Source organism: Tamandua tetradactyla, chromosome 21 (assembly GCF_023851605.1).
Source record: "Tamandua tetradactyla isolate mTamTet1 chromosome 21, mTamTet1.pri, whole genome shotgun sequence".
NCBI lineage: Eukaryota > Metazoa > Chordata > Mammalia > Pilosa > Myrmecophagidae > Tamandua > Tamandua tetradactyla.
The window spans coordinates 9179689-9468046 of record NC_135347.1 but is presented as its reverse complement, the minus strand read 5'-3'; the positions used below and the strand labels follow the sequence as shown (position 1 = coordinate 9468046).

At 35.7% G+C, this 288358-nt stretch overlaps 1 protein-coding gene, 1 non-coding gene and 4 pseudogenes across 10 annotated transcripts; 4 read left to right on the top strand and 2 right to left on the bottom strand.

The window, feature by feature from the left end:
- Positions 1-3432: 3432 nt before the first annotated feature.
- On the top strand, positions 3433-3623 carry LOC143665848 (U2 spliceosomal RNA). Its single transcript, XR_013167244.1, has one exon. It is a non-coding gene; the product is annotated as a U2 spliceosomal RNA (small nuclear RNA).
- Positions 3624-48511: 44888 nt separating this feature from the next.
- On the top strand, positions 48512-281155 carry DMXL1 (Dmx like 1). 9 transcript variants are annotated; one of them, XM_077138865.1, is made up of 45 exons: positions 48513-49099; positions 74558-74683; positions 78430-78501; positions 99598-99676; positions 127585-127717; positions 131793-131859; positions 133186-133364; positions 136832-137021; positions 138323-138491; positions 146700-146912; positions 159019-159272; positions 159376-160060; positions 160151-160272; positions 163233-163322; positions 163403-163505; positions 164997-165116; positions 165410-165631; positions 167793-169478; positions 170975-171082; positions 173009-173178; positions 173619-173716; positions 174695-174860; positions 175567-175804; positions 177479-178569; positions 178992-179183; positions 186990-187066; positions 189162-189289; positions 189860-190108; positions 190466-190579; positions 204012-204190; positions 208278-208417; positions 210801-210886; positions 212153-212354; positions 215133-215250; positions 218304-218366; positions 226425-226511; positions 229431-229552; positions 230494-230635; positions 243765-243825; positions 247045-247172; positions 250364-250453; positions 251998-252089; positions 253167-253219; positions 277406-277623; positions 279041-281155. In XM_077138865.1, the coding sequence occupies exons 1-45, from the start codon at positions 49013-49015 to the stop codon at positions 279263-279265; spliced, it is 9234 nt and encodes a 3077-aa protein (XP_076994980.1). In that variant the 5' UTR covers positions 48513-49012; the 3' UTR covers positions 279266-281155. The 9 variants fall into 9 exon arrangements, with proteins under 9 accessions (XP_076994985.1, XP_076994986.1, XP_076994989.1 ...); XM_077138869.1 differs by lacking the exon at positions 48513-49099 and adding an exon at positions 71886-72046; XM_077138870.1 differs by lacking the exons at positions 277406-277623; positions 279041-281155 and adding an exon at positions 260361-260621 and having other exon boundaries at positions 48512-49099.
- LOC143665453 (rho GTPase-activating protein 17 pseudogene) lies at positions 62882-67423 on the top strand (annotated as a pseudogene).
- On the bottom strand, positions 69065-69821 carry LOC143665455 (dnaJ homolog subfamily C member 8 pseudogene; annotated as a pseudogene).
- On the bottom strand, positions 151479-151793 carry LOC143665457 (thiamine pyrophosphokinase 1 pseudogene; annotated as a pseudogene).
- On the top strand, positions 260782-277355 carry LOC143665454 (kit ligand pseudogene; annotated as a pseudogene).
- Positions 281156-288358: the final 7203 nt, after the last annotated feature.

Sequence of the window (288358 nt, the reverse complement as noted above, 5' to 3'; positions counted from 1 at the left end):
GGTCTGCTCTCTCTGAATCTCTCTCTTTCTCCCAAATGTTTCCTCTTTTATAGGACTCCAGAAACTTATCAAGACCCACCCAAGTGGGTGGAGACATGTCATCACCTAATCCAGCTTAACAACCCCTCCTGATTAAATCACATCTCCAGAAAGATGCTATGATTACAGTTTCAAATATTACAGTATTGAATAGGGATTATTGTCCCTTGATGAAATGAGATTTAGATTAAAACATGGCTTTTCTAGGGGACATCATTTTCTAGGGGACATGGCAACAGAAAAAGATATAAATATTTCTTCCCCAAGAACAGGGTAAGCACAGCCAATCACTGACCATGGTTTTGGATTGTCACATTCAATTTGCAGGGGTCCCAGCTCTGAGTTACTGTTTCAACCCACCCTGTACAGAGGCAGTGGCAGCCATTATTTCAACCTCACCCCAGACAGGGGGAAAGGTGGTGGATATGTAAAGATGCAAGTGATTCCTCAATGCTGTGGGGTGAAGGACTGCATTCACTGGGCAGGCCAGGAAAGCACAGCCTTAGGGAGACATCAAAGAGGCTTTGGCATCCTTCATGATCCCCTCCCCAGGGTGCTTAGAAGACTCTGCTCCACCTTCATGGGTCCCTTGTGATGTTTTGGGTGGTAAATGCTGAATTAAGAAAGTCCTGTCCAAGGGTGATAAACCTTTACCTAGACTGAGCAAAAAAAAAAAAAAAAAAAAAACAGAGAGAAAATGCAAATAAATAAGATAAATAAAATCAGAAATGAGAGTGGTGACATATAACTAACCCCATAAAAATGTAAAAGATCATAAGACGATACTTTGAACAATGATATGCCAATAACTTAGACAACCTAGATGAAGTAGACAAATTCCTAGAAACACATGAACAACCTGCACTGAATCCAGAAGAAACAGAAGACCACAACAGATCAATTACAAGTAATGAGACCGAATCAGTCATCAAAAACCTCTAGCAAAGAAAAGCCCAGGAACACATGGCTTCAAGGATGATTCCACCAATAAATTTAAGAAGAATTAATACCAATCCTGCTCAGACTTTTCCAAAAAATTCAAGAGGAAGGAATACTCCCTAACTCATTCTATGAGGTCAACATCACCCACATAACAAAGCCAGATAAGGCTAATACAAGAAAAGAAAAGTAGAGACCAATTTCTTTTATGAATATACATGCAAAAATCCTCAACGAAATGCTACAAATTGATGAACACCATAAGTACTTGGAATCTCAGGTAGGACATGAGATTTTGTTGGTTTTTCCAGAGTGATGTTCTGATGAATCCCAGAGTGATTCGATCAGTGAGTGGAAAAGTATTTGCAAAGAATGGTGAGAACTGGGGAAAATTCAACCCCTCCAGTTGAATTCTTGATATTCTCACAAGCAGTGTCTACATGGGACATGACTCCCAGGGGTGTGGACCTTCCTGGCAACGTGGGACAGAAATCCTAGAATGAGCAGAGACTCAGCATCAAGGGATTGAGAAAAACCCTAGAATGAGCTGAAACTCAGCATCAAGGGATTGAGAAAATCTTCTCAACCAAAAGAGGGAAGAGTGAAAGGAGACAAAGTGTCAATGGCTGAGAGATTCCAAACAGAGTCGAGAGGTTATCCTGGAGGTTATTCTTACACACTGAGTAGATATCACCTTGTTATTCAAGATGTAATGGAGAGGCTGGAGGGAACTGCCCGAAAATGTAGAGCTGTGTTCCAGTAGCCGTGTTTCTTGAGGATGATTGTATAATGATACAGCTGTCACAATGTGACTGTGTGATTGTGAAAACCTTGTGTCTGATGCTCCTTTTATCTACCTTGTCAACAGATAAGTAGAACATATGGAACAAAAATAAATAATAGGGGGAACAAATTTTAAAATAAATTTAGTTTGAAATGCTAGTGATCGGTGAAAGCTAGGAGTAAGGGGTATGGTAGGTATAATCTTTTTTTTTTCTGTTTTCATTTTATTTCTTTTTCTATTGTCTTTTTATTTCTTTTTCTGAATGGATGCAAATGTTCTAAGAAATGATGAATATGCAACTAAGTGATGATATTGTGAATTACTGATTATCTATGTTAATGTTTTATTTCATTTGTTAATTTTTTAATTAATAAATAAATTTTTAAAAAATAAAAAATAAAACAATTTAAAAAATTAAAAATGCTACAAATCGAATCCAACAGCACATTAAAATAATTATGCACCATGACCAAGTGGGTTTTATTCCAGGTGTGCAAGGTTGGCCCAATGTAAGAAAATCAATTAATGTAATATATCACATTAACAAAACAAAGGGGAAAAACTACATGATCATGTCCATTGTTGCAGAAAAGACATTTGAAAAAAATCTAGCATCCTTTCTTGATAGAAATTTCAAAAAATAGGAATAGAAGGAAACTTCCTCACCATGATAAAGAACATATATAAAAGGCTACAGCTAACATCATCCTCAATGGTGAAAGACTGAAAGGTTTCCCTCTAAGATCTGGAACAAGACAAGATGATCATGATCACCACTGTTATTCAACATGGTGCTGGAAGTTCTTGCCAGAGCAGTTAGCTAAAAAAAACAAAGAAATAAAAGGCACCCAAATTGGAAAGGTGGAAGTAAATTTCTCACTATTTGCAAATGACATGATCCTATGCAAATAAAGTTCCCCCAAAAATCTATGACAAAATTAGTAGAGCTAATAAATACAGCAAAGAGTTAAATTATGAGATCAACAAACAAAGATCAGTGCTATTTCTAGTATTGAGCAAACTGAGAAGGAAATCAAGAAAAAAATTCCACTTACAATATTGTATTAGTTTGCAAGATACCAGAATGCAATATACCAGAGCTGGAATGGCTTTTAAAAGGGGGAATTTAATAAGTTACCAGCTTATAGTTCTAAGCATATAAAATTGTCCAAACTAAGGCATCCAGTGAAAGACACCCTAATTCAAGGAAGGCCGATGGGTCAGGAACACCTCTGTCAGTGGGTGGTAATGTGGCTGGCATCTGCTGGTCCCTTGCTTCCAGGCTTCGTTGCTTTCAGCCTCTGTTCCAGTGGGGCTTCCTCACTTTGCTTCTCCAGGCCTGGCTTTCATCTCTTGGCTACCCTTGGCTGTCTCCAGGTTCTGAACTGCTTAACACCTCACGGCCACATCTGCTGGGCTCAAAATATCCCTGAGCACTTCCAAGTGTTGACATCTGTATTAGCTCTGCTCTGAAGTTCCTGTCAGTGCTGTCATTTCTGAGGCTTATGTTGTTTCTCTCCAAAATCCTTCCTCTTCCCAAGGACTCCAGCAAACCAATCAAAACCCACCTGAAATAGGTAGAGTCATATCTTCATCTAATTAAAAGATCATACCCACAATTGGGTGTGCCACATCTCCGCGGAGATAGTCTAATAAAAAATTTCCAACCTATCGCTTCTCGGCCTTTTGGCTAAGATCAAGTGTAGTATCTGTTCTTATCAGTTTAATATCTGATACGTCCTCTATCCGAGGAAAATATATTAAATGGATTTTTGGAGCAGGGAGATGGAATAGGAGCTTCCTCCATCCACTCCACGCATCGACCTGGTATTGCAGTTCTTCCAGGAACGGTGCACCCCCCTCCTCAATTGCGGTGTGAACTGACAGACTTGACTTTTCCTTGCTGCCCTACCTTACTTCTTTTCTTTACCAGACTGGGATGTCTACAGCTCTCTTCGTGTTTTTCCTCCTGAGCTGCTTGTGCTGTCGTTTCTTCTTCATCTGTCTCTTTCTTTGTCTCTTTCTTTTTTTTTTCTACTGTCACATCCTTTATTTGTGGCGATGGCCAACCCAGGTTTTGTGCAAGTGATAAATAAATGCTAGGTAGTAAGTCTTGTGTGAGCACTTTACTTGTGCTGCATGCAGGCCCTGTGTTCGATACTTAGTCTCTAACCTGCAAAAGACCTTCTCCTTATATTTTAATTAAAAAAAAAATTTCCAACCTATAATATTGAATCAGGATTTTAAAAAAATGGTTATCCCCACAAAATTTAATCAAGATTAAAGCACAACTGTTCTGTCATACATAATACCTTCAAACCAGCAGAAATAGCAACTAAAAGAATAAAATATCTAGGAATAGATTTAATCAAGAATGTAAGGGACATGTAGGCAGAAAACAGCAAAACATTGCTAAAAGAAGACTTTAAATGGGAAGATATTCTATGTTCATCGGTTGGAAGACTAAATATTAACATATCAGTTCCACCCAAATTAATTTACAGATTCAATCCCAATCAAAATTCCAAAGTCTGCTTTGAAGAAATGGAAAAGCCTATCATCAAATTTATATGGAAGGAAAAGGGGCCCCAAACAGCAAAAACTCTCTTGAAAAATTATGTTGGAGGACTCAGACTTCCTAATTTTTGAAGTTATTTTTAAAACATTTGTGCCAGTTTGAAAAGATTTGTATACTGGAAAAGCCATGTTTTAATCCTAATCAATCTTGTAGGAGCAACCTTTTCTTTTAATCTCTATTCAATAATGTAGGTTGGAAACTTGATTAGGTTATCTCCATGGAGAGGTGACTCACCCACTTGGGTATTAGAGGGTATTAATCTTTCTTTAGAGGAGATGTGACTCCGTACATTCCAGGTGGGGTTTGATTGCTTTACTAGAATCCTTTAACAGAGGAAGCATTTTGGAGAAAGCTTGAGAATGACGAGAAAACCACAGAGTCCACCAGCCAGAGACCTTTGGAGATGAAGAAGAACACCCCCCTGGGAGCTTCATGAAGCAAGAGGCCTGGAGAGGAAACTAGAAGACGTCACCATGTTTGCCATGTGCCCTTCCAGTGAACTTCATCGGCATTTCTTGAGTGAAGGTAATTCTTGTTGGTGCCTTAATTTGGACATTTTTATAGACTTCCTTTAGTTGGGACTCTTCCTCAGCCTTACGACTGTAAACTAGGAACTTATTAAATTCCCCTTTTTAAAAGTCATTCCCTTTCTGGTGTATCACATTCTGGTAGCTAGCAAACTAGAACAACACTGTAATCATAACCGCATTATACTGGTACCAAGAGAAATAGACCAAATGAATTTGGATTGAGAGTTCAGAAATAAGCCTTCATACAAGGCCAACTGTTTTTTGGAAAGTGTGTCATGTCCACTCAATCGGAAAAGAATAGTACTTTCAACAAATGGTGCTAGGAAACTGGATCTCCATAAGCAAAAGCATGAAAGTGGATGCCTACTTCACACTATGTACAAAAGTTAACAAAAATGAACAAGACCTAAATATGAGCACAAAAACTATAAAATTCCCAGAAGGAAACATAAGGAAGCAATTTCATGATCTTATGTTATACAATGGTTTTTTTAGACTTAATACCAAAAGCATGAGCAACAACAAGAAAAATAGATAAACAGGACCAATTTCAATTTGCTAATGCAGCCAAAAGGCAATATACCAAAAATGGATTAACTTTTGCAGAGGAAATTTATTAAGTTACAAATTACAATTCTAAGGCCATGGAACTACCCAAATTAAGGCATCAACAAAAGGGTACCTTCACTGTAGAAAGGCTGATGGTATCTGGGTTTCTCTGTCACATGGGAAGGTATATGGTGACGTCTGCTGTCTTCTCCAGGGCTGGTTTCAAAACAGCTCTCTCAGCTCCTATGGGTCCTTCTGGCTTGTGCTGGGGTCTTTGACTTCTTAGCTTCTCTAAACTTCTCTGGGCTCTCTTAAAGGACTCCAGCAAGCTGTTGAAGACCCACCTTGAATGGATGGGGTCACATCTTCATGGAAACAACCTAGTTAAAATGTCCTACCCAACAATAGGTCTGCCCCCAAGATTGGATTAAAAGAGCATGGCTTTTCTGGAGTTTCTGGAGTTTCAAACCAGTACAAGAGCTAATCAAAATTTAAAACTTTGGACATCGAAGGACTTCATCACGAAAGTAAAGATACACTCTTAAGACTGAAAGAATGTAGTGGGAAACCATATATCCAATAAGCATTTAGCACACAGAATATATAAAGATATCCAACACTGAAACCATGAAAAGGCAAACAACCCAATGGGCAAAAGACTTGAATAGGAAATTCTCCAAAGAGGATATACAGATGTCCCACAATAAAGGAAAAAAGGCCCAATGCCATTAACCATTATGGAAACATGAATCAAAACCATGATATACCATTTCAAACCCACTAAAATGCTACTATTAAAAAATTAGAAAATAACAAGTATTGAATAGATATGGAGAAATAGGAATACTCATTCATTGTTGGTGGGAATGTGAAACGGTGCAGCCATTGTGGAAGATGGTTTGGCCATTCTTCAGAAAGGTAAATATAGATTACCACATGACCTGACAGTCTAATTTTTAGGTATATACACATAATTTAAAACAGGAACTTGAATAGACATTTTCACTCAAATGTTTATAGCATCATTATTCACAATTGCCAAAAGATGGAAGCAACTCAAATGTTCATCAATCAATGAATGGATAAACAAATTGTGATATATAGATACAATGGGATATTATTCAGTCTTAAAAAGGAATGAACCAGGGGGGTGCAAGGTAGTTCAGTGGTAGAATTCTTGCCTGTCATGCAGGAGATCCGGGTTCAATTCCCAGCCCATTCATTTCCCAAACAAACAAACAAGCAAACAAACAAATGAAAAACCAAACAAAAATTTAACAAATGGTGCTGCAATAAGGGGATACTCACATGGAAAAAGAATGAAATATGACCCCCACCATGCAGCATACAAAGAAAAGAAAAGGAAATGAATCAACTAGCATGCATCAACTTGGATGAACTTTGAAGTCTATCATGTCTAGTGAAATAAGCCAGAAACAAAAGTACAAATACTGTATGACTCATTGATATGAAATACTTTACAGAGTCAGAAACTGGAATACAGGTTACCCGGAGTTAGGGTGGGGGTAGAAAACATGGTATTAATGCTCGATTGGTATGCAATGTCGGTTTGGGGTGATGGAAAAGTTTTGGTAATGGATGACTGTGATGGTAGCACAACAGTGTGGACATAATTAAAAGTACTTAACTGGATGCACAGGTGGTTCAGTGGTAGAATGTTCGCCCTTCATGCGGGAGACCTGGGTTCGATTCCCGGACCATGCACCACCCCCCACCACCTCCCAAAAATGGGATCCAGGAATCCAGTGAAAAATTGATCAAATGTCAAAAGCTGTAATAATTTGAGTAACAAAATAAATTAGGTAGTGTTGATTAATAAACCAAAGTATATAATAAAAATGCATTGCCCATACTTACATAAGTAAATGATTGAATAAATGAATAGGGGAGAAGAGACTAATACAAAATGCAGGAGAATGCCAAATAATTTATGTAAATATGCCACCCTCAAGGAAGGGGAGCTTAACTCCCCGCTCTTTAAGTGTGGGCTGTGCACAATGATTTCCTTGCAAAAGTACAGTATGGAAAGGGCAGCTGTGAGGAGGGTATGAATGTTGGAGATAGGGTAATAACTTCACACTGGAGAAACCTGAGACTACTGCCTCAGCCAGGTGATCTGGGTCAATATGAGCAATGATCAAGTTCATTGATAGCATGTCGCCTTCATATGATGGCACCTTATCTGTATGATCTTCTCCCCAAACCTGCAACCCAAGCCAATCATGAGAAAAAGATCAGACAAATTCAAATTGAGGAACAGTCTACAAAATACCTACCAGTTTTCCTCAAAACTTTCAAGATCATCAAAAAATAAGGAAAGCCCAAGAAATTCTGACTGCCAAGAAAAACCTAAGGAGACATGACAACTAAATATTAGGTGGTATCCTGTAGGAGATCCTGGAAGAGAAAAAGGACATTAGGTAAAACATAGGGAAATCTGAATAAACTATGAATGTTAGTTAATAATAATATATCAGTATTGGTTTAACTGTGACAAATATTTCACCTGAATATAAGATGCTAATAATAGGAGATACGGAAGGGGGGATGGACAGTGTGGAGTGGGGTGGTGTGTGTGGGAACTCTGTACTCTGTTCTTAAATTTTTTGTAAACCTAAATCGGTTCTAAAAAATAAAGTCTATTATTTTTTAAAAGTTGCCATTTATTGTACCTAAAAACCTATTACTTACACATGGCGTAATAATTCCTATTTCGTAGAAATCATGTTAGGAGATGACACTTCTTAATTTTTAAAAATTTATGGTGCAAAAAGTTTTAATTCTACTTATCAAAAGTGGAACAGTAATGATTTAATTAATTTAATTTAGGGTGGCCTGGATATTGCATGGATTTTAAAATTTAATTAGGAAAATTTAAAAATTAAATCCAATACTGGATGGTTGTTTCTTTCACTTCATTTCATTTAACCTAATTACCAGAAGCATGCAGAAGTTATAAAACTTTTAAATTAGATGTTTTATAAGAAAGAAAAGTGGACTTTTATGTTTTTATGGTTCTTTTTGCCACACAAATAGGTTTTTCCAGAGTTGATCTGCAAGGAAATCAACCGTGTTTAAAGTTTTATCAAACTATTGCTACATTAAGCTCTAACCTTGTAATTTTCTAGGTCTTTTTTATCTGTGCATTCAAGCATTTTTACAAGCACCGTACAGTGTATTTATAGTGTCATTTCCTAAATGGAAAAAGTGGATGAGTCAAATGACTTATACCAGATTGTCAATGAGTCAGAGGTGGAACAGTTCCATTGAATCACTATCTCAGTCCCAAAGTAGTTGTCGGGAGAAGTATTTAAACATACACCTATAAAATCATAATAGGAACAGAAAATAACATGGCCATTTTCCTCCTAATCTTTAACATTTTTTTTTTTTAGAACAAATCTTAGGGGATTTAAATACCTAAAAACAATGCTAAAATGAAATGCAAAAAATGTAGTTCTCACCTTTAAAGAGTACTTACATCTGCTGCATTTATGAGAATTTTAGGAACAAAAGTGCCAGTCTTACTTAGAGCTTAAATTCTATACCAAGAGCCTTTCCTCCTTGAATTGTACTCATGTAGAAAGTAGATTAGACAGAGAATTCAATAGGCTTCCTATTAATTCTGTCATCATTAAAACCAAAATACCTGGCCAGAGATATTCTACTGTTCCTTCCTTCAGTGATGAATTTCTTATGAGAATATATACCAGAAATAAAGCATCAATATTCTGCATGTAATTCGCAGTTCTTGTTCAAATTAATTCTCACATACAACAAAATAGGATAGTCCCAGGTAAGCCTTTTTTCAGCCTACCAGGCAAACCTGTGCTAACAAGGGATGGCATTTCCGGTGAAATATTTAAAGCAACATAGTTTTTTAAATGAATAATATGCATCAAAGTACTTGTTCTGAAGCATACTAGGAAAAAAACACATTAACCAGGTGATCCAATAATTCTGGAACTGCTTGAAATTGTCACAGGAGTTTCTGACCTTGTTGGTGGAGTCCTTGAGGGCAATGAGACATTCTAATCAGATTCCTGGTTGCCTGGTTACAGCGCTTGATAATGAAAAATGAAAAATACCGTTCCTATTAGTACAGCTCTATTGTATAAATTTATGGCAACAGGGCTAATAAAACCCTGGGATCTTCTTGCCCTAAGAATTTATGGTTTAGGTAAGATAAAGCCTTACTGAATCCTGGTAAATTAGGATTAACTCCTAGAAGTACTCAAAAGCCTTCATTAGAATTTTTTTGGGATTGTTAGCATGACTATGAGGCGAATACTTTACCTTATACCTTCAATATAACATTCTTCTAAGAGCCGCAAATAGAGGATTTCTCATGAATAGGGCCATGTGGTACCTTCCTTCAGGGTCACCCCATGATTTCCTCCAGTGGAGCCCATGACAGTCTTGCATCATCGAGGAAAATCTAATTTCACTAAATAACCTGTGGTTAACCAAGTTTCTGTTGGATGAACCAAGTAATTCTGATGCTCTATTAAAATTCGTTCAAACAGGCCTTTTTCACTGTACAGATTTTTTTTTCCTGTTTTGTGAATATAGCAAATCTCGAGGGGGAGGGGAAGCATGAATTTTCCAGGAAATAACTGAATCCTGACATTTAGGAGTTGAGCCATACGTCTGCTTTGATTAAATGAGAGTTGTAAAAAAAAAAAAAAAAATCAGTATGAGAATGTGACCGTGTAATTGTGAAAACCTTATGTCTGATGCTCCCTTTATCCAGGATATGGAATGATGAGTAAAAAAAATAAGGACAGTAAATAAATAAATAATAGAGGGGGATAATGGGTAAAAAGAAAACAAATTGAGCAGATTGCAATACTGGTGGTCAGTGAGAGGGAGGGGTTAAGAGGTATTGGATGTATGGGTTTTTTCTTTTTTCTTTTTATTTCTTTTTCTGGAGTGATACAAATATTCTAAAAATGATCATGGTGATGACTTCACAGATATGTAATAATATTGTGAGCCACTGATTGTATACTTTGAATGGATTGTATGTACGTGAAGATATCTCAATTAAAATATTTTTTAAAAAGAAGAAAAAAATTAAATCACTGTGTTGTCCTTAAAATATTCAGAAGACTAACAACAATATAATCTGTTGAAAAAAATCCTGTTCTTGAAAGAGCAAAATACACAGCAAATGCCATCCCCTCCTTTAAGTTAATGAGCTGTAGTAGCTATCTTTCAATCAGAAAGAAAGAATGCACTTGATCTTTTGGCATCAAAGAGCATTGATGCAAAAAGTCATTTTAACTATTGCATTTCATTGTGCAGTGTCATGTAGTATTTAATATACTCCTTAAGGCAAAAAGTGGGTTTGGTTCCAAAATTAATACTTTTAGCTTCCATGGAAAACAGAGTAAGTTAGAGTATAGGGAAAAATTAATGTAAAGTTTATTTCTTCTTAAGTCTTAGAAGCTTTTACTAACACCAGGGCCGACAAAGACATAAAAATCAAATATTGAAAAAGAGTGGGCAGGATCATATACAACTGATCTGTGAATTATTCAGTCTAGCCTATTTTATATCCTATATTTAAAAATATGTTCAACTGACTATATTGCTAACTCTTGATGGGGACTAAAACGACTGAATCCACACATGACAAGAGAGAAAATGAATTACTTCTTTTTGAGGCTAAGCTCACTAAGAAATTAGATAGAAACACAAAACAAAGCAACAAAGAGGTATAGAAGAGGTAAGGGAGCATAAAGACAATACTGTTGACTCAGGTCCACTTCTCTGACCCTATTCCTAGCTCCATACTAATCTTTCTCTTCCCCCTTCCTTCCTTCTCTTCCTTCCTTCCTTCTAGCAATACATGATCCGGCAGTGGGAGTTCTAGGAACTATTTCCTGGACAGGTAGACAAATAAACAAGCAAATAACATACAGGTGATAAAATGGTAAATGGCATATGCAAAGAGCTATGGCTGCACACAGAGGTGCCGATGGTTCTATTTTGTCCTGGCCACATTCTAGGCCCATCAGCTCCAGTGTTGCCAAAGCAACATCTTTGGGGCCCTGAAAATGAAGATAAAGATTAGATTAAGGGCTGTGGGAAAAACAGAAAAATTTAATAAACAACTTATTGTAAATATGTGACTGAACAAATTCAACTCTGCTTCCCTCAGGAATTAATAGCAACTATTCTTTTCTACTAATATCTTTTGTTAATTTATTAGTATAATAAAAAGTATGTATCTCTCTAAATGTGAATGGCAGTGCTTTTAGTATTTGAGGGCAGCCCATAATACAAAAATTCTATTTTACTTTGGAATGCATTCAAAGAAAAGCGAAGCTAGAGGTTCGCCTTCCTTGTTACATTTTGCTTGGGCTAATAATGAAATGAATTTTAATCTCTTAGACCATAATGAGCTTTAAGCAGAGTAAATTATCTGAGGGAAAATACTAAAATGTTGTCAGTATTAGCTCATAGAGAAGGTAATCCAAATTTCAACATACTACAAAGCATTTAAATCCAAGGAAACAATGTTTTGTTTTTTTCCTATTAATCTTAAAAATGCTTCCCAGACCCTCCATATTTTTCAATGTCTATTCTAATGCCACTTGGCTCTGGCTTCTTTCAGCTGCTTCTAACAAATTCAAATCAAGACAAGATTAGATATAGGACAAGCTAGTGATGGCATAAACAGCCTCCTCAGCTAAACTGACCTGAAGCAGTGAGGAAAAACAAAGCAAAAAAACCTTAGAGACTGAGCTGTAAGGCTCACAGAGGGAAGGAAAACATTGGATACGCTCATGGGCATTCATTTAACAGTATTTATATAAGTACCTGCAACAGACCAGGCACTGTTCTAAAACCAACCACATTTAAATTTGTGGTAATGATAGTCAATACAAGGGATATCAAAAGAAATTGTATACTTGCAATTCTATTTGAAATAACAACAATCATTAGCATTTTTTTTAATTTTTAAATTGTGAAATATAACATATATACAAAAAGCAATAAGTTTCCAAGTACATTTTAACAAGTAGTCATGGAACAGATTTTAAAGTTTGGTATGGGTTACAGTTTCAGGAAATATTTATTATTAATAACATAATATGAAGCATTCACTGTGTGTCAGAAACTATACTAACCCCTTTCCTTGCATTATCTCATCTAAACCCCATAATAATTACACAGAGAAGGTACTATTTTTAACCATTTTACAGATAACGTAACAAAGGCAAGGACACATAGTATGTGTCATAGGGAATTTAAAATTATATACACTTATCCTCTTGCTATACTAACTTTCAGAATTTTATTAACGATGAGGAAAAAATTGGTGTTATTTATGTGAGTATGAAGTGACTCATGTCGGTATCTTAATGGTAAGTACTCACAGAATTTATTTCAACTTAACTTCTTCCACCAACTCTGCCTTCCAGATGAACCACCATTCAGTGAGGCATAAAATTTGGGCTGTGAAATGAATAGCTTAATATTAATTGTGCCTTTTGTTGTTCTAATTATATGATAGGTGCTATTTTTGCCACTCCTACTAAAGCACTGGGGGGTTAAGCTTATACTGACAGGGAGGGCCAGAATGAGGATTCAAACACAGGCAGTCTGGCTCAAGGGCTTAACCACTGTGGCATACAGCCCTTCAACAGAAAGAGACTAATGAACCAACAAGGATGAAGGATCTTGTGCCCTGAACCCTGTGGGTCAAAGCAGAGTGCCTCATGGGAGCCATGAGTCCCATCACTTCTACATCGTGAACTTTCTGCCTTTGCTGCTAACCCTATGGAAAGCTAAATTTTATGTTCGAGGTAGGCATCAAAGGGGAAGGGAATGGCCATAGGCATTCAATTGCCATCAAGACCCACAATCTCAGATCAACTGAAGATCTAGTTTTATTAGCACAGCCCAGTTCCTAATGGAGGAGCTGGTAAATTGCACTGGGAGCTTAGTAATTATTGTTTAGGAATAAACATGAAATTCTTCAGAGAAGATAAATTTCTTCTCTAATTGCCTGTCAGTTACAGAACACCCGGCTCTACCGATCACTCTCATTGAGGCCATAACCTTGGGCAGCTTCCCTGTCCTATACTTGGGCATGTTTGAAATGTTTTATTAATGCTGAGTGGAAGGTGTACTATAGATACAAGACATTAATTATACTTAGCTTCAGGATTAAAACGTAACTACAGATGTTAGTAAGATGCTTTAGATTTTCACAATTTCATTTACAAACAATCACAATACCATTTCCTTCCCTCAGTTGTAAAAACAAAGGAATAGTTTGGCAAAGTGACCTGCTTAAAATTATATTAACATATTAGTAATATGTTATCCCTATTAGCAATAGGGATTCCCTGCCTGGACTGCTTTTTCTTCAGACACAAAGTTCTTAAACCATCCACAGGCAATTGACAGGAACTAAAACACAGTGAGCCCTTACCATGGGTCAGATGCTGTGCTAAGCAATCTAGGTGCGAAATCTAAATCTCAGAGCGACTTTAAGAGGTATTATCATTAGTCCACTTACAGATGAGAAACTAGAGTCTCAGAGAGGTAAAAATCATTTGCCTAAAATCACATGCTCATTAAGTGGCTCAAAGTCATATCCAAACCCTGGTGTCTCTGAATCCAAAAAACATCATGTCCATCTAAATTCTGGGAGTACACAAGTGAAATATTCCCCCTTACCTAAAGCATAAGACGGTAAGCAGGGCCTGCACAAATGACGGTAATGTGCCATGAACAAGGAAAGGTGATTAGCTCAACCTTCTAAACTTGAAGCCCCACCCCCCAAAAGAAAGAAATGAAGAATGAAGGAAAAGAAAAGAAAACAGGAATATGGCATATTCCTGTATTTATCAATGACCTCTACACTGCTTCCGTTCTGGAAATGAGCACCTTCTGAGTAATAGCATTGAAATGTGGTTCAGCTGGTTTACTGTGATACTTCTCTTCAGGTACAGTGTTTACTCTCAACATTGCCACATAACAATGTGAAAACCATCGAGTGATAGCATGGAAGGCTGGTTTCAGGTTATAAAATGATACTACAAAAATAGAAATGATATTTCTGTGTGTGTATACATATACTGATATATACACATACACAGACGAATATAGAAATATCTATTTGTTATTCAAGTAAAAGACTATTGGCCATATCTGTAAATTGCTTTGTGCTTTCAAATACCAGAACATGACTGCTTTGCCATTTGAATAACAGCTGGTTATTGAATAACATCTGAATATGCTTATTAAGAATGAGGTTTCAAACATTTATAGGAACCAGATTATGGCGGGTCAAGAGGGCCAATGGAATTGAAGAGACAACAGAGCCATTTTCTTAAAGCAAAGTGTAGGGCAATTTAAAAACATAAGAAAGACTATGTATCAGGATAAAGATATATTTATAATAGTAAAAACAGAAACTTTGCAGGTAAAATTTCTACTTACGAATAAAGAATTATGCCATTATTGAATTATTTCCTTTCTTCTAAATTGCTTTATTTAAGGCAGGGATCAAGGTACACAATAAAAGTAATTATTTGTCTTACTCGTCACCCAATTGCTCCAGCCTCAGCAAAAGTAGTTAAGCTGTTTTGTAACTTTTGCTTGAGGTGTCTTTGCTTAAGCTGCTTGCTTTGCCTGATTCGTTTCTCATTTTGTATAATGAATAAAGTAAAAAAGACATTCTTTGTGCTTACAAATTACTGATCAGGAATATGACTTTACAACATATGGCTTGGTCACAGTCTGAATGAAAAACAGTTGTTTTGTTTATTTAAGTTTCAACTCTTGCAGAGTCCAAGGTCTGAGTTAGTTACATCTTTCCAAATATTAGTACGTTTTTTATTCTCTTAGTCCCATAAATAGGATCTGAAGTGTTTGACTTAAAACCTTTTTAAGAAGTTTAGAGATGCCAATGTGACCCAATCCAAAATTAAGATGGGAAGAAAAATAAATGCAATTATTAGGAGAGCCTGTTAGAAATACTCTCACCCAAACTGTCTGAGACCCAAACACATAAACTCATCTGCCACCTGGGGTGACAGGTGAGAATTCCAGGAAGTGTTAGTATTGCTACAAGAAACCCATAGTTCTCCCAAATTCAATGGAATCCAGAAAACAAAGCAATCTTAATTAGATTTATTTCCGTAACACTCAGGTTTTGTTTCTTTTTTGACATTTTTGTTTGCTATTCAAGTGTGCTATTCATTTCTCAGTCTCAAATCTTAATCCTTGATTTTTTTAGCTTTTCCTGAGTTTAAATGAAATCTGCTTAGTCTGAGACTCCTCAAGCAAACATTTTTGGTCTTGTTATCCTTTTATTTCCAGTGACTAACGTAGTATACAATTCAGTTATCAATCTAAGCATCATTTCCAGTTCTCTTCTTTCTCGTGCCTCTCGAAGGCTAAAAAGCCAGCTGTGAACTTCCCCAGCTTCCCTTGAATGTAGGCGTTTGCCTTATAACCCACCTCTAACCACTGGGGTAACAGGTAGTCTTGCTTGGGGGTTTCTTAGAAAGATTTTCTTCCCTATCAGAAAAGTGGAAAGTGAGGAAACTGTATTTTTCCTTTTCTACCCTTCCTGCTTTCCTACATAACCATTAGGGGAAAACTCACAATTTGAGCTGTGGGACAACCCTGAAACTATGTTTGTTATATGGAACAATTATATGATTTTATTGCTTGAGCCACTGCTGGCTGCAGTCTGTTACTTCTAGCATAAAATAGGCTACATAAATTTTATTTATGTTTTAGAATATCTATCATGTTTGCACTTTTGATTAGGCCATTTGCTCCTTCCCTAGAGTGATTGTTAGAAATTTGAACAGGTTCTATGGGAAACTTTGGAGCAATCTAATATTTCAATGAAAATGGAAGAGAAAAACATGTAGAAAATTGTAATGGTTCTATATATAAACATCAAAGAACCCATAACTAGGAATGGCCATGGTAATATAAATCTGATTTGTAAATGAATACTTTTCTAATCGTATTCTACCTCTTATACCCCCCTTTTTTGTTATTCTGTCTATTCCCTTTTCTTTTTAACAGCTTTATCGAAATACAATTCACATACTATATAACTCAAATTCTTTCTTTGTAGAGGATTTGCAGAGGTTGAAGACTGCAGAGGATGAAGAGTACCAAGTATAATCTTTCTTACCTCACTTCCACACCTCCTGGTCAAGTGTCTCTATCTCTGTGCCCCCCATTTCTCAATCCAACACCTTTAACCTTGATTCCTTGTCTCCCTGCCCATTCCCATCTCCCATCCCCCAACCTCTTTTCCCCCTTCCCGTAGAATCTTTAGTGTTTTTCCATTTATGTAAGGCACTAGCTCTTAGGTGGACTTTTCCAAAGGAGGCAGAGGCAGTGGGGTGTGATACAAATGGGGTTAGTTAAGTGATGCGGTCAGACAACCAGAAGCCAGGGTAGGGCAAGACTATATTCCTGGCTTGACTGAAGCAGCAAGGCTTGGCAAGTTTATAAGACCCAGCAGACTTCAAAGTCTCCTTTACAGGTAGTGATCAAGGTCAGAGAAGCAAATAATTAGACTCTTCTGGACTGTGGTTTAGAGCCACTGCCAGAAAGAGCTTGTTCTCTGACTGAAGCCTAGGAAATCCTTGCCTTTTAATCTATAGCAGTTTAGGCATTCTCCAGTCAGCATCTGCCAGAGTCTTCTTGATGTCAAGACAATTTCAAAACTTCTTAACCCTTAAAAAAAAAAAAAAGGAAAGAAAGAAAACAGAAGGAAGACCAAATCCAGCAATAGAAGGAAGGAAGAAAGGAAAAAGAAAGATATTTGTTTTAATCTATTCAAGAACTCTCAGTGTCCAGGTATGATTCTAGGCATGGCTACAGGATTGAGCCCCTTATGCTGAGCAAATTCTTTGGGGACTTGTAATTTTCTTCGTAGTTTTCTTCTTTCAGGACATGGCTTGAGAAAAGACAGTGAGTAAATAAAAGGCAGAGACATTTTATAGCTATTGCTATAAAATGCTGCCAACCAGTGACTTATTATGTCTCAATTAATATTATATCAAAACCCTCTACTTTACCAAAATTGCATTCCTGAAAGTCACCAATGATCTGAAATCTCAAATCCAAAGCTCTTTATGTTCTTCTTTATTTTACTCTCTGAGCAGATGCTATTTATTTTTTCAAGCAACATACTTCTTTAAAGCCCTCCTTTGGTTCCTCAATTCTCTTCCCATCCATCTGATTACTCATCAGGTAATCACCAAACTTTAGCCCTAGGTGACTCTTTGCTTTCTTCACACTCTTCTTTGGGAACTGCGTCCTTCCCTGAAGTTAAACTATTGACTCTCAATTGTGTTCTTTTGGTTTTGTATCTCCAGCTCTATTATCATTCCTGAGTTCAATCTCATTTCTCCACCTAGCTTCCATGTAGGTCCTACAGTTACTTCAACTTAAAACAATACAATCAGTCTTGTTTGACATTTCAAAAGTGGCTTTTGGGTGCACAAGTTGTTCAGTAGTAGAATGTTCTCCTTTCACGCGGGAGACCCAGGTATGATTCCTGGACCATGCACTCCCCCTGCCTGCCCCCCTCCCAAAAGTAAGTGGCTTTCCAGCCCTGCTATTTTCTCCCTATTTTTAATACAAAAGTAAAATGTCATTCGCCTAGTCATCCAACCGTATAATCACCAGCCTGTCCCCACTCCTACTCTTCTAAGAGAAACCTTCAAAATCTTCTCCCTCTTCTTTTCTATAACAAAACTTTCATTACAAAAATACTAAGCAAACAAATACACAATGTTATACACCAAACTGTGCTAGCTATAAGAGAAAATTATAAATAAATAAAAATACCACTCTATATATTTTTAAAATGTCATTTTTGAAAAACACAAGCTGGGGATGATATCTTTTTTCCCCAGAAAAGTGACTTTTTCATATATAGTTAAAAAAAAAAAAGAGGCATTTCTTTTACATTCCTCTAGCTGTTATGATTTGGAAATCAGAAGGTGCTACTTATTGAAAATCCATTATTGGTTTGGATAGATGTGCTTTTATTTGCAACCTGGAGTGCTATCTCTGTGGATGCTTTTGAGCCATTAAAAAAGCCTCATCAAAGTGAATATGGAAGTGTTTTTCTAGAACACAGGGAAAAATATTATGGCTATTTCAATTTCTAGTAATCTAGCTATAGCGATAAGGACTTTAAGAAAGCTGCTCACTGAATTCCTTCTCAAAAAGGTTCTCTTATTTTTTCCTCTGCTATTTAGAGAATGAAAAATCAGCAGGTGAAATCAAGGTAACCAATTCATTCATTCTTCAACTATGCTTTCTTGTATTGCTTCACAGCTCAGGATGTTTCTCTGAAATTAATTTTCTACCTTGTGTCTATACTTTTGTTTTTTAAAATCCTAGTGATAGTAGTTGGGCCAAGTTATGTACTTCTCAGGAGTGACATTCTTCTTGTCTTCCTCTAATACCTGATACTCTTCTCTCTCGTTCATACTCTAATATTTTCCAGAAATGCAGGAAAATTGGGATTCTTATATGTGCTAATTGGAGTGTAAGTTATCATGTCATAGTAAGAGCCGTGGATCTTCTTGACTTCTTTTCACTTTTTATGATCCAATCCTGTACAGAAACAGAATTCAAAAGAGCTTAAGGAAGAAAAATATAAACTGAGGACAGTAAGGTAGAGAGTAATTGAGGCTTACATAATTTGGTAGGAAGGGTATTAAACAGGACTGACTAAGAATTCAAATGAGGTTGCCATGACTTCCTCTTAACTCCATTCTTTGTACATGTGTTACGGGGGAATCTAGGACTTAGTTTTTCCTGAGAGTGGTGGGAAGATTGCACATGGGACTCCCATTGTGCAGTTTGCTTAAGGCCTTTGGAGGGAGAGGACCTTCAGCAAATAAATAGGGATTTATATATATTCAGTTCAGAAAGTGTTATGGTCCACATCCTCTCTCTCTCTGCCTGCCCCGTCAACAGTTGCTGAAGTGGCTTGTAGCTTTCACATGTCGGCAGAAATGGTTCTTATACTCTGTCTTCAGCAACCAGTTCCTGGAGCTGGAACTGTCAAGTAAGAAGTTAACAGAAGAAGTGGGGAGGTAGTGTGGCTCCCTGGAGGAAGTCAGTTTGTTGCTTCAGTTCTCCAGCCAGGGCATTCTAAGAGCTCAGCTCTGAGAATCTGTCAACAAGAGACCAGCCCTACAAGAAATACTAAAGGGATTGTTGTTGGCTGGAAAAAAAAAAAGACAGGAGGTGGGGTCTGGAGGAGGGCACAGAACTGAAGTATACCAGTAAAGTTAGGGAAAAGAACGTATAGATCTGACAAATAAAACCAAAGGATAAGATGATAGATTCAAGAAATGCTTTTACAGTAATAACTTTGAATGTTAATGGACTAAACTCACCAGTTAAAAGATACAGATTGGCAGAATGGATTGACAAATATGATCAATCTATATGCTGCTTACAAGAAACTCATCTTAGACCCAAGGATACAAATAGATTGAAAGTGCATGGATGGAAAAAGATGTTTCATGCAAGCTGTGACCAAAAGAAAGCAGAAGTAGCTATGTTAATATCAGACAAAATAGACTTTAAATATAAAGACGTCATAAGAGATGAAAAAGGATACTACATACTATTAAAAAACAAACAATTCACTAAGAAGAAAAATAAGAATCATAAGTATTTATGCTCCCAATCAAAGAGTTCCGAAGTACATAAAGCAAACATTGGTAAAACTGAAGGGAGAAATAGATGTTTCAACAATAATAGTAGGAGACTTTGATATGCCACTCTCCTCTATAGATAAAACAACCAGACAGAGGATTAACAAAGAAATAAAGAAGTTAAACATTCGATAAATGGATTAGCCCTAAAAGACATATATAGATTGTTACACCCCCTAACACCAGGATATATATTATTCTCTAGTGCTCATGGAATGTTCTCCGGGATAGGTCATATGCTGGGACACAAAACAGGTCTTTATAAATTTTAAAAGATTGAAATTATTCAAAACACTTTCTCTGATCACAATCGAATGAAGCTGGAAATCAACAACCACCAAAGAACCAGGACTTTCACAAATATTTGGAGGTTAAATAACATCCTTTAAACAATCAGTGGATCAAAGGAGAAATTGCTGGAGAAATCAGTAAATGACTGGAGAGAAACTAGAATAGAATACAACATATCAGAATGTATGGGATGCAGCAAAGACTGTGCTCAGAGGGAAATTTATTGCCCTAAATGCATATATTAAAAAAGAAGAAAGACAAAAATTAAGGACTTAACTGTTCACCTGAAGGAACTCGAGAAAGAATAGCAAACTAACCCCAAAGCAAACAGAAGAAGAGAAATAACAAAGAATAAAGTAGAAATAAATGAAGAAGAGAACAAAACAGCAAAAGAAAGAATCAAAACCAAAGGATGGTTATTTGAGAAAATATAATTGATTCCTAGCTAGGCTGACAAAGAAAAAAAGAAAGAGGATGCAAATAAACAAAATCAGAAATTTTTTTCTGATTACCACAGGCCCTGAAGAAGTAAAAAAGTCATGAGAGGATACTGTGAAAAACTATATGCCAACAAGTGAGACAACTTAGATAAAATGGACAAATTCTTAGAAAAACATGAACAAACTACTCTGACTTGAGAAGAAATAGAAAAGCTTAACCAACCAATCACAAGTAAGGAGATTCAATCAATCACCAAAATCTTTCTACAAAGAAAAGCCCAGGGTCAGATGGCTTCAAAGGGTAATTTTATCAAAATTCCAAAAAGAACTAACACCAATCCTGTTCAAACTCACCCCAAAATTTGAGGAAATGTGAACATTACCTAATTCACTTTATGAAGCTAACATCACTTTAATGCCAAAACCAGGTAAAGATGCTACGAGAAAGGAAAACTACAGGCTAATCTCCTCAATGACGAAAGATACAAAAAGTCTCACCAAAAATACTAGAAAATTGAATGCAGCAACATATTAAAATAATTATACATTATGAGTAAATGGAGTTTATACCACGAATGCAAGGGTGGTTCAACACAAGAAAATCAATGTAATACAGCACATTAACACATCAAAAGGGAAAAAAATCACATGATCATCCTGACTGATGCTGAAAAAGCATTCAACAAAATTCAGTATCCTTTTTTGATAAAAATACTTCAAAAGGTAGATATTGAAGCAAACTTCCTCAAAATGATAAAGGGCATATGTGAAAAACCCATAGCCAGCATCATACTCAATGGTGAGAGACTGAAAGCCTTCCCCCTAAGATCGAGAATGAGACAAGGATGCCCTCTATCACCACTATTATTCAACATGGTAGTAAAAGTTCTAGCTAGAGCAACCAGGCAGGAAAAAGAAATAAAAGGCATCCAAATCAGAAAGGAAGAAGTAAAACTTTCATTATTTGCAGATGACATGATACTATAATTGGAAAGTCCTGAGAAATCTATGACAAAGTTTCTTGAGCTAATTAACAAATTCAGCAAAGTGGTGGGGCATATGATTCTTCTGTAAAAATCAGTAGTGTTTTTATACACAAGTAATGACCTAATTGAGAAGACAATTAAGAAAAAAAGAATCAAGTATCTTGGAACAAACCTAACTAGGGTTGTAAAGGGTCTGTACACAGAAAACTATAAAACATTGCTAAAAGAAATCAAAGAAGATTTAAATAGATGGAAAAACATCCCTGCTCATGGATAGGAAGGTTAAATGTAGTTGAGATGTCAATTCAACCCAAACTGATCTACAAATTCAATTCAATATTAATCAAAATTCCAACAACCTACTTGGAAGACTTGGAAAAGCTAGTTATCAAATTTATTTGGAAGAGAAAGTGACCTCAAATAGTGAAAAATATCCTTAAAAAAAGAAAAACAAAGCGGGAGTACCAACACTTACTGATTTTAAAGCTTATTATAAAGCCACAATGGGCAAAACAGCATAGCACTGGCACAAAGATAGAAGTATTGACCAGTGGAATTGAATGGAGAGTGTGGAGATAGACTACCAAATATATGATCTATTGATCTTTGGCAAGGTCCCCAAACCCATTGAACTGTGACAGAATCGTTTTTTCAATAAAAGGGCATGGGAAAACTGGATATCCATAGCCAGAAGAATGAAAGAGGACCCTTAGCTTACACCCTATATAAAAAGTAAGTTTAGGGTTGGCCACGGTGGCTCAGTGGCAGAGTTCTCGCCTGCCATGCCAGAGACCCGAGTTCGATTCCTGGAGCCTGCCCATGTAAAAAAAAAAGTAAGTTTAAGTAGATCAAAGACTGAAATATAAGAACCAGTACCTTAAAACTCTTGGAAGAAAATGTAGGGAAACATCTTCAAGACCTAGCAATACAAGGTAGCTTCCTAAACTTTACACTAAAGCACATGCAATGAAAGAAAAAATTGATAAGCAGGAACTCCTCAAAATCAAATGCCTTTGTGCCTCAAATGACTTTGTCAAAAAGGTGTAGAGGCAGCCAACCCAATGGGAGAAAATGCTTGGCAATCACATATAGGCTTGATATCCTGAATGCATAAAGAAATCATATAACTCAACAACAAAAGGACAAACAACCCAATTATAAAATGGACTAGAGATATGAATAGACATTTTCTGAAAAGCAAATACAAATGACTAAAGCACATAAAGATATGCTCATTTTCATTTGCTATAAGGGAAATGCAGACAAAAACTACAATGAGACAACCTCTCACACCTATAAGAATGGCTGCTCTTAAATATACAGGAAGCTACAAATGTTGGAGAGGATGTGGAGAAATTGGGACACTAATGTATTCTTGGTGGAATGTATAATGGTACAGCTGCTATTGAAGACAGTTTGGCAATTTCTTAGAAAACTAAATATTGAGTTTCCCTATGACCCAACAATACCACTACTTGGTATATACCCGGAAGAACTGAAAGCAGTGACACAAACAGACATTTGCACACCGACATTCATAGCAGCATTACTCAGAATTGCCAAAAGATGGAAACAACCCAAGTGCCCATCAGCAGAATGGTAGATATGTAGCCACTCCAGAGGGCAGTATCGTGGTTCTGTAGAGGACTAGGGATGGGGTTCCCGTATCATTCTGCCATCCCATAGCTAGATATATAACTGGAGGAACTGCGAGTTGGGACATGAATGGATTTTTGCACACTGGTGTTTATGGCAAAAATGTTCAATATTCGCAATGGATGGAAGTGTTCTAAGGGTACAACGACTGAAGAATGGAAGGGAGAACTGTGGTGAATACATACAATGAACTACCGAGAGGCTGCAAGAAAGAATGAAGTTGTGAGGCATGCAACCAGGTGAATGAACCTTGAGGAAAATATGTTGAATGAAATGTCAGAAATAAAAATACAAACATTAGCATGCCTCACCCATATGGACTAACTATAATATAGAACTTGGAGAACTGAAGTTGAGAGCATAGGTTATTAGGTTGGGGCCTATTGTAAATGGTCCTAGATTGTAAGCTCTTACAGAAGTCACAACTGTTCTGGAGTTATAACTGTTATTTCTAAATTCTGAGATCATGAGCTATTTGTGGATAACCTGATAGTTTCCCGAAACTTTGGGTATTTATGTGACACCTGAGACTCAGAGTTAGAGCTCTGAAGCTATGAAAGTCAGAATTATCCCATAGAGCATCTGTTTAAAAAGTTGAAAATGTGAATAGACTTTGACTAATGATATGAATGAAGCTGATCTGGATAGGACTAAAGTAAATCTGAAAGGATGATATGATCCATATTTCAAAATTTCAACTTCTGTGTTAGACCAAAGGGAGAAATGTATATTTGGTACAAAATTTATATTTTTGGCAGCACATTAACTAATTTAAATTGTATGGTCTATTTATTTGAATATCATAATTACATGGAATCTTGAATAGGGTGTGAGATCTTGTTAGTTTGTACAGGTTGGTGTGATGCCCTGATATATTCCAGAGTAATTTGGGCAGTGAATAAAAAGTTATTTTTAAGTCCCCTTGGGAGAATGGGGAGAAAGGAGAAATATTCAACTTCTCCATTTGGGGAATTCCTGATATTCTCACAAGTGGTGAGGACAATCAATTCAATAGGCTGAGCCCTCAATCCTGGGGGTTGTCCCTATGAAACTTATTCCTGCAAAGGAGAAGCTAAGTCTATTTATAATTATGCCAAAAGCCACCCCCAGAGAATCTCTTTTGTTGCTCAGATGTGGCCTCTCTCTCTAGGCTAACTTGGCAGGTGAACTCGCTGCTCACCCCTATATGGGATATGACCCCCAAGGGTGTAAATCTCCCTGGCAATGTGCAACAGGACTCCTGGGATCAGCAGGGACCCAGAACCAGGGGACTGAGAAAGCCTTCCTGACCAAAATGTAGAAGAGAGAAATGAGACAAATAAAGTTTCAGTGGCTAAGAGATTTCAAGCAAAGTAAAGCAGTTATCCTGGAGTTCATTCTTATGCATTATGTAGATTTCCTTTTTTAGTTTATGGTGCATTGGAGTGGCTAGAGTGAAGTACCTGCAACTGTTGAACTGTGTTGATTCTTGAAGAAGATTTTATCACTATAGAGCTTTTACAATGTGATCATGTGATTGTGAAAACCTTGTGCCTGATGCTCCTTTTATCCAGCATATGGGCAAATAAGTGCCAAAATAAGGAAAAATAAATTGATACATAATAGGGGGGAGATAGAGGGTAAAAAAAATGGGTAGATTGAAATATAAGAGGTCAAAGAGAGGGAGGGGTAAGGGGAATGGGATGTATGAGTTTTTTCTTTTTTCTTTATATTTCTTTTTCTGGAGTAATGCAAATGTTCTAAAAATGGTCATAGTAATGAATACATGATTTTGTGATGACATTGCGAGCCACTGATTGTATATTGTGGATGGACTGTGTGTGAATATTTCTCAGTAAAAATATTTAAAAAAACAGATGAGTGAATAAACAAAATGTGGTATATACATATGATGGTATATTATAGCAGTAGACAAAATGAAGTCCTGAAGGATAGGGCAACGTGGATGAACTTTGAGGACATAATGCTGAGTGAAATAAGCCAGACTCAAAAGGATAGACATTATATGATTTTGCTATTGTGACGTTGGTAAAGGTAAAGTCACAAGATTATAATAGAATATAGGGGATGTAGAGATACACAGAAACTAAAGATTAGTGAACGGTTAGCTAACGAGGTTGAACTTACATGTAAAGGAATGGATAGAAGTGGAGGCAGTTCATTGGTAGGTCTATAAGTAATATTGCCATACTGAAGGTGAACATGATTGAAAGGGGTGGTATAGAGCCATGTTTCCCACTGGTTAACACTATAAATATAAATAAGCTCTTACATGAACTACTAAAAAGGTATGAATCTTGCATAAAAGATTCATGTTATGGTCTATATTTAACAGGGAGATATCAACAGTAATACCTGCGGTAAATAATGGGTGGGGAGGAGACAAGAGTTAAGGGGAAGTTTAGATTTATTATTTGGTGAGGGTATGTTTATTGGTTATTTTTGTCTTTGGAGCAATGCAAAATGTCTAAAGTTGAGAGTGTTGTTGATGATTGTACAACTAAGTAAGGATAATGTGAGACATGGATTGTTGACTTTGGACATTATCCGTGATGCCCAATGGATGGAGATGGCTGGAAGATACATTAACTGAGAAGTAGGATGGTGCACAGTGGTGTATACACATGATGGAATATTGCAGGGCCACAGAAAGGAACAAAGTCATGAGGAATGCAATGAGGTGAGTGAAACTTGGGGACATTATATAGTGCAAAATACACCAGAAACAAATGAACAAATATTATATGGTCTCTTTTAGAAAATACTTATCAGAAAGTTGGGGCACTGATTGTAAGCTCTTTCAGCAGTCATATTTCATCTGGAGCTGTAAATTTAATTTCTAGATTTTGAGATGCTGTGCTATATATACAACCTGGTACCTCCATAGAACTTTGACTACCTGTGTGACACTTAAGGCTTAGAGTTGGTGTTTTGCAGCTCTGAAAGTCAGCATTGCTACATGCAACAAATGTTTAAGAATCTGAAAAAGAGCCCAGGCTTTAACTAGAGATATGAATGAAGCTGATCAGGTCATGACTAAGGTAAATTAAAATGCAGATATGATATTGTGTGTATTTTAGAACTTCACCTACCATATGAGATGAAAGAAGGAGACGTTTATTTTGTTCAAAACCTAAGTTTTCTGTAGCACATAATCTGACTGAACCTGTCTCAATAGCTCATTTAAGCAACCCAAATACATGGAGCCCAGAATGGGAATGAGGGCTTGTAATTCTGTATAGCTTAATGTAACACCTGGATACATCCCAGAGTATGTTGGGATGAGGTGAGTGAAACTTGGGGACAGATAATTAAAAAGTATCTGTTGGACAGATAATTTAAAAATATTGGCAAGGCCCCCTTAGAGACGAGAAAAATATAGTACTATTAAACTTTACTATTGGGGAAACCCCAATACTGTCGCAAACATTAGGGACCCCAAGTCAATAGGCCAAGGCTCTGATCTTGTGGCTTGCTGTTATGAAGTTTATTTCTGTAGTGAAGAAGCTAAGCCTACCTATAGTTCTGCCTAAGAGTTATTTCCAGAGAACCTCTTTTGTTGCTCAGATGTGGCCTCTCTCTCTCTCTCTCTCTCAGCCCAACTCTGGAGGTGAAATCATTACCCTCCTCCTCGGCACGGGGCAGGACATCCAAGGGTGAAATTTGTCCTGGCAGTGTGGTTCATGACTCAGGGGTGAGTCTGGCCCTGGAACTGTGGGAGCAACAATGCCTTCCTGGCCAAAAGGGGGGAAAGAAATGTAACAAAATAAGGCACTAGTGTACTTATTTGGCTAAGATAGTTCAAATAGAATTGAGAGGCTTTTCTGGAGGCTACTGTTATGTGAGCTTCAGCTAGATATTGCTAATTACCAGGGTTTGCCAAACCCCAGCCAAAATCATTCCTCTAAATCCTAAAGAATACCTAGGGCTCTATCTGAGATTCTACAAAGGTTTCATGCACTGAGGTTACTTTCCAAGGACTACAGCCTCCAGCTGGTTCCTAGGACAGATAAGTTCTGGAACCCAGAGGGGCTAACCTCGCCAAGAGCATCAACCATTCTATCCCCCATCCTATATCATCAACACTTCTTTCCAACATGAAAAAGATAGAATGGCATAGCCAAAATACCCCTAAATATTGGGAGAAGGATTAAAGGAAAAGGAGGAGTTATAACAGAGAAGCTAGGATTTAACAAATAAGTATGAATGCTAAATCATTATATTAATATTTCTTTTAATCTCCATTGTCTTGAAGCAGCTAGAAAGAAAAACCTGAAATTGTGGGACTGTAATCCATACCGAAGCTTTAAATTTGTTCTATAACCACTTTTACAATGTACTTTGGAATTTATTGCTTTTTTTGTATATATGTCATATTCCACCATTAAAAAAAAATTTTTTTTAAAGAGCTCAGCTCTACATTTTCTCTCTTCATGTGTTCTCCAAACTCTCAGGTGTCATCTACATTCAGGGATGATGGTACATTCTCTCAGATGGGTAAGAGATTCCTGCTGGCTGCAACAGCAAAATCCTAGAGAAGGTGAGGTCATATCATCTAGCAGTTCAGGGCATGTGCTCTGGTGGCAGACTTCCTGGGCTTAAAGTCCAACTTTGTAAATTACTGTCTGATCTCAGGCAAGCTACATAACTTTATATTTTCTGTTTCTTCATCTGTAATCTGGGGATAATAACAGAACCCTCCTTAAACAATTACTGTGAGAATTACATTTTGTGTGAAGTACCCAAAACAATTCCTGGCATGGAGAATGTATGCCATAAACCTTAACCATTATTTTTATTATTAGCCACATATTCGCCCTTGTGCTCTGAAGGGAGGAAGGGAGGTAATGAGGGGGCAGTTATGAGATTGGAAGATGGTAGTGATGGGGGGTGTTGTGTGGAAGGCTGTGCAACCAAATTAGATTAGTCACTAAATGCCTTTCTGAAAGGCAACTTGAAAATATGTATCAAATATCTTAAAAATCTGCATACCTCTTAGGGACTAGTTGCATGCTATTTTTTATATTCATGTATTGGATTACTATGTGGTCATTAACAATGATGCTATAGAAGTGTAATTATTTATAAGCAAATATGTCTATAAAAACTGTTGCATAAAAAACAGATTATGCGGGTGCACGGGTGGTTCAGTAGTAGATGTTCGCTTTCCATGCGGGGGACCCGGATTTGTTTCCCGGATCATGCACCCTCCCCCCAAAACACAGCAGATTATAAAATAGTGTACATGCTATGATTCCTTTTTCTTTCTTTCTTTCTTTTTTTTGGTAAAAAAATGTCTAAAATATACATACAAAAAAAATCTATTAATAGTGGTTACCTCTTGAGTGGTGAGAGTTGAATCATTCATAATTATTCATATCCTCTCTTTTTCTTCTGTATATTCTTATTTTTAGACTTTTAACATATTTACAAGCGAATTTTTTAAAAATTAAATAAGTAAATATATCTAATGCTTTCAAATTCTATTGCAGGTAGTATTCACTACTGATCACTCTCTTCTTTCTGAAAACTGTTCTTTCCCCTTCCATTTTTAACACTGGAAATATTAATTTAGGAGTTTTGTTGTTGCTATTGCTTTAAAACAACAGACATGATTGTCTTCTATTTTGAGACACCAGAAATCTAAAATCAAGGTGTCAGCAGGGACATGCTCTCTTTGAAACCTATATGGGAAATCCTTCCTTGCCTTTCCTACCTGTGGGTGTTTGCCAACAATCCTTGGCATCCTTTGACTTGTAGATACATCACTGCAGTATCTAATTTGGCCTGTACCTGGCCTTTTTCTCTGTGGTCTCCTTTTTTGTGTCTCTTCTCATTATCTAATAAGGACACTAGTATATAATCAGTCATATTAGATTAAATAATTTGGTTAACAATATGCAACTTGCATATCTGTAATTGCCCTTCGTATCTATTTTATCTTCTTTATTTGCTTTTATTTGTTTTCTCTGCATTTATTATAATTATCATGTTTTTCTTTTTACATAGAAACTTTTGTTTTCAGTCATGTTTATCTATTTCTTGTTCTAATTTATTAGTTTTGTAAAATGTTATTCTCAAATTGTTTCTTTAGTTCTAGAATAATACTTGGTTTACTAAATAGTCCATTAATGTTAATGACTTTGAGGACAGTATCCTTGACATTTCTTTTCAGTGGGTCCATGGTATCCAACTGGTATTTTAGCTGCTGGACTTGATGCTCATTTCCCAGCTTGGCGATATTATAGGATTTATGAAATCCACCTTTTATGTGCTCCCTGGCACTTGCCAATCTCCTAATCTCATTTCCATGGGAACTACCATGGAATTTGGACCATTCCCCTGATTCACTGTAGAGCTCTGGAGACTATGCATCCCTCATTGAGAGGTTATGGCTGTTCACATCTCTTTTCATCCATCTTTTTCTACCAGCTATTTCTACTTCCTCCAGGCAGAAGAGAGAAGAGATAAAGATGCCCTCTGTTCCTTTCTTTCCAAAATTCTACCTTATTTGTGAGTATTCTTATGATTTGTTTTTTAATTTTCAAGGGTTGCTTCTGGGAGATGCAGGTTATTTGGCCATCAGCTTTTCTGGTTTATCTCATGAGGCAGTGTTCCTTTCCTCACTTGGTTTTTATTGACAAAAATTTTTCTCTCCTCCATCTCCTCCTCCTCCTATTCCTTCTTAAACATGTTTTGGTTATTGTTATTAGGTAGATATTGGTAGATAGAGCTTCACTTTCCTATTTTTATGCAGAAGAAGTTCAGCTTCTTAAGGAACCACTCAAGTGACTCTTATCTAGACAAAGAGTTACTGCGCGGGCACTTGCTATATTGTCCTAGGCAGATAAGCAGCTGGCCATTTCTTTTGCTGAGAGTTTATGTTCTGCATCATTCACTGCAATATATATGAGTGTGTGCAGCATATAGTTCCTGATAAGCTTTGAATGTTTTGTACCTAATTAGAATATAATCTAATTAGGTACAAAAATTTTCCTAAATGCACCTTTTTATGTTTCTGTCAGAATATATCAGATTTTTACAATTAATACTTCTCATGCTTGGGAAACTGTGTCAGTTTGAAATTGTCATGTACTCCAGAAAAGCCATGTTCTTTAATCCTCATTCAATATTGCTGGGTGGGATCTTTTTCATTGTTTCCATGGAGATGTGACCCACCCAATTGTAAATCGTAACTTTTGGCTAGGTGGTTTCCATGGAGATGTGTCTCACCCATTCAAAGTGGGGTTGCTTACTGAAGCCGTTTAAGAGGGAACCATTTTGTAAAAAGCTTAAGTGATGACAGAGCACATACAGCTAGAGACCTTTGAAGAAGAAGAAAGAAAATGCTCCCAGGGATGCAGTATGAAGTAGCCAGGAGAAAAAGCGAGCAGACATCACCATGTGCCCTCCCAGCTGACAGAGGTGTCCAGAAGCCAAAGATCCCAGCAGATGCCAGCCAGGTGCCTTTCCAGCTGTTAGAGGGGTTCCGGACAGCATCAGCCTTTCTTGAGTGAATGTAATCTCTTGTTGGTGCCTTAATTTGGATTAGAAATTAAACTTGCAATTTAATAAATTCCCTTTTTAAAAGCCATTCTATTTCTGGAATATTGCATTCTGACAGTTTAACAAACTAACACAGAAACATCCCTAAGAATCTGTTCCTCAGCTCACGTCCCCTGTCTCTCCTCACCTTTTCAGCTAGGAGAACACAGTAGGTTCTGATAATCCCCCAAATCACAGTCCCTCTTCTTCATTCCTACCCCAGAGTTCATCACCTCATTTTGCTCCTGGCTGAACCTAACTTTCTGCTGCTGTCATCAACGTGGCCCTTTCTTCCCCTTTAAAACTATGACTCATAGCTTCTACTCCTCACTAGTGAAAATGCCAATAAGCACGGGAAGGTCCCAATCTGATGGATTAAAGCTGTTTTGCATGGCTTCGTGGTAAAATATAAACCTTCCTAGATGTGTTTGCTTTTAACCAAGGTAGCCTCTATCTAATTTGATGAATATCAGGAAGAGCTTTGGTGGAAATGTTTATTCAACAAAGGCTGGTCTGTACAGGTTGAGGATGTGATAAGGTAAGGAAATTGTGAGCTTTCCTTCCATCTTGAGGAAGGGGAGGAGAGAACTGTTTTAATAAGGATAGTTCTTTCTTCTACAGAATCACTGAAGACCCAACTCATGGAGGTCAACTCACCTCCCCTGTTTCTTCTTATCTTTCCAGATAAGGGGAAAGAAATGGGCTCTGAATTGGGATTCAGGTGTCTTAGAGAGTACCTACAGCCCAGTAAATATGAATTCAAATTCTTAGATCTGACCCAGATCTGATGTGGCTTTGGAAAATTTATCTCTTTTAGCTTACATTTCTTCATGTGTAAAATAGAGATTCTACTTCTATAAGGTTTAATATGTTAAATACCTATTACAGTGCAGAGCAGGGATTTAAAAAAACAGTAGTTTTTATACATAACTTCCTTTACATGCTTGCGAGTAGAAAACCCTCCAGCCTAGCATGTGAGTATGAGTCAAGAGTATTTAGTGGTTGGCGGGCCATGGTGGCTCAGCAGGCAGAGTTCTCACCTGCCATGCCAGAGACTTGGGTATGATTCCCGGTGCCTGCCCATGTGAAAAAAAAAAAAGAGTATTTAGTGGCAAACTTCAAATCTGAGAGGTCTTGGAAAAACTTTTCAATTGTCAGAATTTATAGATGATGGCTAGGGTCCCATCTCAATGCTCAAATATCTATTTAATCTATAATATTCCTGATTAATTTTATTATAGGCAGGGTTGCTGTCAGCAGTAAGGCAGGTTTCTGGAGTAATATCTTAATTGCACAGAGATGTTCATATTATTTTTATGAAATAATGAACTCAGAATGCTTGTGTGAAATCCCAACAGTACACTTCCCCAACTCAGTTTTAGCCATGGGATTAGGGAATCCCCTTACAGTATGTTGGTGATAGTTTTTGTGGCAGAGGCCCTAAGTGAACAGGGATTGAGAAGTGTGAGAGGTTTTTTATTTTGTGTGTGGGGGGTGTGTGGAAGGGTACTGGGGAGTAATGATAAGGATTTCAGGAAGTCAGGAAGTGAGGAAGAAGATGATTATTTCTCAGTCTGGGCTTGTTTTCAATATGCTCTTTTTATTTCCAAAGATCTTAGAGTTAGCCTACTTGCTTTTCTTTACACCATCACAACCCATTGACTATTATAAAAGTCTCCTCCCTTTGAAGACCAGCATTTTTTGAAAAAAGAACAACTTCTCCATGGCTTCCCAGTCCCAGATACCACTCAGCACTTTGTCCTCAAGGTACATCCATGTTGTCACATGCATCAGGATCTCATTCCATCTTTCTGTTGAAAAATATTCCTGTTGTATGTATAAAACACATTTTGTTTATCCATTCATCACCTGATGGACACTTGGGTCATTTGCATCTTTTGGCAATTGTGAATAATGTCACTATGAACATCAGTGTGGTGTGCAAATGTCTGTTTGCGTCCCTGTTTTCATTTCTTCTGGGTAGCAGGATTAGTGAAGCATACGACAGTTCTACATTAAGTTTCCTGAGAAACTGCCAAACTGTCTTCCACAGCGCTGCACCATTTTATATTCCCACCAGCAGTGAATAAGTGTTCCTATTTCTCCACATCCTCCCCAACAGTTTTAATTTTTTACAACTAGTTTGTTTAATAGTGGCCTTGTAGTAAGTGTGAAACGATATCTTATTGTGCTTTTGATTTGCATTACCTTAATAGCTAGTTGGGGATCTTTTCATATGCTTTCTAGCCATTTGTATTTCCTCATTGGAAAAATGTCTATTCATGTCTTTTGTCCATTTTTTAACTGGGTTGTCTTTTTATTGTTGGGTTGTAGGATTTCTTTGTAGATTCCAAATATTAAAACCGTATCAGATATGTGGTTTCCAGATATTTTCTCCCATTGAGTAGGCTGCCTTTTCGATTTTCTGATACCTTTTGTGCTTTTTATATAAATTCTAAGAAACCACCACTTACCACAAGAGTTTGAAGAGGCTTCCCTATATTTCCTTCCAGGAGTTTTATGGTATTCATTCTTATATGAAGGTCTTTGATTCATTTTGAGTTAATTTTTGTATAAGGTGTGAAATATGGGTCCTTTTTTTCCCATTTTTTGGATATGAATATCAGATTCACCTAGCACCATTTGTTGAAAAGAAGACTCTTTCCAACTGAGTGGACTTGGCAGGTGTTCTTGTTTGCTAACTGCCAGGATGCAATATACTAGAAATGGAATGGCTTTTAAATGGGGGAATTTAATAAGTTATAAATTTACAGTTCTAACCTGTGAAATTGTCCAAATTAAAGTAAGTCTTTAGAAATGTCCAATCTAAGGCATCCAGGGAAAGATACCTTGATTCAAGAAGGGCGATGACATTCAGGGTTTCTCTCTCTTGGCTGGAAGGGCACATGGTAAAGTCTGCTAACTTTCTCTTCCAGTTTCTTGTTTCATGAAGCTCCCTGGAGGGCATTTTCCTTCTTCATCTCCAAAGATTGTTGGCTGGTAGATTCTCTGCTTCTCATGGCTATGTTGTTCTGAAGCTTTCTTCAAAATACTTCTTTTTAAATATTTCGTGATTAGTAAACTAATCGAGACCCACGTAGAATGGGTGGAGACACGTCTCCATCTAATCAAGTTTAATACCCACAATTGATTGAGTCACATTTTTGTGGAGATAACCTAATCAAGTTTCTAACCTATAGTACTGAACAGGAATTAGAAGAAATAGTTGCTCCCACAAAATTGATCTGAACCAAAACATGGCTTTTCTAGGGTACATAAATCCTCTCAAACCAGCACATCAGCCTTACCAAAATAAATTGGCCATAGATGCAAAGGCCTGTTTTTGAACTTTCAATTAAATTCCATTGCTCAATACATCAATCTTTATGCCAGAACTATGTGATTTTTTTGACCACTGTTAAGTTTATAATATGCCTTAAAGTCAGGGAGTGAGTCCTTCAATTTGATTCTTCCTTTTCAAAATAATTTTGGCTATTTGAGGTTCTTTATCCTTCCGAATAAATTTGAAAATTGGCTTTTCCATTTCTTCAAAGTAGGTCATTGGAATTTTGATTGGGATTGTCTGTAAATTAATCTGAGTAGAACTGACGTCTTAATGATATTTAGTCTTCCAATCCATGAACATCGAATGCCTTTCCATTTATTTAGGTCTTCTTTGATGTCTTTTAGCAATGTTTTACAGTTTACACCCTTGTTTAAATTTATTCTTATATATTTGATTATTTTAGTTGCTATTGTAAATGGAATTTTTTTCTTGATTTCCTTCTCAAACTGGTCACTACTGGTATATAGAAACAGTACTTATTTTTGTGTGTTGATCTCCTGTCTTGCCACTTTGCTAAACTTGTTTATTAGCTCTAGTAGCTTTGTCATGGATTTTTTGACTTTCTAAATATAGGGTTATATATTTAGAACCTGCATATATTTAGAATCTATTTCTGCATACATTTAATCTATATATTTAGAATCTGCAAATAGTGAAGATTTTACTTCTTTCTTTCAAATTTAGATGCCCTTTATCTCTTTTTCTTGCCTGATTGCTCTAGCTAGCACTTCTAGCATAATGTTGAATAACAGTGGTGATGGTGTTATTTTAGTTTGTAAACTTCAGGGATGCAATATATCAGAAATGGAGTGGCTTTTTAAAAAAGAACTTATTAAATTGCAAGTTTACAGTTCTAAGGCTGTGAAATGTCCAAATTAAGGCATCTAGAGAAAGATATCTTAACTCCAAAGAAAGGGCCAATGAAGTTTGGGATTCCTCTCTCACCTGGGAGGGCACATGGAGATGTCTGCTAGCTTCCTCTCCTCATTTCATAGGGCTTCCCTGGGGGCATTTTTCTTTGACATATCCAAAAGTCTCTGGCTGTGGCTCTAAAGCTTCTTTCAAAATGGTTCCTCTTAAAAGACTCCAGAAAGCAACTCCACCTTAAATGGGTGGAGACACAGCTCCATGGAAACCATCTAATCAAAAGTTACCACCCACAATTGGGTGGGTCACATCTTCATGGAAACGATAAAAAGGATCTCACCCAGCAATATTGAACGAGGATTAAAGGGCATGGCTTTTCTGGGGTACATAACAGCTTCAGACCAGCACAGTGGTCAATTTGTTCTGCTCCAGATCTTTGAGGGAAAGTTGCCAGTCTTTAATCACTGAGTAAGATGTTAGCTATGGGTTTCTCACATATGCCTTTTATCATGTCAAGGAAGTTTCCTTTTATTTCTCTTTCAAAGTGCAATTATTAGGAAAGGATGCTGGATTTTTCAAATGCTTTTTATGTGAACAATATGATCATGTGTTTTTTCCCCTTTGATTTGTTAATATGGTTTATTAGATTAATTGATTTTCTTATGTTGAACCACACTTGCATAGCTGGGATAAAATCCACTGGATCATGTTATATAGTTCTTTTAATGTGCCATGGGATTCAATTTGCTATTATTTTGTTAAGGATTTTTGCTTCTACATTCTTGCAGAATCTTTGCCTGGCTTTGATATTAGTGCAATTGTTCTTATTTACTAAGCTGCAAAAATCAATATATCAGAAATTGGTTGGCTTTTACAATGGGGATTTATTTGCATTCAAGCTTACTGTTCTCAGGCTGAGAATAATGTCCAAATAAAGGCATCAACACGTGATGGTTTCTCCTTAAAGACTGGCTGACAGCAATCCTGTACTCCTCCATCACATGGAAAGGCACATGGTGGTGTTTGTCTCTCTCTTTTGTCTGTCTCTCCATTCTCTTCTTTGCTTTCAGGTTCTGGATTAGGTGGCTTTCTCGCTCTTTGTCTGAATTTCATTCTCTTATAAAGGGCTTCAATAAAAGGATTAAAACTGAATGAGGTGGGTCACATTTTTTTTTCCTTTCTTTTTTTAAATTCAAAAAAATATTTTTTAAACATAGCAACAAACAAACAAGAACATTCTTACCATATGATCATTTTATTCTTGGTATATAATCAATAACACAATATCATCACATGGTTGTATATTCATCATCATGATCATTTCTTAGAACATTTGCATCAATTCAGAAAAAGAAATAAAAAGAAAAAAATTCATACATAGCATACCCCTTACCCCCTCTTTCATTGAATGCTCTTATTTTCCTCAACCCAATATCTTTTAGCCTTTGCTTCCCCTATTTTTTTTTCTATACCCCTTATACTCCTTTTATTGATCACTAGCATTCCAATCTACTAAACTTATTTTAACATTTGTTCTCCCTATTACTTTTTTATTTTTAATCGGTATGTTTTACTCATCTGTCCATAGGTAGATAAAAGGAGCATCAGACACAAGGTTTTCACAATCACACAGTCACATTGCAAAAGCTATAACATTATACAATCATCTTCAAGAAGCACAGCTACTGGAACACAGCTCTACATTTTCAGGAAGTTCCCTCCAGCCTCTCCATTGTATCTTAACTAAAAAGGTAATATCTATATAATGCATGAGAATAATCTCCAGGATAACCTCTTGAATTTGTTTGAAATCTTTCACCCATTGACAGTTTATTTTGACTAATTTCTCTCTTCCCCCTTTCGGGCTAGAAGATTTTCTCAATCCCTTGATACCGAATCCCAGCTCATTCTAGGATTTCTGTCCCACTTTGCCAGGAAGGTTCACACACCTGGGAGTCATGTCCCACATAGGGACAGGGAGGGCAGTGAGTTTGCTTGTTGTGTTGGCTGAGAGAGAGAGAGAGAGGCCATATCTGAGCAACAAAAGAGGTTCTGTGGGGGTGACTCTTAGGCCTAATTTTAAGTAGGCTTAGCCTATCCTTTGCAGGGATAAGTTTCATGTGAACAAACTCCAAGACTGAGGGCTCAGCCTATTGCTTTGGTTATCCCCCACTGCTTATGAGAATATCAGGAATTCTCCACATGGGGAAGTTGAATTTTCCCCCTTTCTCATCATTCTCCCAAGGGGACTTTGCAAATACTTTTTTATTCACTGTTTGAATCACTCTGGGATTTATTGGGACATCACTCTGGACAAACACACAAAATTTCATGCCCTACTCATAATTCCATATACTTATGGTGTTTATTAAACTGTCCACATAAATTATACTAGGAAATGCACTAGCCAAATTATAAATTTTGTACCAAATAAATATTTTTTGCTTTAGTCTTACACATAAGTTAAAGTTTTAAAATATGAATTACCATCTATATTCAACATCTTGCAATATTGACATTCCTTTGCTGTTTCTTATGCAAAAACATTTTTTAATTTGTACATTTAGTCACCATCATTGTATACTCTAGGCATTCCTAGATTAAACCATCTCAGTCTTTTATCATCTATCTTTCCTTCTGATTTTATTTGTGCCCCCAGCCTTCCTTCCTCTATTATTCTCAAATTCAGCTTCATTCAGTATACTAACATTCTTGTATTACAGTTAAGTAATATTGTGCTATCTATTTCTGAATTTTTACAATCAGTCCTGTTGTACAATCTGTAGCCCTTCAACTCCAATTACCCAATATCTACACTATTTCTATCTCCTGATGGTCTCTGTTCTTAGCTGAAATTCTCCAAGTTCATTCACTAATGTTAGTTCATATCAGTGAGACCAAACAGTATTTGTCCTTTTGTTTCTGCCTAATCTCACTCAGCATAATGTCCTCAAGGTCCATCCATGTTGTTACATACTTCATAATTTTATTCTGTTTTACAGCTGCATAATATTCCATCATACATATATACCACAGCTTGTTTAGCCATTTGTCTGTTGATGGACACTTTGGCTATTTCCATCTCTTCGCAATTGTAAATAATCTGCTATAAACATTGGTGTGCAGATGTCCATTTGTGCCCTTGCCCTTACGTCCTCTGAGTAGATACCTAGCAATGGTATTGCTGGATCATATGGCAATTCTATACTTAGCTTCCTGAGGAATTGTCAAACTGCCTTCCACAGGAGTTGTACCATTTGATGTTCTGTTGGTCACATCTTAAGGCTCTATTCACCAAAAGATCCTACTTACAATGAGTCCGCAACCAAGGAATGGAGTGACTTTAAACACACATTTTACTGGGGTACATACAGTTTCAAATCATTACAGTGGTGTTGGCTTCATAGAATGAGTTAGGTATCCTTTCGAATTTTTTTGGAAGTTTGAGCAGCACCGGTATTAATTATTGGAATAATTGGTAGAATTCACCTGTGAAGCCATCTGGTCCTGGGATTATCTTTGTTGGGAGGTTTGTAGTTTTTCTTTTCTTTTTTTTCCAAATAGTGAAAGAGTTTATTACTAAGCTCATAGTAGGAGAGCAGACAGCCACATGGCCCAAAATCTGTCTCCCTGAGTTTAGGGGATCCAAGATTTTTAAGGATTTTAGCAAAGGGAGATGATGCGATTTTGAATAGCAAGTTCAAAGCAGAAAAGGAGAGAGTATTATCATTATCATTTCAATAGGGGAACATAAACTGAAAGGAGGGGAAGCAGAGCTATCATTTTAGTACTAAAGGTGTAAACTAAAAGGAAGGAAGTAGTTAATGGCTGACTTCATTAGCATTAGGGCTTTTGGCATAACAGCTCTCCCAGTCCCAAAGTCACAGGATAAAGGCTTTTACATTCATTTCAGATACCAGGGCAGCTGAATTATAGTTTAGGGCTTTTGGGTCTTCCCTTTCTACTCCAATATCCCAGAAAGCAAAAATAAATATGATTCTGTTATCAAAATCATCCCTTAAATCCTAATTTTGCAGTTACAATTCCTCCCTCTTGTTTGATAATTATCTGTCAATTTTGAGGGATAACTGGACAACAACTCTCTCAACTGGTTCAAGGCTGAAAAGGGGCATTGTTATTAAGGGGCAAAGGGATGAACCAATGAAACCAGTAATTAGTTTTGGAGAGTCCGGTGTCTCTGGGTTTCAGAGCTTCTCTGGCATTGGAACAGCCTGGAGGTTTCAAGTTTCAGAAGAGCAAACTTAGTAAAATTTTATTGAGCACAGGATATCTTTCAGGGTTTCTAGGAACACTGTTGGTTGGGGGTTGCCATACTGTGGCTGTTTGCAATATCTGGCTGAATCTTGCAGAAGAGCAACCTCTAGAATGAACTCCTGACTCCACTTGAAATCTCTTAGCCATTGAAAATCTATTTCTTTTCCCCCTTTTGGTCAGTTCACCATGAAGTCAGGGTCAGGCTCATTCTTAGAACTTATGTCTTACAGCGTCAGGGTCAGTTATGTTCTGCGATGCCAGTGCTAGGCTTACACTCCTGAAAATTATGTCCCATGTTGGGAAGAAGCTCAGAATCTGGCTTAGAGAAAGAACACATTTAAGGAATAGCAGAGATTTTCTGGAGATGACTCATAGGCACTAACCCTAAGTAGGTTCAGTTTACTATTACAGAAATAAGTTTCAAAAGGACAAGCCTTAAAATTGAGGCCTTGGCTTATTAAATAGAAAGCCTCTCTTGCTTAAGAAAATGTCAGGAATTCCCCATGTGGGGAAGCTTAAAAGTTCAAGGAACTTTACAAACATTTCATTTTCTGCCCCGAATACTCTGAAGTGCAGAATATTCTGCATTACTCTCCATTATTGCATAATGTTAACTTGTAAACAACATATAAGATTTTGTTCCTCATTCCAGGTTCTATATCAAATAAAGCTGAATTAGATTGTTTAACTGACTGACAGATTAAATTAGATAGTACAAATTTTGGACAAAATAAACATTTGTCTTTTATCTCACACAAAGGTTAAAGCTTCATAATACAGACAATATTATTCTTTACCTTGTATATTGATTTACCTTGGTTTTAACAAGAACAGTTTCATCACTTCTTTAATTGGAGTTTGATCTCTTTCAGTTTTTTTTACCCATTGCTGTGTGGACCCATGCTAACTTTCAGAGCTGGAGAACCAAATCTGAGTTTCAGGTGTCACACAGACACTTAGGGCTATACAAAGAGTAAGAATTTAATGATAACAGATAATGATTACAATCTGAGCTTTAATTTTTATAATCATTTTTTTTTGTATGCTGTATACGGGGGTCACATTTCATTATTTTTCCATGCAAGTATCTTATTATCACAGCACCACTTGTTGAGTCTTGGTTTGCTTTTTTTGGGGGGGGGGGGAGTGCATGGACCAGGAATCAAACTCGGGTCTCCCCCATAGCAGAGATTTTGTTCTGTTTCAGTTTTACACATTTACCAGAGATATATTATTTAACAGATAAAATATAACATCTATATTTGTCCTGCCTTTCTTTTAACATTTAGGCTTGTTACAGATGGAACTCTGATCTATAACTGACCACATATACTTTTAAAGAGGTATTAGAGCAAAGCAGTGCAACTGACAATTTGGCTATTTCGATGATCTCCAGTCTTTTAAGAATAACTAAAACTATGACTACTAACAGCATACCATTGCTTAACATCATACAGGTCAGTATCAGGATATAACATGGACAGTGAAAACATTGTCAAATTTTTAGAAATTTATACAATCTCTAAATATATGAATGACATTTTACCTCTACAAATTTAAACAGCAACCGGACAGAAAATACCTTTTAGCCACTGTAATAGTTCCCAAACACCTCCTATGCAATAGGTTAAACTATATTAGCACCTTACTTATACAAGGTGAAAGAACAAATTATTTGCGACTGCTTTTCCCTTAACAGTGAGAAGACTTGTCTTCTGAAATAAAGGATAATACCTACATAAACATTAACAAGGCTATTATCCTGATGTCCATTTTATTTTTATTTATTTATTTATTTGGCATGGGCAGCACCGGGAATTGAAGCTGGGTCTCCAGCATGGCAGGTGAGAATTCTTTCACTGAGCCAATGTCACACCACCCCCATTTGATTTTAACAGGAAGATAACTAAAGTTTTCTATGAATACTTAGCTTAACACAAAAGCTTTCTTTTTAAAAATATATGATACACAAAGCTTTTGAACTTACATATTTCCTTCCAAAAACAGTATTCATTAAGGGTGACAGAGACAGAAGTACTACAAAATGATGTAAGAAGGGAGAAATTTGTGCTTGGGTTTGGAATACTTTATACTTTACACTCAGAACACACAAATGATTACTTCATAATATATCTAAAATCTCTCATTCCAATTCAGCACTATCTTCAGAGGTCAAAAATGCCCCAGGTTTTAAATATAATCAGCATTTTTATATTTAAGGGATTTATATCCAGAAAAAAATTCAAATTTTTTCAACATTATTCCCACCTCCTAAATAATGCCAGGAATGTGTTAATTCACAAAATTAAGTTATAGTTTCTAATAACTAGTTCAAAGTTCTATTTGTTTAAATGCTACCCTTATTTAAAAGTCTTACACATGCCATCTCTTCATAAGGATTTCTTAGGTCATTCTTTACCTATCTGCTTTTTAAATTCTTCCAGTATTTTTATTCCTTTGTTACCACTGTTTTATAATGCCTTAGTACATAAATATTCTAACTAGCATATAAACTCTTTGAGGCTAAGACTCATTTATTTTTTATTTATTCTTTTTTATTTGACATTTAAAAAGCTACTACAAACGCAAATTCTTACACATACTGAGGTAACAAATGATCAAGTAACAAAAATCAAGATACCCTGAAATCAAGGTAATCAAGGTGTGCTGGTTTGAAAGGATATATGCCCCCTAAGAAAAGCCATGTTTTGATATAAATCCCATTTCTTAAAGGTAGAATAATCCTTATTCAATACTGTATATATGAAACTGTAATGAGATCATCTCCCTGGTTGATGTGATTTAGTCAAGAGTGGTTGTTAAACTGGATTAGGTGATGTCATGTCTCCACCCATTTGAGTGGGTCTTGATTAGTTTCTGAAGTCCTATAAAAGAGGAAACATTTTGGAGAATGAGAGACTCAGAGAGGGCAGAGGATGCTGCAGCACCATGAAGCAGAGAGTCCACCAGCCAGTGACCTTTGGAGATGAAGAAGGAAAACGCCTCCCGGGGAGCTTCAAGAAATAGGAAGCCAGGAGAGAAAGCTAGCAGATGACACTGTATTCACCATGTGCCCTTCCAGCTGAGAGAGAAGCCCTGACTGTGTTCGCCATATGCCGTCTCACTTGAGAGAGAGACCCTGAACTTCGTCGGCCTTCTTGAACCAAGGTATCTTTCCCTGGATGCCTTTGATTGGACATTTCTATAGACTTGTTTTAATTGGGACATTTTCTTGGCCTTAGATCTGTAAACTAGCAACTCATTAAATTCCCTATTTAAAAAGCCATTCCGTTTCTGGTATATTGCATTCCAGCAGCTAGCAAACTAGAACACAAGGTTATAAAAAAATCCACTTATATTTCTTACTAAATTTACCAATTTCTTAAATAGGGTATATTCAAAGCATCAGCATATTTTAAATTATACTTTATGCATTATTATTACCAGGTATGTTGCTCAGTTTATGTAACTTAACCTATCTAGTTAGGTTATTTTAAGAGGAATTTTGAGAATGTATTTATAATACTAGCTTATTTTTTAGTAAGCTTATGTACAGATTTAGGGAGAACACATCCAAGCAGAATAAAATTGCATTTGTTCAACTCAAAATTTAGCATAAAATTCCTTTTATCAGAGGTTGAAAAAAATTTCTTTGTTTTCACAATATCTTAAAATACAAACGATTTTGATCATGATGATGAATGTACAACTATGTGATGATATTGTGAGTTATTGATTACATATCAAGAATGGAATGATCATATGGTAAGAATGTTTGTGTTTGTATGTGGTTATGTTTAATAAATAAATGAATAATTGAAAAAAAATATATAAAGTCATGAAAATGAAAAAAAAAATGGATATCTCTTTTAGTCTCCAGTATTTTAGAGCAGCTAGAAGTAAAAAAAATTGTGGAATTTTAAGCTGTGCTTTGGAATTTATAGCTTTTTCATATACATGTTATTTTTCACAAAAAAAGAAGGGAAAAAAGGTCAATTGTGATGATAAAAAATACTTAAGCCCTCCAGCCTCCTATATTCTGGAGCAGCTAGAATGAAAAATATGAGAGAATCATATGGTAGCCCATGACAAACTCTGGGACCTGTCCTGTAACTACTTGTTGGAGAATGCTTTGAAAACTATTGCTTTTTTATTTCTTTGCATTGTATATATGTTATACTATACAATAAAAAAAGGTAAACATAAAAAAATTAAAAAATACAATTTTAAAAGTTCATTGACTATCAAGTTCTGGAAAATAAGCTGCAATTGTTTAATTTGTCCCAAGTCTAAATTCAGGGAAAACTTTTCTAGATCTCTCAGAGATCTTTCATTTTATTTACTGAAATTTGATAAATAGATTTTATTCAGTTAGTCCTATCCCAAGGCTATTCATATTTTAATAATAACCTGATTACTAAAGTTACCATTGCAAAGGTATTACCAGAAAAAATAATATTAATAAACATACCCTATTCTGTAGTATTTTTTATGGTTAGCATTTTTATTCTCCAGGCCCAGTAAAAAAAAAAAAAAGAATTCTAAACCACACCTCGCCATATCTTTCTCACCCATAACTGCTTTAGGTGGATGGGCCTTACAGCAGGGATAGGTTGTGCAGACAGAAAGATATCAGGCTTGCTGGGTTTGAAAGTTTTAGGTGAGGGCCATGGAATTTTGAGAGTTCCTATGCTCTTCTTCTAGCTATTTCCAATTATTAGATTTATTTTACTGAGAGTTGTGATCAGGACCATTGCTTTTTCCAGAGGCAGCCCTTTGGCAGTCTGCTGCCTTAAGAAATTCCAGGGATGGTTTCTTTCTAATGTTCCTGTGTGTTTACAATAAGTACAAAATTGAATCTTGCCATTCAGACAGTTTTTTTTTTCTCTTATTACCCTTTTACTTCAGAAGTACCAATTTATATACTTATATCAAGCTCTAATTATTTCTAAGCAGTTCAAATAGAGCTCTTTAAGAATTTTCTTATTAATTTGCTATTACCATCTGGAGGTATAAGAATATACGTTGAAAATGCATATAGACACAAATAGGAAATTAGTCAGTTAAAAACGGAAACACAGAAATACTTTCGAGAGCAACAAATAAAGGGTTGAATATAGTATTTTCATTTTAAATCATACTGAGACAAGATTATGTTACAGAAATACAACTTTTTTTTATAGACTCAACCATATTTTTTTTCAATTTTCAATACAGCCCAAAGGTTTCCTTTTTAAAAAAATTCCCATAATCAGTAACCAGTTAGGAACATTTAACCAATACAAATGCGGAAGCACACCAATTAATAACTAGACTGAACACACTAGCTATCAAACAGGCATTAAATGCTTAACACACCGATTAACAATAAAACATCAACCCTTACTATACCCAGGTAACACTCTAGCTAGCATTTAAACAGGCTTACTTAACTTCATTAAATAGCAATTAATTGTTGGAGTCCTCATTTTTTAGGAGTATAGTCAACAGACAAATTCAGGCCAGGGCCTCAAACCTTGTACAGAACACACACTGAACACATCAATAAACAATTAAACAGACATAAAACACTTATTACACCAATTTAACAATTAACCAATACCTAGGTAACATAGGCTAACACTTAAACAGGCCTCTTAATTTCTTTAAACACTAGTTAATGTTGGACTAGGTCAGGGCTTCAAACCCTGCCCAGTACGGTACCCCAAATCAGAAGGTGTAGAGGTCAGAGCAAAGGGGATTGACCTGGAAGCATGACCCAGGCCTAGGTCAGGTGGATTCACTGCCTATTTACTCCCTGCTCCACTTTTACCCTGATGACGCACTCCTCCAGTCAGATGTCCGGACCTGGAACTGGAAATGGCTTCTCTCTTTGAAGCTTTCTTAAGGTGCCAAAAGCCTCTGGAGAGTCAGCAGGACAGAGAAACCCCGGTTGCTGTGTCTCTAGACTGAATTTAGTCCAGCAGCTGCAAAAGGATCAGCCACCCAGCCTACGTGCTCTGCTGGGGCTCCAGAGATTCAGGCATTTGTCCCGGAGGGTCACCAAATTGTTATAGGACAAAGACCATGGATTCTTCTACCCAACGCACTCAATAACCAATTCCTGAGACACCAGGGTTTCAAAGAGAGAAATAGTTTATTATGCATGTAGTAGGAGAGCAGATGGCCTAGCCACCCAAAATCTATTTCTATAGCTTGTTTTTTATATGTCAAAATTGTTTGCATTTTTTTTTTCAGTAAACTTGAGTGGTCATGGCTTCAGAACTTTTCATTGCAGTGGAGAAAAAGTAAGTTACAAGCATTTAGCTATTTCATCAAGACAGTTCATCTGCAGTACATCAAAGCTAGGGCATTTATATGGAGTCAGTAACTACAATGCAATTTATAAGGAGCTGAGTTGGGGTAGGGAATGAAGAAAATGGTTAATTGGTACAGAGTTTCTGTTTGGAGTGATGGAAAAGTTTTGATAGTGGCAAATGGTGATAGCAGCAAAACATTTTGAATGCAATTAACACCAGTGATTGTACATTTGAAAATGGCTGAAAGTGGAAATTTTAGGTCATATATATATTACCAGAATAAAAAAACCATAGAACTGTATAATACAATGAACCCTAATGTACTACAGATTGTAGTAATTAGTATAATTATAATAATACTGGCTCATCAACTGTAACCAAGCTACCATATCAATGCAATGTGTTATTATTAGGAAAAACTGTATGACCTAGATACATAGAAACTCTGTACTTCCTGCATGATTCTGTAAATCTACAACTTCTCTAATAAAAAAATGTTGAAAAAGATAGGTCATTCAATTTAATGGGCAATTTCATAAGGTAATAGAAGTATTTCCGATGACTAACAGACAAATGAATTCTCCTGCTTCTCATTTGCTATTCTTGTTTCATAGTTTTAAATACAGTCTGAAATGAGCTCAGCACATTTGTGGCAGTCAAATTCCTCTGGAAAGTTTGATTTGAACTGAGATTTGACATTGACAGGAAAATCTTAGAATGAGGATATGTCAAACGGTTAGGTTTATTTTTTATTTAACTCATTTAATCCCCATGATAACCATATGAGGAAAGTCTCCTATTTTTCCACTTTATAGATGAGGAAAGTAAACCATAGAGAGATTAAGAAACTTGTCCAACTGAGTTGTTAGGCCAGGATTTAAACTCTAACAGTCCATCTCAAGAGCTTACAGTCACAGGCTGAAGGAATTAAATTAAAAACTAACAGATGTGCAGAGTTACAGAAATGGCAATGATACGGAAACTATTGATAATCAATTTAATCTCTAATTTTACTAATGAGGAAAATAAGCCTTAAAGAGACTTTTACAAGTTTGCACAGCTGAGAATCAAGACTAGAAGTGATCTAAGTACTAGGTTAATTAATTTCTTTTATTCTGCTACACTGCATGCCCTTCAAAACCAAAACTCGGCAGAACAGAACGAGTCAACATGTTAAACTATCAGCCCTTCACAAAATTTAACTATGTGGGATCCACACAAGCATGTAGGAAAAACCCTTTGGGTCAAAAATATAAAGCCATCTTAAACAGAATTTGAAATAGTTAAAAAAAGAACACATTTAACTGAATGTCTATTAAACTTCAATACAATCGTTTTAAAACGGCAAATTAAGTTTAAATCTCTCATTATTATTGAGACTGGAACAAATAAAGGAATTCGTTTAATCTTTCAATAAAAAAATGGGAGATGGTTCACAAACCTGTGTTTTAAAAACTTTTATAAACTAAAACAAGGTAAATGTACATTGTGAAAAAAACATAGGAAAAAAATAAGCAAAAGAAAAAAAAATTACTAGTAATCCTCCTCCCACCGAAGAATTAATTTCAAGCCTTTAGAGCAGAGAAAAGTATACAAAAAAAAAAACAAACAATTAAGTAATTTAAAAAATCCTTTAGGTGATGAGCTCCTATTTACATTCATTCATTTAACAGTTATCAGACAGCTAAACTGGGACTGGCATTGTGCCTGATCCTTCGGATACAGAGAGGAACAAGGCAGTTTTTGTTCCTCCAAAAGCTTACAGTCCATGGTAAGAGAGACATAAACGGAGGCTGATCAATAATAACATGAAACTGTTGTCAGCATAAAACAACGTGGTTAAAATGGAAAATTTCATATGGTAAATAAGAAATATATAAAAATACATGAAATATATTTAAAAAATATATATATATATAAAAATACGAGACCTAAATCTCAGTTGGTAGCGGTGACATAGGTCATCGTAGAACTTTGTAATTTTCTAAAATAAACGTTCATCATGCGGCTAGCGCAGTATCACTTCAGCCCTATTTCAAAAAGTATGCCAAGATAAACCTGGGTGTGAAAATTTTCACTTTAGTATTTATTAAACGCTCATGCCTTTCAAAATTAGCTGGTTCAGCGAACGGGCAATGAGTGTGGAGCACAGCGACTCAAACCCCAGCAGAAGCACTCGGCGCTCTGCTTACGCTCTTGCGCTGTCAACTCACACTCCCCGGCGCCGAGGGACGCGGTGCACGCTGGGACTTGTAGTCTCTAATCAAGTCCAAAGAAACCGCAACTACACTTACAATGCACTTTTCCCTTTTAAACTTTCTGGCCCAACAATCTCATTTAAACACTAACCTAAAGTATATCTTGATAAATCCCACCTCATTCTAATGTCGTAAAGCTTTTGCTAGGCTCCTTCTTTCAACACTCAGACGGAAAGTCATCTCCCCTTACAAGCCTCAAAGAAATTGGTCTATCCTCACTTGTGGGCGGGTCCTACGTGGACTAGCGCTCGGGATTGGCCAGTTTCTGACTAGGCGGTGTTCTCTTATCCAGTAACTAGTATCTATACTGCGTTGAAAAAAATGAGTCCTCCGCAGTCTGCTTCCTCGCCGCAGGAAGTCTCGCGATATTTTTGCCGGCGGGACCTAGAGACGCGTAGTGAGCAACCGAGGCCCGTGGGGGTAGCGAACGCCGAAGCCGGGAGGGGACAGGTCAAGAAGGGAGGGCGAGCGCGTGCCGCCTGCGCCACTTCGGTGCTCCAGGCAGGCTTTCCTGAGCCCGGAAGAAATTTTGTAGTCCGCGCTGTCCTTCCGGCCGGTGAGTCGGCCCTGGGTCGCTCGCTGTCTGTGACTCGATTCCGAGCCACACCTGGGACGCGCGGGCCGTGACAGGTGCGCCGAGAAGCGCGGCGCCCCTCCCGCTCGCCGGCCCGCCGCCTCCGGGCCTCGCCTGCCAGGGCTCGGGATGAGCCGCGGGCTCCTGCTCAGCGGCTCTGGCTCCTGGCGCCCGTCGCTGCTGCTCCCGCCACCGAAGAGCGGCCGCCGCCCCTAAGGGAAGAAGAGAGAGAAGGGGCCGCTGACGCCGGGCATGAGCTGGACGCAGCGTCCGCTGCGGGAGTGAGGCGCCGACATGAACCTGCACCAGGTGCTGACTGGAGCGGTCAACCCCGGCGATCACTGCTTCTCTGTGGGCAGCATCGGCGACCAGCGTTTCACGGTGAGTGAGTGAGGCTCCCGCGTCTCCGTGGCGGGTCCGCACCCCTCAGCCGGGAGGGCCCGACCCGGAATGTTGGGCAGAGGCGGCGAGCGCCCCGCCGCCCCCACCCGGTGCCCACCGTCCCCGCGGAGGTTCCCCGCCGCCCCGGGCCGGCTGTTGGGGCCTCTGGAATGAAGAGGGCAAAAACGTTTCCGTCTGTGACAGGGCCTGAACTCGGAACTCAGAATGTCTTGTAGGATTTTTAAAGTTTTTGACCTGACTTCCTTCGGCCGTAGTGGTTTGCCAAAGTCGTTTGTCCGTCAGTCTTTCAGTAACCTGTTGGGGCTTATCGTTACTCCACTCCATACTCCCGAATTGTCAGGTTTATATATATCTGCGATTGGTTTCATTTTTGATTGATACGTGAAGTATCTTTGTGGGTAAACAAGAGGGCTTTAAGACAGTTGTTTGCCGTCAACATCTAGCGCTGAGAAGGGAAAAAAAGTGAAAATGCTGCATTCCGTTTTCTTCAAACTCATTGAAAAATAACTTTGGAAAGAAAATGTCTTTCATGGATAACTTGCTACTAGCCTCCTTTGCATTCCATATGTAATAGTCTCGTGATTCTGGGAAATTTTTTTTCCCCAGATTTTCATATTCATTTCTAAAAATTGCACTGCTGTTTTTCAGCATCAGTCCTTTTTTGCTATGGAGTCTGATTTCCGGGCTAAGATGTACTGAAATTGACTTGCTTTACGTTGGTCCTCCCCAGTTATTGGGAAAAAAGAGGGCCCCAAACTTGTGTATACTTATACAGTATAGTGACATTTTCTGCCTTAACTATTGACAGAAATAATAATTTGAAACTAAGTATTGCACATGCTACCTTTTATGTAAACGTATTAATAATGACGATTTTATGCTGCAACTTCTTTAGTTACCTTTTTAGTTGTGATTAAAAGTAAAAATTTTACATAAGTAAGTAAAACAAGGTAAACAGCTTAACAGAGTACCAAATTTAGGAGTCCTATTTTTTTTTTTAATCTTACTGTCAACATTTTGATTGTTTTGTGGCCTCGTCAATCAGAATAAATTACAGTCAGCATTTAATATGGTATAGACATTTAATGCCTAAATTACACTTTTAGAGCTGTGCCAACTAAGCACTTTATTTCCATATAGAGACCATGCCTTTCCCATGAAGGGCAGTCACTGATCCATGGCTTCTTCCTGGCAGTTGAAGAGATTTTAAACCTAAATGTTTATGTAATCTGAATACCCCCTAGAAGAAGAATGAAGTTCTGAGGGTAGCTCTTGTGGGTGGTCATTGCTCTCTGCTCTTCTATTTAAATCGTGGAAACAGACACATTCTAAGGTTTTCCTAGTGGGAGATGATACAACAGTGATATTGTTTTCTTATCATCTCCTAAAGTTGTAGGAATGCTTTTCTCCGATGTAAATTGTAAGAACTTTTTCTAAGGTGTTCGGAATCTGGGTAAGCACTGGTGTGTGCCTCAGAGTATGTAATATGCTGACCTATTTATACATACCTGGATGTGCCCCTCTGTAAAATTTTATTGAATGCCTCCGTGTTACTTTTATGGGGAGGTGAGTTAATATGCCAAGGATTAAATGACTATCTTGTGTTATCATGTAATTTGTTGCTCAGTTCTACTGAATTTTGAAGTCCACTTCTTTAGACCAGGCTCTGCTCACCTCCCACCAAGTCTACTGCAAATTTCTTTCAGATCTCTGAAAAACATTCCAATAACAAGATGAAGATATTTTTTGTTTAATGTAAAGAGACGATAACTTTCTTTAATTTTGGTGATGGTTTAAGGATTAGCAGTCATCTTTCTACTTTGCCAGTCCATCTCTGACTCAATGTTGACTTTTACAAATTTAAGTGACTTGTGCTCAGTTCCTGGACACTATATAATAACCCTTAAGTTTATCTCTCTTGCCGTGCTGGGTGTTTTCTTTTTTTCCTTTTCATGTTGAAAAGCAGAGTCTACTTATTCCTTGAGTTTTGTTTTTAACCTCTTGATTCTGACTGCTCTTTCTTTGAAAGGAAGAGAGCAAACATTAATGACAGATCGTATGTAAAGACTTAAAAGTCTCCCTAAATTCCACTTTTACTCTGGATAAGGAAATGAATCTTTGTTTCTCAGATCCCCCTGGAAAATTCTTTTGCAAAACCCTCCTGGTGCTTTTATGCCTTCACTAAAAACAGTCCTGTGATTTTTTAAAAAGAAATTTTTATTGATAAATCTTAACATAGAAACAATCCATACATGGTGTACAATCATTGGTTCACAATCTCATCACAAAATTGTGTATTCATCACCACAATCATTTTTTTAGAACATTTACATCACTTCAGAAAAAGAAAGGAAAAGAAAAAACTCATGCATACCATATGCCTTACCCCTCCCTCTCATTGACCACTAGTATTTCTATCTACCCAATTTATTTTAACCATTTTCCCCGCTATTATATGTTTATTTTTTATCCATATTTTTTACTCATCTTTCCATATCCTAGCTAAAAGGAGCATCAGACACAAGGTTTCACAGTCACACAGTCACATTGTAAAAGCTATATTATTATGCAATCATCTTCAAGAATCACGGCTGCTGGAACACAGCTCAGCAATTTCAGGTACTTTCCTCTAGCCACTCCAATAAACCATAAACTATAGAGGTTTTATTATATAAATTTATATTATATAAAAAATATATATATATTAATGCATAAGGATAATCTCCAGGATAACCTCTTCACTCTGTTTGAAATCTTTCAATCACTGAAACTTTATTTTGTCTCATTTCTCTCTTCCCCCTTTTGTTCAAAAAGGCTTTTCTCAACACTGTGGTGCCAGGTCCCAGCTCATCCCTGGATTTCTGTCCCGCATTGCCAGGGAAATTTACACCCCTGGGAGTTATGTGCCACGAGGTGAGGCGGGAAGGGCAGTCAGTTCCCTTACTGCATCAGCTTGGAGGGAGTGGCCACGTCTGAGCAACAAAAGAGGTTCTCTGGGGGTGACTCTTAGGCATATTTTTTTTGGAACTTTTAAAATTGTGTAATATCACATATATACAAAGCAAAGAAAGAAAAAAGCAATAGTTTTCAAAGCACTGTTTGAAAATCCACATTTGTCATGGACTGCCATACCATCATATCAGATTTTTCCTTCTAACTTCTCCAGAACATTGAAGGTTAGAAGGAATATTTTTTTATCATCACAATTGACTTTTTTTTTTCTTTTTTGTGAAAAATAGCATATATACAAAAAAGCAATAGATACCAGCGCATAGTGCAACAATTAGTTGTAGAACAGATTTCAGAGTTTGGTATGGCTTACAATTCCATAATTTTAGGTTTTTATTTATAGCTGCTCTAAGGTGCTGAAGATTAAAAGAAATATCAATATGATTCAGCAGTCACACTCTTAGGCATAATTTTAAGTAGGCTTAGCCTATCCTTTGCAGTATTAAGTTTCATCGGGGCAGATCCCAAGATCGAAAGTCCTGTGATGTTTTTTTCTTTTTTGGGGGGGTGCATGGTTCGGGAAACAGTGTCCTGTGATTTTAATCCCTCCCTCTGCATGTTTGCACGGAAATCACTAGGTTTTTGCTTTGAAAAATGATAGGAAATGAAATCCTGTTTTGATAAGTTTTAAACTGAATGCCAGTTCTCATAGATTCTAAATTTTAAAATATGCAATTTCTGACACAGGTTTGTATATCTAAGTGTTAGATACTCTTTTTTTTACTACTTAAACTGGCATCAAACTATTTTGACTCTCTTCTTTTCTTACTGAGAAAGCTTTTTTCCTTTAACATTTTATTATGAAACTTATTTAACTTATTTGAAATTATTCGAACATACAGGACCATAACAAAAATAACATAGACCCATACAGAGAACTCCAGCATATCTCTGCCCACCCCGACACTCCCAGACACCATATTTGTGATATCCTTCAATCTATCCATCTGTCAGTCAATCCATTTTCTGAATACTTGAGTATAAGTTGTATCCGTCATGCTTCCTGAACACTTAATGTTGCCAAACACATTTCCTAAGGACAAGGGTATTCACTTATGTAACCAGTTTAAGTGCATTTATGAAGTTCAAGCAATTTAACATTGATACAAAGCTTATGGTCTATATTCCTTTTTTTTTTTCCTGTGTCCCAGTAATATCCCTGTGAGCCTTTTCTCCTTCTTTGTTGAATCCCATTCAGGATCGTGTATTGCATTTAATTGTCATTTTCATTTATTGTGTTTTTAGTTGCTCTTTTTTTTGGTGTTAATATACATAGAATTCAAACTTTCTAATCTCACATTTTCTCCGCCCTCTTATTAAATCCGGTCTGGGATCATGTATTGCATTTAATTGTTATCGTCTTGTTAGTCTCGTTTTGTTTTTTTAAGTATGGAAACATAAATGTAACCCCAAATTTCCCATCTCAACCACCCCCAAACATGGAACCAGTCACAGTCTCAATATTGTGTTACCTTCTTCATCATCTGTTACCAAATCTTTTCCATCACTCCAACAGAAACTGTGCACCCATTATTTATTAGTTCCCCATTCTCTCTCACCCCCATCCTTAGTAACTTGTCCTCTACCTTCTTTCTCTATGAATTTGCGTATTCCAGTTATTCATATGAGGGGAATTATACAGTATCTGTCCTTTTGTGTCTGACTTATTTACTCAAAATGATGTCTTCAGAATTCTTTCATTGTAGCATGAGTCAGAACTTCATTACTTTTATGGCTGAATGATACTCCATTGTGTATATATATCACATTTAATGGTGTTCTTTTTAGAAACAAAAAGTTTTAATTTTGATGACATCCAATTTATTGGTTTTTCTTTTGTTGCTGTGCTTTTGGTGTCACATCTGAGAAACCACATTTAACAAATCTGAGGTCACCAAAATTTACTCCTATGTTTTCTAAGAGTTTTGCAGTTTAGACTCTTAAATTTAAGTCTTTGTTCCATTTTGAATTATTTTTGTATGTGGTGTGAGGTCAGAGTCCAATTTCATTCTTTTGTGTATTGATATCTAATTGTCTTAGCAGCATTCATTAAAAAGACTACTTTTCCCCCTATTGGATTATCTTGACCTTCTTGTTCAAAGTCAGTTGACCATAAATGTAGGTTTATTTCTAGACTCAATTCTATTCCGTTGGTCAATATGCCAGTGCACAATGTTTTGATTGTTCTCATTTTGTAGTAAGTCTTGAAATCTGAAAGTGTTATTCCTACAGCTTTGTTCTTCTTTAAAAGCTTAAAGATAATATTCTAAAATTGATACTGATATAATCTTTGGGATTTGATGCTATAGCTAGCTAGAAGTCACTGCTTATTTTGGGTGCTAAAATAAAATACCAGAAGGGGGCTGCTTATCTTAGGCCAAGATAAAACTTTATTGCCTTATCCTGAAGGAAAAAGATGTATTATATGTTCTTTTTTCCAGGGCTTCTCAAACCACAGAAGCCTACTCCTACCACTTTCAGGGCCTTAGTTGGCATTTAACGGTTCTTTGGTATCTTTCTTAATCTAAATTGATAAGTTAGCTTGGGTAACTTCAATGCCTCGTTACAAGATGAATTTTTGTTTCCTTAATTTTCTTGCAGTTGAAAAAGTTACAGGTTGTATTTAAAGAGTAGGCAGTATTCAAGGAGTATGGTTATTATCTCAGTTTCTGTTTTAGTATGATGTTTGCTTAGTCTGCTAATTTTTTGTTGCTAGTTTGGATGTATTTTTCTTTAAGAAAGTAATTTTTAAGCTGTTCTAAAGCTTGTGTATATGCTCTTGTATATTTTGTCATTTCATGGACGAATCTGTTTTTCTGTGAACATGTTTTCCATGTCTGGTTTCCTATTGAAAGTTCATCAAAGTTAACCCTACTTTTCAATACTTTAAAAACAAAAAATCTTTCATTTTTTGTTTTTACTAGTAATTGCATAATTTAAATAGTTCTTTTATTTAAAGGAGACTTGATGATCCATTTAAAATAAAGTTTGAATATAGAGTAAAATGCTATAACTGTAATGTTTTACCATTAATCACTAGTATAATAAAATGGAAACAATCAAAAAGGTCCCACACTGCAATATTGAATGAGGATTAGAGGACATGGCTTTTTTGGGGTACATAATAGCTTCAGACTGGCACATTCCACCCTTTGAACCCTGTAAAGACATTTTCTTTCTAAATGCAAAATACATTCGTTCCATCACAATATCAGAAAGCCTTAAACCATTTCAGTAACAATATAAATATGTATAAAGTCAGAGACAGTACAGAATCTCACCAAAATCAGCTAAAGGCATGGTCTGTCCTAAGCAAAATTCCCCTCTGGCTCTGGACCTATAAAACTCAGAGCAGTTATCTGCTATCAGTGTACAAAGGAGGAACAGTCATAGAATATATATTCCCATTTATATTGGGAGAAATTAAAAGGAACACAAGGTCACTGGACCCAAAGTGTTCTGAAAACCTACAGGGCAAACTCCGTTAGATTTCAGAGTCTGAGAGTCATTTATCCTCGGGGCTTTGGAAAGCAGCAGTCCCACTGTTTCCAAGGGCCTATGCAGCCGCCCACCTCTCTCTTGGGAGACATTGGTGAGACCACCTTTTTCTCAGCTCCATCCTCTCCGAGTATCAGGCCGCACCATGGCTCTCTGCTATTTCTGGAGCATACACTTAACCTCTCCAGAACAATGTGGTGGCATCAGGCTTCCCAATCCCCAAGGAACATGCCCTACGCTCTCCAAGGCCTGGTGCACAACTCTTCCTGAACAGCAAAATGGAAGGTCCACCCTCTATCTTTGGGGCAAACTCACCCTCTCTAAGTTATTTGTGTGGGTCCACTCTCCTGGCCTGAGGTTTTTTGACTTCAGGCCTTAGCTTTCATGGTTTCTGCCTTTGAAGCTATTTTTCCTCTAGTGAGTCCCTTTTCTGCTTTTCTTAGTCCAGAACTGGCAGTGGTTTGGTTTATAGAGACTGCACAACAGTCTCGTTGGTTTTCTATGTAATAGGCAGGGATCATAACCATCAGACAATAGGACTATCCACATATCCATCTTGGATAACTCCATCTCCAATTCTGACTTTTTGTGAAATGGCTGACTGGTTCCACATTTGGTTAAATCCTCATGTGGAGCTCTATTCTCTGGGATCTCCCTTTCTGGAAGCCCAGAATTTTCCTGACCATCAGTTTCTGATTTCTTTATACTCAAGAGTTCATTTCTCAACTTATCTCTTTCCTATCACATTTCACTATAAGCTGCAAGGAGAAACTAGGCTGCACGTTCCATATTTAATTTGGAAATCTCCTCAGCTAAGTATCCTGGTTTGTCATCTTTAAATCCTAACTTCCATTCAACAGCAATACACAATTTTGCAAGAGTCTGTGCCACTTCAAAACAGGGGTCATCTTCTTTCCAGTTTGCAGTGGCACATTCCTCATTTCTGTCTAAAGTCTTGTCAAGGATATCTTTAGAGTCCACATTTCTACCAACAGTCTCTTCAAAGCATTCTGGGTCTTCTCTATCAAGCTCCACACAACTCTTCCAAAAATCTTCCCCTTATCATTTAAAAAGCAGTTCCAACATGTTCGCTATTTGCAGACCACAGCAGTACCCTACTTCTCTGGTACCAAAATCTGTTCTAGCATAAGAGAGCTGCTGGAATACAATACACCAGAAACGGAATGGCTTTTTAAAAAGCCACTTAAAAGGGAATTTAATAAGTTTACATTCAAAGGCTGTGAAACTGTCCAAATTAAGGCATCCAGGGAAAGATATCTTGGCTCAAGAAGGCCAGTGATGTTCAGGATTTCTCTCTCAGCTGGAAAGGCAAATGGTGATGTCTGCTAGCTTTCTCTCCAAGCCTCTTCAGTGGCTTCCCCAGGACTCTGTCTGTTCTTTTGGCTTGGTTGATTCTGATGGCTCTAAAGCTTTTTCCAGAATGGTTTCCTCTTAAACTGCTCCGCTAAGCAACCCCACTTTGAATGGGTGGCGACACATCTCCAAGGAACCATCTAATCAGAAGTTACCACCCACAGTTGGGTGGGTCACATCACCATGGAAACAATCAAAAAGGTCCCACCCAGCAATATTGAATGAGGGTTAAAGGACATGGCTTTTCTGGGGTATATGATAACTTCAAACCAGCCCAAATGGTTAAACGAGACTAATCTTTATAGATTGAAAAAGTTACTTTCTAAATGTTTTTTTATTTTTTATTACCTATTTTAAACACATTTTATTACCTATGTAAACAGACTTCACCCTGTTTATTTAAGGAGCTAGTGAAAGTTTATTCATCCAATATGTTTATAACTCATCTGTTATATCTACTTGTTTGTGAGAATGAACAATAATGATTATGTCAGAAACATTCTAGCACTCTGCAGTTAGAGGTAAAGTGTTGCAAATAACCATGTAAGGAGTCTTAGTTCTTCTGTCAGTTGTTGATATGAAATAAAACAATCAACTAGAGAGAATAACATTCTTCTTTATATCATCAGCTGTTCTCTGCTGTTTTATGGCTCCTTTATAGTTACAAAGGATCATCTGTATTATCCTATTTCCACAGCCCAAAGGAGCGCTAGAGCTATACTGAGTGGCCTGAAGTTTATGTGTTTCTCTATAACAAGTAAATATTCACTTGTTTTATGTTGGAGAAATTCTTTCTTAAATTGCCCTTTTTTTCCCCACTATGGTTCATGTTTTATGCCTTGGAATTGAGTGTTAGTTTGGAGAAATGGATGAAATAAAATGAAATTCAATCATGCAGTTTCAGTGGACACTTATGAAACATTTATACTGTAGCATTTTAAGCAAGTTGTTTTTGTTTTGTTTAAATTTCTGAATTTATTTTGAATGAACCATGTATTAGGATTCTTTAAGGAAACAAAACTGACAGGAGATGTGTGTGTGTGAAGTAATTTCGAGATTTTTTTTTAAAGAATTGGCTCACACAAGTGGGGATGGATAGGTTCAAATTCTGTAGGGCAAGCCATAAGCTGGAAACTCCAATGAAGGTTTTGTTTTAATTCACCAGGAGATGCTGGCTTGCTTGAGTAGAGATAGAACTTTTTTCTGATTGCTGAAATTATAGGTTGTTCCCTTAGGCCTTGAACTGATTGGATGAGTCTTCTCTCATTATGAGGTTTGTATGAGTGGAACCACTGCCAGTCTGTACTGAAATGGACAGAGAAGGGAGAATAAAACAACCACCCTAATCAATAAATAGCATATTACATCATCCCAAGAATACCCTTTTATATTCCTTCTGAGCACCACCCCCTGAATATAACCAATATCCTATTTCTATCACCCTATATTAGTTCTTCTTGTTTTTTTTTTTCAGCTTTTAAAATTGTGCAATATATACAAAAACGAAAAAAGCAATAATTTTCAAAGCAATATTCAGCACGTAGTTACAAGACAGATCCCAGAGTTGTCATGGGCTACCATTCCATCACCTCATATTTTTCCTTTGTATGGATATACCACATTTTGTTTGTCTGTTTGTTTATTGATGGAAATGTGGGTTTCTTCCACTTTTAGGCTGTTGTGAATAATGCTGCATTGAACATTGGTGTACAAATATCTGTCTGAGTCCCTGATTACAATTTTTTGGGATATATACCTAGGAGTGGAATTTCTGAGTCATAATAATTCTGTGTTTTTCTTTCTGAGAATCCATCAAAGTGTTTTCCGTAGTGGCTGCACCATTTGCGTTTCCACCAGCGATGTATGAGAATTCCTATTTCTCTGCATCCATACCAACAGCCATCCTAGTTAGTGTGAAATGGTACATTGTAGTTTTGATTCTGTTTATTTAATCGCTAATGATGTTGAGCATCTCTTAATATACTTATTGGCCATTTAAATACCTTTTTTAAGAAAAATATCTATTCAAATCCTTGGCCCATTTTTTTAATGCGAATCTTATTGAGATGTAGTCACATAACATATAAGTTTATCCAAAGATACAATCAGTGGCTCACAGTATCATCACGTAGTTGTGTAGTCATCACATTCTAAAATCGATCGCACAATTTTAGGATGTTTTATTACCCCCCAAAAGAAAAATAATTAAGAAAACCCAAAGCACTGCATATCCTTATTCCCCCTTATTGTTTTGGTTTTTTCTTTACTTTACTACTCATCTACCTATAAACTGGATAAAGAAAGTGTCAATCACAAAGTCTTCGTAATTGCATGGTCCCACCATAAAAGTTGTGTAGTTATACAGTCATCATCAAGCATCAAAGCTACTAGATTACCATTGAATAGTTTCGTATATTTCCTTCTAGCTATTCTAATATAATAGAAACTAAAAAGGAATATTTATATAACACGTAAGAATAACCTCCAAAATGACCTCTCAGCTATTTGAAATGTCTTAGCCATTGAAATTTTATTTTGTTTCACTTCTTTTCCTCCTTTTGGTCAAGAGGGCTTTCTCAATCCCATGATGCCAGGGCTAGTCTCATCCCTGAGAGTCAAGTTGCACATTGCCAGGGGGATTTACATCCCTGGGAGTGATGTCCCACATAGGGGGATGGTATTGTGTTTATTTGCAGGGTTGGATTAGAAAGTGAGGCCATATCTGTGCAACAAAAGAGGTTCTCTGGGGGTGATTCTTAGGCATAATTAAAAGTAAGCTTAGCTTCTCCTTTGTAGGAATAAGTTTCATAAGGGCAAGCCTTAAGATTGAGGGCTTGGCTTATTAATTGGGAGTCCCTAATGCTTGAAAGAATATCTGGAATTCCCCAGGTGGAAATGTTTAATATTTCCACATCTTCCACCAGTCCTTCAAAGGGGACTTTGCAAATAAATACTTTTTTATTTTGTGCTCCAAATTCTCAGGGATGTATCGAGGTATTACATTAAATGTACAGAGTAACAAGATCTCATTCCCTATTCTAGGTTCCACAAAATTATGCTTGGCCCATTTTTCATTTGGGTTGTTCGTATTTTTGTTCAGTTGTATGAGTTCTTTATGTTCTGGATATTAAACCCTTATCATGTATATAGGGACTTTGAGAAAGCTGGATGGCTCAAGAATCCTGTGTGCTGGAGATGCAGTTCTACATGAGCACCACAAAGGGTTTTTCTTGCTCTCAGAGTCAGTCACCAGAAGCCCAAATATTTTTTTTTATAACTTTTTTTATTGTATAGTACAACATATATGCAAAGCAAAGAAATATATAAAAAACTAGTTTTCAGAGCACTCCTCAAAAAGTGGTTACAGGACAGATCCCAGAATTTGTCATGGGCAACCACATGATCCTCTCATAATTTTCCTTCTAGCTGCTTCACACCAGAAGGAGGCTAGTGGGCTTAAATACTTTGTTATCATCACAATCGACTTTTTTTTCCTTCTTTTTTTGTGAATAAAAACATATATACATAAATTTCCAAGCACAGCACCACAATTAGTTGTAGAACATATTTCAGACTTTGACATAGGGTACAGTTTCACCATTTTAGTTTTTACTTCTAGCTGTTCTAAAATACTGGAGACTAAAGGAGATATCAATTTAATGATTCAGCATTCATATTAGTTTGTTAAGTCCTATCTTCTATGTATAATTCCACTATCACCTTTGATTTTTCCGTACCTTTCATTGGGGTTGTTTGGGCTATGGCAGTTCTAATTTTTTAAATTGGAAGGGTCTGTCACTAATATGGGGTAGGGAGATGAAGCTATCTGATGTTCTTGAGAGGCTGGGCTAGGTTTCAGGACTTATCTGGACCAGGGACCCATCTGGAGTTTGTAGGTTTCTGGAAAGTTACTGTAGTTACTGGAACTCTTGTGGAATCTTATAAATTGCCCTAGGTGTTCTTTAGGATTGGCTGGAATGGTCCTGGTTGGGGGTTAGCAGTTTATGATATGTAGCAAGGTCTACCTGAAGCTTACATAAGAGCAACCTCCAGAGTAGCCTCTTGACTCTGAACTCTCTCTGCCACTTACACTTTTTTAAATGCACTTCTTTCCCCCTATTTGTTCAGGATGTAATTGTTGATCCCACGGTGACAGGTCTGGATTCATCCCTGGGAGTCCTCTCCCACCTCACCAGGAAGACTTTCACCCCTGGATGTCATGTCCCCCATAGTGGGGAGGGCAGTGATTTCAGTTGCAGAGTTGGGCTTAGAGAGACTGAGGCCACATCTGAGCAACAGCAGAGGTCCTCCAGAGGTAACTCTTAGCATACCTGTAGATAGTCTAAGTTTCTGTGCTCCCTATATAAGCTTCAGAAGAGTAAAGTGCAGTAACCTTTAAAACTAATAACAACCTAGTTCAAGTAGTACCGGCATATTGTCAGTAGTATACAAACTCTACTCATATCTCAGCCCCTGTCCCTTTATATTGTTATTGTGTCAGATTACATCTTTATACATTGTACACCGATTAACATAGATTTATAATATTTCACACGTTTGCCTGCTGAGTACTTACAAATCAAATATAAATTGGTTTAGGATTTTATACTTACATAGGTAGTTACCTTTACTAATGTTCTTTATTTCTTCTTATGGCTTTGAGTTACTATTACATGTCCTTTTTTAAAGTTTGAATGACTCTCAAGCAGTTCTTGTAGGGCAGACAGGTCTTCTGGTCACAGACTCAGTTTTTGTTTATCTGTAAATGATTTTGCTGGAGATAGAATTCTTTTTTTAAAAATATTTTTATTGAGAAGTCTTAACACGCATACTTTCTATACATGGTACACAATCAGTGGCTTACAGTATCATCACATAGTTGTGTACTCATCACCAGGATCGTTTTTTAGAACATTTGTATCACTATAGAAAAAGAAAAAAAAAGAAAAAAAACTCACACATACTATACACCTTACCCCTCCCTCTCATTGACCTTTAGTGTTTCCATCTACCCAATTTATTTTATCCTTTATCACCCCATTATTTATTTATTTATTTTTATCCATAATTTTACTCATCTGTCCATACCCTAGATATAAGGACCATCAGATTCAGGGTTCTCACAATCACACAGTCACATTGTAACAAGTCTTTATACACATTTCTTCAAGAATCTAGGCTCCTGGAGCACAGCTCAGCTGTTTCAGATGCTTCCCTCTGGCTACTCCAAAACACCATAAACTAAGAAGGAATATCTATATAATCCAGGATAACCTATCAACCCTGTTTGAAATCTATCAGCCACTGACACATTATTTTGTCTCATTTCTCTCTTCCCTTTTTTGATAAAGAAGCCTTTCTCAATCTCTTGATACTAGGTTCTGGCTTATCCCAGGCTTTCTGTCCCACGTTGCCAGGGAGAGCTACACCCCTAGGAGTCATATCCCTTATAGGAGGGAATGCAGTGAGTTCACATGCTGAGTTTGCTTACAGCAGAGGCCACATCTGCGCAACAAAAGAGGTTCTCTGGGGGTGACTCTTAGGCCTCATTTTAAGTAGGTTTAGCATATCCTTTACAAGAATAAGTTTCGTAAGGGCGAACCCCAAGATCAAGGCCTTAGCCTATTGATTTTGTTGTCCCCACTGCTTGCAAGAGTATTAGAAATTCACCAAATGGAGATGTTGAATATTTCCTCCTTTCTCCCCATTCCCCCAAGGGGACTTTGCAAATACTTTATTCACTGCTGAAATAGCTCTGGGATTTATTGGGGCATCACATTAACCTGGACTACAAACAAAATCTCTCTCCCTATTCAAGAGTCCATGTACTTAAGGTGTTCAACTAAACTAACCATAAAAGTTAAATTAGGGGCCTGGGGAGCCGCCACCACCGCCTCGGCCGGAAAGCGATATAGGAGCTGCCAGACCGTTCCCCGCCCTGCCCGGCCTGAGCCCAGTGGGCCGCCGCCGCCATGAAGAAGCAGTTCAACCGCATGAAGCAGCTGGCCAACCAGACCGTGGGCAAAGCTGAGAAAACAGAAGTCCTCAGTGAAGATCTGTTACAGATCGAGCGGCGCCTGGACACGGTGCAGTCCTTGTGCCACCATTCCCACAAGCGCCTAATGGGGTGCTTCCAGGAACAGCATGGCACAGACGCCGAGAGGAGACATAAAAAGCTCCCTTTGACAGCTCTCGCTCAGAATATGCAAGAAGCATCAGCTCAAGTAGAAGATTCTCTCCTGGGGAAGATGCTGGAGACGTGTGGAGATGCTGAGAATCAACTGGCTCTAGAACTCTCTCAGCACGAAGTATTCGTTGAGAAGGAGATTGTGGACCCTCTATATGGCATCGCTGAGGTGGAAATTCCCAATATCCAGAAACAGAGGAAACAGCTCGCTAAATTGGTATTAGACTGGGATTCGGTCAGAGCCAGGTGGAACCAAGCTCACAAATCTTCAGGAACCAACTTTCAGGGTCTTCCATCAAAAATAGATACCCTAAAGGAAGAGATGGATGAAGCTGGAAATAAAGTAGAACAATACAAGGATCAACTTGCAGCAGACATGTACAACTTTATGGCCAAAGAAGGGGAGTATGGCAAGTTCTTTGTTACGTTATTAGAAGCCCAAGCAGATTACCATAGAAAAGCATTAGCAGTCTTAGAAAAGGCCCTCCCCGAAATGCAAGGCCATCAAGATAAATGGGCAGAAAAGCCGGCCTTTGGGACTCCTTTGGAAGAACATTTGAAGAGGAGTGGGTGTGAAATCGCACTTCCCATCGAAGCCTGTGTCATGCTGCTCCTGGAGGCAGGCATGAAGGAGGAGGGCCTTTTCAGAATTAGGGCTGGGGCCTCCAAGTTAAAGAAACTGAAAGCTGCTTTAGACTGTTCTACTTCTCACCTGGATGAGTTCTATTCCGACCCCCATGCTGTAGCAGGTGCTTTAAAGTTCTACTTACGGGAATTGCCTGAACCTTTGATGACTTTTAATCTATATGAAGAATGGACCCAAGTTGCAAGTGTGCAGGATCAAGACAAAAAACTTCAAGACTTATGGAGGACATGTCAGAAGTTACCACTGCAAAATTTTGTTAACTTTAGATACTTAATCAAGTTCCTTGCAAAGCTTGCTCAGACCAGCGACATTAATAAAATGACTCCCAGCAACATTGCAATCATGTTAGGCCCTAACTTGTTGTGGGCCAAAAATGAAGGAACACTTGCTGAAATGGCGGCAGCCACATCTGTTCATGTAGTTGCAGTGATTGAACCAATCATTCAGCATGCTGACTGGTTCTTCCCTGAAGAGGTGGACTTTAACGTATCAGAAGCATTTGTACCTCTTGCCACCCCAGTTTCCAACCACTCATCTCACACTGGAAATGACTCTGACTCGGGGACCCTGGAGAGGAAGCGGCCTGCCAGCATGGCAGTGATGGAAGGGGACTTGGTTAAGAAGGAGAGCTTTGGTGTGAAGTTTATGGACTTCCAGGCCCACCGGCGGGGTAGCAGTCTAAATAGAAAGCACATATCCCCTGCTTTCCAGCCGCCACTCCCGCCCACGGATGGCAGCACCATGGCTCCTGCAGGCCCAGAGCCCCCATCCCAGGGCTCTAGGGCTGAAAGCAGCACAGGGGGTGGGACTGTCCCCTCCTCTGCAGGCACACTGGAGCAGGGGCTGAGCCCAGGCGACACCAGTCCTCCAAAACCCAAGGACTCTGTGTCTGCAGCTGTGCCTGCACCAGGGAGAAACAGCAGTCAGATAACCACTGGCCAAAACCAGGCCCAGGCAGCTCCCAGCTCCCACCAGCTTTCCGTCGGCCCAGTTCACAACTCTGCTGGTCCCAGTCCTCACACTTTGCGCCGAGCTGTTAAAAAACCTGCTCCAGCACCCCCAAAACCAGGAAACCCACCTCCTGGCCATCCCGGGGCCCAGAGCTCTCCAGGAACATCTCAACATCCGCCCAGTCTGTCACCAAAGCCATCCACCAGAAGTCCTTCTCCTCCCACTCAGCACGCAGGGCAGGCTCCCAGCCAGCCCTCTGCCACCTCCCAGCTCTCTGCACCCCGGAGGTACTCCAGCAGCCTGTCTCCAGTACAAGCCCCCAATCACCCACCGCCGCAGCCCCCGACCCAGGCCACACCTCTGATGCACACCAAACCAGGGAGCCAGGGCCCTCCCAATGCTGTGTCACTGCCCAGTGAGCATGGACTTGAGCAGCCATCTCACACCCGTCCCCAGACTCCGACACCCCCCAGTACTCCACCCCTAGGAAAACAGAATCTCGGCCTGCCAGCTTCTCAGACCCAGGCGGTGAGTAACCCTGAGACTGTGCAACCACATGCTGGAACCTTACCAAGACCAAGACCAGTACCAAAGCCAAGGAACTGCCCCAGCGTGCCCCCACCTCCTCATCCTCCCAGCACCCAGTCAGCTGCGGACGGCAGCCCCATCAGCACAGCACCTACAGCTTCCAAAATAGTAACGGACGCCAATTCTAGGGTTTCAGAACCGCTTCGCAGCATCTTCCCTGAAATGCACTCAGGCTCAGCAAGCAAAGACCTGCCTGGCCGCATTCTGCTGGATATAGACAATGACACGAAAGTACCGCCCTGTGAAGAAAGCCGTAACTGGCCCTTGACCCCTTCCACCCTGATGAGTGGAACAGGGGCAAACAGACATTTAACTTTGCAGACAAAACAGTGAACAGCTTTCAGCGGAGGGAAAAAGAAGACCTTACTATGTAAGATTTTGCCTTCTGCACAGCCCAAGAATGTGGAGGCTGAACTTTTAAAGCTGAATGACCTGTGTCTTGAAGAAGTTGGCTTTGTTTAGATGGGAAAGAAATCATGCCAAAAACAAAAACAAAATACCTAGAGAGGAAAGTAATACTGCCAAGATGTGTATAGGAGGCTTTTGTCACTGCTGTTAATGCAAGCAGCACTAACAGCAATTCGAATGAATAAGAAGCAACGCGTTAACTATTTAATAAAGTGCATGAATTATGCAAGTTGCCTGCTTCCTGCTACTTGGACTTTTGTTCATGTATATTAGAAGGAGCTTCCTCTCCTTCAAATGTGCTGCAGAATCATTTTGTATTAAGTGTGGTCTACGTCTCTCCTGACCCCCTCAAACCATGAGCTTTGATGGTGACCGCTGGATCTGTCACCACATCAAACTGGATGTGACTTGTGCCTTGATGGATTGCCAGAATGTAGAAAGAAATGTACTGTTCTTTTTTTTTTTTTTTAACAATGTAATTGCTACTTGATAAGGACCGAATATTTTTCTAGTTTCATGTTTAATTTGAATTAAATATATTCTGTGGTTTAAAAAAAAAAAAGTTAAATTAGGAAATGCACTACCCAAAATATAAATTTTGCACCAAATAAACATCTCTCCCTTTAGTCTCACCCAAAAGTTGAGGTTTTAAAATATGGAAATATCATCCTTTACCCAGTCTTGTAGAATAACTTAGTCCTATCCAGATCAGCTTCATTCATATCTCTAGTTGAAGTCTGATCCCTTTTTCAGTTTTTTAAAGTTGCTGGAGATAGACTTCTTGATTGGCAGTTTTTTTTCTTTAAAGGCTTTAAATACGCCATTCTACTGTCTTCTGGCCTCAATGGTTTCTGATGAGAAATCCATCAATTTCCAATAAGATCTTATTGGAAAATCTTATCTTATTGGAAATCCAACGTATGTGGCAAGTTGCCTCTCTCTTGCTGCTTTCACAATCCTCTCTGTTATGGATTTTGACAATTTTGCTAAATGTGTCCTGGTCGGGGAATCTGTTCAAGTCTTATCTTGCTTGGAATTCAACAATCTTCTTTATATATATATATATGTATATATATAAAATTTTTATTGATAAACAACATATAACATAAACATTCTATACATGGTGTACAATTAGTGGCTCACAATATCATCACATAGTACTATGTTCATCACCATGATCATTTGCCAGAACATTTGCATCACACCAGAAATAGAAATAAAAAGAAAAAACTCATACATACCACACCCCCTCTCATTGACCACTAGTATTTCCATCTACCCGATATATTTTGACCTTTCAACAAGCTTCTTGGATTTGTATTTTTGTGTCTTTCATCAGATTTGGGAAGTTTTCAGCCAATACTTCTTCAAATGCTTTTTCTGTCTCTTTCTCTTTTCTCCTTCTGGGACTCTGATGCTGTATTAGTTGGTACAATTTATGGTGTCCCAAAAGTCCTTCAGATTCTCTTCATTATTTTCTGTTTCTGCTCACACTGGATAATTTCAGTTATCTGGTCTTTAAGTTCACTGATCCATTCTTCTGCTTGTTTAGATCTTCTGTTTGATCTACCCAGTGAGTTTTTCATTTGTTACTATACTTTGCGGCTCCCGAATTTCTATTTGATTCCTTTTAATAATTTCCATCTCTTAGAAACTTTGTTCAGATGAGATTTTCCTAATTTCCTTCAGTTCTTTCTGTGATTCTTTTAACTCATTGAACATATTTAAGGCAATTGATTTAAAGTCTTTGGTTAATAGTTCCAATCCTGAGCTTCCTCAGAGATAGTTTTGGAAAATTTCTTTTTCCTGTGAATCCATACTTTCTTGTTTTTTATAACTTTTTGTTGAGAGCAGGACATTCTGAGTGTTATAACTGTAGATATCTTAATTCTTCCACTCCTCTGAGATTGCTGCGTATTTTTTTGTTGTTGTTGAGGGTTAGAGCTTTCAATTTGTGACTTTTCCAAACTGTTTTTTGCCCCCAAAGAATGGAAGGTGGAAAGAGAAGGGGGAGTAAAGGTACTGCCTCTTTAAGACTCCTCTGCTGCTTTTGCCTGGGGTTGTTGGAGCAATCGCTACCCTCGGAGCCTCTGACCCCTGCCTCCCCCCAGCGATATGAAGCAGCTGATCATTAGCAGTGATCAATGATCAGGCCACACCCACTGATTTTAGAGGGCTAAGGTCATAAAACTCACCCAGGGATCTAAGCTGTAGTCCCCACTGCTGCCTGCTATGTGGTTGGGGGATGGGCCACAATAGCTACTGTAGGGATGCTGAAGTCCACCAGTATTTACTAGCCTCAGCAGTTCCTGTTCTTCCCTGGATGCTGAACGGAGTTTCATACTCAAGAATTTCAAAATAATTCATTTGGTCAGTTCCTGCCATTTCAATAGTAGTTTTCTTGGAGAGACTGATTTCTGGAGCTTCCTACTTAGCTATCTTCCCACCTTCTCACCTCCTTTTCAAGTATATATAGTTTTCTGCCTGGATGTTTTAGTTCAGCATTTTGAGATTTATCTATATTCTGTAATTTTTTGTTTATTCCTATATGGCACTGTTTCTTTTTTCTTTTTATGGCTTGGGTATAAACATTTAATACACATGCAGATTATTACCACTAAGGAATGCAATAGCCTAAGACACAGTGATACTTGATGGAGGATGGCTAGCTCTTTGAAAAGTAAACAGGTCTGGGTGGCTCAGACCTCATGCTACACTGATTGGTCAGTCAGCTAGGAGGGCACATGCCAAGCACCATGGGGTATCAACCATCAGGTGATTTTTCTGTCTGCCCATGCTGCCTTCCCTATCTGATCTGGGACTTCAAAGGATTCCATGCACACAAGCAAGCAGCTGAAGGAAAGGGGCTTCCTAAAGTGGGCCAGGCTTGTCTCTGAAGTCATCACAAGACTATTTTAAGCATTTAAAGTCATATTTAATTACATGACTTCCAAAAAGTGTACATGAAGTTTCTAACCATCACAGTTCAGTAACGTGCAAAACGTTAAGTTACAGGCTTTGGGAACAGAAGGCTGAGCAACAATAGTGGCACTTTCCAGTCCTGGTTGTTCTGGCAATAGGGGATGGCAGAAGGTCTTTTTTAAACTAAGCCCCTTATTTCAATGTACAAAAGAATTTCTCTGATATTAAATTGTATTGAAAACAAAATCGACCAAAAAGCAAATACTGCTCTTATGTTGGGGTGGAAGTGAGAGGAAAGAATGATTCCTTCAAAGCAAAAGGGGAGGTAGACAGCGGAAGGTTCTGTGCCTGTAACCCTAGGTCACTCATACTTTTCCATTTTTACTTTTGGTGGTCTCAGGAAGGTTCAGTTTTTCTTCTTTTTCTTCCCCTTTGTGTTTGCTTGGATGTTTTGCCAGCTGTCCACACACCATCTCGACTTTCCTCAAAGTTTTTCTTCCATTCTTTTTCTCATTTGGCCTTTTCTTGAGCTTCAATCTCTTCTTCTCTTTGTTGCTTCTTTTCATGCATTTCTTTGGCTTTTCTGTCTTTCCTTTTAATTTCCAGTTCAGTGAAGAGTTTCATGGTCTATTTGTATACTGCCTGTTTTGAACAGTTCAGGTCATCCTCTTCCACATTTGTAGGTTTTCCTTCCTTCTTTAATTGCTTTTTCCACTCTTTCACAGTGTGTTCCATGTATTCTTTTCTTGCCTGAATTACCTTCGGGGCCTTCTTCTTTTGTTCCTGATCCAGTAGCAACATGTAAGCTTTGTCCACAGCTTCAGAAATCTTTTGTGCTCTGTCAGCAACATCTGATTTTTGTCAGGATGCACTCATATGGATAACTGATGAAACCTCTTTTTTATTTCCTTTATCTGTCATTTCAGGATCTATTTGAAGAACCTCAAATGGATTCAAATTGAAATAGGATCAGAACAAGTCAATCTTGTACTCTGATTTTTGCAGATTAGAACCAAATCTCTCTTCTCTCTTTCTTTCACCTCACTGTAAAAGGTCATAAATGCTTCTTCTATGCCACCTCTACGGCCCAAAGCCCTGCTCTCTCCTGAAGTTGTCATTTCCCCCTCAGCACTGTTTCTTAAACAGTGGTCTTGGAATGAGACCCTGTGGGTCTGAAAGCTCAAAAGTATTTTTTTTCTATACAAATAATACTAGATTTTATTTGCTTTTTTTCTTTATTCTTCTCCTATAATGGAGTGGACTTTTCCAGAGACTACATCCAGACCTAATGAAATAGGTACATGTGTGTTGTTGTGTGATAAGGCTTCTTGGTTTTACTTTCTAAAAGAATAGGTTTTGGTAGAGATAACCCACAGAAACTAAAACTCTTTGGTGTGGGTATTCTCCTTACTTTCCTAACAGTATAAAGGATTCCTGAGACCAGAAAGTTTGGAGAACCTCTGCTTTAATCCCACTCTATGATTATAATATAGTTTATTTATCCATTCTACTGTGGCTGGATATTTGAGTTGTTTCTAGTTTGGAGGTGTTTATGAATAATGCAGTGAATGTTCTTGTACATGTGTCATGGTACACAACACATAGAACACATCTGTTAAGTATGTGCTTAGGAGTATAACTTGGTGGTTTCTAAGGTATGCATCTGTTCAGCTTTCCAAATTGTGCCATTTTGTACTCATGTCAGCAGTCTTGGGAGTTGTAGGTCCTTCATATCCAAGTGAGACATTTTTCATTATGAGAAGAAATCAAACAAAAAAATGTTAAATTCATACCAGTTGTGCTGGTTTGAAAATATTTTGTACCCCAGAAAAGCCATGTTTTAATCCTGATTCAAACCTTTTTTTAAAAAATATTTTTATTGATAAAACTTAACTTGCAAACATATAAACATTCTTAACATACATTCCATACATGGTTTACAATCCGTGGCTCATAATATGATCACATAGTTGTGTATTCATCACCATGATTATTTTTAGAACATTTGCATCAGTCCAGAAAAAAGGAATAAAAAAAAACTCATACAAACCATACACCTTACCCCTCCCTCTCATTGACCACTAATTTTTCCATCTACTCAATTTATTTGCCTATTGTCCCCCCCCCCCCCATTGTTTATTTTTTTATCCACATTTTTTACTCATCTGTCCATACCCTGGATAAAAGGAACATAAGACTCAAGGTCCTCCCAATCACACAGTCACATTGTAAAAGTTTTTTTTTTTTTAATTTTATACCAATTTTTTAAATTAGAGAAGTGGGTTTATAGAAAAACCATGCATAAAATAGAGTTCCCATATGCTACCCTATTTGAAAGTACTTAATATTTGTTGTATTAAGCAGAATTAGGTAAGCTATTTCAGGATTAATGTAGACTAAATGCAGGAAAATTTAGAGTGTTAATTTGCAAAAATAGATACTGCAACACAGTATCTTAAGTGGGTAGATAATTTCAGGTTTAAGAAAAGAATGGTAGCATTATAAAAACATGGGTTGTTTATGTCTGCCAATTAGTGAAAACTGAAATATAAATTTTGTTTATAAAGGAGTAAATCTAAATTGTAAATATGCAGAATGCAACACTGAATATTTTGGGGATTGCCACAATCAGTATTTTATCAAACTTTTAAATCAAGGAGAAAATCCATATCTGAGATATTTAAAGTATTGTGAAAAACTATTTTTCCTGAAATAAATTAGGCATTGGAATTTGTTCTTGCTAATAGGCCTGTGACAAGCCTTATGATCCTGTTGTAGAAATTTATAAAGAACAGACTATCATGAGTTTTTTTTGTTTTGTTTACTGAGCCAATTATTTCTACTATTTGACACTAGTAGATCTAGTCTTGATTTTTCTAAATTTTTTTTTAAGAATAATTCCAGGCAGATCTGCTTGCTTACTAGTGAAGGTCTGGTGGTGCCATGGAAATAGCGCTAAATTGAGAATCAAAAAATCTGGGTTCTCAAGCCCACTCTACCACTATAAAGCTGTGTCAGCCTATTTGGGCCTCCACTTTCTCAACTTTCTTGTAATATGAACACATTTATTTGCATGTTTTCTAATATTTTTTGATAGTTTAGTATAGAACCTTTTTTACTTTGGTAGGAATTAAGGTCATAGAGTGTATATGAAGTATTATATTTTTTACAGTAAATATGTGTCTAAAAGAAATGAGAAAGTGAAGACTCACTGAAACTTTAAGAATTTCTCAGGATGGAAAACAGCTTGTGAAAGATGTGTTATTGTCTAAGTGTTTGCTACGTCTCAGAAGTACAGACAGGTATCCTGTAGTGGAAGAAACTCTTGTGATCAAAGGAGAAGGTAGGCAAAAGGAGTTCTGCTAATTATAAAATTTTAAAAGAGCTGCAAAATGCTTGCTACTAGCCTTGAACTATACCCTTTTATTTCTTTAGGATGTAGTGGCTATTTCTGTGAAATTAAATGCTGAACTTTATACCACAGGTATTTATAAAGCACCAGTTATGTGTGTCAGAGCCTTCTGTTAGAAGAAGGTAGAGCAGAGCACAAGATAAATTTGAACCCTACTCTCTCAAAACTTGAATTCTAGTGTTCTAGTTTGCTAGCTGCCAGAATGCAATATTACTAGAAACAGAATGACTTTTAAAAAGGGGAATTTAATAAGTTGCTAATTTACAGTTCTAAGACCAAGAAAATATCTCAATTAAAGCAAGTCTATAGAACTGTCTGATCTAAGGCATCCAGGGAAAGACACCTTGATTCAAGAAGATCAATGAAGTTCAGGGTCTCTCTCTCTCTCAAGTGAGAAGGCGCATGGCAAACACAGTTAGGATTTCTCTCTCAGCTGGAAAAACACATGGCGAACACAGTGTCATCTGCTAGCTTTCTCTCCTGGCTTCCTGTTTCATGAAGCTGCCCAGAAGGCATTTTCCTTCTTTACCTCCAAAGGTCACTGGCTGGTGGACTCTGCTTCATGAATGCTACAGCATTTTCTGCTCTCACCGAATCTCTCTCATTCTCCAAAATGTTTCCTCTTTTACAGGACTCCAGAAACTAATCAAGACCCACCCAAATGGGTAGAGATATGCCTCTACCTAATTCGGCTTAACAACCACTCTTGATTAAATCACATCTCTGGGGAGATGATCTAATTACAGTTTCAAGCATGCAGTGCTGAGTAGGGATTAGGGAAATGGCTGCCTTTGCAAAATGGGATTAGGATTAAAACATGGCTTTTCTAGGGTACATACATCCTTTCAAACCAGCACATCTAGTAATTGAAATGGACCAAAAAAATAAAAAAGCTATTTATAGATCATGTTATGTGCTGTGAGGGAAATAAACAGTAATGAGGTAGAGAATAATGAGAGAGGGAGACCTGGATGTTTAAAAGAAGCCAGACAGACAAGATCAGGCAGATAAACCATCTTGAGTTGGAATATGCCCATGCCCAAGGAACAGAAAGAAGGGCAGTGGAAGGAGCCCACTGAGGGGAGGAAAAAAGGAAAGAGTGGCTTGAGATGGAAGAAGTAGGATAATCATGCAGGGCCTTGATCGTGGTAGCAGTTGAGGTTTTATTCTAAGTACAAGAATAAGAAACTATTGAAGAGGTTTAAGCAAGGAAAAGTAATTTGTGTAATAAGACATTTTGAAAAGATCACTCTTGTCTTTGTGTGGAAAAGAATTAGAGGGAGGCAAGAATGGAAGGAGTTAAGCTATTAACAGTAGTGCAGAAGAGAGATGATCACAGCTTAGACAAGGGTGATTGCATTCAGAGATGGAAAAAGTAGATAGAGTTGACATCTATTTTTTAGATAGGCTGACAAAATTTGTTGATGGGGTATATATGGGAGGTCAGAGAAATACTTCCAAATAATAGATTTTAAAATTTTATTTAATTTTTATTGTGAAAAATAACATATATATATATATATACTAAAAAGCAATAAATGTCAAAGCACACCACAGCCGTTAGTTATAGAACAGAGTTCAGAGTTTGATATGGGTTACAGTTCAAAAAGTTTAGGTGTTTCACTCTGGCTCCTCCATGACATTAGAGACTGAAAGAAATATCAGTATAAGATTCAGGAGTCATACTCATTTGTTAAGTCCTGTCTTCTCTCTTATAACTCCACTTTCTCCTTTGATTATTTATTTATTTTTTATTTTTTTATTGGAACCTTTGTAGAATCTCATATAATGCCTTAAAGTTCTTTAGGACTGGCAAGATTGGTTTTGGTTGGGGTTTGTAGGTAACAATGTCTAACTGAAGTGTGTGTAAGAGTGACCTCCAGAGTAGCCTCTTGACTCTATTTGAACTTTCTCAGCCACTGATACCTTGTTTGTTATACTTCTTTTCCCCCTTTTGGTCAGGATGGCACTGTTGATCCCAAGGTAACAGGGCCAGACTCATCCCTGGGAGTCATCTTCCATGCTGCCGGCGAGACTTTGACCCCTGGATGTTATGTCTCATGTAGCAGGGGAAAGCAGTGGTTTCACTTAAGCAGTGTTGGGCTTAGAGAGATAGAGGCCACATCTGAGCAACAAAAGAGGTCCTTCAGAGGTGACTCTTAGGCATACCTTAGGTAGACTAAGCTTCTCTGCCACATACATAAGCTTCACAAAAGCAAGCCTTAAGATCATGGGCTTGGCCTATTGGTTTGGGTGTCCCTAATGTTCAACACAGTTTCAGGGGTTTCCCCAATGGTAAAGTTTAATATTTCTGTGATATGGTTTGTGTTTTAAAGAACATTTTAAGTTGGTCTGTCAAAACATAATAGTTAATGCTAGTATTCTAAAAGATAAATTTTCTTGACACTTTATTATGATTTTTTTTTGTTGTTCTGTTTTTAGGCTTATGCATCTGGATGTGACATTGTAATACTGGGGAGTGATTTTGAAAGATTACAAATAATCCCGGGAGCTAAACATGGAAATATTCAAGTGGGATGTGTAGACTGTTCAATGCAACAAGGCAAGGTTTGTAATTTTGATAATATGTATATTTGTTTTTAATATGTTTTTTATCAGGATATTCACTGAAGTATGTTTGTGTGCTTCTGACTGAATTAGAGACTTTGTTTCAAAGACATAGTAACTACATATTTCTTTTGCTCTATAAGATGCATTTTAGAGTCTCAGAAATTCTGTTCTTATAAAATTTTAATATTTAAAATAATCTTGTCATTGTGCCTCCTCTGAGTCAAGAGAAAGTATGATATTACCTGTAGAATAGGTCTAAGCCTTGTTACTTATTTAATAATTCATGGGATTGAGGAAAAAGAAACACAATAAATCTTCATTCTGTTTACAAATAAACTGAAGAAATATCCTTTGGTCAGGACATTCTTTGTGGGCAGAGTTATTGCCTTATCACTTCTGGACAGCCTTTAAACTGAAATGAAGATAAACTGAAGTCTGTAATTTTTAATTAATCTATTCCAAGTCTGAAAGGAAAATTATAAGCTTTATCTGGAATTTTATTTGTATATCAAAAGTAATAGGGTAACCTTAAAATAAATGCAACAGCAAAAACAAAACCACAGCATGAAATTCTTCTAGATCAGATTAAATTAAGTTATATATAGCATCAGAATTGAGAAAGTTAGTAGGTAGCATAGGATAGTTTAAAATAACACTATATTGATGTAGGTGACCGGACCTAGAAATAATTATAACTAGACTGGGCCGAACTTTGCAAATTTGCTAATTTTTTTTAGGAGTTTTTTCAGATATTTAAATATGTATTGTTGAACTGTATGTTTCCATTAAAACATTTTGTGTGAGAAATGAGAATGGTCATATAAAAATTCATAGAACCATTTTTTGAAAATGTAATCCTCATTTCTGATAAACCTGCTAATCTGAGAAATACTGGTGGCACCTAATTTAAAGACATTTATGATAAGGAGTTTCTCCTCTTGTGGTCTTTGCCTATTTAATGGAATACTGTTTTTTTGTTGTTGTTGTTCTTATATTAGTTGTCATTAGCCATGTTTCCCTTCCCTTGCATATAGTTACTCACAAGTGTTTATCATCTATCGCTTCTTTTGTTCAGGCCTTTAATTACATCTCACTATAGTATAAAAAATAATTGTTTTGGAATGCTAAAAAATTCTTCTTCCCTTTCCTTTGCCCCTCCCAATTCCCCCCCCCCCCCAATGTTTGTTTGGTCTCCTTGTCTCTACTTCTTTAATCTTAGACTTGCTTGAGTCTGCTAAGTGTTAGGACAGTCCGTGTTAGGATAAAGAGGTCATTTAGTTTTATAATCATTTAGAGCAGTGAAAGTGGCTTTGAGGAATGGACTGCTAGTTAAAGACCTCTATCTGCGTTCAGTATTGAGATGGGTAATTTACTGAATTTTTTCCTCCAAAGTTCTCCTTGTTGTTACTCCAAATAATAGAGGGCAGATTTCCTTTATTATTTCATAGATATGAGTGAAATAATAGGACGTTATTTTACTGTATCTGTTTCACAGATATCAGTATTATCACAGAACTCCTTAGGACATTACTTAGAAAATTTGTAGATTTTGGTATCTGGAAACTTTTGATGACTTGCTTTTAAAAAGGGAATTTTACTTGCACCATATGTGCCAGTATTTTATTGCTTACCATTTTTTCTTTGTATTATACCATCAGATTAATTTTCTTGGAAAATTCATCAATATTTATCTTGTTACTCCTTTGCTTAGAAACATTCTTACCTTTCCATTACCTTGGAAGAGGTTCATTTGTTTACTTTGACATGATGCCCTATACAACTTGATCCAAACCTGCTATTTTATAACCTCATGTTCGTTATTCTAAAGGGCCCTTTCTTTTAGCTAGGCTGGTGATCCCTTGCCTCCAAACATGTGTTGCCTTGTTTCATCTTTACACCTGTGTTCATAGGATTCCCTGTTCCTAAAAGTAAATATATACTGCCTGTAGAAATTAATAATTACCTATAATTAAAACCCTAGACATAGTCCCTCCTAAACCATCCCAGCGCAGGTGATTTCTATAGCCTAAGAACTCCTCAGAACACTTATAAAGTATCCATTTTCCAAATGTATGCATTCCTTACCCTCCTTCACTATATCATATGCTCTCATTTCTATCCTTGATTCATTCATTGATTTATTCTATCTGATTTCTCACATTTTTCATATTATCATATTATTCATTTGTGACTCATTCAAACTCTAGTAGTTGCTACCTTATAAAATATTTTAAAAATGTACTTCTAGTTCACAAAGGAATAATTTAACTTTTATTTAAAATTAAACATATACACCCGCACAATGAATCAGAATTTAACTTCTTGGAGACTCTGCTTCCTATTTATCTGAGTCAGTCATGGAAACTCATTTCCTCATCCTTCATCCAACAGCAGACCTTTTGATTTATACTGAGTCTGTTCACTTCTTTCCATCTTACTGCCACCAGCCTAGTCCACACCACTATATTGTGCTGACCTATAATATTATAATAACTTCCCAGCTTGTCTTCCTGCCTTTTTTTGGTGGTGTTGTTTTTTCTTAAACTTTCTGTTTTGAAATGATTTCAAACTTACAGGAGTTCCAAAATTAATAGCAAAATCATACAGAGAACTCTAACATACCCACCCTCAGCCCTGATACCCAGCTCCATCAATTTTAACATTTTGCCATATTTCCTGTTATCATTCTTTCTATCAATCTCAGTCTACCTATCTGCCTATTTATCAGTTTACTAAACATTTGAGAGTTGTTTGTATATGTCATGCTCTTTGAACACACAATACTTGCATGTACATTTCTGAAGTACAAGGATATTTATTTATATTACTACCCTAACCCACTTATACTCTTCTTTTATTCATTTAGTCTTTATGAAGAAATCAGGGTGCTCCTTTTCTTAAATATGAATCAGTTTACATGCAGACATAAAGTAAGCTTAAAACTTTTAGTGGCTTCTCATTTCTCTTAAAATAAAATCTGAACTCCTTCATGTGGCCTGAAAAAACCTTTCAGGATATGATCCATACCTACTTCCTCCCTTTCCAACCTCATATTCAGCCATTTCCATCAACAGCTCACTATTTTCGCCACAGAGTCTTGTTTTGTTTTTAATTCCCTAAGCATAAAATTTTTTTTCCACTTCAGTATCTATTATGGAAATTGTGTGGGGAAAGCATCTTGAAAGATTCTAAGTGTTTTATTACCAATGTAAGATCTTTATTATTTCAGTCACTATTTGCACACTGCCTGAAATTGATTGCTACAGTATTATAAACTTTAAGAACATATAATCTAAAAATCCATTTTAAATCATGTCAAACTCCATATTTGACAAGGAATACGTAAGTATGTTTTCTTCTGCGAGAAAGGAAATTTAACATTCCCTGCACATCGTGTATGTCAGATATTATATACTAAGTGTTTTATGAATGTTATTTCAATGCTCAAAATAATTCCTTTAGGAAGTAGTATCTTACATATTATATACACAGATAGAGGAACTAATATTCAAACATGATTTTCTAGGCACAAATTAATCTTGCCCTTAAGTGCAAGTAAATGTTGATGCTGAGATTCTAACCCAAATAAGATTGTCTTCTAAGCAATGTTCTCCAAGTATCAGTGAATGAAATTGTGTGTATGGGCTTATTCAAAATAATACTATTAATTTCCTTTGTTCTTTTAATCCATAAATGAGTGAACATATCCATAATACGTTTTCTTTTTTTTTTCTTTTTAAAAGATTGCAGCATCCTATGGAAACATTATCTCTGTTTTTGAACCAGTTAACCTACCAAAGCAAAAGAAAAATTTGGTCAGTAATTTACCATTTTTCTCTTAGAATTGAAGTTTAAGTATAAAAAGATACCTTTTTTTAATAATCTGAGTGATTGTTAAAGAAATCTATAAGTTATATAGTGTAATTGGAGATAAATGTTAAATGCCACTTTTTTATCAAATATTCAAATATTTAATTGGAATAAAATTAAACTAAATAATTCCATTGAATTCTTTTGAAATGCTTTTTTTTTTCTGTATAAAACTTTTATTTTACAATAAATATTTGAAGTGTCAACTTTGTTGCTAGTATCCAAATACTGTGCTCTTCCCATATGTGGCACTTTTATTCTTTATCTACCTTTGTACAGTTTCCTTTTTTTATCCAATATATATTGTTCTTAGCCTTGTATGTTTTAATTGCAGTTATTTTCTTACAATTATTATATCATGTAATTGTTAAGTTAGTGAATGTTTTCCTTTATAAAGAAGCTATATCAGTTAATTCATATGTATCTTGTGTGCACACAATTATCCACAGATTTCTATTTCTGTTTATTACTAATAAATCCAATATTAGGGACTCTTATAAGCTTGTGAATTAATAATGAGCAGTACTAAAAGTAAAATTTAAAGGAATGGTGTTAGGGGTGCATGGGTAGTTTAGCATAGAATGCTCACGTGCCATGTGGAAGACCCATATTCAATTCCTGGCCCATGCACCCCACAAAATATAATAAAATAAAATAGATAGATTAGATAGATAGATTGGTCCAAAACACCCAGAACCATATAGTACAAATAATGGTCAGTAAATATTTGTTAAATGAAATAGTTGACTTCAAAAAAATCAGATTGCTGTATTAAAGAGGCTAATAAAATAGAGTATTTTAGTTTTTGCCTATTTTCTCTTTTACAAGTTATAATTGATCAATATAGTATTGTCAAAAACTGAACAAGAAAGGAACTCATTTTTTGGTACTAGACAGCAGTGACTTTGCGGAGAAAGTTAAAAAAATATATAAAAACCTTGAAGGAGAAAACTGGATCTAATAGAAAAATCATAAAGTTGGAAGATGCATTAAATTTGTATTTCCCAAAGATGGCCTCAGAGAATCTTTAGTTCCTCATAAAATAGAAATTATTTACCTGTCTGGAATATTCTTGTAAGAAGGTGGTTTTCATAAGAGGTGCACTTTAGAATCACTGGTTAACGTGTCCAGATCTTACCCTGGAAGTTTCTTAATCTGTAGGTATGAGTTGTCCCTAGACACTTGTAGATCTAGTTCCAGAGGGGGTGGTTCTGATGTGTACTGTGATTGAGAGTCATTCACGTAAGATACTGTTTTTTTTTTTAATTAAATTTTTTTTTGATGAATATTATATATTCACATACCAGGTTATCTTTTCACAGCTATATGTGGTATATTGTGGTTCACAATATCATCATATAGCTGTGCATTTATTGTCACAATAGACTTTTTATTTCTGAAAAATAATTTATATACAAAAAAGCAATGCATTTCAAAGCACAGCACAGTTAAGTTTTAGAACAGATTTCAGAGTTTGGTATGGGTTACAACTCCAACATTTTAGGTTTTTACTTTGAGGTGTTCTAAGATACTGGAGACTAAAATATCAGTATAATGATTCAGCAGTCATACTCATTTGTTAAACCATTATTTGTTAAAATAAGTCCACAATCTCCTTTGATCTTTCTTTCACTTTTTAGGGGTATTCGGGCTATGCCCATTCTAACATTTTCATGTTGGAAGGGGCTGTCAGTAATAATGAATAGTGGGATTGAATTAGTTGATGTTCTGGAGAGGCTGGCCCCTCTGCATATCAGGACTTATCTGAAGTGCCCATCTGGAGTTTGTAGGTTTCTGGAAAGTTACCCTAGTGTTTAGAACCTTTGTAGAATCTTGTTTAATGCCCTAGGTGTTCTTTAGGATTGACAGGAATGGTTTTGGTTGGGGTTTGGCAAGTTACGGTAGGAAACAATGTCTAACTGAAGCTTGCATAAGAGTGACCTCCAGAGTAGCCTCTCAACTCTATTCGAACTCTCTTAGCTACTGATACCTTATTTGTTATACTCCTTTTCCCTCTTCTGAGCAGAATAGCATTGTTGATCCCCATGGTGCTAGGGCCACACTTATCCCTGAGAGTTATCTCCCATGCTGCTGGGGAGACTTTGACCCCTGGTTGTTATGTCCCAAGTAGGGAGGAGGGCAGTGATTTCACTTACAGAGTTGGTCTTAGAGAAAGAGAGGCCACATCTGAGCAAGGGACGAGGTCCTCCAGAAGTAACTGCTTAGGCAGGGCTGGAGGTAGGCTAAGTGGGCTTGTTTGAAAGGATGGTTGTACTCTTGAAAAGCCATGTTTTAATCAAAATCCCATTTCGTAAAGGCAGGATAATCCCTGTTCAATACTGTATGTTTGAAACTGTAATCAGATCAACTCCCTGGAGATGTGATTTAATCAAGAGTGATTGTTAAACTGGATTAGGTGACAGACAACATGTCTCCACCCATTTGGGTGGGTCTTGATAAGTTTCTGGAGTCCTATAAAAGAGGAAACATTTTGGAGAATGAAAGAGATTCAGAGAGAGCAGAGCAGAATGACATAGCCACGTGAAGCAGAGTCCACCAGCCAGTACCTTTGGAGATGAAGAAGGAAAATGTCTCCCGGGGAGCTTCATGAAACAGGAAGCCAGGAGAAGAAGCTGGCAGATGATGCCGTGTTCACCATGTGCCCTTCCAGATAAAAGAGGAACCCTGACCATGTTCACCATGTGCCTTTCCAGATGAGAGAGAAACGGACTGTGTTTGCCTTGTACCTTCTCACTTGAGAGAGAGAAACCCTGAACTTCATCGGCCTTCTTAAACCAAGGTTTCTTTCCCTGGATGCCTTAGATTGGACATTTCTATAGACTTGTTTTAATTGGAACATTTTCTCAGCCTTGGAACTGTAAACTAGCAACTTATTAAATTCCCCTTTTTAAAAGCCATTCTGTTTCTGGTATATTGCATTCCGGCAGCTAGCAAACTAGAACACTAAGCATCTCTGCTACATACAAAAGCTTCATGAGAGCAAGTCTCAAGATCAAGGGCTTGGCCTATTGACTTGGGTATCCCTGATTTTTGACACCGTGTCAGGAGTTTCCCTCATAGTAAAGTTTAATGGTTCCATATTTTAGAGACTTTTCCAGTGCATTTTAATTGTCTGCTTAATGTACCCTGGGATTTATCCAGGTAATACATTAAGCTATACAGGATTAAAGACCCTCATTCTTCTGGGTTCCCTGTCTTTGGATTATTTAAATGAACTATCCAGACTGATTGAATTAGATTGTATGCTACAGAAAATTTAGATTCTGAACAAAATCGGCTTCACTTCCTTTGGTTTCAAAGAGTAGGTGAAGTTCTAAAATACAGACATTGTCTTCCTTACCCCTGTATTCTGAATTACCTTAATTCCAACCAGACCATCTTCATTCTTATCTCCAAATGCCAGGTTATTCATATAAAAAACAGCTCCTCAAAATCTAGAAATAACAATTATCACTCCGGACTAAATGTGACTGTTATAAGAGGTTACAATCTAGGTCCCTGTTTTCTTATAAGTATTTTTTAAATGAGACTACACAATATTTGTACTTTAGTTTCTGGCTTATTTTGCATCACCAAATATCCCATAGGGTAATTCATAACATTGCATGCCTCGCAACTTTGTTCGTTTTTGTAGCAGCGCAGTATTCGATTGTATGTGTATGCCTTTGTTGGCCAGTCTATTCTCGTCAGTGCATCCTGCACCCACCTCCATTCATTGGGCGTCATGTATAATGTCCAAAGTCCACAGTCTTTCAACATTCTCAATTTTAGATAATTTAATTGTTCCCAAGAGTAAGATATCCAATAAACATACCCCCATCAAATAGAAAATCCAAACCTCCCCTTATCTCTTGTTTCTCTCCCATTATTTATACCTTATGTTGGTGTGGTACTGTTGACATTTTCATTTTAAACATAGCCTATAGCACGCAATAGCAGTTTTCCCCCCATACCCTGAACTTACACACTCTTTGTACAAGATTCATATCTTTGCAGTAGTTCATGCAAGAACTTATTTGTACTGTTAATCGGTGGGACACGTAGGTCTATACAACCCCTGTCAATCATGTTCACCTTCATTATGGTAATATTACTTATAGACCCACTGGTGCACCGCCTTCACTTTTGTCTATTCCCTTACATTTAAATTCAGTCTCATTAGTTAACCATTCACTCTTCTTTAGCTTCCGTGTATCTCTGAGTCCCTATATTCTGTATTATAGGCCTCTGATTTTATCTTTATCATTGTCATAAAAGTGGAATCATGTCTTTTTGTGTCTGGCTTATTTCACTCAGCATTGTGTCGTCAAGGCTCATCCATCTTGTCCTGTACTTCAGGATGTCATTTCGTCTTACTGCTGCATAATATTCCATCATATGTGTGTACCACATTTTGTTAAACCTCTCATCTGTTGATGGGCACTTGGATTGCTTTCTTCTTTTAGCAATTGAGAATAATGCTGCTGTGAACATAGGTGTGGAAATATTTGTTTGTGTCACTGCTTTCAGCTCTTCTGGGTATATACTGGGTAGTAGTATTGATGGGTCATAGTGCACCTCGATATTTGGTTTTCTGAGGAGTTGCCAGACTGTTTTCCATAGCATCTGTACCGTTATACATTTCCACCAGTAGTACATAAGTGTCCCAATTTCTCACATCTTCTCCAATATTTATAGTTACTGTTGGTTCAATAGCAGCCATTCTTAGAGGTTGAGGTGGTATCTCATTGTAACCTGAACTACCTAACTCAATATATGAAGCTAGTATCATCTTAATACCAAAGCTGGTAAAGATGCTATAAGAAAGGAGAACTGCAGGCCAATCTCCTTAATGAACATAGATGCAAAATTCTCAACAAAATACTAGCAAATTGAATCCTTCAATGCATTAAAAGAATTGTACACCACAACCAAGTGGGGTTTATACCATAAAAGCAGGGATGGTTCAACACAAGAAAATCAATTAATGCAATACAGTACATTAACACATCAAAAGGGAGAAATCACATAATCATTTTAATTGATGCTGAAAAACATTCAACAAAATTCAGCATCCTTTTCTGATAAAAACACTTCAAAAGGTAGAAATGAAAGGAAACTTCTTCAATATGAAGAAAGGCATTTATCAAAAACCCATAGCCTGTATTATACTCAATGGTGAGAGACTGAAAGATTTCCCCCTAAGATCAGGAACGAGACCAGGATGCCCTCTGTCACCACTATTATTCGACATTGAACTAGAAGTTCTAGCTAGAGCAATCAGGCAGGAAAAAGAAATAAAATGCATCCAAATTGGTAAGGAGGAAATAAAGCTTTCATTATTTACAGATGACTTGATAGTATACTTGGAAAATTCTGAGAAATCTCCAGCAAAGTAACTTGAGCTAATAAATTCAGCAAGGTGGCGGGACATAAAATTAATGTGCAAAAATCTGGAACGTTTCTGTATGCTAGCAATGACCTAACTGAGGAACCACTTAAGGGAAACATTCCATTCAAAATAGCAATTAGAAGAATCAAGTATCTAGGAATGAACTTTAGGAATTTAAAGGACTTGTATACAGAAAACTACATAATATTGCTAAAAGAAATCAAAGGAGATCTAAATAGGTGGGAAGACATTCAATGCTCGTGAATAGGAAGGTTAAATGTAGTAAACATTTCAATTCTACCCAAATTGATCTGCACATTCAATGCAGTACCAATCAAAATTCCATCAACTTACTTTGAAGACTTGGACAAGCTAGTTACAAAATTCATCTGGAAGGAAAAGAGACCTGAAATAGCCAAAAGCATCTTAAAAAAGAACAATGGCATGGGAAGATTAACGCTCCAATTTAAAAATTTCTTCTAAAGCCACAGTGCTCAAAACAGCGTGGTACTGGCACAAAGATAGAAATATTGACGAATTGAATCGAGATTGCAGAAATAGACCATCAAATGTATGGTAAACTGATCTTTCACAAAGGCCCCAAATCCACTGAACTGAGACAAAATATTCTTTTCAATAAATGGGCATGGGTCAACTGAATATCAATAGCCAGAAGAATGAATGAGGACCCTTTGTATATCTAATACAAAAATTAACTCAAATTGGTTCACCTAAACATAAGAACCAGTATTCTAAAGCTCCTAGAAGAAAATGTAAGGAAATATCTTCAAGACCTGGTAATAGGACGTAGCTTCCTAAACTTTACACCCAAAGCACAAGCACAAAATAAAAAATGAATGAAAACTCCTCAAAATCAAATGCTTTTGCACCTGAAAAGAGTTTGTCAAGGGAGAAGATGGCGGCTTAGTAAGGCACGCGGTTCTTAGTTCCTCCTCCAAAACAACTAATAAAGAACTAGAAACAGTACAGAACAGCTCCCAGAGCCATGACAGAGACCAGACACACAGTGTACCCCATTCTGGAACTGCTGGACCGGCTAAGAGACTCCGCTGCGGTGAGGTTCCTGAGAGGCGCGCACTTCCCCGGGCCACGGCGGCTGGCGGCCGGACCCCCTCCCTCCCTCCTTCCCGGGCCAGCTGGGAGCTTCGGAACGGAGGTTCCCCAAGCTGCGGCGGCCAGCACCCCTCCCCCACGCGCAGCTTCCTGGGCCAGCTGGGAGCCTCGGAGCGGCGGTTCTCCAAGCTGCAGTGGCCGGCGACCGGAGCCCCTTCCACACACGCGACTTCCGGGCCGGCTGGGAGCCTCGGATCGGCGCTTCCCCAAGCTGCGGTGGCCCTCCCACACGTGGCTTCCCGGGCCGGCTGGGAGCCTCGGAACAGCAGTTCTCCAAGCTGCGGCGGCCGGCGACCGGAGCCCCTTCCACACACGCAGCTTCCTGGGCCGGCTGGGAGTCTCGGAACAGCGGTTCCCCAAGCCGCAGCAGCTGGTGACCAGAGCCCCTCCCCCCATGCACAACTTCACGGGCCAGCTGGGAGCCTCAGATCGGCAGTTCCCCAAGCCGTGGCGGCTGGTGACCGCAGCCCCTCCTACACACGTGGCTTCCTGGACTGGCTGGGAGCCTCGGAACAGCGGTTCCCCAATGCGCGGCGGCCGGCGACTGGAGCCCCTTACACACACATGGCTTCCCGGGCCGGCGGGGAGCTTCGGATCAGCGGTCCCCCAAGCCGCGGCGGCCGGCGCCCCTCCCTCACAGATGACTTCCCGGAGGGAAAGGAAAGAGTCTCCAACAGTAGTAGAGACTGAGCCCAACCTAACACCAATAGTGGCATTAATGAACAACTTCTGACTACTAAAAATAGGCCCTCAGCTCAGGCGAAACTGATCAAGGCGGAAGTCGCTGATTGGACTAACTGAAAAAGAGGAAAGGGGGCAAAACAGAGCCTTCTGCGGCTGTTTCTGCGGAGGCTTGGTTGCCTCTGGGCTCAGCGCTGGGATTACACAGGTTGCAACTGCCCCGAACGCAGAGGCGGGCTGCTTTCAGGGCTCTCTACCACCTGAACCTTCCCTGCGGGAGGGGTGAAACGCAACTCAGGTGGAATCCCTCTCTCAAGGAATTCAGATCCCAGGACTTCACAATTTGAAGCCATTAAAACCAACCTACAAATGTCCTCTGTCTCCACCACACACCCAGCAGCAAGAGTCTTCCAAAGTTAAAGGAGCCACAACATCTTTTGCTGGTGGGACCCGCAGACAGACAAGCACGACATACTGGGCGGGATAAGAAAAACAGAGCCCAGAGATTTCACAGGAAAGTCTTTCAACCTGCTGGGTCCCACACTCAGGGAAATCTGATTAAATGCCCAGACGCCAGCAAAAAATAACAAATCACACCAGGAAAATTGAAGACATGGCCCAGTGAAAGGAACAAACCAATAGCTCAAATGAGATACAGGAGCTGAGACAACTAGTGCTGAATATACGAACAGAAATGGAAAACCTCTTCAAAAACCAAATCAATAAATTGAGGGAGGACATGAAGGCATGGGATCAACAAAACGAAGAAATGGAAAGTCTGAAAAAACAAATCACAGAACTTATGGGAATGAAAGAAACAGTAGAAGAGATGAAAAAGACAATGGAAACCTATAATGGTAGATTTCAAGAGACAGAGGCTAGAATTAGTGAATTGGAGGATGGAACCTCTGAAATCCAAAAAGAAAGAGAAACTATAGGGAAAAGAATGGAAAAATTTGAGTAGGGGCTCAGGGAATTGAATGATAATATGAAGCGCACAAATATATGTGTTGTGGGTGTCCCAGAAGGAGAAGAGAAGGGAAAAGGAGGAGAAAAACTAATGGAAGAAATTATCACTGAAAATTTCCCAATTCTTATGAAAGACCTAAAATTACAGATCCAAGAAGTGCAGTGCACCCCAAAGAGAATAGATCCAAATAGGCATTCTACAAGACACTTACTAGTTAGAATGTCAGAGGTCAAAGAGAGAGGATCTTGAAAGCAGCAAGAGAAAAACAATCCATCACATACAAGGGAAACCCAATAAGACTATGTGTAGATTTCTCAGCAGAAACCATGGAGGCGAGAAGACAGTGGGATGATATATTTAAATTACTAAAAGAGAAAAACTGCCAACCAAGACTTCTATATCCAGCAAAATTGTCCTTCAAAAATGAGGGAGAAATTAAAACATTTTCAGTCAAAAAGTCACTGAGAGAATTTGTGACCAAGAGACCAGCTCTGCAAGAAATACTAAAGGGAACACTAGAGACAGATACGAAAAGACAGAAGAGAGAGGTATGGAGAAGAGTGTAGAAAGAAGGAAAATCAGATATGATATATATAATACAAAAGGCAAAATGGTAGAGGAAAGTATTACCCAAACAGTAATAACACTAAATGTTAATGGACTGAATTCCCCAATCAAAAGACATAGACTGGCAGAATGAATTAAAAAACAGAATCCTTCTATATGCTGTCTACAGGAAACACATCTTAGACCCAAAGATAAACATAGGTTGAAAGTGAAAGGTTGGGAAAAGATATTTCATGCAAATAACAACAGAAAGAGCAGGAGTAGCTATACTAATATCCAACAAATTAGACTTCAAATGTAAAACAGTTAAAAGAGACAAAGAAGGACACTATCTACTAATAAAAGGAACAATTAAACAAGAAGACATAACAATCATAAATATTTACAGCAGCGAATCAGAATGCCCCAAAATACGTGAGGAATACACTGCAGACATTGAAAAGGGAAATAGACACATCTACCATAATAGTTGGAGACTTCAGTTCGCCACTCTCATCAATGGACAGAACATCTAGACAGAGGATCAATAAAGAAACATAGAATTTGAATATTACAATAAATGAGCTAGACTTAACAGACATTTATAGGACATTACACCCCACAACAGCAGGATACACCTTTTTCTCAAGTGCTCATGGATCATGCTCAAAGATAGACCATATGCTGGGTCACAAAGCAAGTCTCAACAAATTGAAAAAGATTGAAATCATACAAAACACTTTCTCAGATCATAAAGGAATGAAGTTGGAAATCAATAATAAGCAGAGTGCCAAAAATTCACAAATATGTGGAGGCTCAACAACACACTCTTAAACAACGAGTGGGTCAAGGAAGAAATTACAAGAGAAATTAGTAAATATCTCAAGGCGAATGAAAATGAAAACACAACATATCAAAACCTATGGGACGCAGCAAAGGCAGTACTAAGAGGGAAATTTATTGCCCCAAATGTCTATATCAGTAAAGAAGAAAAGGCAGAAATTCAGGAATTAACTGTCTACTTGGAAGAACTGGAGAAAGAACAGCAAACTGACCCCAAAGCAAGCAAAAGGAAAGAAATAACAAAGATTAGAGCAGAAATAAATGAAATTGAAAACATGAAAACAATACAGAAAATCAATAAGACCAGAAGTTGGTTCTATGAGAAAATCAATAAGATTGATGGGCCCTTAGCAAGATTGACAAAAAGAAGAAGAGAGAGGATGCAAATAAATAAGATCAGAAATGGAAGAGGAGACATAACTACTGACCTCACAGAAATAAAGGAGGTAATAACAGGATACTATGAGCAACTTTACGCTAATAAATACAACAATGTAGATTAAATGGACAAGTTCCTAGAAAGGCATGAACAACAAACTTTGACTCAAGAAGAAATAGACGACCTTTAACAAACCAATCACAAGTAAAGAAATTGAATCAGTCATTCAAAAGTTTCCCAAAAAGAAAAGTCCAGGACCAGACGGCTTCACATGTGAATTCTACCAAACATTCCAGAAAGAATTAGTACCAACTTTCCTCAAACTCTTCAAAAAAATTGAAGTGGAGGGAAAGCTACCTAATTCATTCTATGAAGCCAACATCACCCTCATACCAAAACCAGGCAAAGATATTACAAAAAAAGAAAACTACAGACCAATCTCTCTAATGATCATAGATGCAAAAATCCTCAACAAAATTCTAGCAAATCAAATTCAACAACACATTAAAAGAATTATACATCATGACCAAGTAAGATTCATCCCAGGTATGCAAGAATGGTTCAACATAAGAAAATCAATTAATGTAATACACCGTATCAACAAATCAAAGCAGAAAAATCACTGATCATCTCAATTGATGCAGAGTAGGCATTTGACAAGATTCAACATCCTTTCCTGTTGAATACACTTCAAAGGATAGGAATACAAGGGAACTTCCTTAAAATGATAGAAGGAATATATGAAAAACCCACAGGTAATATCATCCTCAATGGGGAAAAATTGAAAACTTTCCCCCTAAGATCAGGAACAAGACAAGGATGTCCATTATCACCACTATTATTCAACATCATGTTGGAGGTTCTAGCCAGAGCAATTAGACAAGAAAAAGAAATACAAGGCATCAAAATTGGAAAGGAAGAAGTAAAACTATCACTGTTTGCAGACGATATGATACTATACGTCGAAAACCTCGAAAAATCCACAACAAAACTACTAGAGCTAATAAATGAGTACAGCAAAGTAGCAGGTTACAAGAGCAACATTCAAAAGTCTGTCGTGTTTCTATACACTAGCAATGAACAAGCTGAGGGGGAAATCAAGAAACGAATCCCATTTACAATTGCAACTAAAAGAATAAAATACTTAGGAATAAATTTAACTAAAGAGACAAAAGACCTATACAAAGAAACTACAAAAAATTGTTGAAAGAAATCACAGAAGACCTAAAAAGATGGAAGGGCATACCGTGTTCATGGATTGGAAGACTAAATATAGTTAAGATGTCAATCCTACCTAAATTGATTTACAGATTCAATGCAATAGCAATCAAAATCCCAACAACTTATTTTTCAGAAATAGAAAAACCAATAAGCAAATTTATCTGGAAGGGCAGGGTGCCCAAAATTGCTAAAAGTATCTTGAGGAAAAAAAACAAAGCTGGAGGTCTCACGCTGCCTGACTTTAAGGCATATTATGAAGCCACAGTGGTTAAAACAGCATGGTATTGGCATAAAGATAGATATATCGACCAATGGAATCGAATAGAGTGCTCAGATATAGACCCTCTCATCTATGGACATTTGATCTTTGATAAGGCAGTCAAGCCAACTCACCTGGGACAGAACAGTCTCTTCAATAAATGGTGCCTAAAGAACTGGATATCCATATGCAAAAGAATGAAAGAGGACTCTATCTCACACCCTATGCAAAAGTTAACTCAAAATGGATCAAAGATCTAAATATTAGGTCTAAGACCATAAAACAGTTAGAGGAAAATGTAGGGAGATATCTTATGAATCTTAGAATTGAAGGCGGTTTTATGGACCTTATACTTAAAGCAAGAGCACTGAAGAAAGAAATAAATAAATGGGAGCTCCTCAAAATTAAACACTTTTGTGCATCAAAGAACTTCATCAAGAAAGTAAATAGACAGCCTACACAGTGGGAGACAGTATTTGGAAATGACATATCAGATAAAGGTCTAGTATCCAGAATTTATAAAGAGATTGTTCAACTCAACAACAAAAAGACAGCCAACCCAATTACAAAATGGGAAAAAGACTTGAACAGACAGCTCTCAGAAGAGGAAATACAAATGGCCAAAAGGCACATGAAGAGATGCTCAATGTCCCTGGCCATTAGAGAAATGCAAATCAAAACCACAATGAGATATCATCTTACTCCCACCAGAATGGCCATTATCAACAAAACAAAGAATGACAAGTGCTGGAGAGGATGTGGAGAAAGAGGCACACTTATCCACTGTTGGTGGGAATGTCAAATGGTGCAACCACTGTGGAAGGCAGTTTGGCGGTTCCTCAAAAAACTGAATATAGAATTGCCGTACGACCCAGCAATACCATTGCTAGGTATCTACTCAAAGGACTTAACGGCACAGACACAAACGGACATTTGCACACCAATGTTTATAGCAGTATTATTTACAATTGCAAAGAGATGGAAACAGCCAAAATGTCCATCAACAGACGAGTGGCTAAACAAACTGTGGTATATACATACGATGGAATATTATGCAGCTTTAAGACAGAATAAACTTATGAAGCATGTAATAACATGGATGGACTTAGAGAACATTATGCTGAGTGAGACTAGCCAAAAACTAAAGGACAAATACTGTATGGTCCCACTGATGTGAACCGACATTCGAGAATAAACTTGGAATATGTCATTGGTAACAGAGATCATCAGGAGTTAGAAATAGGGTAAGACAATGGGTAATTGGAGCTGAAGGGATACAGAGTGTGCAACAGGACTGGATACAAAAACTCAAAAATGGACAACACAATACTACCTAATTGCAATGTAATTATGTTAAAACACTGAATGAAGCTGCATCTGAGCTATAGTTTTTTTGTTTGTTTCTTCTGTTTTTTTTATATGTGTATTTTTTATTTTTTATTTTTATTTTTTCTCTATATTATCACTTTATTTCTTTTTCTGTTGTCTTGCTATTTCTTTCTCTAAATTGATGCAAATGTACTAAGAAATGATGATCATACATCTATGTGATGATATTAAGAATTACTGATTGCATATGTAGAATTGAATGGTTTCTAAATGTTGTGTTAGTTAATTTTTTTTAATTAAGAAAATGTAAAATTGTAAAAAAAAATTAATTCAACTTTCAGCTATTAAAAAACAGTGTCAAAAAAGGTGAAAATTCAGCGAAGTCAATGGGAGAAAATATTTGAAAACCACAGATTGGATGAAAGTTGGATATCCTGTGTAATAAAGAAATCATACAACCCAACAACCAAAGAACTAGCAGCCCAATTGTAAAGTGGGCTAGAGATATGAATAGACATTTTACTGAAGAGCAAATACCCATGGCAAAAAAAAGCACATGAAAAGATACTCATTGTCGTTAGCTATAAGGGAAATATGGATCAGGACTACCATGAGATACCTCCTCACACCTATAAGAATGGCTGCTATTGAACAAACAGGAAACTATAAATGTTGGAGAGGATGTGGAGGAATTGAAACACTTATGCACTGCTAGTGGAAATGTATAATGGTACAGCCACTGTGAAAGATAGTCTGGCAGTTCCTCAGAAAACTGAATATCGATCGAATTTTCCTGTGATTCCCCAATACCACTACTTTGTATATACCCTGCAGATCTCAAAGCAGTGACACAAACAGACGTTTGTACACTGGTGTTTGTAGCAGAACTTTTTACAGTCACTAAAAGATGGAAACAATCCAAGTGCCCATCAACAGACAAGTGGATTAACAAAATGTAGTATATACATATGATGGGATATTATTCAGCAGTAAGACGAAATGACATCCTGAACTTCATGAGAAGATGGATGCAGCTTGAGGATATAATGCTGAATGAAATTAGCCAGACACAAAAGGACAGATGCTGTATGATTCCACTTTTATGACCGTGGTACCTGTAAAATCAGAGGCTTATAATACAGAAAATCAGGGGCCTAGAGATACATAGAAGCTTGACATGGATGAACAGTTTGCTAGTCAGTTGAACTTAATCGTAAGGAAATAGATAGAAGTGAAAACAGGTCACTAGTGAATCTTTAAGTAATACTACCATATTGAAGGTGAACAGATTGGAAGGGGTTGTATAGGTTCATGTGCCCTACCAATTAACACTAGACATATAAATAAGTTTTTACATGAATTACTGCAAAGATATGAATCCTGAACAAAGAGTGTATAATTTGGGGATATGGGGGAAAATTCTGGTTAAAATTAGTAAAGCCACAGAGATTTAAAGTTACATCTGCGGACTTCCAGGAAGATGGCCAAGTAGAGTAGCTCGAGATTAACCCTGCTCCATGAAAAAGTTAGAGAAGGGACAGGAGGGCGACTGAAGTGGCAATTCAGAAGTGTAGCTGATCTGGGGAGCCTTCTGCACTGCATGGGGCATCCCTAGTTGCAGAGACTGAGGAGCTGAGAGGCAGAAATTTGTAGCCTGGTGTGGAGGCACGGAGCCTATGGGAGTGCATGGACCAGAGCCAGAAACTAGGAATTAAGCCAGGCCGCATTCTTGGGCATGCTACCCTCACCAGCGCAGCCCTGTGACTGGCGACTCAACCAAATCCCACACACCTGAACTCTGTCACCTGCTCCCATTTCCTGCACTCTAGGTGTCACCACCCTACCAGCCCCCAGTGCACGTGACTGCCTCACATCCCCACCCCAAGTGCAGCCCAACCCACTTCTCCTGCACTCCTCCCAAGCACTACCTCACCTTCCCTTTTTATTGCAGGTTATTGTCAGCACATAAAGGCTGCAGGCACTAACCTCCATATACAGACTGTCTCTGCTCCCTGTCCGTAATGTTGCACTGATCCCCCACCCCCTGCTCGAGTTCTGCGCATCAGTTTACGGCATTCATAGGCCTGCCCATGCACACAGGCCCCCAGTCATGTCATCAACTCTGGGAACCTTACTTTACAGCAGTCCTTGAACTGCGCATGCGTATGGTACTCAGCCATACTTCCCAGTTCTGAGAAAGTGCTGACCTTTGCAGCCTGGTCACATCTGCCCCCAATCCATTAAGGCATAATACTGACTTGGTGCCACAGCTGTATGCATGTGCACAAAAGGCGCAGTGCCTTAGACCACAGCACACCAGGGTTACTCCCTCCAGACCAATGCATCCTCACAGGTACATCCCTGACTGTTGGGCACCCATGTTCATAAGCATCAGTGTAACATCCCCAACCTGCACCTATAACTGACCTGAAACAAATTACCGTACTGAGTGCCTCACCACATACCCTGCTCCCTGCTATACAACCATCCTGGAAACACAAGGCCTTAGACTAATGAAAGAAATAAACTCCCAAAGTAAATCAACCAAGATATTTACATGCCACGAAGACAGCAGAAGATCACAATGCAGACATTTATAGCTGTGCGTAAGGACCAAATTGAAATACCAGAGGAGACGCGTTGGAACAACTAATCAAAGATGTGCATACAACTCTACTTAGTAAAATAAGTGGAATAGCATGCTGGTTTAAAAGGATGTATGTCCCCTAGAAAAGCCATGTTTTAATCTAAATCCCATTTCATAAAGGCAGAATAATCCCTATTCAATACTGTATGTTTGAAACTGTAATCAGATCATCTCCCTGGAGATGTGATTTGATCAAGAGGTTGTTAAGCTGGATTAGGTGACTACATGTCTCCACCTATTTGGGTGGGTCTTGATAAGTTTCTGGAGTCCTATAAAAAGAGGAAACATTTTAGAGAAAGAGAGAGATTGAGAGAGAGCAGAGCAGAGCGACATAGCCACGAGAAGCAGAGTCCACCAGCCAGCAATCTTTGAAGATGAGGAAGGAAAATGCCTCTCAGGGAGCTTCATGAAACTGGAAGCCAGGAGAAGAAACTAGCAGATGATGTCATGTTCGCCATGTACCGTTTCAGATGAGAGAGAAATGCTGACCGTGTTCACCATGTGCCTTTCCAGATGAGAGAGAAACTCTGACCGTGTTTACCATGTGCCTTCTCACTTGAGAGAGAAACCCTGAACTTCATTGGCCTTCTTGAACCAAGGGACCATTCCCTGGATGCCTTAGATTTGTCATTTCTATAGACTTGTTTTAATGTGAACATTTTTATGGCCTTAGAACTGGAAACTATCAGCTTATTAAATTTCCCTTTTAAATGCTGTTCTGTTTCTGGTATATTGCATTCCGGCAGCTAGCAAACTAGGACAGATTTTGGTACTGAGAGTGGGGTGCTGTTGCTGCCGTTTGCAAATACCAAACATGTTGGAGCCGTTTTTTAAGTGGATGAGGGGAAGATTTTGGAGGAGTTGTGAGGAACTTGATGGAGAAGGCCTAAGATCTTTGAAGAGACTGTCGGTAGAAATGTGAACTCTAAAGCTTCCTGTGACGAAGCTCTAGAAAGAAATGAGGCATATATTATTTCAGAATGTAAGGAAGATGAGCCTTGTTTTAAAATGGCAGATAATCTGGTAGAATTGACTACTGGCTTTGGCTGGAAGGCAGATTTTAAAAGCTATGAGCTTGGATATTTAGCAGAGGAGATCTCCAAATTAAATGTCGAAAGTGCAGCCTGGTTTCTCCTCACAGCTTATAGTGAAATGCAACAAGAGAGAGATAAGCTGAGAGATAAACTCTTGAGTACAAAGAAACCAGAAATTGTCCTGGAAAATTCTGGGCCTCCCGAAAGGGAAACCGCAGGGAATAGTGCTCTGTGTGAGGATTTAACCAAGTGTGGAACCAGTCAGCCATTTAAGAGAAAACCAGGATCGGACATGGAGTTATCCAGAAAGGATGTGTGGAAACTCTTTATGTCTGATGGGCATGATCCAAGGCTACTGCATAGAAAGCCAACGAGAGTGCTGTGGGACCTGTAAAAACAGAGCCGCTGCCAGTCTGGACTGGGGGTTTCAGAGAAGGGACACATTGGAGGAAAAATAACTTCAGAGGCAAAAGCATGGAGGCTGAGGTCTGAAGTCAAGAAACCTTGGGCCAGGAAAGTGGACCCATCCAAGCCTGTGAAGAGGGTGAGTTTGCCCTGAGGCAGAGGATGGACCTTCCACCTCCTTGCAGTAGAAGAGTCATGCTGCCTCAGGCCTTGGAGAGGTGAACACATTCCTTGGGGTTTGGGGAGAGCCTGGCTGCCACCACATGGAGGGGTTGAATGTGTGCCCTGGAGATGGCAGAGAGCCTGGGTGCAGTCCCAATGCTTGGAGAGAGTGGAGCCGAGAAAAAGGTGGTCTCCCCAGTATCCTTCAAAGTTGCATTTGGAGAGAGGCAGACCTCTGTGTAGGCCTTTGGAAAGGGTGGGACTGCTGCTTTCAGAAGCCAAGAAGATAAATTACTCAGATTTTGAAATCTAATGGACTTTGCCCTGAGTGTTTTTGAAACTGTATGGATCTGGTGACCCCTGTGTTCCTTCCTCCCTATGGAAACGTGTATATGTATCCTATGACTGTTCCTTCTTTGTAAACTTGTTTTGAGTTTTCAAAGATCTGAAGCCAGGGGATAATTTTGCCTTAAAACAGACCATACCTGTAACTAACTTTAATAGGAATTTGTACGTTTCTAACTTTGTATTTCATGTATATTGCTACTGAAATGGTTTAAGTTTCTCTGATATCGTTATGGAATGGATGTGTTTTGTATATGGAGAAAACGTGTCTTTTTTAGGGTCTGTCGTGGTCAGGTTCATGTGTCAATTTGGCCAAGTGGTGGTACCTGTTTGTCTGGTTGGGCAAGTGCTGGCCTCTCTGTTGCAATGAGGACATTTCATAGAATTAAATCACGATCATGTCAGCAGCATCCACAGCTGAATCCATTTGTAATCAGCCAACAGGAGTGTCTTCTGCAATGAGTGATGCTTAATCTAATCACTGGAAGCCTTTTAAGGAAGATTCAGAAGAGACAGGCTCTCTTCTTGCTTTGGCTGGCAAGCCTCTCCTGTGGAGTTCGTCCAGACCCTCCATCAGAATCACTGGCTTTACAGCCTGCCCTGTGGATTTTGGACTATGCATTCTCACGGTCATGTGAGACACTTTTATAAATTTTGTGTTTGCAAGTGTTCCCTGTTGATTTCTGTTTCTCTAGAGAACCCTGACTAATACAACTTGGTACCAGAAGTGGTTCTTAAGAAACAGAATCTTAAAAATGGGTTTTTATGAATGGTTTTCTACTCTGACTGGACTCAGAGACACTAAGGACTCTGATTCCCATAATCAGAATGATACTCTCAATCCATAGAGTGAGTTGGCAAAAGAGATAGAATATCACTATTCGATTCTCCTAAAACTTTGCTTGTACGAAGCCAGGCTCTGGGGATAATATTTTTGACACCTTAACGGAGTTTTGTGGAAATAAGAGGTATAGAGATGTTGGCTGGTTGCTGTTAAATACGCTGGATATATTAAGGAGTGAAAGGGATGGGCTTAAGACTTCAAATGAGAAGCTGAAGCGCCATCTGAACAGATGTAGAAGTTTCTGTGAGTATCCTGAAGGAAAATCTTATTTATTGTAGCCGTTGACTTGAGATCTCTAGAAATCAGACTCAGAATCTTATTTAGAGTAACAACTTTACAATGTGAACTGAAATCTCAGTGTTGCATGGTGTCTGCTGTTAAAGTGAGGGCATTGATTGGAAAGGCATGGGACCCTGAAAAATGGGATGGTGACATATGAATCGATAATGATATCGGGGGTGAAATTGAAACCCTAGGTCATGCTGAGTCTTCTCTAGATAACCCTGTAATAGTCTGCCCTGAGGACATAGCTGCCCCACCTCCAACCTGCCTTGAGGAGTTGGCCACCCAGCCTCCTCCTGAAGGGATTAGTCCTAGAGTGATTAATTCTGTTTCACCAGATGAACTGCAAATGAATGCCCTGAAGCAAATTGCTTGGAAGATATTTCCAATTCTTTTCATAACCCACCCCCACCACCCCTCATTTCTTCCAGACCTATAACCAGACTAAAGTCCCAATAGATCCCTAAAGGTGAGATATAAAGTATCACACATGAGTGATCACACATGAGAAGGTACATTATACCTCCAAAAAACTGTGTGAGTTTTCCAATTTATATAGTTAGAAATCAAGGGAATATGTGTGGCAGTGGATTTTAAGGGTATGGGATAATGGTGGGAGGAATATACGACTGGATCAGGCTGAACTTATTGATATGGGCCCATTAAGCAGAGATTCTGCATTCGATGTTAACAGCTCAAGGGGTTAGAAAAGGTATTAACAGTTTGTTTGGATGGTTGGTTGAAACATGGGTTAAAAGGTGGCTGACATTACCTGAGGTTGAAATGCCCTGTCCTCCCTCAGGGGTATAGCAACTCTGCAGCCCAAAGTCATAATCTTGTCTGCAGAAACCTTGATCATTTCTCCCTCACAGAAGACATCACACTGATCCATTGTATTGATGATATCGTGTTGATTGGACCTAGTTAGCAAGAAGCAGCAACTACTCTAGACTTTCTGGAAAGGCATTTGCATGTCAGAGGATGGGAGATAAATCTAACAAAAATACAGGGGCCTTGCACCTCAGTGAAATTTCTAGGTGTCCAGTGGTATGGGGCATGTTGAGATATCCCTTCTAAGGTGAAGGATAAGTTGCTGCATCTGGCCCCTCCTATGACCAAAAAAGAGGCCCAATGCCTAGTTGGTCTCTTTGGATTTTGGCAACAACATGTTCCTCATTTAGGTGTGCTACACTGACCCATTTATCGAGTGACCAGAAAAACTGCTAATTTTGAGTGGGGACCTGAACAAAAGGAGGCTCTGTGAAAGGTCCAGGCTGCTGTACAAGCTGCGCTGCCACTTGGGCCATGTGATCCAGCAGATCTGATCCAATGGTGCTGAAAGTGTCAGTGGCAAATAGAGATGCTGTCTGGAGGCTTTGGCAGGCTCCTGTCGAAGAATCACAACGCAGACCCTTAAGATTTTGGAGCAAAGCCATACCATTTGCTGCAGATAACTACTCTCCTTTTGAGAGACAGCTTTTGCCCTGTTACTAGGCCTTAGTAGAGACCGAACGCTTAACCATGGGCCACCAATTTACCCTGAGACCTGAGTTGCCTGTCATGAGCTGGGTGTTGTCTAACCCACGAAGCCATAAGGTTGGGCATGTGCAGCAGCACTCTATTGTAAAATGGAAATGGTATATATGAGATAGGGCCAGTGCAGGTCCTAAAGGCACAAGTAAGTTACATGAAGAAGTGGCCAAAATGCCCTTGGTCTCCACTCCTGCCACATTAGCTTCTCTTTCCCAGACCTTAGCTATGGCCCCTTGGGATATTCCTTACAGTGAATTGACTGAGGAAGAGAAAACTCAGGTCTGGTTTACAGATGGTTCAGCACAATATGCTGTTAACCACCTGAAAGTGGACAGCCACAGCACTACAACCCCTTTCTGGGTGTCCTTGAAGGACAGTGGTGAGGTTAAATCCTCCCAGTGGGCAGAACTTCAAGCAGTGCACCTGGTTGTTCATTTTGCTGGTAAGGAGAACTGGCCAGAGGTGTGTTTGTATACTGACTCATGGGCTGTTGCTGATGGTTTGGCTGGATGGTCAGGGACTTGGAAAGACCATAATTGGAAAATTGTTGACAAAGAGATCTGGGGAAGAAGTATGTGGATAGACCTTTCTGAGTGGGCTAAAAATATGAAGATATTTTTGTCCCATGTGAATGCACACCAGAGGGTGACTTCAGCAGAGGAAGGTTTTAATAATCAAGTGGATGAGATGACCTGTTCTGTGGATACCAGTTAGCCTCTTTCTCCAACAACTCCTTTCCCCGGCAATCATGTATTATGATACATGATATCATAATAATTATTATTAACAGTATTAATCATTAGATTAATTATAATTAAAAAGTAAGACATTTGGACCTTCAGGATTCAGTATTCTTTCTCACTGATCTCTGCCATCATATATTATTTATTCATGTTTCTAGACTGAATTGAAATTTTGTCTTTTCTCCTTAAAAATGACTGTGTATATTATTTTTAGACTCATAAGCATGAATTATTATCATTATTCGATGCCAATGATGACTTGCTATTACACTTTCTTTTTTTTTAATTTTAGGAATTATATAGTCAGTGGCAGAAAAGTGGCCAATTTTTTCTGGAAACAATACCAAACAATATAACTTGGGATCCCACAGGTAAGATAACAAGCAGGATCATCTGAAATTAAATGTTGCCTAGGTTTCCTAGGCTTATTTTTTTTATTACTTTCATTTATTTCAGTTCTGTTATTTGTGAGAGTGTGCGGAATGCAAAGGTATGTAAAACAGCTCGTGTCCTTTTAGAAGCATATACACAAATGAAGAAAATTATGGACTGTAAAAGTGACAGAATGTGGTAAATACTGTAATAGAAATGCCTATTGTTTGGCGAGGGAGGCATTTATTCTGTCTGGATAATCAGTCCTTAAATGAAGGGAAGCTTTTTGACCTGTGAGTAGATAGATTTTTTTCTTTATTGTGAAACCTTAGCAAACAAACATACACACATTCTTGGCATACAAACATTCTGTACATGTCGTACAGTAAATGACTCACAATATGATCATTTTTTTAAATATTTGCATCACTCCAGTAAAAGAAATAAAAAAGACAAAAGAAAAAACTCATGCACACCATACCCCTTACCCCTTCCTCTCATTGACCACTAGTATTTAAATCTGCTGAATTTATTTTAAACTTTGTTCCCTCTATTATCTGTTTATTTTTCATCCATATTTTTTTACTCATCTGTCCATACTATAGCTAAAAGAAGCATCAGACTCAAGGTTTTCATAATCACACAGTCATATTCTAAAAGCTATATCATTGAACAATCATCTTCAAGAAACATGTGTGCTGGAACACAGCTCTACAGTTTCAGGTACTTCCCTCTAGGCACTCTTATACACCATAAACTAAAAAGGGGATATCTATATAATGCTTAAGAATAACCTCTAGGATAACTCTGGACTGAAATTTCTCAGCAACTGACACTTTATTTTCTGTCATTTCTCTCCTCTCCTTTTTTGTTGAGAAAGTTTTCTCGATTCCTTAATACCATGTCCCAGTTTATCCCAGGATGTTTGTCCAACATTGCCAAAGAGGTTACACCCCCGGAAGTTATGTCCCATGTTGAGGGGGGAGTGCAGTGCGTTCACTTGCTGTGTTGGCTTAGAGAGAGGCCACATCTGAGCAACAATAGAGGTTCTCTGGAAGTGACTCTTAGGCCTAATTTTAAGTTGCTATAGCCTGACCTTTGCAGGGATAAGTCTCATAGGGGTGAACACCAAGACTGTGGGCTCGGCCTCTTAATTTGGTTGTCCCCACTGCTTGTAAGAATATCAGAAATTCTCCAAATGGGAAAGTTGAATATTTCCCCTCCTTTCTCCCAAGTCCCCCAAGGGGACCCCACAAATACTTCTTTATTCGCTATCCAAATCACTCTGGGATTTATTGGGGCATCACACTAAGTAACCTGGAGAAACCAACACAATCTTATACCCTTTTTAAGATTCCATGTACTTATGGTGTTCAGCTAAACTGACAATAAAGTCAAATTCAGTAATGTGTACCCAAAATATAAATTTTGCAGCAAATAAATATCTCTCCCTTTGGTCTCACACAGAAGTTGAAGTTTTAAAATATGGATGATACCCTCCTTTACTCAGTCTTCTGATATACTTCCGTCGTATCCAGAGCACCTTCATTCATATCTTTACTCAATGTCTGATCACTTTTTCCACTTTTTAAACAGTTTCTGTATGGGGTACTGTTGACCTTCATAGCTTTAGAGCTCTGACTCTGAGTCTCAGTTGTCACTTAAATACCTGAAGTTTCTGGGAAAGGCCATGTTGTATACAAACATCTCAGTATCTGATAATTTAGAATACACAGTTACACTTCCTGAATATATATGACTGCTGTAAGAGCTTATAATCTAGAACCCTTTACAATAGGCCCCAGCCTGATATCCCATGTTCTCGACTTTAGGTCACTGAATTTTTATATTATAGTTAGTCCATATCATTGCGGTGATAATATTTTGTCTTTTTGTTCCTGACATTTCATTCAGCATACAGCTCTTAAGGTTCGGTCATCTAGTTGTATGCCTCACAGCTTCATTCTCTTGTGGTAGCTCAGTAGTCTGTTGTATGTATACGACATAGTTTCCCCTTCCATTCCTCACTTCTTGTACCCTTAGGCCACCTCCATTCATTGTGGATCACAAATACTGCTGCCAGAGACACCAGTGTGAAAATGACCATATCCCCAAACTCAGCTCCTCAAGATACATGCTGAGCATCAGGATTTCAGGATCATATGGCAAACACCCCCTCCTGCCCCACCCCCAGCCTCCTGTGGAACCACCATACTGTCCTCCAAGGGGCTGCACCTCTCAGTTTCCCTGTGGAGAGTGAATAGGTACATCTCTTCCTTCACATTTTCTCTAGCATTGCTTCTGTCTGTCCGTTTTTAAATAGTTTAATTCACACATCACACAATCCAGCCTAAATGTATAGACATGTTTTCACTACCATACTCTATCTGAAGATATTACCTTTTCTTCCATGAAGAATCCATACTTCTTTCCTAATCCCCCGCCTCAACATTTGGTTTTGGCATAATGCCTTTGTAACATTCGGTTTTGGCATAATGCCTTTGTAACATTCGTTCGAGGCATATTAACCATTTTAACACCCTGCAGTACTACTGACATTCCTTTGTTCTTCCTCATGCAAAAACATTTTTTAATTCATACGTTTAATCAGCATAATTGTACACTCTAGGCATTCCTAAATTATACCATCTTTATTGTCTATCTTTCCTTCTGGTTTCATACATGCCTCTAGCCCTTCTCCCTCTGTCATACGCACATTTAGCTTCATACAGAGTACTTACATTATTATGCTACAAGCACAGTGCTATCCATTTCTGAATTTTTACAATCAGTCTTGTTGCACAATCTGTATTCTGTCAGCACCAATTACTCAATCTTTCCCCTACTTCTGTCTCCTAGTAAACTGTGTTTTTAACTGAAATTTTCTAAGTTCGCTTATTAATGTTAGTTCATATCAGCGAGACTGTACAGTATTTGTCCTTTAGTTTCTGGTTAATTTCACTCAGCATAATGTCCTCAAGGTTCATCCACATTGTTACATGCTTCATGATTTTATTCTGTCTTACAGCTGTGTAATGTTCCATTGTATGTATATACTACAGCTTATTTAGCCACTCATCCATTCATGGACATTTGGGCTGTTTCCATCTCTTGGCAATTGTAAATAATGATGCTATAAACTTGGGTGTGCAAATGGCTGTTTATGTTCTTGCCCTCATGTCCTCTGAATAGATACCTAGCAGTGGGATTGCTGGATCATATGGTAGTTCTATACTAGACTTCCTGAGGAACTGCCAAACTGCTTCCATAGTGGTTGTACTATTTTACGTTCCCACCAACATGGATATGTGTGCCTCTTTCACCACACCCTCTCCAGCACTTGTTTTCTGTGGTTTTTTTTTTCTTCTTTTTGCCATTCCAGTGGGTGTGAGATGATACCTCATTGTGGTTTTAATTTGCATTTCCCTAGTAGCCAGTGAAGTTGAGCATCTTTTCATGTGCCTTTTAGCCATTTGTATTTCCTCGTCTGAGAAGTGTCTGTTCATGTCTCTTGTCCTTTTTTTTAATTGTTTTTTTTTTTTTTTTGGGTCTTTTTGTTACTGAATTGAAGAATCTCTTTATATGTTCTGGATACTAAATCTGTATCTGATATGTCTTTCCAAATATTGTCTCCCATTGCGTAGGCTGCCTTTTAATTTTCTTGGCAGAGTTCTTTGATGTGCAAAAGTGTTTTAATTTTGAGGAGTTCCCATTTAGCTATTTCTTTAGTGTCTGTGCTGTAGGTGTAATATGTACAAAACCACCTCCTGTTATAAGTTTTATAAGGTAATTCTCTACATTTTCTTCTAAGAGTTTTATGGTCTTAGCTCTAAACATTTAGGTCTTTGATCCATTTTGAGTTTTTTTTTTGTAAGGTGTGAGGTATGGATCATCTTTCATTCTTTTGCATGTGGGTAGCCTGTTCTCCAAGCACTATTTATTGAAGAGGCTTCTCTGTCCCAGGCGAGTTGGTTTGACTGCCTTATCAAAAATCAATTGTCCATAGATGAGAGGGTCCATATCTGAACATTTTATTAGATTCCATTGGTCAGTATATCTATCTTTATGCCAGTACCATGCTGTTTTGACCACCGTAGATTCATAATATGCTTTATGGTCAGGTAGTCTTGAGACCTCCCACTTCATTTCTCTTTCTCAAGATATTTTTAGCTATTCGGGGCTCCCTGCCCTTCCAAATAAATTTGGTTATTGGTTTTTCTATTTCTGCAAAGTAAGCTTTTGGTATTTTTATTGGTATTAAATTGAATCTATAAGTCAATTGTGGTAGAATTGACATCTTAACTATATTTAGTCTTCCTAGTCTGTGAACACAATATGCCTTTCCATTTATTTAGGTCTTTCATGATTTCGTTAAGCAATTTCTTGTAGTTTTCTGTGTATGGGTCTTTTCTATCCTAGTTAAATTTATTCCTAAATATTTGATTCTTTTGGTTGTTCTTGGAAATGGAAATTTTTTTTTTGATTTCCTCCTCAGATTGCTCATTACTAGTGTATGGAAACACTACTGATTTTGGGGTGTTGATCTCGTATCATGCCTCTTTGCTGTACTTATTTATTATCTCTAGTAGTTTTGCTATGGATTTTTTTGGATTTTCAATATATAGTATCATATCATCTGCAAACAATGAGAGTTTTACTTCTTCCTTTTCAGTTTGGATGCCTTTTATTTTTTTTTTCTTGTCTAATTGCTGTTGCTAGAACTTCCAGCACAATGTTGAATAACACTGGTGACAGTGGACATCCTTGTCTTGTTCCTGATCTTAGGGGGAAAACTTTCAGTCTTTCTCTATTGAGGATGATATTTGCTTGTTTTTTTCTTATATTCCCTTTATCATGTTGAGGAAGTTCCCTTCTATTCCTATCCTTTGAAGTGTTTTCATCAAGAAAGAATGTTGAATTTTTTCAAATGCCTTTTCTGCATCAATCAAGATGATACTGTGTCTTTTTTTTTGCTTTAATTTGTTGTTTTAATGGTATATTGCATTAATTGATTTTCTTATGTCAAACTATCCTTGATTACCTGGAGTAAATCCCACTTGGTCATGGTGTATAATTCTTTTAATGTGCTGCTGGATTTGATTTGGAAGAATTTTTTTGAGTATTTTTGCATCTATATTAATTAGAGAGATTGATTTGTAATTTTATTTTCTCATAGTATCTTTGTCTGGCTTTGGTATGAGGGTGATGTTGGCTTCATAGAATGAGTTAGGTAGCTTCCCCCCCTTCAATTTTTTTTTGAAGAATTTGAGCAGGACTGGAACTAATTCTTTCTTGAATGCTTGGTAGAATTCATATGTAAAGCTCTTTAGTCCTGGACTTTTCTTTTTTGGGGAGTTTCTTGATGACTGGTGCACTCTCTTTTCTTGTGATTGGTTTGTTGAGCTTTTCTGTTTCTTCTTCAGTAAGTGTTGGTTGTTCATGCCTTTCTAGGAAGTTGTCCATTTCATCTGCATTGTCTAGTTTATTAGTATATAGTTGCTCATAGTATCCTCTTTATTTCTCTGGGGTCACTAGTTATATCTCCTCTTCCATTTCTGAATTTGTTATTTGCATCCTCTCTGTTTTTCTTTTTTGTCAGCCTAGCTCATGGTTCATCAGTTTTATTGATTTTCTCAAAGAACCACCTTCTGGTTTTGTTGATTTTCTTAATTATTTTTGTGTTCTCAATTTCATTTATTTCTGCCGTAATCATTGTTATTTCTTTCCTTTTGTTTGCTTTGAGGTTGGTTTGCTGTACTTTCTCTAGGTTTTCCAAGTGAACAGTTAATTCCACAATTTTTGCTCTTCTTTGTTAATATAGGCATTCAAGACAATAAATTTCCCTCCTAAAACTGCCTTAAAAAAACACTGCTTTTGCTGCATCCCATAAATTTTGATATGTTGTGTTTTCATTTTCACTTGCCTCAAGATATTTTCTGATCTCTTGTAATTTCTTCCTTGACCCACTGTCTGTTTAAGAGTGTATTGTTTAGCCTCTATGTATTTGTGAATTTTCTTGCCCTCTGCCTTTTATTGATTTCCGACTTCATTCCTTTGTGATCTGAGAAAGTGTTTTGTATGATTTCAGTCTTTTTTAAATTTGTTGAGATTTGCTTTGTGACCTAGCATGTGGTCTGTCCTTGAGAATGATCCATCAGCACTTGAGAGAAATGTATATTAGGCCTTTGTGGGTTATAATGCTCTGTAAGTGTTAAGTCTATTTCATTTATTATATTATTTACATTCTCTGTTTCTATATATATATTTTTTAAGTATTTTATTTTATTTTTTTTATTTTTATTTTTTATTAATTAAAAAAAGAATTAACAAAACAATTAGAAATCATTCCATTCTACATGGACAATCAGTAATTCTTAATAACATCACATAGTTGCATATTCATCATTTCTTAGTACATTTGCATCGATTTAGAAAAAGAAATAAAAAGACAACAGAATCAGAATTAAAACATTAATAGAAAGAAAAAAAAAACAAAAAAACCTATACCTCACATGCAGCTTCATTCAGTGTTTTAACATAATTGCATTACAATTGGGTAGTATTGTGCTGTCCATTTCTGAGTTTTTATATCCAATCCCGTTGTACAGTCTGTATCCCTTCAGCTCCAATTACCCCTTCTCTTTTTTTTTTTTTTTTAAATTAACGGAAAAAAAGAAATTAACCCAACATTTAGAAATCATACCATTCTACATATGCAATCAGTAGTTCTTAACAGCATCACATAGATGCATGATCATCATTTCTTAGTACATTTGCATCGGTTTAGAAAAACTAGCAACATAACCGAAAAAGATATAGAATGTTAATATAGAGACAAAAATAAAAGTAATAATAGTAAAGTCAAAACAAAACAAAACAAAACAAAACAAAAACCTATAGCTCAGATGCAGCTTCATTCAGTGTTTTAACAAGATTACTTTACAATTAGGTATTACTGTGTTGTCCATTTTTGAGTTTTTGTATCTAGTCCTGTTGCACCGTCTGTATCCCTTCAACTCCAATTGCCCATTATCTTGCCCTGTTTCTACCTCCTGCTGGACTCTGTTACCAATGACATATTCCAAATTTATTCTCGAATGTCTGTTCACATCAGTGGGACCATACAGTATTTGTCCTTTAGTTTTTGGCTAGACTCACTCAGCATAATGTTCTCTAGGTCCATCCATGTTGTTACATGCTTCATAAGTTTATCCTGTCTTAAAGCTGCATAGTATTCCATCGTATGTATATACCACAGTTTGTTTAGCCACTCGTCTGTTAATGGACATTTTGGCTGTTTCCATCTCTTTGCAATTGTAAATAACGCTGCTATAAACATTGGTGTGCAAATGTCCGTTTGTGTCTTTGCCCTTAAGTCCTTTGAGTATATTCCCAGCAATGGTATTGCTGGGTCGTATGGCAATTCTATATTCAGCTTTTTGAGGAACCGCCAAACTGCCTTCCACAGTGGTTGCACCATTTGACATTCCCACCAACAGTGGATAAGTGTGCCTCTTTCTCCGCATCCTCTCCAGCACTTGTCATTTTCTGTTTTGTTGATAATGGCCATTCTGCTGGGTGTGAGATGATATCTCATTGTGGTTTTGATTTGCATTTCTCTAATGGCCAGGGACATTGAGCATCTCTTCATGTGCCTTTTGGCCATTTGTATTTCCTCTTCTGAGAGGTGTCTGTTCAAGTCTTTTTCCCATTTTGTAATTGGGTTGGCTGCCTTCTTGTTGTTGAGATGAACAATCTCTTTATAAATTCTGGATACTAGACCTTTATCTGACATGTCGTTTCCAAATATTGTCTCCCATTGTGTAGGCTGTCTTTCTACTTTCTTGATGAAGTTCTTTGATGCACAAAAGTGTTTAATTTTGAGGAGCTCCCATTTATTTATTTCCTTCTTCACTGTTCTTGCTTTAGGTTTAAGGTCCATAAAACCGCCTCCAGTTGTAAGTTCCATAAGATATCTCCCAACATTTTCCTCTAACTGTTTTATGGTCTTAGACCTAATGTTTAGATCTTTGATCCATTTTGAGTTAACTTTTGTATAGGGTGTGAGACATGGGTCTTCTTTCATTCTTTTGCTTATGGATATCCAGTTCTCTAGGCACCATTTATTGAAGAGACTGTTCTGTCCCAGGTGAGTTGGCTTGACTGCCTTATCAAAGATCAAATGTCCATAGATGAGAGGGTCTATATCTGAGCACTCTATTCGATTCCATTGGTCGATATATCTATCTTTATGCCAATACCATGCTGTTTTGACCACTGTGGCTTCATAATATGACTTAAAGTCCGGCATCGCTAGACCTCCAGCTTCGTTTTTTTTCCTCAAGATGTTTTTAGCAATTCGGGGCACCCTGCCCTTCCAGATAAATTTGCTTATTGGTTTTTCTATTTCTGAAAAATAAGTTGTTGGGATTTTGATTGGTATTGCATTGAATCTGTAAATCAATTTAGGTAGGATTGACATCTTAACTATATTTAGTCTTCCAGTCCATGAACACGGTATGCCCTTCCATCTGTTTAGGTCTTCTGTGATTTCTTTTAACAGTTTTTTGTAGTTTTCTTTATATAGGTCTTTAGTCTCTTTAGTTAAATTTATTCCTAGGTATTTTATTCTTTTAGTTGCAATTGTAAATGGGATTCGTTTCTTGATTTCCCCCTCAGCTTGTTCATTACTAGTGTATAGAAATGCTACAGATTTTTGAATGTTGATCTTGTAACCTGCTACTTTGCTGTACTCATTTATTAGCTCTAGTAGTTTTGTTGTGGGTTTTTCCGGGTTTTCGATGTATAGTATCATATCGTCTGCAAACAGTGATAGTTTTACTTCTTCCTTTCCAATTTTGATGCCTTGTATTTGTTTTTCTTGTCTAATTGCTCTGGCTAGAACCTCCAACACAATGTTGAATAATAGTGGTGATAGTGGACATCCTTGTCTTGTTCCTGATCTTAGGGGGAAAGTTTTCAATTTATCCCCATTGAGGATGATATTAGCTGTGGGTTTTTCATATATTCCCTCTGTCATTTTAAGGACGTACCCTTGTATTCCTATCTTTTGAAGTGTTTTCAACAGGAAAGAATGTTGAATCTTGTCAAATGCCTTCTCTGCATCAGTTGAGATGATCATGTGATTTTTCTGCTTTGATTTGTTGATATGGTGTATTACAGTAATTGATTTTCTTATGTTGAACCATCCTTGCATACCTGGGATGAATCCTACTTGGTCATGATGTATAATTCTTTTAATGTGTTGTTGGATACGATTTGCTAGAATTTTATTGAGGTTTTTTGCATCTATATTCATTAGAGAGATTGGTCTGTAGTTTTCTTTTTTTGTAATATCTTTGCCTGGTTTTGGTATGAGGGTGATGTTGGCTTCATAGAATGAATTAGGTAGTTTTCCCTCCACTTCGATTTTTTTGAAGAGTTTGAGGAGAATTGGTACTAATTCTTTCTGGAATGTTTGGTAGAATTCACATGTGAAGCCGTCTGGTCCTGGACTTTTCTTTTTAGGAAGCTTTTGAATGACTAATTCAATATCTTTACTTGTGATTGGTTTGTTGAGGTCATCTATGTTTTCTTGAGTCAAAGTTGGTTGTTCATGTCTTTCCAGGAACCCGTCCATTTCATCTAAATTGTTGTATTTATTAGCGTAAAGTTGTTCATAGTATCCTGTTATTACCTCCTTTATTTCTGTGAGGTCAGTAGTTATGTCTCCTCTTCCATTTCTGATCTTATTTATTTGCCTCCTCTCTCTTCTTTTTGTCAATCTTGCTAAGGGCCCCTCAATCTTATTGATTTTCTCATAGAACCAACTTCTGGTCTTATTGATTTTCTGTATTGTTTTCATGTTTTCAATTTCATTTATTTCTGCTCTGATCTTTGTTATTTCTTTCCTTTTGCTTGCTTTGGGGTCAGTTTGCTGTTCTTTCTCCAGTTCTTCCAAGTGGACAGTTAATTCCTGAATTTCTGCCTTTTCTTCTTTTCTGATATAGGCATTTAGGGCAATAAATTTCCCTCTTAGCACTGCCTTTGCTGCATCCCATAAGTTTTGATATGTTGTGTTTTCATTTTCATTTGCCTCGAGGTATTTACTAATTTCTCTTGCAATTTCTTCTTTGACCCTCTCGTTGTTTAAGAGTGTGTTGTTGAGCCTCCACGTATTTGTGAATTTTCTGGCATTCCGCCTATTATTGATTTCCAACTTCATTCCTTTATGATCTGAGAAAGTGTTGTGTATGATTTCAATCTTTTTAAATTTGTTAAGACTTGCTTTGTGACCCAGCATATGGTCTATCTTTGAGAATGATCCATGAGCACTTGAGAAAAAGGTGTATCCTGCTGTTGTGGGATGTAATGTCCTATAAATGTCTGTTAAGTCTAGCTCATTTATAGTAATATTCAGATTCTCTATTTCTTTATTGATCCTCTGTCTAGATGTTCTGTCCATTGATGAGAGTGGGGAATTGAAGTCTCCAACTATTATGGTATTTGTGTCTATTTCCTTTTTCAGTGTTTGCAGTGTATTCCTCACGTATTTTGGGGCATTCTGGTTCGGTGCGTAAATATTTATAATTGTTATATCTTCTTGTTTAATTGTTCCTTTTATTAGTATATAGTGTCCTTCTTTGTCTCTTTTAACTGTTTTACATTTGAAGTCTAACTTGTTGGATATTAGTATAGCCACTCCTGCTATTTTCTGGTTGTTATTTGCATGAAATATCTTTTCCCAACCTTTCACTTTCAACCTATGTTTGTCTTTGGGTCTAAGATGTGTTTCCTGTAGACAGCATATAGAAGGATCCTGTTTTTTAATCCATTCTGCCAGTCTATGTCTTTTGATTGGGGAATTCAGTCCATTAACATTTAGTGTTATTATTGTTTGGATAATATTTTCCTCTACCATTTTGCCTTTTGTATTATATATGTCATATCTGACTTTCCTTCTTTCTGCACTCTTCTCCATACCTCTCTCTTCTGTCTTTTCGGTTCTGACTATAGTGCTCCCTTTAGTATTTCTTGTAGAGCTGGTCTCTTGGTCACAAATTCTCTCAGTGACTTTTTGTCTGAGAATGTTTTAATTTCTCCCTCATTTTTGAAGGACAATTTTGCTGGATATAGGAGTCTTGGTTGGCAGTTTTTCTCTTTTAGTAATTTAAATATATCATCCCACTGTCTTCTCGCCTCCATGGTTTCTGCTGAGAAATCTACACATAGTCTTATTGGGTTTCCCTTGTATGTGATGGATTGTTTTTCTCTTGCTGCTTTCAAGATCCTCTCTTTCTCTTTGACCTCTGACATTCTAACTTGTAAGTGTCTTGGAGAACGCCTATTTGGGTCTAATCTCTTTGGGGTGCGCTGCACTTCTTGGATCTGTAATTTTAGGTCTTTTATAAGAGTTGGGAAATTTACTGTGAAAATTTCTTCCATTAGTTTTTCTCCTCCTTTTCCTTTCTCTTCTCCTTCTGGGACACCCACAACACGTATATTTGTGCGGTTCATATTGTCCTTGAGTTCCCTGATACCCTGTTCAAATTTTTCCATTCTCTTTCCGATAGTTTCTGTTTGTTTTTGGAATTCAGATGTTCCATCCTCCAAATCACTAATTCTATCTTCTGTGTCTTTGAATCTATCATTGTAGGTATCCATTGTTTTTTCTATCTTTTCTACTTTGTCCTTCACTTCCATAAGTTCTGTGATTTGTTTTTTCAGTTTTTCTATTTCTTCTTTATGTTCAGCCCATGTCTTCTTCATGTCCTCCCTCAATTTATCGATTTCGTTTTTGATGAGGTTTTCCATTTCTGTTCGTATATTCAGCATTAGTTGTCTCAGCTCCTGTATCTCATTTGAACTATTGGTTTGTTCCTTTGACTGGGCCATATTTTCAATTATTTGAGCGTGATCCGTTATCTTCTGTTGGCGTCTGCGCATTTAGACAGATTTCCCTGGGTATTGGTTCCAAAAGTTTGGAAGATTTTTCTGTGAAATCTCTGGGTTCTGTTTTTCTTATCCTGCCCAGTAGGTGGCGCTCGTGGCACACGTTTGTCTGCGGGTCCCACCAGTAAAAGGTGCTGTGGGACCTTTAACTTTGGAAAACTCTCGCCGTCCGGGAGGTTCGCTAGCCGAAGCGGCTTGGAAGGGTTCGAGCCGGCCCGGGGTCCGAATCCGGGGAGGGTTGCTGGCCGCCACAGCCCGGGAAAGCGCCCATCCGAATTTCCTAGTCGCCTGGGCGACAAGCGTGGCGGGAGGGCGCCAGCGGCAGCGGCCCGCCCGGGAGAGTGCACGTTCCCGGGTAGTCACCGGTTTGGAAGGGGCCTCCCCCACCCGTCACCGTTCTCCGCAGCCTGGGGATTTCTGATCCAATTCTCTCAGTTGGTCCGGGGGGCCGTGCGTGGTGTGGGCGCCTGCCGCTGTGGTTTCAGGGGACCGCCTCTCCAATTCTCCCAGCCGGCCTGGGAAGGGGGAAGGAAGTGACTCCGGCCGCTTACCGCCCCGTCCGGTGAAGCCCGCGCACCTCAGCGGTCTCACCCGAGCGGCTTCTCTCAGCCAGCCAGCCATTCCAGGATGGGGTACGCTGTCTTTTTTATCTCTGTTGTGGCTTTGGGTGCTGTTCTGTATCGTTTCTACTCCCCTAGTAGCTGTCCTGTAGAAGAAACTAAGATCCGCGCGTCTTACTAAGCCGCCATCTTCTCCCTTTTACTTTTTTTTTTTTTTTTTTTTTACATGGGCAGGCACTGGGAATTGAACCCAGGTCCTCGGGCTTGGCAGGCAAGCATTCTTACCTGCTGAGCCACCGTGGCCTGCCCTGTTTCTATATTGATTTGTTGTCTAGATGTTCTGTCCATTGATGAGAGTGGGGAATTGAAGTCTCCAGCTACTATAGTAGAGGCGTCAATCTCCCTTCAGTGTTGTCAGTGTTTGCCTCATGTATTTTGGAGCCCTATGGCTCAGTGCATAAATATTTATGATTGTTATGTCTTCTTATTGAATTGTTCCTTTATTAATACATAGTGTGCTTTTTTGCAACTTTAATTGTTTTACATTTGAAATCTAATTTATCAGGTACTAGTATAGCTACTCCTACTTTTTTCTGATTGTTATTTACATGAAATATCTTTTCCCAATCTTTCACTTTCAACCTATTTTTGTCCTTGGGAAAGCAGAAGTGTCCTGTTTTTTAATCTGTTTTGCCAGTCTTCATCTTTTGATTGGGGAGTTTAAGCCATTAACATTTAGTGTTATTACTGTGAGGGCAGTACTTACAGTAATGGTAGAATATTGTTTCCTTTTGGATTTATATGTCATATCTAATTTTTTCCCTCATTTTACTTTTACTTTTAGTCTTCAGTTCTACACTCTTCTCCATATCTCTCTCTCCTGCCTTTTCCTCTCTGCCTGTAGTCCTCCCTTTCATATTGCTGGCAGAGCTGAAATTCTCTTAGTAATTGTTTGTCTGAAAACGTTTTCATTTCCTCCTTATTTTTGAAGGAGAGTTTTGCTGGATATAGAATTCTTGTTTGACAGTTTTTCTCATTTAAAATCTTAAATATACCATACCACTGCGTTCTCGCTTGCATGGTCTGTGCTCAGAAATCCACACATAGTCTTATTTGGCTTCCGTTATATGTGATGGATTGCTTTTCTCTTGCTGCTTTCAAAATTCTCTCCTTCTCTTTGATATTTGACAGATTAGTAAGTAGCTTGGAGTATGTCTATTTGGATCTATTCTGTTTGGAGTATGCCGTACTTCTTGGATCTGTAATTTTATGTCTGTCATAGGAGATAGGAAATTTTCAGTGATAATATCCTCCATTAGTTTTTCTCCTCCTTTTCCCTTCTGTTCTCATTCTGGTTCTCCCACAATACATATATTCATGCACTTCATGTTGTCATTCAATTCCCTGAGACTGTTCTCATGTTTTTCCATTCTTTTCCCTATATTTTATTTTGTGTGTTGGATTTCATATGTCCAGTCCTCCAGTTCACTAATCCTTTCTTTTGCCTCTTCATATCTATCATTGTAGGTTTCCATTGTTTTTTTCATCTCTTCTACTATGTCTTTTTTTCTTATAAGTTCTGTGATTTGTTCTTTAAAACTTTCATTTTCTTTCGCCTAATCCCTTTTTTATATCCTTCCTGAACTTGTTGATTAGATTTTTTAATGAGATTTTCCATGTCATTTTGAATGTCCTGAATTAATGTGTTTCAACTTCATCTCATTTGAATAGTTGGTTTGTTCCTTTGACTGAGCCGTATGTTTGATATTCCTAGTATGACTCGTTATTTTTTGCTCTTGTCTAGTAGGCATTTGATTTCCTTGATTAGTTTATTCTAGAGATTGCTTTCTCTTTATCCTGCTGCCCCTACCATTGTGGTTTTGATTTGCATGTCTCTAATAGCTGACAATGTTGATCATGGTTTCATGTGCTTATTGGCCATCTGTATATATTTGACAAAATATTTTATTCAAATCTTTATCTATTTTTTAATTGGGTTGTTTGTCTTTTTGTTGTTGAGTTGTTGGAAGTCTTTTATTTCTGAATATGAACCCTTATCAGATATATGGTGTCTGAATATTTTCTTCCATTCTGTAGGTTTTTTCACTTTTTTGGTTGTGTCCTTTGCATAGAATTTTAAAATTTTACTGAAGTCCAGTTTGTCTTTTTTTTTCCTTCTGTTGCTCATACTCTTGGTGTCCCAAATCCGTTATGTAATTCAAGGTTCTAAAGATACTTCTTGTGTTTTTTTTTTTCATAGAATTTTATAGTTTTAGCTTTTATATTTAGGTCATTGGTCCATTTTGAGTTAATATTTTTTGAAAACTTTTTTTTTTATTAGAGATGTTGTTGGTTTACAGACCAATTGTGCATAAAATACCAGATTCCCAATACTACCCCACCAACAACACCTTGCATTGGTGTGTGAATATTTTTTAGAATTGTTGATAGCACTTTTTTGTAATCATACTAATTATTTTTTAATAGTATTACCTTTGTTCCATGAAAGATTATGAAAATAATACTATTAAATATCATACATACTTTACTTTAGGTGTATTTTCCCATATTCCACACTATTATTAACATCTTATTGTACATTTATTATAATTCACAAAGAATATTCTTATACTTAAATTATATACCAAAGTTCATTACCGATGATAGGGCTCACTAGGTTGTACTGTCCTATGCTTTATCTTTTAATTTTTATACTACTAACATACACGACCTATAGTTTGCCCCTTTTATTCACATTCACCTATATTATTCAATGCTATTAATTATATTCATAGTAATGTGCGACCACCACCACCATTTCCAAAGTATTTCAGTCAACTTAGTACTTTGAAGTATTAAATTCTATATAAATTAAGCAACAACTTCTCACTCTTCAACCTTAATCTGTCCCGTTAACCTGTATTCCAAGTTTTGGCTCTGTGAGTTCACTTATAATAATTTGGTATCAGTGAGATCAAGCAATATTTGTCCTTTTGGATTTTGGTTATTTCAGTCAACATAATGTCCTCAAGGTTCATCTGTGTTGTTGCACACATCAGTATGTCATTCCCCTCTTTTTTTGGCAAATGTAGGGTCTGGGAATCAAACCCGGGTCTCCCGCATGGCACTTGCCCCTCCCCCTTACTTTATTCCCTTTTATGGTTGAATAATTTTCCGTTGTATGCATATACCACATCTGATTTATCCATTCATCAGTTGATGGATGGGTTACTTCCACCTTTTGGTAGTTGTGAATAATGTCACTATGAACATCAGTGTTCAAGTCCCAGCTCTCATTTCTTTTGGATATATAACTAATAGCAAGATTGCCATGTCATCTGTAATTCTATAGTTAGCTTCCTTAGGAACCACCAAACTGTCTTCCGCAGCAGCTGTACCATTTTACATTCCCATTAACATTGAATAAGTGTTCCTATTTTTCCACATCCTCTCCATCCCTTAGAATTTTTTGCTTTTTTATGCATTTACATTTTAGCACCTGTAGGTGCAAATGTCTGTTTGCATCCCTGCTTTCAGGTCTTCTGGGTATATCCCGAGTAGTGGGATTGCTGGTTGTAAGGCAACTCTGTACTTAGCTTCCTGAGGAACCACCAAAGCATCCTTCACAGCAGCTGTACCATTTTGCGTTCCCACCAGCAGTGAGTAATTTCCAATTTTTCACGTGCTCTCCAACCTTTATAGTTGCCTGTTTGTTTAATAGTGGCCTTTCTGGTAGGTGTGAGATGATATCGCTTTGTGATTTTGATTTCCATTTCCATACTAGTTAGTGAAGCTGAGCATCTTTTCATGTGCTTTTTAGCCATCTGTATTTCTTGTTTGGAAAAATATCTGTCCATGCCTTTAGCACATTTTTTAATTGGGTTGTTTGTCTTTTTATTGTTGAACTGCACCATTTCTTTATATAATCTGGATATACAACTGTTATCAGATATATGGTTTCCAGATATTTTCTCCCATTGTTTCAGTTGCCTTTTCACCCATTTACCTTTCATTGTTTTTTTTCATTGTTTACGTTAAGAGTTTACCATTTTTGTTGTACTGTTGTACATTCCTATATTGTGTATTTAATTTTTATTCTAATAACATATTTACAACTGAAAACTTCACCCTTTAACCATATTCAAATATAAATTCAGTGCTGTTAATTATGTTCATAATGTTGTGGTGCCATTACCACCATCCATTGCCAAAGCTTTTCCATTAATCCAAATAGAAACTCTGTACAATTTAAGGATTAACTTGCTCGGGAACTTTTTAAAAACAAAGTGACCCAGACACATCCTTACTCGTATTAGAAGGAAATCACTGAGGACTTGGTCTCAAAATCTGTATTTTGAAAGCACATGCAAAGTGAGTGGGGTGGTTTGAAAAGAAGACATCCACAAACTTCTGATAAGCCCTTGAGTATTTTTCGTTTCTGAACATCTTTCAAATTCTCAATTCCAGGAGCCCAACTGAGTTTGCGTTCCTCTGTTCTTAGGAGGAATATTTGTTCAACTTTCTGGTATTTCTTGGAAGCCTGACATCATGGCTGAGATTTCAGTTTGTCTGATTTCCATATGCATTCTATACAAATCAAACATAGAGCAAATCTGTTCACCATAAAGAGACATGTTTGGATTTCTCTGTCTTGCAACAAAAAATGTCTAACACACAAGAGTCACCAAACTATGAGATGATGGTGCCAAATTTGCAGCAGTGGACATGAGTTCTTCATTCTGTAACTGTTGCCTTTAGGGATGAAACAGAAATGAAAATTTGAGGGTAATTTCTTACATTTCAAAATCAATTTTTGAATACTGTTCTGGCATTGTATTTTAAAATCTTAAAGTCCTATCAGAAATATTTTATTACATTTATTTGTGTAACACAAATTGATTCCTTAAGAAAAATATTATTTAATAGTTTTAAATTAGCTAATAATCTAAGCCAGTGGATTGGGAGTCCTTTTCCAAGGCCAACATAATTTGCATTTACTTGTGTAAAGTGAGTATCATTTTTTAACTATTCCTTTTGTCCCCTTCTCTCTTTTCTTCTCCTTCTGTGATTCCCATAATGCGAATATCCGTGTGCTTGATGGTGTCCCATAGCTGTCTTAGGCTATTTTCACTTTTTGTATTTCTTTTTTCTTTCTGCTTCTCAGCCTGACTCGTTGCAAGAGTCTTGTCTTCAAGTTCTGATTCTTTCTTCTACCAGCTTCATTCTCCTCTCTAAACCTTTTTGGGTGTTTTTCATTTCAATTATTGTGGTCTTCAACTCCAATAGTTCTGTTATATTCCTTTTAATTTTCTTTCTTTTTATTAGACTCTCATGTTGTTCCTTCATTGTTTTATGGATATCCTGTAATTCTTTCTTTGTATGTTCCTTTAAGCATTTTTAACATCAGTTTTTTTTTTTTTTTTTTTTTTAAAGGAAAGACAGAGAGAAGGAAGGAAGGATAGAAGGAAGGAAGGAAGGAAGAAAGGGAAACATTTTTAAACATTTTCTTGTTTTTATTGTATTCTGTTTCTCCGTTTTTGTTACATGGGCTGGGGCCGGGAATCGAACCGAGGTCCTCCGGCATAGCAGGCAAGCACTTTGCCCGCTGAGCCACCGCGGCCCGCCCAACATCAGTTTTTTTTAAAGACTTTGTTCAGTATATACACATTCTCACCTTCTTCCTTGGTGTTTTCTGTATTTTTATCCTCTTTCTTTACATTGGCTATTATTTCTTGTTTCTATGTTTGTCTTGCACTCTATTGTTGAACACTGTATATTTTAATGTTTTAAAATGTTAACTGTGGAATTTACTCTCATGGATATCTGTTTTTTGGTTTTGTAACCAGCTGGTGATAGAGATTTTCTTGAGCTTCAGCCCTCCTATCAGGAAAGTCTGCCCAAGGTAAATGTACTGTGCAGGGTTTTTCCCATTTTACTGTGCCTCTGTATTATCCTGAGGTTTTGCTTGTATGTTGTTTTGGATTCCCATGTTTACAGGAGTTGTCCATTCTGATTCTTTGGGATCAGACCTCCCTTTTCTGGGTATGTGAAACTGGTAGACCTTTGTACCGGACTGTCCGCCTCCTTATTTTTTTATACTAGTTTCTAGATTTTGCCTGCAGGGCTAATTGTGAGAGAAGGGTCACCTTAGGGAGGACTTCCCAATTTGGTCTTTCCCAGCCAAAATTGGACCAGGACCCATGAAGCGGATGCAGACTGGCTCCAAAGTGCCCAGTTGATGGGGTCAGGAAGGATGTTAGAAACTTCTCCAGTGACTCTCCAAAGGTGAATTTTCCTGGCCTGCCAGCAAATACAGCCCTTCAGATAACTTTCCCCCATAGCCCTGAGGAAGCCCTGTATCTTTAAATCTTCACAGTCTCTGCTACTGTCCAGGATGGGTGGAGACAATAGCTGCCTCTGCCTTTGTCCAGGGTGGATTGAAACAGTAGCTGCCTTGGTCACCAGTACCCAGGGATCCAAATTTCTAATCAAAATATGTGACCAGTGATTGTGCATAACCTTGTTCTTGGGGAAGAGGATGTTTAGGTCCCTTGCTTTCACCAGCAGCTAATCAGGGACTAGACCTCATGGCAGCCTGCCATAAGAGTGGGGAATAGGCGCTGGTAGACACCATGTGATTAGAGCAACTTAGCAGTTCTTTACTGTCATTTATCAGCCTCTTTCTGATAAATTACACTGTTGTACAGTGTTCTTCTGGCCTTTAGAGTTTCAAAATAGTTGTTTTAGGCAGTCCATACCTGTTTAATAGTTTTTTTTGGTTGAAAGACTCAGTCCTGCAACTCGCTACTCCACCATCTTCCCTGGAAGACACTCTCCTCTAAAGTTTGAATTTGTTCCCTTTATTGAGCCATAGCTTCCTGTTTTTTAATATGGCTTGTAGTTTTTCTGCTGATATCTATGCATCTTTTTTAAAAAATATTTTTATTGCCAAATCTTCAAACTCTTACATTCCATGCATGGTATATAATCACTGGCTCACAGTGTCATCACATACTTGTGTATTCATCACCATCATCATTTTTTAGAACATTTGCGTCACTCCAGAAAAATAAATAAAAATCAAAAATAGAAAACTCATACATACCATACCCTTTACTCCTCCATCTCTTTGACCACTAATATTTCAGTCTACCCAATTTATTTTATCCTTTACCTCCCCACCATTATTATTTTTTATCCATACTTTTTAACTTATCTCACCATACACTGGATAAAAGGAGAATCAGACACAAGGTTTTCAAAAATCACACAGTCACAGTGTAAAAATTATATTTTTATCCAATTATCTTCAAGAGTCAAGGCTTCTGGAACACAGTTCACAGTTTGAGGCACTTCCCTTTAGCCACTCCAATACATGATAAACTAAAAAGGGATATCTATATAATGCGTAAGAATAACCTCTTGACTCCTGTTTGAAATCTCTCAGCCACTGAAACTTTATTTTGTCTCATTTCTCTCTTCCACCTTTTGGTCAAGAAACTTTTCTCAATCCCTTGATGCTGAATTGCGGCTCATCCTGGCAGTTCTGTCCCACATTGCCAGGGAGATTTACACCTGGGAGTAAATCCCAAGTAGTGGTGAGAGCAGTGGGGTTCACCTGCAGAGTTGTCTTAGAGAGAAAGGCCGCATCTGAGCAACAGAAGAAGTTGTCTGGGGGTGACTCTTAGGCCTAATATATTTCATAGGGGCAACCCCCAAGATCAAGAGTTTGGTGTATTGATTTGGTTGCCCCACTACTTTCAGGAGTATCAGAAATTCTCCAAATGGGAAAGTTGAGTATTTCTTCCCTTCTACCCAGTCCCTAAGGGGACTTTGCAAATATTTCTTTATTCATTCCCCATATTACTCTGGGATATATCGGTGTTATCACACTAACCTGGACAAACCAACAAAATCTGACATCTATTCAAGATTCTATGCATCTAATTATCTTGATGAGTTAACCCTGAAGGTCAGTTTTTCCCTCTTGGCTAGGGTTTTATTGATGATTGGCTTTGTGTTAAGGTTCTTTGATGCTTGGTCCAACTTATTCTAGACCTTTAGAATGGCTCCTTTTTAACTGAACAGATTTTCCCAGGTCTCATTCATCTGATTCTTACCCTGGATAGGTCATACAATTTTTAAGATTGCGCCTTTTGTGTAATTGTTTCACCTCCAGTAGAGAAATTTCCTCTTCTTCTTTTCCAAGAATCTTGATCTATTCTGTTTGTTTTTGTGCAGAGTTTTTTACCCAGATCCTATAACTTTTAAAAAATTCTCATCCTCACTTACTGCTCTGTTTTCCTTACTCTTTTTAGTTCTGGGACCCTCCTTTCTCACAGGATTTTGGATTATCATGCCCCTCCCCACTTTTTTCCTTTGTGAGATTTTTTTGCCTCCCAGTTTTTCCCTGTTGGGGGTATCGTACCCTGGGGTGCTAGATGGGATCAATCCAGAAAGGTGGGTCATTCCAGAAAAGTCCGTTTTGTGTTTAGGTGTTCTAGTCAGCAAAAACTAGATTGAGTGAGTATAGCACTTTGCAGCTGCCATTTTATGTGAATCTCTCTCTCTCTCTCTTTTTTTTTTCCTTCTGGGAGCCATTTTATATGCAGCACTCCCCAGTGGCTTGTGTCTGTCCCAGGTCTCTGTGGACTTGGGTCCCTGTGCCTGGATATGTGTGGGGTTCTATTGCTGCTCTCCCTGGTGGGAGATGGGAGAGATCCAAGCTGTTGCCTCTGAGCAAATCCCAAGCCACACAGGACTGAGTGAGGGAGAGACTAGTGAGTCTGGAATGCAGTTTTCCTACCTAATATTTTCCTTTTTCTTCAATTCAGCATTTATGGAGTCCTTATCCAGTCTCTACCTTCCTCCAGAGTTCTGAGCAAGTAGGATTTGTCCTTTTATTCCCTGAATCTTTGGGAGGTTGTTTTAGGGGATGTCTTAACATCACCAAGCTGATGACATCCTTGAGTTAATTTTTGTATGTGGTGTAAGGCACGGATCTAATTTAATTCTTTTATGTGTTGATATCCTGTTTTCCCAGTGCTATTTGAAGAACCTGTTCTTTCCTCATTGAGTGAACTTGGCACCCTTGCCAAAAGTCAGTTGACTGTAGGTGTGTTGGTTTCTTTCTGAACTCTTCCATTGGTCTCTATGACTGCCCTTATTCTGGTACCAAACTGTTTTGATTACTGTTGCTTTGTAATAATTTTTCAAATCAAGAAGTGTGAGTCGTCCAACTTTGTTTTTACAAATTGGTTTTGCCTATTCAAGGCCACTTACCTTCCCATGTGAATTTGATAATCACCTTTTCCATTTCTGCAAAGAAGACTGCTGGAAATTTGATTGGAATTGCCCTGAATCTGTAAATTGCTTTGGATAGTATTAACATCTTTATATTAGGTCTTCCATTTACACACATGGGATATCTTTCCATTTATTTAGGTCTTTAGTTTATATCATTAATGCTTATGATATTGTATCAGGAATTATAACAGGTCTCAGTGAGGATGGCTTATCTGTACTCCTTATGGTTTTACGTATAGTGGCTTGTCGAGGAATAAAGGATCCAAGAAAGGCTTCATTTATGTATTTGAAACTTTGCAGCTGGCTGTTTACTGGAATGCCTTTGTTATAGTCCATGTGGTTTTGTATCCTTGTAGTTGCTTCTCTAGAACTCTCTCTTATATGGACTCTCTAGTAAGGTAGCCTGGACTTTTTTATACAGGGTGGAGATGTTTTGAGAATGAAAGCAAAAGATTCAAGAACTTGTAAAGCCTGAGTTTGGAAGTCCTGAATTGTACTCCTGCTATTTTATAAAGCAGTCACAAGGTCAACCCATATTCAGGGGGTTGAGAAAATAGACTTTACCTCTTGATACCCAAGGCATGGCAAAGTCATATTGCAAAGGGTCATGGACACAGTGATATATGATTTAATATATGGGAGCTGTTTTTGACAGTCTACCACAGTGAGGAACAACACAGAGGATGAAAGCATAAGAAATATTCTAGTAAGGATTAGTAGTTTATCTGGGGGCTGGAGTGAGTCCAGTGGTAAAGAGGTAAGACTATAGCATATTAGTGGAATCCTTGAAAGTCATGCTAAGGAGTTTGAATTTAATTATTTTAATTGTCTAAAAGCCATTATAGGTTTTTGAAAGATGCTAGCGGCATGCTAAGATTATGCTTTTTTAAAAAAGCTGTTTTATTGAGATAAGTTCACATACCATACAATCCATCTAAAGTGTTCAATGTCCTCTAGTTATTCATAGAGTTGTGCGTTTATCACCACAGTAAATTCTAGAACATTTTCACCCTGAAGAGAGTTCACTGTTATACAGTCCCGTGTTTCATCCTTTGGTTTTCCTTCTAGTGACATCCATGATTCTAAACTTTCTCTTTTATCCACAGTCATACTCATATATCATTGCTGCTTGTTTTACTCACTATGATGTGTTCCCATCACCTCCTTCCATTTCTATACATTGACATCAGCCTTTTTACATATTCTGCACAAAGTAAGCATCAACTCCCCATTCTCTGCCCTCATTCTATTTTCTGGTGATGTATGCTCTATATCTTGATACCATGTGTTTGCCAGTTATATTTAGTTCACATAAGTGAGGTCATAAAATATTTGTCCTTTTGTTGCAACGTAATGTCTTCGAGGTTCATCCATGCAGTCCTGTGTCATGACTTCATTTGTTCTTACAATTGCATAATATTTCACTGTATGATGTATATACCACATTTTGTTATCCTTTCATTGATTGATGGATACCTGGGTTCTCTCCGTCTTCTGGCAATTGTGAATAATGCTGCTATGATTATCAGTGTGAGAATGTCTGTTAGCATCTCTGCTTTCAGTTCTTCTGGGTATATACCTAGTACCAGGATGTGTCTGTTTGCGAGATTTGTCTGTTGACAGTGAGTTAGAAGGAACAGAGACAGGAACAGTAGGTTAGCGGCAGTTGGGGAGGAGGCATCCAACCTTAATCTGGATGAGAAATAGTAACTTTTTTTAGTACCTTTAACAAAGGCACTGCTTAATTAATATTTGTTGAATAAATTAATAATTAAACAAGTAGATGGCTATGAAATGTATTTAGGCAATAGAATTGATATACTTTGAACATTGCTTAGAATTTTACATTACTTCAGTAGAATTGAAGAGCACAAGGTAAAGAGTGTTTTATGGAAGAATTGAAGATAATTGGAACAAGTTTTGTTTGGACATGTGAAGTTGAGACACTTGCATATCATATAACAATATCCAATAGATTGGTAGAATTCAGATCTAGAACATACAAAGTTTTCCTTATAACATAGAATGGAAATCATCAACATAGAGGCAGTTTTCTGAATATAGTAGATAAATGACATAGGAAAAAAATGTTGATTTAGAACCTTTAGAAATTATTTTAGACGATAAAGTATGCTTTGAGAATTTTTAATAGTATATTTTAAAATATTTCTTTTCATGAAATTGTCATTTTTATTGTCTATTTGATAACCTATCTGTATATTGTAAGCACACAGTGAAAGGAGGTCAGACCTAGGTTCAATTCTGGCTCTGTCATTTTGTACAGCTCTCTGTATATAACTCTACTCTGGAAAGGAGACGTCACAATTTATGCCTTTTGTCCTTGTATGATTATTAATAGTAGTGTCCTTTACTCTCACAAATATTCCTGTTTGTATGATAAATTATATGGTCATTCTAATTATAGCACTTATTATTTAAACTATTGCTGCTGTTTTACTTGGTTTTTTTTTTCCTTGATTAGACAAGGGCAGAGATTCTGTTTTATTCCATATTTCATTTATCTCTACAGCCTAGCATATACTAGATACTCAATAATATGTTCACATATATAATGAATAGTTTTATGATTGAGAGCAAATTACTTAACAGATCAAGAATGCTTAACTCATTTGTAAATGATACCTGTTTCACAAAATATCAGATATGACAATGTGTATGAAAGTCCTTAGTAAATGTTAGAGTCCTATGAAAATATTGTTGTTACCGAGTAAATTGGCTATCTATTTGAAGTGTCACATTATTAATGTCAATGAAAGCACCCTGTATTCAAGTTGAATAATATATTTTAGTAATGATAGTAATAGTAGTTCAGAATTTTTATACATTTGGTCTAGTAATACTAATGTCTCAGAGGATAGTATTAATGTTAAATTCCCCTAAAGTCATCTTTACAAAGTAGTATTAATGATATTTATTTATTTTTTTAACATACCTCGTTGTGTCTTGAGAATAACTTAATAGACCATTGATTATCTTTTTAATCTTGATTGAGTTAATATTCACATTATAAAAATTATTACTGTTTTTATAATTGGCAACATTTAAAATTTAGTGGTTTGATTGAAAAATAATTATTATAAATATTTGAGAGCTGTTAGTATATTATTTTTGCAAATGAACTTTTACAAATGAACTTTTTGTAGTCATTAACAGATATTATTTTAAGTGAAATTCTAGTTGTTTTGTTTTGTTCAATACTTACTGTTAAATAATATTACTGTTACGTAATACAGTTGCATACTAGGGTATTGAGATACAAAAATTTTTTTGCAGATGGTGTTACTAAACTAACTGCAGTGGTTTTTTTTAAAAAAATATTTTTATTGTAAAACCTTAAACATACAAGCATTCTTGACATACAAATATTCTATAACGGTGTACAGTAGGTTGCTTACAATATCATCACATAGTTGTGTATTCATCACCATGACCATTTTTTGGAACAGTTGTATCACTCCAGCAAAAGAAACAAAAAAGAAAAACTCATACATATCATACCACTTACCCCTCCCTCTCATTGACCACTGGTATTTCAATCTACTCAATGTATTTTAACCATTGTTCCCCCATTTGTTTATTTTTTGTCCATGTTTTTTACTCATCTGTCCATATCCTAGATAGAAGGAGGAGCAGAACAAGGTTTTCACAGTCACACAGTCACATTGTAAAAGCTATGTCATTATACAGTCATCTTCAAGAAACATGGCTACTGGAACACAGCTCAACAGTTTCAGGCACTTCCCTCTAGCCACTCCAATACACCATAAACTATAAAGGGGTTATCTATATAGTACCTAAGGATAACCTCTTGACTCTGAAATCTTTCAACCACTAATACTTTATTTTGTCTCATTTCTCTCTTCCCTCTCTTGGTCAAGAAGGCGTTCTCAATCCCTTGATACTGGGTCCTGGCTTATCCCAGGAGTTCTCTCCCATGTGCCAGAGAGGTTTACACCCCTGGGAGTCATGTCCAACGTAGTGGGGGGAGGGCAGTGAGGTCGCCTGCTGAGCTGGCTCAGAGAAAGAGTCCACATCAGATGCCATCTTATTTCCCTATAAGTAAGGGCATTAAAAAAAACAAAAAACAAAACCTAACTATAATATATTTAACTGTAGTGCTTTTGTGTTATCTCCAAATCCACTATTGCATCTTGTCTAAATCTATTTTTAGACTTTTTATACGTTTTTCCCAATTTTAATACCGATACTTTGCCATTTGTGTTCTAAATCAACCTTCCTTACCATACTACTTCCATTCCATATCTAGGATTAATTATTTAATATCCTATATTAAACTCATAATTGTTTGTGGTATACATTAATTTCATCTTCACTTTATGTTAAGGAAAAGAGGGTTTGTGTCTGTTGATAAGCTCAATAATTGAATAAAAATGAACTAAATTAGAACTTTTCCAGCTGTTTTTGTTTTTTTAATTGATACTTTTCTACCTACGTGCTGCTCTTTATTGAGTTTCTACCAAGTTATGGCCTGTTGGATACTTTATACATCTTATAATTAATCCTGTAAGCAACTTTACAGAAATCCGTATTTGTACAGATGAGGAAATTGAGGCTCAGAGGTTGATTAACCAGATCAAATCACATCACTAGTTAAGTAGCTTATTGGCTTTCTGATCTTAAGTGTACACCACAGGCCCACCTTCCTTTTGTAATAAGTCAGTGATTATTCCAAATAGACCCAAATCCATAGTCCTTAATTAGAAAGGAATTTTTTTTTTTTTACATGGGCAGGCACCAGGAATCGAACCCGGGTCCTCGGGCATGGCAGGCAAGCATTCTTGCCTGCTGAGCCACCGTGGCCCGCCCAGGAATTTTTTTTACAGCATTTTTTTTTTTTTTGGTCAAAATTGTTTCTTTTCCTTCATCCTCTTGGTTTGAATGGTAGCACTACCTTCTATTAAATTACCTAAGTCATAAAGTTGGACTCTTTCCTTGAAACCGCTTATTTTTCCTTATTTTCTTGTTGCTGGTAAGCCTTCACAATTCTCCTTTTTGAAACAGCTTTCAAATCCTTTCTTCCTGCTTTAATATCTGGTTCAGATCCTCATGATTGCCCATTTTGTTATTATAGTCACTTACCTAGGGTTCCCTGTATCTTATATCTATCTAATCTTCAGGTGTATTTTCTAAAACGGATGTTTAACCTTTTTGTGTGCTGGAACTTTAAGAGTATGATGTAGCTATACATAATCTCTACAGAAAATCAGATACTATACATACAGTTTTTGTACATGATTTCTATGGACGGAGGTTCACAGACCTCTTCAAATCCATCCATAGACCACACGCACCCCCCCATTGATATTCTTTGTGTTCAAACACAGATCCAATGATATAATCTCCCTACTTAACATTACTGTAATGTAAAGTCTCTTTAATGGACTTCAGAACCCTTCATAATCTGACCCCTAGCATTTTTCTAATCTTCTTTCTCCTTCCAGACCTACTATCACCTTATTTTGTGGCCACAAAACATTACTACGTGTTCCTGGGTTACTGCGTGAACTTGTATACTTTCAAGTCTTTGTCATGTTATGTCCCTTTTCTGGAATTCCTGTCTCCTCACCTACATATTCATCCACTATGGACCAAGTTGCATCTCATCACTTTCCCTGACACTTCACTACAGTATACGTAATTTACTCTCTCCTGCAGTCTTCCATAAAAGATTGCACACATTTCTATGATGTCTACAATATTTTCACATTGAATATTTCCATGTTTTTCTCTCTATTGGAATGTGTACTCATTGTGAAAAAGGACAGCACTTGTACTTGTCATTGTATCTCCAGTGCCTAGCGCAGTGTCTTATGGAAAGAAGACACTGATTAAATGTTGTTAAATGATATAGTTTAAGATCTCTGCCCTTTTTTCCCCAAGTTGCATGTGCAACAAAATTTTAATGCAGCCCTTCTTCTCAAATATCTTTTTTATTTGACTATTTTTAGAAGTTGTATCATCTTTATAATAGTATGTAGAAGTCTTGAACATATACTCTGTCTCACTTTTAAATACTTAAATAATAAATTCTGAATGATATTTTTTAGGTAGTCGTCTTTTAATTGGTTCCAGTTCCTTGCAGCTCTGGTCCAATGCTAACTTGGAGAAGCCAACTGAAAATGAAAATCCAGATAAAACAGATCTTATCATTGGGGAGTGGAGATGCATTTGGCAATGCAAGTAAGCAATTAATTAGGGAATTAAACTGATAAACCTGTTCTATGTGGTTTTAGTATAATATACATGTATTTTGGACAAAATCGCACTAACATAAAAATTTTGATTTCTGTTCTATGCCATGCCTTTTCGTATACACTGAGGATTCACCATTTCGCAGATCCATAGTTTTAAATTGCAGCATAAAGATATCTAGGAAGAAACATAAGAAATATGTAAGGCTATGTATAGATCATTTAATGTGAACCTTCTGAATTATACAAAAGAAGACAGAGATATCTTTCATGTTTTTGAATGAAAGGGTTTCTATTGTGAAGAAGTCTATTTTCCCCAAAATAATCAATATATTGAACATAAATCCTTGTCAAAATCCTATTGGGATTTCTGCTTTTGAACGTAGTTCACAACTTCATTTGAAAGGATAAGTATGGGAAAATCAGGAAAATTCTGAGAGAAAAGGAATGAAGGTATACAGTATATTAAAAATGGATTCTAAAGTTGCAGCTATTTAAAACCGTGTCCTTTTATAAGAAGAGGCAGAAAAGGGTCCAATATTGGATCCAATTATACATAAAAATTCAGTATATGACATAACATTCTACATGAGTGGGGCTAACTCTCTTGGGGAGAAAAGTTGGTATTTCATACCTGGCACTACAATGAGTGTTAGATGGAGAAAAATTTATTTTTCCATACAATGAAGGAAAAAAAATGGAAAATGTAGGTGAGTTTTTATATTTCAAAGTTACAGTGTCTGTGGTAGCCACTAGGCACATGTGGCATTGAACATTTGAAATCTGAATCATCTGATTTGAGTTATACTGTAAGTATAATATACACTGGGTTTTAAAAACCTAGCATGAATAAAGGAATGTAAAATATATCAATTTTTTATTTTGATTACAGGTTAAAATGATAATACTTTGGATATATTCGTTTAAATAAAATGTATTACTATAATAAATTTCACCGGTTTTTAATGTAACTACTAGAAAGTTTTAAGTTTAGTTTACGATGTGTCATTTACATTCTATTTCTATTGGATAAAAAGTACTGTTTTACTGATAGGGAAAGCCTTCCTAAGTATTAGTTTTTGAGAGCTGTTATGACAATTTACCACAGATTGGAAGGCTTTAACAACAGAAGTTTATTCATATAGTTTTGGAGGCTACAAATTAAGGAATTGACAAGGCTGTACTCCCTCTGAAGACTCTAGAGGAAGATCCCTCCTTGCCTCTTCCAACTTCTGGTCCCAGTTACTTTTTGGCTTGTGGCATCATAGCTCCCATTTCTTTCTCCATCTTCACAGGGCCATCTTCTCTCTCTGTGTCTCTGTCTGTTTTCTTTTTATAAGGACATCAATTATATTGGATTAGGACCTGCCCTAATTGAGTAGTTCCTCAACTTGAGTACATCTGCAAAGACCTTATTTCAAAATAAGGTCAGATTCACAGATACCAGGTGTTAGGACTCCAACCAGTCTTTTTTGGGAGGACATAATTCAACCTATAACAGACACCCAAATTAAAAATGAATAGCTTTGATGGTATCAATAAAAATTTTCCTTCAATAGAAGAGACCATAAGGAATATTAAAAAATTTGAGGGAAAATATTTGCATTTGGGGGGTTAAGTCTTTTATGTAAAGAAGACTTAAAATTAACCCCAAAGCCACATTTCAGTGCTAAGCAACAAAACACAGGGAAAAATTTTTTAATGGTAGTACATACAAATAATAAGCATATTAAGAGTTCATTGCCATCACCTGAGATCAAGAAATATGAAATGTCCAGAAATAAAAAGATACATATTTATTTCAGTGGTGAGTGTTTGGAGAAATAGGCACTCATATATATTTAAGGTAATACTATCGACATTTTCTTTCTAAAGAACAGTGTGGAAGTATGACTCAACAGATTTAAATTTTTTCAGACCTCAGATTACAATTCCACTTTTGATTAATTCAACAAATGTTTATTAAATGCTTACCAAGTTCCAGGTACTAGGGAGATTGCAGTTAACAGATAGGGGATGATAAACAATAAACCAGTGAGCAGGTTTAACAAGATAGTCAGTGGAATTTTTTTGCCTCCATTTTATATGATGTAGTGATAGGATAGATAGCAAATAAAGTGGGACAGTAAGGCATATCTATCTTATGTAGAATTTACAAAGATTTCAAGGAGGAGCAGGTTCCAGTGTATTTTTTACCCCTCAGCTGGATCATGGATATAAAAATGGGTTAACAAGTGGAAAGAAAAGAGAAAATTGCAAAATGTCTCTGGAAAGCACTCTGACTTTGCTTTACAGTCTTTTGTGCAGTAGGTGGTGGAGGGAGCAGCAGTGTTATCTTGCCTTTACTTAAGATCTAATCAGGGGCTTCCATGGGATGACTGAGAACTTGAAATGCATTTCTTTCAATTGGGATATTGGAGGAAACTTAATGTTAAATTAAATTCAGAGTATAAAGTAGTATCTTGGACTAGACTATCTATTTGAGACTGTTTAGTGATTACACTAAACAGAAAAGCCATGTGCATAGAACCTATATGCAAAGGTAAGTGCTGTGGAGAAATAATAAGTAGGGTGAGGAAAAAGTAGAGGTGACATTTGAACAGAGTCCTGAAGGAAGTGAGGGAGTAGACATCTGTCTGAGAAAAGGATGTTGTATGCAGAGAAATTCTCAAGGGCAAGTGCTTAAGGTAATATTCTGCTTAGCTTGTGGCTGGAGTGAAGTGTACAAGTTGAGGGTAAATGAACAGTCAGCAGGCAGTTTACAGGCTACCTGAGGACTTTGCCTTTTATTCTGAATGAAATGAGAAACTATTGGGGGTTTTGAATAGAGGGAGTATTGAAATCTAATTTCTTTTTCAAAAGACTGCCCTGATACTCTTTTGAGAAAATCTGTAGGGAGACAAGTTCACAATTGTGGAGGCACTTTTATTGATTTGTCGATGTCCTTAGTATTGGCCAGGTACATAAAAATGTATGTGAAATGATGCAACTTTTTTTTTTTGTTAGCAAAAATTAGAAACAAATGAATTAAGTTATTTTAAATCATTGTATATATGTGCAATGAAATACCATGCAGCCAATGAATCAGTGATCTATGCACATTTATATACAGAGATATCCCTGACACATGTAAATAAATGATACTGTAAATATGAGCTCAGTTTTCAACCCTTCACTCCTCCCACAGAAAGTAGATAAGAGAGGAAGAAGGGAGAGAAGTTTCTAGAAATCTGTGTATTAAAATGTTAAGATTGGTTTTGCATGGGAAAGGGGTATGATGGTGTTGGTGAAACTATAGGTGATTTCATTTTTTTCTTTTCATCCATCCGCATTACATTAATTTTTTCCATGTTTATATTTTATTCATTTGGAATGGAAGTAGTAGTTATTTGTTTTTGGAATGAAATGTGACAGAATTTCTCTTTTGCCTGCTTTAGAAAACAATTTAGGATGGATCTATCTGAGCATGGGATTTGGGTAAAGCAAAGGGAAGTGATAACGACAGCTGTTTTGAGATCAGCGTATGTGGGTAGCCAGAAGGGAAAGTGATGAAGGGGAATGAGCCAAAGAAGGCACCTTTTGAAAAGAAAGGGCAAGTCCCCAAGTATGTATCAAGTATGCAGTGAGTCTGGCAGTTGGAATCCATAACTACTTTAAGAGCCCTATTAACCTACACATAATTTTTAATTAGGAAAATGCTGTACTCATTTTCCATGAGGAATGCAGGGATCTAAGCCTCTGGAAATTAGGTATCTAGGTTAAAAAATAAAATCTCTCTCAGTTTCCCACATTCTAGGGGAAGAAGAGCTATGACTTTTTTGTCTTATGCTTTGAAGATTTTGACTAGCCATTCCTAGCATGATTCTTATGCATAGATATTTTTATGTTTGAAATTTATCCTGGTAACTTCGTTATTTAAGAGTTGTCATTTAAGAGTGAATGCAAGACTTACATTACATTTTCTATTTCAGTAAAATTGCTGAAGTATAATTGAGAGAAATAATATTGCATTCTCTCTGATTTCATTTTCTTTAAAAATTATTCCATATCTATTTAATTTTCAGAACTGCTTCCCAAGTACATTTAATGAAATTTTCACCAGATGGAGAATTTTTTGCCACTGCTGGAAAGGTAAATTGTGAAAATCCTATTGCCAAAGTGTATGTTTATGGGTTTACTTTAAAGCTTCAGAAACCTTAACTAGCTTCTTTTATTTTTTAGATTGGAAATATTTTCTGTTAAAAACCGTTGAATAATAAAATTAGCTACATATTATTGCGTTAAAAGGCAGTATGGTATATTTGACACATATATACCCAGAGACAAATCTGGTTATAAGTCCTGCCGTTTACCGGCTTGGACAAGTTAGTTAATCTCTTTGAGCTTTGTTTTTTTTTTTCTTGTTTAAAATGAGAATTATACCTACCTCATAATTATTGGATTAATTTAGACGTGTATATAAAGACTGGCACAATGCTTTCCATGTAGTGTATAGTCAATAAAACTATAGTTACTACTATTTGTAGTAATTATTTTTTAGCTGGTAGGTATAGTTAATTAGGCTGTATTTAAAATATAAAATGTTGATAGGCTTTCTAGGAGGATATTTGTAACCATTTCTTTTGTGTGCGTTCTTTGTTAGTACCTATTGATTTCAGAACAACCATTTCCTTGTTGGGAAAAAAAATTAAATCATTGTTTCACAGAGCAGTTCATGAACATGAACCACTAATTGTCTGAAATCTTCATTTTCATGGCTCAAAGCCCCATGCAAACTATGAATGTAAATTATGCTGAAACCTCAGGGTTTTTTTTAAGGAAAGAATGGGAGCTGTTTTATTCTGAGTGATTATGGGTGGAAACTCAATTACAGCTTACAAGGAGCACCTGGCATTTTTCTGGTCTTCCTTGTTCTTCTCCTTATTGCCCAAATTGAAAAGTGACAATTTGGTTGTGCTTAGAATGTTTATGTAGTACTAGTTACTAGCTAATTATCATCTTCAACATTTTCTTCAGTACCTCATATGATAGTTTAAGGAAAATGTCCCTTAATTTTTTCAATAATTAGTAGTATTTCTGAGTCTGTTAAGACTTTCTCATTTGACTTTTGGCTAAATGGGAAATGATCTCTTAATTTCATCTCTCATTCTTTCCAAATGACTCCATTTTCCATAATAGTATATCGTGACTAGCTAGCATTTTAGTAGACTCAGCCTTTGCAAAAGACGAACATTTGCACACACTCAGTTTTCAAAGCACAAATAAGGAATACTAATAGAAAAGTATCAGTACCAGAGATTTCCTTCTCAATTCCTCCTTGTACCACCCTCCCCCGTCGTAAACCCCAAGTTGCTATAATTGGGAAGAGAAATCTTACTTTTGCTATTTGAATTAGGTTTTCATTTGATTTTGATCTGAATTTTATATCTTTATTGTGATGTTTTTTTTTTTCCTTAGGATGACTGTCTTTTGAAGGTATGGTATAATGGAGAAAACTGGCGGACAGCTGTTACCTCTCCAGTTAGAAGTTCAGAAAAACAATCCCAAGGAGAAATTGACTTTTCGTTTGTTTATCTGGCCCATCCTAGAGCCGTAAATGGATTTTCCTGGCGTAAGACAAGCAAGTATATGCCTAGGTCAGTTGATTAGTAATTTTTTCCCATGTATGAACTTCTGAACCTATGAAGATTTAATTTGAGTAAATGTAAGATAGCCTCTGGCCCGCAGACCTCTGATCTTAGGTCAGTTATAATAAACTTTTAGGATGAGAGCTATGCAAAAGGAGTTTAAGCTGTTATTATTTTCTTCCACATCAGATGGTGACAGAGTCATTTTCAGTTTGGCCACATGGTGTGAACAATATAGTTTCTTCTCTTACCTCTTCAGTGGTTTATGAATGTGTCACTTGAGACGTCCTAGGCTGATCTGTGGTACTATACCTGGATTATTTGCTGACTGTATTTTTGCTCTTCTGAACTAGCTAAGAATACTTAGATTTTTTTGTAGCTATTTCCTAGGGCATTTTTTTTTTAACACCATCCTTTGTACTCTAATAAAGCCCAGAAGTAGAATACATGCTAGAAACAGTAATGGTCTTAAAACGATATGTAAAGGTTTTTGGGCTAAAAGAGTGTGATGTAGACACTCTGTGTAGTTAGCAAACATCCCCTCACCCCAGCTTGACTTTGTAAACTGGTGTTCTGGTACCTCTGAGACTATCACCCACATATGTACGTGTTTAGAATAGAATGAGTAGTAGCATATGTTAACTTTCCTTTTAAGAATTATAAGTAGCACTAGTATAATTAGCTGCCATTATGGCTGTGAGCCTTTTAGAATCTCTGAGAATTACATTTTTTCAGATCTGATTTCTTCTGATATATCCAAGTGTTTTCATTCACAGAAGCTCCCACCACCAGAATACTGAAAGACAGGCTCATGAAGTATTGTGTCTTTCGAGGGAGGACAATCATTTCTGTTTCTGACTGACTTCACTCAGTCTCTGTAGAACTGTTCATGGTGAAAGAAGAGACACTTGCCTTAAATTGAATTATTACTAATGATGGCAATAGCAATAAAGCTTACCCAGTATTATTTTTCTGCCCATTAACATTTTATTTCTGTCACTTATTTTGAAGCATAGGCACCTGTGATGTATACAGCTAGTATTTTCTATCTGTTAGTTATGGTATCTTGTATAGATCACCAGAATTCTGATATATAGATCCAAGAAGTTTAGAACCAGCCAGTCTCTGAGTGCTTTTTATTTTTATTTTTATTTCACCAACTACCTGCAGGCATACAGTGGGAAGGCAGACCCTTTTTCATTAGAATGAGAGAGATTCTGCCAAAGACCATTGCTCTATCTGACATGTCATCTTCACTGGGCAGTACAAGTGCTTTTTTTTTCACCTAAAATGCTCAATCAGATAGCTAGTATTATATGCAAGGGAACTATTGGATTAAAAGAAAAGAATGTTGACGTTTTTGGAATACCAAATATTTCTTTATCGATTAAAAATTGATAAATGTAGGGTAGGGTGGGTAGGGGGTGATGATATCCTCCAAAGAACCTTTGAAAGTTGGTTCTAGTTAATCCAGCTTCAAACCTACTTAGCCTGTTATTACTTCAAGGTAGGATAGGTACTGGGGACATGCACTCATCACGTGGTTGCTTTATATAAGGTTTTACCCTTTTTATTTATTTATACCTGAATATCTTGTATCTTTATATATATAAACTGAATATGGTTTGAATAAGATATGTCTTGAGGAAATAAGATACCTCTGATGGTGAAGGGAGGAAGGGAAGAAAATTTCAGATAAGGGTATTTCCTCCATGTCCTATTTATATTACTTGTTAGCTCTAAGGCCTGGTGTCCTGAAGAGAGTCACTGGGTCTACCCACACTCCAGGTCATAATCCTTTCCATGCTTCTTAGTTATTTGTCCTTCTTGCTTGCTTTGTTACTATTGCCTCAGTTCCTCTGCCTCTTCTGATTACTGTCTATTCGGCCCATTAGTTTCCTACCTTCTGCTGTTCCTTTATAAACCTTTCCATTCTATCACTTACTAATTGGCACTATGAACCTTGAATTTCTCATATTCTTTTGCTCTTTCATGTATTTTCTTTTTTGTTTCTATTTGTTTCCTTGACTTCTAATCTCATTGCCAGTGTTCATGTATATATGAATATACTAAAGAGAAACAGAGCTAGGAGAGATTAAAAGGGGATAGAGAGGGAAAGAGGAGAAAGTGAAGAGGGAGGAGAAAGTGAAGAGGAAGGAAAAAAGGGGAGGAGGGGCAGTTGGAGAGAGGAGAAAAAGGGGGAGGAATATAGAGTGGTCAAGTAGAGGTGTGGAGAGGTAGAGAGGAAAAGCAGGGATGAGGAAAGAATGGAGGAAGCTAAAGCTGGAGAGGAGAATGGGCGGGAGGAGAATATGCCCTGCTCTTTTTGGAGAAGAGGAAGGGGCAAAAGAATGGGAGAAGGGAGAAGTAGGGGTTTTGGGGAGGAAAGGAGGGATATTAGACAGGGAGAGGTAGAGGGATAGAAAAGTAGAGAGGGAGGCTAACCTGGAGAGGCTGAGAGACAGAATGGAGGGAAGGGACAGGAGGGAAACCCAGGGAGAAGATGGGAAGAAGAAAAAAGGCAGAGAGAGACAGAGTCTTGAAAAGGGGCCAGGGATGAGGGAGGAAGTTGGAAGGGAAGAACAATCAAGATAAAACATACTGTACTTCCTTTTTTTCCTCTCTGCTAATCCTTTTTTAAAATCAAGTGATATGTTTAACCAGGAGGCTTCTACACAATATTTTAATTCTCTCTTTTTTTTAACTTTCTGAGTTGCCTAATAGAAGCCTCTACAGATTGTTCTTTTTGTAATCAGATAGATATGTTTCAACAGTATCTACTGCAGAATATTATTTTTTTCTGAACTAGCTGAGTTACCCATAGAAGGCAGTCTTTGTTGACAGGGTTTCAGCATTCAAGCCCTTGATGCTTATTAGGCTTATTAATGTATTTGTGATAGATTTGCCTTTTATTTGTTGCTATTGCAAGAAGGTTAAATTCACTGAAAGAGAAGGATGACTAAGGAGAGTGATGTCCAGTGGTTATTTTGTTATGAATTTTCTGTTCTTGCATTTCACTCCTTTAGGCATATGATAGGCAAGGAGAGAATAAATATATTGTTAGTAACTGGTGCTTTATAGAAAGTAAAGGAACACTAAAAATTTTTCATATAATAACCATTCATTGAATAAATCTGAAAGTGTTATTAGATTTTTTTCCTTGCTTGTCATCTGAAGGATTATGGCTTGTTCTGTATTTATTCTTTATAAGAAAGAAGAATTTTAAATTATTAAAACAAAAACTAATGAATTCTAGGAAGAAAGAAATAGGTTGACAGGTATATGCTGTAATTTAGTCAAGCATCTACTCAGTTACGCTGGTTCTGACTAAATACGTTACATGTTCTCATATTGACATTTTCTTCATTGTTACCTCAGTTGTGTGCATTTAAATAATTATGGAAACATTGCAGAATTGTATCTGTGATACTATATGAAATTTAAATTTTTGCCTCTAAAATCTTTTTTTTCCTTAGGGCTTCTGTATGTAATGTACTGTTAACTTGTTGCAAGGATAATGTATGTCGTCTTTGGGTAGAGACATTTTTACCAAATGATTGTTTGCTATATGGAAGTGACTACAGCCATTGGACTGAATCAATTAATTTAACAAATAACTTCAAGAGAAATGCTTCTAGTAAAGAACGAGGTCAGAGTGCTTTAGAAGTAAGTTTTTTATTTAGAAGTAAGTGCTTTAGAAGTAAGTTTTAGTTATTTCCTATAAGTTTTTAAACTTTTTTATATATTGCCTTTTTTGTGTGGCATTCATCCCCATAAATATAATTATAAAAAACGATGTCTCAGGAAAACTGTTCTCATAAAATTTTTAGTTTAATTTGACTCAAAAATATGCTTAAGGATTTTTTTACAGTATAAAAACCATCTATTATTCTGAAGTTAATCTTATGTTAACTGATAACAGCTGATGATTAACAGTAATATAAAGTAAATTGAACTCTGAATTGCAAAAATTTGACTATAAAAACAAATTATATTTTCTTTCTTGGAGTTTGGAAATGTCTTGTTCTGTCATAACTATAGGGATGATTAACTACAGTAGTTTATCAGATTCTGTTCTTGTCTTTAGGAACACCCCTCTGCCTACCTCCAAACCTCCCGAACTTGGAGTCTTTATTTTACTAATTAATTTGAAAATAAAAGTCAGTTTTTGATGCTTGGACTAATTGAAGGTAGAATAGTAATAGTGATTCTTATTATTTTCTTATTGAAAGCAGCAAGTGATCTAAAATGATTTCTCTTTGAATGCTTTGTATGATTATGGAGCGGCTATTTCAAACTTGGATAATTTTCTCATTCCTAGGAATAGAATTAAATGTATTAATGGATCGTAAGCAACTGATAGTAAGCTGATAGTATGCAGATAATAGCTAAAGAAGTTCTTGACTAGAAATATGAAGACTTTTGTTCTACTTTTAACTCTGCCTCTTATATCATGGGTGACCTTGGGTTCTGTGTAATCTCTTTTCTCATGTGAAAGATAAGACTATTGATACTTTCACTGTCTGCCTTCTGGGGCCAAACGAGATAATTTCTGTGAAAATACTTTGTAGTTTATGAAATATCCTAATGTATGATGGTAATATTCAAGGTTTCATGGTTAGGGAAAGTAAACTATGGGAGAACAGTATACATAGAGACATCATTGTCTGTAAACACATTATTGCAAACTCTTTTTGGCTTTTAAGTTCAGGAGATTAATTATAAGAAAATAAATGAAATTTACTTTTAAAGTATTATGTGAAAGTTAAGAGAAGGTCAGACTGTTGAAGTTCTAACCTTATTCAGGTTTCAGATTTGCTACAGAAAATTCTGGAAGTTATTTCTGTATGTAAAGTCATCTGAAATAGTATATATGTGACTTCTAATAATCATTTTGTAGCCTATACATTTACTTATGACTTATGAAAATATAGACAATAGTTGTACTTTGTTTTTTGTTTACTCAGGTAAATCTGAGACATTTTCGTAAGGGCCGGAGGAGATCACTTGCCCTTGTAGCACATACTGGATACCTCCCACATCAGCAGGATCCTCATCACGTCCACAGAAACACTCCATTGCATGCCAATGCACTTTGCCACTTTCATATTGCTGCCAGCATCAACCCAGCTACAGGTAAGAGAGCACTGTTCAAAAAATGTTTTGTTTTTTTTTTTCCTGATAACATATATACCATCTAAAATTTCTAATTTTATCTACTTTCAGTTATACAGTTTAAAAACTGTATAACTGAACAGCATTTTTTAGTGGTGTTAATTACATTTGTAATGTTGTGCCACCAGTACCACAGTCCATTACCACAATTTTTCCATCACCCAAAACAGAAATTATACCAAATATTTTTATTGAGATATCTTCATGCACATGCAGTCCATCCACAGTATGCAATCAGTGGCTCACATTATCATCACATAGTTGTGTATTCATCACCATGATAATTTTTATAGCATTTGCATCACTCCAGAAAAAGAAATCAAAAGAAAGAAGAAAAACCATACATCCCACACCCTTACCTCCCCCTCTCATTGATCATTAGTATTGCAGTCTACCCAGTTTTGTTTTTAGTCCCTACATCCCCCCATTCTTTATTTATTTTTGTCCTCATCTTGTCCATAACCTGAATAAAGGGAACATCAGCAACGAAGTCTTCACAGTCACGCTGTAACATTGTAAAAGCTGTATAGTTAAACAGTTGTTGTGAAGAATCCAGGCTACTAGAATAGAGTTCAACAGTTTCAAGTACTCACCTTTAGCTACTCCAATACACCACAAAAAAGGAATATCTATATAATGCATGAAAATAACCTCCAGGATAACCTCTCAGCCACTGAAACTTTGTTTCATTTTTCTTTTTCCCCTTTTAGTCAAGAAAGATTTCTCAGTCCCATGATGCCAGGTCTTGGCTCATCCCTGGGAACCATGTCCTACATTGCTAGGGAAATTTACACCCCTAATCATGTCCCATGTAAAGGGGAGGGCTATGAGTCCACCTGTTGAGTTGGCTTAGAGAGAGAGAGGCCACATCTGAGCATTAAAAGAGGTTCTCTGGGGATGACTCTTAGGTATAGTTATAAGTAAGCTTAGCTTCTTTTCAGAAATAAGTTTCATAGGGGTGAGCCCCAAGATCAAGGGCTGAGCCTATTAAATTGGTTTTCTTCAATGGTTGTGATAATAGCAAGAATTCCCCATATGGGGAAACTGAATATTTCCTCCTTTCTCTCTGGTCCCCCAAGGGGACTTTTTCATATGGTTTTTTATTCACTGCCCAAATTACTGTGGGATGTATCAGGGCATCACGGTAACCTGGACAGGCCAGCAAGATCTCATGCCCTGTTCAAGATTCCATGTACTTCTAGTGTTTGAATAAGCTGACCGTACAAGTTAAATTGGATAATGCGCTAACAAAAATGTAAATTTTGCATGAAATAAACATCTCTTCCTTTGGTCTTATGTGAAAGTTGAAGTTTTAAAATATAGACCACAACATCCTTTACCCTATATTCTGATTTACCTTAGTCCTATTCAACATCCTTTATCCTATATTCTGATTTACCTTAGTCCTATTCAGATCAGCTTTATTAATTTTTCTAGTCTGATATCTTTTCAACTTTTTAACAGCTCCTATATGGGTACTGCTGACTTTCCTAGCTTCACAGCTCTAACTCTGAGACTCACAAATACCCAGATTTCCAGGGAACAGCCGAGTTACACACAATAGCTCAGTATCTCTGAATTTTGAGGTAACATCATACCTCCGGAATAGATAGGAATGCTTGCTGTAAGAGCTTACAATCTAGGACCCTTTACAGTAAGCCTCAACCTGGTAACCCATGCTTTCGACTTAAATTCCCCAAGTTTGTATATTATAGTTATATGAGTGAGGTGTTATAATATCTGTCTGACATTTCATTCAACATACTGTTTCTATGCATTATGAAAATAGTATATTGAAATCTCCTGCTATTAATGAAGAACTGGCTATTTCTTCACATCTGTCAAAATTTGCTTCGTATATTTTGGGACTCTTCTGTTAGGTATATTTAAACTTATGTATTCTTATATATATTGTTATATAATAATTATGTTATTATAATTATTATATATTCTTGTTGAATTGACCCCTTTATAGTATATAGTGTCCTTCTTTGAACCTGATAACAGCTTTTGACTAAGTCCATTTTATTTGGTATTGGTGTAGCCACTCCACTCTTGGTTACTGTTTGCACGTGTTACTGTTTCCATCCTTTTACTTTAAACCTACCTGTGCCTTTGAATTTAAGGTGCATCTCTTAGAAACAGCATATAATTGGCCCATGCTTTTTTATACATTTTGCTGATCTTTGCCTTTTGAATGAAGGCTTTAATATATTTACCTTTAAAATAATTGTTGATAAAACAGTACTCTCTTCTGACGTTTTACCATTTTTTTTTGTAAATCTTATACCTTTTTTGCCTCTCAATTTTTCCATTACTGCCTTCTTTCATGTTTGTCAATTTACTGTAGTTAACCATTTTGAATCCCTTCTCATTTCCTTTTGTGTTTATTTTTTAGATATTTTATTTGCAGTTACCATGGAGCTAGAATTTAACATTCTAACACTTACACCAATCACGTTGGATTTGATACAAATAGCTTTAAAACCATAAATGAAACTATACTCCTGTACCCTTTTGCACCCCCACCTTTTTGTGGTTATTTGTTACATATTATATTTTTCTATATTCTATGTCCAAAGCCATTGATTTATCATTACTTTCTATGCATTTGCTTTTTACAACCTGTGAGAAGTAAAAAGTGAAGTTCCATACCGAAAATATAATACAGTAGTACTGGTATTTGTAATTATCCATGTGGTTACCTTTACCAGAGATCTAATTTCTTTATGCTCCTTCAGTCTACTGTCTAGTGTAGGCCTTTCCTTTCAATCTGAATAACTGTCTTCAGTGTTGTTTGTGCAGCTGGTCTAGTGCTCATGAACTTCCTCAACTTTTGTTTATCTGAGACTGTCTTAATCTCTTTACTTACTTTTGAAATATGGTCTCCAGGATATAAAATTACTGATTGGCAGTTATTTTCTTTTGGCATTTAAAATATTTCATCCCATTGCCTTTTTTGCCTCCATGGTTTCTGACGAGAAATCAGAACTTACTCTTGTTGGGACTCCATTGCAAATGGCACAATACTTCTCCTTTGTAGCTTTCAGAATTCTTTGTCTTTGTTATACAGTGGTTTGATCATATTGTGTCTGTGCATGGTTCTCTGTGAGTTAATCTTGTTTGGTGTTCATTGGGCTTCTTGAATATGAATATTCATGTCTTTCATTAAATTTGGGAAGTTTTCTGCCCTTATTTCTTTGATTATCCTTTCTGCCCCTTCCTTCTTTTGTAGCTCTCCTAATACATTGGCACCTTTGATGGTGTCCCACAGTTCTCTTAGACTCTGTTCATTTTTCTTCCTTCTTTTTTCTTTCTATTACTTATCCCTAATAATTTCAATTGTCTTATTGTCAGGTTCACTCATTCTGTCTTCTACCAATTCCAGTCTACTGTTGAAGTCTTCTAGGGAATTTTTCATTTCAGTTATTTTGGGCTTCAATTCTTGTATTTCTGCTTGGTTCCTTTTTATAATTTCTCTCTCTTTATTGCGATTTTCATTTTAATCATTTATTGTTTTTGCGATGACCTTTAGTTATTTCTACTTGTTTTCCTTAGCTCTTTAAAAATATTGGAGTTCATTTTTTTCAAGTGTTTAACATCCAAAGCCTTACTTTCTTTGTTGATTGATTCTGAAATTTTATCTTGTTCCTTTGGATGGGCCATCATTTCTTGTTTCTTTTTCTATCTTGTAATCTTTCATTGCACACTGTATATTTTAATATCCTGCTAGTGATTTGACAAATGATTTCCTTAAATGCCAGTTGCTAAGAAAAGCAAACTAAAGCAAAAAAAATCCCACCTTTGACAGTCTTTTCAAATTGACCCTGTTTTAGCTGATGCTCTTCTTCAGAGTATAGCTCATCTACTAAAAAAATAAGTTCGAGGTAAAAATTGGGGTTCCTCTCTGCCCTTTCTGAGCATGTGTCTTGTACTGGGCTTTTGCTCATGGCCTTAGGAGTTCTGTTGTTTGTAGAAATCTCAATGCCCCCCCTACTCTTTGTAGAATAGGTACTCCTACCCCCTAGTGCTTTATTGTATGTAGTGAAACTGTTAATTCTTTGCTCTTGCCTGCTTGTTTCTTATACTACTTTAGCTGTGTGCAAGTTGTTTCTGCCTGCAGGGCAAGTTCTGAGAGGACATGTGTTCTAGTTTGCTAGCTGCCGGAATGCAATATACCAGAAACAGAATGGCCTTTAAAAGGGGGAATTTAATGAGTTGCTAGTTTACAGTTCTAAGGCTGAGAAAATGTCCAATTAAAACAAGTCTATAGAAATGTCCAGTCAAAAACATCCATCCAGGGAAAGATACCTTGGTTCTAGATGGCCAATGAAGTTCAGGGTTTCTCTCTCAAGTGGAAGGGCACATGGTGAACACAGTCAGGGCTTCTCTGTCATCTGGAAGGGCATGTGGCGAACACGGCGTCATCTGCTAGCTTTCTCTCCTGTCTTCCGGTTTTATGAAGCTCCCCGGGAGGCGTTTTCCTTCTTCATCTCCAAAGGTCGCTGGCTGGTGGACTCTCTGCTTCATAGTGTTGCTCTCTATGAATCTCTTTCTCCAAAAGTTTCCCCTTTTATAGGACTCCAATAAGCCAATCAAGACCCACCCATATGGCTGGAGACATGTCGTCACCTAATCCTGTTTAACAACCACTCTTGACTAAATCACATCATCCAGGGAGATGATCTCATTATAGTTTCAAACATACAGTATTGAATAGAGATTATTCTACCTTTATGAAATGGGATTATATTAAAACATGGCTTTTCTTAAGGGGCATATATCCTTTCAAACCAGCACAACATGCTAAAGAGGAGTGTCCTGGTTTGGCCTTTAGAGCTACCACCAGATAGATTGGCACTGACAAATAGGTGCCCTGGTATATACACAGATGTTATTCTACTGCCTAGAGTACATTGCCAGGGACCCACTATGAGTGTGCAGGCCAGCTCCACACACTCCAGAGGGTTGTGTGGGAGAAGCCAACAGGGGCACTGTGTGTTTCTCCTACTGCTTTGAAGCTGTGTTTTCTTAATTCGGAGTTTGCCCAGTTACTGCAATCCTTTGTTTCCCAAAGCTCTGAGGAAGATGCTCTGACAATTTTTGATAGGTGTTAAAGATTCTGTAGGGACGTGGAGCCCTGTTGGATTTTATACTTCCTTCTTGGTTGTCAAGAAGGCTGAAGATCCAAAGAATGTTTTTGAAGTTGAGCTGACTGATTTTACAACAAATAAGTTGTGCTTTTCATTTTTGAAAAAGTAAAATGTGTGGTGAATTCCTTAGGTAACTTTTAATTGTATCTAGCTCACTGGTTATATAAAAAGGTATTTTAGTTTATCTGTTAGCTTATTTGCTCTTTAAGCCCAGGATTTGGTTTGTGTTTAGAAATCTTGATAAATCATTGACATATATATTTATTTATTCAAGGATTGACATTGGAGTAAATCCGTAATGCAATAGAAGTTAACCCATTTCACTATTATTGTCTAGCTGTGAAAATAAAACCATTGCATTTGGTACTTAATCTTTGGAGTCATTTCAGAAATATGGAAGAAATATTCAGTAATTATGACTGGAAGAATTAACTTATCTCCATAGTAAAATGTGTTCTGTTAGACAAGTTGAATGATCTCAAATATCTAAGTCTACCCCTATGAATTTGAAGAATTAAGTGCTCATCTCCTTTTAAAATATTTTTTGAGAATGTAAAAACCAAATGGTCACACTGTGGGCATTTAAAGTGGAATCTTGGAATATTTGAAAAAATTAAAAATATCTGCACATGATAAATTTCATATACAGAAAGTTAAAGTATTTTTCATCCGACCCCACCGTAGTCCCTCTTCTTAGAGATAATCACTATTGATGAGTCTTGTATATTTTTGAATATTCTTGAGCCTAACATAGCTTCATAAAACATTCTGGATTTACTTCAAGGAAACATAGCCATAAATATGGTCCATTAATTACTTGAATAGAATTTTATCTGTCAAAGTGAGAAGTGCTCGCGTAACTCAAGTGTAGAGATATATGCAGTAGGAATGAATGAAGTTTATTTGCTGCTTTCTTAGCTTTTATTTCATGTGACTAACAGTCCTAGCTTGAAAAGAATCCATGAGTTAAGAAAAGATAAAAGGGTGAAATATTTGATTATCTTTTTATCATGTTAAGAATTTATACTGGCTTGGAAAAAGACTATCACTTTTATTTACAACCGTATAGCGACAATGGTTTAATAATTTAGAAGAGATGCTTAATGTCTCCTGGATTAATTTTGAAGGCCTCTGCTAATAGCAAAGGACAATATTATGATAATAAAATTTGAATTCTTACTTGAAAAGGCTGAGGGATTCCTGATAAAGGAATCCTAAATTCTTGTGTGACATCTCCTTACCTAGCTTCCAATGATTAAAACTCAAACTTTCTTTACATTTTAAGGCCCTAGGGAAATCCATACAGTTAGAACAAATCAAAGCAAAAGAATATTATTTGCAGCTAGATTGAGCCCTGTGGAGGTTTTCTTTTCCTAGGTTAGGTCTATTGGAATGGCTGTCTTTGAAATGTTCTACCTGTTTCTTACCCAGTTATAAGTTGTTTGCCCATCCATAGAATTAGCCACAAGAGGGAAGCTTGTAACAGCATGTTCTTTTAGTTCTAGTTCTTTCATCCTTTCCGTGAAGATTTCACAGGAGAATGACTTTAATCAAATTATTTGGAAAAGATGTACATTTTCTTTTTGCCAGAAAGCTCTCCTAAAAGCTAGTATTATCACCTCCTTCCCAAGCCCTTTTTATATTAACATCTAGGCCTGTGGTATACTAGAGGCATTGTGTTGATCTCTTTTGTGCTGATTGAAAATTGATTATAAGAAAATCCTGCCCACAGCTTCTTGGGAGGACTATCTCAATCTCTGGCACTACTGTATATCCACCTAGGAGCAATGGGATTGGCAGTTCTTTCCCTCAAAGCTTTTATTAAGTGCTTAGGCTGTGCTGTTATAATGGTAGGAACTGGAGATACGGTGGTGAGTAAAACAGATGTGGTTTTTGTTCTCATAAAAATACAGTCAGGTAGGGGATAGATAAATATTAATCAAATAATTAATCATACTAAAAAATGTGTAGCTATAAACAGAAGCTCTTGGATTGAATATGACTATCAATATTTACAACCTGCCTCCAGTAGAAGTAACAAGAGAAAGGTTGTTTTACCGTTCCTTTACCATTCATCCCCTGTAGTATTCTTTTATTGGTATCATTCAGTAGACACATTGTTTAAACAGACAGTTCAAATTACTTACCTATCCAGTAAAAAAATTATAGAGTTATTCTAGGGAAAGTGGTTTACATTCCATGACTCAATCTCAGCCTTTCTGGTTCAGCTAACAACAGCATGATCCACCTTGGATTTAATATAATAGACTTAATTTTTCTTTATTTTGCTTAATTTGGGATTATTATTGGTTATAACAGCTGGCTCTTGATTTTGGACTTAATTCAGCAATTATATGAAGAGTAATACAAGGAAACTTTTTTCTTTTAGCTGCATTGGTTTGTTATGAATACCTTTCTTCAGTATTAGAAGGGATTCTCAATTCATACCTTCCAAGTTCAATCTGGAAGTAATAAATAAACAGTATCCACTTGGGAATTAGATGCATAAGGTTATTAAAGCTGTTATTTGTCAGTCTATTAAGTATATAAAAGAAGAAAGTTGTTATATTGAGATGCCTACTCTGCTTGCTATTTTGACATCATGATAATGGCATTTTTCATTGTTCAGGTTAAAGTATGCTTGTTACCAAAGTTTATATATAAATTCAGAAGATTTTCCTATTAACATGTCTAAAGATCACAGTTATATTTCTTCATGAACATTTTTTTAGGATTAAAGGAAATATGAATCATCAAATATGTTTATACTATATGATTTAGAATATATAATTTGATCTTCTTTATAATAGGTATGTTAAATGTACTGTTTAAATCTATCACTAATAACAGTGTCAAATACCATTTAAGTTGGGAGTCTTATTTTTATGTTAAGTAAAATGAATTTTAGAGGTTTAAAGTTAAGTGTAACCATCAATGTTGAAAATATAAATAAGACCATGCTGGAATGGTAGAAATTTAAAATTTTATGTGTTATGTTTTCTTTTTTCCTTTATAGACATTCCACTTCTGCCTTCTATCACATCTCTGAGTCTCAGTGAAAATGAAGAGAAGAATGGACCTTTTGTGGTACACTGGCTAAATAATAAAGAGTTGCATTTTACTTTGTCCATGGAAGTCTTCTTGCAGCAACTTAGAAAAAGTTTTGAACAACCATCTTCTGAGGCCAGTGTAGAAGACTCTAATCAGGCAGATGTAAAATCTGATGAAGGTAAAGCTTTAAAAGAAAGATGAAAATTTTAAGTTTTGTTTAAAATATCAATGGTTTTTGTGTTGGGGTAACACTAGCTACTCTCTGAAATAAACTCTAAAATTTCGATGGCATAAAATAAATTTGGATTAGCTCGTTTAACAATTCAGTGTAGATGGTTCCTCTTCCAGGTGGCTTTCTTCCAGACTGATTCAGAAAGTCCGGCTTTTTCATTCATATGGTTCTTTCGGCCTCAAGGCTTTGCCACTTGAAAAGCTATCTGTGGACTAGCAATATTGGCATCACCCAGGAGTTTATTAAAAATGCAGAATCTCAGGCTTCACCCAGAATCTGGAATTTAAGGAAATTCCCAGGAGATTTGTGTGTATAGTAAAGTTAGAGAAGCATTGCCATAAGGCCTTAGACTCTTCCTGCATCCTGCAGTTAGGTGGAGGACCAGAGACAAGGAGGGTAGGAGAAGGAGAAGTGCAACTGTTTCTAAATTGCCTTGACTCAGAATTGGCACATAATTCCACCCACAATCCATTGACAAGAACTAATCATAGATTCCCGTAGTTTCTGACTGGATAACCATTCTACACTGAATACTGGGAAGTATGAATTTGTGGTGGGCAGCTAGCCATCTCTACTACAGTATGTTTTTGTTTTTAAAAAGTTTTTTCTTTCCTTTTTTTTTCTTTTAATTAGAAGATTGTACATCATCATTAGAAAAACAAAATCAAGCAGTACAGACAGGTATAAAGTTTTCCTATAAGCTTGATGACTGTCCTTCCATAATGATTCTTTTTTATGTTCATTCAAACACGTTTTTACAGCTTTTTAAATTTAATTGTACTATGGGTGTTTTTAAACAGAAATAGGATTATATTATACATTGTATTCTGCAACTTACTTTTTAAATTAAATAATAGTCAATTTTTCCGTCTCATTTAACAGCTGTTGAGTATTTCATTAAGACAAAATTTCAGTTAAGAGAAATTATTTACTTAATAGTTCCTTTACTGATAAACATTCAAGTTGTTTTTCATTCTACTAATAATGGTATGACACATCTTTCCAGCATTATGTGAATTTTTCTGTAGTATAGATTCATAGATGTAGAATTATTGGGGAATATAAACATTTGAAATTTCAATAACTGCTGCAAATTATTCTCCAGAAATGATTTACCAATTTTTATTTCCTTTCAGTGTTTGCATATATCCCTTTACCACATCTTTGCCAATATTACCTCTTTATATTATATAACTTTTTGCTGGTTGATATAGGGAGAATGGTATCTTTCACTTTTTTGGTAATTTTTACTGTGGTAACCTATACAACTTAACAGTTCCCAATTTAATCACTTTGAAGAATAAAATTCCTTGGTGTTAATTATACTCAGTGTTGTGCTACCATCACCATCGTCCATTATGAAAACTTTTCCATCACCTGGAAAAATGGTATCTTGTTTTATTTTACATTTTCCTGATGCAAATTGAACAGTTTGAACATCTTATTTAGCTGGTTATTCTGTGACTCACCTTTTCATGTCCGTAGCCTGATTTTCTGTTGAGTTCTTTTTTATTGTTACTGATTTGTAAACCTTGACCTTTTTTTAAAATCTTATAAACAGCTAAAACATTTTTTTAGCAACTCTTTTTTTAGATTTCAATGGAATTTTATTGCTATATATTGTTTATTCACATACAGTGTAATCATCCAAAGTGTATATAATCAGCGGTTCACAGTATCATCGTATAGCTGTGCATTTCTCATCACAATTGACTTTTGTTTTCTTTATGTGAAAACAAAATTATTTTTCACATAAAGAAAACAAAAGTCAATTGTGATGAGAAATGTGATGTGATGACAGAATTTCAAAGTACACTGCAACAATTAGTTGTAGTCAATTATGATGAGAAATGTGATGTGATGTGATGACAGAATTTCAAAGTATACTGCAACAATTAGTTGTAGAACAGATTTTGGAGTTTGGTACAGCAGTTGGGTTACAGTGGTTACAGTGGGTTACAGTTCCACAATTTTAGGTTTTTATTACTAGCTTTTCCAAGACACTGGAGAGTAAAAGAAATATCAATAAAATAATCCAACAGTCATCCTCATTTGTTATACCCTACCTTCTCTGTATAACTCCACCATCTCCTTTGATCTTTCTCCCACTCTTTAGAGGTATTCAGGCTATGCCCATTCTAACTTTATTGCATTGGAAGGGGCTGTTGATAATAAGGGTTAGGGGGATGAATCTAGTTGATATTCTGGAGAGGTTGGCTTCTCTGCATTTCAGGACTTATCTGGCCTTGGGATCAAACTGGAGGTTATAAATTTCTGGAAAGTAACCCTAGTGCATGGAACCTTTGTAGAATCTCATAGAATGTTCTAGGTGTTCTTCAGGGTGGCAGGAATGGTTTTGGTTGGAGTTTGGCAAACTATGATAGATAACAATGTCCAGTAGAAGGTGATATAAATTATATGGATAAATATAACATTAAAAGACATTCAGAAGTCGCCCTTGTTCAGCGCATTTAAGGACAGATAGCAGAAGCTAGTGATGTGCTAGACTTCAAGAAGTTTTATCAGCTTCACAATTAAAAATAATTTTCTAGGATAAAAGGAATGATTAATAACATGATAAAGAATGGTCAGTACTGGATTTTATAATGGAATGATTCATATTAGTTTACACAATAGAGGTTATTCTCTTTCCTAACAAATAATGATTTTGCATCTTAAACTGTAAAATCCAGATCTGTCGTTTATAGTGTTGCCTAGTTATATAAAATCATGGCTTCCTGGGGAACTATAGATTTCAGTAAAGCCAGGTAAACTGTTCTTATTGAGCAATAAATCATTGGCAATGAAGTAAGGTAAAGGCACACCTATGGATGCTGTGCTGGTTTGAAAGAATGCATGTCCCCTAGAAAAATCCTGTCCTAATCCCATTTTGTAAAGGCAGCTGTTTCTTCTAATCCCTATTCAGTATTGCATGTTTAAAACTAATCAGATCATCTCCCTGGAGATGTGATTTAATCAAGAGTGGTTCTTAAAGTGGATTAGGTAGAGGTGTGTCTTTCCCCATTTGGGTGGGTCTTGATTAGTTTCTGAAGTCTTATAAAAGAGGAAACATTTTAGAGAATGAGAAAGCAGAGAATGCTACGGCACCATGAAGCAGAGAGTCCACGAGCCAGCGACCTTTGGAAAACACCTCCCGGGAAGCTGCATGAAGCAGGAAGCTAGGAAAGAAAGCTGGCAGATGACGCTGTGCTCACCATGTGCCCTTCCAGCTGAGAGAGAAACTCTGACCCTGTTCACCATGTACCTTCTCACTTGAGAGAGAAACCCTGAACTTCATCGGCCTTTTTAAATCAAAGTATCTTTCCCTGGATACCTTTGATTGGACATTTCTATTGACTTATTCTAATTGGGACATTTTCTCAGCCTTAGAACTGTAAACTAGCAACTTATTAAATCCCTCCCCTTTTTTTATTAATTAAAAAAAAATTAGCAAACATTTAGATATCATTCCATTCTACATATGCAATCAGTAATTCTTAACATCATCACATAGTTGCCTGTTCATCATTTCTTAGTACATTTGCATCGATTTAGAAGAAATAAAAAGACAACAGAAAAAGAAATAAAACGATAATAGAGAAAAAAAGACTATACATATACCATACCCCTTACCCCTCGCTTTCATTTACCACTATTTCAAATTGAATTTATTTTAACATTTGTTCCCCCTATTATTTATTTTTATTCTATATGTTCTACTCTTCAGTTGATATAGTAGCTAAAAGGAGCATCAGACATAAGGTTTTCACATTCACAGAGTCTCATTGTGAAAGCTATATCATTGTTCAGTCATCATCAAGAAACATGGCTCCTGGAACACAGCACTACATTTTCAGGCAATTCCCTCCAGCCTCTCCACTACATCTTGAACAACAAGGTGATATCTACTTAATGCGTAAGAATAACCTCCAGGATAACCTCTGGACTCTGTTTGGAATCTCTCAGCCATTGACACTTTGTTTCATTTTACTCTTCCCCCTTTTGGTCGAGAAGGTTCTCTCAATCCCTTGATGTTAATTCTCAGCTCATTCTAGAGTTTTTCTCAGTCCCTTGATGCTGAGTCTCAGCTCATTCCAGGGTCTCTGTCCCACATTGCCAGGAAGGTCCACCCCCCTGGGAGTCATGTCCCATGCAGAGAGGGGGAGGGTGGTGAGACTGCTCGTCATGTTGGCTGGAGAGAGGGGCCACATCTGAGCAACAAAAGAGGCTCTCTTGGGGGTGACTCTTAGGCCTAAATTTTAAGTAGACTTGACCTATCCTTTGTGGGGTTAAGTTTCGTGTGAACAAACCTTAAGACTGGTGGCTCAGCCTATAGCTTTGGTTGTCCGCACTGCTTGTGAGAATATCAAGAATTCAACTTGGGTAAGTTGTTAAATTCCCCTTTTTAAGAGCCATTCTGTTTCTGGCATATTGCATTCCGGCAGCTAGCAAACCAGCGAACAGATGCCATTCGATAAGTTAGTCTTTGATGGCCATGGTCCAGAGGAGTGGTTAATGAGTTTCCATAATCATTATGCCAGATCCATCTTGGGTATTAAAAGTACTGACCAGTGTTCCAAAACCAAGCACATGATTTGTGAGGATCCACTTTAGGCCTCTTGTGGTAATGTGATTACAAGGCTGTTCAATACCAGTCACTTCCATTCCAGTGTTTATGAGCAACTTGTACTTTCCTGGTTGGAGCAGGTAGATGAAAGATTTTTCTTGAATTACATTTGACAAAGAAGTGATACCATTCACTTGAAACAGGATGTTCACAGATACCATAATCTGGTCAAAATGTCCACCAAGTCCTCCCAGAGTCATAATTATATCAACCTGTAGGTCTTTTTCTTTATCTCCTTTTGGAGCACTTGGAGGCACTTGGTAAAATCAGTGTGGTCTTGATCCAGAATTGAAATCAGCTTACAGCCCTTAACACTGTAGTACTCTTTGACTTCAGATATAATAGAATCAAAATCTCCATTGATGAATTCAGGCAAAAAACTTTCCCTTTTCCTTCATTGATGTCATATAAGCAGGTGACACCTCCATCAGCACAAGCTTTACTCCAAAGATGACAAAAAGAGTCATGCAAAACCTGGTTCAGAATCGCATTCCCAGTGGAGTTCCAATTGAGTAAAGACACGCTCCATATTGGAATATTTACCTACAGTGGCAGGTGGAGCCACCAGCTGAAGGAGCCTACACACTGCAAGAGCAAGGGTGATTGACAGGATTGACAACTCGGCATGCAGCTGAGGAGACTCTAGAGCTATAGGAAAATTTTTGATAACTGATTGAATGTCTTTACTTGTGATTGATTTGTTGAGATATTTATTTCTTCCTGAGGCCGTAGCTTGTTTGTGTGTTTCCAGGAATTTGTCCATTTTATCTAAATTGTCTAGTTTTTTGGCATATAGTTGTTCACAGTATCCTCTTACAGTTTTGTTTTTTTTTTTATTTTTTCAGGTCCATGGTAATGACCGCTCTCTCATTTCTGATTTTGTTTATTTGCATCTTCTCTTTGTGTTTTTTTCTCAGTCTTGCTAGGGATCCATCAGCTTTATTGATTTTCTTAAAGAACCAGCTTTGGATTTATGGATTCTGTTGTTCCTTAGTTCTCCCATTCATTTAACTCTGCTTTAATCTTTGTTATTTCTCTTCTTCTGTTTGCTTTGGGGTTAGTTTGTTGTTCTTTCTCTATTGAACAGTTAGGGCCTCTATTTTTGCTCCATCTTCTTTTTTAATATAGGAATTTATGGCAATAAATTTCCCTCTCAGGAAACAAGTTGTAGAGAAGATGCAGAGAAAGAGGTGAACCTATTCATTACTGGTAGGGAAACTCAGAGGTGCAGCTTCTCTGGAGGGCAGACTGGTGGTTCCACAGAATGCTACAGGTGTGGTTACCATATGGTCCTGCAACCCCCTTTCTCAGTATGTACCCAGAGGAACCGAATGTGGGGACATGACTGGAGATGTGCACACTGGTACTTAATGGTAACAAAGTTCATGATTCACAATAAATGGAAGTGGCCTAAGGGTACAACACCTGAGGGAAGGAAGGGGGAACTATCCGTGTATACATACAACGAGCTACTGAGTGGCCACATGCAGGAATGAAGTTGCAAGGCATGTAAGTTTTAAGGACTGTGTGTTGAATGAAATTTCAGAAAGAAAAACAAATATTATGTCTCACTCATTTGGACTAACTATAATATATAAACTGCGTGAATTGAAGTTGAGAGCTTGTGTTATCAGGTTGGGGCCTAGTCTAAAGGGTCCTAGACTGTAAGCTCTTACACCACTTACATATATTCAGGTGTTATAACTGCTGTTTCTAAATCCTGAGATACTGAGCAGTTACTGTAGAACTTGATCATTCCCAGGAACTTCAGGTATTTATGTGACACCTGAGAATCAGAATTAGAGTTCTGAAGGTTTGAAAGTCAGCATTACCCCATAGAGGAACTGTTTAAAAAGCTGAAAAGGGGATCAGACTTCGACTAGAGATATGAATGAAGCTGATCTGGATAGGATTAAAGTGTAAATCAGAATACAGGGTAAAGGATGATATGGTCCATATTTTGAAACTTAAAGTTTTGTATGAGAACAAAAGGAGAGATGTTTATTTGGTGCAAAATTTATATTTGGGTAGCACATTGTGTAATTTAACTTATATGGTCAGTTTATTAGATAAACAAAAACTGCGAGAATTTGTTAACAAGAGACATGCCCTGCAAGAAATACTAAAGAGAGCTCTACTGACTGGAAAAAAAAAGTACATGGAAAAGTACTATAAGTACATGGAATCTTGAATAAAGCATGAGATCTTGTTGGTATGTCCAGGTTAGTGTTATGCGCAGATATATCCCAGAGTAATTTGGACAGTAAATAAAAAATATTTGCAAAGTCCCCTTGGGGGACTAGGGAGAAAGGAGGAAATATTCAATTTCCCCTTCTGGGGAATTCCTGCTATTCTCACAAGCTGTGGGGACAACCAAATCAATAGGCAGAACCCTCAGTCTTGAGTTTTGCCCCTATGAAACTTATTCCTACAAAGGAGACACTAAGCCTACTTATAATTATGCTTTTAAGAGTCACCCCTAGAGAACCTCTTTTGTTGCTCAGATGTGGCCTCTCTCTCTAAACCAACTTGTCAGGTGAACTCACCACCATCCCCCTACATGGGGCATGACTCCCAGGGGTGTAAATCTCCCTGGCAACATGGGACAGAACTACTGGAATGAGCCAGGACCTGGCATCAAGGGATTGAGAAAGCCTTCTTGACCAGCAAGGGGAAGAGAAAAATGAGACAAAATAAAATTTCAGTGGCTGAGAGAGATCAGACAGTTCAGTTGCTATCCTGGAGGTTATTCTTATGCATTATATAGATATCCAGTTTTAGTTTATGGTGTATTGGAGTGGCTAGAGGGAAGTACCTGAACTGTTGAGCTGTGTTCCAGTAGCCTTGATTCTTGACGACGATTGTATAATGATACAGCTTTTACAGTGTGACTGTATGATTGTGAAAACCTGTATCTGATGCTCCTTTCATCCAGGGTATGGTCAGATGAGTAAAAAAAAAAAAAAAAAAGGATAAAAAAATAAATAATAGGGAGGATAAGGGGTAAAATAAATTGGGTCGATAGAAATTTTAGTGGTCAATGAGCGCGAGGGGTAAGGGAGATGGGATGTACAAGTTTTCTTTTTTCTTTTTATTTCTTTTTCTGGAGTGATGCAAATGTTCTAAAAATGATCATGTGATGAATACACAACTATGTGGTGATATTGTGACCCATTGATTGTACACCATGTATGGACTGTATTTTTGTGGATATTTTTCTATAAAAATATTTTTTAAGGGAAAAAATTTCCCTCTCAGCACTGTTTGCTGCATCCCGTAATTTCTGATGTATTTTATTTTCATTTTCATTCATCTCCAGATAGCTACTGATCTCTCTAGCAATTTCTTCTTTGACTTACTTGTTGTTTAAGAGTGAGTTATTTAATCTGCATATATTTGTGAAAGTTCTCTTTCTTTTTTGGTTATTGATTTCCAGCTTCATTCCACTGTGATCAGAGAAGGTGCTTTGAATAATTTCAGTGTTTTTCAGTTTATAAAGACCTGTTTTGTACCCAGCATCTGATCTATCCTGGAGAATGTTCTATGAGCACTAGACGAAAATGTGTATCCTGGTATTTTGGGGTATAATGACTTATTTATGTTTGTTAGGTCTAATTCATTTATCAAGTTAAATTCTCTATTTCCTTGTTGATCTTCTGTCTGGTTGTTTTATCTAGAGGAGAGTGGTGTTTTGAAGTCTCCTACTATTACTGTTGAAACATCTATGGCTCCCTTCAGTTTAGTCAGTGTTTGTCTCATGTACTTTGGAGCTCCTTGATTGAAAGTATAAATATTTATGATTATTTCTTCTTGGTGAATTGTCCCTTTTATTAATATATAGTGTCCTTTGTCTGTTATAATGCCTTTACATTTAAAGTCTATTTTGTCTGATACTAATATAACTACTCCTGCCTTCTTTTGGTTACAGCTTGCGTGGAACATCTTTTTTCCATCCTTCCATTTTCAATCTATTTGTATCCTTGGGTCTAAGATGAGTCTCTTGTAAGCAGCATATAGCTGGATTACATTTTTAAATCCATTCTGCCAATTTGTATCTTTTAATTGGGAAGTTCAATCCTTTAACATTCAAAGTTATTACTGTAAAAGCATTTCTTTTTTTTTTTTTTTTAATATTTTTATTGTGAAATGTCCATACACTTCCACACTGACCATATTATATAATCAGTGACTCACAATATCGTCACATAATGGTATATTCTTTACCATGATCATTTTTGAAACATTTGCATCACTCCAAAATAAGAAATAAAGAGAAAAAAGAACTCATACTTCCCATACCCCTTGCCCCTCCCTCTCATTGACCCACAGTATTTCATTCTACCCAATTTTCTCCATTTATGCCCCCCTTTTATTTATTCTTATCCTTATTTCTATTTTTTTTTTTTTTTACTCATCTGTCCATACCCTGGATAAAAGAAGCATCAGACATATGTTTTTACAATCACATAGTCAGATTGTAAAAGTTACAGAGCTAATCTACAGTCTTTTTCAAGAATCAAGGCTCCTGGAACACTGTTGAACAATTTCAGGTAGTTCTTCTAGCTACTTAAAAGCATTTCTTGAATCCACCATCTTATCTTTTGGATTTTATTTGTCATGTTTGTATATTCTTTTCCCTCTTTCTCTTTTTGTCCTTTAAGTTACCCTTATTGGTACTCTTCCAATTCTGTACCCTTTTCCAGATTTCCCTCTCCTGTCTTTTTCTTTCAACCTTAGAACTTCTTTAAGTATTTCTTATAGGGCTGGTCTCTTGTTGATAAATTATCTCAGGATTTGTTGGTGAAAATTTTAATCTCTCCCTCACTTTTGAAGGACAGTTTGGCTGGGTATAGAATTCTTAGCTGGTAGTCTTTCCCTTTCTGGATCTTAAATATATCATACCACTTCCTACTCGCCTCCATAGTGCCAGTTGAATAGTCCAAATTCAGTCTTATGTGGTTTCCCTTGTATGTAGTATATTGTCTTCAGGCTGGGCTGTATCTGTTTGCATCTTCATATGCTTTGTGATTGTGTTGCCTTCAAAGCTTGTAAATATCTGGATAGTGTTGCTTTGGAAGTTGATTTTCTTTAGTAGTCTAAAGCTTTGTATTTACAGAACAGCTGTGGAGCAGGAGACAGAGCACATCAGTGACAAGTTGGGGCACAAGTATAGGCACAGGTTGGGGTGTTACACTGGTGCCTGGGAGTGTCGGGTGCAGAATGTGGCATTGTGGAGGTGTGGTATGGGGTATGTGGGAATAAGGTACAGCTCAGGCAGGCCTTGGAGCATAGGAGCAGGTTACGGTGTGGAGGACATAGAGGTAGGGCTTGGCAGGAGGCACATTGTGGGGGGCAGGATGTGGGTGTGCACGTGCATGGGTTTGGGAGTCGAGGCCCTGTGTGAGCATTTGCAGGTCTGCGGGGGCTCAAGTCGGGGTTTCACCTGCTTGGGCTTGAGGCAGGTGTGGCCCTGATGCACGGATGAGCGCTTGCCCAGAGCTGGGGGTACGCGCATGCACCTGGCCAGAGAGGTGATGTGCAGGGGTATAGGGGTTTGGGCACGGATGTGTGTGTGCCAAAGGGGGCAGGAAGTGAGTATGCGGGTGCATGTGTCTGGGGAGTCGGATGCTGATGTGAGTATGTGCAGAGCTCAAGGTGGGTGAGGTGTGGTTGCACAACTGGGTGGGCTGGGAGCAGTTGTGGCCTGGATGCACAGATGCACAGATGAGTGCCTGCAGCCTGGAAGTGCAGGTGAAGGCTGGCAGGGAGCAGAGAGGGTGAGATGGGTAGTGAGGGGCTGGGTGTTGGTGTGCAGCTTGGGAGACGTGGAGCAGGCTGGAGCAGGCATGTGTGCATGTGTGGGGCAGGGGTGGTGAGGCAGGAATGCGTAGGTGGGGGGGTCTGGTGGGGTGCTTGGAATGGGTGTGGGGGCAGGTAGCACAGTTCAGGTGGTGGGGCCTTGTTGGGATTGTGGGGCAGGGGCTGCACACATGGGTGTAGTGCATTCAAGGAGCATTTGAGCAACTCTTTTTAAGAAAGCCTTTATATTTCTAATCGGGATGGAGTGTTGTGGGGGTTGGAATTTTTGAACTGGAGGTCAGACTATACATACTTATCTGTATTAATATATTAGTATACAGATTTATATCTTCCTTTTTTCCATTTTTTTAATTGAAGAAGTTGTTAAAATGATGCATAAAATACAATATTCTCATATAACAACTGCAGAGCCTCTGTTACAATTCATGAAAGAACATTTTTATAATTTCGCTGTTAGCTATAGTCCATTGTTTACAATATGGTTCACTGTTTGTGTTCTATAGTCCAGTGCTATTTAAAAAAATGTTTATTCTAGTAACAATTTTACAACCTAAAATTTCCCCTTTTCAATTCAAATATATAATTTATTGTTATTAATTATATTCACAATGTTGTGTTACAATCACCACCATCCTTACTGAAAGATTATAATAAACACAAATAGGAATTCTGTACAGTTTAATCATTAACTCCCCTTTCCCTATCCCCAACCTGACTCCTGGTAACCTGCATTCTGGTTTCTGATTCTGTGAAGTTGCTTATTCTAATTATTTTGTATCAGTGAAATCACACAGTATTTGTCCTATTGTACCTGGCTTATTTCATTCAATGCAGTATCTTCAGAGTTCACTTGCGTTTTCACATGTATCAGAATTTTATTCTTTATTATGGCTGAATAATATTCCATTGTATGTATGTATATACTACATTTTATTTATCCATTCATCAGTTGAAGAACATTTGGGTAGCTTCCATCTTTAGGAACCTGTGAATAATGCTGCCATGAATATCGGTGTACGAATAACAGTTCAAGTTCCCACTTTCAGGTTTTTTGGATATACTGGTAGTGAGGATGCCAGTTCATATGGTAATTCTATACTTAGCTTTCTGAGGAACTGCCGAGCAGATTTTTTTTTCACTACCTATGTATTGAGGGAAATTTGGAATTGGGTGTTATAAATATATTCCTTTAAAATGGTTTCTTTAAAATATCAATATGTACATCCACCTAGAGAATAACTATAGCAAACACAGGTTTGGGTAAATCTGGTATGATACATATCTGGAGAAGCAATATGCCTCACTGACAATCAGTCAAGAGGTTTATTGTGAGATATCTGAGTTTAGAATAAGTTTACCTATTTCTATATCCAATATTAGTTCTGATAAACAACTGATTCAGTCCTATAGACTGTCTTCTGATTTCTTGAATTAACTCAAAGGGTTCTTATACTCCTAAAGCAAGTTACTTTTGAAAGGAAGCTTATTTGTTATTAATATGAAACTGTTACATTTTTCACCTTGAATTTATTTATAACAACATTTCTTAATTTACAGTATTACCTTGATTGTATTTATGTGGTTCCTGTATGCTTTTGTTTGTAGAAATGGATGATGGTGTTGATGACCTGAAAATAAATCATGAAAAGAAGGAATTAGGTGGTGATAAAATGGTGCCACACTCAAGTTTGGTGGCATTACCGTCAGCTGCCATCGATCATCACATTGAAGTACTTCTATCTGAATGGAGTAAGAATGCAGACATGCTATTCAGTATTCATCCTATGGATGGTTCTTTGCTGGTTTGGCATGTGGATTGGCTGGATGAATACCAGCCTGGTATGTTTCGTCAAGTGCAGGTACTATTAGTATGATCTCTACTTATTGTTAAATATGTGTACCATTTTGTAATACCTCTTTATATAATTTATGATACTCTAATGCTGACTCTTTTATTTCTAGGTGTCCTTTGTTTCCAGAATTCCTGTAGCTTTCCCCACAGGTGATGCGAACTCTCTCTGTAAAAGCATAGTGATGTATGCCTGTACTAAGAATGTCGACTTGGCTATTCAGCAGGGCAAACAAAAACCTTCTGGTCTTACACGTTCCACATCAATGCTTATTTCTTCTGGTCACAGTAAATCAACTAATAGTTTAAAATTAAGCATTTTTACCCCTAATGTTATGATGATTTCAAAGCATGCTGATGGTTCCCTGAATCAGTGGTTGGTCAGTTTTGCCGAGGAATCTGCCTTTTCTACAGTTCTCAGTATTTCCCACAAATCCAGATATTGTGGTCATCGTTTTCATCTTAATGATTTAGCTTGCCACTCAGTATTACCATTACTGCTGACAACTTCGCACCATAATGCGTTAAGGACACCAGATGTTGATAGCCAGCTGCAACCTTATGATGCTGTAAATATTGAAAAATGTTCTTTGGGACAACAGAATAAAAGCACCATAGATGTGGCATTTCAGGATCCCAATGGAGTTTATAGTGAACTTATTCTTTGGAGGGTGGATCCAGTTGGGCCATTGTCTTTTTCTGGAGGTGTTTCTGAGCTTGCTCGGATTAATTCACTTCATGTTTCTGCCTTTTCCAATGTGGCCTGGCTGCCTACTCTTATACCCAGTTACTGTCTAGGTAAGTGTTATGATTTTTATTTAAGAAATTTATAATTTTTGGACTTTATTTCAAAAGGATTAAACTTTAAATTTTGTAAATAATTTCTAGGTGCCTACTGCAATTCTCCTAGTGCATGCTTTGTAGCAAGTGATGGTCAGTATCTGAGATTATATGAAGCAGTTATTGATGCCAAGAAACTTTTATGTGAGCTTTCGAACCCTGAAATTTCTGTAAGTGAATGACATTTAAAACTGTTTAAGTATACAATATGATGCTTGGGGTATTTAATCTATAATTGTTTGGCATGTTCTAGAATTGTGACATACAATTTGGAATAAATGTGTATATCTTTTACAGTTATTTATTTATTTTTGCATATATATTGTGAACTTACAGTAATTCTTAACTCCTTTAAATAAAGAAAACTTTTTCATTCATTTAACAAATATAGTCTGTTCTCTTATTACATGTGTTCTGTAACACTGTTATCCCATAGATACATATGCCTAAAGGCACTATACTGTGAAAGTTGTGTTGGTTCGTATGCATTTTTTTTCTAGGCTGGGAAAGTTATAATAATAGGAGGGGAGTCTTATTCTCAAGAAAGGAAAAAGCCCTCAACTTGCCTACAATATAGGCAGGAGACTTTTCAGTACCGCTGCAGTACTTTTACCTTGTGACAGCTATACTTCCTTGTATGCTAACTAATAGCAACCCACCATCTTCATTATCTCAGTACTTCTAGCAAGCCAGCTTTTCTACTCTTCTGGTTTTTGTGTTTTTAATATTCTCTGAGGCAGCCCTTAACCATATTGAGCCTGCCTCCTTGGGGGGTCAGGCCAGCTCTTCAGGTACAAGTTCATGGTTTTGTTAATGCTGTGATTACAGAATTGAATAGGTTTCAGTGGTTGGCCCCAATCCTGTTTTTTCCATAAGTTTTTTTTTTTTTTTTTTTTTACTTTTTTATTGGATAATATAACATATATACAAAGCAAAGAAAGAAGAAGCAGTGATTTTCAAAGCACTCTTCAATAAGTTATGTAACAGATCCCAGTCCATAAATTATTTTTGATGTGTGATTTTGCAGAATACAAAGTTTTCCAGAAACACATATATAGTGTTAGAGCAGAAATGCCTGTATTTTTGAGGGCCTTCTACTTACCATTTCTTGTTTTTGACACCGGGAATTTGGATGTGAAAAAAACAGACAAAAATACATTTTCATATAAGCTTATATTCTAGTGAAAAGAGGTAAAAAACGAAAGTGTAAAATTATATTAATCAGCAAAGAGAGACAGGGTTACAGAGGCAGTAGAGAGTTCTACATAAAGGCCTGGTTAGGAAAGCCTCACAGAAAAGATAGCACTTGAGTAATAACCTGAAGGAGATGCAGGAGCTAACTATTTGATGTTTACAGAAAGAGTGTTCTAGATAGAGAGATAGCCAGTGTAAAGCATGAGGCTGGAGCATGTTTGGTATGTAAAGGAACAGCAAGGAAGGCATTGTGGCTAGAGTAGAGTGAGTGAGTTAGAAGTTAGTTGGGATTGATGTCATGTCTATTACGCTGATTACCATGGAAAACATTGAAGAGAATGTTGGAGTGATATGATCTGACATAGAGGATCACTTTGGTTGCTGTATCTAAATTAGAGATGGGAAGAAGTAGAATCAGAAAGACCAACTTAAGAAGCTAGTACCACTGTCTAGGAGAGAAAACAGGAGAGAAACCAAGGGCCTTGGGCTAGAATGGTAGCGATAGAATTGGTCAAATTTTTCATGTGTTTTGACTTGAATAGTTAGGATTGGACTGGATATGGGGTGCAGTAAAAAAGGATGACTTCCAAGGTTTGTGACTGAGCACTAGAAAGATAAAGTTACTGTGAATTGTGATGAGAAAGATTGTAGAAGGTGCAGGTTTTTAGGGGCAGGGGCATTCAGGAGCTGGATTTGGACATGTTAATTTTGAAGTGCCTGTTTGACAACTAAGAGACCCAGCAGGGTGGTCTCTCTAGAGTTTGAAGGGAGAATATAAAAATGGAAATATAAGTGGGAGGAAGATCAAAGGTGATGATAGAGTTATACAGAGAAGGTAGGGTTTAACAAGCAAGCATGATTGCTGAATCATATTGATTTTTCTTTTAGTCTCCAGTATCTTACAGCACCTAGAAATAAAAAACTAAAATTATGGAATTATAACCCAAACCGAACTCTGAAATCTGTTCTACAACTAATTGTTGTGCTATACTTTGAAATATATTTTTTTATATATATATATTATTTTTAACAAAAAAGAAAAAAAAAGTCAGTTGTAATGATAAAGAAGAATTTATTCCTTTTAGCCTCCAATGTTCTGGAGCAGCTAGAAGGAAAAATCTGAGATGATGGTATGGTAGCCCATAACGAACTCTGGGATCTGTCCTGTAACGACTTGTTGAGGAGTGCTTTGAAAACTATTGCTTTTTTCTTTCTTTGCTTTGTATATATGTTATACTATACAATTAAAAAAAAGTTTAAAAAATTGGAGATATAAAATTGGTAGATTTAAGGAGTAGGATCGAATGAAGTCAGTAAGGGAACCAAACAGGCCCCAAATAGAAGTAATAGATTGAACCCTGAGACATGCCATTGTTACAGGTGTAATGAAAGCTAAGTGTGAAAATATTTCAAGGAGGAGGGAGTTGCCATCAGGAGCAAATGTTACTGATGGTCCAGGTTTGGTGAAGATTGAGAATTGAACATCATTTGTTATTTGACTAGAGCAATCAAGGGCATAAGTGGTCCAAGGAACCAGAATGTATTTCATCTTATTTTTTTGCCTCCATCCCCTCTCATACTCCTCCTAGCCTTAAGATTATTTGCTTGAGAAGCTCTGCTTCTTAGGCTCTTTTATGAAATTAAAGTCAGTGTTTCATATCTATGGATATAAAACACTACCACCACCCCCCCCCCAACAATTTCCAAATGTTTCGTTTGTTTTTTTCTGTACCAATTTGAGCTTTAATTCTTATTTATTCCTATATATTTCCTAATAAGGCAAAGTCATAGAATATTTTATTTGAAAAGGACTTGTGAACATATTTGGCCTACTTGAACTTAATTATTACTTATCTATTATGCCTGAAATTTAACATTATTTGTTATTATTTTTCAATTTGTTTAGTAAAGGAGGTTTGTTTTCTTTTTAATTCAGAAATACGTTGGTGAAGTGTTTAACATTATAAGTCAACAATCTACAGCCAGGCCAGGATGCATTATCGCATTAGATCCCATTACCAAACTTGTAAGTATTATTTTTCTCACTACTTAGCATTACGTAAATAGCATATATAACAACTTATGTTATTATTTATTTGTATTCAGCATGGCAGAAAAACACAGTTGCTTCATGTTTTTCAAGAAGACTTCATTTTGAATAACCTTGAGAAAAAAAGTCTGGGAAAAGATAGCATTTTATCTGATACAGGTAAAGAAAAGTTTTTTCTTTAACTTTATTTTATTATTAGAGAAGTTATAGGTGTAGAGAAATATCATGCAGAAAATACAGTGCCTTCATATACCCCTCTGACACACACAGTTTGCCCATTGACACTTTGCATTAGTGTGGTACCTTCGTTACAGTTGATGAGATGATATTATAATTATACTATTAATTGTAGTCCATATTTTATATTAGGGTTTACTGTTTATGTTGGACAGTCCTGTGTGTGTGTTTAAATTTTTATTGTAATAACCCATATACAAACTAAAATTTCCCCCTTAATCACATTCAAATGTACAATTCAGTGGTGTTAATTAATTTCGCAGTGTTGTGCTAACATTACCACCATCCATGATGAAAATTTTTCTAACACCCAAAGAAAAATTCTGTACCAATTAAGCATTAATTCCCTATAACATAACCCCAACTCTACTCTCACTGTTTAATAAGAGATGCTATGTATAAAGATACTAGAAAAAATATGAATTGATATAATGTTTTACATTGTCTATTTGAAATTAAAATTGTTCTGTAATACCAGTAGTATTTTATTCTTAATCAGGAAATAAACATGAAAATATTAAGGGGGCTTGTCATTTATGAGCACCCAAGTACCTTTTCATTTCCTCTCAACAATAATTTAAGATATTTGTAGTTCTTTTTCTTTCTTAATGTTGCTTGAAAACTTTTCCTATGCAAATTTAAAAGAACAGACTATTACCCTAATAATATCTGTTCTCTGACTTTATATGTTCTACAGTTTACATAATTTTTATAATGTAATTTTTGCTTATGTAATTATACATATAATTAAACATGATTTATAATGAAGAAAACTTGGATTAAAATTCGTTGTAAAATAAGTTCATTTTTTCATGCAATAATCACCCTAATTTTATGATAGATTTTAGGTAGATGCAATTATTTATTTATTTTGAGTAAGTTGTGTGCTGATTAATTTACACTTTGGGCCAAGAAAAATTCTCTTGGATAATGTTATAATGAATACCTTTGATTATAAAAATTTTATTATGGAACTTCAAAAAATGATTGGCAACACAATTTTCATCATGATATATTGATTTAAAATATGTATCACTTAGTTCCTGTCTGTTTAGAGATTTTCCACTGTAGTCTAATCTATGTAAACATTTTGACAATGATGACTGCAATTAGAATGTATAGTATATGAAGCAAAGTATAAAGTCAAATGTGACTTTTTAAGGCCATCAATTAAAAAAAGAAATTTGTGCACAGCATGCATATACATTATTAAAATTTCAAGCAAATACAAATCTAATGTGGTAATGAATAAGTTGATGACATTCTGATATGACTCTGTGCTTGTCTTTGGAACAGTAGGTAAAAGTTTTGACCTATTTCTTTTCTTTAAATTCAGTTATTTTATCTTGGTATGTTGAGTAAATTCTTTCCTTTATTCATGTTAATAGTGAAAAATATCATTAATACCAACAGGTAGCTCACCTAATGGATTTTCTGAAAAGTTCTACCTAATTGTAATAGAGTGTACTCAAGATAACCGTTCCTTGTTACACATGTGGAATTTACATTTAAAGTCTGTTCCTGTTTCATTGGGTAAGTCTTTTTTGTTTTGTTTTGTTTTATAACTTTAAGTAGGTTTAATAAATTGTACATGATTGGACAGTTTGGTGCATAATTCTTAAAGTCATTCTTTTTAAATATGATAACTGTAGTTTGCTCAGTTAATTCAAAATAAAAGGAATCTCTGATTTTCTTGCTGTGAAGATGTTTTAGTTTTATTTTTTATAAAGCAGTTTTGGAATATAAGACTGTAACTTCCCAGTCATTACAATATTTATAGTTTTTGTTTGTTTATTTCAGTGTTGGTTCTTTTTTATGTTTTATAGACGAAAAAGTTGATACAAAAATATCTGAAGTAGTTTGGCAGCCAGAAGAACATTATTCTTCTTCTCCGGAAAAGATCTTATCTCCTTTTACACAGAAGTATCAGGCTTGCAGAGCAAATCTCCAAAGTACCAGCAAGTTGACTCTTTCTTCAGAAATGGTTTATAGCCAAGAGTTTCCTTTACCAGAAGGAGTTGAGATAATAAGTGTTAAGCCATCAGCAGGTTTGTAAATTTTGTGAAGAGACTAAGCAAATTTTACAACCCTCAAGTGTTTATCATTTATTTATAAAAATAGGTACAACTACCTCTTTTACATCCACACAGAAACAGGAATGGAAGTAATATTTAAGTTCCCGAAATTGAAAACCTGCATTTCTTACTGTGTTTTCAGATTATTTTGAAATTTGTCAGCTAGTTTTAGTCTTAGATGTGTATTTTTAAAACAAATTTTCATTACCCTTTCAGGAAGACACAGTGAAAGTTTCAAGGACAGAGATGGTAACTAGGTTTCCCTTATTTGCCAACTCTGAATAATAATTGGTAGTGGCTGCATAGAGCCATGTTTAGAGAAGTATTCTGAATGTATGGTTCCTACCATAAATGTATCATCTTTTTTCTAGGGGATTGGTTCTCAAAATGGCCCCAGGCCAGCAGCATCAGCATCACCAAGAAATTGGAAATTCTGAGACCACACTCCAGACATAATGAATAACAAACTCTGGGGTGGGGCAGTCTTTTTTAACAAGGCTTCTAGATAATTCTCTTGCACACTAAAGATTGAGAACCACTGTTCTAGGATATCAAGAATGCCAGTACAAAAACATTTTTATCTCGTAGTTTTTTTCATTTTTGTAGTCAAATTGTGAGTCTTTGTTCTTTTCTTCTGTCATTTTTTTTTTTTTGACTGCTTTGAATGCTTTTAGAGTTTCTCTAGGCATTTAGTCTTTTTTAGCAGGGGGAGGTATTAACTGTTATAATTTTACATTCTGCTACTTTTGTGTATTTGAATAAAAGAGGCACTGATACAAGTAAAGTTGAACTTTAAAAAAGAATGACTTTTATATTAACATAATTTTAATTTAAGAACAGTATGTTCTTCACTACTAAACTCAAAATGGTAAAAAAAATTCTTTAAGTAAATAAAATAATATGGTAAAGATTAAGAAACATTTATAAAAACAGTCTTGGGCAGGTCATGGTGTCTCAGCAGGCAGAGTTCTCGCCTGCCATGCCAGAGATCCGGGTTCGATTCCCGGTGCCTGCCCATGCCAAAAAAAACCCACAAAAAATCAATCTTACTGGCTGTCTGGGTGGTTCAGTGGTAGAATGCTTGCCTTCCATGTGAGAGACCGGACCATGCACCCCCTCAAAAAAAATCTTATGTAACTAGTACAAATTGAGTTTCAAAGAAGAAAAGAAATCCTTGGGTAAAAAGAAAGAAGGGATTTATTTTGTTTGTAAAAGAGAAGAATATGTTGAAAGCTTTTTTCTGAGTCTATGACTTTTTTTTTTAATCAAGACATTTGAGAAGAGTAAGATCTTTACTGCCTTTTTAGCTCAGAGAAACCAATTGGTAATGCCAGTTTCCTTTGAGAATACTACTATATTTCTTGCAGAATTTTTCTTTTTTTGTAAATAAGTTTGTCACACAGCTATACCCATTAATGTGCTATTATCTGTGGCTGCTTTTGTGCGTTATTGGTAGAGTTGAGTAGCTACAGCAGAGACCCTGTGGCTGGCAGAGCCTGAAGTAGTTATTAATATTTGTCCCTTTAAGAAAAAGTTAAGAATATATGATTATACTAAGCCTAACCAAACATTAAGTCACACTTGGGAACCTTTTCAGCATCAAGTATAGCAAATATACCTCAATTTTGATGGGCCCTGTAAAGTGTCCATTTAGTATGTAGGTAAGCATGGGCTATTCTCAATTATACTGAAAAAGTATGAAGGAGAAGGAACCAGTCAGTCTTATATATTGATACCTGTAAAATGATATTTATAATAGTATATAAACTAGCAAAGAATTATGAAAAGAATACTAGATTAACAATCAAGGCAGAACTCAAGTTTTCTGATTCTGAGACTTAGTCTAGCTGTTTGATTTGGACACAAGAACTAATTAATATGTTTGGTAAAGGGTCCTTTTCTAGGAAACAGAGTAACTGAATTAAATTATCTCAAAGTTCCCTTTCTGCTGTACGTTTTAGTGATACTGTCTTTTTTACATGTACTTTTTTTTATAGCATTAAATGCCTCTTATTGATCTTATTTACCCTTAAAATAAATATAGACTGTTCTTAAAAGTAGTTCATAGAAAAGGACTAAAATCTTTAGTACACAAAAACCCAAGTATTTAACCAAACTTCACATCTCGTTTTAGGACATCTGAGTTCTTCTTCCATATATCCCATATGCAGTGCTCCTTATTTATTGGCCACTTCATGCTCAGATGAGAAAGTAAGATTCTGGCGATGCAGAGTAACCAGCGTAGAATCTGCCACATCAAAGAATGGAAAAATGGATCTTGTATACATTTGGGAAGAATGGCCATTACTTATTGAAGATGGACTTCAGAACAATAGTAGTATAACTATTCCTGGTAGGCCTATAGAAGTTAGCTGTGCACACACAAACCGTTTAGCAGTAGCTTATAAACAGCCTGCATCTGATAGATGTTTGCAGGACTTTATGATGCATGTAAGTATTTTTGAATGTGAGTCTACTGGAGGTTCATGTTGGGTTCTTGAACAGACAATCCATTTAGATGAGTTAAACACAATGTTGGATTCTGGCATTAGTATTGATAGCAATTTAGTGGCCTATAATAAACAAGAGGTGTATTTATCCAGTAAAGACAGTATTACATCAAACACTAAACACTTAGTTCATTTAGACTGGATGTCTAGAGAAGATGGTTCTCATATCCTAACTGTGGGAATTGGATCAAAACTTTTTATGTATGGACCCCTGGCTGGCAAAGTACAAGAACAGTCTGGTAAGGAAAGCCTGGCATTTCCACTTTGGGAGAGTACTAAATTTGTGCCACTTTCCAAATTTGTACTATTACGAAGTGTAGATTTGGTCTCTTCTGTAGAAGGTTCCCCACCTTTTCCTGTTTCTTTATCATGGGTCCGTGATGGCATCCTTGTGGTAGGAATGGACTGTGAAATGCATGTATATTCCCAGTGGCAGCCATCTTCTAAACACGAACCTGTTATAACAGATTCATACAGTGGAAGCACTCCTTCTTTAATAAGTTTAATAAAACAGAGTAGCTCATCAAATTCTGCATTACATCCTCCAAAGAAAACTCTGACTCGATCCATGACCAGTCTTGCACAGAAAATCTGTGGAAAGAAAACTGCATTTGATCTTTCAGTGGATATGGAAGATTCAGGTCTCTTTGAAGCAGCCCATGTACTTTCCCCAACTTTACCTCAATACCATCCGTTGCAGCTGTTGGAACTCATGGATCTTGGCAAAGTTCGGAGAGCAAAAGCTATCTTGTCACATCTGGTCAAATGCATTGCTGGGGAAGTTGTAGCTCTGAATGAAGCTGAAACTAATCATGAACGTCGCCTTAGGTCTCTTACCATCAGTGCTAGTGGAAGTACTACTAGAGACCCCCAGACATTCAACAAGGGTGAAAATACAGATTATACAGAAATAGATTCTGTCCCTCCACTTCCTTTGTATGCCTTACTTGCAGCAGATGATGATCAGTGTTGTTACTCAACTTTGGAGAAATCTGGTAATCAGAGTACCTTAAATAAATCAAACCAATTGTCAAATGAAAGTTATGATGAGCTTTTTCAGATCTCAGCTCTGACAACTGATGTTCATGTGTTAGAAACAGATGAAGAAAATGCAAAGCCCAGAGTTATTGACCTTTCACAGTACAATCCAACTTACTTTGGTCCTGAGCATGCTCAGGTTCTTTCTGGCCACTTACTTCATTCTAGCTTACCAGGACTCAGCCGAATGGAGCAGATGTCTTTGATGGCCTTAGCAGATACAATTGCTACTACAAGCACTGATATTGGAGAAAGCAGAGACAAAAGCCAAGGTAAAACTAAATTAAATATAGAATTGGAGGAAAAACAGTGATATTTTTTCTTATTTTAGTATATACTAACTTTGCTTATGTGATAAATCGTAATACCCTAAGAAAAAGGCACAATGACTCATGTGCCAGTTTACCTAATTGTCTGCTTAATATAAAAGATTCAACTGTATTTTTTTGAGAGTTTAATAAAAGTTAGCAGATTCTGACTAGACAATTATTTTAGCTACCTGAAAATAAAAGATACTTTTTGGTTATTGTTTTCTCATATTGTAATAATCCACTGTTAAGAATTATTTGACTTTTAAAATATTGAGTGATTTTTTTTTTAGGATGCTGGAGTTAATGTTAATTTGGCCCTCTACCTAAATAGCAAATACAACAAGCATGATAAAATTTTCCTTACCCAGAGACCATCTTAATCTCCTTGAATCTCCTGAGTAATGAACAAATTTGAATGTAGAATTCCAACCAAAAAGATCTGAAATTAACAAGTCTACCTTTGTACCAGAACTAGGTCACTAGGATGCACCCTTTTAACTAAGCTTTAAAGGAAAGAATATAAGAAACAATATATTGATCATGAATCTTGACACATTTTACTTGAAGAGGTATTACTACTAGATGATATTTTTATATGAATATAATATGTTCACAGGTATTTTAAATTTTTAATCATTTCAAGTAAAAAAATCAGGCCTTCCCATTATATAGCAATTACTGTCATTGTTAGCAGCTTAATCGGGTGGATGGATATATGATTTGAGTCAATATGATAAGTATTATACCATATCCCAAAGAGAAGTTTAAACTGTTTTAAAAATTGTCCCATTTTAATTAAAATAAGATTTAGATCAGAGGAGGTCAGATTATTAAGAATGTTGGTTTGTTAATTCTTTATTATTTTCTAATTATTTGTACTATTTTCTGTGATGTGCAGTTGTGTAGAAAAAATTTAGGTAATATTTAGACCAACAACTTTTTTGTCAATTTTAGAACATTTATGCTGGAAAAGTTTTGGAAATGGAGGGTGGTGATGGTAGCACAAAATGGTGAATATAATTAACATCACTGAATTGTATCTTTGCATATGGTTAAAAGGGAACATTTAAAGTTGTATGTATGTTACTAGAATAAAAATTAAAAAAAAAAATCCATGGAACTATACAACATAGATGATGAGCTCTAAGTTAAACCATGGAGTATATTTAATAGTGCAGTTATAAAAAGGTGTTTTCATCAGTTGTAACATATGCCACACAAGTGCAAGACTGGTCATGGAGTTTATTGGTCATAGGGTAGTATAGGAGAATTCTGCACTTTATGCATGATTTTTCTGTAAACCCACAACTTCCTATAACTAAAACATAAGTTTGTCCCTGTATTTGGTGCTTTGAAAAATACTGATCACTAGATTTGTTATCATTTACTTATGTTTTGCTAGTAAAATGGTTTTTTACAAATAAAAATACGTAAATACTTCTTTCTCCTGGTTGCAGGTGGAGAAACTCTTGATGAATGTGGGTTGAAATTTCTTTTGGCTGTTCGACTTCATACTTTTCTTACAACTTCCCTTCCAGCTTATCGTGCTCAACTTCTTCACCAAGGTAATTTGGTAGTACTCTATTAAATGAAAGTAAGGGGGATATGAGAAAAGAGGCAGAATTTTTAATCTGTTTTTGCACAGACGTGAAAGTGATGACAAATTTGACATATTCTAAATTTCTTTAATTTCTTTTAAAAAATATTTATTTCCACTTTTTTATCTCCTTTGCTTTGGGATTTTTAATGTGAGATGAAATGAGTTAATGAAGAAACAGATGTTGGGCTAATAAATTATGTTATGTTTCCATATGCATCATATATTAAAGACCAGTTAGAATAATTTCATTTTGTTATAATTAGTTAGAGTTAAATTTTCCATTCCCATCTTTTTGACATTTACCTAAGTTCATTATCTTTTTTCTGCAAAATTAAAATATCCTTATTTCTTATAAAAATAATACATAGTCATTTTTAAAAAGTTTTACAAAGAGTATAAAATGCAGAAAATAAAAATCCACCTACCCCCCAAATGAGTTAACAATAGAATATATTTCAGATATTGGTATAGTAATATTATTGTATTTCACCTATGGTTATATATTTGTAGGACCTTCACAACTGACAGAATTGCCACTTAAGTTTATTTAAACAAATCAGAACGTGTATTGGCTAAATGCTCAGGAGATTGAAGGAATAGAGCTGACTTTGAGCAATATTAGATCTATCAATTCCATCATTGTTTGGAATCTGTCAATTCCAACTCTTTAGGTTGGCCTCTGCCCCTTGGTCTCATCCTTTGCTCTCTCTTTTCCTGTCTGACCCTTTCTCTCTCTCTGCTTCCTTAATCTCCTCATTTTGCATTTAGCTTTGGAAAAGTAAAGTTTATGAAATTCTAATTCAGAACCTTTCTTTATTTGTGAAAATTCATTAAACTCAGTTGAGAGGTAATAGGACTCAAAAAGTAATTTAGAGTGATAGTCCATTCATAGCATAGCTTTTTGATTTTTTGTTTTGTTTTGATTTGCTGGGTTTTTTTTTTTAATTTGTTTATTTCCAAAGACTCAGTTATGGCAGATATTTCGTTACTAGGAACAGGATATTAGATCAAAAAATTGAGGCCATTTATCACAAAGCTGCTTCTTATAATTAATCTTTTACTTTGCCCAGGTTTAAGTCTAATACTAAACAAATGTGTTGTGAAGAGAGAAAATAGAAGCTGAGCAGTAAACAACATATGGTGTGGACCAGTAGGTTGAGAGAATTGCTGTATAGTGGATGCTAATATGAAGGATGCAGTAATAGTTTTTGTGCCAGGTTATATTCTAAATTCTAAATGCTTAACCTGTGTGATTTCATTTAATCCGTACTACAATATAATGTGGTAGTTGCTATTATTGTTCATATTTAATTAACAAAGAAATTGAAGTATCAAGAGACTAAGCAACTTGCCTAAGTATGGTTAGTTAACGGTGGAACTGAATTTAAATGTATGCATTCCAATTCCAGAGTCTTTGCTAAACTGTGCTCTTTTCACCAGGCTATATATACTTTCAGCTTTTTAAATTCAGTAGAATTAAGTTCAGAAAACAATTGTTGATCAAAGAAAAGTGAGAAGTGCTTTGAAGAGAGAAATATGCCAGTGTAGAATAATGTTTAGGTCTTTCTCATTTTCTAAAAAGGATCATTTATAATAGCTAGGGGACAGAAATGCTGCAGCACAGTACCATATGTCATAAACTTGTTGTTTTCAAAGTTATATTAATTTTAGAAGAAAACATATATTCATTGTAAGAAATATTGAAGTGATAGAGCTGTTTGGAGAAACAAGAAAAAAATAACACATATTCCCAGTCTCCTTAGACAGTTATAACTATGAATCTCATCTTAAGTTTAGACATTTATAATTAAAATATAGAACAAACATTTCTGATAATCATTATGTAATCATGTTTATATTTCTTATGAACATTATTTTTTAAATTTCTTAGGCCTGTCTACTAGTCACTTCGCCTGGGCATTTCACTCAGTAGCAGAAGAAGAACTGCTGTACATGTTGCCAGCAATGCAAAAAGATGATCCCACTTGGTCCGAACTTAGAGCTATGGGTGTGGGGTGGTGGGTCCGGAATACCCGCATCTTACGCAAATGCATAGAAAAGGTAAGCATTTTTATTTTGAAGTAAAGTGAATTCATATAATTTGGACGTTTTCTTTAAATGACATTCTGTTTTTCCTCTATTTCTCTTTTCAGAATATTGTTAATATAACTTTTTAAGTTTATATTCTCATTCCTTAATTGGTAGTTGACACAAATTTGTATGCCCAATTTTTACAAAATATGTGAGTACATTTTTAGGAAAATAATATAGGAGAGCTTGTAATAGAAAGCAGTAGTCCTGTTGTTCACTTCTCCGTTTACTCAAAGGCCACAGTCATGAATTATTTTTCTCATTATGAAATGTATACACACACACATACACGCAATCATATTTTAAAAATTTTTGAACATATAAATGATGTCTGCAGTCTTATGAAGAAAACAATTTCTTCATTTAAAAAATGTTTCTTTGAAATTTTGACTAGTATTTTCTAATTGTAGGTAGCCAAAGCAGCCTTTTATAGAAACAATGATCCTTTGGATGCTGCCATTTTTTACCTCGCAATGAAAAAGAAAGCTGTGATTTGGGGGTTATATAGGTAGGTGAGAAAATTGTACTTCAAAATGAAAAACTTTTCATGAAGAGGAATGTATTAATAATGATTTGTTCTGTGTGAATCAAGATAGATTCTCAGTTATTTTAGTATTAAGAAGGAGAATAAGCCCAGGTGTTTTTCCAGAGTTGAAGCTTGATGAAGTCACTTTAGTTTATTTTCAGATTTATTGAACAGAAACTCATTTTTTTTTTTTTTTTTTTTGCTTAAAAGAACATATGATGCTTCTTTATATCAAAAGTAACTAAACCAAAAACTTGCATCTAGAGTGGGGAGAAGATGACTAGGTGGAGTGTGAAGTAGGCATCTAGATCTCTATCCTGTTGAGAGCTCATTGGCCAAGGCTGCCCTTCCAAACTGCCTCCTGGACCCATTCCTAGATTGCAGTCACTTAGAATTTTTTTTTTCCCTCTCACTTCCCCTCATCAATACTTGGTGAATGTGATTATCATAGAGTTCATCATTTGTTTTAGGATTCAGCTCCAGGTGATCCATATGGACAGTGATCTGGACAAATAAAATCAGCTTTCTGAGAGACTAGATCTCTTAGGATTATTTTGATTCAGGGCAAATCCCTTAGTGTTTTTGCTATTGTTTTGTTTGTTTTTATTACCAAATCATCCTAAGAATATGGTTTAGGGGGAAAAAAACAGTGATTGATAGGGTCTAAGTAACACAGAAGTTAATATAATTTATGTATTTTGCATGGATTTCAAAATGATTTCCCATAGTGCTTCTAATGCAGTTTTCCTCATGGTTTGAAAGATACTTTGTTCATTAATTTCTGAGATTTGTATGAGAAAGCAACTGTATACCTAATGTTCTTTTCTGCTGGTTAAAGAAGCAGGTTATGATAATATATGAACTAGCAAATGTTTCTATTGGTTATAACTTTTAATTGGCTAATTTTATATGATTGATTCTGAAATCTGTGTTTCAAAATTTTCTTACTTTTTTTCATAGATCTCAAAAAGAAACCAAGATGACACAGTTTTTTGGACATAATTTTGAGGATGAAAGGTGGCGTAAAGCAGCTTTAAAGAATGCTTTTTCTTTGCAAGGCAAACAAAGATTTGAACATTCTGCAGCATTTTTTCTTTTAGCTGGTTGCCTCAGAGATGCAATTGAGGTAATGAACGAATTTATTTTTAATAGCCCTTAAAGCTCTTCATCTAGGGCTTAAGTTATTATTTTTAATGTTAATTATAATTGAAGTAGCAGAATCTAATATTTATAGAGACTTTAGCAATTGTGGCTTTTAGTTTAAATGGTATTTAAACAGAATTAAGATTAAATAGGCTATCTTGAACTCATTCATATCTGGCTCTTAGTAGGTATAACCTTAAGAAAATTCTTAACTGATTATTTCAGTTAGGTAATCTTAAAAACAATTATGAACACTTAAGATATTATAACCTATGTACCTCATCATTGCCCTTTTGCTCAGAGTTTCATCCAAGTGATTGAAAACAACTTACTAATTTGGAAACACTATTTGTTGTCTGCTTGGGGTAAAAAGAGAAGAGTGCAGTTTCAAGGTTAAAATACATTACTTGGATTGATGCTATTAAGAATTATCCACGATTTCCTCATAAGGCCAGTTCCTTTTGTAAATACACATTTAGCACTAGCAGGTAGATTTGCAAGTTTTAACATAAATATTGTCAGGTAGATTTACTAAAGCAAGCAGTTTATTTTTTGTTTGTTATTATCCTTGCTTATGAATTTCTAATGTTGTTTAAAGGCTTGTGTTCTTCCAGTTATTAGTGAGTCAAATTAAGTTTACCCTATAGTGAATCTCCTTATTATTTATCAATAACTTTTCTTTTTTACAGGTATGCCTTGAGAAACTGAATGATATTCAGTTGGCTCTTGTAATAGCCAGACTCTATGAATCTGAATTTGATACATCTGCAACATATAAATCTATATTACGTAAAAAAGTTTTAGGAATTGATTCTCCTGTATGTATGCATTATGATCCTTTTCTTCGAAGTATGGCCTATTGGATTTTGGAAGACTATAGCAGTGCTCTAGAAACCTTAATAAAGCAACCTATCAGAGAGGATGATGGTAAGCTGCACTTCTAAGATGTTAAGAATTAAGAATTTTATTAGTTCTGTTTGGATGCAGAGCACTCTGTTGGGTGTTGAAGGTAATATACAAAGTAATTTGAATACATTGCCCAAGAATATATATGATTTAATTTGGGGCATGCAGTTAATGTATCTTTGGTGGGAAATGTTGTGTTTGTTAATTTCATAATTTTTATAGTAAAAATATATTCAGAGTAAACCAAATTGACTTAAGTGATGTGATTAGAAACTCTTAGGCTAAATAAACCCTTGACTATTTATTGTTCTTTAGAAAGAGTGAGATGCAGAGGTTTTCTTTAAAATATGCCTTCTTCAGTCCTGCTTCTGCCTTTTGTTTTAAAAATCCTTTTTGCTAAACCTTTTCTAGAGGCAAGTATGAAATGGAATTCCTTACATGAATTCATGTGAAAATGATAGTATTTTTCTTTCAGATATTTTTCTATAAATAGAATTGAATTATGTCTGGCAGCTGATGCACTACGTGTTTTATTATTTGGAGTACTAATTGAAAAATCTTCTAGATCATGGCTTTCCACATGGCATCTTTTAATCAGGAAGTCTCATGTGATGTGCCTTCTAAACTTAGAAGACTGAGCTGCAGATTTCCAAACTGACCTATTTTTAATGAAGAAATAAAAGAAAAGGCTTTTCCCCCATTTTCATATGCCTGCACAGATTCAAAATAATGTATTTTGATTTGGGATTAACGTGGTCTTATTTTCAGAACCAGTTAAGACTGTTTTCTTCTAGAAGAACATTACGAAAGATCATAGTGTATTGGACCAGGACATGGGAGTGAAGGCAAGAAGAAGCATTTGGATTAGGATATAATTAGAAGTTTGATTAGACAGAACTAGATCAGATATGGAGTTTAAAGAAAGAAGTGTATACTGAGTTTTTAGCTCTAGCAGTAGGAAATAAGGGAAATGAGATTTAGTGGGGCACTGTTTTATATAGTGAAGCCCTCCAAAAAGGTTACCTTTGGCAGATGTGATCTAAATGAGCAAGTAATCTATGTAGATACCTTGTAAAAAATAGTACAGGCCAAGGGCACACTAAATAAAAAGCCCCTGAGACAAGAGTGTGTATGTCTAAGTGGAACTACAATGTAGGTCTTAGATATAGGAGTCTAGTTTAGAGTTAAGTTGGGGCTAGAGATAGAAATTTCCATGTTATAAGCATGTAGAATGGTAATTTAAAGCCATAACTGCATGAGTTCACCCAGGGAGAGTAGATAGAAAAAAGTTTAAGAACTGAATTTTTGGATACTCTCAACATTCAGAATCAGGGAAAATGAGGAATATCTCTAGCAAAGGAGACTGAACAAAGGTTTCCAGGGAAATAGAAGAAAAACTAACAGCATATAAGTGGATGTTTTAAATTTTCGTAGAATATTATTCTAAGAAGAGTTGTTTAGATGGGAAAACAGCATAACCTTTTATTTTCCCACTGTATTAGAACTTCATTACAGATATATCCTTGATTTAATGCATAGATTAATGTGACTTATTACTAAAATGTTGTGAGAAGACCAAGTAAATAAAGGTACAATTGTATGAATTAAAAAAAAAAAGAATTACTGTACAAATATAGACCCCCAATTTGGCTCTTGAAGAATTTTTCTTGGCTCATAAAATGAATTTACTTTCAGATCAAACCATGATGTCAGCCTGTAATCCTGCAGTTTTTAATTTCTACAATTATCTAAGAACACATCCTCTTTTGTTGAGACGTCATTTTGGATCTTCTGATACATTTTCTACACACATGAGTTTAACAGGGAAAAGTGGACTGGCAGGAACAATTAACTTAAGTGAAAGAAGATTATTTTTTACTACTGCCAGTGCTCATTTAAAAGCTGGCTGTCCCATGTTGGCTTTGGAAGTATTATTGAAGATGCCCAAAGTCATCAGGAAGACAAAACCTTTTTGTAGAGCTTCTAGTTTTCTGGATACTAGTAAAGACTGTTCCTCCTCTTCATTAACGTTGGATGTAAGAGAAGATAAGTTTTCTGCTATTGATTGGTCACAGTCGTTCATGAATGGTTTTGGATCTTCCTCAGAGGGTTCCTCAGAGAAGCAGTCAAATTCCACTCTTTCTTTTGACTGGAGCCAACCAAGTGTTGTATTTCAGAATGACTCATTAGAATTAAAATGGGATAGTGATAACAATGAAGAAAACGAGGATCTCCCTATTTCAATGAAAGAACTAAACCATACACAGAAAAAAATAGGTAAAAAATCAGATGAAATAAATTCTAATGACATAGACTCTTTCAGCACACTAGATGAAAATGACATTTTAAGTCCATCAGAAGATATAATTGCAGTTCAGTTAAAGTTTAGAGCATGTTTAAAGATTCTCACAGTGGAACTTCGTACTTTATCTACTGGCTATGAAATAGATGGTGGAAAATTACGTTACCAGTTATACAACTGGCTTGAAAAAGAGGTGATAGCTCTTCAGAGGACTTGTGACTATTGTTCAGATGCTGAAGAATTACAGTCTGCCTTTAGTGAAAATGAAGATGAATTTGGATTAAATGAAGATACTGAAGATTTGCTTCACCAAACAAAAATGAAACAACTAAGAGAAAATTTTCAGGAAAGAAGACAGTGGCTCTTGAAGTATCAGTCACTCTTGAGGATGTTTCTTAGTTATTGCATACTACATGGATCCCATGGTGGGGGGCTTGCATCTGTAAGAATGGAGTTGATTTTGCTTTTACAAGAATCTCAGCAGGTATGTAATTTATATGACAGCCAGTCAAATAGTATGCATCAAATAGTTTTGATTCTGTTTTTTTAAATATCAAAATTGTTGATTTTCTTCATTGTATTTACTTTAAAGAATGTTCCCTTTTGTATGATGCTTTGTATTGTGAATTTGTAGAGTTGTATTTATTACGGTTTTCGGACAATTCAGTATCAGGCCCTTACGATCTGCTGAATTCATACTCTGTATACTTATATAAATGCCTTGTGAGATAATGAGCTTCTCTTTACTATGAGACGTGGTGTCCCATAGTAAAGTTTGCAAGTTTCTATTATGCTTTAAGTTTTTAATTTTTTTAAGTTTTTTTTTCAAGAGATCCCTGAATTTCTTAAGTAATGGATTATAATTATAAAGAGTTGGCTAACTTTTATTCTCTGTGTTTTTTTAAGGAAACATCAGAACCAATTTTTTCTAGCCCTCTGTCAGAGCAAACCTCAGTACCTCTCCTCTTTGCTTGTACAGCCAGTGCCAAAACAGTAGTTGCCAATCCGTTGCTGCACCTTAGTAATTTAACGCATGATATTCTACATGCCATAATAAACTTTGATTCACCACCCCATCCTGATATTCAAAGCAATAAAGTAAGTATGCTTATTTTCAAGCTTTTAATTTATCTGTATGCAATGATAAAGGTAAAAGATAAGTGTTAATGCTTTTTATAAAGAACCTTAAACATCAGACTGTACATAAGTGATTGTTTTTTATTTCCAACTTTGTTTTTTATCCTGATCAGACAAAATGCTTGTTTGTAGACCAAGTTCATCTTACTTGTTTTACTTTTATAACCAATAGGATACTTCAATTTTTAAACAAAATCCTAGTTATTTCATCTTATTTAGCTTCTTTATTAAGATTAGAGTAATAAGGTATGTGTGTAGACATGAGTGATTCCTTTAGCAGTACATTTAGCCAAACTGCTGATTGTTTTTAGACATACAAACTTAATATTTGGGTATAAACATAGCTAATATCTAAGTAAAGTTTTTCTTTGTCAATATTTAAATCATTATATATTTATAGAGTAATGTTGTCAGCTATTTTGTCCCTATCATTCCTCCAGGCTAGGCAGTGATCTGTGAACCAGCTATTGCAGAATCATTTGCAGTGCTTATTAAAATTTCAGATTCCTAAGTTCACTCCAAATTTATTGAATCAATCTGTAAGTATAAGAGTGAGGCCTGGTAACATGTGTTTTAAAGAAGTTCCTCAGGTGATTCTGCTGCAGAGCTACTGACATCTAGTAATTACCTCATCAACTACAGCACCTGTAGTCTGTGCATCATCACTCATCTACTATTAATATCACATTTCATATTTTATCTTTACTCTCTTGGCATCTTGAAATCCTTTACAGTATGACCACGTAGGACTATGTTTGCATATCTCCGGAAGGTTTTTGGTTTTTTCTGTTGTTGTTTTTTTGGCGTCATAAATCTGTCATTTGTGCTTGCCCACCTCAAAGGCTATGATAGTGTACCAGCTTCAAATTTTCTCTCCTTCCACAATGTTATCCTCTTAGATAACCTTAATACTTGTAAATTAATTTTGACCTTCATTTCCTGTACTGCCCTGTAGTATAAATGCCCACTGTGCTTTTTAGGTAGTTATAAAATTAATTTCAATTAGTGCTTGTTTTAGCCAAAATCTATTCCATAGTTAACTTTAATTATATCACAACTCTAGTGTATCAGTTAGCTTTTGCTGCTTAAGGATCATTCTGAAACATTAGTGGCTTAAAACACCAGCATTTATTTAGCTCATGATTCTGTGGATTTGACTGGTTGATTTTTATGGATTGCACCATTGGGGCTTGATTTCTGCTGCCCTTTCTTTGGTCAGCTGGTGAGTAGACGGGGTGATCTAGGATGGCCTCATTTACATGTCTGGCAGTTGGCAGGCAATTGTTGTAGGGCTGACAGGAAAGCCTGGGTCATACATTCACTTCTTTCAGGGATCAGGCCTACATTTTTTCACATGGTAATTGTAAGCGTTTTGCTGTAAAGGCAGCAAAAGCAGAATTTATGGAGCAGGGGCCAAGATGGCAGTTTAGCAATATGCGTGTTTTATTTCGTCCTCTGGAACAACTATTAAATAACCAGAAACAGTACAGAACAGTTCCTGGGGCCACGTCAGTAACCAGACACACAACATACCCCAGTCTGGACCAGCTGGACCGGCTGTGAGCCTCCCCAGAACTGTGAGTTCCCCAAGCCATGGGGACCAGTGCCCCTCCCCCACAGGCTGCTTCCCAGAGGAAAAAGAAAAGAGACTTTAACAGCAGCATGGGCTGAGCCCAACCAAACACCTTAAACATCCTTTTTCCTTAGTAAAAGATATTTCATGCAAATAACAATCAAAAAAGAGCAGGAGTAGCTATACTAATATCCAACAAATTAGACTCAAAGGTAAAACCATTAAAAGAGACAAAGAAGGATAGTATGTACTAATAAAAGGAACAATTCAGCACGAAGACATAACAATCATAGATATTTATTGACCAAACCAGAATGCTCCAACATACGTGTGGCAAACACTGAAAAGAGAAATAGACACATCTACCATAATAGTTGGAGACTTCAATTCCCCACTCCCATCAATGGACAGAACATCTAGACAGAGGATCAGTAAAGAAATAGAGAATTTGAATAATACAATAAATGAGCTAGACTTAACAGATATTTATAGAACATTACACCCCACAACAGCAGAATACACCTTTTTCTCAAGTGCTCATGGATCATTCTCAAAGTTAAACCATATGCTGGGTCACAAAGCAATTCTCAATAAATTTAAAAAGATTGAAATCATACAAACACTTTCTCAGATCATAAGGGAGTGAAGTTGGAAATCAGTAATAGGCAGAGTGCCAGAAAATTCACAACTATGTGGAGGCTCAACAACACACTCTTAAACAACCAGTGGGTCAAGGAAGAAATTGCAAGAGCAATCAGTAAATATCTCAAGGCAAATGAAATTGAAAACACAACATATCAAAACTTATGGGATGCGGCAAAGGCAGTGCTAAGAAGGAAATTTATTGCCCTAAATGCCTGTATTAAAAAAGAAGAAAGGGCAAAAATCGAGAAATTAACTGGCCACTTAGAAGAATAGAGAAAGAACAGCAAACTAACCCCAAAGCAAGCAAAAGCAAAGAAATAACAAAGATTAGAGCAGAAATAAATGAAATTGAGAACGTGAAAACAATTAAGAAAATCAATAAAACCAGAAGGTGGTTCTATGAGAAAATCAATAAGATTGATGGACCCTTAGCAAGATTGATAAAAAGAAGAAGAGAGAGGATGCAAATAAATAAAAGCAGAAATGGAAGAGGAGACAAAACCACTGACCCCACAGAAATAAAGGAAGTAATGACAGTATAGTATGAACAACTTTATGCTAATAAATAAACAGTGTAGATGAAATTGACATCTTCTAGAGAGGCGTGAACAACCAACTTTGACTCGAGAAGAAATAGATGACCTCAGCAAACCAATCACAAGTAAACAAATTGAATCAGTCATTAAGAAGCTCCCCAAAAAGAAATTTCCAGGACCAGATAGCTTCATATGTGAATTCTACCAAATTTTCCAGAAAGAATTAGTACCGATCCTGCTCAGACTCTTCCAGAAAATTGAAGAGGAGGGAAAGCTACCTAATTCATTCTGCGAAGCCAACATCACCCTCATACCAAAGTCAGACAAAGATATTACAAAAAAAGAAAACTACAGACCAATCTCTCTAATGAATATAGATGCAAAAATCCTCAACAAAATTCTAGCAAATCGAGTCCAACATCACATTAAAAGAATTATACATCATGACCAAGTAGGATTTATCACAGGTATGCAAGGATGGTTCAACATAAGAAAATCAATTAATGTAATATGCCAAATCAACAAATAAAAGCAGAAAAACCACATGATCATCTCGATTGATGCAGAAAAGGCATTTGACAAAATTCAACATCCTTTCCTGTTGAAAACACTTCAAAAGATAGGAATAGAAGGGAACTTCATTAAAATGATAAAGGGAATATATGAAAAACCCACAGCTAATATCATCCTCAATGGGGAAAAACTGAAAACTTTCCCCCTAAGATCAGTAACAAGACAAGAATGTCCACTCTCACCGCTGTTGTTCAACATTGTGTTGGAAGTTCTAGCCAGAGCAATTAGACAAGAGAAAGAAATACATGGCATCAAAATTGGAAAGGAAGACGTAAAACTCTCACTGTTTGCAGATGATATGATACTATATGTCGGAAACCCTGAAAAATCCACAGCAAAACAAGTAGAGCTAATAAACAAGTACAGCAAAGTGGCAGAATACAAGATCAACACTCAAAAATCAGCAGTGTTTCTATACACTAGTAATGAACAATCTGAGGGGGAAATCAAGAAACGAATTCCATTTACAGTTGCAACCAAAAGAATAAAATGTTTAGGAATAAATTTAACTAAAGAGATAAAAGACCTATACAAAGAAAACTACAAGAAATTGTTAAAAGAAATCACAGTAGACCTAAATAGATGGAAGGGCATACCATATTCATGGATTGGAATACTAAATATAGTTAAGATGTCAATCCTACCTAAATTGATTTACAGATTCAATGCAATACCAATCAAAATCCCAACAACTTACTTTTCAGAAATAAAAAAACCAATAAGCAAATTTATCTGGAAGGGTAGGGTGCCCTGAATAGCTAAAAGTATCCTGAGGAAAATAAATGAAGTCAGAGGTCTCACACTGCCTGATTTTAAGGCATATTATGAAGCTACAGCGGTCAAAACAGCGTGGTACTGGCATAAAGATAGATATATCGACCAATGGAATCGAATAGAGTGTTCAGCTATAGACCCTCTCATCTATGGACAATTGATCTTTGATAAGGCAGTCAAACCAACTCACCTGGGACAGAATAGCCTCTTCAGTAGATGGTGCCTAGAGAACTGGATATCCATATGCAAAAGAATGAAAGAGGACCCATATCTCACACCCTATACAAAAGTTAACTCAAAATGGATCAAAGACCTAAACATTAGGTCTAATACCATAAAACAGTTAGAAGAAAATGTAGGGAACTATCTTATAAATCTTATACTTGGAGGCAAGTTTTATAGACCTTACACCCAAAGCAAGAGCACTGAAGAAAGAAAGAAAGAAATGGGATCTCCTCAAAATTAAACACTTTTGCACATCAAAGAACTTCATCATGAAGGTAAAAAGACAGCCTACACAATGGGAGACAATAGTTGGAAACGACATATCAGATAAAGGTCTAGTATCCAGAATTTATAAAGAGATTGTTCAACTCAACAACAAAAAGACAGACAATCCAATTACAAAATGGGAAAAAGTTTTGAACAGACACTTCTCAGAAGAGGAGATACGAATGGCCAAAAGGCGCATGAGGAGATGCTCAATGTCCCTGGCCATTAGAGAAATGCAAATCAAAACCATAATGAGATATCATCTAACACCCACCAGAATGGTCATTATCAACAAAACAGAAAATGACAAGTGCTAGAGAGGATGTGGAGGAAGAGGCACGCTTATTCACTGTTGGTGGGAGTGTCAAATGGTGCAACTGCTGTGGAAAGCAGTTTGGCAGTTCTTCAAAAAGCTGAATGTAGGATTGCCATATGATCCGGCAATACCATTGCTAGGTATCTACGCAAAGAACATAAGGGCAAAGACACAAACGGACATTTGCATACCAATGTTTGTAGCAGCATTATTTACAATTGCAAGGAGATGGAAACAGCCAGAATATCCATCAACAGACGAATGGCTAAATAAACTGTAATATATATATATATATACGATGGAATATTATGCAGCTTTAAGACAGAATAAAGTTATGAAGTATGTAACAATCTGGATGGACCTTGAGGACATTATACTGAGTGAGATTAGCCAAAAACATAAGGACAAATACTGTATGGTCTCACTGATATGAACTGACAGTAGTGAATAAACTTGGAGTATTTTGTTGGTAACAGAGACCATTAGGAGATAGAAATAGGGTAAGATATTGGGTAATTGGAGCTGAAGGGATACAGATTGTGCAACAGAACTGAATATAAAAACTCAGAAATGGACAGCACAATACTACCTAACTGTAATACAATTATGTTAAAACACTGTATGAAGCTTCATGTGAGAATGATAGGGGAGGAGGGCTGGGGACATAAATGAAATCAGAAAGAAAGATAGACATTAAAGATTGAGATGGTATAATCGAGGAATGCCTAGAGTGTATAAAAATAGTGACTAAATGTACAAATTTTAAAAATATTTGTGCATGAGGCAGCACAAAGGAATGTCATTACTGCTGGGTGCTGAAAATGGATGGTAATTAATATTTTAAAATGTTACCTTATGTGTGAGACTAAAGCAAAAAATGTTTATGTGGTACAAAATTTATGTTTTGACTAGTGCATTTCCTAATATAACTTATGTAGATAGTTTGATTGAACACCATAAGTACTTGGAATCTCAGGTAAGATACGAGATTTTGCTGGTTTGTCCAGAGTGATGCCCCGATGAATCCCAGAGTGATTTGATCAGTGAGTGGGAAAGTATATGCAAAGTCCCCTTCGGGGAATGGTGAGAATGGGGAGAAATTCAACTTCCCCAAGTTGAATTCTTGATATTCTCACAAGCAGTGTGGATAACCAAAGCTATAGACTGAGCCCCCAGTCTTGAGGTTTGTTCATACGAAACTTAACCCCACAAAGGATAGGTCAAGCCTACTTAAAATTAGGCCTAAGAGTCACCCCAGGAGAGCCTCTTTTGTTGCTTAGATGTGGCCTCTCTCTCCAGCCAACACAACAAGCAAACTCACCACCTTCCCCCTGTCTACGTGGGACATGATTCCCAGGGGTGTGGATGTTCCTGGCAACGTGGGATAGAAATCCTAGAATGAGCCTGAGACTCAGCATCAAGGGATTGAGAAAAACCTTAGGATGTGCTGAGACTCAGCATCAAGGGATTGAGAAAACCTTCTCGACCAAAAGGGGGAAGAGTGAAATGAGACAAAGTGTCCATGGCTGAGAGATTCCAAACAGAGTCTAGGGGTTATCCTGGAGGTTATTCTTACACATTAAGTAGATATCACCTTGTTATTCAAGATGTAATGGAGAGGCTGGAGGGAACTGCCTGAAAATGTAGAGCTGTGTTCCAGTGGCCCTGTTTCTTGATGGTGATTGAATAATGGTATCGCTTTCACAGTGTGACTGTGTGATTGTGAAAACCTTGTGTCTGATGCTCCTTTTATCTACCTTGTCAACAGATGAGTAGAACATGTGGAATAAAAATAAATAATAGGGGGAACAAATGTTAAAATAAATTCAGTTTGAAATGCTAGTGATCAAGTGATATTGTGAATTACTGATTATATATGTAGAATGGAATGATCACATGTTAATGTTTTAGTTCGTTTGTTAAATTTTCTTTAATTAATAAATTTTACAAAAAAAGTAGCATTTATAAGACCTCTTGAGGTCTAGGTTTAGAACTTGAAAATCATGTCTGCTGTGTTCTGTGGTCAATGCAAGTTGCAAGGCCAGCTCAGATTCAAGGAGAGGGGAAATAAATTCTACCTGTCAGAGAATCTGCAAAGTATTGTGATTGTTTTTGCAATTTCCTCTACATTGGCTTTGCAAACTTCACACTATATGTTTTATTGACAGTTAAAGAAGAAAATATTGATTACCTTTTGATCTTCTAACATTCCCCATCTTTACCTCTAAAAAATACTGTCATACTTCATAATCAGATCAAGAATAATAATCTGGTCTCCTTTCTTACCTAGGTTATATGTCTTATTTGTCTTCATTTCAGCTTCTACTATGATTCTTGCCATGCCATTTTCAGAGCTTTCCTATCCTGCAAACTCTACTGCCTTTCAGTTTACTGACTTCCATACCATATTGTCAATTCCCTCTCTTAAATTGTCACACTATCCAAATTATTTGTTGTTTATGGCAACTAGAATGTGTGATAGTATATTCTTCAATGACCTGCCCATTGATGAACTGTCATTTATCAGCCTGAGTTTCATCACACTTTGAGGAAAAAGCAGATTGAGTGTTAGAGGGCTAGATTTTAGGATATGGTTCATGGTCTTTTGGATAATTAACATTTGCTCCCCTTTCTGCTTAATACAGAAATTAGGTGACATGTATGTTTCGTCGTTTCTGCTGAAGGCCTCAGTGCTTTTCTTTCTGGAGTAAGACTTCTCTAGGCAGAATATAAGTGTTATAGAAAAAAATTATGGAAAATATTTATAAGGTCAAAATCCGTGTTTTTTAAAAATCTTTTTTTAAGTCCTGATCATATTAGGTCGTTAAAAATGTAATTTTGCTTTTTTTTTTTTCTAGGTGTATGTAATGCATACTTTAGCAGCCTCACTTTCTGCTTGTATTTATCAGTGCCTTTGTGGTAGTCATAACTACAGGTAAATATCTTTTTGTGAAATTTAATACTTCTTCCAGTACCTGTGTACTTTCAGATTTTGTATGCTATGTTTTAGAAAAACTATATGCAGCAGTCTACTTTAAATAATGCAAAAGTATAGGGTTGAGACATTAAATGCTTTTTTTTCTGTCTTTGACATTTTAGCTTATTGCCTTTATGGTAAATGAATCCCAAGTAAACTGTCATCAATATAATTAACAGCCTTTTATTATCACTATTTTATACCAGACAGTATGATAGGCACTGAGAATTTTAACACAAATAAGCTAAGGTCTTTTTCCTTAATTAAGGTCAGTGTAGTGCTAGAGACAAGTAAGTGAACTGATTCATGCTTTGTTTAGCATGGTATATAGTACAGAAATGGCAAATACTGTAAAGTGATAGTAAAGGCTGAGGGAGCATAGAGGAAGGAGCTACTAACATAGAAAAAATTGAGGAAAATTTTACAGAAGAGTTGACATTTAGAATTTCTCTCTTTCATCTTAAAGTTTCACTATAATTTACCTAGGCTTTTAAAAAATCTTATATGCCATCTGTTGGGCCTTTCCATATCTGTCTATATCTTGTAGTTTCTGACTATTTCTTCAAATATCATCTCTTTCCTTTTCTTTTCCCACCCTTAATAGACAAGATGTTGGAATTTATTTTTCTTTCACCTTTCCTTTCATCTCATTTTTTCTGTCTCTTTTTGCTGCATTTCAGGAGAAATCCTAACTTGATTTTCCAGCCACTAAGTCATTCTTTCAGCAGTATCCTGTCATTTAGCCTATCTGAGTTTGTGTTTTAGAAATTGTTTTTCATTTTTGGATTTCTTGTTGACATTTCTATAACCAGTTTTATTTTTATAACAGTTTTTTAATTTTATGATTGTTTTTTACGTCTCTGAGTATAAGGTAGTTTCCTCAATGTTCTTATAAAGTCCATTTCCTCAGTATGAGATCTTTCCTGAGTATGTGTTTTCAGCCTTCCTTGTGGTTGATTTTTGGTTACCTTGGTCTTCTTGTGTGACCCCAGCTTACCACTCTAGTTTTATATTCCCAAGGATATCCCAAGGAATCAACTTGATTCCTTTGATTCTACTCCTTTGAGAGTTTGCTTTCTTGTTTATTGATAATGGCTCTATTTTCATAAATATATTTTTATTTTTCCTACTATTTCCATAGGCTTACTGTAACAGGGAGGAGAACTTTTGTTGTTACTCTGCTGTCTTGAAATTGGAAAGTAAACCAAGTGAAACTATTTACAAATGTATCAAAATATTATGGTTAATGAGATTTACCTGTCATTACAGATTATAACCAATAATGTATTCTGTTTAAATATTCATTTACTCGATGTATGATGTAGGAATTTTTGACAGGATTTAACAAGTTTCTTAGTACCATATTCTGCCAGAATTACTTCGTAGTTTATACGAAGCTACACATTATTTTTTCACTCATCTGTTTACTTTAGCCTTAGCTTGAAATATCATTTACTTAAGGAAGCTTACTCCCAAATTCAGTGAAATACTCCCACTTTTGCTTTCTTAGCACCTTATTCAGAGAGTCATCTTTAAAAACAATATGATAAAATTATTAATTTGTTTCTGATTCCTCTATCAGAGTATAAATTTCATGGGGGATAGAAACCATGTTTTTCATTGTATGCCTAGTGCCTAATGCAGTTCTGGGTATGTGGTAATCTAGCATTGCATATCAAATGAATATAGACTGACTCTGTTCTTAACCACATAACTTTGCTTTAAAGTCCCATGAGTAAGCTTGTTACTAGTGGTCCTTAGTGATTTAGTTTTCTCATTTGTATTGTGTCTTTCACTAAATAAATATGTTTAAAAGCTGTCACATGTTTACCAATTTAGAAGATGTGTATATTAAGTATATGATTATATTTAAAGCATACTTTGTTGTTATATAGCACTAGACTATATAGAATACACTACTTAGATATAATATTATTATAATTATTAAATAAAAATGTGTATTTAGAGTACCCTAGAGATAAGATATGGAGCATGAAAATATCACATGTGGAATCTATCCATCACAGATACAAATAATGTTTTCTTCTCTTAGTTCATTACAAACAAATCAATTTACTGGAATGGTATATCAGACAGTACTGCTTCCTCACCGGCATTCTTTGAAAACAGGAAGCTTAGATGAAGCAATAACTCCCAATACATCACCTGCTCAGTGGCCAGGTAAAATAATTTATAAATATGTGAATTTTTGTTCGCATCATTGGAACTTTGTGAAATGATTAAAAAGCAGTTTTGGTTTATATATTGCAGCATGACAATCATTATTAATCACTAGAATTGATACCAGTTCAGTATTCATCATTCATTACAAATGCAATTACTTGACAGTATTTCCTTGAGATTGTTATACTGAAATAACTCACAGATTTTGTTGTATCATTTAAAATTTTGTTTTTGCTATAATAGAAAAACATATGACCAAGCAATTTTATAGAATGTATTCAGGTTTTTATTTTATTACAGTTGATATTTTAGCTTTCTTACTCTTTGATATTGAGATTAAAGTTGGGTTTATTCTTTATCAGATTTGAGTTAGATTGCCAATTTTCATTTGTTTCTCTAAATTGAACAAAAGCTCAACACATTTGTTCATTATTTGTATAATAACTTTTGTAATTCCCTAGTCTATGAATCTAGGGAAGAAAATTTGTAATCCTGATGCCGTGAATTTTTTTTTAATAAAAAAAATGTAGCTAATCTTTCATTTTTACATTTTATTGTTTATTCCAGGAATAACTTCACTAATTCGACTTTTGAATTCTTCTGGTGAGGAAGCCCAGCCAGGGCTTACAATCTTGCTCTGTGAGATTCTCACAGCAGTCTATCTTAGTCTCTTCATTCATGGCCTGGCAACACATTCTAGTAATGAACTATTTCGGATTGTGGCTCATCCTCTAAATGAAAAAATGTGGTCTGCTGTGTTTGGTGGAGGTGCTCATGTTCCCAGCAAAGAACAGACACACTCAAAAGCTTTAACTGGTTAGTTTTCTATCTTTTTATATTAAAAAAAAAAAAAGACCAAAGCTTTTGAATTGTAGTTTTCTCAAATGTAATTATGGTTTTAGTCACTGTTAGAAAGTTCTTGTTACAGACCATTCCTTAGAGCATAAGCAAATAGTTTTATGGTGAAAATACAGTGTAAAGTTTCTGGTGCAGTTTTCAGTCTTTAGAATAACTTATGCACCAGTACATTTGAATTGTATAATTAATGATTAGAACTATCTAATGTACTTTTCTCAAATATTACACATTAAAATTTTTATTTGCTTTGAAATAAACTATAATACTGGTTTTTGTTCTATCCCAAATACAGATTCTTTCTTCTTTCTTTGGCAGGAAGGCACTTTGCTATGCCTAGCCCCCACCAGGTAGTGGTATTCTCCATGGAATGTGTGGGCTTTTCCAAAGCTCTTTCAGCCATCAGTTCTCATAGCTCTCCCAGTCTTGCAGGCAAGATATTAGCTTTAGAAATAGGCTTTACAGTTCAGCTTGCTATGTGTTGTTTTGGAGTGGTTTGGGGTACAGCGGCAAGTTTTATTTTGTTTGACTTTTACAGAAAATTGAGAAATTTCCTTTAATCAAGCCATTTTTTAAATTTAAAACAATGATTAACATTTTAGAAAACTATCTTTGCTATTTTATTCTGCTTTTAAATTCTTAGTTTTTGATATTTTCTATCCCTTAGCATTTAACATATTTTTAAGTATCTAAAATAAAGAAGTGACTCTGCTATTTATGATAATAAAAAGACTATGGCTTGAAGTGACTGGAAAAACATGTCAAATGATGCTGCTTTATGATTTGCATATTATGATTCTGGCCATTAGGGGTTTTGGATTTCTAAGTGTTCAAAATTCCATGAAAAGTAAATATTTTAAACAATTTATATTTTCTTTTCTAAACTTTATAATGTTAAGACTATGTACTAAATACTACTACTGTATTTATTTAAAGATAAAATACCACCAAACTTTCTTCAGCAGTAAGAAGCCTCATGATGCTCTTTGCCTTTCAGTTAAGTTTCCTTTTTGTGATTTACTAACCCACATGATTATCTTGATTTTCAAATTTTGGGAATTCTGGGGATAGATTTAGGGATTAATATGTAACACTTGAAAAGCTGTTTCGTTCTGTATTGACATATTGAATAGGTAAGACTTTTTTATAAATGCTTTAAAAAAAAACAAGTCATATATATACATATATATTTAAGGGAAAACCCTAGCAACATTATTTATTTATTTTAGATTTTTAATTCCCTTCTTTCTCAATATCTATACTCAAAATATACGTATACATATATGTATATGTAGACTTGTATCTATATATGTTGGGAGGTCAGGCAGTTGGGGAGCAGAACTAAAAAAACTTGAGTTTGGCTTCATTATTTAGGAGGAAACTACACCCTGATTGTTAAATATTCTTTGAAAAAAGCTGTATTAAAAGAAAGTTAGAAAATCATTTATCTTTGGAAATATTAAAAAATTATTCATAATAGTTTTGGCATTAACTAGCAGTTAACGGTAAAATAATAATGAAAGCATTTTCTACTGAGCAATCCCTGCATGATTGTACAACAAATATGTACAACATTGTACAAATTGTACAACATACCAAATCATGGTACCCTAGCTTCTGTTTTCTTGCTTGAAACTCTTTCTTCAGTCATCTAGGATTCTCTTACTTTCTAATCCAGCTCTTTTCCACCAATAAATAAATAAATGAATGAATAAAACAAAAAAATAAAGGAAGCAGTCAATGATTTAACCTTTTTGGTTAATACTTATAAGGCAAATTCAGTTTGAGCAAAGGTCAGGAGACTTTTTCTGTAAAGTGTCATAGGATTTGTAGGCCTTTGGTCTCTTTCATAATGACTTAACTCTGCCCTGAGATCACAAAAGCAGCCATAAACCGTATGTAAAAGAATAAGTGTAGCTATGTTCCAGTAAAACTTTATACAAAAGCAGGCCATAACTTACCAATCCCTGTTGTAGAGGTGCGTGCAGTGTATCAGTGCTCCATTGGGAATTGAATATTTGCCTTCCCTGTTAAAATAATTCCAGGTCTTCAGAGTAGCCAACATCATTGTGTTAGAGCATGGACATTACATTCCACCTCATTATAAGGTTCTGACATAACTATGAAATATAATACTTTGAAGACAAGTGGCATCAGAAAGGATCATTTATAATCATCTCTACCATGGTCTCTAACTTCCTTGAACAAAGCCAGGGGCTAATTCAATTTTGACTGAAATTACTGAATTCAATTTTGACTTTAAGCCACTGAAAATATACAAGGCTAATATGGCTTCTCCTGAAATAGAATAGAATACCATCGTTCTTTTTGGTATTCTACACTTTGTGCATTTCTCAAATGGCTGTTTTATCTCTCTGTCCCTTTCCTTTGCCCTAAATTAAACCTATTTCTGCCTATCTTTCTTCCTTATAAACTTCAAATTTTAAATGCAAATTTACTTTTTCTAGTGTTTTAATATTTTAATTATCATAACATCCCTTTTCTTATTTAAAGAGTAATTTCCTGTGCTTTATTATTATTTTTTTATATTGTTTTGAAAAAGGAAAAGACTACCTTCATATGAAACTTACCTTGGTCTAAATTTTAACCTGAAATATCTGAATTTTTATACGGAAAATCTTTCGGTGTCTAAAGGGAATAAGATAACTATTGAGTCTCGTATTAAATAAGCAATTGGGCATTTAATTTTTACCCTGTTTTTAATATATTCTAGGGGAAAATCATTTGTTGAGGTTCTCATCTTGCCAGTGTTAAATGTTAAAATGAGACAAATTCTTGTGGAGAAAAGTCCTGTAAAAAATATACCCGTGAAAAAATATATTCGTTTGTTGATGCTCTGATCTACCAATGTTAAATATTAAAATGGGATAAATTCTCCTGGAGGAAGGCCCTATAAAAAGTATACATGTGAGGACTTCTGGAGAAGATGGCGGCTTAGTAAGACACGTTGGTCTTAGTTCCTCCTCCAGAACAGCTACTAGGGAAGTAGAAATGATACAGAACAGCTCCCGGAGCCAGGACAGAGACCAAGAAGACAGCATACCCCATCCTGGAACGGCTGACTGGCTGGGAGAACCCGCTGTGGTGAGATCGCCAAGGGGCGCATGCTTCCCCAGGCCGGGGCGGCAGGCGGCCGGTCTCCCTCCCTCCCTCCTTCCCAGGCCGGCTGGGAGAATTGGACAGATGATCCCCTCAAGCCGTGGCGGCTGGCACCCCCCCCACACGCGGCCCCCCAGACCAGCTGAGAGAATTGGATCGGAGATCCCCCAAACCATGGAGACCGGTGACCGGGGTCCCTTCCAAACACATGGCTTCCCAGTCCAGCTGGGAACGGTGGATAGGCACTCCCCCAAGCTGCGGCGGCTGGCACCCACCCCCACGCTTGGCGCCCCGGACCAGCTGGGAAATTTGGACAGGCGCTCCCCCAAGCCGCAGAGGCCGGTGCCCACCCCCACGCGCAGATTCCCGGGCCGGCTGGGAGATTCGGATCGGCACTCTCCCAAGCCGCTTCGGCTGGCGACCCTCCCCTACAGTGAGTTTTCCAAAGTTAAAGGAGCCACAGCATCTTTTACTGATGGGACCTGCAGACAGACGAGTGCCACAAGCACCACCTACTGGGCAGGATAAGAAAAACAGAGCCCAGAGATTTCATAGAAAAATCTTTCAACCTGCTGGGTACCACACCCAGGGAAATCTGATTAAATGCCCAGACGCCAGCAGAAGATAACGGATCACGCTCAGAAAATTGAAGATATGGCCCAGTCAAAGGAACAAACCAATAGTCCAAATGAGATACAGGAGCTGAGACAACTAATGCTGAATATACGAACAGAAATGGAAAACCTCTTCAAAAACCAAATCAATAAATTGAGGGAGGACATGAAGAAGACATGGGCTGAACAAAAAGAAGAAATAGAAAGTCTGAAAAAACAAATCACAGAACTTATGGGATTGAAGGACAAAGTAGAAAAGATGGTAAAAACAATGAATACCTACAATGGTAGATTTAAAGAGACAGAAGCTAGAATTAGTGAATTGGAGGATGGAACATCTGAATTCCAAAAAGAAACAGAAACTATAGGGAAAAGAATGGAAAAATTTGAACAGGGTATCAGGGAACTCAAGGACAATATGAACTGCACAAATATACGTGTTGTGGGTGTCCCAGAAGGAGAAGAGAAGGGAAAAGGAGGAGAAAAACTAATGGAAGAAATTATCACTGAAAATTTCCCAACTCTTATGAAAGACCTAAAATTACAGATCCAAGAAGTGCAGCGCACCCCAAAGAGAATAGACCCAAATAGGCGTTCTCCAAGACACTTACTGGTTAGAATGTCAGAGGTCAAAGAGAAAGAGAGGATCTTGAAAGCAGCAAGAGAAAAACAATCCATCACAAACAAGGGAAACCCAGTAAGACTATGTGTAGATTTCTCAGCAGAAACCATGAAAGCTAGAAGACAGTGGGATGATATATTTAAATTACTAAAAGAGAAAAACTGACAACCAAGACTTCTATATCCAGCAAAATTGTCCTTCAAAAATGAGGGAGAAATTAAAACATTTTCAGTCAAAAAGTCACTGAGAGAATTTGTGACCAAGAGACCAGCTCTGCAAGAAATACTAAAGGGAGCACTAGAGTCAGATACAAAAAGACAGAAGAGAGAGGTATGGAGAAGAGTGTAGAAAGAAGGAAAATCAGATATGATATATATAATACAAAAGGCAAAATGGCAGAGGAAAATATTATCCAAACAGTAATAACACTAAATGTTAATGGACTGAATTCCCCAATCAAAAGACATAGACTGGCAGAATGGATTAAAAAACAGGATCCTTCTATATGCTGTCTACAGGAAACACATCTTAGACCCAAAGATAAACATAGGTTGAAAGTGAAAGGTTGGGAAAAGATATTTCATGCAAATAACAACCAGAAAAGAGCAGGAGTAGCTATACTAATATCCAACAAATTAGACTTCAAATGTAAAACAGTTAAAAGAGACAAAGAAGGACACTATCTACTAATAAAAGGAACAATTAAACAAGAAGACATAACAATCATAAATATTTATGCACCGAACCAGAATGCCCCAAAATACGTGAGGAATACACTGCAGACATTGAAAAGGGAAATAGACACATATACCATAATAGTTGGAGACTTCAATTCGCCACTCTCATCAATGGACAGAACATCTAGACAGAGGATCAATAAAGAAATAGAGAATCTGAATATTACTATAAATGAGCTAGACTTAACAGACATTTATAGGACATTACATCCCACAACAGCAGGATACACCTTTTTCTCAAGTGCTCATGGATCATTCTCAAAGATAGACCATATGCTGGGTCACAAAGCAAGTCTTAACAAATTTAAAAAGATTGAAATCATACACAACACTTTCTCAGATCATAAAGGAATGAAGTTGGAAATCAATAATAGGCGGAGTGCCAGAAAATTCACAAATACGTGGAGGCTCAACAACACACTCTTAAACAACGAGTGGGTCAAGGAAGAAATTGCAAGAGAAATTAGTAAATATCTCGAGGCGAATGAAAATGAAAACACAACATATCAAAACCTATGGGACGCAGCAAAGGGAGTGCTAAGAGGGAAATTTATTGCCCTAAATGCCTATATCAGAAAAGAAGAAAAGGCAGAAATTCAGGAATTAACTGTCCACTTGGAAGAACTGGAGAAAGAACAGCAAACTAACCTCAAAGCAGGCAAAAGGAAAGAAATAACAAAGATTAGAGCAGAAATAAATGAAATTGAGAACATGAAAACAATAGAGAAAATCAATATGACCAAAAGTTGGTTCTATGAGAAGATCAATAAGATTGATGGGCCCTTAGCAAGACTGACAAAAAAGAAGAGAGAGGATGCAAATAAATAAGATCAGAAATGGAAGAGGAGACATAACTACTGACCTCACAGAAATAAAGGAGGTAATAACAGGATACTATGAACAACTTTACGCTAATAAATACAACAATTTAGATGAAATGGACGGGTTCCTGGAAAGACATGAACAACCAACTTTGACTCAAGAAAACATAGATGACCTCAACAAACCAATCACAAGTAAAGAAATTGAATCAGTCATTCAAAAGCTTCCTAAAAAGTAAAGTCCAGGACCAGACGGCTTCACATGTGAATTCTACCAAACATTCCAGAAAGAATTAGTACCAACTCTCCTCAAACTCTTCAAAAAACTCGAAGTGGAGGGAAAGCTACCTAATTCATTCTATGAAGCCAACATCACCCTCATACCAAAACCAGGCAAAGATATTACAAAAAAAGAAAACTATAGACCAATCTCTCTAATGAATATAAATGCAAAAATCCTCAACAAAATTCTAACAAATCGAATTCAACAACACATTAAAAGAATTGTACATCATGGCCAAGTAGGATTCATCCCAGGTATGCAAGGATGGTTCAACATAAAATCAATTAATGTAATACACCATATCAACAAATCAAAACAGAAAAATCACATGATCATCTCAATTGATGCAGAGAAGGCATTTGACAAGATTCAACATTCTTTCCTGTTGAAAACACTTCAAAGGATAGGAATACAAGGGACCTTCCTTAAAATGATAGAGGGAATATATGAAAAACCCACAGGTAATATCATTCTCAATGGGGAAAAATTGAAAACTTTCCCCCTAAGATCAGAAAAAAGACAAGGATGTCCATTATCACCACTATTGTTCAACATCGTGTTGGAGGTTCTAGCCAGAGCAATTAGACAAGAAAAAGAAATAGAAGGCATCAAAATTGGAAAGGAAGACGTAAAACTATCACTGTTTGCAGACGATATGATATTATAAGTCGAAAACCTGCAAAAATCCACAACAAAACTACTAGAGCTAATAAGTGAGTACAGCAAAGTAGCAGGTCACAAGATCAACATTCAAGAATTTGTAGCATTTCTATACACTATCAATGAACAAGCTGAGGGGGAAATCAAGAAACGAATTCCATTTACAATTGCAACTAAAAGAATAAAATACCTAGGAATAAATTTAACTAAAGAAACAAAAAACCTATACAAAGAAAACTGCAAAAAACTATTAAAAGAAATCACAGAAGACCTAAATAGATTTAAGGGCATACCGTGTTCATGGATTGGAAGACTAAATATAGTTAAGATGTCAATCCTACCTAAATTGATTTTCAGATTCAATGCAATACCAATCAAAATCCCAACAACTTATTTTTCAGAAATAGAAAAACAAATAAGCAAATTTATCTGGAAGGGCAGGGTGCCCCGAATTGCTAAAAGTATCTTGAGGGAAAAAAACGAAGCTGGAGGTCTCACGCTGCCGGACTTTAAGGCATATTATGAAGCCACAGTGGTCAAAACAGCATGGTATTGGCATAAAGATAGATATATCGACCAATGGAATCGAATAGAGTGCTCAGATATAGACCCTCTCATCTATGGACATTTGATCTTTGATAAGGCAGTCAAGCCAACTCACCTGGGTCAGAACAGTCTCTTCAATAAATGGTGCCTAGAGAACTGGATATCCATATGCAGAAGAATGAAAGAGGACCCGTATCTCACACCCTATACAAAAGTTAACTCAAAATGGATCAAAGATCTAAACATTAGGTCTAAGACCATAAAACAGAGGAAAATGTAGGGAGATATCTTATGAAACTTACAATTGGAGGCAGTTTTATGGACCTTAAACCTAAAGCAAGAGCACTGAAGAAAGAAAGAAATAAATGTGATCTCCTCAAAATTAAACACTTTTGTGCATCAAAGAACTTCATCAAGAAAGTAGAAAGACATCCTACACCATGGGAGACAATATTTGGAAACGACATATCAGATAAAGGTCTAGTATCCAGAATTTATAAAGAGATTGTTCAACTCAACAACAAAAAGACAGCCAACCCAATTACAAAATGGGAAAAAGACTTGAACAGACACCTCTCAGAAGAGGAAATACAAATGATCACAAGGCGCATGAAGAGATGCTCAATGTCCCTGGCCATTAGAGAAATGCAAATCAAAACCACAATGAGATATCATCTCACTCCCACCAGAATGGCCATTATCAACAAAACAGAAAACGACAAGTGCTGGAGAGGATGCGGAGAAAGAGGCACACTTATCCACTGTTGGTGGGAATGTCAAATGGTGCAACCACTGTGGAAGACAGTTTGGCGGTTCCTCAAAAAACTAAATATAGAATTGCTGTACGACCCAGCAATGCTATTGCTAGGTATCTAGTCAAAGGACTTAAGGGCAAAGACACAAACGGACATTTGCACACCAGTGTTTATAGCAGCATTATTTACAATTGCAAAGAGATGGAAACAGCCAAAATGTCCATTAACAGACGAGTGGCTAAACAAACTGTGGTATATACATACGATGGAATACTATGCAGCTTTAAGACAGGATAAACTTATGAAGCGTGTAATTACATGGATGGACCTAGAGAACATTATGCTGAGTGAGTCTAGCCAAAAACTAAAGGACAAATACTGTATGATCCCACTGATGTGAACTGACATTCAAGAATAAACTTGGAATATGTCATTGGTAACAGAGACTAGGAGGAGTTAGAAACAGGGTAAGATAATGGGTAATTGGAGCTGAAGGGATACAGACTGTGCAACAGGACTAGATACAAAAACTCAAAAATGGACAGCACAATAATCCCTAATTGTAATGTAATCATGTTGAAACACTGAATGAAGCTGCATCTGAGCTATAGTTTTTTTGTTTGTTTGTTTGTGTCTTTTGTTTTTTTCTTTTTCCTTTTCTTTTTATTATTATTATTATTATTTTTATTTTTTTCTCTATATTAACATTCTATATCTTTTTCGGTTTTTTTGCTAGTTCTTTTCCTAAATCGATTCAAATGTACTAAGAAATGATGATCATGCATCTGTGTGATGATGTTAAGAATTACTGATTACATATGTAGAATGGAATGATTTCTAAATGTTGTGTTCATTTCTTTTTTTTCTTTAATTAATAATAAAAAAAAAGGTATAAATGTGAGAAAATTAAAAATACATTCTTTGCTAACCAGGCAACAGTTCTCAGTTCCACTCATTTCTGCTGAGCACAGATATGTAAAGAAACTTATTCAGAGCTTTTGGTTGAGGTTGTTCCTTTTTTGACCATTCAAATTTAGTAGTTTTTCAAGGAACAAGCAGCATTATATAAATTATCTTTTAAGCACCATCATAAACTGTATCCTACCACTTACTGACAGTAACCTTTGAATCCCAAATGATCAAAGTTATCACAAATTTCCTGTATTTTTAACCTGTTGGATTGGGATACTGTAGCTAAATAATATAGAATGCTTGAAAGATGTTGTTTTAGGGTTAAATTTAGTCATATCCGGTATATGGTGCCCATCTGTCTTTGAGAATCCAGAAACTAATTCTAAATACATCATGGAAGTAACTGAAGGAACACTTAGAAAAAACATGCATGATATGATTCATCAGTTTGATAAATAGTCGAAAGGAGTATGCTCACTGAAAGATGAAACCAAAGGCATGCTGGAAAATGATAAGTAATAGAAAAACAGAATAGAAGGGAAATAAGTAAAGGCAGGAGATAGTGAAGGCAGTAGTGGTAATTAGAAGTAACATATCTTGTGAAGCAGATGTAATGACAATTGGAGAGATAAAATCTCAGAACAAAAGTTAACCAAGACAAGGGACTCTGGATTCTTAACCAAGAAGGGGTGTGTCAATATAAGGCAAAGCTCTAAAATCTCAGTTTTTGAAGACTATATTATGGTTTGTTTTTTTTTTTTAACATGGGCAGGCACCGGGTCCTCGGGCATGGCAGGCAAGCATTCTTGCCTGCTAAGCCACTGTGGCCCTCCCTATTATGGTTTTTTTAATGCAGCTTTATTGAGATGTATTTAAAGACCATATAATCGTCCAAAGTATATAAGTGCTCTCTCTCTCTCTCTAAACCCATTTTCTAATATTTCTCGTACTCCTAAGTACTGCAGCAAAGTGGCTAGAATGTTTTTGCCATTCTGATTTTTAGTAAGTGTATTGAACCTAAGCTGAAATCTTATAGACAGAGCCATAATGTGGCCTTTGGGGTGATTAATAAGCAGTTCACTATGACAAACTTTTGATTATTTATCCCTGTCTTTGAAACATGCTTGCACTAACCCCAGTATGTATTTGCTTGTAAATATCTGTTCTTCTGTTAATCCAGATATTAAACATTGATAAAGATTATTTTCTTCTTCCCCTTACTGATACTCCCTTTTTCTTCCCCCCTTCCCTTATCCCTACCCTTTTCATTGTACTTTCCCCTTCTTTCTCCTGCCTTCTCTTTTCCCCCTTTCCTTTTCTCCTCCCTCCCTCTCTTCTACTTCTTTCTCTTTTTCTCTTCCACCTCTCTCCTTACTCTGTCCTCCCCCTCTTCCCTCCCTTCTTGTCTTACTTCTTCCCTCCCCGTTTTCCCTTTCCCCCACCTCCTTTCTTTATCCTCCTTATAAAAAATCTAAATGGAAGTTTTAACGTTTTCTTCCTGTATTCCTATGAATCATTTTGTACACCAGTTACCTTGAATGCTATCTTGCTATGTGATTCGGAGACAAAGCGTTACTTTCCGTTAAGATACTCATCAGCTCACTTTACAGGTATTGATTTAACAAGTGCCAGGTAGTGTGCTTGGTAGCAATCATAGGAAGACACCAAGGATCATTTTTTTTTAAATCTGGATAGTATCACCTGTCAGATGTTTTTATCATTAATCTTTTTCTTTGAGAATTAAAAAGTACCTCAAATTCACTGTTCCTTTAATCTCCTGTTTTTTTTTCTTTTATAATCTTAAATTTACTTGTTAAAATTATGTTTTACATACAATTTTGAGGACTTCTTTCATACTGAATGTGTGTTCACTTACATTTGTATTTCTGATATTTTTTTCCTGATGTACCTCTAAAGACAGTATATACATGTTTTAGGAGACTGAGGAATTAGCCTGATATGGCTTGCTGAAAACAAGAAATAGATTTGAAATCTATTTTATCTTAAATTTATATGATTTTATCTTCGTATTTATCATCAGTTAAATTATTTACCTTCCTGTTCCCCACTAAATTTTGGAGCTAACTTTGAAGATCTAGGATTGTGTGACTTTCATGCTTCAGGACCCTCTAGCATACTCACTAATAGCTCCCATGGGTAAGGAGGTGCCTTAGATTGAGAAGTAGAAAATGAGATGGTTTTGCTGATTACCTTAAAGTCAGTTTTTAAAAACATGACATTTAAATCCAGATTCAGAATAGTAATTTGACTATATCTGATTTAAAATCATAAACTGGAGTAGAAATGTTTTATTTGTGATTTTAATCAAAATATATGTGTGGGAAAACAAATCTAGTAGTACAGAGGAACTTGTAATGAAAAGCAGCATTGTATTTCTTACCCCCTCTGTACTTCCCATCCCCATTCAGATGTAGTCTCTTAACCATTTCTCTATTTCCATTTTGAGTGCTTTTGGGAATTACTTCCAGAATTCTAAGAAACCCACAGTGCAGAATGTACTACTGGTAAGGGAAGGAATTCTTTGAATGGAAAGGAGATATAATTGTATTGTCAATCTACTATCTTGACGTGGAAGCTCACTTTTAAAAAAGTACTCTCTGTGAATACAGAGAGAGACACTAAGAAACCTTTTTTTTAAATGTATTTGTCAGAATTGATTCTGTCTCACTTTTTCACATGGATGCCTTAGTTTCCTTAGCTACTTTTTACCCCCTCCATGCCTCTTATAGTTTATGAGCTCTGTGCCCAAGTTTCGTCTTCATTTATCCCTATTTCTTTCTGTTCTATTACTGGTAAAGTAGCTATTTTTACCCCTAATGGAACAATAGAATAGGTTTTTACCAAAGCAGTGGCATTGGAGCTTCATATATCTGGATTAACAGACTGTACTTTAAAACGCTTTCTCTTTTTTAAAAATACTTCTATTTTTTGCTTGGAGTCCTGTCAAAATCTATTATTTTGATATTATTAGTTTGCTTTATTTTTATGGAGATGTCATATGCTTCTGGGTCACATGCCTTCCAAAAATCTGAAAACAACAACAAAAAAAGTCAGATGACAAATTTATCTTAAAACTTGGCATTAATTTTTTGAAAGGTAAAAAATACCTTTCTATTCTAAGTATATTTCACTTGATGAGAACTTGGTAAAAGCATGGTTTATATTTTAGAATATAAGTACGTGCAAGCAGGTATAATGCAAACTTATTATTAATTATAAAGTACTTATAAGAAAAAAGTATACATTTGATCTGATGGTTCCTTTGAAAATCATTGAAAGATTAATAATAAAACCACTTTTTAGCAGTCTCTTAGAATATTGTTTTATCTATTAATATTTGTTAATTTCCCTTTTTCTGAAATAACTAAGTTACTGTGTAAAACTCAACTTCCTTTTAAGTTGTATATATAATGCATGTGCATGCTACTTATGTAAGCCAAGGAGCTTTAAATGATAAAACAAAAATAAATGATAAAGGAGAATTGTATTGTAGCATAGATATCTGCATCCCATTGGAAGGTAACCATTGAAGAATATTGGTCTGCCTTAATATGGAGTTGGACATCCTTTGATTCACTACTAGTGATTTGCATCTTGTGCCTTAGTATTGTTTAAAGATATGTATACCCTTGTGTATATGTGTGTGTGCATGTGTTCTTAGTATTCTAAGGTGAAATACTAGGAGTATACTGAAGATCTACCTAATTGTTAAGTGTTTAGAAGTTAAAATAGTAAAAATTACTTTTTTTCTTCCTTCTTTGTAATTCCATTGGCTAGAAAATTCCATCTCTGTGCTTTTTCTTGAAATTTGAATCAGGTTAAGTAGTTATGGTCCCTGAATTTTCTAAATATTTTCTAATTAAAAAATGTAGTTTTGGAGGTGCAAGGACTGTTCAGTGGTAGAATTCTCGCCTGCCATGTGGGAGACCTGGGTTTGATTCCCGGTTCATGCACTTTTCAGAACAACAACAAACTAGCCAAACAAACAAACAAAAATTCAACAAATGGTGCTGCAATAATGGGACTCTCAATGGAAAAATAATGAAATGTGACCCTACCATACAGCATAAAAAGAAAAAAAAGGAAAAAATATTTTTTTTAATGTTTTATATATAGATATAAGACAAGTAGTCACTGAAGAATCTCAGGAGTGAGTTGCTGCTTTTATATTAACATTGACATTCATGATATTCTTAAAAAAAGAAACAAAAGAATTTAGGAAATTTCCTATTATGTTCCTAGCCAATGTGTGGACTAATGTATAGGTAAATTTTATATCCTTTTATGCTAAACATATGATAAATAAGTTAGTATTCAATGAGTGAGGGACAGATTTGGAGTAAATGCAGAAGTCACTATACAAGGTGATTTTTGTCTCACCTGCCATTTATTTATTTACTCAGTACTTTCATAATGATAATGTCATTTCTTTTTTTCTTCTTTTCTATTTAGTATTAATATTTTTTTTTCTTCTTTTTTGGCATGGGCAGGTTTCAGGAATTGAACCCGGGTCTCTGGCAAGGCAGGCGAGAATTCTGCCACTGATGCCGTTGCACCACCCTATACTAATATTTTTATTATGGTATAGAGCAGTTTCTGTACATCGATTTCTCTACAGTTATACATAAGATGTTTTTACTATAAAATTGAATTAATGTCATTTCTTTTTGTATATTTATCTATAGTTAATCTTAAACCTTTCATATAGAGATAGATGAAATAAATACCATAAAAATAATACTTTAATAATAATACTTATTTTGTTGTTGTTAGTTTCTTCACTAATGGAAGAAGGAGAAAAACAGAGCAGACGTTTTAGGCCATCAAAAACATCTTGCAGAGAATTTGCCCCACTGACCTCTCCCTCATCACCAGTAAGCCAGGAGTCTTTGACAGTCAAAGAGAAGTTCATCCCACCTGAGCTCAGTATTTGGGACTATTTCATAGCCAAGGTAATAAAAGTGCTATCCAGACAAGTATTTACGTAGTCAAATGGAAATCAAAGTGTTTAAAGTGTAATTGTCAGTGCTTTTGAATATTATTTTCCCACTCTGGTTTGAAAAATTCTCATTTTTATCAGACTACATTCCAAAAAACTATTTTGACCGTAAAATATTTTGTCTATATTTCCAACCAGTTTTTCAGGCAGTACTTAGATAATCTATGACTTGCATTATAAACAAGACAAAGTTCTTAAGGTAAAAAGAATTTGGTAATATCTTAATGCTAATATACTTGATAATAGCTAGGGAATCAAGAATCTGTCAGAAATTAAAATATTTCGTTCTTTTATCATCCATATTTTTTCATTCCTTTCCTATACTACAGACAAATCTTTCTTTGCACAGCCCTCTGATATGGACAAGTTTTAGTAATCACAGTATATTGAATATGAGCATTATATAAAGTACTAACTTCCCTGATGACTCTTCAGTCCACAAATCACTATGTAAAGAATAGTGCACATCATGATCATTTACCAGTCACATGAACCTGTTTCAGAGCCTTTCAGTGATTGGTCATCAAGCACCTTATATTCAAGTTCATTCAAGACAACAAAGTATGTAATTGTCTTGCCTCCTTGTCTTCCAGTGATAAACCTTTGTGACATTTTACAAAATTGAATAATCAAAAGAGGGAATTGGCTAAGTAAGAAATGAAAAGTGATGACATTGGAAGTGAAATTCAGATAGAAAGTAAATGGAGTTGTAGCTCCATTCTTCGTAGAAGAAGCTGATTGGGGGAATGTTGTCATTATTGCCATTTGAGATTCTTTAGATATGCAGGCAGAGGAACTTAGTGAAAACAAACTGAAGACAAATGAAAAAAGTGGTTGTGACAGAAGACTGAAGATGTCCTAGAGATAGTTACATGGCCAAAACTTCACAATAAAGAGGTTCTCAGTGATATTTCATGGCACTGAAAGTGCAAAGAATAAAATGTTGACAGCTGATACAAACTTAAAAAGGAATATGATAGTTTGCTAAGATGGAAAAAGAAGCTCAGTATTGAAAGTTATGATTAGAAGAAGGCAAACACAGTTCAAGTTACTCTTCATAAGTTATTTTTTAAAAAGAAATGTTTTTTTCATTTCCCTATACGTTTATAGCTGATAGTAGGATAGCTTTTAGTGTTTGCACAAATTTTTAAAGGTCATAGAAAAGTTGTAATTTTAAACATTGATTTGCACCGTTTCAACTTATGTAGTCTTTTTGTGATCCTGGACTGCCGTGCAAAGCAAAGACTGCTTGTCTGTATATTCTGCTTCAACTAATGATCCAAATCCCTCTCATTCTCAATTTCTGGTATTCTCCTTACTTCTTTGCATTAATTGACATCTAAATATTCTATGGTGATACCAGTTCTTCAGCTGATAAGGAGTGGCTTTTATTTTTCCCATATTCTACTTGTTTCAGGGAAAAGAGGGGAGGTTGTGTCTCTCTATTCTTCTCTGTCTTTTACAGAGTCAACCAGTCATTCAACAACTGTTTAAGTGCCTTTTTATCTAGAAATGCCCTTATTTCATCTTCATCCTTGAAAGACGGTGTTCTGGATATAGAGTTCTTGACTAGTAAGGCTGTCTTATTTCTGGATGTCTGTGTTAAATTTATGGCTGATCTGCATTTTGTTGCTTGCCTCAACTAGCACTACAATTTCAGGCTGGTTGAGATCTTGGTCTTCCCTAATGTTTGCCACTGACATCTCTATTATGTTGTTTTTATTTATTTATTTATTTATTTTTGCTGTTTAGAATTTTTTTAATTAAAGAACTTGTGAATTTACAGAAAACTCATGCTGAAAATACCTATATACCTCCTTCCCCCATACACAGACACACAGTTTTCCCTATTATCAAGACTAAGTGTTAGTGTGGTGATTTTGTTACAATTAATGAAATAATATAATGATAGTAGTAACTGTAGTCCCTAGTTTGCATTACAGTTCACTATGTTGGACAATCCTACGGGGCCTTGTTTGTTTTATTTTTAGTTTTTATTCTAATAACATAGCCTAAAATTTCCCCCTTTTAACTACATTCAAATATATAGTTCATTGCTACTAGTTACTTTCACAATGTTGGGCTATTATTATCACCCTCCATTACCAAAGCTTTTCCATCACCTCAACTAGAAATTCTGTACCATTTAAACATTACCTTCCCATACCATTACCCTTACCCCCTGGTGCCCTGTTTTCTAATTTCTGACTCTATTAATTTGCTTACTCTAGTTATTTCATATCAAGAAAATCACAAAATATTTGTCTTTTTATGTCTGGGTTATTTCACTCAACATGCTGTCACATGTTTCAGAACGGAATAATATTCCATTATGTGTATACACTGCATTTTCATTTCCATTTATCTGTGACCAAGAAAACAGAAAGTATCACACAAAAATCTTTTCTGTCTCCCCATCATGAAAATATAAATCAGTCCACATTTGCTCCCATTTTTACTCTTCCCTCATGTTAAAATGGAGAAAGAGTCCTTCCTATGAAAGACCTTTTCCTTCAGTTCTGCTCTGAATCTTATCATTGCTTTCCTTCTCTATTCCCTTCTGTGTCTTTAGTTCTTTAACTCTCTGTTGGCTCCTTCCCCTTCCAAATCCCAGATTTGTTTGAGGCAGAAACTTTCCAACTACTATCCCATTTCTCTGCTTCCTGTTCCCATTCACCTTTTCAAAATTGTATACACATCCTCTTAATGAACCTTTTGTACTTCAATCCATTCATTGAGTGACTTCTGACCCAACTATTCCACTGTGACTCTCGTATTGCTTCCAGTGACCTCCGTGTTATCAAATATAACTGAAACTCCTTTATCCTCATCTTATTTGACCTCTTGGCAATATGCAACACATTTGATCCCCTCTTCCTTCTGGAAATGCTTTCCGTCTCTTGTTCTTATGGTGGCAATTTCTTCTGGTTTTCTTCCTAACCTCATTGTTTATCCCTTCATGGTCGTTCCTCTTCTACCTGGCCTTTGAATCTTGGTCATTTTCAAGATTTGGACTTTTTATATTTATTTTCCCAAATGCCTTTCCTCTCACCCCAAAGTGTTCCCTTTTTTGTAAATGATGTCTTCATCTTATTTGCTCAAACAAAAACCCAGGATTCATTCTTTTCCTCACCTTCCTCACCTTTGGATTTGCTCTCCAAATCTATCAACAAATATTGTCAGTGCTCTCTCCAAAATATACTGTGAATCTTTTATTTCTCTCCATTTCCGTCACTAACATCTATAATCAGACCACCACCTTTCACCTTAGTTACTGATCTCTCCATTTCCACTCTTGCCATTTGACTTCCTTTTAACACAGAATGATTTTAATGATATTCCTAAAATATAAATCTCAATGTATGTCCTCTGATTAAAACTCAGTGGTACGCTTTCCCATGGGGCTGCAAAATCCAACCAGCCATTCTCTTCAGCCTTTCTCTGCCCACTTATCCTCTTATTTAGAAGGATTCAGTCACAACATTCTTAATCTTTTCTTTACACCAAATCCTTTCTTATATTGGAGACTTTTAAATATTTTTTCTATTGCCTAACATGCTTTTCTCCCCACTTGTCCTATGACACGCCTTCTTGTCTCACTTAAATGCCACTTTTCAAAGAGACTTCCCATGACTAGCATATCTCAGTTTTCTTCTTATTGCTCTCATCTCAACTTTGTCTTTTTTTCCTTCACGGTGCTTACAATTTATACTTAGTTTTCTGTATTTCCCTTTTGTTCCCATTAAACCTAAGCTCTATGAAGTAAGTCACCATATCTGTCTTAAAAATTCTTATATCCTGGTGTCCTCTTTGGCAGATAGTGGATACATATCAGACTTTAAGTTGAATGAATAAACAAACAAGTGTATTGTGTAAAGTGGTGGCAAAGGTGTAGAATAGCAAAGAATCAGTAGCAGATACTAATGGATTTCTTATAATGAAGTAACTGAAAATAAATTGCTGACTGTTAGACTATATACTTGAATGTAATAAACCAGATGTTTGGTTGATAAATTCTGTAACTTTTTTTTTTATTTTAGCCTTTTCTACCCCCTTCCCAAAGTAGAGCAGAATATGATTCAGAAGAGAGTCTGGAAAGTGATGATGATGATGATGATCATGTTGATGTTTTAGCTTCAGATTTCCATCTCCAGGAGCATTCTAATTCAAATTCATATAGGTATGGAGTATTTGATTTTAAGCTTCTTTGAAAAAAATTTTCATTATGGTTTGTAAAGATAGTAACTTTGAAAATGTGTGTGAAATTAATAGCTTGGTGAATTATAACACATTATAAGTCAAATTTCTTTAGTTGATATTGTTTAATTTCTTTTCTTATATAAAAAAATTCCACAGTTAACTTTTGATTATCCATAAATGGATGATTTATAATTTGTATTATTCCTCTCACATTTTGCTATCAGATTATTCCTTGCACTTTGCTCCTCAAAGATAATCAAAGGCCCTATTATTTTAGCCTAGGTAGTCTAATCTCTTCTGGAGGACATGTTGTACTATAAGATATCAATAAGTATATAAGACTTGTATGTACACACAAATTTGGAAAAACCTGAATTATATAATAATGAACTATTATTTTTTACTGCAGGATGTCTCGGAGACTTTGAATATGCTTGTGTATATTGGGAATCTCTAAAAAAAACATTTTGATGTATAGAATTTCCAAAACATATTTAACCTAAAGAATGACAGCATAATAAGGGACTGAACTATAATGTAAATGGTACTCCCAACACATACAGCACACAATATGTGTAACTGAACGCAACAGACCTAAGGGTCATTCAGAGTACACTTTATATATATACACTTTTATATATACTCTTTATTGAACTTTTTTCCTCCTCAGTATCTTATGATTTGGAGGGCTTTTCTTCTTAAATTTTGCAGAGTATTTGTGTACATAGTAAATAAACATGCAAAGATGTCTTCCTAACTCATAGCATTCAAGTATAGTTAAAGCATAGTACTTAAAATTGACAAGGAGTCATTGATCTGTTTGAGAAGCTAATAAAAATTTGGGGCTATCTCTCCCCCAAAATAGAGCATGCAGTGTAGGTCATGTAATTTTAAGAGGATCATGGAATTCTCAAAATTTGATATTTAGATTAAGGCACCATAAAATAGCTACTTAACATCACTGGAGTAATTCATGAAGAGTAAAAATACTGTTTTTATTGTTCCCCTAAATTTCCAAACTTCCTGTGTCCTAAAAGTTACTTATTTTTATTGATGGATACCATCATTTTCCTGTTAAGTCAAATTTGAAATTATGGTATCATCTTCACCCTCCAAAACAGGGGATTGTTTAAATTATGGTGTAAATATATGATGAAATACTGTACAATCATTAAAAATACAATTATAGAAAGAATATGGAGTTATGTTGGAAAGTATTCATGGTATATTAGTTGGAAAACAAATAGATTTCAAAGAGTATGTGTTATATGATCTTATTTTCATAAAAATATATCTTTATATATTTATATGTATAGATAAAAGCCCAAACATAATATGACTAATGCATAACAGTAATTATCTCTAAGTTCTACAGTTGTAGGTCATATTTATTTGTTAATCTTTACTTAATCGTAATTTTTAAAATATTGTCTTTACTATTTATCTTTTAAGTTGAAAAGTGTTCCAGTAAATGTTAACTTATTTTTAACAAATAGAATGGTTAATAGTAAATATCTGTTTGACATATTGTAAATTAAATGTTCAAAACATGCAGTACCAGCTCCAATGCCATGTTATTCTTACATAAATGAGTGATGGTATATTATTTTGTCTCTCTTGATTTGTTTACATCTGAAAGACATATATATATATATATATATATATATATATTAAAGGGGTGATGAAAATATAAATTTTCTAAAAGAAATAAGTATATTAAGAGCATCGAAGTAAATACTCCTTAATTGAAAGGAATAATGATGAGATTTTTACTGATTGGTCTATTGTTTTGTTTTCTGTTGGTTCTAGTTTAATTTTTGAATATATAAAATGTTTATGAGGTTAAAAATTCAAACTAAAAAATGTGCAATCAAAAGTCTCTCTTCAGAAATAAGTTTCCTTTACCCATATCTTCTGCTACATTCTTTACAGAAACTCATTTTTATTAGTTTCTGGTTTATTGTTCTATTTGTAGAAATGAAGCACATGTTTATATTAATCTTATTTCTCCTGTTTTCTTACACAGAAGATGGCATACTATATATAATGCTCTGCAACTAGCTTTTAATTTATTAATACATCCTGGAGATCACTCCTTATTAACATTTAAAAATCATTCTCGTTCTCCTTGTGGTGTCTGGTATTCCATAGTTCAGAAGTGTAGCTCTCTGTAGTGGATGGATAATTCAGTTGTTTCTTTTCTTCTGCAGTAATGCTGACAGAGTAACTGAATACATATATTATTTGGGTTTTGTGGAGGTATATCTTCAGGATAGACTCCTAGAATTGCTGGGTCAAAGGGTGGTATACTTATTAAATACCTAAATACATATTTAACATATCCACTATTACTTTACCTTTAGTTGGTCATTGATGCGACTAGCGTTGGTGCAGTTGGTGCTCAGCAACCTGAAAACGTTTTATCCCTTTGCAGGTCATGATCTTGCAGGTAATAAATATCTTAATACGAACTAATGTTGCCATTGCTTTTGGTATACTATTCTGTTGTGGTTTTATTTTTTAATAAAAAGTGGAGAAAAATTTTATTGGAGGATAGTTTTCTTTTGGCCAAACCGACCACCAGTGTAAATGTGCCTATTGTACTGTTAGGTTCTGTAGGAGGGCAATGTCCAAGAAAACACTGAAACTGAACCTGATAAAATTGACTGTATTGAAACCGTATGGCACTGACTTAGTGTTGAACTATAAAACAGTTATAGATACAGAGAGCTAAGCAAATGCAAAAGTTTAACACCCTTCAACTGCCGAGGAGGAAAAGGTTGTACAGAACAGAGGGGCATGATGAAATACCAAAAGGTCCAGCTATGCACTGTATTTACATATGCATAAGGTAAACACTAAGATACCAATCTAGCCAAATATTTTGATGTGACTGTGTTGGGATGGTGGTGAGAGGAGAAATGCATTCTCATATACTGTAGCACTAAATCAGTGGATCATTTCTAAAATTGAAGTCAAGAACTCACAGTATAAGCATGTTATTTATATATGTGGATGTAAATAGCAGGAAAAGCTCACACTTGAAAGTGGAATCAGGACTCAGGAGTATGGAGGGATAGGACGGGAAAGTTCTCAGTTTTGTGGTATTGCTTACTTTTTTTTTCTCTTTTCTATTACTTTTTTGTTTTGTTTTGTTTGTTTCTTTTTTTTTTTGCATGGGTAGGCACTGGGAATCCAACCCAGGTCTCTGCATGGCAAGCGAGAATTCTGTCTTCTGAGTCATCATGGCCTGCCCTTTTCTATTACTTTTACTTTCTAAACAAATCTTTAGTTTATAGGCCATTCTGAAATTGGGCTGATACAGGGGTTTAAAACAATTAATTTTCTCCCAGATGTATCTTCATAATTTTTAGTTACATTTTTCATATGAAATTAAAGTCAAAAGAAGTAACTAATAAAGCAATAATTTAAACTATAAGTCATAAGTATAATTCCAAGTTCTAGTATTAAAGCTATGATATAATTTGACCTTAGGTTTCCCTTTTTTTCTGTTGTTCTGTGCCAATTGTGTTGAAATGCTGTATGCATTTATGACATTGTTTCTTTAAACTTCTGAATTTCCATGCCATTCTCTACTTCCATGTTCTCCCTGCCAAAGTTTGCATTAATATTTTATTTCTGTCATTCTTAAAATTGAATATAATATTTTTATTGCAAAAGACAAAGGTGGATTGATTTTATTTTCACTTTTTAGAGCTTCCAGTTAGTTCGCCACTTTGTCATGCAGTTCTAAAAACTCTTCAGTGTTGGGAACAAGTTCTTCTTCGACGACTTGAAATTCTTGGGGGACCACCTCAAAACTATATTGCAAGTCATACCTCTGAAGACAGTTTGTCTGCAGGTCCTGCAATTCTCCGCCACAAAGCTTTGCTGGAACCTACGAACACTCCTTTCAAGTAGGTTTTCCATGATCCTGTAGAACTTTTACTAAATCAAAAAGTTGTGAGGTATTATCTAGAGAAAAAATATTTAAGGCCTGAGTTCCAGGTAACATTGTGTCTCTGTGATGTATATTGGTCCAGAGATCAGCAAACTTTCTGCAAAGGTCTAGATAGTATTTTCAATTTTGCAGGCCTTACAGTCTTTGTCCCAGCTACTTAACTCTGCCATTGTAGTGCAAAAGCAGATATAGACAATATGAAAACAAATGGACATCCAATATACTGTGATTCAGTATATATTTATTTACAAAAACTGTAGGTAAGCTGGTAACATTGCTCTAGATCAATGCTATTTAAAATAACTGGTCAGTAAATTGTTTATTGTCTGTGAGAAGGTAAAGACTTTACACCAAAATGTAAATCAGTACAGTGCTTGCTTTAAGAAAGTTTTTATGCAAGAACTTGTAAACATACCTATTCATATTAGATCTTATATCCCTAGATCAGGGGTCAAAAAACTATGGCTTGCATCCAAATCCTGGTTCTACCCCTACTTGTGTAAATAAAGTTTCATTGAATTACAGCCATGCCCATTTAGTTGTTTATTACTTATGGCTGCTTTCCAATTACAATTGTAGAGTTTTGAGTAGTTGTGAATAGAGAGATCTTTTGGCCCCCAAAGCCTAAGATATTTACCGTACAATCCTTTAAAAAAAAAGTTTGTGTTTAAAAGTTTGAAAAAGGGATCACATTTCAGGATGAGATACAAAGGAAGCCGATGTGGATAGGACTAAGGTAGAGCAGAATACAGGTAAAGTATGATATTGTCCATATTTCGAAACTTCAACCTCTATGTGAGAATAAAGGGAGAGGTATTGGTCAAAATTTATATTTTGGGTAGTGTATTACCTAATTTAACTCGTATGGTCAGTTTAGTTGAACACCATAAGTGCATGGAATTTTGAATAGGGCATGAGGTTTTGTTGATTTGTCCAGGTGAGTTTGATGCCCTGATATATCCCAGAGTAATTTGGACAGTGAGTAAAGAAGTATTTTCAACTTCCCATGGGGTCTGGGGAGAAAAAAGGAAATATTCAACTTTCCCATTTGGAGAATTTCTGATATTCTCACAAGCAGTGGGGACAACCAAATCAATATGCCACACCCTTGGTCTTGGCGTTTGCCCCTTTGAAACTTATTCCTGCAAAGGATAGGCTAAGCCTACTTAAAGTTATGCCTGAAAGTCACCCCCCTGAGAACCTATTTTGTTGCTCAGATGTGACCTCTCTCTCTTAAGCCAACTTGACAGGTGAACTCACTGCCCTCCCCACTACATGTGACATGATTCCCAGGGGTGTAAATCTCCCTGGCAGTGTGGAACAGAACTCCCAGGATGAGCATCAAGGGATTGAGAAGGGCTTCTTGATCAAAATGTGGAAGAGAGAAATAGGACAAAATAGTTTCATTGGCTGAGAGATTTCAGACAGAGTCAAGAGATTATCTTGGAGGTTATTATTATGCATTAAATATGGTGTCATGGCCAGGTTCATGTGTCAACTTGATATTCCTTTTTAGTTTATGGTGTATTGGAATAGCTGGAGGGAAGTTCCTAAAACTGTTGAGCTGTGTTCCAGTGTCCTTGATTCTTTTTTTTTTTTTTCATATTTTTATTGATACATCTTCACACACATGCATTCCATACATGGTGTACCATCAGTGGCTCATGATGTCATCACATAGTTGTGTACTCCTCACCATGATCATTTTTTAGAATATTTGCATTATTCCAGAAAAAGAAATAAAAACAAAAATGCAAAATCTCATACATACCCTAACCCTTACCCCTCCCTCTCATGGACCACTAGTATTTCCATCTACCCAGTTTATTTTACCCTTTTCCCTCCATCATTTATTTATTTTTACTTTTTTAAATTTTTATTGATAAAACAACGTACAAGCACATACATTCTTAATATACAAACATTCTATACATGGTATACAATCAGTGACTCACATCACATATTGTGTATTCATTACCATGATCATTTTTTTAGAACATTTGCATCTCTCCAGAAAAAGAAATAAAAAGAAAAAACTCATACATACCATACCCCTTACTGGTCCTTCTCATTGAGCCTTGATTCTTAAAGACAATTGTATAAAGATGTAACTTTTACAGTGTGACTGTGATTGTGGATACCTTGTGTCTGATGCTCTTTTTTATCCAGGGTATGGGCAAATGAGTAAAAAATTTATGGATAAAAAATAAATAATAGGGGGGATAAGGGGTAAAATAAACTGGATAGATGGAAATACTAGTGGTCCATGAGAGGGAGAGATAAGGGATATGATATGTATCCCTTATTTTTAAGGGATTCTTTTTATTTTTTTATGGAGTGATGCAGAAATTCTAAAGATGATCATGGTGATGAATACAGAACTATGTGATGATTTTGTGAACCATTGATTGTGCACCATGAATTGTATGTGTGAAGATTTGTCAATAAAAATATTTAAAAAAATATAAGTGGATCTGTGTATTTGGGTAGAGGGGTATGTTGGAGTTCTCTGGATAATAATGCAAAAATATTTGCATTTTTGTAACTTCTATAAATTTGAAAAATTATTTCAAAATAAAAGTTTATTAAAAAGAAAGTTTGGCAGCTCCTGCTCTAGATAATAAGACTGGTTCTAGTTAACTCATTATTATAAACATTCATGTAGCACCAAGGAAATTTAATCAAGTTAATCAGAAGTCTTTGAACTGTATATTGATATTTATGCTCTCTGTAGATCCAAACACCATCTGGCACTGTCTGTGAGGAGGCTTTGGCAGTACTTGGTAAAGCAGGAAGAAATTCAGGAAACGTTTATCAGAAATATATTCACAAAGAAACGGTGTCTAAATGAGGTCTGTATAAGTTAATAACTGTTTACTATTTATTATTGAAGTCTTTATCATGTAACCATGAAGAATGGGTTACATTTTATAGATTTTTTGTAAACAACTTATGCCATAAATATGTAATGCACATTAATAAATTAAAAAGTTGTTGAAAAGAAAAGGGGCAACAGTATTTTCCTGAAACCAAGTAAATTTAAAGTAGTTAAAATATATTTGGGACTTTTTTAACCAAGAAAATATATTGCTTGAGTTAAGATTTTGTACATTTTCTTGTTTCCTACGTTTTGAATTGTCAGGTAACCACTTTAAGGGGCAAGGTACAAATTTCTTGTGATTTTCAGGTAGTTATTAAAAGAAGATTATCTTAGAAGTTTAACTGAGACTAGGTTTGTATGCTGAAAACATTTCAAATATGTGTATTTTCTTCCTATTCTCTTGATTATGCTGCTTAAACTATTCATTGATTATAAACTGATATTCGTCTGTCATAATGATTGGTATTTTGGTCATCTCTAGTTCAGGGCTACTAAAAAGTACCAGTTTAATAATGGTACTTTTCTCCTGAATGTAAATTAAAATATTGCTTCTTTCATTGAGAAAGTTTTGCTATTAAAAATAATGTTAAGTGAACTAAATAGTGTACTTACTGATGTAGCTGATTCCTTATGTCCTTATGAACTAGTATAAAGAGTTCGACTGGCACCCAGTCTGTGGGTAACATTTTGGAAATAAAACTTTGTACAGTTTTTGAAGTGAGAGGAAAAATGAAGACATTTCAGTTGAAAAAATAAGAAAATAGAATGTCTTCTCAGTAGACAAGTTGGCAAAAAGCAGGATGGCATCTAACCTTCTTAAAGACAAGAATTACGTATATTGCAGCATCTCTCAGGTGAAGCACTAATTTATAAAAGGATTACAGACACCATTACTTACTCTTTGATTATATAAATATATTCAAATTGTATTTGTTGGGACACAAAGTATTTAGGTTTCTGGCCGACTTAAAAGATTTCTGACTGTATACCTTCATATAACATTGAAATCTAAGTTAAAAAATAGTGAATGTATTTCTATTTAACCTTATGAAAAGGATGTTTTAAGTATTTGTATGTGAATTACCATTAAATAGCTCAAGAAAATTTTGGTTAAGTAAAAGTTAACAATGAGTGTTCTAGATAAGTATCATACTAGTTAAAATTGTTTACTGGTGAGATAATATTTCATATTTTATATTAGATATCTTTGCATAAAATAATTTTTTACAGGTTTAAGTATTCTGATGTAGGTTATAAAGCACTGCTGCATTTTTGTATATAACTATCACTTTTGTTTGTTACTTCTTTAGTTTCTGGGGTGTCCTTTGGGATATGAATGTACAAATCTGGCATAATAAATTCAAGTACAAAATCATTGTTTCAAATTGCCATGTTTGATGTAGTTGTATGAAAGTAATTTAGTGTTTATATATGTAGTGTATTTGAGAAATTAAATATTTCTGGTAAAAAAATCCTGTTGAAATACTAGGTTGTCTAGTTAATTTAAGGAAGGGAAGGAGAGTAGCAAAATCAATTCGTAATGCATAGGACAGCAGATAAATGAGTACAACTACATTTTGTTAATTTCTCTACATTTTACCAGTAATTTTCTTAAGTGCTTCATTATATCTTAAGATAATTTAAAATTATTTTCACATTATAATTATTTTAATTAAAGGCATGAGTATAATTTGGAACTAAAAGCTTTGTAACTATCAATAAGCTGCATAATTTCCTGAATTTTAGTTTCTTTGTCTTCTAAACAAGCATAATACCCCTTAGCTTGTAATGTTTTGAATAGTAGTTTTGATTAGTTTAAAGCCTGTCACAGTTAATGATAGCTATTAGTACTTTGTGTTATTGTTCTATTGCTTTTTCTTGATGATGATAATTTTAAAATTAGTGGCGCTTTGATAAAAGGGTTATGAAAAGAAAAATTTGGTATAATAAAATACAGGTTGAATGAAATTAAATGGAATCTTAAACTTTGTATATCAAGTTATACAAGGAAATAAGTATTTAATCTTTACTGGAAAGTTGAGTACCCTATTTTTGGTATTAACAAAATTTACTTCCATCTGTTACTTATATAAAATAATGATTATGACTAAATATCTGAGTTCAAATAACTGATTTTTTTTCAGATGGCTAGGAAATAAATGCATATAAGGCAGGTCCTGTATTTTCGATGTGCGGTGACAGAGAGTGTATAGACTATTGCTGTTTCTTTAAAAATCTTTAAATTTATATTTTACGGTTTTTACCATTTAATCTTAAAATCCTGGTTTGTCCTCAGATCTTTCCTATATAACATGATTTTCTGTTTTGTTTTGTTTTTTATAAGTCCTCCCTACTTGTGGAAATTAAGTACAAATGATGGCAAGTAGACTATATTTGAGTCATTCCCAGCATAAAATGCATGATAGTTGCTATCTTTGTGCCCAATTCTTTTTCTTGTTTTCTTTCATTTCTCTGAACTCTAAAGGTCTTTAAGCAACTCTTTAGCAAGTTCTCATATCCCCTTTTAAAAAAGATACATGCTTCCAAGCAATTTATTGACTGTTTCTGGATAAAGTAGGAAAGGAAAGAATTAGAAACCTAGGATTTGGCATTTTCTGATTAGAACATTTTTCTGAGGTGTATAAGACATTATGGAGACAGGATATAGTTATGTGTTAGACAACAGTTCTTCTGTTGATAGGACTTTGGCACCAGTTTCTCTGATTGTAGTATAAAATGTCAGCTTAAAATTTCAACATAAGTTAAATGAGTAGAAATTACTTGGAGATAAAATGAAATTTACTGAAATAGTTAATACATTCTGGGAGAATTAGGCTTTCCCCATCTCCTGATAGTATACCCACACACACATTTCTTTTAAAGGTATTCAGAATTTTTAAAGTAATAATACAATGCTGTTTTCAAAGTAAATTTGGTTAAAATATTTCTTTAAATATCCCCAATATTTTGCATGTTACATCTCGTCTTTACTCTTTGTTGTGTGGTTGTTCTTTCTTGATGAAGTCATTAGAGGACAACAGTGAAACCATCAAAAATTCTATGATGGAGGAGCCAAACATCAATAAGGTACAAAATAGCATTCAACTAAAATTAGAAATTGCATTCTTTAAAAAATATATGTATATGTTTGGATTTTAGTCTTGGACTGGATTTAACAGTAGAATTAAAATATTATTCCCTCAAAATATCTTTTTTTTAATTTTACCAACATATTACAATCTTAAAAATTGTCTCTGTTTTGTTAAATAAGAGAATGCAGTTTTAAAAGAAGTTGAATGTATCCTGTTTTGGCTGCAGATTTTCCTGACTGAATACAACTGAAGCTCTTAATAAATATAATTACAAGCAATTGTGTTCCATTTCTGTCAGTATCATTTTTGAAGTTAAAATTCTCTCCTATGATATTAATTCCTTAAAATATAGCAAACACTATTATGTAACATTTATTTTAGTGATAGAAATAGCGTATGCCTTCTGCATGGTGAACACTCATAGGTGAAGTACATAAAAACAGAAGTATGCAAGATGAGAATTTGTACAATTATAAAATAACTCCTAAATGTTTTAAAATAGCACATTCAAATATGGCTTTATTAGATAGGGAAGAGATTTAACTCATGCTTTTTTATGTTTTATATAGTTCACTGATTTTAGACAGTTTCAGCAGTGATTTTTAGGATGTGAAACTTCTTCAGTGATTTTTTTTTTAAGGCTGCCTAATCCTACCTCTTATTCTTCCTCCAAAGGGATTTTCTAGTAAAATTGGAGAAATAATTCTATGCAACTAATTTTAAAAGATTGAGTTAATATCAAATTTATATCTTGACTAAAATTTTGGCAAAATAAATATGTGTGTCCCTTAAATTTGTAAATTTCCATTGGCCTTTGGGGGCTTTGAGTGAATGTGATTCAAACTTTTAATGAGTTAACAAGTTTACTTACCCGGGTAATCATTACTATTTCTCTATATAGTAAGTACTACATAGTAAGAGTACTCTTTATCCAAAGAGCTGTCTTTTGATGCTGTTTATAAAATATTAATAATCAGACTTGTATTTCAATAGTCATTTCTCTCCAAATTGCATCAGAATGCAGCCATTCTGTTTGGCTAACTCATAACCTTTTTAGTCTGAATTTTCAAAACCTCCTTCTACATTTTTTTTAACAGCTTTGTTAGGTATATTTGACTTAAAATAATGGCACATTTAAAAATTGTACAGTTTTATCAATTTTGGCATATGTATTCTCATGAAATCAAAACCACAGTTTACTTAATGTCTGTCCCCCCACCCCAAATTTTCTTGTTCCCTTTTTAACCCCCCCTCCTTTCTCCTCATCCCTGCTTTCTTCTGCCCCAAGTTACTACTGATTTGATTCCTGACACTATAGATTAGCTTGCGTTTTCTGACATTTTATATAAATGGAATCATACAGTGTGTCCTTTTCTTCTTCTTTCTTCCTCTGGTTGCTGCTGCTCCTCCTCCTCCTCCTTCTCCTAATGTCATTTCACTTAGCATAATTCTGAGACTCTTCCGTCTTGTGTGTGTCAGTAGTTCATTCCTTTTTATTGCTGAGAACTTATATAGATATATCACAATTTGTTTAACCATTCACCTGCTGATGTACCTTTGAAGTGTTTCTTTGGGGCTATTTGAAATAGAACTGCTTTTGTATATTCATATACAAGTCTTTGTATGAACATGCTTTCATTTCTCTTGTGTAAGTGCCTAGGAGTGGAATGGCTGGATCAAGTGGTAGGTGTATATTTAACTTTTAGAGAAACTTCAGCTGTTTTGTAAGGTGGTTGTACCATTTTATAGTCTCACTGACTGTATGAAATTTGATCTACTCTACATTCTCACCAACAGCTTGGTTTGGTTTTTCTTTTGGTTGTTCTTACAGGAGTGGGATGGTAGGTCATTATAATTTTAATTTGCATTAAGTATCTTATGTACTTATTAGCCATTTATAAATCTTTATTAGTAAAATGCTCAAATCTTGAGCCTATTTTTGTTAGGTTGCTCATCTATTCTTTTATATGTACACTGTATACAGGTTTATAATTATTAGGTGTGATTTTCAAATATTTTCCCTGAGTCCACAGTTCATCTTTTCAATCTTTTTTTTTTTTTTTAGATTTTACAGTGGGGATTTTTTTAGTTTATGCATTTACAGTTCAAAGTCCATGAAGATGTCCAAATTAAGGTACCAAACAGGATAATACCTTCTCTGAAGGCTGCCAGCATCTGGGACACCTCTGTCATATGGGAAAGCACATGGCCAGTGTCTGCTCTCTTGGGTTTCATCACTTTCAGCTTCTGGCTTCAGTGGCTTCCTCTTTTCAGTCTGTAACAATGTCTTTTGAAGTGCAGAAGTTCTTAAGATTGATGAGGTTCAGTGTTCAAATTTGCTATGTTTCTGGATTTCTAACAGCCTAACCTAATTTCACAAAGATTTTTCTCCTATGTTTTGTTTCTAAATATTTTATAATTTTAGGTTTTACATTGAGGTTACCAGTCTATTTTGAAATTTTTTTTATATTTTGCAAAGTATGGATTAAAGTACATATTCATTTTCTATATTTCTTTTTTGCATCTTGATACAGTTATTCCAGTACTATTTGCTGAAAAGATGCCTTGTCCTCCATTAAATTGTCATTAACTACTTTGTTAATTCATATCAATTGACATATATATGAAGGTGTATTTCTGGACTCTGTTTTGGTCCATTGATCTATTTGCTGTCTTTTTGCTAATTCCATGCTGTCTTGATTTCTATACCTGTATAACAAATCTTGAAGTCAGTTAGAGTAAGACCTTCATAGTCATCCTTGTTTTTTCAAAGTTGTTTTAGCATTTCCTGATTCTTTGCATTTCCATATGATTTTTTAGAATCAGGTTGTCAATTTCTACCCCTCTAAAAAGTATACTGAACTTTTGATTGGAATTGTATTGAGCCTCTAGGGCTATTCGGGGAGAATAGACAGTAGTTAGTCTTATGATCCCTCCACACAATGTATCTCTCCATTTATTTAGATCTTCTTTAATTTCTTTCAGGAGTGTTTTGTGTGTCTCAGTGTACAGATCTTGCACATCTTTTGTCATATTTATCCCTAAGTATTTTTTTTTTTGCATGGGCAGGCACTGAGAATTGAACCTGGATCTCCAGTATGGCAGGTGGAAATTCTGCCACTGAGCCACTATCGCACTGCCCAGTATTTCACATTTTGATGCCATTGTAAATGGTATTTTCTAATTTCAGTGTTTAAATTGCTTCCTGTTTACATATAGAATTAAAATTGACTTTTGTGTATTTTTTCTTTTTTTCAAGTTAAAAAAAAAAAACTTTTATTATAAACAATGAGCAGCCATACCAATATTCTTGACATACAGACATTCTTGTCATGGTTACAGTCAATGGCTCACAATATCATCATATAGTTGTATGTTCATCACCATGATCATTTTTTTGACTATTTGCATCTCTCTAGCAAAAGAAAGAAAAAAGAAAAAATTCATACATGCCATACACCTTACCACTCCCTTTCATTGACAACTAGTATTTCAATCTACTCAATTTATTTTCACCTTTGTTCCCCTATTATTTGTTTATTTTTTTATCCATATTTTTTAACTAATCTGTCCATACCATAAATAAAGGAGTAGCAGACACAAGTTTCACAGTCACAGTTACATTGTGAAAACTGTATCATTATACAGTCATCTTCAAGAATCATGGCTACTGGAACACAGCTCTACAGTTTCAGGCACTTCCATCTAGCCACTCTAATACACCATAAACTAAAAAGGGGATATTTTTATAATGCGTAAGAATAACCTCCAGGATAACCACTAGACTCTGTTTTAAATCTCTCAGCCATTGACACTTTATTTTGTCTCATTTCTTTCGTACCCCTTTTGGTTGAGAAGATTTTCTCAATCCCTTGATACTGAGTCCCAGCTCATTCTAGGATTCTGTTCCACATTGCCAGGGAGGTTTATGCCCCTGGAAGTCATGTCCCATGTAGAGAGGGGGAGGGCAGTGACTTCACTTGCCATGTTGGCTGAGAGAGAGAAAGGCCACATCTGAGCAACAAAAGAGGTTCTTCTAGAGGTGACTTTAGACCTGGTGTGAGGTAGGCTTAGCCTATCCTTTGCGGGGATAAGTTTCATAGGAACAAACAAACCCTAACAGTGAGGATTCAGTCTATTTATTTGGTTGTCCCCACTGCTTGCGAGAATATCAGGAATTCTCCAAATGGGGAAGTTGAATTTTCCCCCTTTGTCCCCATTCCCCCAAGGGGACATTGCAAATACTTCTTTATTCACTGTTCAAATCACTCTGGGATTTATTGGGGCATCTCACTAATGTAGACAAACCTACAAAATCTCATGCCCTATCCAAGGTTCCGTGTACATATGGTGTTCAATTAATTGTCCATATAAGTTAAATTAGGAAAGACACTAGTGAAAATACAAATTTTGCACCATATAAACATTTTGTGCTTTAGTCTCACACAGAAGTTTTAAAATATGAATGACCATCTGTTTTCAACACACTGTAATACTGACATTCCTTTGTTCTTCCTAATGCAAAGACATTTTTTAATTTGTACATTTAATCACTGTCATTGTATACTCGAGGCATTCCTAGATTATACTATCTCAGTCTTTGACTTTTGTATATTAATCATTTATCCTGAAGTCTTCCTAAACTCAGTTTTTAGTCCTTATAACTTTTTTTGTAAATTCCGTAGATTTTTTTTTTAATATAGGTGATCACATTCTGTGAACATAAAGACAGTTTTACTTCTTCAGTCCCAATCTGGATATTTCTGTTTTATTTTCTTGTCATACTGTATTGAGTAGAATTTACAATAGAGTGTTGAAAGCAGACATTCTTGTCTTATTCCTGATCTTGGAAGAAAGCATTTGGATTTGCACCATTAAGTGTGGTGTTAGCTGTAGATCTGTTGTAGAAGCCCTTTATAATGTTGCAAATAATTTCTTTCTATTTCTAGTTTGTTGAGTTTTTAAACAGTAATAGATAACAGATGCTGTGCTTTGTCAAGTGCTGTTTTTTTTTTAACTGTTTTTTAATATACTTTTTGAATGCCAAATCAATCTTGCATTCTTTAGATAATCTCTCTTTTGGTCACAATGTGTTATCCTCTTTATTTATTGTTAGCTTTTATTTGTTAAAATTTTTTTTTAGATTTTTGCATCTGTATTTGTGAGAATATTGGTTTGTAGTTTTCTTAAAATGTTTTTGTCTGTTTTGTTATAAAACTAATGCTAGCCTCATGGTTAAGAATTCTTTCTTCCTTTTTAATTTTTTGGAAGATTTTATGTAGAATTAGTATTATTTCTTCCTTAAGTTTTGTTAGAATTCACCAGTGAAATCATCTGGGCTTGGACTTTTTTAACTACAAATTCAATTTGTTTAGCAGATAAAAGGATATTGATACTTTCTGTTTTTAATTGAGTGTGTTTTGGTATAGGTCATATCTTGAGGAATTTTTCATTTAGATTGTCAGATATATTGGCATAAAGTTATTCATAGTAATCCCTTATTGTTTTAATATCTGTAAAATTTGTGGTGATGTCACTACAAATTCCTCTGTACGATTTTGAAAAACAAATTATTTCTTCCTTAAACTTATTGTTTTGGGTATTGATGTTATTTTATAACCACTTGACTACTTCCCATTTCTTTGCAAGTATGCCTTTGATATTGTTAGAAGTTGTTAGATCTCTCTTCAGGTTTATTATTTCACTGGAGTAGTGCTAAAGTACTCCATGTATACAGCTTTACATTGTAGAAGATATTAGTAACTGAAAATCATTGAGATCTAGGTTTTCAATTTAGCTTTTCTGTAGATCTGCTTGTGACCTTGGTCTCATTCCTACCATTGAAGCCATATTTTCTAACATAGAAAATTTGAGTTGATAGTTTTAAACCTACTTCTGCTCTAATTTAAATAATAGTAGAATCCTAGAACTTAGTCTGTTAAATCTACCTCCCTTCTCCAACTCTTAAACTCTGCAGAACCCCACACACTATTCAGATCAGTTTCTGCGTAATCTCTTAAGATCCCTTCTAGAGCTAATATTCATAGTCTTTATTGTTCTTATATCTGGTCCAGTCAAATTTTACAAAGTATAACTTGAAACCTTATATTTACTAGATATTTAAGACCATTTTCATAATGATTTTTTACTATGATAACTATGGTTGCCTGGCTTTTAGCCAATTAAATTATGTGTAGCACATGCAAGTTCATTATCTTTTTTTGCCTGACCATATCATGTCCCTACTTCCTTTCCTTCGCAGTTTAATTTCTGTGATCCATCATAATGATCAACCCTTTGCAAGCATTCCCAACGCTTTTGCCCTGTTCTCCCTAGACCATAATTGCCTTAAAAAAATCTTAAAATATGTTTAAATCCAGTTCCCTGTCTGCTCTGTGTCTGTACCCAAGCAACTGAACATGGATATGGTAAAAGCACAGATTGTGGGAACTGGCCTTACTTAACATTTATAGATACAGATACAGATAGAGATCTCAAGGTCATCTAAAACCATCCTGCAGTCATAGTAAATTACGCTATAGTAAATTTGTTTTTTCACTTTTTTTCCATTTTCTCCACGTTTTCCTTTCCTCTCTGCAAACTTCCAATATTTACCCACAGATGCTGTCAAAATACATTCAAGGTAGAGTTTTTCTAATTGTACCATCAGATTTAACTTCTGTTCTATATACAGATATTTTGTTCTATCTCCTTTAACCCTGGGTTAGCTGTCACTCTTTTATATGAGGCCAAATCTTCCCCTTGTCCACTGAACCTATCTGCTCTTACTCATCCTAAGATTTTGCTTTGCAAGTTATCACCTCTCTCTTTATCCATAATAAATGTTTACCTCTTAGATTTTTCTCATCCGCATGAGTCAGTTGACTTTCACATCAGTCAAAGTAATTAGCAGACAATGAAATTCTTTTGTTTAAATCAAATCGCATTTAAATCAGGATATGTTTGGCATTTTTACATCCAGTAACTATGATATTTCTTTCTGTAGTGTTTTGGTTTGGTTATCTTATGTTTCTTCAAACTGTGCAGGTGAACAGTCATCTTAATTGCTGTTTTAAAAAATACTGCTGACCTTGGTCCCCTTCTGTGGATAGACAGTGAACAAACTATTGTTGATATTTTCATCTAAATTTTGCCGGAGTAAGTTTTCTGGATAACAATTTCAGTTTCACAATATCTGCATTTCACAAGGAGTTGTAGGATATTTTATAGTAGTTTATTTTAAAAGTTGAGAGGTTAGGGAGGATAAAATTAAATTAAGCAATAACTTATATTAAGCAACTTTTCAAACCATTAAATAAGTGCTTCCTCTGCTTTACCTCTGTTTTAGTATACGTTGATTTTATGTAGTACTCTTTTCTGAGGTCAAAGGTATTTACCCCTTCTCTCAAGTTAAGCAGGTCAATTATATTCTAAAGTTCACTGAATTATGATTTATTTGACTACTAAAATGATTTATAATTTGGCAAGTTACTATGCCTTATAGTGTTTTTTGTTTCACTTCTGTAAATATAAAGCCATTTTAGATCAGGGGTTGGTAAACTACAGCCAACTGGCCAAATATGGCCATGAGCTAAAAATGGTCTTTATGTTTTTAAAGTCTTGTTAAAAAAAGGCAGATGTGTCACTGACCATATGTGGTCTGCAAAACCTAAAAATATTTAATTCTTGACCCTTTACTATTTGACTTGTTAATATTTATGATATATAATACTTAGAACATGGTAAATAAAAACTTCCTTTAAGAATAACATCTTGTTCCTTTAAAGGCACTTCATTATAACTTGTCAGAATGACCAATTAATGCAGTTGTATGTTATATCAACTTCCTTTTTATGTGTGAAAAAGCCGGATTTTTAAAAGCTTAAAATCTATCCCTTATGCAATCATCTTATTAGGAGGAATAAATTAGCATGAAACTGAAATACCTCAAGTTTCTTAAAATAATTTATGCAAATATTAACTAATAGATTACCATATTATTTTTTCGATTGCTAGCATTGCTATATTTTAATATTTGTTTCCTTCCTTTTAGATAGAAGCAGATTTGGGATATCCTGGAGGTAAAGCAAGAATTATCCATAAGGAATCAGATATCATTACTGCCTTTGCTGTTAATAAAGTAAGTACATAGATATTTTTCTTTTCTTTTTCTTTTCTTAGATTATTAAGTATCTATAGTATCTCTAGAGAAACAGAACCAATAGGAGAAGTCTTTAAATATGAGATTTATAAAGGTGTCTTATGCAACTGTGGGAATACAAGAGTCCAAAATCTGTAGGGCAGGCTGTGAAGCTGGCTTCTCTGATGAAGGGTCTGGATGAACTCCATAGGAAAGGCTTCCTGCCTGCAGAAACAGTGAAAGAGTCTCTCTTCCTTAAAAGTCTTCAACTGATTGGATTGTCTTGTTGTGGGAGACAGGCCTGAGTTGATCAAACTTGTAATCAGCCACAGATACAATCAACTGCCTGATGATTTAATTAACCAGCGTTCCAGTTTATCCGCCAACCAAGAAATTTTCCTTGCAGCAACGGTCAGGCCAGTGCTTGCCTGACCAGACAACTGGGCATAATCACTTGGCCAAGTTGACACCAGAAACTAATCATCACAGAAAAGGACTCTTGTATTATCAACTATACAAAGCTACTTCCCACTCCTCCAATTGCAATCTGAATACTCTTTTGTTTTATAAAATATAGTACTATAGTACTTAATAATATAATTCATTATTGTAGTCATTACTATATAAATTTAGATATATAGGAGATAAAGTATTTGTCTATGTAATAGCTTTTAGAATTTATATGATATATTATAGCAGTTAACCCAAAGGAAATTTTTTCTATTTTCTTCTTAGAAATCACTTATGTTGAAAGTGATTTTAATGTTTGATAAAATTAAGAGTTTGTATGTGGCTCATGGAAAGTCTCCCTCTTTGAGTTAAAGCTCTAATAGCTGCCCAACTAGTCTTTGTATTCCTTAGTCTTCTTTTTAACATCCTCTTTAGATATGTTTATAAGCTACTCACAGAAGAGGTGTCCTTAGGTATAGTGATCCAAGTTTGAAACTAATCTTAATCATTTTCCTCTTCTTACTCCCCTGATTGCCTTATTGTAAAACTTCTAGTCACTTTCTAGAAACTTCTAATCGCTGTTTCCTTTCCATCAATTTAAAATATATATTTTATGGAGATTGGGAAGCTCTTTCCTCAAGGCAATCTATATATTTCTATTTTACAAATTATTTTTTGAATATTTATTTTTAATTAAAATTTCTATATAATGTGATCTTTTACAGATTTCACTTTCTTAGATGTAAATTCTTGGCAGTAGCTATTCAGTACTCCTTTCACCAGTTCTGTTTTACTGTGCATTATCTGTCTTTTCTTCCATTTCACCCAAGACAGTTCTTTTGCTATTATGTCCTATCTCCCTATTTTGTTTCCCCTCATATGCATCCCTAAACAATGGTAAGTTGTGTTCAGGACAAAAAAGTTTGGAATTAGGTCCATAGCTAGGTGTTTCTCATAATAATCGTACCAAGAGGACATGGTTCTTTTTCTAGAGGCTCTCAATACAAAATTTTTGTCTGTTTTATAGTACCTGACCTGACCCTTCCCCACCCAAAGAAAATATAATTTTAAACATTTTATGCTGTTAAACTCTTTTTTATGTATATAAATAACTATTAATAAATAGGCTATCCACATATATGAAGTCTGGTATTCACTGTGTATGAATATGCTTATAAATTTTTGTTTTTCCATATTTTTTTATTTCAAGACTTAAAGCTAAGAAGTTGCCCATTTTGCTTTAGAATGAAATTTTTTTAATGCCAATGCAGTTGAACAACTTCTCATTTGTTTAATTATGAATCTGTGTCAGAGAGTTTGAAGGGAGCTACATTTAAGCTAATAAGTTAGTTCCGCAGTTTCATACCTGATGTCAGAGGGCACAAGACCTCTGGATCAGAGACAAAAGATAGTTTTTTACTGAAAACAATAGCAAAAGCCAGAGTGTCAGCATTTTTTTACTGGCTGCCTGAGCTCCAGTTCCCACAGAATGATAGAAAGAGGACTACGTGATACTTGTACACACAGTGGATTGCAATACAGAAGAGGAGCACTGAGCTTAGGGAACCCAAATATTTTCTAATGGAGAGTAAGCAGGCCTGCCTTTTGCTCCAGAGGGAGACACTATCATTCATCCAAGGCTGTAAGTAAACTTGCCCTTCAACTCTGGAGGGAGAAACTATTGCTATACAAATATACTTAAAATGATATTTTGGAATAAAGGGCAATCAGTGACTCACAAGAAATAGAGAGACCTATGAAGAAGTGCCTTCCATTGGTCTGTTATATCTTTTTTCATCGTTAAGTCAGATGTATTATTTTTTTAATTCATTTCTATTAGCATTTTGCATAATAAAAATGTATTTAATCCTGTCTTCTCTTTGCTTTCAGTATCTTCTCAACGTTTTTTTGCAGATACACAATTTTAAGACATAGATGCTGAATATTTTATGCCAATTTTCTGACCAGTTTATATTTATGATTTCTTCTGGCATTATACCCCACCCCCATTCTTTTTGTACCCCTCCACCTGTTTTTCTGTGACCCTTTTCCATTTCTGTTTTTCTTGCTTAAGGTTAAAGGAGTTTAGTAGAAAGTTTTATTTTTATAATTAACCATTATTTCTTTAGTTTGGAATTTCATAGCTCTCTTACTTTTTCAAAACTTCCTTCCAGGGCACCTTTCTTTTCTCAGTATCTCCCTTCATACTTCTCAGTTGTGCAAACCGTAGGGAGAATATGGCATTCCAGCAAACTAGGGAGACAGTGTTGGGAGAAGAAATAAAGTGGTCCACTTATAGTTCCCTTTCTATAATAAAATAAATAAAAGGCCATTTTTAGTTGCCTTTCTTTTGAATGCTTAGAGTATAAGCATACATCCAACCTCAGGTTTACTACTATTACACTAAAAATTTAATTGATATATATTTTGTGCTTTATAATTTAAAAATGCATATGGTTTATTTTTCAGGCAAATAGAAACTGCATAGCAATTGCTTCTAGCCATGACATTCAAGAACTGGATGTTTCTGGAATTCTCGCTACACAGATGTATACTTGGGTGGATGATGATATAGAAATGGAAACCAAAGGGTACCCTTATACTTTGTTTCTATTCAGTAGCTTTGCAATGCTAATGGCTATATTTACTCAACTATAACTTTCAAAAGACTTTCTTTAAATACCACTACATTGTAAGTAAAATAGAGACTGATATGTACAAAAGAGTAAAGTGGTGGCAGGAGTTTTAAGAAGGTAATTAAGGGTTAAAAGGGAATAAGTGAAGTGTTCTGAAATCATTTGAGTATGAAGTCATTTTTTTTGAGTTAGGAGTAAGAATTAAAGAAAATTAATGTAAAGGGAGATAAATGAGACAAAATAAAGTTTCAGTGGCTGAGAGATTTCAAACAGAGTCTGGAGGTTATTGTGGAGGTTATTCTTATGCATTATATAGATATCCCTTTTTAGTTTATGGTATATTGAAATGGCTAGAGGGAAGTACCTGAAACTGTAGACCTGTGTTCCAGTAGCCTTGATTCTTGAAGAAGATTGTATAACTATGTAGCTTTTACAATGTGACCATGTGATTGTGAAATCCTTGTGTCTGATACTTCTTTTATCCAGGGTATGGACAGATGAGTAAAAAAATAAAGATAATAAATAATGGCAGGGGAGGATAAAAGGTAAAAAATCGGGTAGATTGAAATGCTAGTGGTTAATTAGAGGTTGGGGTAAAGGGTATGGGAATGTATGAGTTTTTTTCTTTTTTCTTTTTAATTTCTTTTTGTGGAGTGATGCGAAAGTTCTAAAAATGGTCATGATGAATACACAACTATGTGGTGATGTGAGCCATTGATTGAACACCATATAAGGATTCTATGTGTGTGAAGATTTCTCATTGAAAATATTTTTTAAAAAAGATGAAAAGAGAATAAAGGGAAGTACAATGTCTCAAATGTTAAGAGCTTTTAGGTGTAAAAGAAGAAATAAAGATTTGATGGATTGTATTCGTTCTGGTTGACCTTCCTTTGTAGATCAGAAGATTTCTTGGTTATACATGCTCATGATGATTTAACAGCTGTTCAAGGTACAACACCTTATACACATAGCAATCCTGGTACTCCAATCAACTTGCCATGGCTTGGTAGTACACAGACTGGCAGAGGAGCATCTGTGGTATGTACAGTTGTATTTAGGTTTGTGTATATATGTCTTAACTTTCCCTCCCACTTAATGCCAAAATGGTATTTACAACATTTTTAGAAATGCCTTACATATTGGAAATAGTTAATTTTGATTAAGAAGGATATGTTTTCACTTGAAAAAGAAAGTTATTTTTAAAACTTATTTGTATAAAAATCAAAGAGGTATGTTTAAATAGTAATTATTTGAAACTGAATGGTCTAGATAAAAACTATGGCCTGTGGGTCAAATCTAGCCTTTCCTTTAGTGCTTAACCATTCAAATTGCTGAGAGAATACCACCCTGATTTTGCACATGTGTCTTGTTTTGGACATGGGTGGGTGGCCCTTGGAATTCCCCATTTAAGAGAATGGATTTGTGCCCTCTTCCCTAGAAATTGTGTCCTTACTGTCCCTGGTTCTGCCCTATGTCCTACACCCACTAGTTCCTTGCCCCAGGTAGGACTGTTGACTGCCCTCTGTAAGAGAGCTCTGTGCGCTACCTTCTGCGTACTCGCAAGTTCTGGGCGTCATTCAGGGCAATGCTAGACATACTGAGCCAGACATACATGTTCCCAGAGTGGAAACAAGGGTTACTCTGCTCACTCTGGAATCAGAGCCACATTGGTAGCATTAGACCAGTTCTGTGCCGAATCTGTGAGGGATGGAAGAGGTACATTCCAGGTCCCAAGAGATCTTTCATTTTTTTAATAGCCTTTTTCTTGATTGAGCATTCACCCTGTTACAGTAATCCTTTAACTATTTTCTGGAGCTTTGAGGAAGATGTTTCTACCAGTTATTGCTGGTTGTCCAAAGCTTCAGTGGGAGGATAGAGCCCTGAAGCTTCTCACTCCACCACTTGATTAGAGCAGAGCCTCACAGCTTATTTTATGTGTTGATTTTGTTCCCTACAACTTTTTAAATTTTATTTATTAGTTCTAGTAGCATTTTTGTGGATTCTTTGAAATTTTCTGTATATTGGATCATGTGATTTGCAAATAGAGTTTTATGTCTTTTCCAATTTGAAAACCTTTTTTTTCCTTTTCTTGTTTTGATGCTGTGTTGCATAGCAGTGGTTATTGCAGACCACCTTGTCTTGTTCCTGATTTTAGAGGGAAAGCTAAAGCTTTAATCATTGAGTATTTCAGCTGAGGGTTTTCATACGCCCTTTATTATTTTGAGGAAGTTCCCTTCTAGTCCTAGTTTTCTGAGTGTTTTTATTGAGAAAGGATGGTGTATTTTCACTGCCTTTCTGTACCAGTTAAGATGACCATGTGGTTTTTTCCTTCCATTCTATTGACAGTTGACATATCCTTGGACTGAATCTCATATTGGTCATGGAATGTAATCACTTTAATGTGCTGTTGACTTTAGTTTGCTGGCATTTTGTTAAGCTGTATGTATAGTGTTTAGACATTAAGGGTGTTGTAATATACAGGGGTAAATTACTCTTTTTAAAATGTATCGTTTGTAATGTCACTCCCATGCTTAAAACTTTTAGGTATCCTAATACAACTGTAAAGAATCTGGTCCATAAGACCTCCAAGGCGCTACATGATCTCACCCTTGCCTACTTATGTGGATTCATTCACTCTTCATTCTGCACCTGATTTTCATTGTTCTGATTGCACTGGCTCTCTTTCTGCCTATTGAAACATCAAATTTGTTCCTGTGTTAGAACCTTTGCCTGGTCTTTGTTTAAGATGCTTTTTCTCTCCTTTTTTACTGTTCAGATATCAACTCACATTCCCAGAAATTTCTCTGGCCTCCCTAGCCAAAGTATCTGCCGTTCTCCACTCTATCTCTAGTCATTCTACATGTTCTTATCCTCCTTTATCATCTTTTTAGCATTTTCCAGTTTTTGAAATTATCTACTCATGATTTAATTTTCTTTGTTATACTCACTCAAATATACGTTCTTTGAGAGTTTGTATTCTACCTGGTTTGCACACTGATGATCCCTAATTAAAATTGTGTTTGACATACATAGTTTTTCAGAAGATATTTATTTATACCTCCAAACATTAGAATACTGAAACTTACCTTTGTCATTCCTTTTAGGACTGAATTTGCCTCCTGTCTAAATCCTAGAAGGACATCTTATTAGTTAGGATTAAGTTCTCTGGTGTACAAGTTAAGAGATTTTGAAAACAATCGTTGTAGCTGTTTTACCCCACCCTGAAAAAAAAAAAGAGACCAATATAATTAGATTTTCATTTTTTTATTTGATTGGGGAATTCAGTCCATTAACATTTAGTGTTATTACTGTTTGGATAATATTTTCCTCTACCATTTTGCCTTTTGTATTATATATATCATATCTGATTTTCCTTCTTTCTACACTCTTCTCCATACCTCTCTCTTCTGTCTTTTTGTATCTGACTCTAGTGCTCCCTTTAGTATTTCTTGCAGAGCTGGTCTCTTGGTCACAAATTCTCTCAGTGACTTTTTGACTGAAAATGTTTTAATTTCTCCCTCATTTTTGAAGGACAATTTTGCTGGATATAGAAGTCTTGGTTGGCAGTTTTTCTCTTTTAGTAATTTAAATATATCATCCCACTGTCTTCTAGCTTCCATGGTTTCTGCTGAGAAATCTACACATAGTCTTATTGGGTTTCCCTTGTTTGTGATGGATTGTTTTTCTCTTGCTGCTTTCAAGATCCTCTCTTTCTCTTTGACCTCTGACATTCTAACCAGTAAGTGTCTTGGAGAATGCCTATTTGGGTCTATTCTCTTTGGGGTGCGCTGCACTTCTTGGATCTGTAATTTTAGGTCTTTCATAAGAGTTGGGAAATTTTCAGTGATAATTTCTTCCATTAGTTTTTCTCCTCCTTTTCCCTTCTCTTCTCCTTCTGGGACACCCACAACACATATATTTGTGCGCTTCATATTATCATTCAATTCCCTGATCCCCTGCTCAAATTTTTCCATTCTTTTCCCTATAGTTTCTGTTTCTTTTTGGATTTCAGATGTTCCATCCTCCAGTTCACTAATTCTATCTTCTGTCTCTTTAAATCTACCATTGTAGGTATCCATTGTTTTTTCCATCTTTTCTACTTTGTCCTTCAATCCCATAAGTTCTGTGATTTGTTTTTTCAGACTTTCTATTTCTTCTTTTTGTTCAGCCCATGTCTTCTTCATGTCCTCCCTCAATTTATTGATTTGGTTTTTGAAGAGGTTTTCCATTTCTGTTTGTATATTCAGCATTAGTTGTCTCAGCTCCTGTATCTCATTTGAACTATTGGTTTGTTCCTTTGACTGGGCCATATCTTCAATTTTCTGAGTGTGATCCGTTATCTTCTGCTGGCGTCTGGGCATTTAATCAGATTTCCCTGGGTGTGGGACCCAGCAGGTTGAAAGATTTTTCTGTGAAATCTCTGGGCTCTGTTTTTCTTATCCTGCCCAGTATGTGGTGCTCGTGGCGCTTATCTGTCTGCGGGTCCCACCAGTAAAAGATGCTGTGGCTCCTTTAACTTTGGAAAACTCTCGCTGTGGGGGAGGGTCGCCAACCGAAGCGACTTGGGGGAGTTCCGATTCAACTCTCCCAGCCGGCCCGGGAGTCTGCTCGTGGGGGGGGGGGGGGCGCAGGCCTCCGTGACTTGGGGGAGTACCGGTCCAAATCTCCCAGCCGGCCCGGGAAGCCAAGCGTGGCGTGGGGCGCCGGCCGCCGCGGCTTGGGGGAGTGCCGATCCAACGTTCCCAGCCGGACCTGGAAGCCATGTGTGTGGAAGGGACCCTGGTCGCCGGTCTCCGCGGCTTGGGGGACCTCCTATCCAATTCTCCCAGCCAGCCCGGGAGGCCGCGCGTGGTGGGGGGCGCCGGCCACCGTGGTTTGAGGGGACCGCCTGTCCAATTCTCCCAGCCGGCCCCAGGAAGGAGGGAGGGAGGGACTCCAGCCGCCAGCCTCCCCGGCCCGGGAAAGCGCGCACCCCTCGGGTATCTCACCACAGCGGATTCTCCCTGCCGGTTCAGCCGTTCCAGAATGGGGTACCTCATTTTTTTATTTGAATCTTCTAAAATTTTTAATGATTGCTTTATAATGTTCTACATATATACATCTGACTTCAGAAACTTTTTCCTCCTGTATTTGTGTATTTTTTTACTTATGATTTGTGTTGAGTGCTTCAGTCCGAAAAAGTAAAATTTGAAGAAGGAATAGGAACTTTTAGGCATTTCCATAAGAAAAACATGAGATTTAAACAGAAGTTTACTATAAATTCCAGAAATATGGTGGAATAGGGTAGATGGAATTCAGCCCTACTCCAAGGAAAAGTTAGGGAAGGAACAGGAGGGTGACTGAGAACAGCGATTCCAGAGTGCAACTGACCTGGGAAAGTCTTCTGTACCACATAGGGCACCCCTGGTTGCAAACGCTGAGGAACTGAGAAGCAGAGAACTGTAGCCTAACACAGAAAGCTGAAGCCCACAGGAGTGCATGGACAGGGAGACAGGAACTAGAAAATAAGCCGAACTGTGTTCCTTGAAGGTGCTACCCTTACCGGCGCAGCCCCGAGACCTGTGACTCACCCTACACCCCACCAACCTGAACCCCATCATGCCCACCCCAAGTCCAGCCCAACCCACCTCTCCTGTACCCCTCCTGAGCACTACCTCCCCCTCCCAGCTCCCAGCAGGCTGTGGCCAGCACCCAAAGGCTTACCTCCATACCCAGGCTACACCCATCCCCAGTCCATACTGTCACACACCCTCACCCTACCCCCCTGAACCCTGCACACAGGTGTATCAGTTTATAGGACTCCCAAACCCGCACATGTGCACGGCCCCCAGTCATGCCCCACAGCTTGAGGAGAGCGCTGATCTGCAAAGCCAGATCACATCTGTCCCCTCCCTGCTGACCATGCCGACATAATGCCAACCCGCTGCCATGGATATGCACATGTGCACAAAGGGCACTGTGCCCTAGGCCAGCACACACCAGGGTTACACCCCCCCAGAGTTGAACACCCACACAGGTACATCCTCACTAACTGCAAAGCATCCACATTCACAGGCACCAGCATAGCATCCCCAACATGTGCGTATACCTACACTGCAATACATCACCATACTGTTGTGCCCCACCCCATGCCCTGCATCCTGCTACACATCCATCCCACAAAAACAAGGCTTTAGACTACTGAAGGAAATTAACTTTCAAAGTAAATTAATCAAGATATTTATATGAGATGAAAACAACAGAAGAGCACCAAACATATCGAAATGCAGACAGATATATAGTCCAGCCTAATGACCAAATTAAAACAACAGAAGAGACACAGACATTGGAACAACTAATAAAAGATGTTCATGTAACTCTAATAAATAAAGTAAGTGGGATGGCTAATGACATAATGGAGATCAAGAACACAGTAGAAGAGCATAAGGAAGAATTTGAAAGAATAAATAGAAAAAATAACAGTTATCACCGAGATTAATTATTCTATTGACCAAATAAAAAACATTCAAGAGACATACAACAGCATATTTGAAGAGGCAGAGGAAAGAATAAGCAAGGTAGAGGACAAGATAGTATTTCGAACACTCAAAGCAGAAAATGGCAAAAAGATGGAAAATTTTAAATTGGATATCAGGGAAATGTTGGACAAAACAAAGCACACAAGTATAACAATCATTGATGTCCTAGAATAAGAAGAGAGGAGTGAAGGACTAGGTAGAGTAGTGAGGATATAATGGGGGAAAATTTCCCAACCCTTTTAAAGGACATAAATATGCAAGTCAAAGAAGCTCAACACACTCCAAACAGAATAAATCCAAATAGGCCTTCCCCAAGACACATACTAATCAGTCTGTCAAACATTGAAGAGAAGAAAAAAATTTTGAAAGCAGCAAGAGAAAGACAATCGACTACATATAAGGAAAACCACATAAGACTAAGCTCAGACTACTCAGCTGGCACTATGGAAGTGAGAAGGCAGTGGTATGATATATTTAAGATTCTGAAAGAGAAAGACCTCCACCCGAGAATTCTGCACCCAGTCAAATTTTCCTTCAAAACTGAAGGAGAAATTAATATTTTCATAGACAAAGAAATCATGAAAGAATTTGTCAATAAGATACCAGCCCTACGAGAAATATTAAAGGGAACTCTTCCTTGTAAATAAAAAAGACGGGAGATCTGGAGGAGGGCGCAGAACTGAAGAATACCAGTAAGGGTAACTTAAAGGATAAAAAGAGAAAGAAGGAACAGAATATATAGCTCTGACAAATAAAATAAGAAAGATAAGATGGTAGATTCAAGAAATATCTTTTCAGTAATAGCTTTGAGTGTTAACAGATGAAACTTGCCAATTAAAAGGTATAGATTAGCAAAAGGGATTAAGAAATATAATCCAGCTGTAAGAGTCTTACAAGAGACTCTTCTTAGACACAGGGATACAAATAGATTGAAAGTGAAAGAATGGGAAAAGATTTTCCATGCAAATTGTAACCAAAAGAAAGCAGGAGTAACTATACTAATATCAGATGAAATAAACTTTAAATGTAGAGACATCATAAAAGACAAAGACGGACACTATATATTAATTAAAGGGACAATCCACCAAGAAGAAATCACAATCATAAATGTTTATGCTCCCAACCAAGGATCTCCAAAGTACATGAGACATACACTGGCAGAACTGAAGGGAATGATAGATGTTTCAACAATAATAGTAGGAGATTTCAGTACACCACTCTCCTTTATGGATAGAACTATCAGACAGAAGATCAACAGAGAAATAGAGAAGTTAAAAAACTTAATAAATGAATTAGACCTAACAAACATATATAGGTCATTGCACCCTAGAACACAAGGATATACATTCTTCTCTAGTTCTCAGGGAACATTCTTCAGGATAGATCATATGCTGGGGCACAAAACAAGTCTTTATACGTTTAAAAATATTGAAATTATTCAAATCACTTTCTCTGATCACAATGAAATAAAACTGGATCTCAATAACCACCAAAGAATGAGAACATTCACAAATATATAGCGATTAAGTAACACATTCTTTAACAACCAGTGAGTCAAAAAAAGAAATTGCTAGAGAAATCAGTAGCTATCTGGAGATGAATGAAAATGAGAATAGAACATATCAGAACTTGTGGGAGGCGGCAGAGGCTGTGCTGAGAGGGAAATTTATTGTCCTGAATGCCTATATTAATAAACAAGAAAGAAGAAAAATCAAGGACTTAACTGTTCACCTGAAGAACTTGAGAAACAACAGCAAACTAACCCCACAGCAAATAGAAGAAGAGAAATAACAAAGATAAAAGCAGAGTTAAATGAATGGGGGAACAAAAGAACAATAGAAAAAAAATAAGTAAAATCAAAAGTTGGTTCTTTGAGAAAAATCAATAAAATTGATGGGCCTAGCAAGACTGACAAAGAGAAAAAGAGAAAGGATGCAAATAAACAATCAGAAATGAGAAGGGGTGCTTTACCACAGACCCTGAAGAAATAAAAGAAATCATAAGAGGATACTATGAACAACTGTATGCCAATAAACTAGACAACTTAGATGAAATGGACAAATTTCTGTAAACACACAAACAAGCTATACTGACTCAGGAAGAAATAGAAGATCTCAACAAACCAATCACAAGTAAAGAGATTCCATTAGTCATCAGAAATCTTCCTACAAAGAAAAGCCCAGGGCCAGATGGCTTCACCAGAGAATTTTATCAAACATTCCAAAAAGAACTAACACCAATCCTGCTTAAACTTTTCCAAAAAATTGAAGAAAAAGGTACTCTTCCTAGCTCATTTTATGAAGCTAATATCATTTTAATACAAAAACTGGTAAATATGCTATAAGAAAGGAATTCTATAGGCCAATCTCCCTAATGAACATAGATGCAAAAATTTTCAGCTAAAGACTAGCAAATCACATCCAACAACATATTAAAATAATTATACACCACAATTAAGTGGGGTTTATACCAGGAATGCAAGAATGTTTCAACACAAAATCAATTAATGTAATACAGCACATTAACAAATCAAAAGGAAAAAATCACATGATCATCTCGATTGATGCTGAAAAAGCATTTGACAAAATTCATCATCCTTTTCTGATAAAAAATACTTCAAAGAGATAGGAATCAAAGGTAACTACCTCAATATGATAAACGGCATATATGAAAAACCTATAGCCAAGCATTGTACTCAACGGACAAAGACTGAAAGTTTTTCCCTTAAGATCAGGAACGAGACAAGGATGCCCACTGTCACCACTATTATTCTGCATTGTTCTAGAAGTGCTAGCTAGAGCAGTCAGGTAGGGCAAAGAAATAAAAGGCTTTCCAAATTGGAAAGCAAGAAGGAAAACCTTCATTATTTGCAGATAACATGATACTATACTTGGGAAATCTTGAGAAATCTACAGCAAAGTAACTTAAGCTAATAACAAATTCAGCAAGGTGGTGGGATATAAAATTAATGTGCAAAAATCAATAACATTTCTATGCACAACCATGATCTAACTGAGGATTCAGTTAAGGAAAAAATTCCATTCAAAATAGCAACTAAAAGAATCAAGTACTTAGGAATGAATGTAACTAGGGACATAAAGGACTTGTACACAGAGAACTACATAACATTGCTAAAAGAAATCAAAGCGATAAGTAGGTGGAAAGATATTCCATGCTCGTGGATAGGAAGATTCAAATAGATCTACAGATTGAACACAGTAAAATCAAAATTCCAACAATCTACTTTGAAGACTTGGAAAAGCTAAGTACAAAATTCATCAGGAAGGGAAAGAGACCCTAAATAGCTAATGTCATCCTAAAAAAGAATAAAGTCAGAAGATTAATACTCCCTGAGTTTAAAATGTATTATAAAACCACCGTGGTCAAAACAGCATGGTACTAGCACAAAGGTAGAAGCATTGACCAATGGAATCAAATCGAGAGTGCAGAAATAGACATCAAATCTATGGTCAACTGATTTTTGACCAGGCCCCCAAGTCCTCTGAACTGGGATAAAATAATCTTTTCAATAAATGGGCATGGGAGAACTGGTATCAATAGCCAAAAAAAAAAGAAAGAGGATCCCTACCTTACACCCTATAGAAAAATTAACTCAAAGTGGCTCAAACACCTAAATACGAGAACTAGCACCATAAAGCTTCTAGAAGAAAATATAGGGAAACATCTTCAAGACCTATTAATAGGAGATAGCTTCCTAAACTTTACACCAAAAGCACAAGCAACAAAAGAAAAAATAGATAAATGGGAACTCCTCAAAATCAAATGTTTCTGTAAATTCTACCAGGAATTAAACTGTTTGCAAAGAAAAAATAATCAGATGTTTCTGCACCTCAAAAGACGTTGTCAAAAAGGTGAAAAGACAAACTCAATGGAACAAAATATTTGGAAATCACATACCGGACAGAGGTTTGATATCCTGTATACACAAAGAAGTCATAAACTCAAGAACAAAAGAACAAACAATCCAATTATAAAATGGGCTAAAGATAATGTTATGGCATTTTTCTGAAGGGTAAATACAAATGGCTCAAAAGCGCATGAAGAGATGTTCATTTTCATTGGCTATAAGGGAAATGCAGATCAAGACTGCAATGAGATATCATCTTACACCTGTAAGAATCACTGTTATTTAAGAAAAAGGAAACTATAAATGTTGGAGAGTATGTGGAGAAATTGGGACACTTATGCACTGCTGGTGGGAATGTATAATGGTGCAGCAACTATGGAAGACAGTTTGGTGGTTCCTTAGGAAACTAAATATTGAGTTGCCCTATGACCCAGCAGTGGTACTACTTGGTATCAGAAACAAAAGGATAGATAGTGTATGACTCCACTTTTATGACCATGGTAAAGGCAAAATCAGACACTTACAATATAGAATATAGGAGACTTAAGATACATAGAAGCTACAGATGGGTGAATGGCTAGCTAATGAGGTTGAACTCCAATCTAAGGGAATAGGTAAAGATGAAGATGTTCTCTAGTGGGTTTATAAGTAGTATTACCATATTAAAGATGACCAAGATTGAAAGGGTTCTATAGACCTATGTGTCCCACTGATTATCACTGGAAATAAATTAGTTCTAGCAAGAACTACTTCAAAGGTATGATTTCTGTGCAAAGATTGTTTAAGTCCAGGGTATGGGGGTAAACTGCTATTTTATGCTACGCTATGCTTACAAGGAAAACAATCAGCACTACCACAGCAACAGCAGAGGTGAATAGTGTTGGGGGGGGGGGAACAAGAGTTAAGAGGATGTTTAGATTTCCTATTTGGTGATGGTTTGTTTATTGGTTATCTTTTTCTTGGGAACAATGAAATTATCTAAAATTGAGAGTGTTGATGGACTGTGGACTTTCGACACTATACAGGATGCCTGAAGAATGCAAGTAAGTGGCTGAAGGATGTGCTGACTGAGAAGTAGATTGGCAAATAATGGCGTATACATATGATCTAATCTTGTGCTACTACAAAAAGAAACAAAGTTGTGAGCATGTAATGATGTGAATGAATGTGTGGGACATTTAGTGAGGCAAAATAAGCCAGCAGTGAAAGAACAACAATGGCATGGTCTCCTTTAGAAAATGTTTATAAAAAAACAGGGGTCTAGAATGTAAGCCTTTATAGCAGACACATTTAGTCCAGAGTAGTAATTATTATTTCTGGATTTCAGGAGACTGTTTATATATATATATATATATATATATATATATATATATATATATATAAACCTAGTATTTAAAGATAAGAACAAAACCTATCAGGTCAGGGTTAAAGTAATTCAGAACACAGGGATAAGCGAGATATTGTCTATATTTTATAACCACACGTATTCTTTGAGACCAAGGGAAGAAAGTTTTATTTGATCTGGAACCAAAATTTTCTGTGGCACATAATCTAACTCAACCTGTCTGTATAGCTCATTTGAACAACTGAAACACAGGGAGCCCAGAATAAGAAAGAGGTCCTTTAATCCTAGTAGCTTAATGTAATGCCTGGGCACATCCTAGACTATATTAAACAGATAATCAAAAAGTATTGGCAAAGTCCCTTGAGGAATGGGAGAAAAAATGTGGAACTATTAAACTTTGCCATCAAGGAATCCCCTGATACTGTCACCCAAACTTTAAGGATACCTTAGTCAACAGACCAAGCCCTTGATCTTGAGGCTTACTCTTGTGAAGTTTATGTAGGTAGCAGAAAAGCTTAGCCTACCTATAGGTATGCCTAAGAGTTATCTCTGGAGGACTTCTTTTGTTGCTTAGATGTGACCTTACTCTATCTAAGCCCAATTCTTCAAGTGAAATCATTGCCCTCCCCCTACGTGGGACATGACATATCCAGGGTGAAAGTCTCCCTGGCAGCCTGGGAGATGACTCCTAGGGATGGGTCTGGCCCTGGCACCATGGGATCAATTCCATCCTGACCAAAAAGAGGAAAAGAAGTATAATTAATAAAGTATCAATGGTAGAGAGAGTTCAAATAGAGTCAAGAGGCTCTTCTGTAGGTTATGTTGCTCTTATACAAGCTTCAGTTAGATCTTGCTGCCTATCATAACCTGCTAAACCCCAAGCAGGACCATTCCAGCCAATTCTAAAGAACAACAAGAACAATATATAAGATTCCATGCACTAGAATAACTTTTCAGAAAGCTACAACCTCCAGATGGGTCCCTGGACCAGAAAAATTCAAAACCTAGAGGGCCTAGCCTCTCCAGAACATTAGATAGTTCCTTTTCCCTACCCCGTATTAGTGACAGACCCTTCCAACATGAAAAAGTTAGAATGCCTGTAGTCCAAACACCTCTAAAGAGAGGCATAGAAAGATTAATGGTCATGGTAGAGTTACACAGAGAAGATAGAATTTCACAAATGAATATGATTGCTGGATCATTAAATTGATGATCTCTTTTAGTCTCCAGTATCTTAGAGCAGTTAGAAGTAAAAACCTAAAATGGTGAAACTGTAACCCATGCCAAACTCTGAAATATGTTCTAGAACTAATTGTGGTGCTGTGCTTTGAAATATATTACTTTTCAAAAAGTTGATTGCGATGATAAAAAAATTTATGCCTTCTGGCCTCCTATATTGTGGAGCAGCTAAAAGGAAAAATCTGAGAGGATTGTATGGTAGCCCATGAAAAACTGTGGGATCTGTCCTGTAACTACTTGTTGAAGAGTGCTTTAAAAACTATTGCTATTTTTCTTTCTTTGCTTTGCATATATATTACATTACCCAATGAAAAAGTTAAAAAAAAAAAAAGTTATTAAACACAAGTAACGCTCAACAGGTTTTCATTTTTTGTGGAAGATGGATAAAATATTTTCTTAATCTGGTTTATTATTTTATTGAATTATGAGTACTGTTGATAAAAGGAACACTTGTTAGACCAGTTTTTGATGTTTTTGGAGTATAAATGTGTCTGTATATATCTTTTCAGTATTTCTTTCCCTTCACAGTTCTCCTGGCCTACTTCCTTCCATCCTTAACAACCTATACCTTCCTCACAATTTTAGGCTAATTGAACATTTTAAAATCCAAGATAACAAGAACCACAATAAAATCTATGAGAGACTGATGCAACAAACTTATGATAATATATCCCTCTAGTTATAGTGCTATATACGTAGGAAATAGTCTATAAATTAACATTTTCTCCTATAATTTACTTTTTTCTTGAGAAGCTACTTAAATTATTCAAAGCCTGATTTAGAAATGAGTGAATAATCAGTTGCAGATTTTCAGTGAAAAAAACTTATACAATTATCTATTTACCTCATTTTTCATGTGCTTCTGCCTGTCTGTTTAATCTTACACTATTCAGGATTATTCCCATAAATTTAATGGGATTAGAAAAAAATTGGCAGGAAAGAGGAGGTAAGACTAAATTCTTGAGGAGAATTTATTCTTAGACCTTATTCAGTGTTGCAGAAAATGTATATACACCTGAATGTAAGAGCTATGCTATTAAATTTAATTTCTGTTATCATATTTAGTATTTTAGCACCTATAATGGTAGTTATAGAATCCCAAAAAGTAAATAAGTGTTACGTGAATTTTTCCGTCAGTTTAAATCTTAATCCTTCTTTTATTGCAACTGTATAAGGATGATTTTTCTTTCTTAACAGATGATTAAAAAAGGAATTAATAATGTTAGAAGAATGACGTCTCATCCAACTCTTCCTTACTGTAAGTTGATGACAATTAAAAATTATTCTTTCATATTCTTACTTATGTATCTGTAATTTTCTGTAAGTAATTTATGGAAAGTTTGATTGAAAGACAAACATTTAATTTACTTGTTTTGTAGAGAACGTTTATTACTGAATAGAATCTTTGTGAGAATTGGATAAAAGTAAGGAAAAAAATTTCCTGAATTAATAGAGACTGATTCAATTTAGCAAATATTTAGCATTTCTAGGTGTGTTCATTTTAGGTCATTGTAATCAGTTTTTATTATATTAATATCTCATCTTTTATCACATTTGCAATGATCATAAGCATAGGACATGGTTATTAAACAGCTCTTATGTTGTAAGGCAGGATGTATTTAAATTAATATTACACACACTCGATGAGTCTCAAAAGTTTGTCTTCATTTTTCAATGAACTTAATTAATGGGAAATTTATTGGAAGAATTGAAGCAGCAATAAAAGAATGGAGACAAAACTTTAAAATTAGCTAATGGTTGGAATCAATGATCATATTGCTATGCGAGTAGTCCATGTTTTTATATATATATATATTTTTTTTTTAATATGATTTTTAAATTGTGCCCTTCAAATTGTTCTACCACACGGTTCTAAAAGTAGTGCATATTAATTAAGATGTATTTACATCCGTCCAATTTGATAATCCATGAACAATTTTTAGCACCTTTTCTCATCACATATTCTGATAAAATAAAATTGACCAAATGCATGTTCTTTTCTAATTAATTATTGTAAATGCTACAATCATCTATCATCAAAGTTGGATACCAGTGTCCAAAAAAGGAGGAATAAAGGGCTTCAGAACAATATATATAAAATGAAGAGTGTAACTTCTGCTACTTATCCTAGCAGTGTAGAGTAATTTAAAGTATTCGTCTTTTTTCACTACACTGAATTTATTCAGTACTGGAAGTACGTATTTTTCATCTACAAGTCTAGTGTGAAGATAGAACTAAAAAGCCGGCGTGAAGCCTATAGAATAATAAATCAGAATATATTTTGTACATAAAGCTTAAATTATAGCTACTTGACATCGTACCCCCTACAGCAAGATATATTTCACATCATTTAAATTTTTCTTTACTCTGCAATAGATATTGAAGGGATATTACTTTTTCTTAGCCCCATAGCTCATACATTTTTAGTATATATCCTCTGTCTTAAGAAAACTAAAGCCCGTAAGTTAAAATAAAAATATCTCAAACCTCCAAGTTATTTAGTGAACTCATTTTTGAGTTATTTGGTAACATCAAATCACTGTCATTTGGGTTAAGTACTTTCTTTGTTATAGAAAAATACTATCACTAGCAGATAAGAAACTTGAAATATTAAAAGCTGAGTTATTTAATCACTGGACCTTTTTCAGAGTATCTTTTCATTTTGTGAACAAGTCCTACAGGTCGTAAGTTAGTTCAACAATGTTTTAAGACACAATTAAAAAAAATCTTACTCAAGTTCATATACTTCCAAATAGCTCCTTTTTTTCCCCTTGGAATTGCTCTTCTAAAAATGACAGCTATTGTAATCCTACCATTTTTTTATAAATAAAAAAATTTTTATTTTATTTATTTAAAATTTATTTAAAATTTTTATTTTGTTTTTTTATTTATGCTCCAAAAATTTTTAGAAGTTAGACTAATGCATTTATACCTTGACCTTTCAAAATTATTAGATATTTTCCCTTTTCAATAAATATTTGTTGAAATAACACTATATAGTGGTTCTCTACAAACCTAGAGGAGAAAATGATGAAAGCATAGTCTTTGGCCTCAGGAAATTCTAATTGAGGAGAAAAATTCCTTTCATGGTGTTCAAAATAAATAATGGCTTATTTCGTATATAAAGTACATAGGTTGTGGACTTCAATACCTATCCATGATAGTCAAATCAGGTCACTCTGCACATCGGTTTATAGTGTATAGCAGAGTAAGTTATATTAAATTAGAAGTCTTAGAAAGTCCAATTTTTTTTCCTTTAGTCAGGAACAGAATGAGGTTTTTATATGATTTAAATCTGTTGTTACCACTGAAAAATACTTGTTCAGACACATAGTTATGGGAACTTTTATTTTATTTTTAAAATCTCAATTTACAAAGGGTCCCAGAGAATATTTCATTTTATATGTCAGCTACTAATGTAAGTAGTAACTTCTAGTAATTTTCTGCAAGGAAATTAAGCAAAACTATAAATAATATAGAAAAAAATGAGTGTTTTTTAAAATGCAGTTATCACAATTTCTTATATGATTAAAGAAAAGGAAAACTATTGAGGTGGGAGGCAGTTAGCATTCCTCAATCTCAAGAAATTCTTCCCATTCTGTCACCAAAGCCTAAGGGTAAAATATTTCAGAACAATTGCCATTCATTTATTTTAAATATTTAGTGAAGAGTGAGGAGATCTTGACTAATACATGACTAACAATGTGCTAGATGCTTTATATACATTAATATAATTCAATTTTTCATACCAAACTAATATAGATATTATACTTAAAATATAATTGAGTGTTTACTACATGTTAGACATATTTCTAAATGCTTTATATGAATTTTCTCATTTAATTTTTACAACTATTCATTGACTTATATTTCATTATTCCTATTTGTAGGTAAGGGAATAGGCTCAGAGAGATTGTTTTCTAGTATCACACAATTAGTAAATGGTCAAGTGAAGAATTAGTAATTATTTAGCTTGTTTATTGTCTTCAGTGAAACAAATAGTATATATTTGAAATATCACATTAACAGGATATCTTTTAGAAATAATGTATTGCATTTGATTTTTTTGTCAGAGAGATGTATAAATTTAAACATGAAAAATATAACTGGTTAAGATTGGCTTTTTAGAAATCACAAGAAGTTTTTATATTATGTACTTATTGTAAAAATTATTTATTAAGCTTATTAAAAAACATTGAGCTAGTTTTAAAGAGAGATGCAATTTATAGAGGTCTGATTTAAATGCCTTTATTGTTTTGTTTGAAGATGTATTCTCAGTCAAATGAAGGGAAATGTAACTCTGTTTTATGATGAAGAATATTTAATTGAAATTTCATACAAGATAATAAATTCACAGTAATTAACCATAACTTTTTTTGGTGTTTCTTTCATAAAAATTTTTCACATTGAATTAAAAAGTGCTTTTTCCAAAAGATTCTTGAAATAAATTTGCAATTTTTACCCTCACATAATGCAGATCTGACAGGAGCTCAAGATGGAAGTGTCAGAATGTTTGAATGGGGCCATTCTCAACAAATAACCTGTTTTCGATCTGGCGGCAATTCAAGAGTTACAAGAATGAGATTTAACTATCAAGGAAATAAGGTAGTATATAGAACTGTAAATGAAAAATGCTTTCATCATATTGATTTTATAAATATTACTAGTTTGGGTTTCTGAAGAGAATAGCTCACTTAGCCAGTATAAACTATTAATCTATATGAATTATTTTTTTTATAATTCCTCTCCAAGAACAGTTAAATTCACATGGTTCTTCCTGGAAGTATCTCATAAATGGCCTTTAAAATTCACTTAAATTAACTCTTAAGGACTAAATGACCAAAGGACCACCTTAAATTACACATTTTTAATAAGTAACTAATACTTTCTTCATCCTCTATAACCTTGCTAGTCAAAATATTTTTAAGTGTACCAAGCAGCAGGTACCATCTGGGAGCTTGTTAGAAATGCATGTTATTGGCCATATCCAGACCTACTTAATCACCATATGCATTTTAACCAGATAGGTAATTTGTATGCAGATTAAAGTTTTGAGAAGCACTCATCTAGAACAAGGTAATGGGCAAACTATGGTCTACCCAACAGTTTTGTAAATAAAGTCATTTGGAAGATAGCTACACCCATTCATTTGTGTGTTTTTTATAGCTCCTTACCCACTGCAATAGCAGAATTTAGGACAGAATGTATCTGGCAAGCCTAAAATGTTTACTATTCTGGCCCTATAAGTGAAAATTTGGTGACCCCTGCTGTAGAACATCCCTAATTATCTTCACTTCCCATTATCCTACTATTTCCTCAAGCTACTTCTTTCTCCTTCTCCTATCTCACTCGCACATCATACAACTCTTAAAGGAGAAATCAGTTTGCTTTTCATCTTCAGGGCCATGTTTCACTAATAATAATCACTTATTCAGGCCCTGGCTGATGGTATATCTTGCCTTCCTTTTTCCCCCTTAACCTTCAACCTTCAACCCTCCTCATATGTAATCTGTCTCATGGTGGGATGCAACATTTTTGTCTACTGTGTTTATCACATGACTGTATTCCCATTTTACAAAAGTGAATGTCAGTGCCTGCCCATGCAAAAAAAAAAAAAAAGTGAATGATACCTTTTTCATGTAGTTATGAGGCAAAGGCTTGAGAGCATATAATTTCTTAATATTGAATGTTAAAATCTTTGCTCCTTAATGGAAAACGTTAAGGGGATTTAGTGCAAAAGGCTTTAGAATTTTATGTTTTCAATTGTATTCTTCATCAATATCTTTTGTCCTTTCACTTTAATTATCGATATTACATTGCTCCTAATAATCTCTGTCCCCAACTCTTATCTCTCTAATTCATCTTTCATGTTATCACCGAAGTTATATAGCAAACAATATAGTTATGTAACTACATTATAGCTGGAATTATTTTATAATTCTTCTCAAGAACCCTTCAAGGCTTTTCTTTGTATCCAGAATTAAGCCTAAAGTCTTAAGCATGGATTTCAACACCCTCTGCAATGTGCCTTATTTTTCAGCTTAGCATTCATTGTATCATTGTACATAGGCTATTTTAAGGCACAATAAACTAATGTTCATTGCCTGCCCAAGTGTCTGACAAGCAGCCAACTTACTGGTCATTCACTTTAGCTATGATGGAGCTCAATAGGTCAACACCTAAGTTGTACTGGAATAAATGGAAGCGATGACTCACACTAGCCAATAATGCTGATCAATTTGATAGTCACTTATGGAGAGAGATGGACATCCAAAAGTCAGTGAACATTTCGAGAAAACCAAAAGCCTGCTTAGGGGCATTAAGTATAATAAAGGAACTGTGTATAAGGTACTATGTTCATAAAGCATGAATAGACTGCAGTGAAATAAGGGCATTAGGAGAGCTGGAAAGAGTTTCTGGAATTTGAAACATTAAATTCTCAGAAATTGGGGTCAGTGGGGAAACTTCTCATTAAAACAAGGGTTTAAATAACAGAATGGAAATAGTTGAAAAGCAAATTTGTGCTTGAGAAGTACAAATTAAGAAATAATACCATAATGAAAATAACCCAAGAAATGGAAAAGTTGAAGCTCAGCCCAGGTAAATTCATAGAAGATATTTGAAAGACATTTCAGGAGAATTTAAAAATGATTGAAGAGAAGCAGTATTTAAAGTAATAATGGGGAAAAAAATTTCCTTGAAGCAAAGAAAAACACAAAATTTTCGGAAGAGTAAGGTCCAAACAAGTACTCAGTAGAAGTATTGAGAAATAGTACTACCTAACACATCCTAATCATTTTTCATTTATTAATATTTTTTTCATTTTAATGATAAATAATCCTGTAAGCTGCTAGGAAAGAGTCATTATTTACAGCACCCCACCCTGCACTCCAAAACAATAAGAACATTGATGGCATCAGTCTCCTCAAATACAGAGTTTATAGATAGACAGTAATGTCCACAAAGTATCATTGAAATTTGAAGGCTCAGTAAATGCATTTTTACATATATAAAGCCTCAACATATTCCATATGTATACCATTTCTGAAATACATACTTAGATATACTCCAGAAAATAAAAGATAAATATGCTTAGAAACAAATCTGAAAGGAAACAATATCAAATGGTTAATAGTTGTTAGATCTTGGGGCTGAGGCAGGCAGGTGTACAAAGTAGATAGACATTTGTTTTATTTCAAACACTTTATATAAGTTTGCATTAGTTTTGTAATCTGTGGAAATAATATTTAACAGTCTTACTCATCCTTTCAACTGTCACTTACTCCCTTATTGGATTATTTGTAAAAAAAAAAAAAAAAAAAAAGCCCTGCATTCCCATAGGGGAATTCTTGTATTTTGATAATCCTTATTTTATATTACTTTTTTCTGTTGTTTACATGTTTTCCTTATGTATGTTTTGGGAAGTTCTTATTTTGTCTTTATCAAAATGAATAGTATTATATCTTATATATAATAAAATGTTGTTGGTTACATTACTAGGTAAATCCAGACCCTATTTTTGTAGTACTTGGAGAATACGCAAATTGTGTTGTAGGTTAGTATAATAAAATGGTTATCTGATATTTGTTTCCTTTATGTGTTTACTTTGGAATTTTTTTTAAGCAGTAGCAAAATGTGTTTCTGGACTGGATCCATGCACATGTAAAGTGAAAAGTCAAACAATTTGTCAGTCAGATATTTAAGAGTCAATATATGTGTGTCACATTGAGACTGAGGCTTAATATATGTTTTTGCATTTATATTGAATCCTTTCTAAAATATTTCTTTTCTCTAAGTTTGGAATAGTTGATGCTGATGGATATTTAAGTTTATATCAAACAAACTGGAAATGCCCAGTTACTGGAAGCATACCTAAGCCATACCTGGTAAGCCACGAATTCTTAGCTTTAAAAAAATATGAAGTTGTATTTAAAGAAACCAAGAATGTACATTTGAAGGAAGAGAGTTTTTTTTTTACATGGCAGGCACTGGGAACCGAACCCAGGTCTCTGGCATGGCAGGTAAGGACTCTGCCAGTGAGCCACCGTGGCCTGGCTGAAGGAAGAGATTTTAATCAATAAATAAACTATATCTAATTCTAGATACTTAATTACTTTGCTATAAAATCCTGCCCTTGTAAGAATTATGTGAAAATTGCTGAGAGAAGTTTAAAAAATCTGTGTCTGATAATTTGGAAAATTAACCTCTGTTAGGTTCAACATGGTGATTATTGAGCCGGTTGAACCCATTGAACACATTTCCAACTTCACTGAGCTGCAATGTGTATTATACCTAAATAGAATAACAACAGACTAGTGCATCTGGTTATTTTTCTACAGTTATTTCCTTTGATTGAAAAGAATAGATTTTCTGTAATCTTCTATCTGTTACTATTACTTTCTTGTCCATCTCTTTAAAAAAAATACTGACACGTCTCTGTTAAGGACTGTGCAGGCTTAGCAAACCTCCTACAGCTCATAGAAACACTATATTTATATTTAATATATTCTTCCGTGAAGCCCTTTACACGACTATGCCGCATCTATCAGGAAGAAGTTAAGAATATGGGTTAAGAGTCTGGTAATTCACTCAGGGTTAAATGCTGAAATACAGAGCTAATCTAAGTGAAAGCCAACAAGGAGGGTTAGTGATGCTATCTTGACAGAATATTAATTTACATTTTCATAAGCCAGTAGATTTAGATACACAAGTTTATGTTCACTAAGGGAATGCATTTTTTTTTTTTTTACTTTTTTGAATGATAAATTGGATTAAAATAATCATAATTGATATTTGAGTTATAAAGTAAACTTTAAGGACACATCATCTAGCCCACCTACAGTGGTAATCTAAAGGAATGAAGAGGTGACTCAAAAATAAATTCTTTTATTTGGGACAACTTTTAAAGTTCATTTTTTATTAAAGAGAAACCTCTTAACAGATGTAACTTGGAAGTTTTTTTAATTGATATTGCTTGAATGAAATATTGAGAAATGTAAGTCGTCTAATTTTCTGTTGACTATTTTATTGATATATTTGAACATTTATTTAGAAATTTAAATATTTCTGAAATACACTGTCAATAAAGTTAAAGATAATTAAGCCAGTGATAAATCTAAAATCCTGGTTTCTGTCTTCTCCTAAAAGCAAGCATTTTCATGAAAGATACTAAAGTAAATATTTGGAGTTTAATATAGTCTAATATATAGAAAGAGAGGGATAAAATGTTAAAATGGGTGAAATAAGGTATAGGGTATATAAGTTCTCTGCATTAGTCTTGCAACTTCTCTAATGTTTGGGGGGGAGAATACAAAGGGTGTAAGTAATCCACTTACTTTTTTATTTTTTTGCCACTTTTTGAATACTGCTTATTCCTGAATATGAAATATTTTATGATGATAATAACATTTACTTTTCATAACCATTCCAGACTTGGCAGTGTCATAACAAAACAGCTAACGATTTTGTCTTCGTTAGTTCCTCCTCTCTAATAGCTACAGCTGGTCTTTCAACTGACAATAGGTAAGAGATTATAGCTGAAATTGAAGTGCATATATGTTTAATTGCTTTTATTATTATCTGGCCAATTAAGAATTTATCATAATTATGCCTTTAGAGATATGTATCTTGTTTATTACCTAGAGCATTTTTAGTATTCTAATTCTAAAGCTAAGGAAATTCTGATACCACTAAAAGCAAAATCCATTCCATCTCTATTTTTAATATTCTGATGATAAGACTTTAGGGTCGAAGAAAAAGATTTGGTTGTTATAGAATGGAGTTCTTCCATATTATTCTCTATGTATTAAGAAAGCTTGAGGTTCAGAAAGGGGTCATTATTTATTGGTGGTGTTATTTGGTTAATTTTAAACATGGCCCTATGTGGTAGGTGGTAATACAACAAGAAAAGCACAAACTCTTTAGAAAGACTTGTTACTTGTACAAGATCACTAGCTAGTAAATGGCAACACATACCCACATGCACCCCACACATAAAAAGGAAGAAAAAAGTTGTTTGCAAGGAAATGCCACACAGCTGAGACAAAGGCATGTTGTTGTTTCTGAGTTTTTATATTTCACTGCAAGGTCTAAAAAATGGAACTGTAGAAATCTGGAGCCTTCAGCCCATCTCCCATAGAAATTCTTTACATATATTAGTGACTCCTTTATAACTAATGGAAGGGAGTAAAAGCTGGTCCCATTCATAGAAGAAATAAATTTTCTTTGTGTTCAATAAAATTGAGTGTCTCCTGCTATCAGCGTCAATCCAATTGTTAGATTAGAGAATTGGTAGATACAAAAAGCTTCATAAACAGTATTTTGTATCAGTAATACATTTAATATATTATTATTTGTAAACATATGATAATCTAGATGCTCTTCAATTTGATATGCTAATAATAATAGTTTTTAAATTTTGTATAAAAATTTATCACATATAAATATTTTGGTTACTTGTATTTGGTGCTTTTATAAATTTAAGAACTCACCTTGAGAACATGGTTGAAGTATTACGTAATTATCTGGTAATATATTTTTTATTCTGTTGTTTACTTTTGTGTAACCCAAAAAGTAATCACTTTTTTTTTTTTTTTGCAGAAACATATGTTTGTGGGATACTCTTGTAGCACCTGCGAACAGTTTAGTCCATGGTAAGTTTTAAAAATCATTTTATAAATTTTGGAACAATTTCCAAAATAGTTTTTGCAAAAATTCATAAACTAAAAATATTTAAATCTATTTGTGTTTAATAACATAAATATTTAATAGCCTGTGAAGTCTTTCATTTTACACATGGTGACAGATTTTGAAATAATAAAGATGCAATATGCATAATTAATTCTTTACTATGTCCTGGTGAAAGACAATTAAGGCATAGATAATGTAATATCTTTTGCCTTTATTTTGAACCTCAGAGCCATAGATTATCATTATGACCATCAGTTATTGCTAGTATTATGGATGAGGATTTCATTTTTAACTTAGTTATTACTAAGTTTCACACGCATTCCTAATTTCTTTATTTGTTGACATGAATATTTTCCATAAACACATATACATGGACTATGTGATATAATCTTTTGCAAGACTGATTATGAAAATATTCACCCAGTTTTTTTTTCCGTTGGTTGAAAGCTTCTGGTACTGTTAGTGATGTTACTCTCAATTAAAGTGATTTCTGCATCAGTGAGTCTATGTATCATTTTAATTTTACTGTAGCTTTATCACACTTTTTTATGTCTCTGTCTAATAATTTGTTAGGTATGAAACAGTATTTTTGCACTTTGAAGAATTTTAGCCCTAAGGCCTTTTATTAAATTCTTCCTCCAAATTTGATAAATAGTTTTGCAAATATGACAATAAGTTACTTTTCTTCAAGTGCTCCTGTTTACTTCACCTTTGACAAATTCCAGATAAGCACCTTTAAAATGATTATTTCAAGCTCTAAGAGTGAGAATGCTTTTCTTTCATTTAACAAATGTTTATTGAGTATATTCTATTTACTATAATCCATATATATTTGCATATAAAACTACTAATTTATTTAGTTAAATATTAGGGAAAATGTAGGCACATGACAGTTTCGCTGAGATACATCCATTAGGATGAGACTTTCTGATGTAGATATACTAATAACTTCCATTATCGAATGTTTCCTATGGACTAGGCACTCCGGCTAGGCTTTTTCCACGTATTATTTCATTAAATTCTTATCACCGTGTGATGTTGAAACTGTGGCTCAGAGATTCAAGTTCATAGAGTTAGAAGGGAGAAGATTTCATATCTGATTTGCCTACTAAAAACTTGCTCTATCCAGTGCTACTTCTAAGAGTCTAGTATCTTTATTTCAATGAAAGTTGAAACAAAGAATTTTAGCAGCTGATCTTTATATCTCTTGGTGTTTGAAATGTGATCAAGGTAGCATTTTATGCTTTTCTTATTTCCATGATCAAGCTGCATCAAATATATTAGTCCTTTTATTCTAGCCAATTAGCACATTGTTTTATTTTTAGTGCTATAGTTTTTAGAACCTAGCCTTCTTTTCTGACAGCTATCTGTCCATTTATACAAAAATAACATAATTTTTACAGCATTATTGAGGTATAATTTATATAACAAAATCCATCATTTTTAAATGTATAATTCATATCTGTCCGTGTTCTAAATGCTTGAGTGTAGGTTGTATACATCATGTGCATTGAACAGTTAATACTGCCATGAATATTTCCTAAGAACAAGACCATTCACTTATGTAACCACCTTAAGTGAAGTTATCAAGTCTAAAAAATTTAACTTCAATAGAAAGCTTTCAATCTATATTCCAGTTTTTTCATATGTCCCTTTGAGCCTTTTCTCCTCGCATATATTACATTTGTCATTGTCTCTTTAGTTCTTTCTTTCTTTTTTTTCAGTTGTGGAAATACGTATATAACATAAACTTTCCTGTATCAATGACTCCCAATTATATCTTTCAGTGGATTAATTGCATTCACAGTATTGAGATAGCCTCACCACCTTCTGAATCTAAAACTTTCCCGTCTCCCAAAACAGAAACCCATTCTGCGTTGACTCCCCATTATCCTTATCCTTTGCCCTATCAACCTGCACTCTAATTTCTCTCTCTTTGAGCCTACATATTCTTCAGTATTTCTGTCGATAGTTACTGTGGAGCTTAAATTAACATCCTAAAACTGTAACAGTCTCATTTGCTTTGATACTTAGATCATGTCAATAATATGCACAAACTATGTTCCTGTACCTCTCCATCTTCCCACCTTTATGTAGTTCTTGTCACAAATTATATGATTATACATGATGAGTCCAAAAACATGGATTTCTCATTACATTTTATGCATTTGTCTTTTAGATATTATAGGAAATAAAAAGTGGGGTTACAAATAAAAAATACGACAATACTGGTATTTATGTTTACCCATGATTTTTCCATCACCAGAGATGTTTATTCTTTGTGTGGCTTCAATCTATTGTCTATTGTCCTTTCCTTTAAACCTGCAGAACTCTCTTTAGCTTATTTTATAGGCTGGTCTAGTGGTGATGTAGTTCCTCAGCTTTTGTGTATCTGGGAATGTCTTAATCCCTCCCTCACTTTTTTTTTTTTTTTTTTTTTACATTTAAAAAACTGCATAATTTTATTGGGTGCACAGAAGGATAGGCTAAAAGTGATCGTTGTGTATAAAGTGACACCCAAATTGCCACCAACAGGAAGCAATCATGAGTTGCAGTTTGACTTGGTGTGATATGTTAAGCGAATATATGTCATTCATTTGTTTACTAAATAAGTTTTTTAAAAAAATCTGCCAAATTATGTGTAAATTTACACTTAATATCTAATCAATTTTCCATATCCTTTTCTCATAATACATTATCTTAAAATTTACAAACACTGTTGAATCCTGGAATATTTTTAAACCAAAAATGTTATATTGAAAACTCAAATCTGAATACTTTTCCTATATTTGCTACATTATGTATAAAATGCCTTTCCTTATTTGTTATATATATATATGTATATCAATGCTAACAACTATATTCACATCAAACATCATATTCAATTTATAGACAAAAGTGGTGTGAAAATTGTATGATTAAATTTTTTTCAGGTGACTACAAATTGGTATAGGTTAATCTCACATCTCAATTTGTCTCACAGGGGAGTCCTTAATAAAATATGGTATTGTACTCTTTCCTGGTAATGATTTTTTCCATTAATCCATCAGGAATTGTGGTATATAATGCAAAATAATAATCTATAAATAGTCATACGTTGTTTGCAAAGAAAAGCATAAAAGGTATTTTATAAAAATCAATTCTCTATCTTGAAGTACATAGCAATAACTTGTCTGATTTGGGCATTGCAGCATGTTTTACAATGATTACTGTTCTTTATATTTTGACTTTATTGTAATATAAGATGTTTCTATATTCATATGCTCATTGCCCCTGAAATGCCTTTGTGTGGATTTTTGTGACATATTTCTGTCAATAAGAAATGACCATTTCACTGATATATGATCATTGCTTATGCAGTCTCTAAAATAACTATGAAATAAATATTACTCCATGGTCATTAAAAAATTTTTGAAAAGCTATTGTTAAAATAATCAAATCATAATATTTTCTGTAAATAGTATTTGATTTATGCTGTCCTTATGCCTTTTAGTGGAGTCTGGAGAGGGTAAAGATTACATATTATCCAGGGTTCTGTGAGAAATCAGGAACTAAGAACTGACAGAATACACACACACGCACACACACACACACACACACATATACACATATTTATGCATATGCAATGCAAATATTATATTTTTGTTGGAATTGGTTCACATAACTGTCTGAACCATCAAGTCAAAATTCTGTAGGGCAGATTGCAAGCTGCAAGCTACAAACTCAAATGATGATTTATGCTGAATTTCTGGGAATTGGTAACAACTTAATGTCATACCATGGACATCCAGTCTCTCTTATCCAATCAGATTCTAATGAGTCTTAGCCAGATAAACTAGTAATAGTTTGCTTTGAAGGTTCAGTCACCAAACATCTGTCATGCCCTGAGAAACCAGACTCTGACCTCCAGTCTGCCCTGAGGAATCTTCCATCCAACTTCCACCTGAGAAAATTTAAACTTGCTGTGCCTGATAAATCTGTAACCACATGACATGAGGAAATGGCCCTTACTCCTCGGTGTTAAAATATTCATCTTGTTTCACAAGATGAAACTGGAACAGAATACCCTGAGGTGGTTGGCTTGAAAGACACTTCTAATTCTCATGATCCACTGTCCCTCGCCCCTCTTTTCTTACAGACATAAAACTAGACAGAAGTCTCAGCAGACTATAAAAAATGAGAATCAAAGTGTGACCCATGAGGTCACCCAAGAAACAGCAAGATTTTTTCCAATCTACATGAGAAAGAAATCAGGGGAGAAGGCAAGGAAATGGATATGAAGGGTGTGGGATGATGGTAGAAGGCATATGAAATTGAATTTGGCTGAATTTATTTACATGGTCTCATTAAGAAGAGATTTTGAATTCAGTGTTGTAGCTCAAGGAGTTTGAAAGGACTCTGTTTGAAGCATGGACCAAAAGGGCCACATTTCCTGAAGTTGAAACATCAGATCTTCCTTCATATAATGTAGATGAGAGAATCCAAAGACTTAGAGATATTGGAATTTTAGAGTGGGTTGATTAAGTAAGCCCTGCTTACCCATCCCAGGGAAGGTCAGAGGACACACCTCTCACCACGGGTGTGTAATTTTGTAACACTATCTCTGTCTTCCCTGAAGAGCACTGCTGTTGCTTTTTTTTCTGTAGGTCAGATATAACTGTGGGAACTGCTGTCACTGAATTCGGTCTTTAAATACAGTGGAAATGATCAGATCCCTGGTTGGCAGAAGCCAAGTGGAAGCATGTAATCACCAAATACAAGGTGTTTGTGGGTACCATACTGGACAGTAGACTCAAAGCAGAAATCAAAATAGCTTGATTTGCAGAGTTCTATGGCATTCGTTAGTAGATCATGGGGTACAAAATCTACTCAGTAGATTTATCTATCTATATCTCTGTCTGTCTGTCTGTCTATCTATCTATTTATTTTTAAAAATTAAATGGCCAGTCTACCATATTCTTACTTGATCTATATAAGCAGAAATATGTTAGGTCTAGCAAGCAGAAGTCTAACTTGAAATACAAAAATAGAGAATCACGGCACCTTAATTACTTCCCAGATTTGAGACATTTTACAGACCCAGAGCCCTGTGAATGAAAGGTAGGCTGGGTCTCTTTGGGGTAAGATCCTGCAAAAATTCCAAAGATTTATACCATTAATTTTCTTCCCAACTTTTCACAAAGATACCTATGGCCATTTACAATGGTAACAGTGCATTGGGGAAAAAGAAATAATTGGATATATCAGGGATTATTAGTTGTTGACTTGGGACCTCTCCCTCACTTTTGAAGGACAGTTTTTGCTAGATACAGAATTCATTTGGCAGGTTTTTTGTTTGTTTGTTTGTTTGTTTTGACAGTAGACCCTTGCCTCTTTATTTTTATTTAAATAAAAGATAACTCAAGATGAATTCTCAAGGAAAAAAAAAAGCTATGTACATAAGGGACTATATCTTCCTTCATCGTCTACTTGGAACCTGTAGTCGTGTTGCTGTCATGGAATCAGGAAAGAGGTTGTGATAAGTTGGAAGAGGTACACATGCTTCTGTTATTTTACCAGCAAACCATCTGCCATGCAATGCATTCACAGCAGCAATGGCTGCAGCAATTGATGGGCATTTCACATACACATTGCCTGAGCTGAATTTTTGTCAATATAAATATGAATAACTCCTCCATGTTTGTTACATTCTTCAATTACATCATCCTTAATTTTTGTATCCTATCCACCTTCTTCTGTTTGAGGGTTAAACATGTTGAACAGTTGGAAACACTGTGTTGCAAGAGATTGAACAGAGGCGGCTGCAGCTAAAGCTTCAGTCTGCTGGGAAAGTCTTCTTTATAAACCTTGGCAATTTCTTTTTTTTTTTTTTTTTTTTCACTTTCAACATTTTAAAGATGTCATCCTCTACTGCCATGCCTCCATGGTTTCCAATGAGAAATTGAGACTTAATCTTATTGAGGCTCCTTCTCTCTTGCAGTTTTCAGAATTCTCTTTGACATTAGCATTCAGCTGTTTGAGAATAATATGCTGTGGTATGCTTGTATTTGGGTTTTCCCTGTTAGTAGTTCCTTGAGCATCCTGGTTGTGTATATTTATGTCTTTCATTAAATTTCAGAAGGTTTCAGCCATTATATCCTTGAATATTCTCTCTGCTCTTTTTTCTCTTTCTTCTCTTTCTGGGACTCCCACGATGCATATATTGATACTGTTGATGGTGTTCCATAGATTCCTTAGGCTCTATTCACTTTTCTTTATTCCTTCTCCTTTCTGCTCCTCGGTCTGAATGATTTCAGTTGTCTTATCTTCAAGTTCTCTGATCCTTTCTTCTGCTAGCTCTAATTTGCTGTTAAACCTGTCTAAGAAATTTTTCATTTTTCTCTCTTCAATCTTCAGCTATTTAGTTCCTTTTCATACTTTCCATCTCTCTGTTAATAATCTCTTTGGTTCATGCATTGTTTTCCTGATTTCCTTTATTTATGTGCCCATGTTTTCCTTTAGCTCTTCAAGCATATTTAGGGCCCCAGGTCTGATTTTCTTCGTTAATAGTTTTTAATGCTTTAAACTTTTCCTTTGATTAGGCCATTATTCCCTGTTTCTGTGTTTGCTTTGTAACCTGGACATTTTGGTATTTTAATGTTATCACTGGAATTTAGATCTATTTCTTAAGCTTGTGTCAAACTGATGTTATGACAGAATCTTCCTTGAATGCCAGAAGGTAGCCAAAATAAATAAGTAAGTTTAAAAAAAAAAGGTAAAAAAGCAAAAACCTCTTCCAGGTTTTCAGATTGGGCTGTTCAAATACTCTCCTTCAGGACTTATCCATTCAATGAGTTTAGAGAACTGTTCCAGGGCAAAGCATAGGAACCTCCCTGATCCTTTCTGTGCATGCTATTTTGTCTTTGGCATGCATGTGTGCCCTAGGAACTCCTTTGTTTAAATGGTTCCAAATGAAACCCTTCCCCTATGAAACAGTTTCCTCATGGCCCTGGATGCTACACTGTATGTCCTACAGCCAGCAGTTTCTAGCTCCAGACGTTACAACTTGCCTGCTCTCCTACAGCGTTCTGTAGGAGAGTTTCATGAACTTCCTTATATATACAGGGCAAGTCCTGATACAACGAGTCCCTGAAGCCACCACAAGATATATTGGGCCAGACATACATACTCCAGGTATGTACCCAAGAATTACCCTACTCCTAGAACCAGGACCAGGGATCTGCACTCATGGGCCAGCTCTATGCATAGTCTGTGAGTAGAGGGGAGGGGCTAGCCAGTGTACCATGAGATCCTACCTCTCTTTATTAAGCCTTTTTCTTGATTCGGGTTCACCTTGTTAATGCAGTCCTTTAACTCTTTTCTGGAGCTTTTAGAAAGATGTACCAGCCTGGTTTTTTTGGTATTCAAAGCTTCTGTGAAGGGATGGGGTCCTGAAACTTCTTGCACCTCCATATTGATCATAGCAGGATGCTGAAAGTCCTTATTTAATGTTTATTTTTAAAGACCAAAGAACTAAAAGAAACAAATGGCACCAATGTGAAGAAAGTTAAAAAAAAAAAAAAACAGAACTTGTGGGATGAAAAGTACCCTTTGAAATATAAACTTAACTGAAGAGAAAACTGGAATATAGATCTGAGGAAATCACTGAGGAAAAAGATGGAAAATGCTAGAGAGACATTCAGATACACAAAGGACAATATGAGAGGAGGAAATAAAAAAGAAAAAACAGAAGGGAGATCATATAAAAGCAAGGAGTCATTACTGTATTAGCCATAGAGTACATATACATCAAGTGCTTAGAAAAGTGGCTTAAGAAGTTTTAGGTACTATTATTAATTCATCACGGGTGCTTAATTTTAGAACTGGAAGGTACTAAAGTGAAATTTAGAAGACTAAAGCCTAGAGAAATAAAATGCTCTGCGTCCCTGCATCAGTCTCTATTAATCAGCCAGGCCAGGACTAAAACTCAGATCTCTGAATATTTTTCGCTTACATTTCCTGATTTTGGTGTCATTATTTTATAGAAAATGCATTTTAGTACAAAATATTTATGTATTATGAGTGTGATGTAAAATATCATTAATTTATTTTTCACTGAAGTGCATTCAGTGATAACTTGGTCATCATTCGTCAGAAATTTATCAGTGCCATGTTTACTAAGCATTTGATTTAAACTCAATTACAGAAGATATGTTTCATTTCCTGGAAATATTAAAGGATATGCAAATAAGTTACTCTATTAAAAATGAGCATTCTCATAGGAAATTTACAAGGGCCCTATGTTTGGACATATGTGGCATTACTTTTAATTCTTATGATTTTAGTACCTGAGAATAATATTTCAAACTTATTTTTATTCACAAAATAAGTGTATATGCATATGCTAAATTCAAACATAAAATGGTTGAAATCATACATCTAAAGAAATCATGTTAAACTGATGCTAAAAAAGCATTGTCAAAATCAAGCACCCATTCCTAATAAAAATTCTCAGTAAACTAGGAATAAAGGATTACTTCCTATGAAAACAATTACAGCTAACATCATAGTTAATAATAAGAAACTATAGGTGCATTCCCCCTAAGGATGCCGTCTCTCACCAGTCTTTTTCAGTATCAAACTGACAATCTTAGCTAAGGCAAAGGAATAAAAGGTATAAAATTGGAAAGAAGAAATAATTGTCTTTATTCATAGATGACAGGATTGTCTAGGTAGAAAAATCACAAAAACTACAAGAAACTCTGGAACTAATATGTGGATATAGCATGATAGTAGAACAATATACATAAATCATTTGCTTTCCTATATGCCAGTAAGGAACAATTAGAATTTAAAAATTTTAAAAATTACTAGTTATAATACCACCGCAAAAAATGAAATACTGAGGCATAAATTTAACAAAACATAAAGGATGTGTATGTGGAAAAAATACAAAATTCTGATGAAAGAAATCAGAGATCTGAACAAATAGAGTGATAGTCCGTGTTCATATATTGTAAGACTCAGTAAGGTTAAGATGTCAGTTCTTTCCAACTTTATCTGTAGATTAAATACAATTGCAGTCAAAATCACAGCAAGATATTTTGTAAATGCCAACCAAGTGCTTCTAAAATTTATATGAAAATTCAGAGGACCTAGAATAGGCAACACAATATTGAAGAAGAAAATTGGGGGACTCACACTCCTCTTTTGAAGACTTAGTTCAAAGCTACAGTGATTAAGACAGTGATATTAATCAAAGGATAAATTCATAGATCAATAAACAGGATAGAGAACCCAGAAATAGACCTACACATGTTATTGTCACCTGATCTTTGATAAAGGCAGAAAAGCAATTCAATGGAGAAAGGATAGTCTTTTCAACAAGTGTTGCAACAGGTGTATATCAGTATATCAGAAAATGAACCTAGATAAGGCTTTATACCTTTCACAAAAATTAACTCAAAATCAATCACAGATCTACTTGTAAAATGCAAAACTTCTGGGAGAAAATGTAGTGCAAAAATATGGGTGGCCTTGAGTTTGGTGCTGAACTCCAGAAGTATGATCCATGAAAGTGAGAATTTAATACTTTTTAAAATTAACCTCATCTTAGTATTTGAGCAGAAAGAAAATGGGCCTATGAAAAGGTACCCAACAAAATTAGTTATTAGGGAGCAAACAGAAATCATAACCACTGTACACACCTGAGTGGCCAAAATTAAAAAGACTTGGGTATATCAAGTGATGGTGAAGATGTGGAGAAACTAGAACTCTCTTATGTTGCTCATAGATTTATGAAATGGTACAGTCACTTTGGAAACTGTTTAGCAATTTTTTTAAAAGTTAAACATGCACCCAGCATGACCCAGCAGTTTATACCCTTACATACATATCCAAGAGAAATGAAAATGTATGTCCCCAGAAAAATTTGCATATTTTATTCATAGTAGTCCAAAACTGGAAACCACACAAATTTACAATAACAAACTGTGGTATACTCGTGTAGTAGAATACAATTCAGCAATTAAAAAATATGAGCTACTGATACACAGGGCAACATGGGTTAATCTCTAAAGCATGTTGGAGAAAACAAGCCAGAAGCAAGAATTTATATTGCCTGATTTCATTTATATGAAGTTCAAGAACAGGCAAAACTAATCGAACCCAAATCAGAATAGTGGTTCTCTTGTAGGAAAGGATGATTAACTGCAAAGGAGTGTGAAGTAACTTTCTAGGATGATGAAAATATTCTATATTTGGTCTGAGTGATGGTTGCACATATGTATGTATCCATTTGTCAATAGTCCTCAAGCTGTACACTGAGATTTGTGTATTTAACTGTAAATTATGCCTCAGTGTGGTAAAATTCAAAACTTTTTTCTATAATTATTTTAATTAGATTCTAAAATAACAATTAACAAGTGTTATTGAACTTCATATGTGCCAGAACTGTATGTGCTTTGCATAATTAACTAATCATCACAAAAAACTTAATAGGTTGGTGGTATGTCTTTCATATCTTTACTTACCATGCTCAGTCTTTCATCCAGTTTCTAGAAGATAAAGAATATATTTATGTTGACTGTTTTAATTTATTTGCTAATTCTTTCATCTGTGTCACATCTGTACTCAGTTTCACCTGATAGAGTTTTTACAATTATGGCTTGTATTTCCCTGCTTCTTTGTATTCGTAATAATTTTTTATTAGATACCAAGGTATTCTACTTTTGTTTTCATGCTTCAGCCTAACTTCTCAGATCCCAATGTATTGCTTGCTACAACATAAAATATGCCCACAGGAGATGATCTGGGCCTGTCCTTGATCTCAGGCCTGCATTCTATGATTCCTATATTACCTCTTTATGATGAATGAGAGTCCCTGGGCTCTGTTCACTTTGCAGTTTCTGCATCTTTAACTCCAGCTAGATAAATATCCTATCATCCTCCTCTCCTTTCTGTATAAACTTTATATCATGCATCGGGATCTTAAGCTATGGATTGGACAGTAGAACTGTGCTCTAATGCCTATGATTTAAAAACTTCCAGTCCTTTGCAGAACAAAGCAAGGTGTGTATGGATAACTAAGATTGTCCTCTATACTTCCAGGAGCTTGGAGACTGGGAAGGAAGCCTGTATGTAACATTTAATACATTAAACATAATCCATATTCTCCTTCAAGTATATATCCTCCATCATCTATTTGCAACCTGTTTCTTCCAATAAAATCAACATTCTCCCCAACTGCTTTCTTCCATTAGCAGGGTAGGTCCCGTAACAGTTCATCTATTCATATTATAGGATTAGAACAGAATCCTGAGTTTATAAAATGTTCTTTTTCTCAGCACAACACCACCCACCCCCTCTTTTATTTTTCTCTTTGCCTATTTAAATAAGGTAATATGTATTTTTTTGGTCAGTCTTAGTTTGCTTTTCACTTTTGTGACAATATATTCTCTTATCTCAAATGACTAAGAGGCTGGATTTGTTTAATCAGCTTAGCTGTTGATTAGTATAGTGAACAGAGATGTTGATTAGTATAATTAATTGAACACTAGCTTAGGAGACAGTTAACAGAGGTTCCTAGCACTGGCTGTATTACGCTATCAGTTTGGAGATTTATGGGCCTCAGTTTCCTCACATGTTAAGCAGAGACCATAGATCTGGTCTGAGTTCCCTTCTAAAAATCTATGATGTTATGAATTACAATTAGCAATTGGAATGATGCCTGCAGAAGTTGAGAAGTAAAATTAATAACATATGTAGTGAATGCATACATTTTTATAATATCTAGAAAACCTTATGTTACTGGGATGTGAGATCAAAGACCCAACTTTGAAACTTTATTTTAAGAAATAGTAAGCTTTGGATGTGTGCAAGAAATATAGCTAATGATCGTTTTGGACAGTATTCCTAAATATATATGTATATATTTTTTGCATGGGCAGGCACTGGGAATTGAACCCGGGTCTCTGGCATGGCAGGCTAGAACTCTGCCTACTGAGCCACCATGGCCTGCCCCTAAATATTTTTTTCATTATCGACCCTCAAAGGAGCTGTTTTAGTAATTTTCTCACCTAACTCCCCCCCCATGATGGAATTTTAATACCAAGGATATATTTTATATCTATTTATGTATTACATATATATCTATGTTTTATACATAAAAACGCAAGATTTTTTTTTTTTTTTTGTCTCCCAAGAACCAGTTTTTGCTCCTCTTGGGGCAATATCATCCCCTTTGAGAGTGCGTAATTTAGGAGATCATTTTTCTATGGTACCAGAAATTTTTGTTCAGATAAAAATTAGGCATAAAAAAGGCCCAAGCTTATTTATAAGTTTGACAACCATTTCCATCTCGAGTATGCTGGAAGTGAACATCAAAGGTGACAAAGCATATGAGAGAATGACAAAAATTACAGTCATCACAGAAGATCTAGAGGCAGAGGGGCCTCAGTTTCTTCAAAGGAGTGGGTAAGAGATGGGGTGGAGTTAGAAAAAGTCATGCTTCACACCAGCTGGTTACTGCTTTCAGGTCAAGATGGACCAAGCCCAATGATCAGTGGGGCACTGTTAGATCTTCTCAGGATGTTGCCATCTATGGTGATAGAACTTGGCGGCAGTTTCAGGTTTATTTCCATGTTCTTCTGGTCCATGTCAGTGTTAAGGAAGAAGCCACTGCTTAGCTTGAAGTTCTTAAGACTTTCAGGTTCCCACTTATAATGCAAAGGGGAATTTATCTCATGTTGCTCCAAATCCTCTTCCTTTCTCTCTCTCAGCCTTAACAACCCCAGCTGAGCCTTTCTAGTCAAAACAACCAGGCCTATAGGTTAAAAAAAAAAAATTATTCTTCCAATATATGAACAGCCTGAACATTCCCATTATAATAATTTTCAAATGTACAATTCAGTCATGTTAGTTATGTTGACAGTGCTACCAACACCACTATCTATTAAGAAACTTCCCATCACCCCAAACAGAAACTCTGCCAATTAAATATTTATTCCCCATTCTCCACCTTTACCCCTCACCCTAATAACCTGTACTCTAATTTCTAACTGAATTAGCATATTACTATTCTTTCATATAAATGAAATTGTACAATATTTTATCTTGTCTGGCTTTTTTCACTCAACATGGTATCTTCAGGGTTCATCCATGTTGTAGCATCTATCATAACTTTATTCTTCTTTACAGTTAAAGGATATTCCATTCAATGGATATACCACATTTTGTTTATATTTCCACTGATAGACACTTGAGTTTCTTTCACCTTTTTCCATCATGAATAATGCTACTATGAACATCAGTTCTTTGGGGTATATGCCTACAAGTGAGATTACTAAATCATATGGTAATTCTATCTTTAACTTTCTGAGAAACTGCCAGTGTTTTCCACAGTGACTATTCCATTTTACATTCCCACCAAAAGTGATCAAGTATCCCTATTTCTCTGCTCCTCTCCAACATTTATGTTCCCCTTTTTTTATATAGTAGCCATTCTAGTGGGTGAAAATGTTGTCTCATTGTGGTTATGTTACATTTCCCTAATGATTAATCATCCATGAGGATTTTTGCATGTACTTATTGGCTATTTGTATATCTTCTTTGAAGAAATACCTGTTCAAGTCCTTTGCCCATTTTTAATTGGGTTGTTTATCTTTGTGTTGTTGAATTGTAGCAGTTCTTTATAGATTGTAGATATTAAGCCCTTTTCAGATAAATGGTTTCCAAATATTTTCTTCCATTCTGTAGGTTGTCTTTTCACTTTCTTGATAATGTTCTTTGACGAACAAAGCTTTTAATTTGGATGAAGTCCCTTTTTTTTGAAGCCCTGCTAGTGGTGTAAGGTCTCAGAATCCATTGCCAGGTACAAGGGTCTGGAGATAGTTGCCTATGTTTTCTTCTAGAAATCTTATAGTTTTAACTCTTATTTAGGCCTTCCATCCATTTTGAGTTAATTTTCGTATATGGATATTCAGTTTTTGCATGTGGATGTCCAGTTTCTACAGCACCATTTGTTGAAGACATCAATTTTTCCCCATTGAGTAGACTTGGCTCCCTAGTTAAGTATCAATTGGCCATAGATGTGAGGAGTTGTTTCTGAACTCTCGATTCTCTCAGTTGGTCTCTGTCTCTGTCCTTGTGTCAGTACCACATTGTTTTGAATACTGTAGATTTGTAGTAAATTTTGAAATCTGAAAGCACTTTTTTTACCCCAAGATAATTTTGGCTATTTGGGGCTGTTACCCTTCGATATGAATTTGTTGATTGTTTTTTCCGTTTCTGAGAAGAAAGCTTTTGGAATTTTGATTGAAATTGTATTAAATCTGTAAATCGATTTGAGTAGTGTGCCACTTTGAAGATAATATGTACCCCAGAAAAGCCAGCCATATTTCAATCCTGATTCAATCTTGTGAGAGCAGCCACTGCTTTTAATACTGATAACGTCGTATATAGAAGTTTTTGATTAGATATCTCCATGGAGATGTGGCTACCCAGTTGTGGGTGTGGTCTTTTGATTAGATGGAAATGTGACTCTACCCATTCCAAGTAGGTCTTGATTATTTTACTGGAATCTTTTAAAAGAGGAGATGTTTTATACAGAGACCCAGAAAAAAACAGAAGCCTCAGAACCGACAGAAACTTCACAGAAGAGCTGACACAGATGTGGACATGTGGAGAACAGAGACACAGATGTTTGGAGATGCTTGGAGCCCAGCATTTTTTTATTGTACTTTTGCATTAATTTCACTAGTATTGTTGAAGATTTTGCATCTATATTCATAAGGCCATATTTATTTGGAATTTTCCTCACTTGTGATATCTTCCTCAGGCTCTGTAGTAGGATGATACTGACCTCATAGAATGACTTAGGAAGTATTCCCTCTTATTTTTGGAAGAGTTTAAGCAGGAATGGTGTTAATTCTTCACCAAGGAAGCTATCTGGTCCTGGGCTCTCTTTTTTTGGGAGTTTTTAAATTATTGATTGTTTTAGTTTGCTAGGCTGCTGAAAGCAGATACCATGAAATGGGTTGGCTTTCAATAATGGGAATTTGTTAGCTTATGATTTTGTGGCTGAGAAAAATGTCCCAATCAAGGCATCATCAAGGTGATACTTTCTTCCAAAAGAATGACTTCCAGTGATCCTTGACCTCACTGCCACATGGCAAGGCACATGGTGGTATCTGCTGGTATTTTAGTTTGTTAAAGCTGCCGGAATGCAATATACCAGAAATGGAATGACTAGTAGAAAGGAAATTTATTAAGTTGCAGGTTTATAGTTCTAAGGCCAGAAAAATGTTGAAACTAAGGCATCCAGGAAAAGATAACTTGACTCAAAAAAGGCCAATGTCTGTCATCATCTGTATCTGAGGTTTCTCCAAAATATTTTTCCTTTTAAAGGACTCTAGTAAATTCATTAAGACCCACCTTGAATGGGAAGGCACATGGTAGGTGTCTGCTAGTCCTTGTTCCTGGTTCCATTGCTTCCAGCTTCTGATATCAGTGGTTTTCTCTGTAAATACTGGGCCTTCACTTAGCTTCTCTGGGACACAGTTCTGAGTTCTAGCTTGCTTAGCATCTTGTGGGAGGCGCATGGCAACATCTGTTGGGCTCTGCCCATGTCTAAGCATCTACTCTCTCTGTTGGCACTCCAGACATCTATGTCTCCGTCAGCTCTGAAGCATCTGTTCTCCTACCATCTGTATCTGAGGTTTCTCCAAAATATTTTTCCTTTTAAAGGACTCTAGTAAATTCATTAAGACCCACCTTGAATGGGTAGAGTCATATCTTCATCTAATCAAAAAGCCACACCCACAACTGGGTGTGTCACATTTCTGTGGAAACAATCCAGTCAAAGTTTCCCATCCAAAATAATAGGTCTGGTCCCACAAGATTGGATCAGGATTAAAACATTGCTTTTCTGGAGAATAGCTTTAAACCAGCACAACTGGTATCTCCTTCTCTTCTAGGTTCTTTTGTTTTCAGCTTCTTCCATGGTTTTCTCTATATATTCATCCCATTTATAAAGGACTCCAGTAAGAGGATTAAGACCCATTCTCAATGAGTTGGGTCACAGCTTAACTGAAGTAGCCTCATCAAAAGATCCATACCCACAGGAACAGATTATCTTTAAGAACATGCTTTTCTGGGGTACATACAGTTCCAAACCACCACCCTGAATTGAATTAATCTCTTTTCTTGGTATTGGTATATTGATAGCTTCTTTTTCTTTTTGAGTCAGTACAGGTTGGTTGTTTGCTTTTAGGAATTTGTTCATTTCATCAAGATTATTTAATTTATCGGCATACCATTATTCATAGCATCTTGTTGTAAACCTTTTTATTTTTGTGAGGGCAGTAGTAATGTCCTCCTTTCATTTTTCAGTTTTTTCCAATGAGTAGCTAATGGTTTGTTGATTTATTGATCTTTTCAAAGAATTAGCTTTTTGTTTTGTTGATCCTGTTTTTTCTTATTTTCTATTTCATTTATCTCCACTCTAATCTTTGTTATTTCCTTCCTTTTACTAACTTGGGTTTAGTTTGCTCTTCTTTTTCTAGTTCTTCCAGATGCAAGATTATGTCTCTGAATTGAGATCTTTTTTTTTTTCAGTTTATGCTATACATTTCCCTTTCTGCATTTCATTTGCCATGTCCCATAAGTTTTGCTACATTGATTGTATTTTCATTTTCCTTCTTGTCAAGATATTTGTTTTGGACAGATGAGGACAGTTCCATCCACTCCATTCCATTTTATTTATTTATTTGAAAAATTGTGGGGTTTAATCATGCATAAAATATGGGATTGTTATATACCACTCTGTTATTAAACAGCTTGCACTGATACATTTGGTGGAACATTTAGTATAACTGATGAAAGCACATTTTTATAATTTACTATCAACCATATTAGGTCACTGTTTGTGTTGTGCAGTTCCATGGAATTAAGAAAAAAAAAGTTATTCTAGTATATGCAGCCTAAAATTTCCCCTTTGAACCACATTCAAATATATAATTCAGTGATGTTAATTACATTCACAGTGTGGTGCTACCATAACCATCATCCATAACCAAATCTTTTCCATGGCCCAAATAAAAACTGTACATTTTAAGCCTTAAGTCACTGTTCCCTACTTCATCCCCATCTGGTAACCAGTAGTCTACATTTTGATTCTATGAATTTTCTTACTCTAATTATTTCATGTTCGTGAGAACACACACTATTTGTTGTTAGTGCTTGGCTTATTTTACTCAACATGATGCCTTTTAAGGTTCATCTATGTTGTGTCATGTTTCAGAACTTCATTCCTTATTACAGCTGAATATTAGATGTATAGTTCTGAAACAGTCTCTCCCATTATGTTGGTTGTTGGTTTTACTTTCATAATAAAGACCTTTGCACAAAAGTTTTTAATTTTGATGAGGTCCTATTTATCTTTTTTCTTTTGTTGGTATGTATTGGATATTAAGTCTAAGAAACCGTTGCCTAACACAAGGTCCTGAAGATGCTTCCCTAAAGTTTTCTTCTAAGAGTTTTATAGTACTAACTCTATACCTTAAGTTTTTGATCCATTTTGGGTTGATTTTATGTAGGATGTGAGATAGGGGTCTACTTTAAGTCTTTGCAAATGCAAATACATTTTTCCCAACACCACTTGTTGAAGAAACGATTCCATCCCAATTGAGTATACTGTGCCCCCTTGTTAAAAATAAGTTGACCGTAAATGGGAAGGTTAATTTTTGAGCTCTCTATTTGATTCCATTGGTCTATATGTCTGTCCTTGTGCCAGTACTATTCTATTTTGATTACTGTGACTTTGTAGTAAGTTTTAAGATCAGGAAGTGTGTTTCCCAATTTCCTTCTTCTTTTTCAAGATGGCTTTGGCTATTTGGGACTCCTTATCCTTCCATATAAATTTGATGATTGGCTTTTCCATTTCTTCAAAGGAGTCTTGGGATTTTGCTGAATTAGTTCATTGCTTTGGGTAGAAATGACATCTTAACAATATCTTGTCTTGCAGTCCATGAACACAGAATGTTCTTCCATTTATTTGTCTTCTTTAGCAGTGTTTTGTAATTTTCTGTGTACAAATCTTCTTTTTCCTTGATTAGATTTATTCCCAGATATTTGATTCTTTAATAACTATTGTAAATGGAATTTTTTTTTATTTCTTCTTCCCATTGTTCATTACTGGGGTATAAAAACACTACTGGTTATGGGGTGTTGATCTTGAACTCCACCGCTTTGCTAAATTCATTTATTAGCTTTGTTATGGATAAGAGGTTTCTTAATTTCCCTTATGTTTTCTTCTTTAACCATCTAATTGTATATTAATTTAATTTAATTTATGATTTAATTTAATTTCTACATAATTGTGTACTTTCCAGTTCTAACCCTATTACTGATTTCTGGCATTGTGGTTGAATGAGATATGTGTCATTATTTCAGTGTATTTAAATTTATTTACACTTTTTTTTGATCTCACAATCTCTACTAGAGAATGACCCATTTGACTAGAGAATAACATATATTCTTCTGCCGTTAGGTGAAGTGTTCCATGTATGTCTGTTCGGGTTGGTTGGTTCATAGTTTTGTCCAAGTCTTCTATTTTGTTACTGATCTTCTGTCTTGATGTATATATAATCCATTGAATTGAATTTTCCTACTATTAAATGAATTATCCATTAATGTAGGGCCATTTATTTCTTCCTTAAAGTCTGTCAGTATTTGGTTCATATATTTTGGAGCTCTGCTGTTAGGTACATGTATGTTTCTAATTGTTACATCTTCTTGTTGAATTGACCATTTTATCAGATATACTGTCCTCTTTTGTCCTTTGTAACATTTTTTACTTAACGTGTATTTTATCTGATATTAGTATACCTTCCCCGCTTTCCTTTGGTTCCTCTTTGCATGCAATATGTTTTTACATTGTTTGCCTTTCAGCCTACTTTGTCTTTGAATTTGAGGTGTCTCTTGGGTTTTACTCTTTTATCCATTCAACCGTTCTTCTGCCTTTCCACTGGATGTTTAATCTATTTACATTTCAAGTAACTACAGCTAAAGCTGTACTCTCTTTTGCCATTTTTCTATTTGGTTTTTGTAAATATTATCCCTTTTCTGGCCCTCACTTCTTCTGTTACTTTGTAATTTTCTATTTATTTGATCTTTTGTAGTGAAACATTTTGAGTCCCTTCTATATATGTTTTTCAGATGTGTCCTTTGTGATGACCATGAAGCTTAAATTTAACCTCCTAACTCTATAGCAGTCTTATTTGATTTGATGCCAACTTAATTTCAATAACATACACAGTGTATGTTGTTATACAGCTCTGTCCCCCCACCACCTTTTTGTTTTTGACACAAATTATATCTTTATATGTTGTGCATCCAAAACCATAGATTTAACATTACTATTTTGCATTTATCTTGTAACAAGTAAAAAAGGAATTACATCCCAGACTTCTCTTGCTGCCTCATTCTGGAACTTAGGAGCACAACTGGAAGCCCAAGCTGCGGAGAGGGTATAGTACTCAGGCTGCCTAGTGTGTGAACTATCTGTCACTGCTGTCCATGCAATATGCTGGAGCTCCAGAACAGCTGAATGTCATTGCTCACCACTTCCTGGGCTGGATCACAGTGCTGCCTTTCCTTATGAAGAAGGCACAAACTTGGATTATCACTTGGATTTATCTTCAACTGCTCCTAATTAATCCTGTCGTCAGGACCAAAGAGATCTGCAGGAATCATGTGACCAATGATGTGAAAGATCTTCCTAAAGACTACCTGATAACCCTCAACTATGTCCTAGGGATGGATGTCTTGCCTAAATCATTGATGGATAAGTGTGATGGTACAACAATTGACAGCATGAGTGAGCTTCTGAACAAGTTTTCAGAAGGCCTGAGTAATTATTCTATAATAGACAAACTGGTGAATATAGTGGGTGACCTTGTGGAGTGCATGGAAGACCCCTCACCTAAAGAATGTTAAAAAGCCACCTAAAAACACAGAACACAGGCAGTTTACTCTGGAATGCTTTAGAATTTTTAATAGCTCCGTTGATGCCATCAAGGATTTTATGGTGGCATCTGAAACTAGCGAATGTGTGCTTTCTTTGACATTAAGTCCTGAGAAAGATTCTAGCATCAGTGTCACAAAACCATTTATGTTACCCCCTGTTGCAGCCAGTTCCCTTAAGAATGACAGCAGTAGCAGTAAAAGGAATGCCTCAGATTCCATTGGAGACTCCAACCTATAGTGGACAGCCATGGCATTGCTAGTATTTCTTTACTTTTGCAATTGGGTTTGCTTTTAGAGCCTTATACTAGAAGAAGAAACAACCAAATCTTGCAAGGGCAGTTGAAAAAATACAGGTTAATGAAGAAGATAATGAGAAAGAAAAAAAAATAATAAGCAAGAAAAAGAGAGTTTCAAGAAGTATAATTGTGGTGTGTACCAACACTGTTGCTTTTATACATTGGCAGGTAACAGTTCATGTTTGCTTCATAAATGAAGTAGCTTTGAACAAATTCATATTCTGTCTGAAGTGACAGACTGCATCTTTATCTGTTCTACCAATGGGATGATTCAGAAATTGGAACAAAGTGTTTTATTATGAAACTGGCACTGAATTAATCATCTATAAAGAATAACTTGCATGGAACAAGACTCTTCAATTTTAAAGACATGGGAGATTTGTCATCTCATTTAGAACTTGCACCTGATATTGAGAAAGAGAGACCATGTCCCACATTGGACTGCACCATCTGCATGCCTCCAGAAATGCCTAATTACCAAAAATAGCTTTATTTTTTCAGTTACAACTAGCAACAGATGGTTATCCTGGTCTCTGCAGGTACAATTCAGCTGAGATAATAGGAAGTAAAAGTTCTTCTCAAAGTTTTTTCTTAAAAACCAAAAACTCATTGTGCAGTATAGAAAGCAGTAAAACGAAATGATTGGAGTAGGCAATATATCAGCTTTATAGATTGCCTGATTACATGATACGGGTTTGATCTTGATGTGTTCCTGATGGAAACCATAACCATATCCCAGTAGACAAAAAGACATGATCATGTTGGGGAACCAGTACTGGATTAGAACAGAGATGCCTTTGCAGAGTGGTTACTCTCCAAAAAACTTAACCTACGAAGAAGTTATAAACTCTGAACAGCAGGACAGTCTGCCAAAAAGGGCATATGGCACCCTTGGTGAAGTCTTCCCTTTTCCCTTGACTGTGATAGGGTATATAGATTGTGTTTGCAAAGAAATTATAAAATATCTGTATTCTAAAATATCACAGAATCAGGTAAAGGAACTTTGGAGAAATTGCTGAATGTATGACTTTCCCAGTTGCTCCATGAGAGAGAATAGAAATAAATTATAATATTTAGTATGAAGGTTAGAGAACCAAGCTTACATGCTAAAAATAGGTATTTAAAACTAAGTCTCTTGGCTTTTACAAAAAATGCAAGTAATCTGGAAATATTAGTTATTTATAGTATAATCACCATTATCTGTTTAAAGGATCTATATTTAAAACCAGGCACTATGTTTTCATTTAAGTTTATGACTTAAAATATAAAAAGAAGCTTTATGTAGACATGCATGTCAGTTTGCTGTTTAAAATATATGACAGCATTTGTCATATTTAGAGCGAAGTTGGCAGAAATTCCCAAAATGGACATTGTGCTTTTAAACAATAACTTATAAGATGTGGTATGAATTTTCCTTGCCAATTTTTTTTTTTTGTATAGAAAAGAATCATCTGATTAAAGTCAAGGATTGATTTCCTATCTTTCGTTTTGATGAGGTTCCTCTTTTAACGACATGAACATATAAATAAAGGAATCCAAAGCTCCCCATTCTAAAAAAAAAAAAGTTACATCCCCAAAATATAATACAGTGATAATGGTATCACTGTTTTATATTTAAATTTTTCTATGTCATTTCCTTCATGAGAGATCTTTATTTCTTTATGCCACTGATCTACTGTTCTATGTGCTTTTCTTTCAGTCTGATGAACCCCAGTTGTCATTGCCTGTAGAGCTGGTCTAGAACTTATGAACTCCTTCAGCTTCTGTTTATTTGGGAATAAATGTCTTAATCTCTCCCTTATTTTTGAAGGACAGTTTACTGTATACACCATTCTTTGTTGGCAGTCATTTTCGTATAGCCCTCAAGATATTTTATCCCACTGCCTTCTTTCTTGCATGACTTCTGATAAGAAATCAGCCTTGAATCTTTTTGGGGTCCCTTGTACATGACACATTGCTTTTCTCTTGTGCTTTTGGGATTCTCTCTTTGTCTTTGTCATTCAGTAGTTTAATTTTAAGGTATCTGGGCAGGGATCTCTTGGAGTTTATCCTGTTTGTGATTCATTGTGGTTCTTGTATGTGTACATTATTATCTCATTAAATTTGGGGGGTTTTCTGCCATTATTCCTCTGATATCCCCTTTGCCCCTTTCTCTCCCTGTTCTCCTTCTGGGAATTCCATAATGCATATATTTGTCCACTCTGTGGGTGTGACAGGTCTTTTAGATTCTGTTTACTTTTTTAATTCTTTTTTCTTTCTGCTCTTCACCCTAAATCATTTCAGTTTTCTTGTCTTGTCTTTGAATTCACTGATTCTTCTGCCAGCTGCAATGTGTTCTTGAATCCCTCTGGAGAACTTTTTACTTAAGTTTCTTCAACCCTGGTATTTCTGTTTGATTCCTTATGTAAAAATTTCTCTTTTCTGAGACTGATTGTGTTCATATGTTGCTTTTCTCATATCCTTAATTCTTACTCTGTGATTTCCTTAGTTCTTTGAGCATGTTGAAAATCATTTTTTTGTTTCTTTATTTCTTTTCATATGGGTGGGCACCGGGAATCGAACCCGGGTCTCCAGCATGGCAGACAAGAACTCTGCCACTGAGCCACCATTGCCTGCCCAAAGATCATTTTTTAATAGTCTTTTTAAGGTATGTCCAAAGTTTTGTTTTCTTCATTGATCATTTCTGATGTTTTATCTTGTTCCTTCAGATGGGTTATCATTTCTTCTTTCTTTATTTTGTCCTCCTTTAGTGTACATTAGTAATATTTTAATGTGTTAACTTTGGAATTTAGTCTCTGAGCTGTCTCTGTTCCTTAAATTTGTATAGCTAGTGATATGATGGATTTTCTTGAGTTCTGGGAGCTAACGAAAAGAAACAAACTAATATGAAAAACACATAGTACTCTTTGCAAATTGGCTCTGCTTTGGCAGATGCTTCCCTTTCTTAGAGCTTAGCTCCCCTACCAAGAAAATCAGCCCAAAAGTAAAGTGAAAGGTCCTCTCTGGTCTTTTCTAAGCATGTTTCTTGTCTTGCATATGTGCTTATGGCCTTAAGAATTCCCCTGCTTTCAGGGATTTGAATTGTCCCTCTTCCCTCTACTAAATAAACTTTCTCCCACTGCTGGATGCTAAATTTTATGTCTTAAATTTGACAGTTCTTTCTCCCAGGCCTCTTTGATTTTATTGTTTCTTACATTGATTAATTGTTTACAGGCTGCTTCTATGTGCAGGGTATGTTCTGGATGGAGAGTCAGAGAATTGTGTCCTGATTTAGTCTTTCACAAGCCCCAGTATGCACATAGGAGTTACTCTGCTCCCACTAGAATGTGACTGGGGACTCACACTGAAAACACAGGCTAGTTCCACATGGAGCTGGAAAGGTAGGGGAGGTCTGGTGAGGGGTGGGAAAGCACTCCAAGCTTTTCCTGTCATTTTCTTGATCCAGTGCTTGATGTGTGACCAGTTTTGTTCCACTACTGAGCCAAAATCCTTCTGAGTATCCAGTGCCTTGTGAATTATGAGGCTTTCCACTTTGGCTGGTGGGAGCTGGAACTTGGCTCAACCTAGGTACCCTCTCCTTAGCTACAAACTCTTTTTATGCACTAAGCTGAGGCAGTCTACCAGATTTACTCATTTTCTTTACCATTTCTTAGAAATCGTTCCTTCATTGCCAGATTCTCAGTGTCTCAAACCATTGGTTCCTAGATTTTGTTTGGTTTTTTAATTGTTTCCAGTAAAAGGGTGAATCTATCATATTTTTCCACTTTGGGCAGAAGTAGGACATTTCTTTCTTATAGTGTTAAATGTTTTGTTTTGTTTCTTTGTTTTATTTATTTGTTTTTCTTTCAGCTTTTACCTGTCATGATAGTGGAGCCACAGTTTTAGCCTATGCTCCAAAACATCAGCTACTGGTATCAGGTGGCAGAAAAGGCTTTACATGTGTATTTGACCTTTGCCAACGACAACAGAGGCAGCTTTTCCAGAGCCATGATTCTCCAGTTAAAGCCATTGCAATTGACCCAACTGAAGAGTACTTTGTTACAGGATCTGCTGAAGGCAGTATAAAGGTAAACAAAGTGGTACCTCAGTATCTATAAAATGAAAAAAATTTTTCAGAAACCTGAGGTCTTTAATCATATTGATGATATCAATTTAATTAAATAATGGTAATCTTAACTCCTTTATATTCAACTATGTTAATTGCTACTAGGTAAATCGTAAGATAAATGAAACAGTATATATGCTTTAGAACTTTTCTATTTGATTTGGTTTTAAATATGCTTAAGTAATACAACCAAAAGAACAAACTTTTTCATTTACTGAATTCAGTTTTCAAGTGAACTGACTTTCAGTTTTTAGGTACTAAGAAAGGACCCAAGAATTAAAAAATGTCACTATCTAGAATCTAGTGTCTTAGAACACATGAACTTAAGCATAGTGACCATATTTTGTACCAATAAATTGATCTTCTCTATTGGAACCAAGCGAACTGTTTTCCTAATTTCTAGCCTGAAAAAAAACAACTAGACTTGTAGAATTTTTACAAAGCTTTTCTTAAAATGAAATATATATGTGAGCCTCCATATAGAATTATTTTCCTTAAATTCAAGGTTGATTTCTTATTTGTACTGCCTATCTTTTAGAGTAAGTCATACTGTTTTAGTTTACGTCTTTAAATTACTTTGTAACTGTGAATCTGAGATTTATTGTTTAGTCAAGTAAAAAACAATTTGAATGTATGCCATGTAGTACTCAGAAGTCATAATTTTAAAAATTCATATCCGTTATAGGTATGAATTAATGAATTTCTTAGATTGCAGAAAGAAAGGTTAAAAAAAAGAAATATGATCTCAAAAAAATCAGAATTGATTTCCCTGGATATCTTAAGCATTTAGGTCTTTCACATAAGTGAAGATACTTTTAATTTCTTTAGAAACAGACACACTTATTTTGGTAATTAAGGGTTGCAAATAGAAGGTATTAGTAAATAAAGTATTCTAAAGTTGTAAAATTGACTGTGTCTTCTAGGTAAAGGTTAGCCTCATTGAACTAAGGGCCTCCCCACATCAGGGTCTTCTCCCTTTCCTCAGTTGCGTATTTTAATATTATGGAGAAGAGGTTATACTCACTGTCCAACTTCACAGCAAAAGCATGGCTAAGAAATATGAAACCTGCATTATAGTCCCAACAATATTATAAGTTTTTGTATTATACAAGTCAGCTCTTTGAATGTTAGTTTTTTCATTTTGAATGCAGCGTTCCTCTCTGAGTGCATGACTTTTAAGAATTTAATAATATAAAAGCAATTTGAAAATTTGCCGAGTCCTGCACAGAATTAAGGTGCTGTGATTTTTAGTCCTGCACAGGTTCTATTCCATCTTTGTTTTTGAAATTCTTTATCAGGAAGGCAGGTTAAAAATTTTCATTTGGATTCTTAAACTAATCATCAATACTAATTTTCATTTTGTTCTTAATATCTTTTAGATTTGGAGTCTCTCTACCTTTAGTCTTCTCCACACTTTTATCAACGAACATGCTCGGCAGTCCATTTTCAGGAATATTGGAACTGGAGTGATGCAAATTGAGACAGGACCATTAAATCACATTTTCTCTTGTGGAGCTGATGGAACAATGAAAATGAGAATATTGCCGGATCAGTTTAGCCCATTAAATGAAGTGTTGAAAAATGATGTGAAATTTATGCTCTGACATTTTGACAATAAGATGTATAATTTATCTCATGAAAGTGGCCAACAGATATGTTTAGCTCACTCCTTTGTCAGTGCCACAGACAAGCTAATGCTTTCTTGATTTCATATTTATTTTATGGAGCTTTGCCCTTAATGCACTGATGCCTTAAAACTTAACAAGGTCATTCAGAATTAGATTATAATGCCTAAACTAGAATGCATAAGTAATGCTATAATAATACATGTTTATAGTATGTTATAGTGAGTATGTCAGTGTTAAAGGAGTTTTTTTTTTAATTGCTGGTAAATTCTTTGGCAGATATCTCTGCATGAATTTATTTCACAGTAAAAATACCCTTATGTGCAGGCTGTTGCACATAATAGTCATCACTGAATTCACCACACACTTCCTTTGTCAAAGTTATACATCCCAAAGTCCCCTCCGTAATTAATGATAGAGTGATATTTGGATAAAAATCAAAAACATTTTGAGCATCTCCATTAGAGCTGACATTGAGCTAAAGTGATAAATAAACCAAATGGCTAATTAACATAAAGTTTTCATTACTCTCCTTTTTGGAGCCCAATTTGTGTGTATGTATACATATGTGTGTGAATATGTATGTATATATGTATGTATGCACATCCTGTGTGGACTTAGTTTGTATATGTATGTATAGAAGATATAACAAAACTTTTCATGTGTTTTTGTGCCATAACAATTACTGCCACCAGAGTAATAACTTTTTTTGCAACTTTTTAAATTGGTTTTTTTTGAACCCCCATCCTAATTCACAAATTAATTTCAGAAAAACTTCCAGGATTATTATTTTAAATGTTACATTGAATCAGGTGTCTTAGAAGGCAATAAAGATTCTATGTCATACATTTTAAGGCCTTTAAAAGTAAGTTTGTGAATTTTTCAAAGGATTTTTGAGCATCAAACAAACATTTTACTCAAATTTTATTTTATGTAATTTCTTATTATTTAGTACTTTTACTCTAAAAATTCTGACACAAATGTGAAAACTGAAAGCAAATTAAATAGATTGTATTTACAGATATATACTACCCAGCATATCTACCATGAGTAGAAAATCAACTGAACGTTAGATTTTATTTTTTTGCCAAAATATTATTTCATTTAAAATGTGACCAAAATATTTAAATGCACAATGCTTTTAACTTAGATATGCTAACACTATTTCTGTCCGTTTTGTGCTGTACCTTTTCTGATTCAGAATTATACAAATCTTGATAAATATTTTATTTTAACCAATGAGGCTGGAGGCAGATAGGACGAAGTGTTTAACTGACAGTTATTTACTATTTAGCTTAAATATATTTTGTTTAATAGGAACTACAAAATTACATTTTGTAATTTTGAACAACTGTCTTGGAAATTAAAGAGTCAAAGAAAAGAAATGAAGGGCTTGTAAAATGAATTTTATAATATACTCAGGATGCTTTTATCTTAAAAGTATATTGTTAAAGATTTTGTAAATTGTATTTCATAATTTTAAGTGTATTGAGCAGGTTGCAGTGGAAACACTGTCATTATATAGAGAGTTTATATATACATAATAACCTGTACCTATAAATTGTGCAATAACAATATGTGACTATTTTGCCATGGAGAAATCTGTGATAGCATTGAGAACAATACTATTGTTTTATGTAGCTAAGTGTGTTATTTTTTAGTAATTTCTTCACAAATCGAGATTTAAAAGGCTTTAAACACTTTTAAGGAGATAGAAAATTTAACGTTAAGCTTATGGGGAAAAAGGTATTGTGTAGGAGCAGCTGGGAATTTTAATTGAGGGATTATATGAGTAACCATAAATTATGTAAACCCATATGTATTTACATACAGAGTCATCATATTTTAAATAAACAATTGTGCAGTGACCTTTTTTAGCATGCTATTGTTTTAAGTATTGTTTATGCTACTTTAGTTGACTGTATGTATATATATGTGTATATACATATATAATGACTTAAAAATGGAGAATATTGCATTTGTATTTGGTTAATGTATGAAAGATTGAATGACTTCTGGAATCTTCTTAATAGGTGATCATTATTCAGATAAGGTGGGAATAAAATAGTTGGACTATAATATATGAGTTTAAAATGACATTTTTGTAAAATTGTATTCACAGTAATAGAGTGGATACATCAAAATACAAGTTGATTGTGCATGAATTGATAATATGACTTTATAATGCTCTAAGAATTCATAACATTACAAGTCTCATTTTCTGAAATGCAGAATTTCAGAATTCCAATGAAATGTTGGAGCAGTCACCTCTATCTTCCTTGCTTGTTCTCACCCAAATTCCTTTTCTTTTTTCTTTTTTAATGACGGAAGCTTTGCGCGTTGGTCTCAGTCACATTTAAAGAAAGACTTAATACAACCTGAGGGTGGGATTGATCTTTTTAAAAATATCTCTATATTCTTTCATTGTGGTAGCATATAGAACACAAAATACCCCATTTTTACCATTTTTAAGTGTACAATTCAGTGATATTCACAATGTTGTACTATCATTACCACCACCCATTGCCAAAACTTTTTCATCACTCCAAATGGAAATTCCATACCCATTAAGCAATAATTCCCTATTCCTCCCTCCCCGCTGGCTGATAACATCAACTTTCTATCTATGAATTTGCTCATTATGTGGATCATACAGTATTTGTCCATTTGTGTCTGGCTTACTTCAGTCAACGTGTTTTCAAGGATCATACATGTTGTCACATGTATCAGAACTTCATACCTTTTTCTGGCTAAATGATGGTCCATTGTGTGTATATTCTACATTTTGTTTATCCACTCATCAATTAATGGACACTTGGATTGTTGTCACCTTTTTACTTAGTTGCAGTGAATATTGGTGTACAATTATCTATTTGAGTCCCTGGTTTCCATCTTTGTGGGCATATGCCCAAAAGTGGAATTGCCAGGTCATAGTCTATATTTAACTTTTTGGGAAACCACGAAACTGGTTTCTACAGTGGTTGCACCACTTTACATTCTCACCAACAATGTATGAGGGTTCTTAGTTTTCTACATCCTTGCCAATACTTGTTTTTGTTTTTTGTTTTTTTTTTTTAATAATAGCCATCCTAGTGGGATTTAAGTGGTTTCTTGTGGTTTTGATTTGTATTTCCCTAATGTCTAATGATGTTGAGCATTGGCCATTTGTATATCTTCTTTAGAGAAATACCTGTTCAAGTCCTTTTCCCACTTTTTAATTGGGTCTTTTATCTTTTTGTTGTTTAGTTGTAGCAGTTCTTTATATATTCCGGATATTAAACCCTTATTGAGATACATGATTTATAACTATTTTCTCCCATTCTGAAGGTAATTTGCTTTCTTGATACTGTCCTTTGTAAAAAGAGGCTGATGAAATTCATTTTATCTATTTTTCCTTTTGTTGCTTATGCTTTTGGTGCCTTATCAGATTCATTACCAATGCAGGGTCCTAAAGATACTCCCCTGCTTTCTTCTAAGAGTTTAATGGATTTAGCTCTTAATTAATTTAGGTCATTGATCTGTTTTGAGTTTATTTTTTAATATGGTGGGAGATAGGGGGAATCATCTTTTTAATTGTATTGGAGCTCAGAGATCTTTTACTAAACAAAAATTTTAATATGGCAGGAGAACGCACAAAGATAAAAGAAAAGATAGATTGAAGGAATTACTTGTATAGTTATAGAAAAGTGTCAGTGTCCCTGTATATAATGAAGTAAGAATGAGTTATTGGAAAAATTAGTCAGCTGTGAGTAAGCAATTCATAGAACAGGACATTGAAAAATTCAACAAGCAAAAACTACATTCATCCTCACTAAAGGTTAAAAGAATGCTAAATACAGCAACAATGTGATACCAGTTTTCATCTTATCAGATTGGCATAAGGTCAAAAGAGTGGCATTAAATTTAGTGCTAAAGATGCAAGGAAATGGGCATAAACATTGCTGGCAGGACTAAATTGCTAAAGCATTATCTGATGTATATAAGGTTGAATACGTAAATCTTTTATTGAGCAAATTCTATTTTGAGACATCATCCTGTAAAAGTAAAAGCACCCAAACACAAAAATATATGTCCACAGATATTTATTGAAACCTTTATAGGAAAAAAAAACTGAAAATAGTTTAATTAGGGCAATGATTGAATAAGTTGAACATCATACAATGAAATATTCTAAAGGAAGTCTGTGAGAAAACTTGTAAAAAGTGCACTAATTCCATTTCACTTTGTTCAAAAAATCTGATAGCTGTGAACATAGAAATATATACAGTAGAATATATGCAAAACATATGTCAACATGGCAAAGGGGAACATGGGAATATTTTTCCAGACTCTAACCTCAGTTCAGTAATGTCACAACAGTTTTGTGTGAGAATGTGTGTTGTGAAGAAAAGCTGTATTTTTATACCATATAACACATGACTTTGGAACCTGCTCTGTTGAGGAAAGGGACATGTGTAAGGAATGCTTCTCTTTGGGTTATTGAAATGTTTTTGATGCTTGATAGTATTTAAAGTGCTATCCTTTGGAATACTTGGAGAAAGCTGAACAAAAGTTATATAAATATGCCTATTAGATTTTTAGAAATGTGTCTAACTTCCAACTGCCACTTTCAAAGTTGACTTTTCTTCCTGCTGTGTTGTTTCCTGTTTGGATTGTGGCCTATAATTGAGGGATCTTGTACTGAGTTAAAGCCTCAGATTGATTCATAAGGCTACTTAGAACAAAAGAATGTAAATTCTCTCACAGATAGGCAATAGAATATTTCGTATGGCATCCCTAGTCTGTCTACAATGGAAAAATGCTTTGTTCATGCACCATTGATTTTCTTACCAATTTAAACCAGTAAAGTGTACCAGGCCTGCATATTTGTTGAATAATTAAGTTTTAAAATATTTGTCTTAACTGTAGAAACTATTCCCCAGCATTGTTTCTGAATTCGGAGCATATTTTTTGAAGTCAATTATTTTTTTTTCCGCTTATTCTACTTACTATACATGAGCAAAGATAATTCTTTTAAAAGCATCTTGTTGTGTTTGTTCACTTGTTCTGTAGAAAAAGACACCAAGTAACTAAGAAAACTAATACTACCAGTGTATTTAAAGACCATGTAGGGCCTCTCCTAAAGAAGATTTTTGAAGAAAGAGATACTTCTCCTGTGAGTGCAAATTAGAGAAAACTTCCTATGTAGGTGGATAAAGGCCCACAAAAAGACACCGCTTCCTGAGAATGCAGCTGCACAAGAGGACACAGCTTAATAAGTGAAGATAGGGCTAAACTTCAGCCCAATTATACAACCATTCAGCATGCCCCTTACTGCATGTTCAAAATCTATGGTTCTATTGGGATAATTGCAATCAACTAGATTTCAGGTTCTTCACACATTCTCCAGTAAAAGGGAAACAAGGAAAACAAAGCTCTCACAGTATGCTTAAGCATATTAAGCAACAGAATGCTTCAAACTTTAAGTCACATGTAAGTTGAGAAACATCTATGACCCTGAACCCCATAGAACATAGAATGATGATTGCAGGGAAGTGAGATGTATTCAAGAGAATGCTGAATGATTCTACTTACAAAAATAATAACAACTTTGGTTCAGAAGGAGAAGATCCCATCCCAATTGGGAATATAGAAAGTTTTAGCTCTGGCTACTGAAGAATAGACATGACAGGTTTGAAAATTACACAAGACTGGATATGAAAATGTTGGGAAGTTAGTGATTCTGGGAGGGTGGGAGGCATCTTGGAAGGAGGTGATATCCTTGGGAGGACTGTTGGGAAAGGGAAAGATAGAAGCAAATTAATATAATGGTCCTATTTATCAAGACATCAGATTTTTAAAAAAAGACATATTCCTCCACAAAAGGTACATTCCTAAAGGAAACTTTCACTTTAAAAAAAGATACTTTGCTCCTGAACCAAAAAACAGTAAGCCTCCCATATAGCCCACCATAGGATTCTTGTTCTTTCAGTTTCATGTGTAAGATAAATTCAACACATGGGAAAACATCTGTATAAAAAATTACTATAAGACCAAATGAGAAAATCTGGAGCATATAAAACCACTCCAAAAAAATAAAAGTCAGGAAGCTGAGAAAAACTAACTCAACAGACCAACTTAAGTATTAATTGAGCTGTCAACTGCATTCATGAAAGAAAAGAATCAGAAATTCAAAAACTTAGTAGGAATAGACATATAATAATAAGATGTGTAAAAGGACCTGAATGGACTCTAGAAAGAAATTGAATAAAGATAATTATGTCCAAATAAAGTCTAAGGGAGAATAGACATGACCTAAAGAGCATATGAAATGGAAAAAGTTTTTAAATAGCCAAAAATGAAGCCAAATAAAAGGCAAAGTGTTATAGAGTAACTGATAAACAAAAGGCAAAGAAAAAAAGATCCAATATATGTATAATTGGAGTCCTTCAAGAAAAATAACATTTGAACAAAGCCAATCATTTTAAACTATTATTATTTTCTAACATTAAAGAAGACCTGAGTCTATATTGAAAATTCCTAGTATGCCAACTCAGAACAATAAACTTTGAGATAGTCTCAGAAAATTATGAGAAAAAATAAAGTGCCTCAAGGCAAAAGGACCAAGTAATTTAACGATTAAGGAAATCAGAATTCTTAGCCAGAACATTTTAAAAAGTCAAGATCAAACATTTAAAAAAATTTATGGAAATAGTATGAATCAAAGATACACATTGCCAAGCTGTCCTTCAATTATCAAAGTCATATTTAACCAGTTTGAAACATTCAAGAAGTATGTACGCATGTGACTTCCCCAAAGAATACATCAGAGTGCTAGCTCCAAAACAATGGAGAGATAATAGAGGAATATTCTGGAAAAGAATTATAGCATAGAAAATATTTAATTGAAAAACAAGTCTAAAAACAAAGGTTGGCATCAAGGTGGCAGAACAGAATGTAAATGTTATATGGTCTTGAAAAGTAGAATAAAACAAAATGGGAGTAAAAGGGAAAGTGTGGTAGATTTAAAAAAAACAAGTTTGAAGTTAATAACTGGATAGCATTTAAAACTGACAAACTGAGTAGTAGTAGCTTACCTAAGAAAAGAGGAAACTAAAAGCATTATATAAAGACTTTACATACTAGTAAGCACAAACAGAAGATTAGTCTTCCTAAATGCTAAAAACAAATTAAATAACATACATAGTGACAGACATTAAGTATAACCCAAAATAACGTGTTAGAGCTGAAACTATATCAGTCATGTAATTAAATGTAAAAATGCTTAATCTATTAAAATAGTTTCAGATTGTCTCACAAAGCACAATTGCATTCAGTTATAAGAAACATACCTGCAGGAAGTGATTAATAAAATTTAAAGAGATGTGCAAAGTTATAGGAAAATGTAAATAAAAAAGAAAGTAAAGATTGTGACCTTTGTACCTCTCAAGGCAAAAATCAGTCAAAAAAAAAGGAGATAATTTATAATGGTAAAGATCAGAAACCACAAGGAAGATCAAAGCTATGAATATTTATGCGCTAAAAATCCAAACAATAACAGTCAATAAGCAGAAACTATGTGAGGTGGAAGGAAAGAGTAATGTACAAATAAAAAGAGGCTGATAGATATAATGCAAGATAGTAATAGGGTACACCACGTTGAAGGGTATATAGAAAATGTACATTCTGTGCAATTTTTCTGTGAACATAAAACTGCTCTAAAAATTTATTGTTTTACAAAAGAGAGACTAAGGAAGGTTATGTGGAGAAATGTGAGTAAGAGCATGGAAGTTTCTAAACCATATAATCAGTAAAGGGGATGTGTATGTTTGTGTATGTATGTGTGTATAATATATGTCTATATAATGACTTGTGTTTACCACATACATAAAAGTTATAAATATATCTGTGTATGTATTTAGTATGTATTATATATGTATGTTATCTTAGCACCATAATAATAAAGATAATAGTAACAGAGGTAAATACCTTCTTTTAAATTACACATAGATGACAATCACAGAAATTAGTCATATATTCTGTCAAAAAGGAAACATCAAATTCCATAAAGTAGAACTATTAAAAACAATGTTCTCTAAGCACAATGCAATAACACTAGGACAGAAATTGGCCCTCCAACTTAGAAATTAAGAAATAATTCTTGAATCCCTGGGGAGAGACATACCGAAATTTTAAAATTTCTGAAGTATATAAAATAATGTGTGCCAGTTTGAAGCTATTATGTACCCCAGAAAAGTCATGTTGTTTAATCCTCATTCAATATTGCTGGGTGGAATCTTTTTTATTGTTCCCACAGAGATATGACCCAACCAATTGTGGGTGGTTACTTTTGATTAGACGGTGCCCACGGAGATGTGCCTCCTCTCATTCAAGGTGGGGTTGCTTCCTGGAGCCCTTTACAAGGGAGCCATATTGAAAAGAACTCAGAGTAACCAGAGCCACCAGAATCGACAAAGCCAACAGAACAGTCCGAGCCCCAGGGAAGCCACTGACGTGAAAGCTAGCAGATCTCACCATGTGCCGTTCGAGCTAAAAGACAAACGTCGTCGGCTTTCTTGAACCAAGGTATCTTTCCTTGGATGCCTAGGATTGGACATTATTATAACCTTGCTTTAATTTGGACATTTTCATGACCTTAGAAGGGTAAACTTGCAATAAATTCCCCTTATTAAAAGCCATTTTGTTTCATTTTTTTAAAAATGCTTTTTAAAAGCATCCTGTTCCTTTCCCAGACCCTGCACCTACCCCATCCCCCCTCCCAAAAAAAAAAACATTCAGGCAGCTCACAAACTAAAACGCAATGCAATGGACTGAATGATGAAGGCCCAAAAGTTGTGTCCATATGCTAATCTCTAAGACATGAACATTACCTTACAAAGAAAAAGATTTAACTATGTTAAGGAATTTGAGAGAGGAGCTTATCCTGAATTATCTGTTTGGGCCTTAAATGCAATAACATCTCCATGTAGGAGAGAGGCAGAGGGAGTTTTGAGGAAAAAAAGGAGGCATTGTGACTGTGAAGGAAGAGATTGGAGTGATGATGTGGCACAGCCAAGAAACAACTGGAGGCAT

Coding starts and splice junctions, on each gene's coding strand:
- DMXL1 (XM_077138865.1), top strand. CDS start 49,013: ATGAACCTGCACCAGGTGCTGACTGGAGCGGTCAACCCCGGCGATCAC. Junction 204,191..208,277: donor GGGACTATTTCATAGCCAAG/GTAATAAAAGTG, acceptor TTTTTATTTTAG/CCTTTTCTACCCCCTTCCCA. Junction 247,173..250,363: donor TTAACTATCAAGGAAATAAG/GTAGTATATAGA, acceptor CTTTTCTCTAAG/TTTGGAATAGTTGATGCTGA.